General features: G+C 51.6%; 7 protein-coding genes across 43 annotated transcripts; 3 read left to right on the plus strand and 4 right to left on the minus strand.

Annotated features, from left to right (window-relative positions):
- The first annotated feature begins 1297 nt into the window (after positions 1-1297).
- On the plus strand, positions 1298-98438 carry NFASC (neurofascin). 24 transcript variants are annotated; one of them, XM_037410316.1, is made up of 33 exons: positions 1298-1404; positions 39621-39796; positions 42135-42152; positions 43161-43266; positions 43463-43659; positions 44021-44143; positions 44342-44512; positions 47448-47498; positions 52562-52673; positions 53343-53527; positions 53914-54045; positions 54456-54599; positions 54993-55104; positions 55203-55369; positions 55940-56087; positions 56722-56846; positions 57746-57781; positions 58770-58871; positions 58982-59179; positions 60359-60429; positions 61029-61251; positions 63256-63371; positions 64645-64849; positions 66726-66848; positions 67478-67651; positions 69671-69685; positions 76606-76818; positions 79109-79225; positions 81171-81326; positions 86224-86355; positions 86971-87040; positions 90528-90539; positions 92845-98438. In XM_037410316.1, exons 2-33 carry the CDS (start codon positions 39703-39705, stop codon positions 93074-93076), a joined length of 4080 nt encoding a protein of 1359 aa, XP_037266213.1. In that variant the 5' UTR covers positions 1298-1404; positions 39621-39702; the 3' UTR covers positions 93077-98438. The 24 variants fall into 24 exon arrangements, with proteins under 24 accessions (XP_037266213.1, XP_037266217.1, XP_037266218.1 ...); XM_037410317.1 differs by lacking the exon at positions 1298-1404 and adding an exon at positions 1749-2023; XM_037410320.1 differs by lacking the exon at positions 57746-57781.
- Positions 98439-102538: 4100 nt separating this feature from the next.
- CNTN2 (contactin 2) lies at positions 102539-136560 on the plus strand. The gene is made up of 23 exons (XM_037410342.1): positions 102539-102718; positions 115127-115247; positions 119726-119870; positions 120148-120323; positions 120650-120745; positions 121069-121278; positions 121866-121965; positions 122229-122404; positions 123104-123240; positions 123779-123908; positions 124803-124953; positions 125235-125362; positions 125735-125910; positions 126631-126751; positions 127003-127161; positions 127304-127453; positions 128200-128270; positions 128452-128686; positions 129121-129236; positions 129612-129798; positions 130154-130266; positions 130379-130547; positions 131240-136560. Exons 2-23 carry the CDS (start codon positions 115193-115195, stop codon positions 131347-131349), a joined length of 3111 nt encoding a protein of 1036 aa, XP_037266239.1. The 5' UTR covers positions 102539-102718; positions 115127-115192; the 3' UTR covers positions 131350-136560.
- RBBP5 (RB binding protein 5, histone lysine methyltransferase complex subunit) lies at positions 117860-160657 on the minus strand. 5 transcript variants are annotated; one of them, XM_037410363.1, is made up of 14 exons: positions 160537-160657; positions 160369-160394; positions 160087-160259; positions 159162-159302; positions 158526-158688; positions 157957-158066; positions 157658-157777; positions 157219-157372; positions 157036-157107; positions 156371-156488; positions 154929-154998; positions 154587-154816; positions 154194-154271; positions 117860-119660 (listed from the first exon to the last, which is right to left on the minus strand). In XM_037410363.1, the coding sequence occupies exons 1-14, from the start codon at positions 160553-160555 to the stop codon at positions 119653-119655; spliced, it is 1482 nt and encodes a 493-aa protein (XP_037266260.1). In that variant the 5' UTR covers positions 160556-160657; the 3' UTR covers positions 117860-119652. The 5 variants fall into 5 exon arrangements, with proteins under 5 accessions (XP_037266260.1, XP_037266259.1, XP_037266258.1 ...); XM_037410362.1 differs by lacking the exon at positions 117860-119660 and adding an exon at positions 148835-150634; XM_037410361.1 differs by lacking the exon at positions 117860-119660 and adding an exon at positions 148835-150637.
- Positions 145521-148722, minus strand: TMEM81 (transmembrane protein 81). The gene has a single exon (XM_037410381.1). It carries the CDS (start codon positions 147312-147314, stop codon positions 146529-146531), a length of 786 nt encoding a protein of 261 aa, XP_037266278.1. The 5' UTR covers positions 147315-148722; the 3' UTR covers positions 145521-146528.
- A 2766-nt stretch (positions 160658-163423) lies between the features above and the next one.
- On the minus strand, positions 163424-190409 carry DSTYK (dual serine/threonine and tyrosine protein kinase). 2 transcript variants are annotated; one of them, XM_037410343.1, is made up of 13 exons: positions 190040-190409; positions 182101-182486; positions 175392-176055; positions 172701-172975; positions 172232-172315; positions 170898-171074; positions 170477-170606; positions 170066-170222; positions 168584-168716; positions 168289-168402; positions 167683-167797; positions 166611-166745; positions 163424-165590 (listed from the first exon to the last, which is right to left on the minus strand). In XM_037410343.1, the coding sequence occupies exons 1-13, from the start codon at positions 190278-190280 to the stop codon at positions 165403-165405; spliced, it is 2799 nt and encodes a 932-aa protein (XP_037266240.1). In that variant the 5' UTR covers positions 190281-190409; the 3' UTR covers positions 163424-165402. The 2 variants fall into 2 exon arrangements, with proteins under 2 accessions (XP_037266240.1, XP_037266241.1); XM_037410344.1 differs by lacking the exons at positions 163424-165590; positions 166611-166745; positions 167683-167797 and adding an exon at positions 167804-168065.
- An 886-nt stretch (positions 190410-191295) lies between these two features.
- TMCC2 (transmembrane and coiled-coil domain family 2) lies at positions 191296-218487 on the plus strand. Of its 9 annotated transcripts, none has more exons than XM_037410346.1 (5): positions 191296-191573; positions 199734-200240; positions 215153-216087; positions 216413-216548; positions 217152-218487. In XM_037410346.1, exons 1-5 carry the CDS (start codon positions 191403-191405, stop codon positions 217461-217463), a joined length of 2061 nt encoding a protein of 686 aa, XP_037266243.1. In that variant the 5' UTR covers positions 191296-191402; the 3' UTR covers positions 217464-218487. The 9 variants fall into 9 exon arrangements, with proteins under 9 accessions (XP_037266243.1, XP_037266244.1, XP_037266248.1 ...); XM_037410347.1 differs by lacking the exon at positions 191296-191573 and adding an exon at positions 196230-197675; XM_037410352.1 differs by lacking the exons at positions 191296-191573; positions 199734-200240 and adding exons at positions 204665-204845; positions 206917-207059.
- An 11480-nt stretch (positions 218488-229967) lies between these two features.
- On the minus strand, positions 229968-241420 carry NUAK2 (NUAK family kinase 2). The gene is made up of 7 exons (XM_037410356.1): positions 241165-241420; positions 236407-236527; positions 234775-234926; positions 233773-233838; positions 232627-232746; positions 232128-232260; positions 229968-232052 (listed from the first exon to the last, which is right to left on the minus strand). Exons 1-7 carry the CDS (start codon positions 241387-241389, stop codon positions 230920-230922), a joined length of 1950 nt encoding a protein of 649 aa, XP_037266253.1. The 5' UTR covers positions 241390-241420; the 3' UTR covers positions 229968-230919.
- Positions 241421-249969: the final 8549 nt, after the last annotated feature.

Here is a 249969-nt window from a genome sequence, read left to right on the forward strand (position 1 = left end):
CGCACCCTGGCAGCTGGGGACGGGTGGCCGGAGCTCTGGACTGGGCTCTGCACTCTCAGCTGCTCTTAATTGATTTATCTTCATTTATAGCAGCTGGGCCATTGCTGTCCTGCAGTATCTGCTTTCTGAATCTGATTTTGTTACCGCATGTACTACTCGATGGTAAAATTGCAGGCTACAGCTTCTCTTCCACATCTCCTAAGGAAGGGTCTTTTCTCTGGTGGTCCAGTACGCCACGCAGGACGCACATTGGACTCCTGACATGTGAATTCTTCACTTGCTTTCTTGAGCTGGCGAGACATGTAAATGCAAATGGGCTAAGCCAGAGACCTCGATACTTTCTTGTGATAAACCTGTAAAGGGCTTGAATATATAGTGTATATCAGCACATTCAATATATGCTGTCTGGAAGATATGCTAAATCAATAAGGATCAGTGTGCCGCTTCTAGAACAAGTGTCTATATTAGTTTAAGTTCCACAACCTCAACAGACTATTTAGAATGTAATAAAATATACGGCAAGGGAAGCGGCAAATCTTGCTGTGAGTGTTTCCTAGATGGGGGAGGCTTTAATTAAACTGACATTTCTGATAAGCAAGTCGCTGAAGAGATGTCTGGGCTGCGATGTTAACGGAAGCCTCTGCTGGGTCACTCGGCGGGGGAGAGCGCCTGATTGCAGATAGCCACCAGCTGACATCTTACCCAGAGCCAAGCTGGGACAGATTAGATATTAGGAAGAAATTCTTTACTGGGGGGTGGCGAGGGGCTGGCACAGGTTGTCTAAAGCAGCTGTGGGTGCCCCATCCCTGGCAGGGTTCAAGCCCAGGTTGGACGGGGCTTGGAGCAACCTGGGCTGGTGGCAGGTGTCCCTGCCCGTGGCAGGGGGTGGCACTGGATGATGTTTAATGTCCTTTCCAAGCCAAACCATCCTGTGATTCCGTGGTTTTGCAACCCTTCAGCACCGTATGCAGCAAAGACCCCCCCCCCCCAAGGGGGATCCCGCTGCTCGGGGCAGCACAGCGGGCTGTACATCCCCCCCCCCCCGCCTTCATCGGGGTGACTCCCAGCACTCACAAAACACTTCTTTCCTGCCGAAAAATCTTGAACTGGGCTCCAGCCTGGCGCGGTTGGTGACCCCGGTTTGTGCTTTTAGCGCCTGCGGGAACTTTCGGGAGGGCAGAACCGGTGCCGGCCCTAAGGGGCTGCAGCTGCTAATTAACAGCCCCGCTAATGAATCCCTCCCCCTGCCTTCTTCCCCGCCAGCCCCTGCCTTCCTCCCTGCCTCCTCCCGGGGCGCGCTCGTCCGCCTGCCCGGGAGCGCGCAGTGCGGCGCGGCCGCGCCCGGGAGCGCGCAGTGCGGCGCACCGAGCCCCGGCTGCGGCGAGCCCGGCGCTCCCGCATCAGGTAAGCGGGGCGGGGGCTGGGGGGGCACCGGGCTGCGGGCGGCTCCCGGGGGGATGCCCGGCTCGGTCTGGCCGCGGCAGCCCCGGGGCATGGCTGGGGGGTGGGATTGGCCGTGCACCCCTATTGCGACTTTAGGACCCCACTGCCTGCGGGGTGTGTCCCGTCCGTCCCCCTTTCCACCCCCACCCCCCCCCCCCAGCCCCCCGTTTTGCCCTCCCTGGGCCGGAGCCCCGTGCTGGGGGGAGCTGGGTACCGGGCTCGGGCATGTGACGGGATTTTTGCTCTTACGTCATGACATCATGTCTATGCGTGCGATAAAATCCTGATGTGTCAGTCTGGGGGGACACGGGGTGCAGGAAAGGAAATGCAGACCCGATAGAGACCTTTGTGCGACCGGGCACGTTTTGGTCCCCAAAAGGTGCTGGGGAGGAAGGTTTGCTCTGCGGGGAGGCTGCACCCTGCTTCTTCCCTCGCGTGTTTGGGGGTGGATTCGTCTTCTCCCTCTGAAACATCCTGGGCTGGCAAAATCCATCCACCGGCCTCCTCAGCGCGGCCCCTCCGAAATCTCCTGGGTTGCGATGCTGCGTTCGATGGAGCCGGGCCTCGCCGGAGAGCAGCGGTTAGTGATTGCTGTATTTTTAATCTGCGTGCTCTGGCTGTGCCTGCAGAGCAGCTCACTGCTATTGATCAACCTTCTGGAGGTGGAGAAAGTGCTGAATCATTTGTACTCCCGGCTGTACGGGTGGTTCAGCTGTTCTCCATCTCCAGCAAATGCTTAGAAATGGGCTGCGGAGACTGAAGGAAACTCCACTACGTGTGTGTGGCGGTGGCTGAGGTGGGAGCCCTGTGAGCCTGGAAGAGGTACTGTTTGGCCTGAGCACAGAGTAGTATCTTCCGTGGCCTTAGCTGCTCCTTGGAGGACATGGCAGGGGGAAGATGCATGCTTGCATCTTGGTGAGGCCTCTGGCAGGGTGCTGTGGGGATGCAGGGGGGGCTGCGGGGGAGCCGAGGGAGGTTTTCCCTAGAAAACCCTCTCCCACCTAAAACTAGGAGAGACTTGTGGGGCTTGCTGCTTGGGTAGGTTTTTCTTTTCCCTTTTGAATCCTGTCTTTGAGATTCTTTTTCAAGGTCAGGTCCTTGGACTAGCATGTGGGCTACAGAGTGCTTGTCAAAGTCAGATGGGGATATTTCCATCTGCTTTTTGAGAGGGTGGCAGTGTAAAAGGACAGGGGGACACGCATATTGCAGAAAAACAGGAATACTGAAATGCAGCCCAGATGCCTGACTCTTTTAAGATGGATACTGTGGCACTGTCAGTATTTCCAGGGTGCTCTCATTAGATGCTGAGGACAAAAGCAAGAATCCAGTGACTTTTTTTGGAGACTCCTTTATTGTTGACTGTGTTTCTATAAAATATCTACCCTTTGGCAGACAGCTAAACTGATGGTCAGCATGACTGCTTTGTTTCCAGAAAACTTCTTTGCATGGCCTACCTTGAAAGATAACTGCTCAAATTCAGCATCACATTCTTTCTATTTAGTGCTTCAGGCTGGGCCCTTGCTGACTTTCCTTTTTTGTGTAGCTGTAATGTGAGGACGACATAAATAATGCATGGAGGGCTTCTCAGCTGACGGAGGATGGGCTCAAGTTGTTAAATTTGAAAATGGACTTTGCTTACAGGGGTTGGGACCTGGGGATTGGCTTTGTCTTGCCTGAGCTAGAGCTGGAGGATAGTGCTGGCTGTCAGAATAACAAAGCTCCAACACCGTCTTTGGTGTCTCGCTGGGGGTTACTGCGGGCCGCTGTGCTGCCTGGGTTCTGTTGCCTTGGCTTGGCTAGGGATCTGATTTAAACTAAGTCAGTCAATCCAATCATCTCTTCTCCCAGCTAATGATTAAATGGAAAATATCCCAAGCTCTCAAATGGTATTAATTCATAATGAATTATTTGCCTAGCAGTGATCTAATTGTCTTCGTCTTCATGGGTCTTGGGTATAAAATCAATGCTGCTGCTGGCAAAGTGCCACCTCAAAGGCTTTCTGCAGTGCCCAAGCATCAAAGATTATCAAATACCTTTAATAACAAGGGCAAGAAATGAGGTCGCCTCCTTCGTATCTGTGTTCCTGCCAGCAGCCCGAGACCCTGCAAGGGGACTACTCACATGAGACCCCTGCGTGGGGCCTCTACGTGGTTGTGTCCGTCCTGTGGAGGAGGGTACTGAGAACTGCTAGGTGTGGGGAAGGTGCTGAGCTCAGGTGTGAAGGGCGGCGTGTCAATACTGTGTGTCGGGGATGGGGTGGGAACAGAAATTAAAGGCTGTAGGTGCAGAGCCAGGCTGCTGTTGGCGTTGGCTGCGATCGGGAGGAAGGGGAGAACGGACACGGACAGGAGGCAAAGGGACCTTTGTTAGTGCTGGGTTCTGGTTGATGGGAAATGGTAAATAGGTGGCTTAAAGTAGTTTAACTTTCCAGTGAAATGATTTTTACTTCCGATGCTCTGTTTCAGGCCAGGTGACCTAGTGTCCTTGGGAGGAAGCTCACTGGGTGAATTATTCATAGGTGCCACGTACCTTGCCAGACTTGAATCCTCTGTCCATTCCTGTCATCTGTTTAACCCCGCTTAGCAGAAATGTGGTAGTTACGGGGTGTCTCTAACAAAACACTGCCTGGATAAGCCTCAGTGTTTCTAGAAATGGAGCCTACCTGGGCAGAGTGAAGGCTTGCAGAGCTTACTCAGAGCTTTGGGGTGTGTTGGCTCCGTCTTGCTCTTGGTGTGCTCTGGTAAGGAGCCCACAGGTAAAAGGTTTACACTTGAGAATAAGAAATCTGAGGAAGTTAAACAGCCAAATTCCTGGGACATTTCTGTGGTTCCCGTGTTCGCTGTGAGCCTTCAGCAGGAGTTGCTGAATTTCTTCCTTCTTACAGAACTAGTGTGTGTTGACTTTTACTGGGGTTTTAATTTAGTTGCCTGTGCAGCATCAGGCTCTCAAATCTCTTCAGCACTTAACCTTATTTATAGAGAAACCTGAACAGTAAGGTAGATCTCCTTCATCTGTGTGTTACAGGACCTCAGGGAGATGTGAAATCCCCTGGTTTCTGCATAGTTGCAAAGCTCTGCTTCCTTAGGTGAAATAAGAACACAGCTGAATTATGAGGCTTTAAATCTATTAGTTATTTACATTGAATTTCTCAGTCACATATAGAAGATCAGGTTTTACCTGAATTTGAATAAAAGCAAAACCTGGGAGGAGAATTCTAAAATTTAAGAAAGAAACCTCTAGTACTTCCCCTTTGAATCTTTATTGTTCCTTGGATTTAGTTTGCCCTTACCAAAGTATTCCCTTGTATCTTAAAACTGAGCAGGCAGCTCAAACCAAGGATTGTATTCAGTTACAGTTTTTGAAAGGCTCTAGCAAATCCTGTCAGAGAGGTATAGCTTGTCTCCCTGCCCTGTGGGTAACTGCTTTCAAAAATAATTTTCTTTATTTTAAATGTTGGTGGATGACTTCTGCTCTGTCTCTCTCTTTTTTTTTTTTTTTTTTTTTTTTTTTTTTCTCCCTCCTTCTCCTGCTGAAACAGGTCGTACCTTCATTCTTCTGCCTTTGTTGTCCAGGATAGTTGTGTAATTTCTGAGATCCAGCTCAGAATGAACTTGCTTGAAGTTGTTGTTATGCTAAATAATTCCACACCCCCCCCCCTTTTTTTTAAATCCAGATCTGAAAGAATCCATGCTGTGTTGTTATGGATTAAAATAGAGGAGGATTTAGACCTCAGCCCTTCTTATAGGGATCACCATTCCTAGTTAATGAGATAGGAGGAGAAGGATTAACTACTGAACAAATAGAGATGGTTTTGCATGGTTAAACGTGGTAGAAGTTCCCAAGGATGCTCTGCAGGGACAAGTCTTTGTCTTGCCTCTTTACCTCTCCTCAGTTTGGAGTCCTTTGGACCTCATCCCATCCCCTTGCTGCTAGTGATAACTAGGTCCCATTGTCCTCACTGTAGGAATGCAGCTTGGAGAGAACAGCCCAAGGGCACAGGAGGGCAAAGCATTGCACCCTGACTTTGGGCAAAGCAGGACAAAAGACAAGGTACAGGCCTTGGGGACAGGGAGTGGAGACTTTCCTTTAAAAGGCAGCATCTGGAAATCCTTTGGTAGCATCACTTTGCCTCTGTGACTCAGTTTAGCCTAAACGGAGGGCTGCTGGTTTCTGAGGCTGCCAGAGAAGTATCGGCACTGGAAAGCTGGTGCCTGGTACAGTCAAGGTTTGATTTAGCACAGTGCTGAGCACCTTCCAGTCCCATGACTCCAGTGCAATGCTGGGGGGGGCGGGTGTCGACAACTCCTTGCACGAAGGCCTGCACAGTCTGGGGTGGACCCACCTCCTGCCATGCCCTGCTCCAATGGGCACTGCTGTTCCTTGTCACAGGTAACAAATAATCTCATGTTCAAAGCGTGACATGGGTATGGCTGATGAATATCTGGCACAGGCTGGCCTAGCTGCTGCTCTCCCACCTTTGGAAGCAAACATTGATCCTTACAGATGGCTTGTTAAAGGGAGCATAACCCAGAGGTTTGGTGCAACGTGAACCTGGAGGTTCATTTGAATTCCTGGCAGGTTTTCTACTGCTTTATGCCACCGTGATGGTAGATTTTGCTATTTTCCAGCAAGGGGACTGATGGGTTCCTACAGACCTTCTCAGTCACAGCAAGCATGATACTGTCTTGCTGTCAGCCTGCATATTATATTCCTCCTGACATGCCCTGGCACAGATGGGCAGGGCTGGCAATTGCAGTGTGAGCTGTGAGGTGGATAGGACTCTCCTTGAATCTGCAGAAAATGTAGTGAAATCCCCTTTCTGCTATGAAACATTTACTTTTCCTAATTATCCCATTAACCTCAAGAAGCTTCAAGTTAAAAGGCGATGCAGTGTCTCTAAAACTAAGACCACCTAAGGCACTGACCTGTTGCTTGTGTTTTTAGTATGTATAAAGTAATCACTCCTTGAGGAGGAAAAGTGGCTTCTGTGTTCAAGAGGTTACTCAGGGAGCAGTGCTCTTGAACACACATTCAGGCTTTTTTTAATTTGCTTGGTGTGCTGTATGGGTTGGCTGCACAAGTAGGGTGTACATTCCCCACTTTTCAAGATTTTTTTCATTCCATGTAAGACTTGGGGACATGGTTTAGTGGTGGACTTGGCAGTGTTGGGTTTACAGTTGGACTTGATAATCCTAAAGGTCTTAAAAGAGTTGGGTTTGTTCAGCATTGAGCAGAGAAGGCTCCATGGAGACCTTACACCAGCTTTCCAGTATGTAAAGGGGCCAACAAGAAAGCTGGAGAGGGACTTTTTACAAGTGCATGTAGTGATAGAACAAGGGGGGGATGGTTTTAAGATGAAAGAGGGTAGATTTAGATTAGATACGAAGAAATTATTTACTGTGAGGGTGGCAAGGCGCTGGCACAGGTTGTCTGGAGAAGCTGTGGGTGCCCCATCCCTAGAAGGGTTCAAGACCAGGTTGGATGGGAGAAGGGTTCAAGGCCAGGTTGGATGGGGCTTGGAGCAACCTGGGCTGGTGGCAGGTGTCCCTGCCCGTGACAGGGGGGTTGGAACTAGATGGTCTTGAAGTTCCCTTCCAACTCACACCATTGGATGATTCTATGTATATTTATACAAACAAACCCATGAACGATGTTGCGAGCCTGAGGAGGGTATCCCATCCCAAAATTTTAACAGGGAAAGATGCCTAAAGGATGATGTACTTGGAGTCAGCAGGGAAGGATGAACGTGGCCAGGGAGCTGTCAGGGCCGGGTGGGTGCGGGACCCAGCGGGGCGGCCCCCGGCCCCGGCGCGCCCCGGCCGCTCTCCAGGGTGCTGAACCGCCGCCGCCGCGGGGGCCCCTCCGCACACTCAGCCCCCGCCTGGCAGAGCTCCCCCTCGCTCCTTCCCTCCTTGGGACTGCGGGATAACGGGCATAGGCTGAAACAAAAGGTTGTATGGCAAGGGGGAAGCATAGGTTACCCAGAGAGGCTGGGAGGGATCCTCCACCCTTGAGGACAGGTCTTTTAAAGACCCATCTGGATAAAGCCCTGACCGACCTGGTCTGACCTTATAGCTGATCCTGCTGGAGGCTGGGCTAGGTGACCTGCCGTGGTCCCTTTCGGATGGAATTGTGATCTCGTTACCTTCAGAGTTTTCACCAGCAGGAAGAAAAACAATCTGCTCCCTCTTCGCATCACTTCGAGAACGGTTTCTCACGTACAAAGATTGACTGCCCATCCTCGCATCACTGTGAGGCAGCTTTTATTGGATATTCACCCAGCCTGGGGGAAGGAGGGAGGGAAAGAATTCACAGCGCTTCCCTCCTCTCCCAACAAAGCAAAAAGGTGAAGCTCAGCCCTGACTCTTGGCTTGCTCCTGGAAGCTTTACACACAGTCTATCACACTACTATACAGTTAATGAGAGTCTGCCTGTGCTCTGGTGTGTGAGTGGTGGTAAATGTCACTGTTTCTCAAGCAATTTAGATGATTAGTACTTGGAGTCAGCCTGCATCTTGTTCCACAGGCTCTTAACAGTTCCACAGTAGAGTATGGTACCACCAGCCACCTCGTGTTTAATTACACAGCCCTGTTTGTGATAGCTGGGAGAGTTACTAATATGCCTAACAGCACAGCATGGCTCTGCAGTTGATAAAGACACATCTGTATGCTGAGCTGTACCCTTATTGAGTTAAGGGCATAGAAAAAGCTCTCTTTCTTGCTGTCACTTAAATGGTGTCAGGATTCATGAAATCTTGCTTTCAGATTCCTACCAGACCCAGCAACAAAGACTGCTTGTTGCAAGCTCATTGGTTTCTGTTTGAATCCCTGTGACGTGTTCACAGATGTGTGCAGGCAAGTGGGAGGGAGAGGAGGATGAGAGAACTGGGGCTTTGTAGCCGGGCACATGTGCCAGCATGCATGGGACCCCTGGAGCTCCTCTCAGGCCAGCCCTCCTTTCATGATACAACCGGCATGCCCCAGACCATGTTTTGGCACTGTCATTTTGAGCAGTTTGTCTGCGGTTGAATTGCAAGTCTTGCAGCGTGTCTGAGGACTTACATCTTGGCTTATTTCTACTTCTCCCATTGTAAACTCGAAAGACTGTAGCTGGGTAGGATTTGATGCCCTCTGCAGCGAAGCTAGGTATATGAGCGTGCACTGAGAACAACCTCTTGAAAACCGTATCAAATCAACTTACTTAATAAATTGATAATCCTATTTCCTTCTTTCACTATGTCTAGTGAATTTGGATTGTAATGTACAATGACTTAAGACTGAACTTTCTATCAAGACTAAGCGCTCCTTCCCGTATGCCCAGAAAAGCTGAAGTCAGGGTTAATTCAAACATGTATTAGTTTATGCAAAATACATGGGCTGCACTTATCAGAAGAGAAATATGTGTACAAAGAAGTGTCCTTCAAAATATTATGTTCTGTATCACAGCCTGACATCTCTTATTGACAGCTCCGGTATCCAGATGCCAAGGCCCACAGGGTTTTATTTTCCAGCAATATCAGCAGCTGGGTCCACGGCTACATATTTTTGGTTGACCTCGTCTGAATTCTCCTGGCCATGGTGACAGCTGTGAGGCTTATCTGGCTGGAGCCCAGTATAGCAGGCTTCTCTCTAATGTTGTATTTCATGGACTCCAGTTTCCTTGTCTGATTTGCTACTCTAACCTTCATCTTCAAACAGATCCATCTTTCTAGAGAGCCTTGGGTTTGGGATGGAGGTGGGACTGGTTCCTATGAGTGCCAGGAGGTGATCTGGGGAGCCTGTACTTTCTAAATGTTCCTGGCAGGCTTTTTACCCAGGAGATCACTGAGTTTGCTCAGCTGTAATGCTGCTTCCTTCCCCCTAACTTGCCTTGCAAGATGAACAAATGTGAATTATGTTTGTGTCCATAAAACGGCCCTGTTCTGTGACACACATTAATATGTTTAGGAGACAACTTTATCACAGTTGAGAGAGGAATTAGGAGCTTGTGTAAGAATAAATACATCTCTGATTAAAGAGATTGGATCAAGTGCTACAGAAACAGGTTAGTTAAATTCAGTGGGATGACTGGGATTGTCCCTTCTGGGAAGGGATGGCACTTTCCTGGGTCTGCATAAATGGGAAATTAATGTAGCGAGTCTCAGTGCTCTCATTGGCATCCAGTTGTTCCCAAGCATCTCTTATCTTGGGAATTCACTTGCTGCTCTAGATGCTTCCCCCAGAGCAGGTTTGTAATGGCAGTTATATAATACACAACAACACGGTCCTTTTGTGGAAATCAAGCTCACCATAACCCTGTGAGGTAGGGTTGGAGTGGGGGAGGAGGACAGGAGTTCTTGGTTGAAGGTATCAGTCAAAGCAGGAGAGCCTGAGAATGTGTTTTAAATAAGTGTATTGCCTTTTAGACTGTGCAAACGTATAATTAACAATAAGATAACAGGGTGGCTCTACAAGGCAGCTAATTGCATTTTCAAATGTCAGCTTGTCGGCTCTTACTTAGCCTTCATTCAGTCTGGGCTTTGCCAGAGCAGTGTCTGGTTTTAAATGGCATTTCCCTCTCCTGGCACTGTGGAAGGATCTTCTCCTTCCTTGTCCTCAGAAACCTCTGCTAGCCCAGCTCCTGATTTGCTTCACCTTAGACGTGGTCTCACTTGCTAGGATGTGATATTAGTCCACTTGGTTACAATAACAATTAAAAAAAAGTCTTTGTGGAGGTGGAAAAAATAACACTACCAGTGTAGGAGACTGTCCTGCAGGTTGCAAGGGCTTGCAGTACATCAGCTGCCTGAGAAAGCCTTGCAGGCACTTTCCTCTTGCTGCAAGCAACAAAATATTATCAGGATGTGAGATGTAAGTGATAAGATATTATCAGGATGTGAGATGTCTGTACAGCAGCCCCGGGGCCCCACGCCCCAGCTGGCTAGCTGGAGCTAGGTGCCATCAGTGGAGATGCCTCCTTGGGGACTGCTGTTAGGTGTGCTTTGGGATGTAGGCTGCCTTTTGCTGATGTCGAGGTGGGAGCTGGCAATGTGTGGACAACTGGAGGTTCCTTCCCATCTTTGATGGGAAGGAAATCATGTCACATTTACAACTTGCTGACTCTGCTGCTGATAGATGGCTGAAAAGTTCTGTGCTCCGCTGCTAGTCCTCTGAGTTACGGCATGTGCTTTTAAAACCACATTATTTTAAGGTAAATGATGATATTTTGAGGTGGTTTGTCTGAGCATTGATGTGTACCAGGACTGAACCAGTCAGGCAGGAATGCTTTGGAGAAAACCTCCTCTTGTAGAATGAGTGGAGAAGAAGGAAAGGAGAAACTGATGTTTCCCTTAAGTTTTTGGTCTGTGGGTGCAGGATACCATTCCAGGTGTGAGGGTACATTGGCAGCCAAAACTCGGCCTCTGTGGATAAGGCTGAAGTGTATGCCCACAGGCAGGAGTTGGGAAAGGAGCACAGGGACATCTCAGCTTCACAGTCCCCCCCGGCAGGGTGAGGAGCCACCTCCCCAGCCCCTCGGCAGCCTCCCCATGCCAGGGAGCCACCTTCGCTGCGTTTCTGCTCTCCATCAGTGGAAGCATCACAGGTTGCTGTCGTGGGAGGGTGTTTAACCCGCACTGACCAGCATGGCCGTATCATGGGCAGAGATTAGCATCACCCTCCTGTTCCAAGCAGACAGCACAGACACAGTGTCAGCTCCAGCCATGCAGCGTAGCAGCACATAGTGAGCAGCAGCGTGTCACTTCTACTCAGTGCAGCCAGTGGCAGTGGCCTTGCAGCTGACCGGCGGGTGACACCAGTGCCAGCCCCCTCCCCATGCCTGCCTTAGTCTGTGATAAGCAGGGAAATGACACTAATGAACTTTTCAGTGTCTAATCCCTGACATGCTTAGGCAGGGGTTGTATGACTTAAGGATGGCTTTGGGCTGCCTGTGGTGGCAGAGAGCATCCGTGGAGTTATTGCTACCTACTTAAGGCATGGAGGCTGGAAAGTGCTTTGCATTGATGTGTGGAGTCATGCAAGGGGGGGGGGGGGGCTTGGCGGGAGGAGCACTGCCCTCCTTGCCCTGCAGCTGGCTGGGGGTGTATGAGGGCTGGGCTGTGTCCGGAGCCCAAGGGACAAGGTGGATCAGCTGGCAGGAGAACAGCAAAACTTTCAGTTCCTCTTAATCCCTTGAAAACAGCCTGCCTCTGTGCACTGCTCCCCTTGTTACTGCAGTGGCCAGCTCTGGGCACAGCCTTGGAGCAGCACGACACAGGAGGAAAGAGGGGTGATTATCAAGCACAAGTCCCAGCTATGTGCCCAGACCTCCAGGAGGGACTTGAGCTGGCCTCTGGTGTTCTGGAAACCCTGGTAGCTGCTGGTCCTGAGCACAAAGGTCAGGGTTGTTGGGTATTTGTGTCCCTTCCCAGCTTCCCAACCATCCCTGGCAGTGATGCTCCATGAGACCCATCATCTCCAGCTCGGTGAAGGGGAGGATTTTGCCTTCGTGGCTCTGTCTGCAGGGCGAGAGTGCTGAGCCGATCGCAAGTGCTTGATTTAACCTTCTTGTAGTCAGTCTTCAAGAGAAAACAACTGGAAAGAGAATTTTCCAAAGCTTTTGCTCTGCTTCCTCCATATTTCAAGGCCCAGTTCCATCCTTTGTTTACTATCACAGGATTGCTCCCTAACACACAGCTAAAAAGTTATTGAAAATATTCTGTAGGACAAAACCAGAAGTCCTTATTCTAATTCCAGTTCTGCTACCATGAAGCTGTGATCCTGAACCAGCTATTTAGATACCCTGCCTCAGTTTCCCTGTAGGTAGATAAGGAGGACTGTCCATGTTGCAGGGATTGGCATGTGTTTTCTCTTCATGTTAGGAAACCTTGAGGCCCTGGGTGAGCACTAAATATTTCTTCTGTGGGCTTTTGAATGCATGAAATAAGTGCCTTTGCCTGGTTTAAGTCAACATATGTCAATCAATTTGCCATAAATCCTGGTTCTCAGTCAGAAGGAGCTCTTGTAAAATAAAATAGTGCAGGCAACCAGCGGGGATGTGGTACGTGCACAGCCATGGAAGTTACATGCCAGGAAGCAAAAAAAAATGCTGCTCTGCAATGGAAATGCAGTTTCTGCCTGATGCTGCCTATTGTCTGGTAAAAAGGGGGTTGCTGAGCTGCGCTGGCGATGCTCCTGGTATTGATTCTGAACAGATGCTGAGACGTGGGAAGGCAGATGGAGCCCCGCAGCGCAATTCCCTCCTGCGATGGGGTGGGCAGCATTGGCCAGATGCCACGTGAGGTTGGTGTGAGGGTCCGGGTTCAGCCCGGCCTTTCCCCGCAAGCCTGTGGTGGGAGAGGCTGCCGAAGGGGCTGTGCCTTGGAGATGACACAGTCCTGGTCTCTGGCAAGTGAATCTGACACCTGACTAAAATCCTAATTGTCCCAGTGCCGAGGGACCCCGTGCTGCTGGAAGTGATGTGGGCCACTGCCTTTCTATTTCTGAATTACAATCTGTGACAAATCCATAGTTGTCTTCAGCATTGGGCTCTAGAGGGCAAAAGAAAGGCTTTTGGAGTTGGGCTGCCATCAGGATGTGCTTGTGGCTAATTATAGCCCCATGCTGGCAGTTGTGGCCACTGTGGAGGGAGGGGAGGGAGCAGCAAGGACCACCGCTGCTGGATGGAGCAGTGGGGACCTGAGCATCCTCCTAGCACGACAGGATGGGCTTCATCCTGCTGCTCTGACAACATTCTTGGCAGCTCTGTGCACATCTGGGCTGTGGTCAGTGGCTGAAACACCTTTCTTAGGGTGTCTTTTGGGTGCAAAGGACCCCAGAGGGTCCTGCCCTGCAGCCAGACATCTGGATGGGAGCCAGGGGTGTACACGGGATGTGGTCGGAGGTTCTGTGATGAGTTTATAAGCTAGTGAAGATGTTTAGGATGAGAATACAGCTGGGATCCAGGTAGAAGAACAGCAACGTTTCAAGAACAAGTTAGAAGTGCATTGAACTGTTAATTGGGACTTCTCGTTTTTAGAACATGGCCTCAAGTGTTAATCAGGCAGATGAAAGGCGTCTTGCTCCTGGAGAGGAGCTGAGGCAGAAGTGATTTGCCTTTAGCTGTGGATGTGAATTCCTGAATTTCTTATATCCCTCATATTTCCTTCTCACTCTGAGTTAGGGCAGTCTGTGAGCTGGCAAGAGGAAAGGCAGCAACCCTGCGTGACAGCAAAGCATCCTGCTGTCCAAGTCCTGCCTGCCCCCATACGGAGGGGCAGCAAGCAGGGCAGCAATGCTTAGAAACTGCACCAAGTACAAATACTAGAAGCAACCAAGCGTTTTTCCTCCGTAGTTTCCTTCAGGACAGAGGCAGAGGAGAAATATGGTTAATTTATTCTGGCCAGAAGCTTTGCAGAACTAAACTCGTGGTGCGCAACACTGCGGGAGGTTTGCAGGGCTAACCCGGGAGAAGGCAGCACTACGTTCCTTGAAACAGCAGCAGGCAAGAGTGAACAAGAAGTGCATCTTCTTTAACGAACAGCTTTATGCTAAGGTAGAGTTGTCTCCTAGCTGCTGCCCCAGGCATGTTTAGTCCCTGATAAAGCGCCAAGCCTGAGCTGCAAAAGGAGCTGGGATCGTCCCTGCCACCTCTGTGGACTTGTGGGCCTCCACCCCATGAAAAAGCTCATCCCTTCCCCAGCAGTTAATTAACCCTGAAACTTGACCACTTCTAAAAGCCTCTCTGGGCTTCTTTGGGGGGCAAGAAGAGCCAGCTCCAGTGGACTCTTCTTGCTCAGTGAAAGCCTGCAAGCAATCAATGGGATTTCAGGGGTCCCGAAAAGAGAACATGGCTCATCTTCCCTGGGGAGCCTTTATTCATTCTCATTATTCCCTGTCTCTCAGGCCTGCAGCTTGTGCTGTCCCCAACTTAAAGCAATAGAGATACTGGACTGAGTTAATCCCCAGTGACTCCATTCATCTTCAAGCAGGGATAAATATTTGCTGGCAACCAGCCCTGCTTCTGACCAGCTGCCACTGCTTTTTGTGGCATGACTGAGGCCATCACCTCCTGCCAGGCTTTGCAGCTCTTCCTCCACACCTCTGTAACACGCTGTCTGGGCTGTCCATCACTGAGCAGACAGCATCCGCTATGATGGGAAATTTTTCAGACTGCAGTGCTGGCAGTGTCCTGCTGCTGTCCGGAGTCGTGGGGAGAGCAGATCTCTCTGGCTGCTTTTGTGCTGCGAGGATGATGGTGCTAATGTGTGCTGCGCATCAGTTTGTCTCCTGGGAGAACGCTCTGCTGTAAAAGTTGGGGTTGAGGGTTATCGGCAAATATTTGGTGGCTCACTTTCCGGGGTCAGGGTAATGTCCTGGGGGCATCACTAGGACAAGCCACACAGATGCTGCAGCCTCCCTTAGTCACAGCCCCAGGGAGAGGTGCAGGCAAAGCCAAACCCGCTCTGCCTCTTCCCTGGGGAAATAAAGATGCTATGGCTTCAACCAGGCTGGGCACAGTGGCAGGACCAGACCTAGCAATTTAGGCCACCTGGCAAAGTTTTGTGGCTCTGGGTGCTGTGAAGTCTGACACCCTTGCAGGAGGACCACTTCTGCACTGGGAAGCCCTCAAGGCAGTGTGAGATGTAGATGCTCTGAGGTGGGCAGCTGTAGGAACATGATGTCCTGGGCAGCCTTTGGCACCAGCTGCCGTTGCCTCCCCTCCAGCCGTGGCCGATCTGCCACTTCTTCTACCTCTGCGGTGACAGAGTGTGGCTGAGCCACCCGAGCAGCTGCTCGGCGTGGTGGGAACGATGCTGGTTTCCACAGCTGCCTGCTCCGGTCGCCGTTTATCAAGCGTAGTCCTGCATCATGTTTAGTCTCTCTGGTATCGTGATGGTTCAGCTGAGGACCTGTGCTAGGCAGATTAAACTTAATTCGGTTTTTAAACTCAGATCTTACTTATCTCTTTCACATTTATTCTTCAAGAGGCTGGATCATGTTTTAATTTCACCAGATAGCAGGAAGGCATTGCCTGAATACAGGGGAAAGCAGAGAGAAGTAACTAATCATTTGGTAGGGATGTGGCTTATGGTTTCAAATCCCAAGGCCCCATCCTGCTCTCGTTGTCCCACTGCACTGGACCCTTTACCCTTCTTCCTTCCAGCCCCAGTCTAATTTTCTAGTGGTTTGAAATCCATTTGGGCTTGCTGGCTTGCCTGTTGGGCATGGCCCAATCTCAATAATCCGGATCAGCAAGGCTGGCGCTGTAATTATCTCAGCAGCTACTCGAGGTTAATGAGAAATACAGACAGCAGAGTTGAACCGAAATCAGTTTGTGGTGGTTACGGTGCCCTTTTGTGGGGGAGAAAGGATTTGGGGGGTTCATGGAGATGGAGGTGCATTGTGCTTGTGATTAAATTAGCTGTCACAAATAACCTTCTGATCAGTTGTTTGAGGCTTAAAGTTATTAGAACTGTAATTGCTACTAAAGGGCAAGTTTTGCAGTACTGGGGGGGGGGGAGTTGTGCACTCTTGTTGGAGGAGATAAGAACATACCCCTTGGCATACAGACCTAGGGAGCACTAATACCCAACTTTAGGGAGACAGGAGCCAGAAAACAAGGGAGATGTTGCTGTGTTTGCTCTGAAATATCAGGTTCTGGGTATAGCTGAGCTGGGAGGAAGGTGCGTCCTTGGAGGGCACCCTGGGAAGGAAGAGATCTGAAGTGCTTGCTCAAAAAGGTGTCATCCAAACTGTCCCCAGGGCTTAGACCTCTTGGCACCAAAGCATCTCCTCCCCGGCGGACAGCCAAGGCCACAAAGACTTCTCTACTCATGACCGTTTAATCAGGAAAATGGAAATAGCATTTTAATAAGATGGTAATGAAGTTGTGGATCAGATTGGTTGATTCCCCATTTGAAGCTACAAAGGGGAGCTTTGTTTTTTCCTTGGGTTTATCACTTCTGTTCTTGCCTGATTAGTCATAATCTTCTGCTGTCCTTCACTGGGAAACTCCCTCTTTTATTCTCTGCAAAAGTCTATCCTTAAGTTTGTGTATGATCCTCCAGGGAAATCAGGCCACCTATATATCATTTAGTGACTTCAAACAATTAACCTAACAAAGATTCCTCTCTCCCTCCCCTCCTTTCCCCCATCTGTTTCCTAATTACCAGTGGAACTGGGATACATATGCAGACTGTGCCTATTTTTTAATTAAATCACCTCTCTTCGATGTTTTGTGGTTGGCTCTTTAAAAGCTGTGTCTTGCTAGTAGGAAAACAGTAAAACACAGGATGTATCACGAGGGTGAGTGAGTCTGAAAAGGATCAGAGATGCAGATTTTGAGGTGTGTTTTTTTTTTTTGTTTTCTTTCTCCCCTGCCCCTCCCCATCATAGCTGGAATGCAGAATCACTTTGGTCCTTCTCATGGATCAGAAAGTGTCGTGTCATCTGGAGGGGAAAGCTGAGTGAGCCAGGACTCCAGAGGAGGTCTCATCCCTCTGCTCTAGCCCGGAACAGCTCTGGGATATGCTGTTTTTGGACCAGGGAAGCGTTTTTGGGAGGAAAGCAATCTCCTGTTTCTCTGAGGAAGAAAAAATCCCTGTGCCCCTCTGTCCTTGTGCAGGTTGTCCTCCTGCCCCATCCTGCCTCCTTCAGAGAGCTCTGGGGATGCCACAGCCTGTGCCGTGCTAGTGAGCTCTCCCTTCCTAAAGCGCAGTGCTATTAAAGGCTTTGTATAACGATGGAGGAGCTGGTGCATCCATACTGGTGTTATTGGGAGTAGGAGAAGTGCCCTGCAGTGGAGACTGGGGATCTGTTTGGGAACTAATGTCAGCTTGGTGCAGGGTTTGCTGCAGCCTTTGGCTCTCGTTGCAGAGCTGCAAAGGGCTGTGCGCTGTCTGGCTCCGGGACCCGGCTGGCATCTTCGCTCCCTTCTCCCACTGCTCCCTGCCCACCCTCTGCCCTTTTGCTCACCCTCTGTTTTGCCCAGCCTTGCCCTCCGCTGTACTCGGAGTCATCTTGTCTGCACCATGGGGGACACGATGAGGAAAACCTGTTCACGTCTGACTGCTCAGCCCACGCTGCCGGCGCGGGGGAATGAGCTGAGACGCGTCTGCCTCTCCCCCACACTAGGAGACACCTCGGCTGTGCCCGGGTACCTCTGCACCCCAGCAGCCACCCTCACGGGGAGGGTGCTTCTCCTTTAGCAGCTACAGTCTGGTTGGCAGAAAATCATTTAACTGTTAGAGATGGAGTTAATTAGATGCAGGGCAGGACAGTTCAGGCTTGGCTGAAACCTGCTGGGAGGTAATTATTTTCTCCTTGGCGCTGAATGCCTTTTGGTGTGCTGCGATGCTCCAGGAGTTAAACCCACAGCTGATGCTGCTGGGTGCCTCAGCTCGGGCGTGAGCCTCGCAAGGCTCGGGGAAGGTCCCACCAGCAGTGCCGGCAATGCAGTAAGTGATTCAGCAGAACGGTTGGATGAGGTGGGTTTGGGAGGAGGCAGCTGCTTTGCTCCGTTGGCTTGTGCTCAGCTGCGTTTCAGCCCTGCTCGTGTGGTGTTGGACTGTTGGGGTGCTGGGGGATGGATGGCAGCCTGGTGGGTGCTGGGGGGAGGCCATGCACCTCCCAGCGTGCAGCAGCTCAAGGGCGGACACCCTGCACCGAGTCTCAAGGATGGTTTGGGAGCAGGCAGGGTTTGGAGAGACATTTGGAGCTTGGGTCTGCAGCGTGCTTTGTGCTTTCTGCATTGTGAGACCAGGATCCAGGAGATCAAAGTGAATTTTCTTCTTTCCCTCCCACCCCCTACACCAGCTGGTAGAAGGGCAAAAAAGCCTGGGCTATCAAAAGTATGTCCTGTCGCACTTGGGCCAGCCTCCTCGGCTCCTCTGGCTTGGACTGGAGGGGTTCACACTTGTTGGGCTTCATCTTGTACCTTGCAACAAATAATATTTTCAGCAGAGTCTGTGAAGCCTGCGTTCAGGGGCTGTGGCTACAGAGCAAAGGGGGCTTTGATTAAATCACAGTCTTGCACTTTGATTTGGTAGCAGCAGAGCTGGTACCTGAGCAACCTGGGGGATGCTCAAATGAGTGTGGTGGAAGATGAGGCTCCCTACCACACTCCTCACCCTTCTGCACCTTTGCTGCCTCAGTTTCCATAGGTGTAAAGTGGAGATGCTGCTGTTGGAGAGGGGGGAAATTGGGCTGAAATATCAGTGAAATACTTAAAAATCCCTGGCTGGGAAGTCTCTGTCCATGGGCTGGCTCCGGCATCAGCGAGATCTCTGATCACCTCCTCGGCAGCTTTGCTGCATGATGTGCGGGTCTGTCTCACCAGCGCGGATGCTGCTGCCAGCGGGGCTGGAACAAAAGGAAGCTGCATCTGGGGAACAAAACCCCGTCGTACTGGTGGTGCTGGCACCCAGGACATGGGGACAGGCCCTGGCTGGCACTCGAACCCACTCCCTGCTGGCTCAGGGACCAGCAGGGGACAGAGTGGGTACTGTCCTGCACCACAGCTCCTGCATTATTCATGAAGGAAAATCCAGCAAGAGCAGGGAGGGAAGGGAGAAGAAAGTTGGAGTTATTAATAATGGCTGTTGTGCCTTCTCCCCTTCCCCAGCCCGTGGGGATGGGTGGGCTGGAGGTAACGCAGCCCTGTGTCGGTGGGGCAGGGGGAGGGTGGGGAAAGGGTCTTGGGCACCACCCCAGTGATTTCTGACTGGCACCCAGGGAAGGTTGGGTCCTTGCCAGGTTTGGGGGATGCTGGCGGAGCCGAGGGGCTTGGTGCATCCTCCCCAGCACACAGAGACACTTTGTGCTTGGGATAGAGGAGACGGAGGACCTTAACCCCGAGCTCTGGAGGGGGAAAGCTGTGTCTTAGATGGGAAAGGGAAAGGTAGGCAGGTCTTTGCCTCTGGAGTAACTTGTGAGGAGGTAGCGGTGGAAGTGATTTTCTGTAAAAGCCTTGGATGCTGAGACGTTTGCAGTAGGATGGGCAGGAAAGTCTGTTACTTGAGGGCTGACTGGCGTGTCCCCAGGGCATCCCAAGGGGACAACATGAGTCACCTTGGAGGTGAGACCTGCTGGTGGCTCTGTCCCTGTGTGTCTGTCTTGCTGTGGCAGCGGCGTGCTGAGAGCAGTCGCCTGCACCCGGACCCCTCCTTTCCCTCATTTTGCCATGGCTGGATGCTGCCCAGGGCAAGTTAATTGGGTTTTGATCTCTACTATTGCAGTGCGTCTTTTGACTTTCTTGCTTTGTGTTCTTTTCCAAGTCAGGCAGGGATGACGTGCATCTAACCCCTTAATTCCTGCTCTCGGGGCTGCTTGTCACCAAGACGGAGCTGAGTAACGCTGCTGCTGTGCCTGGATGGAAACAGCCCGTTCCTTTGCAGGGGGGAGGCGGTGGTGTAAATACCAGCACTCATCAGAAACATATGTACCTCTTGGTTTAATTAGGATGCTTCTCTTTTAATCCAGAGAGCTTTAGGGCAAGATGTAAAAGTGCTATCCTGACTTCTTGGGTTATTAATAAGCTTTTTCTTGCAAAAGGAGTTGGTGGCTTTGCGGTAATCTGGATGTAAGCTGATTGTAGCCTCCTGCTCCCTTGCGCTGTGCTGTGGGTTGGTTTGGATACAAGCTGGTGTGGGAAGGAGGTTATTCCAGAGCACCTACACATGCCCCCCCAGGGCAGACATCAAGCACTGGGAGCAGACCAGGTACCACGGCAGGGTCGCCCACACACCCCTGCGCTGCAGTGGCAGGAGGCATCAGAGCACCCGGCAGCCTCTGGGCATGAGGAGATGATGGAGGTGAACTCCTTGGGGAGGTGATTAGTGTCATCTCCCTCCCGCAAACTGTGCTGGGCATTTTCATTACTATTTAATGGCAGGCTTTGTCTGTTCTACTTTGCCCAAACCCTCTTTGCGCTGAGATGCTTTGGCTCTTGGGGCCCTGGAGAGCTCTGTGCATGGAGCAGAGTGCAGCCCACTGGGCTGGCTTTGTGCTTTGGAGGAACACAAAAGGCACGTACGAGCTGGTGACCTGGAAATCTGCCTCCCTGCTCTCCTCCATCCATCCAGGTGGACTTGTGAGCTGTGTGGTGCAAGGAGGATGTTGCATTTGTGTTGCCCTCTGCCATGGCCAGCACATCCCAGCACACAAATTCAACCTTTCCCTCCCAGCCCTGCCTGTGCTGCTGGAACAAAAGCTGCTCTCTAAGCTGCTCCAGGTTTTGACACAGGCCACATGGTCAGACAGTTTGTGTGTAATTGCAGCCGTGTTGCTCTGGAGATGCTGTGTCGAGTTCTATACATCAGTTGTACCTGTCTGTTGCTGTAATTCGAGCTGATTAAAATGAAAACCTCTCAAGAGATTGACTGGGAAACCCATCCTAAAAGCTCTGATAACAACAGCCACACTTCAGTTTTGCTGGTTTGTTTTCAGAATATGCTCCATCAGACATCTGTTGCCGGGGGGACACTGTTTCATGGACCCAGAGTTGGCTGCAGGTTGATCTCCCCTGCACGTAGCTCAAGTCTCAGCTTCTCTCCTGCCCATGAAGCATCTAAATTTGGGAAAGCAGAAACCAAAGTCTTTAGATAAAAGGCAGTAAAAACTGAGCTTGTGTTCCTCCTCCTGTTGCCCTGACATCCTCCCTTCCCTACCCATAATTGTGCAGCACAGTCCCAGCGTTGAAAGGCAGGTCAGAATTATACCCCACCAGGCTCCACGCTGGGCTGCGGTGGTGGAGATGCAACAAAAGCCATTAGTCACCGTGTAATATCTAGCAGCCAGTTCGCTGGGGACTGGTGCAAAGGGCGTAAATGCGTGGCAAGCTCACCTGCATCCCAGCCATGACCTGGCAGGATGGCATTAGCATCCCCAAATGGAGCAGGACCAGACGTGTCTAGAGGCTGATGTGACGAGCTGCTTGCACTGCCTGCACTCCCGGTATGGCAAATACATTTCCACGCATCTCTCTCTGCAGAAAGAATTTGCATAAAACTATACAGAAAATAACTAGCGTAAAATGGCTGAAATGAGGCTGTTGGGTGGGTAATGGAGTCCTGGGGTTGCAGTGGGGGCCCTGGCCCCCCCCGAATGAATGTTCCTTCTGCCATGGCTGAGCAAACCCTCTGCCCGCTCCGGAGGGAAGGGGAGAAGCAATCCCTGAGCTGCAGGGATAGCCAGCTGCAATTCCAATGGGAAATGCTTATTGAGCTCTGGTGGGGTGGGAATGGTAAGGAGGTTTCTGGTTTCTCAACCATCACATAATTGTGGCGGAACACGGTCCTTTAATTGAATTAACTTCTTATGTATCCTGGCTGGGTATTTTCTTTTCCATGTCTGTTTATTTACTGCAGTAAGTAAGGGGATTTCTCTGCCCCTCGCTGGGGGTGCAGGATGAAAATAAGCAAGGGAAGGGCTGGGGGTATCTGGGGGCAGAGGGGTGGGGGAAGGGGTGGCTCAGGGCTGCCCCTCTCCCCATAGCATTGCTGCATCCCTGCGAGTCTCTGCCCGCAGCCTGAAGTTATCTGTTGGTGCAAGATCAGGTTTAGCATTTAGAGTAAAATGAAAAAATAATTAGTGGAATCGGAAATCTCTGATACGAGCAACTCGTGCTGGCGTTGGCTGCAATGGGAACTGAACTAGAGGAGTAGGAGAAGGGGTCTGGAAGCAGTGATGGGGTGAACAGCCTTTCTACAACTGCTCAGAGACTCCCTTCAAGGTTTTTCTTCTAATTAAGAAGAAGAACAGAAAAAAAAAAAGAAAAAAGGCACTCAAACTGGTGCTTCAGAACTGACATTGCAAGAGAGGGCTTTTTTCCTTTTTAAATATTAAATTAACAGCCTTTTGCCAAGGGGAATGGAGAGAAAGGTCCTCTGCCTGCCTGCTCCCCGGCAGGGCTGGGGGTGAACACACTTCAGAGGGTTTGTTGTAGCTCTCACTAATTTCTCATGAATAATTTTTGAGCTGGGGAGTGAATTCCCCCCGCTTCCTTTGCTCAGGAAGGCATCTCTGCGCATGAACGCGGGTTGCTATGGCCACGCACAAGTGCTGCGCTCCCAAGGGATGCGAGTGAGCGGCTGGGGAGAGCACTGGGGGCTTGTGACCCCCTAGAAAGGGGTCTGGCATCTTGCGAGGGTGTCTGCTGCTCCAAACCACCCTGCTCCCATCTCAGTGTGTGACTCAGTGACGCCCTAAAGCCTTAACAGTTTTTGTGCCTGCCTGCGTGCTCTCGGCTCCATCCTGCCGGCTTCATTCCTCCTGTGTGGAAATCCTCATTTTCCCCAAATGCTCACCTCTCTTGCATTCCATGAGATATTGATGGTGGAAACCTGTTAGCTGGGGTGGATGAGGGACTGATTTGATTTAATGCCACTGGAATTGAACCTCTTCTCGTAGCTGTGTAAAACGCTGTGGGCAGGAGAGGCGAGAGCCCCCATTCCTGCCTGGACCAGGCAGGGATTGTCCAGCTGCACCTTGCATGGGAGCTGTTGGGTTTGCTCGTGTTTCCTGAAACCCTGCACGGCATGCAAAGGGTTACAGATGCCTGCAGGTTTTGACCAGCTTTCTGAGCTATGAGCAAGGCTAGGAGGCAGATATTATGGGAATTGTATGCATGCCTAAGCAGGAGGGAGGCTCGGCTGCTTGGCATCCGCTTGTCACATGGTGCCTGTTTGGATGCCAGAGGAAGGATCCTGAGGTTGCCACCCAGAATAGATGCTTGTTCTTGAGCTAATTGCACCCTTTCAGTGATTTTCAAATAATAGAGTGCCAAACTTCCTCTCTGCTCCAAAAATTCCTGGAAAATGCCTGAAACTTTTCATTATGCATGGGAAGGAATGCTGTAAAAGAGCTAACTAGCAAAATAAACAGCTGTTTGTAATTGTAAGATCATAAAAAGGAGCGGTTTATGAGCAGTGAAAAAAATTTCTAGCTTTATCGAGCTGCTTCAATGGGTTCAGTTCTGACAGGCTTGTGATTTCCCGAATTACTTTGGGAAGCGCTTGCCAAGTGAGAGCACGAAGAGATCCTCAGGGGAATAGCGTTTGGGCATCTTCCCGTGTCTGGAACAGTACAGACCCGATTCCTCTGTATTTGTAAAAATAATGTTTTAATCCAGTTTTTACAGAGGCATCTCCTCAGATGGTGATAAAGGCTCAGGAGCTGCGTTGCCAGCCCTGCCTGCTGTCCAGGTAGCAGCTGCCTTTGCAGCCACCCAACTCCTCCTGCAGCCAGGCAGCAACGCTCTTCCTCTGCCAACAGCACCTGGAAAATGCTGCTGCCGCCTTACATATATATTCAGGCAAGAAAAAGCAAGCAGCCTTGCTTGGGACCAAGCCAAAGCTCATTAACAGAAGCCCCTTGGTATCTTCTGATGGGGATGGCGTCGCTTTACTGTAGCGCTGAGCGTGGGCTTGTCCACAAATGAGCATGAAAATCCCATCTTATAAATTGGAGCGTAACTCTTGAGCCAGGAACCTGGTTGAACTGGGTTTAAAGATGCAGCTGGGGGGATACAGGATCAGGCCAGAAGTGATCAGGCTCGTGGCTAGCTCTGCCTTTGTTCACGCTGGGTTGGAAACCAAGCTGCTTGTGTGATGAGCGCGTTGCCTTGAAGTGCAGCTTGTTAGGAGTGAAACTAGCAGCAAGGCTGGAAGGCAAAACTGAACTCTCATCACTTGTTACAGCTTAAAAACAATTGAAGCTGGCTCTTCCCCTCCGTTCTTTGAGGGGGTTTAATAAATGAGCTGTGAAAATATCTCTGGGGAGGGATGATTTGATTTTTTTTTTAATTTTTTTTTAACTTTAGCTGTCCTTTAAGCATATGCTTGCCTTATCAACATTTCTAACAGTCTTAAAGTGGAGAGATGTCTAAATGGGTTAGGCTCTTCAGTGCTGTTGGCTCTCAAGGGGATTTGAGTGTGTAACTCTGAAGTAGCGTGGAAGAAACCAGGCTTAACCTTCCAGCCCAGCAGCCACAAGTGGAGGTACCAGTGTGTACGTTCTAGTACCAGCCCTGAAGGGCAAGCGAGACTGCAGGCAGGGGATGCTGCCGTCAGCACTACACTGAATATTGGAAAACTTGGAATCAGTGTATTGCATTTTTTTTTTTATTATTTTACAGTGATCCAGTTCCACTTGGTCCTCTGTGTGCTTCTTGATTAAGAAACTCAAATTTACTCTATTTTTAAAATTACAAATTAGTGTGTAGCTCTCCTTTGGATTCTGTTCCACACTTAAAGCCACTACACAAAACCCAAGCTCACATAGTTCCTTCAGTGTAAAAATAACGTTGCTTGGAAAACATCAGTGGTTTGTGCTTGAAAAAAAGGGAAAAACTTTCAAAAACCACGTGAAAAACATTTACTATTTTCCATATCACTTTAGCCAGCGTGGAACATGCTTTGCATTTCTATATTACCTTCTGTCCTGGGGGAAGTCAAGGGCAAGAGCTTGGGAACAGTGGGGTTTGGGTTTTTTTTTGGTTTTGTTTTTTTTTTTTTTAAAAGCCCATAGACTGGTCATGCCCTGAACCCGGTGCCTGGCTGAGCGCTGGCTCCCCCCGAGCCCTATTCAGGCAGCAGTGCAGGCAGGACAGGCAGTGCAGGCAGCCTGCCCAGCTGGAGCATGGCCCGCGTGCTGGGGCCGGTGGAGTGGCTCAGGGATGGGAAGCGTTGGGATGCTTTGGGTGAGCCACGCAGAGCACCAGCCGCTGACGCTCCTGCCAGAGGTGATGTCGGGTGTTAGTGGGATTGTTTCTCCTCTCCCTGAGTACTGTCGAGGTGGGAAGCATTTACATATTTTACTAGAAAACCAAAGCCAGATTTCAGCTCAAACTTTGGCATACAGAACTCAAGAAAATTGCTGATTCAGCCCATGGTTCCCTATCCCTTCTCATCCTCCCTTTCTTTCTATCAGCTACTGTGTTTTAATGGGTTTTACAAAGACATTTTGCATTTAAGATTTGCAGCAGTTCACCACCACGATGCACAGCTTAGCTGGGTGAATTTGAGATGAGGCTGGAGGCGGTGGAGTAGTTCAATATTGAAGTTTTCCTTTTCTTTGTTTTCTGCTTGTCTTTAACCCCCACTGTTTAACCAGCCACATTTCCCCCTGCTGCCAGCCCTTGTCAACAAGAAGAGATTTGTATCTTCAAGGGTCTGTAGGATACAGGTTTCATGTCTTCCAGCCTGTGGAGTGTTAGAAATGTTTTGCAGCCTAGAGAAAAGGCAGATAAAGGCCCTTAGCTTGTGTACCCCGGCTCAAACCAGCCTCCCAGCTAAACACTGCCTGTGGTCTGGGGATCAATCTCGCACAGCTGGAGATCACGAAGTGATGGTTAGTCCTGCAGCTGGTCGGGTTTGGCTTTTTTTTTTTTTTTTTCCCTTCTGTGACTTATCCCCCATTTATTGCTGACACCTACGCTGTTCCTGTGCCCATCTGTACCTTCTCAGGGCACAAACCAGTTGCTTTTGCCTTCCCAGTTTCACAGCTAGTGGCAGAAATGCTGCCGGCTCGGTGTGGGCGTCGCGCCTGGTGCCGGTGGCAGCAGATTTGCACGGAGCAGCTCCCCTCCAGCAAAGCCTGTGGGAGAAGCTCCATGGGAGGATGCTGTGCCCAGCGCTGGGTGCAGCCTTGCTGCCTTTGCCTTCATTTTAACTCTCTTTAAAAGAAATACTAAGCACCAGCCTGTTTTTTCAATATGCATACGCATGTCTTTATTTACATTTTAAACACGGTAAACAAGTAATCCCTTATTCTGCATCCTGTACTCAGTCCTGAAGGTTAAAAGCTGGTTTTGTGCCAACTTCATTATGTAGAAGCCAAATGCTTCTACCAATTAACTTATTACTGTTTTGGAGGGGGCTCAAAAGGCAGATGGAGTGACTGTGCCAGCAATATTAATGACCGTGTTGCAAAGGGTGAGAATTTTATGCAGGGTAATGTGAAAACTTGCAAAGGCATCCCTTCTAGTTCTGAGCTCAGGGTAATAAATAACGTGTGATTTCACAGCATCTCTGCTATACCAGGCTAAAATGCGCTGTCTGTCATCAAAAGCTGTCAATACTCCACATCTGAGGACAGGCAGTGAGAACGGAGCCACCAAAACGTTACAGGGGGTGATGGGAGACACGTAGATCATTCACATTGAGTCATCGACTGCTTCTGTTGAGAAATAAACTCCTTCAGACCCCACCAGCAATATTTTAAAGGAGGAAGGGGGAGTGAAGGTGCCCACCATACCCAGGTCGGGGTGCTGGGTGCGTGGCAGGGGATGTGTGTAGTGGGAGCTGTGGAGCTGGTTTGATTTTAACTGTGTCTGTGCATCAAAATCTCCCAGCTAAACAGTCTGTGCGTCAAAATCTCCCTGCTAAAGGAGACGAAAGCACCCTGCCAAGCCATTTTCACTAAGATGGTAAGAATGGAATGTCTCTAGCCAGAGGCCAAGGGGTCCCCAGCTGGAATTGAAATGGGCCAGCAGGTTGAGGAGTTATTGGCAGTGACCAGCTGAAAGCCAGGCAGTGTGAGGAGGGATTTTCTGGCTGAAAACAGGGATTTGTGATACTTGGTTTGCCCTTTTTGGAAAATCAGGACAAGATATGCCTCATGAGTGCAGAACAGTCCAGTAAAAGACAATTTTTGTGAAGACTTGTTGCAGGTGGGCAGTCATTGAAAACCCGATTTCCCAGCCATGAGCTCAATTATACTGTAGTAATGTGACTCGTTCAGGGAGCGTAGATGAGAGGTAACGATATTTTTCTTGTGATTCCTGTGTAATTAAGGTTTAAGTGTGCACGGGGCAAGAAAAACCCGTTACACAGCATTTTTGCAAAAGCAGATCAGTGCTACTGAGACGGGCAGACTTCTAGAGAGCCTTGTTTGCATTTTTATATAAGGTTTTACAGAATTGCCCCGTCTTTCTTGGTCCCCTCCCGTTTTTCCAACTGTTCTGTGCTGCCGTCTCATCTAAAGGTTGTATGTCAGGGATGAAATGTCAGATTTGCTGCTGCTTTGCTCCGTCACCACTGTCGAAGTGCCCCGGGTTTGAAATTAAATGTCAGAAGTGTTTTGCAGAACATGGGAACCAGATGTGCTCCAAGACTGTATCTGGGAAGAGCAGAGCAGCTTCATTATCTACGTTGACTCTCCTTGGAGTGTTTATCTCTGGATTTGAGCTGATACCCAGCGTAAGGGTGTGGGTCCTGGAGCCTGCCTGGTCTGGGGGTGGTGGATGGAGGGATGGAGGATGTGGTGGCTGGCAGCTGCCCGCACATCATGACTAGCTGTAAGGTGATACAGCAGCTTGAGGGCCCTCGGCCAGGCTCTGGGGAAGAACCGGTGACTGTAAATACAGCTCACTTACGGGATTAATCATCAGCAGGCATGTCCTTGCCTTGTCGGTGACACCTGTGTGTTTGATCCAGTTACAGACTGGGGGGAAATGGTGTCTGGGGACCTGCTCTGGAGGTGGAGGCAGCTGGGGGGCGGTGGATGAAAGGCACGGGTGGGGAGTGCAGCCAAAAGGATGGGGGACTGAAGGAAGAGCGGAGTCTGGGGCTGCAGCAGGTGGGCTCCCAGACCTCAGCATCTCTGCTGGGCATGGCTGGCTGTGCCGTTGTGTTCCCGCATGGTGTTTCTGCTGGGAACGTGGCATATCCAGCTTCTTGGAAGGCGCATTCCCATGCGGGCAGGTGGCTGCACAGTCCCGCTTTGTTCCCTGAGCCCTCTGAGGAGGCACAGAAGGACTTGCTCTGTGATGCTGCCCATCAGCTCCTCAGAGCTGGTCACAGCCCTCGGTGCCATTTCTGCCTCCTGTTTTCAGGGGCAAAATGCCCCTTGCTCTTCCTGGTAGCTCTTGTCCCAGCTTTTCTTCTGGGCTTACACCACCCCATGAAAATGAAAGCTTTTGCACTCAAGTCCTCCTCCACCTTGGAATACTATAATTTCCAATGGAGGATGTTCAGCACTTGAATAATTGTGCCCGTTCAGTGCATCCTGAAGGGCACCCACGACTGTGAGCAGGTTTGAAAGAGCCCAGGTGTGTCCCCAGCCTGGTCTCGATCTCCCCAGAGCTTCAAGACTGCTGCCCTAGAGTGGGTACTTCTACTTTTCTACCCTAACATCCAGAAGTATTCACCTTCCTTCTGGCTGTGCTACTGAGATAACTGCATTTCCCTGATGGAGGGAGCGTTCAGCTTAATAAAATCAAGGGCAGTCTCTACTGATGCAATTGTTTTCTTTTCCATCTGCTAAATAAAACATCTTGGTGAATTGTTTGGAAAGGAAAACCCGTAAAATAGTCTCTGTTTGCAGGGGCGCAGGCAGGCCCAGGGCTCTCCCAGGTCCCTCTGATGCCCTGTTGCCCTGCAGATGCTCCTGTGCTGCTTCCCCAGCTTCACACCGGGTTCACTTGTGGCAGCACTGCCCCTGCCCGGCCACCGAAACCAGAGTGCTGGGGACATTGGCTCTGGGCAGGGACACAGCAGCTCTCATCCATGCTGGTGGCCACTCTGGGCTGTGGTATGGACCCTGCTGAGGCTGAAAGCAAGCTTTCCAGCCAGGCAAAGGGCTCATCAGGGTATTGGGGGTCCCAGGGAAGGGGTTAGAGGGTAATGTAAGGGTTAATGGCTTTTCCCCCAGGCTGTTTAGTGATCACAAGCAAGCAGGACCCCAGTTATGTGTGACAAAACCAAAAATACTCCCATTCATTTAGTTACCAACGTGTGTTCCTGGTGTAAGAGAGCAGCCAAGGGGTCTTTTAATCCCTGGGCACCCCCACGCTGAGGATCAGGCCCTTTTGCTTGGCTAAACTCATCCCTCTGTGCCCAGGGAAACCCTCCTGTGGTGCCAGGGTGTGCACAACCCTGCCCCCACCCCCAGTGCATCCCTGCCCCCCCCCCGTGCATCACGTCCGTGGGCGCAGCTGAGCAGGGCGGCTCACCCTGCCTGGCACCGCGCACTAGAGAGTGGTGGCAGCTCGTGTGGCCCATCCTGAAGAGGGGCTTTGGCACAGCTGAATAAAGTCACCATTTAGTTGTGGCTTGAGGGTGTGAGAGATGCTCTGGGAGAGCCCTTGGCACGGGAAGGGGAGAGGCTGGGCAGGGGCAGGGCAGCTCGTGTGACCCGGTGAGACCCTTTTCAAGCCAGGACCTCCGTGTCACCAAAGGCAGACTCAACATCTTGCTGAACTTTTGAGCTTTTTAGCTGAAGGAAAGCACAGAGGGAGGGGACCTTGCCTGGGCAGCCTGTCCCCTGCCATATCTTGCAGTCTCCTCCACAGGGACTGACTGCAGCCAGCAGCACATGCCTGGGAGGCTCAGCTAGTTCGTGGCTATCGGACCCTTGCTGCACCTCATCCCGAGTGCTGTCCAGGTGGGACCGGGGCACAGCTCCTGCCCGGGGCACTGCTGTTTGCTGTCGTGAGCGAGAAGCAGCCGCAGAAGGCCATTGCTGCTGGGATGTCACACCTGACACCTCGCAGGGTGGAGAGCTGCGGGCTGCCCGGCAGAGCCGGGGCCACGGTGCAAGGCACAAGGGTCAGCATCAGCTCCCTCCCGTGTCTGATGGCTCCTCGGGTGGTGGGATGGCAGTATGGGGGTGCTTTGCCCAAAGTGGCTCTGCCCATCGCTACAGCTGCCTTCCTGAGCACCTCGAGGCACGTCACTGCTATGGATGAGGTGCAGGTTATAACCAGCGCTCAAGCAGTGCAAGAAGGGTTGGTGCCCTTGAGGAATTCAACCCAGCTCATCTCCTGCCCCGTGCAATTGAAGAAATACGTGTTCTTGCTTCTCTTGGGGTGTTGTATCTATTGTCCTTATCAGAGACGCTCAGCCTACCGCAGACTCCCAGGTCCGCACGCTCCTCCTCGGGGTTGTGCCTTGCGGAGGGCAGCAGAGCAGACTCGTGCAGGAGCCAGAAGGGGAAAGGCAGCTTTTCCAGAGCAGCTGCTGCATGAACTGTCCTACAGTTGCCGTTTATAGCTATTGCTCTGCGTGATTAGCAGTTAGCTAATCACCAGGGGACAGATGCTGCCGTCCCTGTCCCTGGGAGGGGTGGCTAAGGGATATGACGGGGGGGGCAGACATTAACCATTCGCAGGCTGGGCATCCCTCCTTGTTGTTAGCTCAGTTGTGCCTCCCCCCAGCAGCGTGGGATGGATGGCCTTGGAAAGGAGCTTTGCTGTGAGGGTGGGGGACTGGTGCCCTGTTGTCTCCACCTCTCTAGCCAGAGAGGTTTGGCAGCATCACCATTGGGTTGGGTTTGCACGTAGAATCCTAGAATGGTTTGGGTTGGAAGGGACCTTAAAGATCATCTAGTTCCAACCCCCTGCCATGGGTAGGGATGTAGGTGCTGCTCCAAGATGCCCAGAGTGTTCCTCACGGGCACCACCCAACAGCTGCTTTGGGGTTTGGCTGTTGGGACTCCTGCTTTCGTGTCAAAATTGGTGGTTGAGAAGCTCCCAGGCCAGCCCCAGCATCACCCGCTGCCAGGTGAAGTGCTCCCAGGCAGTGTCCCCTGCAGCACTGAAACAGGCTGCCAGCCCAGGTGCCATCGGTGTGTCCTGTGCCCCAAAGCTGCCCTTTAAAGCTTCTCATTGAGAATTTCACACCTGTATTTTTTTCCTTTCCTTTTTAATCTGTATTTTTCACACCAGTTCCCTTCCTTGTCCCTCTTAAATAAAGCAACATACTAATTATGTAAATGATCATGTATTTTTCGAGATAGGTTGCATTATAAGATGAGTTGTTAAATATTTTCCCCCCAAAATAATGAGTAAAAATGATTGCATTTTCATCTTAGCTGTAACCCACCCCATGATCCTTAAATGTCACGACACGCCCAAGATGCAGCCCGCGCAGAAGCGATGCTCTGGAGCCCCTTTGTTTTCTACCAAGGATAACTCCCATGGATTGTTTTCTTTTACTCGCGTCTCGCTTTTGCTGATGAAAGGAAAAGATGTGGAAACAAGCAGCTCCCCAGGAGGGTGGGAAGCTGATTAGTGGGGCTGGTGTGACCCGGTGCCCCGCGGGTCCCCGGAGCGGCTCCAGCAGCCTGCGGATCAGCTGTCGTGGGGCCAAATCCCAGCTGCCGCAGGGGCACGGCACGGGCTCGCGGGCGATGTGCCGCCTGGTGAAGGCTGCATCATTGTCTTCCATGAAAGTTTCATGCTTTTCCATTTAAGTTTTTTTCTCTGACGGTGACCGGTTTGTAAAGGTTAAGTGGTATTTTCTGATTAAACTGAGTAGTCCGGTGATCTCAGCTCATTTCCCACACATGCCATATCTTTTGTCTGACCTTGGGGTAACACTTAACCTCTCCGGACCAGAGTCCCTCTGGGTAATAGAATGACAGTATTTCCTTACATTACCAGAAGGACAGGATGATAAATTAATTCACATTTATGTAGTATCAAGATATGACCATGATAGATTAGGAGTCTGTCCCTGGAGTTAGCCGTGCTCTCAGTAGCGATACATGGCTCTACCCGGGAATGAATTACCTCCTGAAAGTGTTACCACTGCCTGTACTCAAACGTTGCAAAGTGCAGCCACAGCTCTGAATAGCAGAAAGTGCAATTATCCCTTTTCTCTTTGGGTTTTGTTTTTTTTTTGTGGTTTTTTTTTGTTGTTGTTGTTGGGTTGGTTGTTTTTTTTTCCAATATTTCTGAAATCAGAGCTCAGGTGCGGCTGATCCCCGCTGCTGCTGGAGGAAGGTCGGGTGAGCTCTGGCTGGCTGATAGCTGTTGAGACAAGCTAAAGTATAAATCTCCTTACTGCCAGCATCAGCTCTAAAGTTCAGGGGATTGAGGGATTCATTCCCACTTCCCACGAGTTGCCCTGTGTGGAGTTGGAGGGATGCTGCCGCGGCTCTTCCTGGCACGTGCTGGTGGGTGACTTTAGGAAGCCATCCTTGTTCCTGGTGATGTTACGGCACTTTTGCTCAATGCCTGTTTGTTTGCTCACTTCTTTTAAAATGCATACAGCCCACAGGGCTTGGGATTGAAAACTCACCCACGTGAGAGGCAGGAGAGCTGCAGGGAGTGAAAGGAAAACTCAGCATACGGCAAAAATCCCGTGGAGGGAGACAAGGAACCAGGGGCTGTGAGAAACAGCCAGCGTGTGTGTTGCTTGAAGATGCGTTTCTTAAAGATGTGCTGAAAATGTAATAGGAGGACTATATGGGTGGTTATCCTGAACAAATTGGCCTGCCTGGAGGTGTTACGGAGGGTTGGCAGTGGTGGTGTTGGAAGTGCCTGTCTCTACAAACCCCTGCTGCTGCAGGTCATGTTTTGAGAATGTCTTTTTGTTCAGAGGACAGGAGCAAAGGTGGGTTTGGGAGCTCCTTTGGGGTTATAGCGGGTATAGAAAACGGTTGTCGATAGACGCTAGACCATCGATAACCTCAGCCTAGGACCCATTTCGCATGGCAAGCCTGACTTTCCATCTTGCCTGCCATTAGAGGCTACGTAGGTCTGAAGCGTTAGCTGCTAAAGGGATGGGAATGATTATTTTTTAAGGGGGAGAAGACAAGATGCAAATGAATTTGCTGGTGTTTGCTCTGGCAGTTGTTTCACAGAACAATTGTGAAAGCTGTACCCAAGCTCAGGAACAGGCACAAAGCGCTTCTCTCTCTTCCAAACAGGGGCAAGCGGGAAGCGCTGCCCTCCCCACGCGCTGCTGGCTGTCCCGGGGAAAGGGCACAGTCCATCCCTCGGGATGGAAATGCCAAACGATGATGTCTTGCCGTCACGATTGTTTCTTTGCTTCTTCATGATTGGTTCTTCTTTCTACTGACTTCCGTGCTGGAATGCAACATTTGCTTTGAATGGCTTCTTACGCGCGTTGCAGGGATGCAGCCGCACCTACAGAATTTACTGGTGCGTGTCTGTGTCCTGGGAAAGTGAAAAGATGTGCAGATATCTCCATCCTTATCACACAGGTTTCATGTGCCAGGCTGGGTCCTGGCTCCCAGCATGGTTCCCAATGGGGATTCACCCCTTTGGAGCGGTTCCTGGGATGGGGTGTCGGGGCCGGCTGGCACCCCTGTGGTGGCTTTTGCCAGGTGTGACAGAACAGCCCATCACTGCCCAAACAACAAAAAGGGGGTGTAGATTTATGACCTGGGAGTCAGCAACCTGGAAACCTATCTGATGTGTTACGTGTGGTGGGGGAAAGGCGACAGAGAAGCAGAACAGAGCAGGAGCAAAATGAAGCTTTTAGTCACTGTTAGACATTCACATACCTATATACCCTCTGAATCAGTGTTTTCATTAACTGAAACCAAAAGTGTTTTCTCTTTGTGGAATGTTGCTCTGTGCTATTCAATCAGTATTAATTAAGTGGCTGAAACGCATTAAATGGTGCTGCAGAAATCTTCTCGGGAACACTAGCTGCTCGAGTTTTACTGTTCCTCTTAGAACCGTAAATAAGGATGGATGCCTAATTGCTGCTGAAAGCATCCTGCTGGACCTAATGAGCTGACTAAAGCCAATCCTTCACTGCGGAATTATTTAATTTTACTTAACTTCAACTAGAGATTCCCCTTGCTTACCATTTCTGTGCCTGCTCTGCAGCCCTCGTCTGCCTCAGAGAGCTCATGCCTGTGGTCGTTTTGCAGGAGCAGGGCTACAGGGGAGGGATTTGTTTCCACCGTTATTCTGGAAGGTCTCATTTCATTAAGCTGTTGAGAAGGAAATTAATTTCAGCCCTTCCCCAGTGTTACCTGTGCACCCGGGGAAAGTCCTCGCGCTCTGCCCAGCTTCCCCAGGGCAGGATGAAGGGCAGCAGGGCTGGGGAAGGACATCCCGCATCTTGTGGTTTGCAGGGATGTGGTTTTGGGAACTGTGACAAAGAGGTGAGTTTTGGCCAAATCAGCCTGGGCAGGATTGGGGTCCTGGCTTCTGCAGCCTTGGCCCAGAGCGGGTTCTCACTGCCGGTTGCATCTCTGCAGCAAGAGGAGCTATTTTCATGTGTTATCAGCCCTCCAGCGCTGCGAAGCTGGGGAGCTCCGAAGGGGCAGCCCGGAGCCCGGCTGGGGAAGCAGCAAGCGGATTACGTGGCATGTGGTTCATGTTCTGCTAATGAGCGGAGCATGTCAGCAGCTCGTCCAGCCGCTTTCTGCTGGCGCGGGGAGCCTGCCATAGGCAAAATCCCCCCCCTCTCCCGGCTGTGCCATTCAAAGCCAGCGGGGAAACTTGTTGGCGCTGAGCAGATGGGAGCTCTGGCTTGCCGGGGCGGGGGGAAGCAGGGATGCTCTGGGGTTGGGATGTGAGCATTCGCTAGTGCAGCTCACCACCATCTGTGGAAAGGAGAGATTTCCCCCATCCCACAGCAGGGAGGAAGCGATGGACGTGTTAGATTGACATGTGCGTGGAGAAATAGAGACTCCACGTTTCTTCTGTGGGACTGTAAAGGTTTGCAGCTCTGCCAGGCTGGTAGGCAGCCCGTGGTGCTGGCTGGGCATCCCCCGGGAGCTGTGAAGCAGTGCCTGCAGAGGAATTCTTCTCTAGTGGTACCATCCCCAGCACTCCTGATGCTGGAGCAGGGCTCTGAAGAGATGCAGAAGGACCTGAAGGAATTTTAAAAGCTGAATTTTATTTTTTCTCCTCCCTTTCACTGCAGATTTTGAGCGGCTTAGAAAATGCTCGGATAGATTTTCTGATTTAATTATTAGTATGTGAGCGGTGTCTTTACATAAGGAGCAACTTGAGTGTGAAACTCACAGCAGAGCAGGGCAATGACCCTGTAACAGCATCTGGGCCAGGTGTAGTTTCAGTGGCTTCCTATTCACCACATGGCTGTGCAGGTAATCCAGGCACATTCGCCTGGTGGGTGCTGTGATTGTCAGCATCCCTTGGGAGAGGCTGTCGCGGGGGGCTTGCCTTTGCTGGCTGTGTGTGGATGGGGGGCTTCCTGGGGCCAGGCTGGGCTCTGCCAGGCCACACGAGCATCCGAGACCTCTTGACCCTTTGTACCTTGACTCCACCAGCCCTTGGGGGCAGTTGCTTACCTGCTGCACTGTCATTTGAAAATCCAGATTTATTTGGAAAGCATTTGACAATGCTGCAAAATCACTCTCTGCCTTGAAAATAGAACAAAAAACCCACGATGCCAGGATACGGTCCTCTACCCATATGTTTTGTAATGCAGGATGTCTGATGCACAGCAAGATGTTTCCTTCTGGAAACTTCTTTCTCTTTCAAGCTGATATGGCCTGACTGCTGCAGAAGAATAAAAACCATAGCTAATTTGTAGAAAGCACAAATCCTCTCCAAACTCTCCAGTTCCCATCCTGGTTGCCCAGCCCTCAGCTGAGGCAGGCACTGCTGCCATTGAGTCCCAGCATCTGTATTTCCATCCCATCATGGGTTTCTCAGTCATCCCCTGGTGTCCGTCCCTTTCTTGCCTTTAATTTTTTCCCTCCAGTGCCTGTTCGGAGAGAGGATGGAGGCTTCGAACAGAGCAGTTAAGGTTGCACATCCACCTTTTGATTTCAGATGCACCCCATGCTGTGTGGATATTTGGTTGGATTTTGCCAAGAGGAGCAATCTCTGGTTTTAAAGTTCCTGTCCTGGAGTTACTTGTGATTGTTTTCAGAGAAAAATGTATTCACAAAAGTATCTGATGCATCTGGAGGGAGGTCTGCGCCAAGGTCTGGGATGTATTTCTCAACCCAGAGTAAGAGTCTGTGAGAACTGATGGTGCAGTAGGTCATGGGGGAATTGGAAAGCACCAAGTCTGAAAAACATTTCTGAACTCTGGGTAAGTATTTAGGGGAAAAGGCATCTGTGTCTGCCTCATTGCTGTCTTCCTGGTAGCTGGAGGAAAAGCAGAGCAGGGACGTGGCTTTTGTTGAGCCTGCCAAGCACTAACACTGGATGAGAAAGGCATTTAAGTAGTTAAATTCCTATTTGACGGCATCACGGTCTTGCAACTATTTGTATGAGATTTTGCTCGGTGGTGTGTTTTTACTTAACATTATGGGCCCAGGTTTAAGGTCAGTTTTGAGCCCAGCCAGCTCAGAGGCTTCCTGAACATCCCCAGTCCCAGCCCGGCTGCCTCCATGGCCCTGGCCATCCCATCAGGCACCCGCAGCTGTGAGCTCGTTCCTCTCTTTGGGCAGGAGTCAGATCTTTTCTGTCTTGCACAATGGGGTCAGGAGCGATGATTAAGAAATGCTCAGCCTGGGAAGAAGCAGTCTCAGCTGCCCCTTTGCGTAGGCTGTTTCAGGTTGAGTCAGACTTGGAAGCAGATGAAGACATCAGCCAGCTTCACGGCTGTTAGCATCCCCAGATAAGCACTTTCTTGCCCCTGCTGCAGCTCCAGCCCTCTGTGCTGGGGAGACGTCCCTGTCCCCAGGCTCGGAGCAGCCCTGACAATGTGGGCTGTGTTCTGCATGGCTGGGGGCTCGCAGCACTGCCCGTCCCCACGACCCACCTACACGCGCAGGCACGGCAGCAGATTGTTCCTGAGGCTGGGCGAGTTGCACCCACATCTGCCCTGAGACAAAGGCGCTCTGGAGGAGCCTGGCGCTCGCTCTTCTAAAGGCGGGGATGCATTTTGTGTGTGCTCTGTCGTGGGTTTTATTATTTGCTCTTGGTCGGTGCTGCTCCGCGTGGACAAGTGGTGGTCCATCCCATACCAGCTGTCCTCTGGCACTGGAAGCGCTGGGTCATTCCCATGTAGCTCTGCCTGCGGTTTCAGTCCAGAGCTGCCGTGTCTCTGCTGCTCCCTTTTGCAACTCAAAAATGACCTGCAAATTTATCTTTTCCTGATAGGCACAGCCCTCACTTTCCCAGTCTCAGTGCACATGATGACGGGTAGGATATATTCTTTTGCATCAATTAGATGTGTAGATGACTCTGTGTGTACTGTACAGTGTTTGGGCTCAGCCCTTTTTGTATTTAATGCAAAATGCATGTCTGTACAAATATCTCCCAAGCATCTGTGCCAGGAACCTACTCCCCCGTGTCACGGCCACTTCTTTCACGCTAACTGGTACCCAGGCTAAAGAAAACAACATATTCTTTGCTTTTCAGGCTCCAAGCAGCATGTAGGGATGTGCACTATTTAAACGCCTGCTGTCTTGCACCTTCCCTCCCATACTACATCTGTGAATGAAAAGGGGTTTAATGCATTTTGTGTCGGTGATGTGAAGCGTCAGTAGGCGAGCACAGTAAGGACAACTAGAAATCTTCGCCTCGCTACACCTCAGGTTGCAGTACTGGCTGATTCAGTTCCTAACTCAGACTTGTGCTCAGGAACAGAAAGGCATAAAACCAGCTGATCCATTACTCATTTTAAGCTGTAACTGGAGAAATGAACCGCTTTAAAAAATGAAGGCTACAGATCAAAATGATGTCTTCGCTCAGACAGAAAGCTAAAGAAGTAATTTGAAAAGCTTTGTTCAGCATGACCTGATCACAGGACTGCAGAAGTCCTGGACATGATTTTAATTACTGGCCCAGTCCTATAATTATTCTGTCCTTCAACTATTTTTATTGCAACAGCTGGATTGGAAAAGTCCTTAGAATGAGCAAAAAAAAGATCAAAGCAACGCTCCCCTCCAAGCCCCTTCACAACCTACAATCTGTCATCTGGTGTAACTGGGACACGCTGGGACAGTGAGTTCCTTCAGGGTTCAGCCCAAGAGCAAGGAATCGGACCTGGATGGAGAAACCATTAAGCACATCTTGTTCCCCACAAGGGTAACAGGGAAAAGTATCCTTAAAGGTTCTTTTGCGCTGGCTTTGAGCTTGTCTGGGGTTCAGGAGAGCTTCCTGGGCCATGTGTCAGGGCTCTTTATTTTCCACGACATCTGCTCCTCGCCGGCTCCAGCAGCATTCCCTGCAGTTCCCGGAGCCCCCCCGGCAGCCCCGCACTCGCTGGGTTTTGTCTGTCGTGCTGCATCCCCCTCCTCTCCCTCCCACACTTGCTTCGTCCCAGGCTCAGGAACAGCTGAAGGGGTAGCAGCATCCAAAGCTGCAGCCGGTGATTTATATTTCATGAAAACGGGCTGTCCTGGCTTGCCAAATGGCCTCTCCGTGCTGCCCCCCTGCCTGGCGACATCCCACCTGGGCGAAAGCCTGCGCGAGGGCCGGGGAGGAGCGGCACGGAGCGAGGCTGGGGATTTTCCACTGTTTGCTGCCCTGGCGTTATTTTTGTTCTTAGCCAAGAGAGCTGTCGGCACGGCTGATGCCCTTTTTATAACTCTATTAGAGAGTTGTAACTCAGCCGTGATGCCACCTCTGCACCACAGCAGCCTTTCCAAGGGGGCTTTTATAGACCAGACGAGATCGTTTATCCTCCTTTTTGCTTTTTTTTTTTTTTTTTTTTTTTTTTTAAATCTGCGTTTAGTCTGTGGGTTTATTAACAGCAAAATCAAAGGTCGTGTGTATGGAAAATGCCAGCGATAAGCTGATGGTCCCCAGGTGGTTTGGATGGGTGCCTTTGGGAGCCCAGCAGCATGCTGCACATCTGGCACCAGGGACTGGCTGGGGAGGGAAACAGCTGGAGCCCAGTTGGAAACAGGCTCATTTAGAGACCAATTGGGAAAGATCCCACCGTGTCCCAACTCCTTCTAGAGCTGTGCCCGCTCGGTGACAGGCTTTTTGGCACACGAGAGGGTCTCCAGAGCTGGCTCCCTGCTATTGCCAGGCTGCACATGGAGGCAGAGCTCATCCCGGTGCCCTGCGGGAGGGAGCGGATGTTTTTTAGGTATTTCTTGTGCTTAAAATGCAACTGTTGTTGTTGTTTGTTAGGTATTTTTTGTGCATAAAATGGAATAGCTGTTTTATTAACAGCAAATAATCCTTTTTATTTTATCCTATGGAGACTGTTCGCTGCTTTTGTATTCAGTTACTTTCAGTAACTTTCCATCGGTCCCAGGGGAGAGCACGGTCCTTTTCCTTCCATCCAATAGGTCTCTCCAGGGTCTCAGCACAAATCATCCCATAAGGCTGATTTTCTGCCAGCAGAACAACCCAGGGGTTGGGAGGACTGTGACCACAGGCTGGTACCTGGGTCACCAAAGCCTGGAAACTATTTGTGGCACTACTCACACCCCCGTCCCTCCGCACAAATATTTTTAGATCAGGAAGAGTCTCTCTCCACAGTTGCCAAAAAGGAAGATGACAGAAACGGGGTTGTAAAGGGCTCGGTGACCGCTGGGTTTGTGTTTGTTTTGCAGCTGAGGATCTGTCGGCACGTGCCGCTGGTCTGCTCGCCTCGGGGGACGTGACTGAGGTCCTAACGCTGCCCAGACGTCCAAAATGGTCATGCAAAGACACCACCTCACCCGCGCAGGAATAGCATTCGCTCTCTGCCTTCATCACCTCGTCAGCACCATTGAGGTCCCTCTGGATTGTAAGTCGTGGGTTACCCCTCTAGAATCTCCTGCTGAAATGGTTGAGGAGCGAAGATGTGTGCAGCCCAGGTGGTTTTCCTGGTCTAGCCTAAGGTTTTCTTTGTCTGTTTGGGGCTGTTGTTCTTTTTAAACCACATGCTCTCCAGAAAGTCACCTAAATCGCTCTCTGATTTCGTCAGTCTATCTCAAAGTTGAGCAGAGGACTAGAAACCCCCATCAAAATGGAACAGAGCATCTCAGCTGAGCTGTGGCCAGTCTTCAGCCTGTTGATTTAAGTGAAGCATCCCAGGACTTCCTGGGATGTTCCCGTAGGAACCTGATGGGTTCCTACAGAGCAGAGGCAGGCTTTGGGATGCTCTTTTTGTGGAGGATGTGAGCTCGTGGCTAGCCTTACCTGGCAGATGCTGCCGTGAGCGGACGCCTAGGTCCTCAAGGGCAGCGGAGACCCAGGCAGGTCCTGCCAAGCAAGGGGAATTTTCTCTCTCCGTCAGGAGTTTTTGGTTAATTATGAGATAGGAGTTATGTTTTATTCAGAAGCACGCAAGAGCTGAGGGAGATGAAGCGAGGAGGAAGGGGGACATGGGCTGATGTTTCTGCTGAATGGGCATCTTCAGGCTAGCACGTGGGAAATGCATGACTTTTTGAATGCACTTGAGAGGGGGGGGTCGTACTGAGAGCTGCTCAGCCACTGTTCTGGAAACCAGTTTCATAATTTCTTTGTGTCCCAGCTTCCTCCTGTAGTGGCTGTTAATAACAATCAGCCTGTCGCTGCAGGGAATCTCTGCCGACAGTGCAACGCACAGAAATCCTCCAGCGAGCAGTGTGTTAGTGGAAAAAGCACAACTCCCTGCTGGGGTCTAAAAACCCTGCTGAAGTGCCAGGGTTGCTCTTGATAAGAGAAATTTCCAGCCCTGTGGGCTGTTGCTCTGTGGAGTCCTGGGAATGCTGGCCATAGCTGCAGGACCTCAGCTGATCCCTGACAGGGCAGCAAAATGGGAAGGAAAAATTGGAGGCAGTGGCTTTTGGCTGAAATTTGGAAATGACTGAAGAGAAAGGGTGGGAAAGCTCTGATTTGTGGAGGGGAACAAATATTTGTGTTACTTGAAAAACATAGGGCAGGGGTCCCAGACTCTGCTGCATTCCAGATGATAGTGGATGAAATTATCTGTTCCCCTGGAGTCAGCACTGTAACACAACAAGGCACTCTTGTTCCCAGCAATGGGAATTTTATCTGATGCACACAGCTCAGTGATTCCTTCAGGCCTGACTCTGTTAACATCTATAATATTCCAGAAATGCAGGCAGCCGGCATGGATGTAGGGGCCAGTACAGCTGGGGAAAACTGAATGGGTCTGCAAACAGCCGCCTACTGCATTGCTTGTGCTTTGCATCAGGAAAAGAGCAATTTTGCTACTTAAGTGTAATGTGACCTTAGAAAAGTAAGAGAAATGCTGACAGCTGGTGGAGAAATGCTCCAGGCAGCCTGCAGCAGCTCACTGCTTCTCTAGCCTCTCCCTGCTCCCTGTTGCACAGCACCGAGCCGCAGGAGAGCATCGTCCCTTCCAGCACTGGTGAAAAACTGGGATCATAACTAAGAGCATCCTTTTGCAGCTTTGACCAGGTGGTGTGTAAAGAGCCCCAGCTGCTCCAGCTTTGTGCAGGGGCTGATAAACGTGTAAATCGCAGGCTCTGAGTGCACGAGCTCTATCCCCAACATGCCACTAGTTGTGAAAGTCCTCCCTGCTCCATGGAAATCAGCGCCTTCACCCACTGCCGGTGTGTGGGCCCTGCCCCAACCCTAACAAGTTTTCTTCTTTGGATAAAACCCTGCCTACCCCTGTCCTGGGGGCAGGATATGTATCTCTCGCTATGTTACAGGCACCTTCTCTGAGTCTGAGCATCACCTAAACCCTTAGCTGGCTTTTTATCAGGCACGTATTAGCCTCTGACCCAGGGGGATGAATCTGGGAGCGGCTCAGGGTAAGCCTGGCCGTGGGGAAGGGGGGAACACTGCTAACCCCTATGAGTCCTGGACTGCAGGACCACCAGTGCCCGTGGGCAAGTGGTGTGAGTATGCCTGTGTCCTCTTTTGGCCCCCAAACCCCTGATGCACAGGCAGCTGACAGCTAACAGGACCGTTCAGCAGCAGCTTCTCCCACGTGGACAATAAGGAGGTTGATTAGAACATGCTTGAATCATACAATGATTTGCGTGTAGTATCTGCAAGCCCTGCAATAGCCATACATGTTTCTGATTGTGTACGTGATGTATATAGGTTTGTTCTTCAATTAACCTGTTTTCTTCTTTTTCATTATGCTTGCACTTTGGGAATAACAGCAAACATTCAGAGTGAATGTAAGTGTTCCCCTCGCTCTTTGTGCATATGTGTCCATCTCCTGCATGGCCGAAACAAGGCTGGAGGGGTCTGTACCCAGCAGGGGCCGGTGGTGGCTGTCACTTGGCACAGGGTGTGCATGGGGACATCGCTCGCTCCTGTGGCCGGGCTGGCCAGGCTGGGGACAAGCTGCTTCTGTGCAGCCAGGCACGGCTGGGAGAGGTGCAGGAGGTGCTGGAGCAGCTTGGGAGGAGCGCTTGGGCTCTGCCGTCTCCCCAGAGTGGGCACCAGCCTGTCTTTGCAATACAAATGTTCCTGTGGGGGGCTGCTACTGCCAACGCCGCACCTTGGAGGAGAGCGGGCTCCTCTGCCTGGCACAAGCACATGTGCCAAGCTCAGCTCCACATACCGACACGTTCGCAGCATCGCTGGCTCGTGGGGGGAGAGCAAACAGCCTCAGACCTGAGCAGTTTTGTCCCAGGACAGCCGTGGGACCGAGCCCTTCAATTCCAAGTTCAGGACTAGAGCCGGGTCCTACGCTGGCTGCTGGGCTCCTGTGCCCCTTTTCACAAGCTCCGCCCTTCTAAACACAAGTGCTACGCTCCTTTGGGGTAAATCTGGGAGGTTTTGAGCCTCTTTCTTGCACAGGGAGCACCTGTAAGTGCCCTGCTCTCTGGCTTCTGGTCCCAGCTGCAGCCCCTCTCTTTACAGTGCACTGCCAAAATGCTTTTTGGTCCAATTCAAACAACCTGTGGTAGCAGGAAGATGTGACTGTGAAATTTCTTAACGAGCCCAAGTGGAAACAGGGGCTTTCCTGCTACCCAGCTGCTGGTCCGAGGGGTGATGAGCAGCACAGCCCCCCAAAAGCTCATGGTAATTTCCTCAGGTGTTGAAGGGCTTTAAAGCATGAGTTGCGCATCCAGCCTGGGGAAGAAGCTGAAATCCCACCAGGATCTGCTGCAGGACGGCCGGGAGGGGATTCACCCTCTCTGCACAACCCTCCTCATGACTCCTGGTTTGCTTTGCAGTGCCTCAGCCCCCCACGATCACCAAACAGTCCGTGAAGGACTACATCGTCGACCCGAGGGATAACATCTACATTGAATGTGAAGCCAAAGGGAACCCCGTCCCCACGTAAGTGCCTCTGCAGCCCTTGTCATGCTGAAGCTGATGTTCGTTGAAGCTGGCTCTGGAGGAGCTTCCCTCCGGTCGAGCTGTGCCACCTCCACCGTCAGCTAACCCAGCCGGTGGCTTGCACAGCACAGGTAAGGAGCTCGTCGGGTAAAGATGGTCCATGGTTACAAACCCAACCTCTCCCCCGTGCTTGCAGTTTTTCCTGGACGCGGAACGGGAAGTTCTTCAACGTGGCGAAGGACCCCAAGGTTTCCATGCGGCGGCGGTCGGGGACGCTAGTCATTGACTTCCACAGCGGAGGACGGCCGGAGGACTACGAGGGCGAGTACCAGTGCTTTGCTCGGAACGACTATGGCACTGCTCTCTCCAGCAAAATCCACCTCCAGGTTTCCAGTGAGTAACAGCAGCAGCACGGAGCAAGCAGCCAGCAGCCCCTGAGGGAGCAGGGACTGTTTGCACCATATGGGATCTTGTAGAAGAGGCGTGGAGACTATCCAGTGCTCAGACATCTCCACCTGCTTCACCTGTTACCTGTGTCTGGATGTATCCAGCCACAGGACTGAGATGAAGGCATGGGGGTTATGGCTGCAGCTAACAGGGAAATTCTTGGTGTAGATTTAAGGGCGTCTTGCACATGTAGAAATGCAGTTTGCGTTGAGGCTGCTCCATTGAAACCAGGCCAGGTCCAGCGGGAAGAGTTCTGCAAATTTACTGCCCTCCCTGCCTCACGCGGTGCCTTTGCTTCTTATGGCAGAGTCTCCCCTGTGGCCCAAGGAGAAGGTGGATGTGATAGAGGTGGATGAAGGGGCTCCGCTCAGCCTGCAGTGCAACCCGCCACCTGGGCTGCCTTCTCCCGTCATCTTCTGGATGAGCAGCGGTGAGTCGGGGGACCCCCCTTCCCACCTTGGCCCCTGACGGCACTATTTCCATCCCCTGCAGCCTGTTTAGGGTCGCTACTGCTAGTTCAGAGCTTGGAGGCAGCCACACGTGGCTTGGGGCCGGGGTTGGCTTTTCTCCTTCATGCAGCCACCACGGGAGTGTCTGACTTGCTGGGAATGCCTGTTCTCCCCTGCAGCCATGGAGCCCATCCACCAGGACAAGCGCGTCTCCCAGGGCCAGAACGGTGACCTGTACTTCTCAAATGTCATGCTGCAGGATGCCCAGACCGACTACAGCTGCAACGCGCGCTTCCACTTCACCCACACCATCCAGCAGAAAAACCCCTACACCCTCAAGGTGAAAACCAGTAAGTGTCACGGTGATCACTCAGGATGGGTCTCCCCTAGCCTCTCCAGGCAGGGTTTTCCTTCCAGATGCCTTTTTTCTGTCCTTGGCAGCACTGAGACCTACCAGGGAGAAGAGTGGCTCCCTTTATTTTGTTTAGGATAGTACCAGAACCAGTTTGGATAAGGGATGATGGTCCTTGGATGGCTATCCTGGCAGGGAGGGCTGCTGATTTCCCTCCAGCATCTTGGAGCTTTGCAGCTTCATGGGCTGAGGGTTGCAGAGGTAGCTTGGTGCAGGTATGGCCAAGTCCGTGTGTCTGGGATAAACTGTGAAGCTGTTTATCTGTGGGAAACACAGCACAGATGGGGCATTCCCCTTATCTTTAGGGAAATGTATAATATCAAATGATCTTTCCCTAGTTTGAAAAGCTGGAGATAGCCTTGGTTTGCTCCAGACTCAGGTTTCTGTGCTGGTGCTGCACAGGGGGGCTGAGTGTGTGTCAGCCTGGCACAGCTCAGGGTTTACCTACCGACCAGGAGCTGCTGTTGACTCCTTTGCTCTGGGACGTGCTGACACGAGGGCTTTGAGCCTTTGGGGTCTGAGTGTGTACATGTGGGACACGCTCAGGATGGCCAGGATCTCAGCTTCACCATGCAGAGCATCATCTTGGGGGATAGGAGGAGCACGTGTCTGGCTCTCTCCAGGCACGTGATGAGCCTTTCCACGGGCAGGTCCAGCCTCCAGCAGTCTCTTCTCCAGAAACGAGACTGCTTGAAGGAAGGTGAGTTCCTGATGCTGATGCATTTCATGCCAGCTGGCTGGCAGGGCTGCTGGCAGAGGGGAGCTGAGAAGATGCTGCAGGACACAAGGCTCTTGAGTTGATGCAGGTCCTGCACAGCACGGGGTCTTTTTTGGGGGGATGTGTGTGCAGAGCACCTGCACAGTCAGCAGTCAACACAGAAACAGCATCAATGGGCCCCAGTCATCAGACAGGAGCCATCTCCCGTTCCCAGTAAGGTCCAACTGTGGGGAAGGGGTAGTGTGTGCTGGCGGGTGGAGGGCTGTGTTTTGGGGAGCCGGCTCTGGTGCAAAGCAGGCATGATGTGCTCCTGAATCCCAGCGTTAGGAGCTTAATTTGATCTCACAGCAGCTTAAATTAGAAGTAACGCTATGAAAGCGACCTGAAAGTGATGTGAGAAGCAGACAGGGACTGGAGTGTTTTGCACTTTTATTGTAACAGCTTCTCCTCTGTGCAAAGCGTGAGTGGAGAATCAGCAATACAAATATTATAAAGAGGCTCTTTGCTAATGGTGAAGAATGTGTGTAGGTAATTCATTCTGCATATTGTTTGTTCACAGAGCTGGCCAAACAATGCCAAAAAAGGAGTTCACCTGTTAGGGAAGGACTAAATCCAAAATTAGTGTGAGCTGAAGAAATTCTGGCAAACAAAGATCTGTGGTCATTTGAGCCTCCAAAGGCTCCAGCCTGACATCAAGCTCTAGGGAAAAAAAATGTGGAAGAAATCCTGGAAGATTTCTGTGCAGACAGAGACAAGCTCCCCTTCCTGCTACTCTCAGATCCACCACAGCATTTTGCTCCCAGGCTATATAGAATTGGCTTCCAATTTTACTGGACCTTCTCTTTAAGTCTTCCTTCGAAAACACCTGCTGTATTACCAGATGCAAACGCCACCCCATGAACCCCCCAGAAGCCCTACTAATTTAAAGAACCGAGGCTCTAATTTCTCATCTGTTATGATATAAAAAAATTCTTTATATCTACAGTGTTCAGAGGAGATGAGCTTGTATTTGTCTCAAGCTGTTCGGTTGTCTCAGCCTTAAGCCATGAGCATTGACTGCCCTTAAAAAATTCACCAGCTGCTGAAAACTCTTGGCATGGGATTGCCTTGGATGTGAGGAGAGACAAATGCAAAGGCTTGAGGCAGCGATGCGCCCCTGCCTCTCCCTGCAGAGAGTTTCTCTGGGGTATCCAGGTTCAGGTAGTAGCTCTTGGGCATCTCAACCCCCTTGCACAGAGACACGGGGTGTGGCTGATGGCTGAAGGCTCAGGGCAACAACTCCCTGGTAGCCAGCAGAGCCTCTCGCCTCTCCTGTTGGGCAGATGATGCTGTAACGCGGCTGTGCCGCGTGCTGGTGGAAGCCAGGGTGTTCTCAGACCCCGAATAGGTGTTTCAGGTAATGGCGTGAGCTGGGGAGGGCAGATCCTCCGGTAGCCGCGGGCCAGGAGGGTGCATCCCCTGGCTCCTTGCAGAGTACGGGTGGCAATTAGCTTCCTCCTTCAAATATAGGTGATGGCTGGTGGTGCTTGTCGATAAACAAGAGCAGCATGCCATTGAAGAGGTGCTATTTTGCATGTAATGCAATCTACTTTAATTACCTTGTAATTAAAAGGGATTTTACAGCAGATTATGCTTTCGGAGCCTAATTATTGTTATGGGTTTTTTTATTATTATTTGTTCATCTTCACCATGCCTTTCTGCATCATTATGCTGCTGCTTAGCTGTGTCCAGCCCGTGCTTTATGCTGAGAAAAAGTAGCTGGAATATGTTTCTTTCATAGTTAAACTGAGAGAAAAAACCATTTTCTTCTCCAATTTGAACTGATTTTTTTTTCTCCAAAGCTATAAATGTCTTTACACCAAAAAGAAAAACACTTTAAGGAAATGTTTGTGATACAGTTGTCATACGTTTAATTATCTTCCCATCTTGTAGGAGGAAAACAGTCCTCTCTTCCTTTATTCCTCCTTTATTGCTGTGTTGTTTGTCCTGGAAGGCAGCTGTGCTCAGAGTGCTTTTGTTGCCTTGTCCGCATTGCTCTTGTGTTTTGGGAAGTTATTTTGTTTTCTGTTCTCCTTCCCCCCCGCCCCGCCTGTCCCCCCCAGCCCCCGCACGCTTTGTGGCACTCGATATGCTCACCGTCTTTTGTTTATTGCAGAGAAACCCCATAACGAAACGTCTTTACGAAATCACACTGACATGTACAGTGGTGAGTCAACGCTGGCTTCTGGAGACCTTCATGATTTAACCCCCTTCTGCCTAACCTGACTGATCTCCCGTGCTAACCGGGCAGCGAGCCGCCGCGCTGGCAGCACCGGCTGCCCACGCACCCCTCTGTGTGCCCCTCTCCCCCGCCGTGGGTCGTGCTCCCAACTTTGCAAAAACGGGTGGGACAAAGTGAGCCAAAGAGCGACAAAATCCCCTCCACGTTTTCGTGATTTACAAATTATTGAGTTTTAGGGTAATTAGCACAGAGCCCAGCTGGAGAGGCATTTGGATGAACAGGATCTGGCCCACCTGAAGAAGCCTGCGTGGCCGAGCGAGCTCCAGCTTGCTCCCTCGCTGTAGAGGTGGCTTGTCCTCAGCAAAATGGCTCATGATTTAAAGATAAGACCCACCATCCCTCCTCTCTCTGTCTTCAGCAAAAGCATCTATTGTAGCTGCGGCTAAAGACAGGCAGTGCCTGGGAGAAAAAAACAAAACAAACAAACAAAAAAAAACCCACAAAAAACCCAAACCAAACCAAAAAAAAGAAAAAAAAAAAGAGAAAAAGGGGGGGGGGGGGGAGGGGAGAGGAGTATTTAGTTTTCTTGAGAGCTGGGTGCTTTGTTTCTTTGTGGTGAGGTTGTACATGTGTTGGGATGCTTTCACAAGGCTCTTGCCCTTTGTCTGGGCAGGGAGATTACCTCCGCAGCCTGTGTTTGCTGGGAGAAGCCCATCCCAAACTCATAAATTATGCTTCAGACACAAAACCGGGCGTCTCCCCGGGGCACCATCGTTGCCCTGAGAATGGATTGGAAGTGTCACGGATATGATGGGATAATGCGGACAGAGTTGGGCAGCAGCAGGGGTTTGTAAGGGAGCGGGGTGATGGGGCTGTTTGCGGGCGATGCCGAGAGCGCAGGCACTGCCAGGGATGCGAGCGCCTCGCCAAAGACCACCACGGAGTCCCGTTGCCCCAAGGCCGGGCTCTATCATGGGCAGGATTTGCTTTCTGCCCCTCTTGCTGCTTACAGGGATGGGGTTGTGTGGCAGCGGGGTGGGGGCAGCCCTGGCGATACCCCACGCTGGTCCCTGGTGGTGTGCGGCCACGCAATCCTGCTTGGCTTCCCACCCCGAGCCACAGCTTGCTCTGTGCCTTGCACAACCCAGGGTGCGTTTTCTTCTTCCACGGGGACTTTTGGGGACAAGGAGTGGTTTTGCCAGCTGAGAGCAGAAAGAGTTGGCATGTGAGACGAGGAGGATGTGCCAGGCGAGGGCACTGGGTTCAGTGTCCCTGGTGAGAGCCCTCTCGTGCCGGCAGGCAGCCTGAGCATCCCTGCCCCGCTGAGGGAACCGGGGTGTTGGCATCCCAGGAGTAGGAGGTTTCTGAGGATGCTGGGGCAGGCTCAGCAGAGGAACCAGCCTCCCAGGTAGTGCTGGTGGCAGCAAACGGGCTGGGCATACCCTGAAAATAATTACAGAAATGGCTGTGAAAAGGGATTGCCAGCTAAATGAGCTTCAGTGGGAACTGCGTACGCTGTACCATGCCTCAATGAGAGGTGAGCGAGAAGAGATGCTTCTTTGGGCCAGGGACCAAAGAAAAATCCCGTGTGAGCTCTTCTGTAATACAGCTTGCACCTCAGCACTGTAAAGGCTGTTTGCATTTCAAAGAGGATGCCTGCACTCTGGCTGGGCACCACTTCTGTGCGTGCAGCCCTCGACAGCTCAGGAGGGAAAGCCACTGTGGTGGCCTTGGGCTTCTTGATCTCCCACTGCATGTCTTTGTTCAAGAAAAAGGGATGGTTAATAGTCATTCGGTTAGGAAAAGGACATTTTATCTGCACAGTCTCATAGATGTCTCCAGATTTCTATTCATAGGTGCACAGGAGAAACTGCCAGCTATTTGCATATATGGGCTATTTGCACTTAATGTCCCCTGGAATGCTTTATGGGTCCAGTGAATTCAAGTCACCCGCTCACGCCCCTGTGCAAATCTGAGCTCCAACCCAGCAACTTCAAATAGTTAGTGAACTGGTGAAAAAAACCTTATCTGCGCCGCTTTTTCTTTTTGCTAACCCCATGTTTCTTGCTGGAATGGCCTGTCTGGCCGAACGGGCTGCTGGAACTAGCTGCAGCAAAGTGAGGAGTTGGCTCTTGCAAAGCAAAGTGGAGAGCAGGGAAGAGGGACATCAGTCTCCCAAGTATTGTAGGTGTCTGGGAGACTTGGGGCTCTCAGACCCTCTACCTTGGGGTGCTGGTCCCTACGGTACGGGCTCAGCTCCAGAGCTAGCTTGCAGGGGAGCTTGATGGGACAGGCTGGTGGCGTAGGGCAGAGCAGCAGGATGTGGCGGGTCCCCTTCCCTGCCAGTCTGCGATGGATGTCCCCAAGCCTATCCCAGGGATGTGGGACCTTGTGGGATGCTCGTCTCAACCTGCACTTGAGGGCCAAGCTAATCATGGGGGATGCAACCAAGCCCTTGTCCCCCCACGGCTCGTAGTGGGTGCAGCGATTTCTTTGCTGTAAAGTGGAATTGCCTAGGCAAACTGTCCACAATTGCGAAGGGGAAGTGATCTAAAAGGATTAATTTAATATTTTATTAGCAGAAGTTTCTCACCATTTTTTTAAAATGGAAATGAAAGTCTGTTTTGTTCTTTTTTTTTCTTTTCTTTTTTTTTTTTTTTTTGGCAAATCTGTGGCATGTATTAAAGCTGGCTAGCTGTGCAGGAGGCGAACACATGGGATGTGTCTGGATGTGCATATTCCTATTATCGCCTTTCAGTAGAAATGCGAGCTGATGTATGATTTTTGAATGCCGTCAGGTGAGGACTGTGGGGAGGGGGAAGTCGGCTGCTCCGGGCTGAGAAGTGGCCGTTTCTGGGATACCTTGTTCACAGCTGAATGGGTCCACTTTCACAGAGGTGGGGATAACAGCAGCCATCTATTGGAAGCAGAGTCTATTTTTGAGCCAAAATAAATAGCCATGGGATTTATTTTTCCAGTTCTGTTCCATCCAAACAGATGAGCGAGACGTTGCTATTCCTCTGACAGCTTCCAGCTGTAGCTGCTGCAAGTTCAGAGCTGGAGCAGTACCCCTTCCTGAGAGAATTTCTGGCTGCTCCCTATTATAAACAGCAAAATATTTATTAGTAGTGCTGTACTAAAAGCTTATCAGCGTTGCTGTGTTGTTGTTAGGTTTATTAAACAAGTGGATAGGATACTAATTTATCTCCCTTATTTTTAATTTTCATCATTAATATACGGCTCGTAAAATTTGGCTTGCGCTGCTGCTTATCTCTTCTAGTTGTGCCCCGGGTTCCCGAGCAAACGGGTTCATTGTGGGAGTGAAAGGTACAGCCTGTTCAAACAGGCTGCGGGCTGTTGGCTAAGAAAAGCCAATATTGGTTTATAAAACAATATCCCATTCTCCTAATCCCATGAGAAAACAGAAGTTTAAGAGTCTGGCTGGAGGTATGGGTGCTGTTGATAAATACAGAGAAATACGATAAATTTAAGCCCAGCCGCTGGCTCTGCCACCCCCCGCAGAGCCCCCAGCATGGGCTGGATGGTTTTAACTGGGAACGAGATCCTCTCCAGAAGCAGGCAAGCAAACAGCAGCGTCTGCCTGCCCGGAGACCTGGCCCTCCAGGATAAAGTCAAGATTTGCCTGCCCTGGTAATCCATTAATCAAATAATTGACTAACTTGCTGATGAGCGCATGTGGACCGGTCACCGGCGGGGGTGTGGGGGCGGAGGGCTGCGTGTGTGTGGCCGTGCTCCTGCAGATGCGGAGCTGTTTCAAAGGCACGGTGTAACTCCTGAGGTTGGGATTTTTTTCCCCTTGTGAGCCTGGTCCCAGGCTTTCCCTACGGCAGGCTGATGGGAACTCCATGAACAGCCACTGCCCTCTCTCCCCTCCTTCTTCCCAGCCCTTTGCCCCTACCAGAGCTCAGCTGGAGGCTTCCCAAATAGACACCAGCATCCCCAAAAGCCTCGTGGTGCTGGGCATGCCTGGCTGCCTCCCACTCTCCTAGCGAATGGGGTTTTCGGGGCTGCAGGAGAGTCAAGTGTGCACCCCAAGATCCTGCTCCTGCACTGGGGTGGGCTCCCCTTGTGGATATTTGTGGTGACCCTGTGTCCACCCTGGCCATTCTGCCCCCTTTCCTAATCTCATAACCTCTGTCTCTGCTACTGCTGCTTTCAAGCCCATCTCATCCTGTTTTGTCCTCACTGATCTAGATCTAGTTTAATAATTCCACTTATTAGTGGAATTTATTCCATTAATAGTTAACTTTTTTCCCCCTACAGAGAGACCTTTGCTGTGTGTATCTGTAGAGAGTTGTCTCGTGTCTTCCCCTGTTTTTTTCCTGTTAAACTTTCCTGTCCAGTCCTGAAATTGGTCATTTTGCTCGTTAAGTTGTTCCTTCCCAAAGGGCACTGTCCTTCCAGGCCCCACAGCTCCTAGTAAGGGTGGGAAACCTCCTTGGTGCTGCTAGGGCCGAGACAGCGCCGGGATGCTCCGTATTTCGGAGATCTCTGTGGCAAAGCAGCTCAGTTGTCTGAGTAAACCTTTCCTGCACCCATTTGTTCCTTTCATCCTTCATTGCATGTTGTGTCCATCAGTATTTCCAAGTCTCACCTGATTTCAGCCCATTTCTTTGTGCTAGAGGCAGGGGTGAGCAGGAAAGGCACTGCCCGGCTGGAGCTGATGCTGTGGAGACTCTCCTGATGCACCATCCCTGTGGCTGAGCTCCCTCTTCCATCCTCTGCTGCTTCTTTACTTCCCTGCCTGCCAAGCATCCTCTCTCTCCCCCTTTTTTTTTTTCCACTTTAAAAAATTACCTTGGGCCCTACTCTGCTTTCCAGGTATATTTCTGGGTGTGAGTTCAGCATCCCAGGCTTGGCTGGGAACTTGACAGCTTCCCCCTGAAAACACCGTGTATTTCTGGCCCCTGTATGTGCCCTTCCTGTTGCTGCGGCAAAGGAGAGTTTAAAAATGCTGTTTTGTTTCTTTTTTTTCTTTCTTTCTTTCTTTCTTTTTTTTTTTTTTCTCCCTCTCCTGCTGATTTCAGCCCGAGGGATTATGGAAACAACTCCCAGCTTCATGTATCCCTACGGGACCTCAAGCAGTCAGATGGTGCTCAGAGGGGTGGACCTCTTGCTGGAGTGCATTGCATCAGGAGTGTACGTACTGATTCCCGTACCGCTTCCCGTGCCGCTTCCCGGCGGCTGGCGGAGATGGGGAGAGGGTGGTCCCCAGCGCCAGGGCCTGGGACCAAGATACTCAATCACCAGTGGCAATACCTCTGGCTAGGAAAAGGGATCGTTCCCTTCCTTTTAACCGCTATTAACAATACTCTCATAACCTACTTGAAGCGTAAAAGCATGGAGCAAACAGGAAAGCTGAGTTTTGCAGCACTGCCCAGCGAGCAGGTGTCTGGATATTTGCTGTCCAAGGATGATTTCCCACTGCTTTGTGCTTATAGCTATTGGCAAGTCTCCTGGGTGCTGCTCACCACGCTGTATAAACTGCGGGTGAGGACTTTTGTGGTCCATGTGCTGCAGAAGTGTCCTGGGCTCAGGGTGAGGCTTTGGCAGCGCTGCCTGGTGCTGCCTGCACATGCTGCCAGAGCGGCGCCCTGCATCCCCACGCACAGTGCATGAGGTCGACCCTGCTGCTGATCAGCTGGTGATGCTCAGGGTCCTGGGTTTCAGGGGCTATGGTAGGAAGAAAGGTGGCCCAGCAGCTGGCTCAGTCCCTGGGTGTGAGTAGGTGGTTCCAAGTGTGGGATTATCATCTTAGAAGTGATTTTCTTGGTTTGCAAAAGGATTTATCTCCTTCCCTCTCCTTAGACCAGCACCAGACATCATGTGGTACAAGAAAGGAGGAGAGCTCCCTGCAGGCAAAACCAAGCTGGAAAACTTTAACAAGGCTCTTCGTATCTCCAACGTCTCCGAGGAAGACTCTGGGGAATATTTCTGCTTGGCATCAAACAAGATGGGCAGCATCCGCCACACGATCTCGGTGAGAGTGAAGGGTACGTCATCTTTACCTTGCCATCTTTTTTTCCCTTCGCAACCAGCAGCTGTGAGGGGATGTGCATGGGAGGGGATGCTCTGCTCTGTTGAAAGGGGCAGCGGGGGCTGTATCCAGCCGTACCCGCTTCTCATCCAAACTGACCTCAAAGCAGTGTGAGATGTGATCTCAGCTGGTGTAACTCAGCGGAGTTACTAACCGATATAAAAGTTGTGGGTTTGTGTGGCCAAAGAAGGGGGGGAGAGGGCTCCCCACCCCCATAGCACCCAGGGAAGCCCACTGGAAGGGGTGGTGTTTTCATTTAGCTCAGCAGGGAGCAGTGGGAAGGGGATTTGGGAGGAGGTGGTACCGTCACGTTTATAACTGGGGTGTTGGTGTGTTTTAAAGCTGCTCCATACTGGCTGGACGAACCCCAGAACCTCATCCTGGCCCCTGGCGAGGACGGCAGGCTGGTGTGCCGAGCCAATGGGAACCCCAAGCCTGCAATCCAGTGGCTGGTGAACGGCGAACCCATAGAAGGTGAGCAAGGGAGAGTATGTGCCTCCTTTACAACCAAATCCCTGCCGAGGTGCTGGTGGCTGCCCCTGAGAGCCGGAGCTGCTGTCGGGATGCCAGGCACCTCGCCGAGCAGTGTGCGTGGGCTCCAGCACCACAGCACTCACACCACCTGCTTGACTGAGATGAGGCCAGTTGAACCTTTGTAGGTTCTTTGTAGGCTGGGGAGGTCACATAGTCTAGTTTTATCTGGGCGGAGATAGAAAGACATGGAATGATATTTCTTGTCTTATGAATTTTAAGTTAAAATTTAGGCTGGGGAGGTCACATAGTCTAGTTTTATCTGGGCGGAGATGGAAAGATGCGGAATGGTATTTCTTGTCTCGTGAATTTTAAGTTAAAATGGAATTTGAAGAGTGCTCTCTGTTTTGAAGCTTCTCCCCCCAATCCAAGCCGAGAGGTGGCTGGAGACACTATTGTATTCCGAGACACCCAGATCGGCAGCAGTGCCGTGTACCAATGCAACGCGTCCAACGAGCACGGCTACCTTCTCGCCAACGCCTTTGTCAGCGTCCTGGGTAAGTACTTTGGGATGAGGAACACCCTATACTCAAGTTTTCCCTGCAGAAGTTTTCTTTTTGCTTGCCTTTGTTGGGAGCTACTCTGAGGCTCGTGCTTGAGGGTACGTGACCTCTGCAACTGGGCTTTGGAGCAGAAGTCCATTGCCATGGACTTGCAAAGCCGGGGGAGGCTAAGCATAGTTGATGCTATGTAGGCTGATCCATGTAGCGACGCTAGAAAGGGAAGGAGAGACAAGAGGGAGCAGAGAAGCTCTACTGAATCTTGCTGGTGCCAATGGGGAAGGGTGAACAAAGGAAAAGGGAGGGTGGATGAAGAGACTGGGAAGAGTGGTGGAAACTGGACGCTGGTTTCTTTTCTTTCTCCGTGGCTGTGATTTTTGCCCTTTGCAGATGTGCCTCCTCGGATCCTGGCCCCCCGCAATCAGCTCATAAGGGTGATTCAAAACAACAGGACCCGACTCGACTGCCCCTTCTTTGGGTCACCGATCCCCACCCTGCGATGGTAAGAGCTGCGGCACATCCCCTGCCAGCCCGTAGGGGTGGGAAGGGGAGGTTTCCTGCTCTTTCTTCCCTTACAATAGCACTTTGTGGTGTTGTGAGGTTTAAGAACGGCCAGGGGAACACGCTGGATGGAGGAAACTACAAGGCGCACGAGAACGGGAGCTTGGAGATGAACATGGCTCGGAAGGAGGACCAGGGCATCTACACGTGCGTCGCTACCAACATCCTGGGTAAAGCAGAGGCCCAGGTTCGCCTTGAGGTCAAAGGTAGGGCATGAAGGGTTCCAGGTCAGAACAGTCTCTTGGATCTTCTGAAATTTGCAGCAGAAATAATAATTTAGGTTAAGGGAGGGTTGGCTGTGCACTTCTGCAGTCTGTCAGCTGGACAGGCACTAAGTAATTTGGAGCTGGAATCCAGAAAATGGTCGAGATTCCCTTTTAATGTTGGGGAAAAACCAAGGCTGTGGATGTACTGATGCTGCCGAAGGGCTTGGTGTGGATACTAAGCTGTGACACGCCGTAAGCAATGCAAAAAGAAATACAAAATGTTCCTCAGGGTTAACTGATGGCAACAAAACATTTTCTGAATCAAATTTCCACCGGGGCTTTCCCTCTTCAGAAAAACTGATTGCTGACTCGGAAAGCTGCGTGTTTTTTAGAGAGTCAGCATAAATTAATGGCTTGTTAAATTAATTTATTTGCAAGCATTTGTATCGCAGGCTGGCCAAGCACTTGATGTGGATGCATGTCCCTTCTACCTAACACCGCTCTTCCTCGCGTTCCTGAGCTGAGACTCAGAAGTTTGGTGCCTCACGCTTTGTTTCTGACTCGGTGCAGATCCAACCAGGATCGTGAGAGGACCAGAAGACCAAGTGGTGAAGAGGGGCTCCATGCCTCGCCTCCACTGCCGTATAAAGCACGACCCTACGCTGAAACTCACGGTCACCTGGCTGAAAGATGATGCACCCCTCTACATCGGGAACAGGTCTGTGGTTAACAGTTCCATGGCTCTTCTCTCCCAGGATTGCTGGAATTCTTACAGAACATTTCAGGAGGCAGGAGGGATAAGACAGATAAACATGGAGTTCCCATCTAGGCAATAGTTGCTGTACTTGATGCTTTTCATGTTACTAACTCCTTCCAACAGACACCACCTAGCAATTAAAATTGACTGATGGGTAAATCAAGACTCTGACTGGAGGTTTTATTTACAGGTATTTTAGGGCATCTTGATAAAATGGGTCGGTTATTAACAAGCTACTTTGAAATTAATGTTTCTCTGCTGTGAGTGGTATGGTTGTAATTTCCTTTCCCCAGCCAACCCCCTTCTCATGAAGCGAGATCTGATCACAGGACACGAGCCAGGCAGAGGTCAGGCTGTTTTCCTAAAAGAGTGATTATTCCACATAGATACCACAGTACATTTGCCGATTCCTTCGGAAATGAGGTTTCCCAGAATAGCTCAACACATCCTTAGCTGATAAAATCTCCAGACCAGGGACATATTCCTGTTGTGTTTGGGCTTTTCTATGTATTTTATCAGAGAACACTTAGACCTCAACCCTGCTGCCTCATGTGCTTAGGCACAGTGGTATGATTATCATTTTTATCCCTTTAAGGATGAAGAAAGAAGATGATGGTCTGACAATCTATGGCGTGGCTGAAAAGGACCAAGGGGATTACACCTGCGTAGCTAGCACAGAGCTGGACAAGGACTCAGCTAAGGCGTACCTCACCGTACTGGGTAAAGCTGTACTGACACAGAGCTGAGTGCTTTATTTTTAATACAAGAGACTGACTTCAAGGTCAGACTGAAAGGGGGATCTGTGATCACAGGTTTGTCCTCTGAAGCAGAGATGCTCAGGGAAACGCTGGCAGAGCATTTGTTCCGTTGCTGCAGGACTCGGCAAGGACGTGCTGCCTAATCTCGGGCTCAGACAATGGCATTGAATTTCAGTTGAAGAAAACTTGCATTTGAGAAGAAGAAAAAAAAAATAGTTATTACATACAGCTAAAAATATCCAAATGTGAACGTTGAAGCTCTGTGAGAACAGTCCTAAATCTGCAAGTGAATTTAATTGAATGTCAGGGTGCTGAGCAACACTGGAAACCCAGGGGTGAGCAAACCACCCCTAGCCTGGCAGGTCCCCTTTTCAATGGAGGGAGTGCCAAACCTAAGCCCATTCCCCACACCCATTTAAGTACACTGCGAGATCTACTCACAAAGCACCGATTTATCCATCCCTGCTCTTGGCCACCCCAGATCCTGCTCCACAGGAGCACCCCAACCTGCCAGCACCGCTGGCACAGGCCCACAGTGCCCAACAAAAGTCAGAACGCAATATGGATCCCGTATCCCTAATAATTTGATTTATTTCCCTTCCTTTTCCCCTAATAGCTAATTAACTCTCTAGCAGGCTGATGTTTCCCCTTTGCTGTGTACTACAAGTATGAATAAAGGTGTGCAGAGCGTGCCTGGAGGTCTCGGGGGGAAGGATGTAGCTACTCTGGTCCCCAGGCAGGATCGGATCCTTCTGAAATCTATAACTGTGTGTGTAATTTTGTATTTGCCAGGTGCTCCTCTGGCCACCAAGCTTAATGACTAAACTAACACCGTTAACAAACCAATGTCTTACCTTGCAGCTATCCCTGCTAACCGTTTGAGAGACTTACCAAAAGGTAATCATCACTAATTCATTGGGTTGATTTTATTTTGTACATTTCTTTTGTTTTGCCTTGCCGATAACGCCAACAGAAAAATCTAGGTGTAGTGGCTGAGAAAGCTGGGAGCTGATGCTTCCAAGTCCTCTCCAAGTTGCCCTTGAAAACCCATCCAGATGGCCGCGGGTAGGAAGGTCCTGAGCCACCTCGTTGTGTGTCCCACAGTGCCAATTCCCGAGTGCAAGAATCACTTTGCCCATACCTGGAAATGGTGAGCCCTGATGGGAGACAAAAAAAAAAATAATAAAATCATATTGAATCCCTTGACCTTTACCTGGACAGAAGTTGGGACTGTTCCGCTTATTGCATGAGCTGATTTTTGTGTGACCATGTGGGTTGCAACCAGGTGGAAAAAGCAGAATTGTGCCTAGAGCGTTTCTAACAAGTAGGTATTTTCATTGAGGTTTTGTGTCCTTTCTATTTGTTTGCGTTTATTTTTTGGGGCAGCTGCATGTAGTTTGTTGTAAGATCACCTATCCCCCTGCTAAGCCACAATATTGTGGCTTTTTTCTCTTTTTTTTGTAAATTGGTTGGAAACAGGAGTGCTGAGGTACTAACAGACTGACTCCTGTTCTTACCTCTGCTGTCAAGAGTGGTTCCAAAGAATGTTTATCGATATGGTGATAGGTGCTTTATATATATAAAAAAATATATATGTATGTGTGTAAAATATATATTCCACTTTCCACCACCAAGTAACATCAGTGGTAGAGGGAGCACGTAGGGCTTCAACGCCAGGCACAATTAGTACATGAGCACATACGTATTTTAAAAATTGCACTGGTCACCGAGCTGCAGGACGTGAATCGTGCCGGAGAGCACGTGTCCTCTCACAGGTCTGGGCTAAGGTGGCCAGGGCTTCCCCTCCTGGGAGAAGCGATGGGAAGTGGGATTCCCAGCTCCTGGGACAATCCCAGCCTGATGTGTCTTGTTACTCGGCCAACAGAACGACCCGACCGGCCCCGTGACTTGGAGCTGACAGACCTGGCCGAGAGGAGCGTGCGGCTGACCTGGATTCCCGGCGACGACAATAACAGCCCCATCACAGGTCTGCCACCAGGCCCTCGGCCCCGTATCCCTCCCTCTGTCTTCTGCACGGTGGAGGGAAAATTCCCTGTGAGCTGACCCTTAACTCCACCTCTCCATCCTCTCCCCCAGACTACATCGTCCAGTTTGAAGAGGACCGGTTCCAACCTGGCATGTGGCACAACCACTCCAGATACCCTGGCAGCGTCAACTCAGCTGTCCTGAGCCTCTCTCCTTACGTCAATTACCAGTTTCGGGTGATTGCGGTGAACGACGTGGGCAGCAGCCTGCCCAGCATGCCCTCTGAGCGATACCAGACCAACGGGGCACGTAAGTATCGTCCTCCCAGTCCTTCTTGCCATAGTGACTTGACGTTGGTCTTCACATCTGGCCACCACCCTCCATGTAGGCTCTCCCCTCATGGGGTGTGATTATAGCCCCTGCAAAAGCAACAGATTTACACAGGTGAGGGAACGAGCGAGCTGGTCCACACAGTCGTGTGCTGGGTGTAATTTTATATATCGCATCCTCAAGCCCGCAACTGATACCCTGCAGAGCAGCCAAACTCAAACGGAAAGATTTATGCAAAGGTCGCTCCAGCAGAATCTGCTGAAGGAAAGCCTGGGTTCACCTTACCGAGAAGCTTTCTAAAGAAAGTCTTTCATCCTTTCTGAGCACAGGAAGCTCAGAAGGCTCTTAGAAAATTAGACTCAAGTATAAACTGGCCACAAGCAAAAGGCATTTTGTTCCAAAATTGCTAATTCGTTGCCCATTGCTAGAGCTGGCCAGGAGCCCAGGTTGATGCTATGAGGGTGCAAGGCACTAGTAAGGGTGCCCAGAGCAACTGTGGATGCCCCATCCCTGGAAGGGTTCAAGGTCAGGTTGGACGGGGCTGGGAGCAACTGGGCTGGTGGCAGGTGTCCCTGCCCGTGGCAGGGGGTGGCACTGGGTGGTCTGTAAGGTCCCTTCCAACCCAAACCATGTGCTCCAGTCCACAACCAAGACTCGGGTCTCTGTTTGTGTGCCCAGTGCTATGTACATTGCAGAATATTTAGGAATATTCCTATGAGGAATTCACAGGAACTCAGTGGTTTTGCTGCATTTCTTAATTTAACCATTGCAGAGACACTTGTGCAGTATCTGCTGGCATCTAGTGTTGGCTTTTGACATCACTCTGCTTCTTTCAGACTGTCACTCTTGCTCCTGAGGTTGCTTCACAATGGCTGTCTTTCAAAGATTTAGGACATTTTGAGAGTGGGGGGAAAAAAAAAAAAAAGGAAGAAAAAGAAGCTCCTAAATAAATGGCCTGGTTTTCAAGAGTGCTCAGAGTCTCATGTTCTATTAACCTGAATGGGAACTTCTGGAAAAATCAGGCCATTAACTTCTGACTTGGAAGTACTTTTGGCTTGGCACAGTAAAGGGTTTTTAACCACTCAAATGGTCATTTTAACATTAAAACCTGCTTTTTTTTTTTTTCCTTTTTTTTTTTTTTCCAAATGTGAATTTCAGGTCCTGAAATTAACCCAACAGGAGTTCAAGGTGCAGGGACCCAAAAAAACAACATGGAGATAACCTGGACGGTGAGTTCTTTGGTGCTTGACAGCCACTCAGCATCTTACCATTAGGGTCACAGATGCTAAGATACAGAGAACACAGCATCTCCACATCATACCACATCAGAACATCAAAACTTTAATGATCATAAATAAAATGCAGAAGATGCACCTATTTACAAGAGAGGACGTTGTTAGTGCCTAGAAGAAGGTTTGTGATAAGAACAATAATTTGCCACTATTTAAGCACAAGGAAAGATGCTGGATGGCAGATACAGGTTAGGGAGGATGCTGAGCATATAGGGCTTACAGACCAGCCCTTGCTTTTCTCCGTGCACCAGCAGGTGTCATCCACAAATAAGCCAGCATCGCTATGGAGGGTAGGAATTACAGTGGGAGTACAGACTGGAATATAAGGATAGGGTTCTTGGTCCTGCCTTGGTGCTGGAGGGCAAGGACTGGGTAGGTCTCCCTTTGGGAACAAAAGTACTGACCTCCTTTGGGATTCGCTGATGGAGCGTGAAACAAGAACCAGCTGCTGAACAGAACTTTTCGGAGCTCCACGGCAGAGAAATACAGTTGCTCTTTCTTCTTCTCACTTTCTTTTTCTGTTTTGGTCTATCAAGCCTCTGAATGCAACTCAAGCTTATGGGCCCAACCTCAGGTACATCGTGAGATGGAGGCGAAGGGACCCCCGAGGGAGCTGGTACAACGAGACAGTGAAGACGCCAAGGCACGTCGTCTGGAACACCCCCATCTATGTACCCTACGAGATCAAAGTGCAGGCAGAGAATGACTTTGGCAGAGCACCAGAGCCTGACACCGTCATCGGCTACTCAGGGGAAGATTGTGAGTACTTTCTCAGCCGGAGATCGTAAGTGTTTCGGGGCTGGATCCCACCTGAGGTCAGTGGGTTGGCACCTGTGCCCAGGACGTGCTCACAGCTCGGCTTGATTTGGCACAAAAATCCAGTTCCAAGTGTTGGAAGAAAAAGGTTTGGCCGTTAGATTCTGCTGGGGGCTCTGCCTGCATGACCCCAAGTCACTGAGCCTCTCCCTTGCTCTCTGTAACACTCGGATAACACTTCTGAGGGTGGAAGACAGTAAGATTTCACTTCAGATGAACTCTGACTGTATTCCAAGAAACCAGATGATTTTTTTTTGCCTCTGATATCTGTAGAGAGCTGAGTTCATCTCAGAGGAGAGGTGCTATGAGTGGCCTTGGTTCATCCGGGACTGGATTCTTGTGCCTCCCTGACAAAGCCCCAGCTCAGGCTCCTATTTGCAACACACCATTGGCTCAGCTTTTCTTTCTTTAAAACTTCCCACCTGGTCACCAGAACAGCAGCCACCTCGTTTAACCCTTTCACCTTCTTTCTGGGCTACTGGGATCACTGTCTGCGCCTGTAGCATCCGACACTCTCAATGGCGCTTATCCTTACCCAGTTAGGATCATGCGGTTTGCTGCCAGCAGCTTTGTTTTGAAAGAAATAGGTGTCAGTTCCTCGAATTGCAGCAGGAGTGGGGGGGCCCTGGCTGTGTGACTTTAGAAGTACCAAGAAGGAAGGCAGATAAGCCAGCTAACCATCCGTGTCTCCAGGCTGGAAGTCAAAGGGGCACAAAAATGGGGCACAGTAATTACGAGCAAATCGGCGATCTTGTGCTGAGGGAGCACGCGTGACGCCTTCTCTTCTGGGCATCTTCTCCCAGCGGAGACAGGGCAACGGGAAGGAAAATGGGCAGGAATGGGGGGAGTCAGGGTAAGAGCTGAGCACCGGGAGCAGAGCTGGACCTAGCTGAGAGGCTGTCACCAAAAAAGCTCCACAAGCACCCGGCTGCACTGTCGTCTCTGCGCTACCAGGGTCTTCTTTCCCACTTTCAGTTGGAAAAGTGTGTAATAATTTTGAGGTTTGGGAGGATGTGAACAAGCCCACACATGCGCTTTATATGGAGGTAAACCAGGGAGCCCAAAGTTGCCATATCACATCCCAGACACAAATGTGGTCCTGCCTGTATCCCGAGGCTGGGACAAGTCAAAAAAACAACTAAACAAAAAAAAAGTAGCCCCTGAACTCCTTCACAAATAACTGCAGATTTCTACATATGAGCAGGTGAGCTGCAAAGAGGAGGTAATAAACCCAGCGGACCTACACCAGGTTCTGACCAAATTCAAATGAACAGAGGTGGAACTAACAGGTAGTTTTGTAACCCCTGGGTCTAACGGTGGCCAGCTGGGCACAGTGGGAGGGGGCTGGATTTGCCAGGACCCTTCACTCGGAGAGGGAGAGCCCTGCCTGGCGTGTAGGAAGGAAGCCCTGCTATAAACTGGAGCACGACCATTCTTGTGATGGCTGGCTGATGAAACGTTTTTTGTTTGGGGGTTTTTGTGCTTTTTTTTTCCTTCCCCCCTTCCTGTGGAAGCAGTGACAATAGTCAACTTTTCAAGCATGCACATGTTGGGGAGAAAGCACGGGGGCAGAGGTAGGTGCTGGTGCTGCTGTTCTGGGTATTCACATGCTTAGGGGGTTTGCTCACCCCAGGTGGGGGCAAGAAGCTGGGAACTGGCCCGTTGCTGCTGTTTTATTTTATCCAGTTTGGAAATCCTCAGGAACTGAACTTAAGGAGGGAGAAAAGGAGGTGATCATACCTATGAAACGCTGCCAGCAGACAGAGCAGCCAGAAGATGCCAGAGCTGGGGCATGGAGCTGCTGCTTGCCCCGTCTGCAGCAGCCTGGCCATGCTGCGATGGGAAAACCATGGCAAGGGGGGCAGAGGGGTGTCCGTCCGTCTGTCTGACCCTCCAGGGTACTGCTGGGTGCCTAACGTACACTCTGCTTTATCCCTGAACGCTCAGATCCCAAGGCTGCGCCCACAGATGTTAGGATAAGAGTTTTAAACAGCACTGCCATTGCTCTGACCTGGACCCGAGTGCACCTGGACACCATCCAGGGACAGCTCAAGGAGTACAGAGTGAGCAAACCCAAATCTCTTCGGCACTGACTATTAATACAGCTAACCTTCTCACAAGGCGGGGTGGCCCCGGTGACGGAGCCGCCTGCGACGGGGATGACAGAAAACTCTCCTCCTGCCGTCCCAAGTGGATATGGCTGGATGGGGACACGGAGGCTGAGGTCTCCTCTGGAGCCTCACCAGAAACGAAGGGGCTTGGTTTGCTCTTTGTGGTGCCTGGACGGGGCTGGGGACATCTCCTGTTGCTCCCCCAGAGCTCAGGGCTGGGCTGGGGTGCTCAAAAAGCAAGCGGGGCTGCCCTTGTGCACCCAGAGAGGGACTTGGGGGTCCTACCCATGCAGCAAGGTGCCTTCTAGCTCTAGAGCTCCCCAGAACCATGGGCTGGCTGGTTCAGGGGGAAATCAACCTCAGACAAGTACAGACAGGCTGGTTTTTGTGTCATCCCCAAAGTACCCACATCATCTTTTAATGAACACCAACCTCTGCAAAGCCTAAACCCAGCGGTTCGTACTAACTGGCAACTAAAGACAGCATGATGGATCCTGTTGTGTTTTGGTTTGTTGGTTTGGTTTTTTTTTTTTCTTTTTTTTCTTTTAACATTGGATATTTACGGCTAAGGTAAAATAACATAGCGTTTATTACGAAGGACAGACCCTATTCACAACAAGCAAAAGTCTGCAGAGAGCACCTTCTATCAGAGTTTAAGACATTACCAAAAGCACGTGTCCTGCGAACAGTTCCAGCATTTCAAATCAAATAATCTGCTGGGCATAAAGCAAGCTCCCTAGGTCCGGCTTTCATTTGTGCTGCCTCTGCTCTGGCATTCTGGTTTATTTTCTGAATGGATCTTCTTTCTGCATGAAATAAGATTTACAGTCGGGGCTTCGAATGGGAGACTTTCCAAGTTCAGGCTTTCCTTTGTGCCTGGATGCATCTTCCCTTGCACACCGCTACGGTGCTACTCTGGGTAGAAAGTCACTCGCTGCCTAGCACCTGGGAACCAGAAACAGCTCTTTGTAGTCTGAGCTTAGTGGTTTTGCTCTGTGACCTTTGGTAAGCACTTAACCCTCTGCTCAGCCTCTTCCTCCAGTAACACCACTGACCTGCCTGGCTGGGGGGGAGGGATGTGGAGCTTCATTAATTACTCTAAAAGGCTTCTGCAGCCCAGAGCTGCTCTTTGGAAAGGCAACGTTTTGCTATGCTTTGTTAATGAAAAAACAAACAATTGCACTTAAATGGGAAAAGCTTCACTTGCCATGCATGTTTCTTGAAGGCCTATTTCTGGAGAGACAGTAGTTTGCTGAAGAACCTGTGGGTCTCCAAAAAACGGCAATATGTGAGTTTTCCTGGAGACCGAAACCGGGGCATAGTGTCCCGGCTGTTTCCTTACAGCAACTACAAGCTTGAGATGGTTGTAACCAACGGGAGAGGAGATGGGCCACGCAGTGAAATTAAGGAGTTCCCCACACCCGAAGGAGGTACGTTCCCCGGGGGGGGGTTGTGCAAGGCACCCATCCCTCGGGTGCGTGCTGGGAGAGGCCTGGGGGGGTCAGCAGCGATGCTGCTGGGGAGATGCGAGGGATAATTTTTAGCTGAGCCTGGGCAGCATCACTGTCACACGGCACTGCTGCACGCCTTCGTCACCGTAGGGCAGGTGACATCTCTGCAGCTACACCTAAGAGCTACCTACTGGCACTGTCTCCTCGATCTAAAAATCCCACTCAGGTTACTTTGAACGCATCAGCAAGTATTTCTTAGGCTGAACAAGAGAAATGTTTGCAAAACCTCTTCAGAGGCACAGCACTGTGCCCTTGATCTGCTGCCTGACCTGCAAATGTCACCGCGCCTCCCGGTGCTGCGGGTCGGTGAAACAGGAGTGCACATATTCATCTCGCTCAGTAAAAGGCAGTAAAATCTTTCCAAGACCCAAGTACTTTTGTTCCAAAAGGATGTCACTAATACCCCTGTCAGGCTTTTAAGGCAAGAGCACTTCATTCTTCTGTTTTAAAGAGCTTGTGTCAAGGATGAACTTGAGATTTTAATTTTCTTGCTGTCACAGGAGCTATTTATAGACACACCAATAACTTTTTGTTGGAGCTGCACTTTCAGCTGGCAATGAATCTTCCTACAGCACAGATGTTTTCGGCACAGTATGTTATAAAAATGCAAGAGGAGAAAACAGGAGAGGCTAAAGCAAATCCTGTCTCAATTAACACAAAACACTACGGGGTCCTCCTCTTTCTCTTCACAAGTCCGGCTGCACAAGAACAGCATCTCTCGGTCCTGTCTCTTTCTTCATCCACTTGGATGCTGCCACCATTTTCTAAGGATTTTCAATTGATCAGCCATAATTAAGCTTGTTTAGAAAGAAAAGACCTTGTTCCAGTAGAGTGTTTTGCAGTCAGGTGCATTTTTGATTGAGCTGCTTACCTGCGTGCTAGAGGCACAGAGCATTTGGGGTGGCTAAACTCACACATGGGTGGCACCGATTGAAACAATTACAGTGGATTATACTCTTGTCATAAGGAAACTTGGTTGTTGGGGTGGTTTTTTTTCCTGTACCACTATTTTGTTGGCTATATATTGATATTTAGGAGATTGAATGATATTCTGCAAAACTTCTGTTAGAAAAAATTATAAAAATCACTAATCTCTCAGATCTGAGAGCCAAGTTGTTCCCCCAGTTTAGACATGCAATTCTGAGTTAAAGCAGGAGAATAATTTAATTCAGGACTGTATAATGACTTCCTTCCTTTACTAGCTTCGAATAAGCAGTCATAAAAGCAGCCATTCCTCAGGGTAAGGACCACTGTGCACATGCACCAGCTCCCCCTTACAGATCTCTAGGCATTAATAACACAAAGATGCTTTGCCATGGGAGGAGCTGCTATACTATTTTTCACCGTTCCAACAGACAAACAGATGAGATGTAAATGTTGGGCTGGGTGGGGGCTGTAAACAAGACCAGCAGAGTACGTGTACAACAGGCAGAAATGGGACTTGAGCTGTGTCGCAGCTCCGCTTCACGGCTGTAGCATCTTCCGCGGGTGCGGTACCCAGCGAGCGCAGCGCAGCACGCTGCTGCCGGGGCTGGGGTTGCATGCAGAGCTGCTCTGGTTTCTGCTCCCTGCGCTCACGCTGCTGAAAACCCCGGGCTGGCAGATGGTTTCTGGCACAGATTCTTGTTCAGTCGGCTTCTGACTTTTAGTGTGTGTGTTACCTGTGTGTGTGTCTGTATTTATAAGTGTCCGGAGTGTATCAGCCAGTCTGCGATGTATACAGTATTGTAAGGTATGTTATCTTGTATGTTTTTTCTTCTTTCCTTCTCCTTCCTGGTCCCATCCTCCTCCCAAGTGCCCAGCTCCCCCAGGTATTTAAGAATCCGACAGCCAAATCTGGAAATCATCAATCTGGAGTGGGATCACCCAGAACATCCCAATGGAGTCCTCACAGGATACAACCTTAGATATCAAGCCTGTACGTTCCACATGTTATCTTCTTAGTGATAATAATTAAGTCACGAAATATTTTCCTCACTGCTAGCTACCTCCTCACCTAGCCCAGAAAGTTCTCCGTAAGGAAGTGGAGATTTTGGATTCTGTGAGTTGTGTGATGGCAAGGTGAGACAGGCTGGTGTGGGAGAGGAGCCGTGGAGCAGGGAGCGTGGCGGGTGCTCAGCAGTTCTCCACACTCCACCACTGCAGGGAAACAAGTTTGAGCTCTGATTTAGCAAGACCTGTAAGCTCAGTCTGAGTAGTTTCTGTGCTCACTCAAACACAAGCTCCCAGCTGTCAAAGAGGTGCTGCCCAGAGTGCAGCACACTCTGTAGAGCCCAGCATGGTGCCTGGGGCGGCACAAGACCCCGGCACTCTGCTGTGCCTTCCCCCGACCGCCTGTACAACCCTGAACGTCCCTGTTAGCAAGTCCCCCCCGCCACTAAGTCACTAACCGCCCTCGATGAAGCGTATTGAACAGCAGCTATAGCTCTAAGCACATTGCCCCACACCGACGGCAGGTCGGTCCTGGGGGCAAGGTGCTGAGGCAGATAGCGCAGCGTCTTTCTGAAACCACGCTTAAAGCCACCACGACCTGCCTTTCCTCCCCAGTTAACGGATCCAAAACGGGCCGAACCCTGGTAGAGAACTTCTCTCCCAATCAGACAAGGTTCACACTGCAGAGGACAGACCCCATCTCGCGCTATCGCTTCTTCCTGCGCGCACGGACCCAGGTGGGAGAAGGAGAAACCCTGGTGGAGGAGTCACCAGCCTTGCTGAACGAAGGTATGTGAGCAGCAACAGCTTCTGGCTTTGCTGAGGGGTTAGGGGGGGCGACGGTACACGTATGAGCCAAAAAGCGCAGGTCAGAGACTCAGGTGGGCAACAGAGCCACCGGTACAAGACAGTAACTGGTGCACAGCTAGATAGACTGGCCAGGACCCAATACTGCAGCAGAAATGCTGCATGCAGAGGGGACAGGGGGGACTGTCCTGTGCTCCAGGGGACCATCATGCTGCCCCCCAAGCCACTGGTCTTCCTCACGTGCCCTGGAGCAGGAGGGCACCTTGCTCTCCTCTCGCTCTGCCCCTCTGCACTCTCCGCAGCTGATTCGGGGCAGAGACGGGTGACTCTGACGTGGCTCGAAGGGGATGCTGCAGCTGCATCCTCCAGGCAGTGAACCCCAGACAGGGGCTACGGTGCCACCTCCCTGTCACCCCACAATCAGCAGCTGACCTGACCCCTCCCCAGCAAATCCCCACCTCCCGGATTCATAATCGGATAAAATGCCCACTGTGAGACATTCATCAAACTAAGTGAAAGTTCAGGAGCCCTGAGGGAACTCGGGGAGACAAAAGCTGGCTCTTTCCTTTCTTTAGCAATTGCTAAAAGACCTATGATTTGGTTAGCGCTCTGATTTAATGGAGTTTTTTGTCTCCTTTCCCCCATCTCCCCCTCCCCAACTAATGGCTCTAAGTAGCAAAAGCAATTCCTGCTGATGACCCATTGGAAATGAAATGCTTCTTGACACCTCTTAGGTGGGCTCCAGCATTGCTAATTTACGTGACAGGATGGGAGATGGGGCTGCATATGCTAGGAGAAAAAAAAAAACCCACTAAGTTACACCCTGGCAAACGTGAGAGGGGGCACGTCATTGCTTTAAAAAGGAGCTTTGCCGAACCAACTGTTAGAGCACAGGGAGCGGATTGAAGTTGTCGGTGCTGATAGTCAATAGTTGAGTTGTTTCATGTAAAAAAAAAAACCATTTGCTTTACTGGGTTTGTTTCTATACACTGGTAACAGCGCCTGTTAGCAGAGCCCAGCCAAATAATAGCCGTAACCAACCACTGTTGTATATTGCTTAACCGCTTTGTATCAGGAGATAGCAGGTACAGCGTGTGCCAGCGTGACAAGGTAAGGTCCCCTGTCCGCAGGGTTGGGGACACGGATGGATGGTGGCACCCAGTGCTCCCCACCTGCCCTGGCCGAAGGGATGAGCTGCTGCCGCTTAGCAAAGAAAAATCGCGGGGGGGGTGGGGGTGGGGGTGGGGAGCAGCAAGAAAAAATTAGTATACGGTCTGAAGTGATAGAAATAAGGCAAAGTTTGACGTAAAAACTTGAGACAACAGGACACAGGCGGGTCCTGCTAACGACAGGCGTGTGAGCACGATGTGCAACATTAAATGCTATGAAGGTACCTGCTGTAAGGCTACACAAAAGATGAGTTTGGAATTAAAAAAAAAAAAGAAAAAAAAGGCAGATTAAGAGAATTAAACCCATTAATACATTCAGAGGTTGTTTTCTGCTTGCCAGACTCACTCGCCTGAGAAGTTTAAATAAAATACATCTCTCTGATGTTGTGCACCATGGGCTTCAACCCCCACAGGGCAGGACGAGCACTGATGTTAGAATTACACCAGAAAAATTGCGTTCACCAGAAAAAGGTGAAATCTGGAGTGTCAAAACTGGTCCTTGCTGGGATTAGATATCAGCACCTGCTTAAGCACCCTGCTTAACCACCACCACTGGCATCTCTGCTGCAGAGCTGGTGTGTTTAACTGGTAATCTCCATCTCCACGGAGACATCCCTGCTCTCTGCGAGTGGCTCTGATGCGCAGGAGGGTGACGGGTTGTGGCTAATGCATTTACTCCCTCTCTCTCAAGTCTCTGGTGGTGCTGTGCAAGTGGTCCCCAGTCTCTTGTTGGTGTGTTCTGGTTGTTTTATATATTCCTCTGTTTTCTCTTCCCTTCTCTTCTATGCTCTCTTCGTATTCCCCTCTCTATCCTTGGCGCTGCCCTCTGAAGCCACGCCAACCCCAGGTACCGTACCAGCTGGAGGAGGTAACAGGCATGGGGCAAGGCTCACTCCACTCTGCTCTCTCGCGTGTGCTGGCAATTAAGCATGCACTCCATTAACCCTTTCAATGGGAAGGTGAAGCCTCAGGAGTCTAAATTGGGCATATGGAATGACGGCGGGTAAAAACGAAGCCCCACAGGCAGAAGGGACAAGGGCAGGCTCCACAGGAGGGGCTGCAGAGAGCAAAATATCTCTGAGCGGCGCTTTACAGCCTCCTAGATGCCTCAGGATCGCCAACCCCACCAAACGCTGTCACTGCCACAGACTGAACAAGCAAAAATAAGAGTGAAGTTGCCCTGTTAAAGAGGTTTTTTAACACCAGATCTGCACAAAGCCCTCTCCTTTCTTAAGCCCCAACATCCCTGCCCTGCAAAACAGCACGTTTACCAGCCAGCCCTGACTCGGCGGTGCCCATCCTGCACCCCTGCTCTGCCCTACTTAAGCTGCATTTTTACACCCGAGAGGCTGGGCTGCTGCTGCTGGCAACATATAAAATCCCATTTTATACCTGTTCCACAGGTCTGTGCTGCAGCACACGGGCACCACACGCCACACACCTCCCCACAGTTCTTGTAGGGCTGCCAGGGCTTTCGTACAGGAGAATCCTTTTGTTTCCAGGTGCCCATTGAAAGGGTTAAGGACAATGTTTGTGCCACAGCTGTGCATGTCTGCATGCGAGGCTATTGCTGGCTTTGCCCTCGATTGCGTATTCCTACAGCAGCATTGAAGCAAAGAGAAACCTTTTCTTGTAACGGGGGCGGCGCCTCTACCTGCTTTCAAGGGAACCCAAATCCCCAGTTACCCAGCGGCAAAGTCCAAAGCATAAAGCAGAACTTCTAGTTGCCCAAAGGACGCCCACCTCTTACAAAAGCTGCAGCTATGACTTTCCCCCTCTCCCTGCCTTTGAGCCACGATTTCAGCAGCGGGGCCGGCCCCGGGACCAAGCTCAGAGGGGGGCTAGCGGCAGGGTAGGGAGTGCAGCCAGCCCGAACGCACCCTGAATGCTGCGGAAAAGCTTTTGGTCTGGAGCAACAGCACTGGTTTGCCCCGCACCAAGGGCTCTGTAAGAGGTCGTGCTTTGCCTTTGCTGGACACGGCCCCGGGGCTGCCGGGGCTTCCCGAGGAGGAACAGCTTCTTAGAGAAGACTCTTCCCAAGTGATACAAGTGCAGGACCTGCTCTCTGCACCTGTAGGTTTTGCTTTCCTACCTCATAGATGTTTCTCCTCCTTTTATTTCGTTGCAGTGATGTCTCTCCTCCCAATAATTTTGCTTTTTTCCCCCTTTCCTTTCTGATTAGATGCCAATCTTTTTCTTACTGTATTTTTCTCTACCAAAAAGAAAGAAAAAGGGGGTAACAGATTGGTCTGCTTTGGGTGGTGGGACACTGAAAACAAATGTAACCTTTTGGCTTAGGGGATCTCTATCCTCCGAGTCCGGGAAGGCTGTTTTGCTGCTACAGCTTGTACTTCAGCCAGGGCTTAGCTTATCCACAAGAATCCAGATTTTCTTCATGGATCAGGATCAACTTCTAAAGTACTTTTCTACTTGCGGTGGATATTGCTGAACTTTGAAAACACAACGCCATCTCTTTAGCCTTCCAGCATCATATCATTTCAGGCATGATTTCTTATACTACTGAAAGCTAGATGAATTATTTGCCATTTAAAGGATAATTCTGCAAAAACAGAGCCCGCTGGTGTCCCCCACCTCTGTTTTTTACCTTCTGCTAGGAGAAACAGTAAAGAGAAACGGTATGCCAGAGCTGAAAGAAGTCTGAAAGTCAGTAAGTGGAGCAGTAGGTTGCTCAGCACTAACTCAGGCGCACTCAGCCTCCTCATCGTGCGAGGCTTCAGCCGGAGAAATCAAGGCAGTGGGAGCCCTACCAAGATCCAGCACAAATCTTCGTCTTGCTCTTGAGCTGGATGTCATTTCTCGTTAGGGCATGGGGCGGGGGCGGGAGCTGTTACACAACTTGAGCGGTTTTTGTCCCGAGAGGCTGTTTCTCTTCCCGACAAGTACGGGGTTCCATTGAAATACTGCTTGACCTTTCTCGGTAGATTCATCTCCACTTAATGACCTAGATTTTGTAGATTTTTATGGATTCACAATGAAAGTTGCCTTAAATTGCAGTAAAACACTCTTTGCTGGGGGCTGCTGGCACAAAAAAAAAAAAAAAAAAAAGTCTTTTTTTTCAGGGTAACCTGACATATACAGGGTCATAGCTGTTTTGTATGTGTGTGAGAAACTGGACCAGCTTGATGACATCAAAGTGAAATGCAGGGACTTTTACTTAAGAAAGGCTTTACCTTTCCTAAGCCAGACCTGGACAAAGGGAGAGGTGATACGGGAAGAGAGGACATCTAAAAAGGGCTCTCATTTATGCTATGAATGAGAAAAAAAAAGCAAACACATATCCTATACTACCCTTGTGTATGGAAAAACTTCTTCAGAGACCATAAAGAGTATCGGTCTTAGGCTTTAAGGAAAAAACACTGACTTTTCTCTGTTCCCTTCTTGTGTCTCCATAATTAGGAAGCGGAGGAGAAAGATCCTATTGTTCGTTTTAGAAACAGACAGCAGGGAGAACTGCTGACCCCTCTCTTTTAGCGGTTGCTCAATCGCTCCTTTCTATTCTTGAATTTCTTACAGCTATCATCAGATTTGGAACACTTTATGGTAAAGCCATTACAATTTCCTTCTGTTGTTAAAATCTGGGAGAGGGTGAGAAGAAAAAGAACCACCCAAATCTCTGAAAACGTATTTTGGCTAATCATCAAAATTCATGAAAAATTAATCAAATTTCTCCAAGCCTAATTATTTTGCAGACACACCCAAGGGAAAGCTGTTACTACAGCCCAACAACACATTAAAAGCATCTTTAAATAATTAAAGATGCAGTATGGATGCGTATTGTTTCCTGTATTTTGCAAAAAACCCATGCAATTAACCCCTGAGCGGTGACACTACTCGGAGCAGGACCTGAGTCCCTCTCTTAAGAGGCTCCCTCTTTAAATATCCCCCTTTTGCTTTTATGATTCTTCCTCTCGTTTGTTTTTTTTTTTTCTAATCTGAGCCTCACACACTTTTTGCATAAGGTTTGGCCTCTTTTTTTTTTTTTTTTTTTTTTTTTTACTGGTCCATTCACAGTCCTAGGAGCCAAGCTGCAGCAAAGAGCATGGCCGTCCTGCTGCAAGCATCTCTCGTTACTTAAGTCTATTAATTGCTACAGCCAGACCGCTGCATCGCCTGTCCATTATAACAGCCCATCTCCTCCCCACCGTGCCCCTCGGTCTCCATCTCCATTACCTGAAAGGGTAATGCATCTTGCAGACAGAAAAAGCAATTTGCCTTGCAAAGATGGGGCCTGTTAATGGGCTGGATGGTCCTTTAGATGTTTCCAGGAAGATGGGCTAGGCTAGGGTGGGAGCAAGAGAATGGGAATCACTGGTGCTGGCTTTTCCTCTGGGTTTCCTGGGTGTACTGGGGCAATTTCAAGCCTTCTTGGAACACGGGTTTGCAGCCTGCTGCTCTGCCCTGAATTTGGGAAGGCAGCAGCCCCTTCCTGCTTTCAGAGGGGGGAAATTTTTTTCCCCATCACACAAACGCCAGATGCTCAGCCCTGTCCCTAAACTTGAGGCAACTGCTGCCAAAGCCCTTCAGCGAAGCTCAACGCAGAAAAATAAATCCAGCTACTCCACAAAGCTCAGAAATGTTATACCAGAGAGAGTATTGCAACCACGTTTTTAGAAGGATGTGTGTGATTTCTAGATTTTCAAAAGGAGCAGTGGCACCCCCCCTGTCCCCCCCTTTTGCAGCCAGGAGGAGTGATCTGTCACTCCTTAATTAGCCCTGAGGCAGTGGGCAGTGAGCAGGGGACCCCCGGGGACCCCCAGGATGGGCCATGGCCCCACGCAGGCTGCTCCCTGCCACCCCCCCAGTGGGGTGCCCTCTTCTTTGGGGGATGCCGGAGCGCTCTGATCTCTGTCAAAGACTGCCTTTATCTCCCCCCTGACAGAAATCAGCTCTCATTAGGGGATGGATTTCAAAATCTAGAGAATGACCCTTATCTTCTTTCCCCCAAATCTCCCAGCTGAGCTTTTCTCCCGCATACATTTCATATTTATACACAAATGAGGCTGCAGCTTTGAATCCCGGGGCAGCTTAGGACTAAATCTGCCCATGGCTGCGGGAGCCCTGGCCGGCCGCGGTGCTGCCTTCCCACCACCCGCTCCCACTCTACGGCACGGTGCTACCCATCAGTGCTCTCCCCATCCTCCCCCCTCTGAACCACTGCTTTCCAGACTCACCCAGTCCCATTTTACACCTGTTCCTAGGCCTGCCAGGATCATTTTTACCTGACACCCCTTCCTCGATCTCATGCAGAAACCCGCTCAGGAGCGAGCCGTGTTACCCTGATGCAATGATAGCTCCACTCTCGGGGATGGCTTCCACTAGAGCTAGGGTGGTGTGGGCAAATCCTGCCTGGCACTGCTGTTGGCCGGAGCTGAGCAGCACAGCTCAGCCCCGTGCTGAATTGCTACAGTCAGTGCAGCATCCAGGAGGGTCTTGGCACTGCAGCTTCACCTGCGTGCATGCGTATCTGCATGTAATACATAAAGACCATACCCTACATGAGGGACAGCAAAGCTTTGACTTATCGCAGATAATCTCTTCGTATTTAGGGTCTAGAGAAGCATTACAGCTGAATCTCTCCTTCTGCTCAAGCCATTACAGTAGTGCTAGGTGATGCAGCCAGTCCTCGATGGTGCTGTGCGGGAGAGGCACGATGCAGAGACATCTATCAGGCCTGGGAGCTGGGGGGTCGTACTAGGTTTTCCACCAGCTCCTGCCTTTCAGCACGATCCTTTGTGCCTTGTTGGGTCCTGTTTTCCTTAGAAAGGAGCCAGGGATTCACAGGGAAAATGCTGAGAGTGCATTAGCTAATAACTAGTGTCTATGGCACCGTTTGGTTGTGCACATTGCAAACCCGTGGAGGAGCTGCAGCTTAATCGGGTTAATGGTGACATTAACCCAGTGACACTAATCTCTTAACCTTCCAAAAAACCGCTATGAATCAGCAAAGATGGGTGTAAATACATCTCAACCCAAGAAAGGCTTTTCTAATTTATAGCCTTAGGACACAGCAAAGCCCTTGATCGGTAACCGGGTGAAAGAAACGCCAAACAGCAAAACGCCCTAACGCCCCCATCGCCGTGGCTGGGCCAGGTCGGATAGGGCTTTGCCAGCTACAAACACCCGAGGACAAAGCCGTGCCACTCCCCACTCAGCCTGGCTCCCTTCCCCGTCCTCAGTATCTCCCACCCGTGGCCGCACACCCCCGCTCGCCCCTCGGCTGGTGATGGGCTGCGCGAGGCGGGTGCTGTGTTTGGGTGGCTGCACTGCTGTGGCTGCACTGCTGCATGAGGCTGGCTGCGATGCTGCGTTGGTGCCGCCGCGGAGAGAATGGGCTGCTCTCTGGGCACACACTGGGGTGGGCTGGTGTTTTCTGGGCACACGTTGGGGTGGGCTGGTGTTTTCGGGATGTGCCGGTAACTGTGGTTTTATTGCAGCTGCAGTTGGTAGGGAGATGGACTGAGTGACCTACTGCTCTTCTCTGCTTTTGGACCTCTGGGAGGGTTGAGGGTTTGGGGGTTGGTCCTCCTCAGGGATGGACTTGGTGAAAAAGAAAGCCCTGGCTTGGCTCTGGGACACCTTTTAAAGTGCTTTCCTAGAGCTATTCTGGTTTGTGGGTCATATTTAAAATAGCTGGTTTCACTTGCCTAACGGGGGGGATTTGTAATCCCCTGACCTACAGTGAGAGCAAGTAAATATAATTTAATGCAAGCACCGCAGGGTAAATCTCTGGTCATTTACCTGAGGCAGTTTAAGCAGCATTTCAGCTGCGTTTTCTGCTGGCAGGTTTTCAGGCCCAAGCCAACACACTCCCCGCTTTGGTGGTGTTCAGGACCCCCTCAAACCACACTGCGGGGGGCTGTGTAACATGCACATTGACCCTTTTGCTCTGGAAACACAGCACAGGTGGGACGTGGATGGGGCTATTTAGAAAACAAATTGCTCAGACATCCCCCCTGGACAGCTTGGGATGTACTAACCCCTTTGTCCTAATTGGAATGTAAATTGTGAGGGGCAGTGATGGCAAAGCACCATCCATCACATACCGATGAGCTAAAATCCAGGCTGATGCTAAAGCTGCTCCATCACCAGACTCAGTACCAGTATTAGTGCGGAGATGAGCCAGGAAGGAAGCAGCTGAGAAGCTGCGAGCTGAACTGGCAGCTCGAAAAGGCTGGAGGTTTAGCCCAGGGGCTGCTGAATTCACGTCATTGTGGCTTGCCTGGCACACTACAAATGGGATTATGATGTTCTCTTAAGAGATAAATCCTGTTTCTTATTTCGGGGAGCCCTGAGTGCTCTCAGCGCAGCTCTCCACAGGGGGACAATGGGGGAGGACCCCCCAAACCCCCCTCGCTTGCCTCCGTCCATGCCCTCCATGCGATTTAAGCCCAGGGTGGCGGGGGGGCACCGGCGCGGCGGAGCAAAGAGAAGCAGGTCATTCGGCCCTGGGAAAGGGACCAAACCGTGGGCGCAGGCGGGGGGGGGTGCACAGGAGCAGCCCCCCGCTTGCTGCCCCCTCTGCATCCCCAGCATCGCTCCGTGCCCCTCGGCTGGGCGCGTGGCCATCCCCACATGGGGACGGGAAAAGCCTCGTGTTTCCCAGTGCTGTTTGCTGCTTCCCTCCGCGGTCCCCCCGCTCTGTGCTGTGCTGCCCTGCCTTCTCGTGTGCCTGCACGTCGGGGATGGCGAGTGCAAGCCCCGAGGAGACACCACCTCGTCTAAAAAGCCAGTGTTTCCCTCTCCCAGCTGCAACTGGGCCACCTCCAACTACAGTCGGTCTAACCAGTACTACAACAACCCCAACTACCACCACCGACACAACTACCACAACTACCGACACAACTACCACCACCACAACTACCACCACCACTACAGCCGCCACTACTCTACCCGCCACCACCGTCGCCACCACAGCAGCTACAGAGAGGGCTCCGGCAGCCACCACAAAGCAGGAGTTGGGTACTGCGCTTTCCTTTTCCTCTAACCCCTCTAACCCTACTAGGACCTTCCCCGCATCTTGCTCAGAGCCAGGATTAATAACAGGCACAGGCAAAATTTAAAGAGATCCCAACACTCTGGGAATGGCTTTGCGAGGAGCTGGAGGTGGCACAGGCTCAGGAATCGAGGTGCACAAGCGGCTCCCTGGCAATGTGGGGGTCTCTGTGCCACCCTCCTGGTGTCAGGCTCGGGGATAACGCAGCCCTCCCTGGGGTGTCGTGATGCTGAATTAGCATCGGTGTTTGGGAAGGAGGTGGAAGACCCTATAAAAGCCCTCAGAAGTATTCTCTTGCCTCTTACTGCCAGTAAAAAGGGGTTCTGTTACTATTATAGAAGAATGTCACTTCAAATTTAGCACATCAACCGGTAGCTAAGAGACCTGTCATCATTTATACAAGTCTTTTGGTTTACGCTGCTGCTCTTTGCGATGTAACCTAGCCAGAGCCCACAGGAGAGCCAGGGAAGCGTTTAACTTACAACACGCAGGTGTGGGCCAGGTATTTATCAGGTCAAGACAAACTTCTCCTGCAATCAGCTAGAAATGGGATGATCAAACTCCCTGTTGGTAGAGGCACATTCTCTACTGTATGTGTTCCACTGAGAGATACAGAGAGACGTATCTCGCTGAGCCTTGTTTTTAAAAAGTGCTATAATGGTATTTACAGTTAATAAATAATTTTAGGGAGTTATATTCAGGTTATTCAGAAATAAGTTGAGCTAGCAGCAAAAGGGAACGCAATCAAAAGAATTGAGTTGCATAGCTGGATAGGATACACGCAAAAATGCAAGTGCAAAAGCTGCAGAAACCTTTGTTAGCTCTTCATAAAGAGGGAAAGCCGATAGTAACAATGAATGTCAAAGGGGACACTCATTTAACTCCAGGAATCTGATTAAAGCAGTTCGGGCACCTTTCTTTATATCTTTACATAAGGTTAGCTCAGGATGGTTAAAAAAACCTACCAAAATCATATGCTGGGAGGACCCGCCTCCATCCGATACTCTGCAGTGAAATAGATTTGCGAATCAGCAGCACATTTTGCTTATTCAAGATGCACTAATTTGCTTATTCAAGATACAGGCCTAAACTAAGAAATGCAAATTTGTGCTCCAGCTCGGGACACCACCACCCTCCCCAGCCAGAGGAGCCTTACACGGTGCTGAGCTGCTAATGGCAAGCCAAGGGAAAGGAAACAGGGAACTGCGCTGCCAGAACAAAACCAGCTTACAAACTGGTGCAAGGGATGCAGGTCGCTGAACGGGAGGTCTTAGTAACGAAGCAAGATCGCTACCGCAACACAGTCACTACAAAGTGACCTCGTGGGGAAAAAGTTGCTGCTGGCAAATAGGCAATTCAGTGGCCAGGCACACGCTGCCACGGAGCAGGGAGGAAAAGAGGAGCTGCCAGAGGAACCGCACGTGTCCCAAACCAGCCTGGGGACATGAGGGGTGAGCCCTAATGCGGGCAGACAGGGCAACTGTGTGGCAGCGCAGGTGGCATTTGTTAGAGGGATTCTAGGTCACGTCCCCGACCCCGCAGTGTCAGGTCCTTGCAATTTCCTTTAGGAAAAGGTCACGGAGCTGGCCTCATCCCAGGGACTGCAGTTATTTGTCTGTATTTTGTCAAACCAAATCCTGAGCTACACCTTGAAGTAAATAACAGTAAGGATAAACCCAAGGTGTAACTCACCCAACATCACTTAAATACACACTAAACTAGTGGATTAGCTCTACTTCACCAGAAATGAAGTTCATCCGCTCTCCAAAGCAACGTCGACAATCCTTAACTTCAAAATCAGAAACGAGTGACTTCATTGCCCCACTGGCTGTCTCTAGACCCAGTAACGTGACAATATTCTTCCCCACTCTTTCCTTCTCGGCTGTGGCAGTGAGTTTGTGCACACTCACGCACGTGTCCCCCGCGTGCGTTTGGGCACGAGTTTAGTCAGATTTCCCTGCTGACCGAAATCCTCAGGGATGTGCCACAGAAGTCTTCAGACTCCAAAGATAAGCTGAGTGCAGTTGGACTTAAACCATCCATACGCAACGAGCTTCTGCTACTGAACTTCCCCCAAAAGTTTCAGGTTAAGGATCTTGAAAAGAACAAATACGTCCCGTAGGCACGCTCGTAGGTGAAGCTCAAAGCATTAACTTCAGGAATGATTTTGTAGGGTTTTACCGACACCAGATGCTAGATGGGGTCTCATTCGTGTATAATCCAAAATACTAACTCCTGTTCTAACCTGTCCACCAGCCACCAATGGATCGTCCATATGGGACATAAGAGCTATGGCTAATAGTAACTGGGCAAACATCACCTGGAGCCACAATTACTCTGCAGGAACTGACTTTGTGGTTAAGTATATCACCAGTAAGCATCAGATCGCGTGGGGACTCTACAGGGTGGTGACGCCATTAGAGATCCTGCCAGCTCCAACGATTATAACCTATTAGTCGGTCTTAATTACTTACTGTGTGTGGAATGATGCTCTGTGGCCGTGGGGGGGATGGGAGAGGGGAACAGGTCATGGTTGTGGCTGTTGAGTGTGCACCAGAGCTAACACTGGTGACCGACAAGTGATTCCCCCACCTTGCATCGACTGCTGTAAGATGTTTATGAAACATAGATGAGCAAGGCTGTTCATTGAGCTGGGCTGCACATGGTCACAACCTAAAGAGCCTTAAATATATAAATATATATATATATATATATATATAAAAAAAAAATACAAAAGGGGACAAAACTTTAAGGGGAAACCAAATGATATCTACCTAAATTGGAGACCAATTTTAATCACCTTTGAAGATGAGCTTTCTTGAACCTGGAGTTGGCAGAATCATCTATGATCCCAAACCTCCTGTCGTATCAGATATCATTGTCTCTTAATATTGTAAGGCTAAGTACTTAAGTCTGGAAACTCAAAGCCAGCATCTCTGGTTTTAGTACTCGTTTAGAAAGATGTTTACGTGTTATTGGTTGGTTGGTTGGGTTTTGTTGTTTTTTTTATAGATAGGCAGTGATGACTACTGCTTATCTCTGACTTTATTTCCCAGCCATTTCAGCCCTCATATCATCTGGTACGCCAGTCTTAAATCGGCATTTAAAATAAACCAGCTAGGTGTAATTATTGACAGCAAACCACTTTTGGTCATTTACAACACTGCTTAAGAGATGACCTTGATTTCTTCTTGAAACGATTTCTAATGTGCAGCCAGTACCTGGTCTTGCTCCGTAGGCAGCTGCGCTGCGCTCAGCCTTCCCTTTTCTAACCAGTTTCCATAATTCGGGATATGCACCAGCTTTCCAAGCCCTAAATGCCAAGTATTTCAGCTCCCACCCCACCCCCTGCCAGCCTTGGTTTTCCCCATCACCAGGAAGCACAAAGCGCAGGCGATGCCCTTCCAGAGCCCACGTGCTGAGTCTGTGCTCGGGATGGGCTGCAGCAGCACCACGGGATACCCTTCCCAGGATCGGGCCAGGAAGGAGGAAATCTCCGAGATTTCAGCCCTTCCCAAACAGCCACAGCTCTCCTCCCTTTCTGGTGGCATCTGAAGCAAACGGCACGCTTTTGGCCCCAAACCCACACTTCTCCTTGCCCGCAGCACTGCTGAACTGGGAGGCGCACACCTCCAGCACCACAAATCAAAGCCCTGCTGCAGGCTTGCTTCTAATTTGATGGTTTAATGCTCAGCATTAAGCTCATCAGCCAACGATTCCCGGCACAGTGCAAAGACAAGGTCATCCTCGGATAGAGCCTGGCAGCAACCAGCCTGCGAGCATCCCTCCTTGAGCTGAAGGGTTAAACTCTCCCCCCCAAAAGCAGAATCACGAGCAGGTTGCAACATCCAGCTCATTCAAAGCCTCCTTAAGCCACCAGCAAAACCAGTGCACAGGTACCACTCCTGAAAGCACAAGAATTGGCTCCTTTCTTGAGTCCTTAGCACCTTCATCCAGCTGAGCAGGACCAGGCAGATTTCACAGCTTTTGTGGGAAATACTCAAATATCTAGAGGCTGGGCAGATAAAGGACCTATCCAGTCTATAAAAGTAGGGAGAGATCTGAATAGCTACCAGTATTTTTTTCCAGTATGGCAAGCAGGGATGCAGCAAACCCTCCCAGCATATTCCTGCATCACTGATTTTCTTCTATTCTCAGTGAGAAATAATCACAAAGCCGTTAATAGCTCCTTGACCATCAGGCTGTATTATTTCTGCTCAGCAGCTAGGGATAGCGTAATGCATTGCCTGCAGTGTCAACACGGTAATCTCTCCGAGCCTCCTGCGGCTGGGTTTGATGTGCGGTTTCTGTTTCTCAGGTAACAAGACAGAGAAATCTATCCCTGTTAAAGCTCAGACCCCTTCCTCTGTGCAGCTGGCGAATCTGACGCCGGGAATGATGTACAAGCTGTGGGTGTTCCCCATATGGTCTAGCCCCAGTGAACACTCGTACATAACCTTTACCACCAGCTCAGGTGAGATGGGCTTCAGCCCCGCCGCGGGGTGCGTTTCCGAGGCATGTCCCATCCATCACCGCCGACAGCATTCGCGTGGTGGTGGGAGGTGGTGTGACCATGAGCGCATGGAACAACCCTCATCCACCCCCCCGGCAGCCCCTCCATCTCTGCCCTGACGAAAGAGCCACCCTCAGCATCGCCGGGAGGTCGCTCCACATTGCAGGGAGGAGGAGAGCCCCGGGAGGGGATGGGGGTCCCTTGGAAGGAAAGGGTCCTGAAGGAGGGTGGAGAGAACATTCTTACGTTGTCATGCGGCTCTGCTTGAAGCCCTGCCACTGCGTGTTTGCACTTCCACACGCGTGTTGCTACTCGTGGTGGCAGTGGTTGCTTTGGCCCTGGAGAGCGTGCACGCTGCTGGCCCCAGGTCATGACAGAGGGGCAGGAGGGGATGTACTGGTGATGGGATGCAGGTGAGGGGCAGGACTGGGATGGGGAACGTGGTGTTTGCAGAAGACCTCGGTCAGAGCTGCATGTGGCACATGCTAGGGCTTTCCATCCTCCAGGTACGTTCCCTCTGGCAACTGTGCAATTAATTGCATGAGCAATTTTCCAGGCTTAGCACCTGAGTGATTTTTACAGCTTTCTAATCATGGGCTTCCCACACTGCCCACCAAATGCCAGAGAAATACCCTGACTGACTTCTATAGGTATTGAGTCAGGCTTTATGCATTTATAGAACTTCACTGTTCACATTTGATGACTTCCAGTAACTCAAACCAGCCGTTATTTCCTTTGTATTCACCCGGGGGTTTTGCCGTAGGAATCTGCGCACACCACCTGTCAAAGCGTGGGTCTAAACACTTAGCTGAAAAACCAAGGAGCAAGCAACACCGGAGAGACCCACACTGACAGATGTAGTACGCAGAGGCTGTGATTTTCAAAAATTAAAATTATTTTGCTCAGATCCAGCCATGTAATGGAAAGCTCAAGCACTTACCAGTCTCTTTGCTGGGAAATGCAAAAAAGAAAACGTAACGCAGAGCAAGGGAGTTCTGCAGGGGGAGGTGGGGAGCAGCAGCACACACAACCCCCCCGCCCCCATCTTATTTGGTGTCCAAAAATCTGGTAAGGCATAACACTGCCAAGTAATTCTCTGATGTGCTAAGATGACGCGGGGTTAGATGGCAACCGCTGGTATTTCGACATGTCTAATGCTGCCCAGCACCGAGAAATACCCAGCGAGCGCTGACCTTGGCTCTGTCCTGCCTCTGCCCCACGCTGAGGTCTGACGTGCCTCCTCCTCAGCCTGCTCCATCACCCTGCGATGTGGTCAAAGTCCCGGCACAGCAGCCCCCGGCACACGCCTGCCTTTGCAGAGAGCCGTGTTTTCAGAAGTGATTTATTTTTCACTGGGTTTTCCCCCATCGCTCTGCCGCTGCACACCCCGGCCAGCACGGCTGCCTGGCCTCGGGAGTTTTCACAGCTTTGCTTCAGCAGGACGTGGCTCGCAGACACGCAAACTGTCTGCAGGTTTCCAGTCCCTGGGCTCCCAGCCTGCTCCTACATTGCAGGGGCTGATTCTGACCCCAGACAGTAAGAGCTGATTTTTCAACTCAGACTGTCTCCAGAACAGCTCCAGCCGCAATGTTGCACCCCCAATTTTATTTCTGCTTCTGGACCCTCCCCTGACTCAGAAATCACCACCAGCTCCACGGCCGCCACCCCATACCATGCAACGTGTCTCTCAGGATAATTATTTCCCAACGCGGACCCGCCTCTTTTCTTTTCTCTCCTGCTTTTCATGCCCTTTGGGATCTGGGGGGAGAGGGGGCAGCCCCCTGCACAACGGACAGCAAGGGGCAGGGAATCGTTAGAAAGCGGGGCTGGGGAGGGGAGGAAGCAAAATCCTTGGCTGATTGATGCTGGCAGTCTCAGCATATCTATTTTTTTGTAATTAAGGGGTTCCTACTGATATTATATCATGGAGAGTAAAGGATGGGGCCACCTCTGTCCCTGCGATAGAGGATGATTGGTGACCTGAGCCCTATCGCTGTAGGACGCACGGAGCTATCGCCATCCCTGCATGCATAAACGCTGCAGACCCATTTATTTGCTGGCTGGATACTGCTGACACAAGTGTTTGGCCCCCGCTGACAATCATATGCCATCAGGAATGCTTTTGACAAAAAAAGCACTGTTCCGGGTTTGTTGGGGGGGGGGGGTTTGTTTGTTGGTTTTTTTTGTGGGTTTTGTTTTTTTAATGTTTTGCAAATAGCTGTTCTAAAGGTTTCTTCCGTTTGAGGGTAGATAAATAAGTAGTCCACCCGCACTGTGGTTGTAGGACATCGCCCTCCAACTTTGCTTCCAACAGCTCAATAACCCAACAGAGTTCCTTCCAGTAGTAAACACCACCCTGAAACCACAAACATAGTCTAATACAAAGAGATCTTCTAAATTTAAAAAAAAAAAAAAAAAAAAAAAAAGAAAAATTCCCCAGCCTGTACAAACACTGGTTTTGTTTGGAACCTGTCTGTTTCATGAAGCAGCTCATGCAAGGCTGGAGCCAGTGAGACTTTAGCAACCCAGCAGTCTGCCTTACAAAGAAAGAAAAACAAAATTCTGTTGGTGGAACAGGGTCAGCTTTGTTATTGGCATATAAACTACAACTGTTAGGTAATGTGTTTTCTGCCACAAGATTATCATTAATTTAAAATAAAAAAAGTCACTGCAGTTGCACTTCAAATCAATACCTGTTCGATTACACAGCTGCTTTCTGCTGTTTCCCCTTGACGTCGGCCTTACATTAAAGCAAATCAAAACATCCTCTCTGACAGCCATGTACTTAATCTTCTCTCTCTCAATGCTGCAATGACAGTCACTCGTTTATTCTAAATACAAGATTGCTGTGACTATAATTTTGTCGTCATGTGTTGCTTTTTTGGGAAGGATGGCAATTATACCTCTACTTTGGCGATAGGCAGTGCCACGATCCTACTGCAAGATCCCCTGGTGACTTGGTACTCAGACCCTTCCCTCCCTGTAAAACTCAGCCCTGACTCGTGTGGTGGCACAAACCCACCTCACAGGCGGCTCTGGCGTTTCGTACTTCAAAGACCTCCTTATTTACCCCTTAGCGCTGGTTTCTGCAGAAACCTCATCCCATCAGGACTGCCAATACAACCTTTTTCCATTTCCAAGCTGTCCAGTAAAGCTTTCTTCCCCTTTTCCTCCCCAAGCACTCAGCTAATTGAATCCCGTTCTCAGCTCCTCTTGTTATAATCTCATTCTCTCCATTATAGTAAGTGCGCGTCTTTGAGGACTATGTAGCTCAGGTTGCGTTAAAGGTAAATATTAAATCCGGCAGCATTAGAGGGAAAAGCAGCAGAAGGGAGCCACGGCACCATTAGGCAGCTTCTTCCACCTGGCTTCCCCAGGAGCTCGGTGCCTCTCCCAAACCCAGAGCATCCAGGGAGCGACGTAACTCCTGTAGCAAACGGTACCCTGTCTTGTTGTTCTCTTTTACCTGACTTTCCTCATCAGGGTTTGGCTGCAATTACCTACTGACAACGTGGCTTAGATTCCATCTTAAGGAAAGCACCTCTTCTCTTGGGTTCAGTTTTGATGGAATAAGTGCGCGCTTGCAGCCCTGAAATGGTGCGGGTTAGGAAAGTTTACCAATTCAATCCATTTTTAAAAGTTGTTGCCTCTCTTTTATGCTTTCTTTGTAAGCACCACCTTGGGTTCCGGCACATGGGCAACACAAAAAGATGCTCGTTGCACTGTGCTGCCCATCTCAGGCAAACCCCTGCTAAATCCCAGTTCCATCCCATCCAGCCCAGATCTCCCACGCTCCTGCCAGGAATACCTCTCTCTGTTTGTACTGCAGTCTGGTTAAATTTAGCCCCCCTGCTGCGCTGAAGGTTATTTTCTCCTCTGCTCTGTCTTGCTGAATACGAAGTGCATGTCAATGAGAGCCAGAAAATGGCAGCTTGTTGCTATTTATAGGACACATATTTGTCTGTCTGACCGTGTATGGGAGCTGCAAACAAGTCAGAGTACGTGAGGGAGGACACGGCCGTTAGGAGCCAGAGGGGGACCAAGGCACCTCCTTGCTTGGTATTAATCACATCAATACTCAACAGCCCTGCGAGGGTGCTGGAAGCAGTGGTACAAAGAGCTTAACCCAAGAGAAAAAGAGAAAAAAGCTACCTGGGACCCACTCCTTAAAGAGCTGTTCCCAGTGCTATGTCCCTCCTTGTGCGTTGGCCAAGTCTTGGTGGGCTTCCACAAGTCCCCTCTCAGCCCTGGAGACCCCCTACAGCCAGCCAAAGGCGGCAGGACCCTGGCGGTGGTGGCAGCAGAGCCACTGCCCATCGCCTCTGCGGCTTGGGCAAGGCTGCCTTGCAGGATTTGAGATTTTCCCAGCTCCAGGCTGCTAATGAGCCCTTCAGGGCTCAGCAACCCTCTGGATCTAGTGGTGCTGCTCAGCCTCACCAGCCACCAGGGACTGGATCTGCTTGGACACGTTTCTTTCAGACCTTCTCGCTTCCAGGGCAGTTTTCAGACACAGTAAAATGAAAGATCAAATCTGTTACCCAGCTTCTTTTGCCATTATTTGCAACGCACCCTTCTCACTGGTCTGTGCTAGGTTTTACTTTCTGTTGTGACCCTTCGCTGTCTGTAGCTCCTGCTAAAACGTTGAGTTGACCTACCACCACAGAAGAAAACCGAAAAAAAAGCAAAAGCCACAGATCCCTGTGCTACAGTCTCAGATAATCTGGTCAGTACACACACAGACACACAAATGCAGCGCTAATGATGATTTTTAAGCCGGTGGACTGTGTCTTACTATTCACCTGCTTTCCCTCTGTGGTCTGCCCCTTATAGCTCTTTTTGCTTTCCATTTTCCTCCCAGCTTATACCAAGAACCACGTGGACATCGCAACACAGGGCTGGTTCATCGGGCTGATGTGTGCCATAGCTCTCCTGGTCCTTATTCTCTTGATCGTCTGCTTCATCAAGAGGAGCAGAGGCGGGAAATACCCAGGTAAGAGCATTGCATGGCAATTATTTGTGTTCATGGTTTAAACATCCCCAGGCTTCTGGGGATTAATCAAATCGTATTGCTCTCAGATAGATGCTTCTGATTACAAAGGCTCTTCTTTCTCTGCAGTGGGAACGCTATTATTAGTGGGAAGCGTTTCAGTTAATTAAAGGTCAGGTGAGAGCTCTGTGCTGTGCAGACTTTTGGCTGCAGAGCTGGACACTCCTGCTGTGCGTGACCCAACCTCTACTCTGCAAATTTGCTTGTCCTTATCTAGAAAAAGATCTTTTCAGGCAAAAAATCTCATTAAAATTTTTGCAAAGCAGAGATAAGTCTTAAGGAAAGTCACCAATTAATACATCCTCTCTCGCTGTCTGGAGCACCTGTGCCCTGGTGCCACCACAGCAGCCACCTTTGCAAGCCCTTTGCAAGCCCTCCCAGGTGTGGGTTGTTTTTTTTAATTTTATTTTTTTATGGAGTCAATGAAAAGCTGTACTTCACCCCGCAGGGATTTCACAAAGACAGCCTCAACGCCAGCTGCTGTGTTACTGTCTCGTAAAGCTTTTTATCTTCCCTACTGCTTTTTAACGTGAATGTTGGGGATGTGCTTGTTTACAGTACGAGACAATAAAGATGAGCATCTAAATCCCGAAGACAAGAATGTAGAAGATGGATCGTTCGACTACAGGTATGCTTCCATTGGCATGTGTGTACCCACGCGACCACGTCTCCCCATCAGCCCCACTCCCAGCCATCACAGACCTCACCGCGCTACCCTTCCACATAACCGCAGCACCACGGTGCCACACAGCCTCTTAAATTATTTCTCCCACCTTCCTCCTCCTGCCTCCTTCTCTCTACAAGTCCTCTATCCAAGGAAACATTTCCTGCCTAAAGCCCTGGAAGAGTCACCAGGCTGCAAGGATGCTGCTGAGGTCTCCTTTCCCTGTCTCAGCCTGGGAGGATCAGTCCGGGCAGAGAGCTGGGACTTTGGCATCAGTTACCCGGGATACAGCTCTTCCCAGGTGCAGATCGACCTTAATGACACCCCTAACATTAAAAAAAAAATAAGAAGAAATTAAACACCGAAGCAGCCTGAGGGTATTTCAGGTATATCACTCTGTAGCTCAGCCTCTCTCCTACCCATAAGAGAGGATCCAGGGCAGAAATGCCCAGAGTTATGTTTGGATCAGCCCTGAAAGCATGCAGGAGTACCAATTTGGGGGTCTGCCTGCAGTCCAGTCCAGGCTTTTCCATAAGGTCCCCCAGCCAACCCTACAGAACAGCCTCTGCGGGCTGCAGCACAGCCTAGCAGCGGTTCTGCTAAAACCCCTCTGAGTTCCCCCCACCTCCGCTCAGCTGCTTTCACGCAACACGGCATCCTTTGAAGAGCAGCCGCACCCATTTTTACCCCAGGAAAACTCCCAGGATATTTCAGAAAGGGGCAAGCAGCTCTCCCAAGCCTGCTCAGGTGCAAGGAGCAGGAGCAGGTAACAGCATCAGGTCTCACTGGGTTGCCTACACTCGACAGATGATGAGGTTGTATGACAGCATACCCAGCCTGCCCTCTGAGTGCCTACAGTGGGCTTTGCTTTCCTTAAAAGAATTAAAACGCACCTTTCCATCTGAGCTGGATCCAAAGGCCGATTAGGCCAGCAGGAATTTTTTCTCCTGACTTCAGAACAGGGGTTAATTAAACCCCGTGTCATTATCAATACTCCTAATGTTACAAACTGAAGTAGCAAGGACAGGAAGAATTTATTTATGATTCAGTAAGGGATGTAATAAGACACACGTGTTCCGCTGAAGACTTTAGAGGAAGCAAAATTAATATATCCGCCTGCACACAATACGTAAGTGGAAGCAGAACAACTGCAGCCCTCAATACAACCACATTTATATTGTTAGTAGCACGGTAACTCCATTTCAATAGCAACTCTCTTTCTCTAAAGGATGTCATAAGCCCCAAGCTCCCCAGTTTTCTGATGGCACGATACAGAATACAAATACACCCCAGCAGGGACCAGAACGAGCGGCGCGTTGTAGGAAAAGGTGGCAATTCTATATTGCCCTAAACACCACCCAGGGACACCTCTGGGTATTCACTTCTAGTGGTAGTAAGCCACGCCGGGGCAGTTACATTAAGCCCACATACAACCCACAGTCTGGGGATGTTCCCTGTGGATTCCTGGCCAAGACATAGTGAACAGCAGAAATAAATCAGCTCAGCCTGGCCCTGCTACAGGCTTTGCCCCAGATCTAACGCATCTCTCCCCAGGCACGATTTTATGAGTGCAGGCAGCGCTCCCTGCCCAGGTACGAGCCATACCTGTAACCGCTTACTGCACAACTAGTGTCCAGACTTTGACCAAAACTAGTCCCCTTAATGCTCTGAGTCATGATAGGGATCCTCTTGGTTCCCAAATCTGTGGGATGGTGTAAACACCATCTCGCAAGCCTGACACACCTCATCACCGAGGAGCTACCCGCACACAACCCCACAGGCTCAGCTCCATCGCCTGGATCTCAGGCAAGGTCTCCACAGCCGAGCTTCTGGCAGTACGCACCCATTTCAGAGATCTGCTTCTCAAGAGTCCGCTGAGGTGGTTGCAGTCACCCCCCATTGCTCTAAGGCAACTGCATTGCCAGGACCACTTGCCTTGCACAAAAGGAAAACCAGGCTCTTGGCATGGCTGGCAGCATTGCAACAGGCAGCAATGCTGCATTTACTGCCCAAGCACCATCCAAGGGGCATTGCCTTCCAGGCAATGGGAAGGAATGGGGTAAATCCTTCATCCTCCTCCACAGCAGCTTCTGCTTAGCTGAAGCTCGACTTTTTATTGACAGCCCCATTCCCAAAAGTTTGCGAGCTAAAGGCAGAAGTCAGTAGAAGGGCAACAACCAAGCTCCAAGATGCTCCCACATTTTCAATCACGCTGTCCCATAGACCAGATGGGGGGGAAAAATCCTATCAGACAAGAACAACAACAACAGAAAAAAAAAAAACCAACAACCCATAAACTTTGCCCTCTCTTCTCAGGAACACCAGGTTTCCTGGAAGAAGTAATAGGAGGCTTCCCTCAAGGAGGCAGAAAGGAAGGTGAACCTGAAGGATTGATATGAAACGCTGTTGGCTGATTAAGATTCAAAATGATTGTGATGTTAGGCTCAAGGAGGGTAGCAATTAGTATTTCAAGCAAGGACAGGAATTGAGCTGACGTGAGCTCTTCATTGGTTTCCCTCCCCACCTCCACATAGCATGTCTGATATGCTCTCATCATATCTCACGTCCTTAATGCCCTGTGCATGCAACTTTCAAATCTCTGCAGCCTGTAATTAAGAGATACTGTCACATCTTTCTGTTGCACTAACAGAATAATGGTTTTCCTGAGCAGAGGCTAAGCTGAGAAGCTTATTTTCAAAGCAGGAGACCCATTATCCTTGGACAATGTTCTGTGCCAGTGACTGTGCCTCATTATACCAAATGTTTAAGCTGCACGTGGGGGAGTCAGCTGGAAACCCTGGCCACTGGGAAGGGAAAGTTGAGAGGTTTTAGCTTCTGGGCTCCAGTTGGGATTCAGGATAGTGTCCTGTGGCACAGGTTACACACTGCAGGCAGCACCAGCTTGCCCCATCTCAGCAGACACCAAGACAGGAGGATGCAGAGTCCTCCGAGTCTGGCGTGGGGAGGTCTGGCGAAGCAGCCGGGGGAGGTGTAGGCTTGTCAGCAGGTAACACGGTGCCAGTGCATGACTCTATCATGGAAACCCAGCAGAAGGCTGGCGGGGAAACCCAGCGACCCATTCCCTCGGCCCTCGCCCTCTTGCATGTCGGTTACCAGCAGCGACTGGTGTTCCCTACAGCTGCTCGCTGATGGACTTCAGCCACCAGCGCTGTGCCACCAGCGCTGTGCCACCAGCCCACCGCCCACCTGCATGACCCGCTCTGCCCTGCCTGAGCTTTTCCAGCTCTGAACAATGACACTGGCTCCATTTGGTATAACGAGGCAATTAGCTCCATGAGGAATGCAGACGTTTCTTTTTGGTTTTTAGCACTGCCCCTGTAAATGCAGACCTCATCATATCTCTCTCTGATCAGGCTCTTTCTGCTTCTCTCTGTTTTATTCCCATTCTTTCTTCTCCTTTTCACCTGGTCTATCCACATGGACCATGAAGGTCTCTTGAAAGGTAGGACCACGTGCTGCCAGAAGTCCGGCACATTTAGCTTTTTTTTTTTCTTTTATTTTTTTTTCCTTCCTTCTAGCTATTTATTTCTTTATAGCTGAAACTATACCTTCCCCTCCCTATTCCCACGTACCTGCCTCCACCTAACACATTAAACAAGGTCCCTCTAACTCCTGCTGGCATCGGGGGTACCCCCACATTCAGCGAGTTGCAACTTGCTTGGAAAAGCTCTGGAGGCTGGGGGTACCCCCGAGCACCAGCCAGGCCCCCCCAGCCCCACGCTCGAGCAGCTGATCCCACCTGGTGTAGTGGGACCGGCCAAGGGTTGGACCTGGGGACGATGCCCTCGGTGCATTCAGCGCCCTGATGCCGAACACCTAGGGGATGGTGGCAAGGGACACGAGCAAAAAAACCTCTAGCTCCTAAGCAATCTGCCCACTCTTTGTCTCAGTCCTGAAAATCCTCCCCCCTGGCCAAGCCTCCCCCTCTTCTCAATGATTTATGCAACTCAGAACAACATTTCCCCCACTGTTTTCATCTGGGTGCTCTGGTTCTCTAATGCTCACATCAGCAAAGCCCATAGAAATCCATTTTAACAGGGTTATGTTGCATCAAGATGCTGATGAGTATCTGCTTCGCTCTCCTAATGCACTAACAGGATAAATAGTACTGGAGAGAGGTAAAACCAGGGGGCAGGTTCGGGAAGCGCATTGCCGGGGTGTTTGGTGCTGCAAACCCCCCGTTAGGGAAAATCTGGGTCTAGATTCAGCTTTAACTGAACCCCAAACTTTGGGAAAGGATATTGCAAATAAAGGGATCTGGGGTTTGCCACTCTCTACTCGGCATTTACTGGGCTTTCTAACTGCCAGTCCTGCTTGCAGACCGAATTCTCTTCCTCCTCCCCCCAGAAAGCAGCCTCTTTCAAAGCTAACAAGTTGTTTTTTATTGTGATGCCAAGTTAACAGGCCTCAAATATTGGTTTTGTATCATTGCTTAATTCACAAAGTGCTGATATAATGAAATACATTGGAAAGCTGCGTGTTGTACCGTGGGATACCAAATTCCTCTCCCACTGTAGAGAGCTGATGCTGGTAATTAAATGGCACGAGGGACATTTAATGCCTTCCCCAGCTGAAGAGCATTTTGCTCCCTGCCCCGAGCAAAGTGCTTCTTGTGCCTTTGCGGGATGCAAACACCTTCGTGTGGACACCGACTAGCAAAGGATGCGATCCAAGCCCGGTACTTCACTGAGTTTAAGAGAAATTAAGGAACAGAGTAGGGTGCCATGCTGGGGGGTGCGGGGAGTCTGGTGAGTCCTGAGCTAAACCAACAACAATAAAAAGCGAGGAATGGAGGTGGGAGGACAAATGTTTAAGATACATACGCTATACCTTTAGGAATATTACAGAATTTGCATGCTGCACATAAGATCAAACATGGGCTAAGGACTAGGTGATATGAAAATTATTTTTTATATACAGCACTCTCATCCTCCATGCAACGTTATCTATATTTATGACATACCAGCCTTTGCCCTCCAGAGAAAACAGCTTTTCCCTTTTTTTTATTTTTATTAAAAGGGTTTCTTTAAAGGGTTGGGTTTTTTTCCTGTGGGTCAGACTATTTATTTTTCAGTGACCTGGCTTAATTTTTCTAGTGAAAAAGAGAAAAGGATTAAGAACTGAGCAAACAACAAGCTCAGATGCTCAGAAATAAGCTTGGAAAGGTAAATTCCCATGAGTTTTGGTAACTGCACAGAACTTGGCATCCTACACATGCCCCCTTGCAGTGCTTTGAGAGCCCTCCCCATTGCATGTAGCTATCTAAACACCCGAGTGTGGCTTTTTGCAAGGAAATCTGGAAACAAACCTCACTAAACCAGGTTACATACCAAGGTTGGCTAAACTGCTAAGAGAAAGTAAAGAATATAAGCCAATGCAAGGAAAGGATATTTATAATGTACATCCAGTTGGACCGATCTAAGCATCGTCTGTAATATAGCTTTAAAAAAAAAAAATAATTGCTTTCTAAAAAGAAAAAGCACGAAGGCTGGGCTTGCAGAAATACCCACCACAGCACCAAGTGCAGAGGCAGCTGTGGACCTCCCATGCGGAGGCTGCCTCCCCACCTTCAAGGTACGTGCCAGACGCACCACGACTTGCCGTCTGCCGTCAGAGCACCCCGCGTTTGAGGTCTCTGGTCAGTCTATGTGCACGCTGGATTTATTTTTGAATATCCAGACCTTGGGTGAAGGTTGTATGCCTCATTTCTCAACCCTTACTGTGTCTGTCTGTCTTCTGCTACCCAGCGATGAAGACAACAAACCCCTGCCAAACAGCCAGACTTCCTTGGACGGCACGATAAAGCAGCAGGAGAGTGACGATAGCTTGGTGGACTATGGAGAGGGGGGTGAAGGGCAGTTTAACGAGGATGGCTCCTTTATTGGCCAGTACACGGTGAAGAAGGACAAAGAGGAGACCGAAGGCAACGAGAGCTCGGAAGCCACCTCCCCCGTCAATGCTATCTACTCCTTGGCATAGCGCAATGCACTGAAACCACAAACAGCCTGCGGTGTTTGTAGTGGATGGGGGTTTAACAACAGCCGCCACCGCCACTACCTCCAACAGAAACGTGTGAATGAAACCAACCAACAGCGACACACACACACAAAAAAAAAAAAAAAAAAAAAAGGAAAAAGGAAAAAAAGAAAAAAAAATATCCAAGCAAACAGGCAGACCAGGTGGTTGCCAATGCCATCTTATCCTTAGCAAACAAGCGAACGGCAAGGACTCCCAGGGCGCGGATGGGTTGTAGCTGTAGCTGGAAGCTGGCTGAGCCAGAGGGTCTGGAGGAGGAGTGGGATGCTCGAGCTGCACCCCAGCTTCAGGGCTGGCCCCGGCACCCAGAGCCAGCCCGGCAGGGGCCACGCCGTGGGCTCGGCCACCCAGGCTCCCCGAGGCCCTTTCTGCTCTTTTGGGAGGAAGCTAATGATTCTTCTTTTTAATCTTTACAGGAAGGTTCCAGATAAGGGGGGGTGGGCAGTTTGGGGAGGGAAGAGGGGTGAGCAGGGCCTGGGCAGAGCAGCGTGCAAGGAGGAAAGTGGTGGATCTTTGGGTAGCGACACCACAGCACTGTATTCCCGAGCTGTCCATCCTCATGGCAGCACCTTGCCCACGGCCTCTCCCAAAGCAGTCAGCACCGCAACCTCCTTCCCGACAGATCAAGCAGCACCTATGCAGGGAAGAGCAGGTCCCCATCACCTCCCTTGGCACCATAACTTGCACCGGTGCTGAGGCTCCGCCGTCCATCCCCCTTGCAAAACCCATGAGGAGGTCACCCACCACCCCCACGGGGCTCTGGAGCATCCTCAGAGGACAAGAGGTTGCAAAAGAGCTTGTGGGATTTGTGGAAGGACAGTCAGGTGCCGCTCACCCTCCGAGCCCAGGATAACAGCATCGCTTGCCTGGGTAATGGCAGGCAAACCATGTTGGTTTAGTCTCTGCTTTGTAAGAATGTGGGGGGAAACAGCCCCCAGACCATGACTGCTTTCTTTTAAAGGCAACTCCGTAAGTCTTATGTAGCAAAGAGGGAGTGGAAGCAGGACCGGTACTAATATAGGATGAGGGGACCAGAAATCACTTATTTTAAATAAAAATTAAAATAAATCAAAGCCACCCGGTCAGGATGAGAAGCACCCCAGGGGATCAGGTGGAGGATCCCTCGCTATCGCCCTGCACCGCAGCTCCCGATCAGCAGCTGGAAGGTTCAGGGATGTGTGTCCCTCAGGAGACAGGGAAGGCACACGGCAGGACCTGAGGTCCACACCTTCCCCAGGCACCGGGGATGAGCCAGATCGACAGCGTTTTCCACTAAACTCCCCTCCTCATTTCTGACAGTGGCCTTTCCCCCCTCCATCAATCACCCTCAGCCAGACCCTTCCACAAGCAGCACCTGCACCCTGGGACCCCCCTCCTCTGTCTTATTTACATATCAAGACAACCCACGATTTAAGTTAACCCGTTAACACACTGTAACAACAACGCATCTCGGATAGGAGTGCTCCTTCACATGCCTTACACAGCTGCAAACTTCCCGTGAAGTTTAACAAACTGATACTATCCCCCCACCGCTTACGCGCCCCTAACGCGATGGTCTTCGATCCGCCAGACCAGTAGGAGTAGGATGCCTGGGCAGCTCTCCCAGCTGAGACAGCATGGAGCATCGTAGAAGGTAGAGTTTGATAACAGACCGTACTTAGTGGCCAACGCCGTGTTTATTCTCCCACTTCCTGCACTTTTGAAACCAAAGGTACCTTCGCTGAGAGAGATGGGATTTCTTCAGACCGTTTCACAGACGGCAAACGACGTTAGGATGGATTTTTCTTTCATTTCTTTTTCTAAGGAGGATGGTTTTGTTCAGCATAATGGATTAAATGCAATAGGACTAATGCAATTATTCTTTTAGCTTTCAAGCTGGTTTGCTATGAAGACATATCGCTAACACGAATACTTCTACTAATACGGATTGTCGAGATGGACTTTGCCACATTCTTTAAGCTGCTAATGGCACAACTATCCTGCGCTTCGGGGCAGAGCCCGGACCCGGTCAGCACCTGCTGCTGGATCACACAGAGAAAACAGGAGAGAGCTGGATGCACACCAAACGGCGAAGGAGTGACACGCACCGCGTGAGCAGAGGAGGGTTTTGGCTGGTGTTAACATACAGAGCCCCCTCCTAAAGCGAGGGGAGCGCCTGCCACCCCAGGGCAGGCAGCACAGGGATGTCCCTTCTCCACTGCACAGGAACCCACCTGCCAGGGTCCTCCATCCACATCATCTTACACAGCAGGAGCCACACATCTTGCTCTGGTACCATCAGCTTAAATGCGTTCATACACCAAGCCTATTTCTACCGCTGCCGCTCGCCACTGACCCAGTTTAAGGAGAGCATCTCCCAGCCCGTTCCCAGGACACACAGCAGTTGCATTGGGTTTTTAAGCAAACACACCAGGCCAAATGTAACGCAGCCCTCGGTCACGGGGTAATCGCTTCCCAAGCCTATGGCTGTCCTTACAACGCTGAGTTTGCCCAACTCCTTGCCCAAGCGCTGGTGGAAAGGAGACCAAGAAACTACAGCCTCCACTGTGGAAAAGCCTCTGCTGCCAGAGCTGGGCACCTTCACTCACACCCAGCACACCAGACCCTCACTGCTTTGTGGACCAACCGCTAACAGGGACCACGAGACCCTCGGCTACCACGCAACCCCTCCAAACCTCAAGCAAGTGGGTCAGGCGTTACTGGAAGCAGGGCGGTCCCTGCCATGTATCTGTATCACGTGCCATTTGTATTAAAGCCTGTATTTCTGTCTTGTCATTAACCACCATTTCACTGAGCAAACATCTTAGCATCCGTTTGGAAACAGAGAAGTGTTTCACCCCATAGCTGTGCCCCACGGTGTGCCTTGGCTATCAGGGAGGGAAGCAGCTGGGCTCAGGCCAGCCAGTCCTCCTCTTGCCCCAGAAAAGTCTTGCAAAACATTGGAGTCCTACCGCCACGTTACTTGAAGTAACCAGAAAAGAAAGGAGACATCTGCCGAGAGCCTGGCAGACGAACGGCTCAGTGTAAGTTACGTGTAGCCTTGTATTAGCTGGGTGTCAATACTACTCAAAAAATTGTAAGGCGTAGTACAAATTTGCCTCAAATTTCTTTGAGGCTTCCCCTAGAGCTTTGGAGCCCAAAGAAAATTCTCACCACATTCAAAACTCACCCTGAGCTTAACAGTTTTTACTCCCGTTAATGAAGAGCCAGTAGCCGTTTGCATGTGCAGTTCCCGTGTCGCGGGGAGCGAAGCCCTCCCTTGCTCTGAGCACCAAAACCACCGCAGCCCCCCAGGAACAGCCAGGGCCAGGCTGCACCCACTCGGGCATCACTGCGCGAGCGCCCTTTGAGCACCAGGAGATGGATGGAGACCCTGCACGAGGACCGGTGGTGCCGAGGGGGTCTTGCCCACCTGCCTCTGCCTGTTCGGGTGCGTGCTGTGCCAGCGATTGTGTCTGCCTGTCCCCAGTGTCACCCCACAGGGGCAGCTTTGCTTCTTCATCCCCAGCTGTCCCTCTCCGGAGGGGATGGGCCAGTCACCTTGTCTCCTGCCACCTATAGCATAGCCCCCAGGATTAGCAGAGATGCTTGGGAGAACCGTCTGTCAGCCCCTCCTAAGGGGTCGGTCCCCATCGCAGGGGTGACCGTCCCCATCACAAGGGTGACCATCCCTCCCTGGCATCTGCACAGCCTCTCTGGAACAGGGCACACTTTCACCTTTTCTTTTCCAGAAGATATATCTTCACAAAGAATTTAAATTAGGGGCCAACAATAAATTAATAAATCAATAAATAAATAAGGAGAGAGAGAGACGAGCCAAACCCCAAATCACGTGCTGTCTGAAAGCAGGGAAAAAGCAGTTTGGGTCCAACTCTCAACTTGCAAATTTGAGCCTGTTTCCAAAACGGTCTGAGCCAAACCCTCGTCCATGGTCTGGAGACGGAGCCAGACTCTGCTGGCCGCACCTGAGCGCAGGACACAGCCTGCCCCTCTCCCACACGCAGCCCTTTGCTACTCGGAGCCCTGCGTGTGTGCAGCACCTGATACGAACCAAGTGCAAGCGTGGGATACGAGAGGACACGCTGTGTTTACACAGTCTTGAGGCTGCTGCTATTCTCCCCGAAGTGATGTTGCAGTAAGAGCCAGAAAAGCAGCAGGAAAAAAACTGAGTTTTGGTATAAGCCCTGAAATCCTGCTCATAGAAACCCCAACCGTCTGTCCCGTCTGGACACCAGGTCGCGACACCCCCTGCCAGCATTGCCTTCTCGCAGATGACAGACCCCAAGTCCGTGTGTAACAAGTCACTCCTGACCCGAGACATCGCCCTGGCACCGAGGGGCCGCAGCTCCCGCTGCCATCACACCGGAGGAGCAGGATGGGGGCGAGGGCAGAGCCGCGCAGCATCGTCCATCGCCGGAGCCGTGCCTTACCTGGCATGCAGCGCTCACTCCATCTGTACCACCAGCTGTCCTGGCAGGTCCCCACGCCTCTCCTCGGTGCACAGGTCCCAGCAGAGCTGCGAATTCAACCTGCAATGTAACGTCCATGTACCAGGCTTAATTGTGTACTAGCAGCCAATGATTTCAGTTAAGCAATAAACAAACCTTGTAAAAAAAAAAAAAACAAAAAAAACAAAAAACCACAACAACAGGAAAAAAAAACCAACCACGTTCTATTTCTTGCACTAAGACCAGTTTTATTAACAAGAATAACGATGCTTTTCTGGTCCTAAGAAAATAACCCACCGCATCAGTAGCTCACCCTTGCCCAGCAGTGCCCACCTCTCCATGTCCTTCCTGAGTGGGCATCGGGCTTTGGTTGTCAAACGCAGTCTAAACCCCGTGTCAAACCCACAAAACAGACTCCATCCTTCACAGTACGGAGTTTTAAATGTTCGTTCCTCCCGCTCACATCGGAAAGAAAGTATTGTACCATTTTGTTTTTCTTTAATTTGTAAATATATCGCAATCCATCCATCCTCTCTGTAAAACCTGCTGGTTGTTCTAAAGTATTCTATGTATTTATTTGCCTTTTTTTTAAAGCAAAAAACAACACCTTTGCGATAACCCACTTGTTCCAATGAGAAATGTATAGCTGAAGCTGTAAAATTAACAGTTTACAGCGAGAAGATTTATGGACTACAGAAAAAAATGTTTAATATAAGGACTTATAAACCGACTGCATGAGAGATGAAAGAAGGCCAAAATACTCAGATATCATTTTTTTGAATCACTGTAAAAAGAAAAGACTGGATTTTTTTGTATAGAGAACACTAAACATATAATAAAACATTGTTCAAAACTCACACTAAGCCTGCAATTAATTTCCGTTGGCTTTCCAAAGGTAAAAGCCGCGGCCACTGCACACCCCCCAAACCAGCACTGGGTGAGCGCTCGCCAAACGCAGCCCTTCACCTGCAAAACCGTGCGGGTCCCCAGCATCCCCCCGCTTCACAGCCCGCCCCAGGAGATGAAGCTGCTCCATAGGCTGCTCCCCCAAAACCCTCCGAGGGGGAAGCATTGCCCAGCCCGAACACCACTGCAGAGATGCAGCGCAGGGCTTCTGCTGGAGAAAATTTGACCGAGTCGTTCAAAAACCTCAGCATCTTCTTCGCTACCCTGCAAGACTGTTTTGTTAGTCCTTGGTTTATCTGGGCAAAGCAGCACAAGCTCTGGGCCAGAGCTGGCCGCAATAAGGCACCAGGGATGCTTTGTTTTCAGAAGCATCGCCCAACAGCCAGGTGCAGAGCTCAGCTCAGCGCAGGACTGCACGGTTGGACTCCATGATCTTAAAGGTCTGTTCCAACCTAAACAATCCCATGAAAGCAGCAGCCAGGGTGGTGGAAAGGGAGAAAACCCTCCAGCACAGCCCTCCACCCTCCAGCTCGTCTCATCTGTGGGCTCAGGGCAGAGAGGACAGTTCCCAAAGCCTGTGCAAGCTCAGTGCAGCAGCTCCTGCGTTTACAAGAGGTTGCAGAAAGGGTCTGGGGAGCAGCAGGTCTCCACTCTTGTTGCACCCCAGCAGGTTGCAGGGATGACCTGGCCCCGGCAGGGCAGCTCTCCCCACAAGTATTTTACAGCCCCTCTGCTCTGGGTGCTCTGACATCTCCCACCCACAGCCAGATCTGCTCAGCTGCATTAAACAGCATTAATACCTTGTTCATTAAAACCCGGTAGAGGCTGAAAGCTGGGAGCAGCTCAAAGTGCTGGGACAAGACCATCAGAGGGATGCCGGGTGAATGGGATGAGAGCAGCGACCCAGGCAGGGATGCACAGCACCGGCACATCTCGCTGCACATCACCCTTCCAGGTACGGAGCCCAGCCAGCACAACGGTGCCTGATGGGTGGGTGGGCTGGCAGCCCCCAGGCCAGGCAGCACCAGGCAGGGCACCCACCACAGGGAGGAGAGCCCAGTCTCCCAAGAGACAGACCACACTACTGGGATTTCAGCCGATGCCCTGTTTGACGTCTGTCTTCCAGGGGAGAGCTGTGAAAGTTGGAGTTTAACTTCCCTCCTAGCTGTCAACAGGGTTTTCAATAATTGCACACAGCTGCCAGCCCACCAGGAGCATTAGGGGAACCCCCCAGAGCAGCACTGTCTGCTCCCAGCAACCCGGCCAGGAGCGCATCGCTCCTCGCAAAGCCCTCACTGACCATCTCAGAGGCCAGTGAGGCCTCGGTGTGGGCAACGGTATCCTTTCCAGTGGGGAAACTGAGGCACAAAGGAGCAATGGCTGCCCCGTTACCTGGACATACTTGTGATGCTGGCTTGGCACGTTTGAGATTTGCAGCTCTGCACCCTTGCCATGCCGGCTGCAGCACGAACACCCTTTGGAAGCACGCGATGGCCGCTGGAGAAAAAAGCCCTCATGGCCCAGCAAACACACAGGAGCACCAGCCAGGGCTTAACCCTACTCCCCTCCCAATCCCGACCCAGCACATCCCAGCAGATGAGAGCGATGCCTGCCCCCGGGGCCAATCCTGCACTCCCCAGCCTTTCCTGCCCCCGAGGCTCTGAAGTGCTCTTACAGAGGCTCCCTGGTGCAAAGCCTTGACGAGAATGGGCTGAAGGAAAGGGGAAAAAAAGCAGAGCCTATTTGGCTAATGAAGATGTAATTGCTGCGGCCCTCGCTAATAGGATGAAAGTATTAGTGCTTCCTACTCCAGTGCCACAGCAGGGACTTCATCCACCCCCTCCACACTGCTTACTTGAACGGCAGTGAGAAAAATCCAAAAAGCACCTTTTGCCCAACGTAGGAGACCTCCCCAGTGCAGACCAGCAACGGGGACACCAGCCACCCCCAGCCCCTGCCCCAAGGAAGGACGGGTAAGGAGTCGCACTTGGCTGTTGATGCAGAAATTCAAGGTAGCTGGAACCCAAGGGCCCCTCCGATCCCTCAGTCACCATTTCCCACTGCCCAGATCCACGGGAACCACCGGGGCCCAAGGCAGCCTCACACAGGGCTGCGCAGGCGGCTGCTCCATCATTCCCATCGGTTTTTATCATCCAGGAGCAAGCACCAATGGACCCATCCTCATCCTCATGATCGATACAGGGGGAGACATGCAGGCATTAGTGCTCGTCCCTTTTTATGGCACGATAATGACACCCATATCTTCCCTGACCTCTGCCTGCCTGGACGGGTGGCAGGGCTGGATCAATGCCGACAGACTGCCTCCAATTACCCTCCTCCTCCTCGGAGAGGCAGCTCCAGCCTACTGCCCATTACCATAGCCAAGAGCCATCCGGTGCCGGCACTGGGAATATCCAAGGGAGCCCTTACAGAGCTGCTTCCTCCCCCAGCACTGTCGCCGCAGTCTCAGTACATGTCTGCCCCAGGACGAACACCCAAGAGGTCACCAATGCCCTTGTCACCTGAGGAGAGACCCCCGGAGAGCTGCTGAGAGCAGAGACACAGAGGAGAGGGGCAGAGGGCAGGTCCCCCTCCCTCCACTGGGGATGGGGCTGGGATCCTCTCTTGGGTTTCCCTTCGTTAATCCTTTTGCCAGCCGTCAGGATTCAGCCCTGTTCTTCCTTTCTGTCCACCAAAAGTGTCTGCTGTCCCAGGCGAGGGCTGTGGCCGGTTTCTCCCAACCTCACCCCAAAACGGCAGCAGGGAGCAGAAAACGGAGCAAACTGGGCAAGGGGAAGGGAGACGGGACCGGCAACGCGCTCCACTCCACCAGGCACTCTCCTGCCTGCACCCATTTGCTGGAGGAGCCTAGACCACTGGAGCTGTGCCAATCAATAGAGATACTGATGCCTTAATTACTCCTCTGTAATTGCAGGCCATTAACCTGTGGACAGCCCCAGCGCCCATTGATCTCCTTACATCATTAACAGGTCTGGGCTGGAGCTGGGAGGGATGGAGAGTGCAGGGTGGTCGCTGCCACGCTCCCGAATCCTCCGCTTCCCATCGCACAGCCTGGCAGCGACCTGCCCACCGGCAAACCCCCGCACCACGGGGGCCCTTCGCACCTCAGCTTGCTCAGCAGCATCTCTTTCCCCCAAACCTCAGTGCCTGCAGGATAGCATGGGGGAGGTCCTGGAGCATCCCCCGGCACACCTTACAGCGTCGCTCCACCCAGACAGACCTCCCTCAGCAGTCAGAAAACAGCAAAGATCTCACGGTTGCAAATATTCACCGGGCAGGGCTCTGCGCGCCGCCTCGCAAGGGGCACAGCTCCTCTTTGCAGAGCACTGACAATGCAGGCAAGCCCAGTCCTAAGCCCCTCGGACCACCGCAACAGCCAAAAGTGGCTCCAGCACCCCAAAACCCCAAGCCAACCCAGGCTGCCAGCCCCGTGTCCCCTGGCTGAGCGTCGTGCAGAGCCACTCGCTCGGTCACATGCGAGGAAACCCCATCCTCCCCGTGCGGCACAGTCGGGTACCACCTATGACAGCCACGCTCGGCTCAGTGGAGCATCCCAACATTCTGCTGTGAACCCATCTCCCTAGCACGCGGATAAGCCTGGTTACGTGGGTATACATTTAGATGGATTTATTTAGGCACGGAGGTGTGCATATATACAGACACATGCACACGCTGCACAGAGGTGGGTATCCCTGCCGAGACACCCCCAGCTGAGGCTAATCCCTTTCCTGCTTCCACCCCACAGACACAGGCTCAGACCCCCGCTGGGTCCCCCAGCTGCCCCCCCAGGCCTACACCTGCTCCAGCCCCAGGGACTGGGGGGGAGCCGGCGGCGATCGGTGCGGATGAGGGGTTTCTGCTGGGGACTGGTGGGAGCAGCAGCCAGGGAGGCTGAGGAAGGGCATGAATTATGCATGATGCTGCAAGTCGCTCTGCCTCCCTGACTGGTCCTTGGACTGTGGCAAGTGAGGTAAAGGCAGAGGGAAAAAAATACCCTCTCCAGGGACCAGCGTGGTGGTTGGCAGCGAGCGAGGGAGCGCGCACGCAAGGAGGGAGGAGAGGGAGGAGCACATCCTAATGCAGAGATGCTGCAGTGGCTTTGGGCACACACATCCACACTCGGGCAGGCACCAGCCGAGCACTGCCTCGCAGCCCAGCCGCCGGCAGCCGCGGAGCCCCAGCTCATGCACACGCATCCATCCCGCACAAGGTAAGCGCCTTCGTCCTCCGGCCAAGAGGGAAGAAGGAGGCTCCGGGTTTCAGGGCACCATTCCCCATCAGAGCCAACCTGCGGGCGTGCTCGCCTTTGCTCTGGCAGGAGAGAACCTGCCAGATCCCACTCACCTCCGGCAGGGATGGGGAGGCAGGGGCAGGGGGCTGGTTTGGGCATTTCTCGGCGGGTGATGGCTTTGCAGGCGATGCAGGCTCTGCCTGCGCTGGAGAGGAGCCGGGGGTGGAGTTGGAAGGAAGGGGGGGCGACGGCTGTGTCACTTGTGGCAGGGGCTGAGCGGCCGAGGTCGACACGGCTGTCAGCAGAAATGTCTCTTATGGAATACGTCTGGGAGTATTTTTATTATTATTTATTACTATTGTGCTTTTTCCTGGTGCGTTCTGGCTAGAGGCACTTTGAGAGCCTGCTCGTGGGGTCAGGCATCTCGAACGTGGCGCCTGGGAGAGGTGGGGGGGCTGGCAGAGCTTTTGCTGCACAAAACTACTTCAGCACCACCAGCACAGGCTGTCAGAGCCCAGAGCAGCCCAGGAGACCCCAGTTCCCACTGCAGGGAGGGAGGATGAGGAAGACTGTGGCGTCCCAAGTCCCTTCCCTAGGCACCCCCCGTGAGGGCAGATCCCAAGTGAGAGGTGGGAGACGGGGCTGCTCCAGGCTCACGGGGTATTTGCTGTGTCTGAGGCTGGCCGGGGTTTTGCAGCGTCTCAGGGCAGCGGGGAGCCAGAGGGGCTCAGTGCAAAGTCACGGCCGAGAGCTTGCCCACCCCAGGGTGGGCACGGGGAGGCACCGGCAGGCAGGGCACCGCTTTGCTCCTTCCCACTCGCAGCGGGACGGATGCTCGGATGGGGAAGCAGCCGGTGGCAGGGCGGGCTGGGCTGTGCTGCACAGGGCTCCAGTCCCAAAACTTCCCGAGCTCCCTCCTCCCTTTGCATCTCACCCATGCTGGCCCACTGACACCCCCAGGCTTGCACCACTCCCACGAGCCTCAGCATTATTTTTCTGGCCAGACTGGGCAGTATTCATGAGAGATTGTCATCTCTCCAAGGAAACACTAGTTGCTTTGAGGATGGGAGGCAGCAGCCTCTACATCCAAGAGCTGGGAGCAGCCAGAGCCCTCCCCAGCACAACCCCGGCCCAGGGCTTTAGCCAAACCCTGAGAACATCTCTTGCTTCTCCCTGGCCATCTCCAGGCACGTCCACAACAAGCTCTGGGGATACAAAGCTGAAGCACAGGCTCTTGCATGAGATTTAAGAGCAGCTTTGCATCCACAGATGAACCTCTCAAGGCCATGTATTGGGTACTGAGCACACCCGTCAGCAACACCACCAACCCCAAAAGCTGCTTACTTCGCTACTACAAGAAAGTCCCAAACTTTCTAGAAATAACTGTACTTTCCAGGGGTAGATTAGAATTACCCAAGACTAAAGAAAAGAAAGAATGAGAGGGTCATGCCAAGACCGGCTGCACACCCTCCCTGGAGCGCAAGCAGATTGAGACAAAGGGATGCGAACGCTCTTCTCCATCACCTGATCAATTACTATCAAACAGAGCAACCACGACTTCTGTCACTCAAAATACCTGCAGAGAATTTAATGACCTGCGTTACTATCTTGCCTGCAGCCTTACCACAAGCAAATCACAAAAGGCAGAGAACCCAACCATGTCATTAGGGAGCTATTTCACACACACGCCCCAGACGCACCTAAATGCGGTGCATGGAAGGTCTGGCCCATAGAGCTGGGAGCCCACGTGGAGACTGAGCTCACGTACATTAAACAGCCCGGCTGTTCAGCCACTCTGCATGCTTTATGTGTGTCCAAAATCCAAATTATCCAGGAAAAGTCATGGGCCCCAATGAGAGGCGGATATCTCCCCGTGTTCCTCAGTGCCTCCTCCCTCCGGCACCCCCTGCAAGCCCCACGGTCTCCTGTAGCACTTTGTCTACTTGCAGTGGCCACAACCCCAACCCTTGAGATTTTGCCTTGAAGGTGCTGGGCACGCAGCAAACCCAGGCAGTCATGGAACACCTCACATCCCGAGGGAGCCTCCTGACAGCTTCCCAGCCGAGTAGTTCAGGGCTGTGGGAACCAGAGAGCCCCAGGCTCAGCACCCACAGGGCTGGCTCCCAGCACCAGGCTCACCCATGCTGGCCAGCCCGGAGCACTGCCCCTCTGCTCAGGGATGAGTTTTGCTCCGTTTCATGGAGACTGGTTTAACGCAGCACTGCCTGTAGTTATCCTGCACAGCTGGATGCACATCCCTCTCCTTCCTAAATCAGTGTCACACACTAGAGCCCTGCATTCCAGGGATGAGGAACCGCAGATGCCCAGGAAGATTTTGAGATGGGCTCATGGCAATCCTGGAAGCCAGGGCTCTGCATCGCTGCACACATCCCCAGCACACCAGGTCGGCTGTCATACAAACACATGCACCACGCAGGAAACCCCAGCACTGACCAGGGGATTCCAGAGGTGCTGTTAAAGTGCAGATACACAGAAAGAGGCTAGAGAGGCTTACTCAGTCCTTTAAGAGTCAAAAAGCATAGATGAAAGGGAAGAAACTTTATTAAAATCTGCTGTGATAGGCTGCATCAGGCTCCTTCTAGACACTTTCTGTCTTCTCCTCACACTAGATGTCTTTGGATGCTTGTGGAGCTGTAGGGAAGGAAAAGGTCTCAGCGAACAAGGAAGCAAAGCCCACTCTCAAACGATACAAAAGCTCCTTCCTTGAACCCAAAATGTTTTCTTCTCCCTGGCAAACACTCTCGGTCCCACTGCCACAACGCAGCTGTAGCATCCAGGATTTTACCAGAGGGATGTTCAGCACAAGTGAGATGTCCCAAGACCTCAGGGAGCACAAGAGGTATCCAACCCTACAGCTGCTTGTGAAATACTGAACCCAGCCCCCCTCAGCAGCCTAGGTCCTAAATTAATACATGTATTATTTATTGTACAGCCTGTAGAGCTGTCAGTCCTGCACCGGAGAGTCATAAAACAGGGAGCCTCCATGGAGGAAGGAAGGGGGATAGATGTTTTGTGCTGGTTCTTGCTTGTTTGTATAGAGAAGAGAGCAGCTTGGCGCTATTTGGAGACTGAATACCAAAACCGCTTTAGCAAAGCCAGGTGAGAAGGTTGGACACAGGGATGATTCCTTCCAAGAAGCAAAATATGACACCATTGCAGAGGAAACCCTAACCTTCTCCTAGGAGGGAGAGGATTTTAGCACCATTTCACTGAAGCTCCCTCCGCCTGGGGATAGGGCACCCCCCAGCATGGCCAGCACAAGCACCAGCAGTGCTGAGGGGCTCTGTGAGGCTGGGGCAAATGCCTGGTGCCATGCACGACCCCCCCACCCCCATCCCCCACCCCCAGGAAGGCTCTTGCTGCTGGCATGACTTTACCCAGCGACACAAACAGGGCAGCCAGCACCAGTGCCGGTGTGACAGGCTGGTGGGTGTTAGGGCTTCCCCATATAACACATCACCTTCCCGCGTTAGCCAGAAGGTTTCCCAAGCTCTGCACTTGTTTTTCCTTGCTAAAGCCTCTCCCCAGGACCAGCTCCTGCCAAGCTATTTACCAGGCAGCAGAAGGGAGGGGATGGAGCCAGGCTCCGTCGCAGGTAGGGAGCTATTTATACCGGTGCCACATCAAAGAGTTTCTGCTGCTGACGACACGGTAGCACTTATCGCAGAAAGTGGGTGGGTTTGCGAGGCTGGAAGCTCTGTGGATGTCCCAGGGTTTAGGTAGAGCTCCCCACAGCTCAGCTGTGCGTGCTCAACGCGTGGTGCCGCGCTGCAAGAGGAAAGGAAAACCTGCAGTGTGAAGCTTTATTTCGGAGTTTTATTTTGGGGAGGGGATAGCAGCACTCGCAGTCAGACTTCAGCTCCCGTCCCCTCTGCCAGCATTCAGCCCACCTCAGCATCCCCTCCCGGGCAACCTCAGATTAATAACTTGCATTTCCTAAGCAAAGTGGTTGCAAGGTTGTGCTCAGCTGTGCTTGGACTGGTTTGCAATGCAGCGATTTTGCAGGGGAGTGCCTGTAAGAAGGGCACCATATTTGTAACTTTAGCAACTGTAATCAGGGTGTTAACCAGGATTTCAGGCAGACATCTCTCAAACACCCCATGTGCTAAACTGGAGTCACTTGTGGCCTTGTTTTCAAAGACTTTAAGCATCCTTCCAGCTGCTATCAACTCAGGATATTGATTGAAATACAAGTCTTCAGGGAGAGCTTAGGAGCTGCATGCTGGCAGTCTCGGTCAAACACCAGGCTCATACCCAGCCTGCAAGGCAGTGGGCAACTTGCAGCGAAACCCCCTCCCCAGTAAAGCCTCCATGGGAAGGTCTCCTGGCTGTTTCTGTTTGTCTCCTTTGCTCTCTGACACACTGTGCTGGTCCCCATGGCATTTCCCTGGGGCTGAGCTGCTGCTGCAGCCACCCTGGCAACGCTACCCGTGGACCTCAAGGTCTTGCCTGGAGGTGACATGAGTCTGGTCCAGCTCCTCCGGGTCAGTCCCACCAAACGCTTCACCTCCAAAACCCTGAGGATTTACCAAGAGCTTATTGCAGCAGAGCAGAGGATCACGCAGCTCAGGCTGCAGTCCCACCACCCCAAGGCACTAAGGTGCAGCCAGAGATGGGATCTGGCCAGTTCAGGGAAGGAAAACAAAAAAACAACAAAAACCAACAAAAAAAGCACTAACTGCAAAGCTCAGACTGCACAACAGAACAGAACAGCGATAAAGGTCCACTTAATGTCACCCCTTTCATCACGGCTAGGTTTCAGCTCTGCAGTCACTCCCCTCCCAGAGCCACCAGTCCCGAGCGCTGCGGACACCCCCAGCCCGTGCCTCTGGGCTGAACCCCAGTCCCGGCTTTGTCTCCTGCACAAAGAGGGGCTGAGCTGGGCACAAGCACAGGGGGTTTGCCTGTCTGAGGAGGGGTGGAACCAGAAGAAAACTCCCACTGAGACCCTCTTACAATGAGGTGCCCTGACCCGTGATGTACATGAATGCGCCAACCAATTATTAGGAAAAAGCACTTAAAAGACACAGTGAAAACAGAGTGCTTGAAAACCATGCCTTAATGCAGCTGTCCTGCTGGGATTGTATCACAGCACCCTGCCTGCTCCTTGACCAGGACAAGGAGGACTAGACAGGCCTATTTTGTCCCCCAGGTGAAGCTAAACCGCTCCCTGCCCTAAGCAGGAGTTGCTCTCAGGTGTCCGGATGTCCAGTAACACCCCATATAATCCACTGGGAGAAGCGCAGCCTGAGAGCCGTGGCTCTCCTTCCAGCGCTTGGCTCGAGCACGGGTCCATCCAACATCAAGTGATGCAAAAGATACGAGCATGGCAGCCTCCGTCCCCTCCTGGCAGCACAGGGCTCTCCCCAGTCATGCCAGCGATGCTTTTACTGCAGCAGAGTTCCCCATGTCCCACGGGCAGGGCTTTCCCTCCCCTCACAGAGACTTTTCTCCCATCTTTTCCAGGATGCTGGATAATCTCAGCTGCCCTCCCTCCCTAGACACACACCCCCACCACCACTCTGAGCTGCTCCCCTCCACTCGCCTTGGGAGGAAAGAGCAGGAGCCACTGATCAGATATTGATCCTTACCAAGCCAGCTCTAGTACAATCAAATTAATCAGTGATTGATAGGACACAGCCAAGGGGCTGGTGCAGGGCGAGAGCACCCATCCTGGCACATCCCCATCCCAGTTGGTCTCACAGCTCTGGGAAAAGGACGCCCAGAGCCTTTCCTCCCCAGGCTGCCTGCACACCCAGGCACCGGGGGTATTAAACGCTCCCAGCAGCACTGGAATCACCACTGACCACTCACCAGAGCTGTGCTACCCCCCCTCCCCACACACAGACAAGCCCACGCGTGGGTACCCCACGGGTAGGGATGTACACGTGGCAGCCACCTGGCTCCCCCCTGCAGGCTGCACCGCCACGGGTGGTTTAGGCACCGCTGGACACACACGGGACTCTGCCCTTCCACCCATTTCACACACCAAATCCTACCGCCTGCTGCATTCTGAAAAAATTAATTAGGGCCCATGCACACACCACAGGCTCCAGCCCTACCAAGTCTGCTCTGCACAGGGAACGGGAATGGCATCGCTCTGGATGCTCATGTCAAAGGGAGAAGCACATTAGTTTCCATGGATATGGCAATTCAGAATTGCTCCAGATGTAACTTGATTTGCAGAGCACCGCGAGGAAGCCTGCAACATTCCTGCCTAGTCCCACAAGGCAGGACCACAGCACTGAGCCCACTCAACAGAAAGCAGCAGGACCGGAGCCAGACCCAAACAAAACCAAACCAAACCCCAAATAAAATCCCACCCCTAAGTTCTGGGGGTACCCCAGCAAACACAACGAACTTTGCTTCCAGCAGCAAGCAAAGCACGTTTGCACGGTGCGCTGCCCCTAGGTTGGCATTTTGCTGCTTGACTTCTTTTCTAGAAGCCCAGTGTATTGTACAGCTCCTGGGGCGGGCAGGGTGCTGGGGGCTCTTGCCAGGGAGGCGACAGGGACACAAAGGCTGTGCTGGGAGCTAAGACCACAGCTGGGGCAGAGCACCCCAAAGTGGGAGCTGCCAACAGTCTCACAATGCAGCAGCACAAACCAGCCAGGGCTGCAGACTGCACAAAGAACAAGAGCAAGCTCACAGTGCCAGCACGCAGCCACCCCAGCCCCGAGGGAGCTCAGGCCACCCTCCCCAGCCACGCTAATGGGGAAACCCCCGCACCCACACCCTCCTGGTCAGGTCCCACCACCCTACAGCTCCCCACCATCCTCCTCTGGGTGCTTGAATGCTCCCAAACTAAACATTTGCTTCTCTTCTTTCCCCCCTTACCTCTCTCTCCATCACACTCTCCTGTCTCTGCGCTGAGCCGGGAGGGCAAAGCCCCCCCGTGTCTGCAATTACACTAACAAGGGCTGGCTGCAAGTGCTCACACCTGGGGCACAGGGCCAGGGCGGAGGCACCGGCTCGGGGGGCTCTGGCACAGCCCCCTGCTCCTTGCTCGGTGGTGGCTCTGCTCCCATCCCAGGGCTCAGACCCGCTGCCACGGGCCATCTCCCTTGTCCCTGAGCTGGGCTGTTGAAGACCACAGCCACGACACCATGCCTCCCCTGCCCACTGCCTGCATGGCCCAGGTGTAAAAGCAGCAGCAGCAGCAAGGGCAGGTACGCCAGGCAGGCAGACGAGCCAACGGAAAACACCTGCCTTAATCCACCCCACCTGTCCCCGTCTGCGTGTGTCCCCTTCACCCGGCCACAGCAAAGCCCTCCTGCAGCGTGCAGAGCGTGTCCCCACTTTGTGCCAATGCCTCAGCCCATCGGGCAATAACAAATGCATCCAGACAGCAGAGCCCCAGCTCCAGCCCTGGCTGCGGGTGGCATCGCCATGGCCCAGCAGGGAGCTGCCGGCAGGGAAGGAGGCCGGGCTGTGAGCACCATCTGCTCCCACAGCCTTGGGCTGGAGGCTCTGAGCCTCCTGCACCAGCCTCAGCTCCTCCTGTGCGAGCACAGCCAGGGACAGAGCCCTCCTCCAAGTCCCCACTCCATCCCCTACCGCTGTCCCACTGCCTGGCTCCTCAGAGCAATGCTGGGGTGCAGACAGGGAGCACTGAGCCCGGGGCAAGGGAATGTGCCCATTGCACAGTCCCTGCAGCGGTGACAGCGATGGGCGAGGGTGACAGGGTGGGACAGGGACAACAGGGTGTAGCTGGTGGCCAGGAGCCTCCCCAGGGAGTGCAGCTCATGCTGCTCCTCTCCCTCGGCTCGCACAGCAGAGGCGATTACCTGCCAGAGGCAGAGCCTGTGGGACTTCTGTAAAATGCCAAGAGCGATCCAAACCCCCCTGGGCAGCAGAAAGGGTGCACAGGACCCCCCCAGCTATTGCTAGAAGTGTTTCTGGGACACATCTCTGCTGCAGCTGGTGACAGGTACCAAACTGAGCAAGCGGTGCCCGCAGCACTCCTCCATCGGGTCCCGAGCCTCACCGGGGAGCAGGGTTCCCCCAGGAGCTGCAGACAGGGTTTGGTGTCTGTTACGGGCTGACTGATGAGCCTAGGGAGGGCTGAACTCTGCTGTGAGGCTCTGAACCCCTCTGAGGGTGCCTCTGGTCCTCATTCGGACCTTGGAGACTTCACTGCTTAGGACGGTTTTTGGGTGGCCCAGGATTTCTGCAGCAGCAGCTGCTGCAGGTCTTGGAGGCACCAACAGATCTGAACCCAAAAAAGCTCAAGAAAGGCCAAACCCAGAGCCTGCATCTAACTCGTCCTCTCCGCAGCACAGGCAGTTTTACAAGAGAACAGTTACATCACAATAAAACCACTTGCAACTCCTTGAAACATGCTGTTCTGGTGGGCAAAATGTACCTAACCTTGGTTTCACAAGCCAAAATCCAGCAAACATCAAAAGCATGTCCCTTCTAGCCTTAGCGACGGTCCTTAACAAAAGGGACACTCACAGCACAGGACAAATTCCTGCATCGCCCACCCTCGGGAGCAATCCTTCCCTGGGGAATGCTGCAGCGGCAGGAGCTGCCCCACTTACACACAAATGCTCATCTCATCACCTAACCATGAGACACCGAGTTACATTCATTTATTCTGGTGATATACAGCACTTCGCCTGTGCTGGCCATGTCACCTCTTCTTAAAGCCCATCTCCTACCAAAAGCCATTTCTGGCCCCGCCGTGCCCAGAGTCCTGCTGGAGTCACCTCCTCCAAAGGATGCTGCTGCTGCTCCACAGTCAGAACTGGGGCTGCGGGCACTGGACCGGGCAGCATCTCCTCTCCCAGAGGCTCAGGAGGACTCGGAATCTCTCTGTAGCTCTTTGCCTCTACAATAACGGATCGTTATCCCAGGTCCCAGGGTCTCCAGAGGAAAGGGCTAATGCACATGTTTTCGAGTGTGCCCATGCCTCCTTGCTACTGGAAGTATTAATGACAGCATCCATTAGCAGGGATGACAGATCCCCTTTCAGTACAACAGAAGGCTCTCGAGTGACTGTCAAAACACCCTATGAAAGGGGGAAAGACCAGATCCCCGTGGGCCCTCTTCTAACTAAGGATGGAGAACAGGGCTAAACATCAGCTGCAAAGCGCATGCCCGTGTTTTGGAGAAGTTGAGAGTCAGATGTGGGATCCACCGCTCAGGGTCATGGCTTTCAGATGCCCCCAAGTCCCAGTGCAGCCCCAGGTGTGACCTCGCAGCGTCAGACCCTCAGGCACAATTTGATCGCAGCACTCAGGCGATGAGACAGTCAGGAACCCGCAAAACAGCATCTGAGAGGATTATTTCATCCAGCCTCTAATTGCAAACAGCGTCAGCACTCATCGAAATTACCCTCTCACGTGTTCGTTTGAAGCGGGCTGTACCTGGAGTTGTCCCTCATTATCACATTCCTGATTTTTTACAAAGGAGTTAAAGCTGGATTCAAAAGGGCAAAGCAGCAGCATCTCCCCGTCCTCCCCCCCCGCAAGAGCCTCCCCACACCCCACCTCAGCCTGCCAAGCCGCAGCGCCTTTCTCGCCAAGCCTTTCTCGCCTCCAGAAAGGGCCCCGAGTATTTCAGGAGCAAACACACATCTGTGTGCGTGGGAAGGATTCTGGAGACATGGAGGGACGGACACAAGGGATTGAGAAGAGACGATGTGAACATGAGGGGTTAGAGTGGATGGGGAGGTTGAGGTGCAAAGAGGGAAGCCGCGGAGCCGCAGCCAGCAGCGGAACTGGGGATCAAAGCTGTAGTTTAGATCATAAATCATGAATTGAAAACTAATTAAATAATTTAAATCAGCTTAATATTTACAAGATACCAGCTTTGCTCGGCCGCAGGGGAGGTAGCTGAAGGGGGACCCTGGTAGCAGCATTCCCACAGAAGGGCATCGCAGCTCACCCTCCCGTGCAGATCCCAGCTCAGCCCTCGGGACCACTGCTTGGTTAGGCGAAAGCACCCAGGGGAGGCAGGAGGCAATTTGCTCTAGCTCAAATGCAGCATCTCCATTTCACACAGCAGAAAGTGTAAAGTGCTGATACACCCAGAAAGGTGCCCGAGGGGCAGGAGCAGCCTGGAGGAGCCTCCAGCCTCCCAGGAGGGAGGATGGCCAATGCCGCACTCCCCGACCTCCTCATTGCCTGCTATTGTTAAAAATGGCAAAATCTAGCTTTCCCACACTCTTTCCTACTTGTTTCAAAACTGAGAGTAAGAACGAACAGAAGAAAGCAAAGCTGCAGCCGGGCAGTGCCTTCGTGGGCAGTTCCCGGGGCGCAGGCAGGGGACTCAGCCTCCAAAACCGGGGCTGGCCGTGACAGAGCAAGACTTGCTGCCGCTGGGTGTAGGGACAGCTTCGATGCTCACCGCCTTCCACAAACCCTGGGCACTGGAAGGTGCTGGTGAAGGAACCCAACAGCAGAGAATTGGAGAAGTCAACTTATTAATTAGTGCAGCGCTGGCATTGCCTGCAAGCCCACATCCCAGCGCTGCCTGCAAAACAGATCGAGCTAAAAGCTGGTCCTTGTCCCGAAGTGCTTACGACGTGAGCACAAGACACATGAGAGAGAAGCAAGCAGAGGGTGAAGGCAGGGGAACAATGAGGCAGTGTTCGCTGAAAGGCCGTGGGTTCAGGACACCATTTGGGGCATGATTCTCGTTGACATCAAGTGATTTCATGTGACTGACTCACTTCAGGGTTGCTGGAACAAACTGCGTGGAGCAGCTTTCATGTCAGTGCGTCTGACGCCTCTCTCCGCTCCCTCCCTGGATCGTCCATCTGTAGCAGGGGTCCCTCCTCCCCTGGCCACGCCATGCAATTAAGCACCAGCCTTATTTAGGGGACTATATATATAAAAATATTTAAGCAGTGTGTGAGTGAGCGAAGGGCAGGCAGCTCCGCTCTCAGCACTGGACCGGGAGGCTGGGATCCAGCCCTCCAACCCAAGCAAGATAAAAATTGAGGAGGATTTGGGATGGGGTCTCTTCTAAGCGTGGTAGCAAAATCTTCTCTTTTGGGTGAGGACACAAAGAGGCCAGGTGGCTTTTCCACCCAGCCAGGGTCCCCGGAGGCAGGACACGGAGCAAACACGGGGCTATCGCTGTTTGCTCAGGTGCATTTCCAGGGCTGCTATTAATGAGCGGAGCACTGGATTTTTTAAAGATGCAACGTACAGGGGCTGCATCCCATGGGACAGAAAGCTAATCCCTGCTCGAAGGAGCTTAGGAGCAGTACTGCCTGCTCGGGCAGACAGATGGACAGGGAGAGGAGTGGAAGCAGCACCAGCTGGAGCAGAGGGATAAGCAGCACTCGCAGCCCACGAGCAGCCCGGCTCTTGGCAGCGCCTCCAGCAGCAACTCACCGGGGGGTGTTTGGGAGGGCACCGGGGAACAGGAGGCCCTGCAGGGCTGTGGGGCTCCTTGATGCATTATTTCAAAAGTGTATTTTAACAAAGAGGGAGAAAAAAAACCAAACCAGCCCAACATCCCTGCTGGAGTTACACAGAAAGAGCTGCGTGTGCTGAAGCTGGTCCCACGGTGGGTTTAGCTGGGAGAGCGCAGGGACCACAGTCTGCACAAACAGCTCGGTGTTTTGTTGGGGATTTTTGCTTTTTGAAAGATCTTGGAAGACGGGAGTCTGCAGAGGGGACTAGAAATCACTGCTCCACCTAATAATGTGTCTCATGGCATCAGGAAATGCCTTGGCACTCCGTCATTTATTAACTATTCAAATGCATTAAACTTAGAAAAAAAGCAAGAACGCCCCAGCCCTGTGCAGCCACTTTGTGCACTCACTTTCCCCTCCGCCTGCAAGGGTGAAGGCACTTGCACGAAGCTCTGCAAGCTGGGGTGCAGCGCACAGTAACCAGCTGGGTCCCCCCAGCCTCTCCAGAACAAGAGACTCGGGGCTGGCACAGTCCCCAAAAGCAGTCACTCCCCGCCTGAAAAGCTTCAATTAAAGATGCCTTTTTCACAGAATAACAAGAACAAATCATTTCCTCCTGCTCCTCCCCTACCAATATCCTGTGTGCTTCTGACTTTGCATTTTTTACTAAAAAACGCTAGGAAGGAAGCATTCCTTTTGGAGGAGGGAGGAAGAATAGCAGATAGGCTGGGAGGAGGACCGATTTCCCAACCAGATCTGTCATGTCAGAAAGAAAAAAAGCTCCTTCAGACCCCTGCGTTCCTCTCCAGGCAGCTGGATGTTTGCTCCCGAGTGACCGTCACCCTGGGCCCGAGGCCAGCGGGGCTGTGCAGCCGGGTGCTGGACCCTCGGACAGAGGCACAGCAACGCTGCCGGGGGGCTGTGCAGCCGGGTGCTGGACCCTCGGACAGAGGCACAGCACCGCTGCAGCTGACGCCCCTCTCTGTCTCTCGCAGGGCTGCTGTCCCCGCTCACCCATAGAGGCTCAGCCGCGGAGGCTGTAACCCAGCCGGAGGTGCAGGATGGGACACGCCACTGGATTTGTCCGCACATCCCTAGCTGTCGTCACCTTTCTGGGTAAGAGCAGCCCCTTGCCTCTCTGGGCTGCAGGTTTCCATGAGAGGTGAGATGGGCTGGCAGACATCAAGCGGGACATCACCCGGGGGATGCAACACGCGTGCTGTGCTGCCTGCCCGGCACACGCCTCTCCGTGCTCCGCGGCTGCACCGACGCCAAAGCCTGACCCTCCCCAGCGGTTCATGCAGCCAGGAGACGTGTCTGTGCCACACTCAGCTTCCCTTTGTACCGCTCAAGAAAGAGGACAGGAATGCTTGACACATGTCTCCCCCTTTCTAAACTGCTGTTTAGGTGAAATGCAGGAGATGCAGAACCTCAGGCAAAGCCTGTGCTCGTCCTGGCCTCGGCACAAGGACAAATTTCCTTCTGCTGGCAGGACTCGCTCATGGCGAAGCCACTTCACCTCCTGTTTTTTCTAGGGATGCCTCTTCGGCCATACCCTGACTGCAAAGATTCCCCCATCCATTGGGGACCATTTCTGGATCTCAGGGAATCTCAGGCTGCACTCCGAAGGTCCCTTTTCAGCAGGGAGACATTTCATTTCAGACAACTGAGAATTAGATAATGTCTTCAAGCTAATTCATCATCCCAGGCAGAGACTGCTCGCCTGTCCTTATAAATATCTAATTACCTTTTAATGTTCTCTGGATCCCCGAGGAGGCAGAGGGAGGGGTGGCTGCCCTAGATTGGGAGGCAATTAGCCTGTTTGGAAATTGGTCTGACCCAAATCTGGTAGAGGCAGCAAGATGGAGTTGGGCTCTCCCATTAACCACCTGAGTTCATGCAACTTGCTCCCCATCCAAGCTGGGTCCACAAAAAATGATTCCCTGTAAAGTCTCTGAGGGTTATTTTCTTTTGACCCTTGGCTGATGATGCAATGGATCTCAGGAGCCAGCTGGGACACAGAGAAATGCTCCTGGGGAACACCAGCAAGGGACCAGGGACAAAAAGACTCCAGCTAGAGATCAGGTTCAAGGAAACACTCCAGAGCAGGTGAAGATCCAAAGCCTCCAGGTCTGGGCTGTCAGCTCCAGCCCTGGGAAGCTGGGTCGGCAATGTCACCCCTCCCTCGGCCGTATCGCCGAAAGGATGACTTCCCAGCAGTATTTAAGGGTTTAAAGCTTATGAAGTGCACAGAGATGACTCTCTAACGAATAAGGCTGTCGTGAAAGTCTAAAAATCTCTCTGGCCTTTCTTCATTCAGTAAAAGGCACAGAAAATCTTGAAATCTAAGGCCAGCCAAAGCACTGTCCCTTTGTTCCTCAGAAAGCTTCTCGTTAAAAATAACCCCCTGTTCCTCAGAGAGCTGCTTTTTAAAAATAACCACTTTGATTTTGTGCATGTGTGTGTGTGTGTGTGTGTGTGTGCACGCGCAGATTTCCTATAAAACCAATTAATTGCCCAGCTCCCGCATGTGCCAAGGCTCCAGGCTGTGGTCAGTGCTCCGGAGCTGCCTGTGCTCAATAAAAGGATTGCTGCTGACGTCCTCATAAACTGGAATACATCTTGGAAAACGTTCAACTGAGACATTTATCATTTCCAGGTCTCCAAAGCTAGCACAAAGGGAAAGCATTCAGCCTCCTGGACACCCGGGCTTTCCAGGTCTGACTTTCAACATATTCCAAATACTAATAAGAACATAAAACCTGCCAGAAATGGGCCAGGGCACTGCACAAGGGAGGCACTGGCAGTCCCCTCCCTGCTCACTGCAGTGGCAAAGGAGATAAGGTTTGAGTTTTGTCTCTTCCAGCAATACCTGGTATAAAGTTTGGGATTCTTTTATATGCAGAGATTACTATGCCCTTGATGATGTATTTCAGGGTATAGTATTTTCTCTCCCAAACAGTAGCACAAGCCACTCTTGGAGCACTACGTGAAAGCTTCAAGTGTTTTTGCAGCTGTTTTCCCAAATTTTAATTTTCAGGTGTTCCACTTTCATCTATTCCTATTTATTTTGGTGTTAATATTTATTCTTCCTAATAATGAATGTTGTTCTCAAGAGGCGTATCTACCATAATTTCTGCTCTCCTGGCTGGATTTTAACACAGAAAGTAGGGCTGCATAAGGCATGCCCAATTCTGAGCATGTCACTGTGCTTCTTGCAAATTCAGCTTCCAGGCTTGAAGACCTTTATTTTGTGGTTGTCTTCTCCCCACCATCCAAGTGACAGAGCCCGAGGAACGTACCTCTTCTGGTAACACCCAAAATGAGAGTTCTGGCGTGAGAGAAGTAGCCCAGATGATCAGGCTCGGAGGTACCGAGATTTACCATTCTGCTTAGCTCTCAGTTCCTAGTTCCAACCATATCCTGGTCTTGTAATTGTTTAACTACTTTAATCTAACCGTTGTTTTGCCTAATGAGTAAGATCCAGGCGTTTCACCCCCGACACCAACCAGCCACCTTGGACCTCTAAACAAAAACTTATCTGAGCTTCTGGCATTGATTACATTTGAGAAAATCACTGCCTGGCAGTTGTAGCCCGTAACTCCAGCAGAGAAAAAGGGACAGCAGCAGACAGCAACGGGGTGCAGCCTCTGGGTGGAATCAGAAGGGATGATTAGCGTAATTTGGCTTGATTGGGAAAGAGCATATCGTGAGAGAAGGAATGCCTGTAAGTGTTAATAATATATATTTTATTTGTTAAATAAATAGAAATTATTTACCATATGCTACCTATTAATCTCAGAATGTAAAGCTGTTAAACCTTAATCCATTCACCACCATCTATCGGAACACAATGAATACACTATTTTCTTATTAATTCACGATAATTTTACCTGCTGGTCAGCACAGTTATTTCCAGCTGCGATTTGCTCAGCACAGCCGTTGCTGACCCAACTGAGGGAAAATTTCCAGCTTACACAAGCTTTTCCTTTGTGAATCTAACTAAAGGAAAAAGGCACCTGCGCTGATTGGGAGGGAATACAACCCGCAAAACGCTGCTTCTCTCTCATTCCAAAGTATTAGACACGGGCTACGGTGCCTCTGCCCTGTGTGACACCAGGGACCATCAGGCTCCTGCCCGCATGCGGCTCCCTCGCAGCAGCACATCCCGGCTGAGGGAGCTGATGGTCGGGGTAATTGGCTGGTGCTCGGACACAGGGAGCAGCCGACAGCTGCTCCGAAGCCACAGAGCCAATTAGTGGAGCCCCTCTCCCATCTCAGCCTCATCTCTGCATGCAAGAGCAGCCGGAACATGAGACGAACCCCAGGAGCTACAGGTAAAGGGCTGCTTCCCCCCAGCCCAGGAGAGCTGAGCTGGCCATTCCCTGCTGGAAGTTACTCTTGCATAAAACATCACACTTACTGGAGTCGCTTAATTTAACTAGTGACCATGCTGTGTACTGTAGGGAAGGAAACAGATTGCTGGTTGGCATGGCAGTTTTAAGACAGTTATTAATTCAATTACAAAGCATGGAAGGATCCTGGGGCTAGCTAAGCATCTCGAGGCTTATCGCTGCAGAGGCAGAGGGGACTGTGCTGGGAGCAGGCTGCCTTGAGGAAGCTCCATCCCTGCTACGGGACAGGCACTTCTCAGGGAGCCAGGGAGAGGACAGGCTTGTTGGTGACCGTTAGCCCACTAGCCGCTTCTGCAGCGAGGAGATTTCCAGGCAGCTTTTGCTTTGTTCTTACTTGCACTGCCATTTCCATCGAGCCTGTGTGGAAGGGGGTCTGCCAGTGTTTCTCTGAGACATGGAGTCACGGCGGACAGCTGGCATTTTCCAGCGAAACGGCATCACCACGCCAAAGGGTGGCCCAGACACGGTAGGAGAAGGCAGGCAGGTTCTTCTCTTCCTCATGTGCCGATGGCTGAGCCATACCCGTGACGGCAAGATCAGAACCAAACCCGTGTCTACACACGACAAAGGAAGCTTCAAGTTCATCCCATGAGTTGAACAGCAGAACCGATACCTGCACAGCGCTGGTGGGCAACCAGCAAGCAGCAGGTTTGAGTTGCCAATGTTGCAGATGTTGCAGATGCAGGGATGGAGGGGATCTGCCAGGTGGCTGCAGGGAGGCAGCAGCAGAGCTCCGAAGACCCAGGTTCTGCTGTCTCCTCCCTCGTCCTGGAGATGACTTGGGAGGAACCGACCAGCTGAAGTTTGTACAGGCAGAGGAACCAGCACGTTCTAACTGCCAGGGACAAGGAGGGCAACCAGTGGTTCCCAGCTCCAGTCTGTGCACGGTTTTCCAAGAGGCGTGTGGCAGTACTCCTTCATCAGCATGTCTTGAAGCATGTCTGGTCCCTCTGGCACAGCAGGGATGGTGTGAGATGCTCGGTGGGAAATGCAAGCTATATACCCGCAGCCACGGCTGGGGCTGCGCTGCGGTAACAGATGGGTTGTGATTTTCAAGTTGTTCCTTCTTTTAGTCCAGATGCAGTTGTGATGCTGCCAGGGACACCCTACAAAACTAAAAATGAGAATTTTTAGAAAAAACTAAATTGAGCTGAGCAGGTTTTTTCCCCTCTCTTGCAGTTTGGTGCCAAGCCCAGAGTAGCACGAGGAACTACGGGCCGGTGTTTGAGGAGCAGCCTGTGCACACCCTCTTCCCTGAAGGCTCAGCAGAAGAAAAAGTCACGCTGGCTTGCCGAGCAAGAGCCAGTCCCCCTGCGACCTACAGGTGAGCTCCCCTGCTCTCTCTGTACCGGGGCTGGAATGCAACCGCCAAGAATTTTGCCTTCTGTTCTCCACATTGATATAAAGAAAATCACTAATGTAGGAATCGGCCTCCTCATCCACACATGATGCGCCGTCCCTCCCAGGTCACAGATATAAATCTGACTCAAATCCCAACACAGCACAGCTGGAAAAAACAAGCAAGCACAGCCTCCCACGAGGCACCACGAGTGCTGCGATGAATATTTACCCCCCTCACTCTTTACACTTGCTCTTGGCAGGTGGAAGATGAATGGCACAGAGATAAAGATGGAGCCAGATTCCCGTTACAGGCTGGTTGCAGGCGACCTAGTGATAAGCAACCCCGTGAAAGCCAAGGATGCTGGCTCCTACCAATGCGTGGCATCTAATTCCAGGGGCACGGTGGTCAGCAGGGAAGCTTCCCTCCGCTTTGGCTGTAAGTTTGTCTCCACAAGGTCAATAAAACGCAGCTACAGTTACGCTGGGGGTAAACTAAGCCCCTCTGCTCGCATGAATAACAGTTGGAGAGAAGCTCTCCTGTGCATGATACCCAACATCATCCCCCGGAGAAATCCCCTGGCGCTTTCCATTAACATGGAGGGGCAGTAGGAATCTGATGCACTACAGAGAAAATCAGGAATATTTTTGGATCTCCCTCTGTACGACTACTGAAAAGACAAGTCTATGGAGGGAGAGATAAAACATAGCATTTCCACCAGCTGTTTTCTTTGCCCATGGACAGGTTTCACTTTGCATGTTCAGTTTTGCAGGAATTCTCCGCAGAAGAGCGAGACCCCGTGAAGATTACAGAAGGCTGGGGAGTGATGTTTGCCTGCAGCCCCCCTCCCCATTACCCAGGTAGGGGTTTGCGTTTCAGCATTGCCACCAGCAGGGCTTAGCGGCGCTGCTGGTGCCAGGCAGAGAGAGGCCACAGAGCAAGCGATTCCCAGACATGTGAATTACTCTTTGCTTTTCTTTGGGAATTTTAGGGAAGCAAATTTTTAAATTCAGGCTCTGTAAAGCAACAAAACAGAGGTAGGGCTTAGCACATGGAGAAAACAAGTACCATCCAAGGACCAGCTTCAGCTTAGACTGGTCTGGGAGACAGCCTGCCAGGTTTAGTCCCACCCGAGAAGACACAGGCAACTTGTGCAGTTTGTTCCTTTTTCTCTTCCCCCCAGGCTTATCCTACCGATGGCTCCTGAATGAGTTTCCCAATTTCATCCCAGCCGATGGAAGGCGTTTCGTCTCTCAGACCACTGGAAACCTTTACATTGCCAAGACAGAAGCTTCCGACCTGGGGAACTACTCCTGCTTTGCCACCAGCCACATCGACTTCATCACCAAGAGCGTTTTCAGCAAGTTCTCCCGGCTCAGTCTCGCTGCAGAGGGTCAGTGCTCTTGCATTATCAGGAGGGAGACTGGGCAAAACGCAGAAGAGACAAGCCACCACAAAGCACTCAGGCTCCACAGGGCACCAGCGGTGCACAAATCACCCACCAGCTTCTCAGGGGAGCTTAAGAGCTTACCAAAATACTAACTGGCCGGAACCTGGGGGAAGCAGCCCTCTCTCCAGGCTTCGCTGCTTGTGCAGCTACAAACCCCATCAGCGGGGTTTCTCTGTTTGTAAAAGAGACACGGCACAAGGTGCAGCCTGGGTGGGCTCACAGATCCCTGGAACCACTCTCCTCTGCCTCTGGTGACCTTGCAGAGGTGCCCCTGCAGATACTTCTTGGGCTGGGCAAAGGGAGTTAAGCAGGTAGGAAGAAATAGTCCTGAGATGTGGTAAAGAGATTTCTAGAGACTTTAGTAAGAGCTGTTTTAAAAAGGAAATCAAATTTAGCTTCTATTGCCTTACCCAAACGCACAAAGCTTTTGGAAAGTAGCATAACCTTGCAGGTACCTTTGCCCTTTAAGACCTCACGTGTGCCACTTTAAAGTCATCCAGAACTCCCCAACAGTGCTTTCCTTTTCACAGATGCCAGGCAGTATGCACCCAGCATAAAAGCCAGGTTTCCTGCAGACACCTACGCTCTGGCTGGGCAGATGGTGACTTTGGAGTGTTTTGCCTTTGGAAAGTGAGTGCAGCGTCTGTATCGCTCAGGCTCAGGACGGGGAGGGTATTGCAGAACCTGTAACTTCCACAACCCCTCTCTTCTGGTCTGCTGTAGACCAGAGATGGAGGGGGAAGAGGGAGGAATTGGCTAAAGCCATCTGTCCTACTGGCCAAAGCCCAGCTGGGATGGGACCTGGGTGGCCAAACGGGGACTGAGTTACACTGAGCTGTAAGGCGGCACGGGGTACCGGAGAGCTGGCCTTCACCAGGTTTACTTTTACATAGCCCTGTTCCTCGAATAAAGTGGAGGAAGCTGGACGGCTCACAGTCCTCCAAGTGGATCGGCAGTGAGCCCCTCTTGCAGATCCAGGATGTTGGCTTTGAGGATGAAGGCACTTACGAGTGTGAGGCTGAAAACATCAAAGGGAGAGACACCTACCAGGGCCGCATCATCATTCAAGGTAACACATTTAAACATGTGCCTTTCCAGAGCACAGCAAGATGCCCCAGGCAACAGACTGAGCCTCTGGGAGTAAAATTACCACCTCTGATCCTGCCTTGTACCAGCCCTAATTAAACCTGTTGCAAAGCCCTAACAAAGACCTGCAGAGATTACTGATACCTTTCCTTGGTGGATACATTTAGGCTCTAGCAAGTAGAGAGAGATCTCTTAACTTGCTCTAAAATAACTCTAGTAAAATAAGGTAACCAGGGAAGGAATCATAGCAGTAAAAATCAAACTTGGCTCTCAACCAAGGTCCTCTCCAAGCCTGGAGTGCTTCCACAAGGGGTAATGCTTGGAGCTGTTAATAGATCTAGTCAAGTTACAAAACTTAACCTGGTTATCTTAGCCTGAATCCAGTCTCCTGAAGTTCAAAATTGACTGCATTACTCTTAAGAAAAGAAACCGTAAGGCTCTTCCTCAAATCTGGATTCTGCCATAATTTTGTGCAGTCCACATGCACAGCTGCAGCCAGACCCTTCGAGGACTCAGCCTTGCATGGCTGCACAAAAGGCAAAGGCTGTTACTATGGTGAAACACGCTGTGATAAATAAATCTGCCAGCAGAGATGACACAATGAGCATCCTTCTGCCTGCCTGGCACAACAAACCTCTCATCTGATCATCTTGGCTCTGCCACCTCTCTTGCTCCTTTGCAGCTCAGCCGGAGTGGCTGAAGGTGATCACAGACACAGAAGCCGACATCGGGTCCGACCTGCGCTGGAGCTGCGCGGCTGCCGGCAAACCCAGACCCGCGGTGCGATGGCTTCGGGACGGGCAGCCGCTGACCTCCCAGGTACCACCGCACAGGGCTGGCAGCGAGGGCAGCGCAGCCAGTGCACACCAGAACTCGCAGTACTGAACCTGCTACTCCAGACTTAGACCCTCTCCTGCCTCGCTGCAAATGCATCTCAACCCCGTTTTATCACCCCGCATCCCTATTCCATGTGCCCCCCATGAGGCTGCAAAGCAATGCCACAGTCCTTACCCGCAGCAAGTTCCTTCTCCCGTCACTGCCATCCCAGCCATTGCTTCATGCAACTACAGGAACTCACAGCCAGTTATCAGGGCGGAAAATAACACCTTGTACCTGTCTTTGTATGACCTGCACGTTGCTGCTCAGGCACTCAGAAGTCTCAGCAAACAGAGCGCAGTGATGTGGGGTACCGATTGGACAGACCTAAAATAAAATGTCCTGTCTTTTCTCCCATGGAAAACCAGGCTGGCTTCAAACTGGCCTAAGGGTCTGTAATGAAACTCAACCCTGAAGGCACCAGGATTGAGTTCCATTGTTGTTTTTCTCACCTAATGGGTTCATCCTCTTGTTTGCACAGAACCGCATCGAAGTGAGCGGTGGAGAGCTGAGATTTTCCAAGCTAGTCCTGGAGGACTCTGGCATGTATCAGTGTGTGGCTGAGAACAAGCATGGCACAGTATATGCAAGTGCTGAATTAACAGTGCAAGGTAATTTCTCATTTCCCAGTGCTCTGGGTTTCAATGGGACACTGAAGCATTTTAGTTCTCTTCCTAATATCCTACGCTTGCAATCTCAGAGTAAGATAAGAGCAGACAAAAACTGCTTCATTCACCATTGAAATATAGTTGCTGGTTCAACAAGACACTCTACAACCCTTTAAAATTGAAATCTTGTGTAAATTCAGTAATGCTGAAAGAGAACAAGGACATCTGTTTAGCTACAGAAAGTGTACAGGACAGACAGCAGCACCACAAGCTCTCTTCCACTACACAGCCTTCCTCTTTTTGGAGGAAAGAGGTCAAAAAAATTAAAAAAAAATTATTTCAGTATCCATTCAGCCCGCTTTGATGGATGGTGACTGGAACTGGACCGATGCCAAACTTGTTCCACATTAGTCTAAAATCTTGTCTCCTCACGGTCAGTAGATGCCAGAGATAAATTAACAGACCTAAGCATCAACTGTTCAACACTGCAACGCATGAGGGCAACAGATAAAACCCAATTCTTTCTTTGCAATTCCAGAAGGAGTTTTAGGCAAGCTGGATGTCTGCATTGGTGACTTTGGTCAGGACATTGAAGAGAATATCCTCTACATTTTCAAAAGCAGCTGTTCTTGTGTCTCTCAAAGACCTTGCACTTGTTAGGGTCACACCCCATTGCTACGTACGACACCTGTCTCACGTAACACCTGCCTCGGCAGGCGTTAGAAACCACCCGGCAGCAGAGGAATCACTCCTTCATCTTGCTCGCCAGATATTGCCATGCTTCTGTTACCAAGCCATCCAACAACAGATCAATACCTAGTTACGTGGCAGTTAAAATGCTCACCTAGCAGGGTTTTCTCATCATTCCTTAATCCTCTTTTTTTTTCCCCCCTGTAGCCTTAGCACCAGATTTTAGACTAAACCCAGTGAAGCGACTGATACCCGCAGCCCGAAGTGGGAAGGTCATCATCCCATGCCAACCACGAGCAGCACCAAAAGCCACTGTGCTCTGGACCAAAGGGACTGAACTTCTGATCAACAGTAGCAGGTAGCAGCACAGAGTCAGCTTCTACCTAGAAACCGTTTCTAAAATCACATTTTTTTCTTGCCAGAAGACTGGACTTGATGACCCAAGTGTGCTGCTACAACCCTGAACATAAGCCTTTGGTTATTCCTCTAGTTTCTTCTTTAGAAAACTCCTACTCAATACTTTGCAGTCGTGTCTTTATCACCAGTTTCTCTAAAATCAGCAAGCGCTGGAAATTGTCAGGTGCACAGAGTGAACAGACATTTTAACCTTCCTCTTGTATGGTTCTCCTTCCTTTCCAGGGTGACTATTACCACAGATGGCACCTTGATCCTCCAGAACATCAGCAAATCCGATGAGGGAAAGTATACCTGCTTTGCTGAGAATTTCATGGGCAAAGCCAACAGTACTGGAATCCTCTCTGTTCGAGGTAGAGATGTTTGTCTTGATTTGGGGTCAATCGAGCAACAAACGTCTAAGAATGCCGTGATGTCCTATTTCTCCTCTCCTTGTACTCCCGAAAATCAATGCAGTGCTCAGGGAATCAAAGACATTTCAGCCTGTGGAGCAGCAAACCTTCTGCCTGACCCACCAAATCAAACCAACCAACAACTGCTCCTGGAGAAAAGCATTTCCATTCCCTAACCACTGCAATCCCTCATCTTCCTCCCGCAAAGCTACAGCTGTTTGAGAGGGATGACAAGTTGGAAAGTGTTAGTTGGTTTGGATGCTCTGCAGGATTCATATATACCTTGTCCACGGACATTTGCAGCTAACGGCCCTCCCTGCTCTTTCTCTGCAGATGCCACCAAAATCACATTGGCACCATCTAGCGCAGACATCAATGTCGGTGAAAACCTCACCCTGCAATGTCACGCATCCCACGACCCCACCATGGACCTAACCTTCACCTGGTCACTAGACGATTTCCCCATTGACTTTGACAAGTCTGAGGGGCACTATCGGCGCGCCAGCGTGGTGAGTAGAAAGGGCAATTATGTACCATCAAAAAGGGCAGAAAATTAATGCCAGCCTCTTCGTTTTCACGTTTGTGGTGGGCTGACCCTGGCTGGAGGTGAGGTGCCCACCAAACCTGCTCTGCTGGACAGCAGAGAGGAAACATAACGAAAGGCTCGTGGGTGGAGATAAGGGCAGGGGGAGATCAGCCACCAGCTGCCGTCACAGGCAACACAGGCTTGACTTGGGAAAATTGATTTTTTACCAATCAAATCAGAGTAGCATAACAAGAAATAAAATGAAATTTTAAAGCACCTTCCCCCTACCCCTCCCTTCCTCCCGGGCTCAACTTCACCCCCGATTTCTCTCCCCGCTCCCTGCAGCGGATGGGGATGGGGCTGCGGTCAGGTCACAGCCCTCCTCCAGCGTGAGCCCTTCTGCAGTTCTTCACGACCCGCTCCAGCGTGGGTCCCCCCCGCGGGCACAGCCCCCCAGGCACAGCCGGGCCCAGCGGGGGTCCCTGGGGGGTCCCCAGCCCTGCCCCAGCCAGCGGCGGGTCCGACTGGGAACCGGCTGGCACGGGATCCGATGGACATGGGGGAAGCTTCTAGCAGCTTCTCACAGAAGCTCCCCCCATTACCAAAACCCTGCCGTAAAAACCCAGTGCAACGTCAAACGCTGGACCGTGCCATCAGGCGTGTTCAAACGCTCTCCTCGCTGTCTTTTCTCTTCCCCACGCAGAAGGAAGCTATCGGGGACCTCAGCATCTTCAACACCCAGCTAAAGCACTCGGGGCGGTACACGTGCACTGCCCAGACAGTTGTGGACAGTGCTTCGGAGTCAGCCACGCTGACTGTCAGAGGTAATGTCTCTGTTGTAAGGTCCCCTGCTCCTTACAAGCCCGAAGCAACAGCACGGTCCTTGCAAGGAATCATCTCGCTCTTCCCTTGCGACCATCTAATATTTGAACTGGATGGGATATGCTTATGAGCTTCTGGAGGCTTCCAGAAAAGAAAGGCCTGATTTGAATTTGTGACTTGCACAATATAAAGACCGATAAGCCTCCAAATCCTTCATCTTCGCAATATGTCCCTCTGTCTCCCATCATCCCAGGACCTCCAGGCCCCCCCGGGGGTGTGGTGGTGAGAGACATCGGTGACACCACCGTCCAGCTGAGCTGGAGCCGTGGCTTTGACAACCACAGCCCTATCGCCAGGTACATCGTGGAGGCGCGGACCCTCCTCTCCAGCAAATGGAAGCAAATGCGTACCAGTAAGTGTCCTGGGGGCAGCGGTGGTGGCACAGCCCGTGCTGGCCGTGGGGCACCAGCTCGCTGGCACGTTCCTGCTCTGTGCTCATACGCTGGCTGCCACTCGCTCTATTTCTTCTCCTCTCGTGTTATTGGATTATATAGATCCTGTAAATATTGAAGGCAATGCAGAGACAGCCCAGGTGGTGAACCTCATTCCTTGGATGGATTATGAGTTTCGGGTCTTAGCGAGTAACATCCTTGGAGTTGGGGAGCCAAGTCTACCCTCCAGCAAAATCCGTACCAAAGAAGCAGGTATGTGCAAATATGCTCAGAGGTAGAAAAAGGAATCAGGGGTGCCTGTCCCAACATGCTGGAGGGGAAGGCTGGCTTGCAGCATGCCTTGGTCCCAAACAATTAATCATCTCCGGAGAGCTCCTAGAGGTGATGCCATCACAAAATTTTCTGCCTTTTTGCCCATTTCACACGTCAAAGACACGCACTAGAGCTGGCAGCTAACTTCACCAGCATGAGATACAATACATTCAACCATTATAAATCCTAGTTTCAAATCCTGTACCTTCTGGGCAGTAATGCTTAGAAAGGGGAAAGAGCCCTGCTCTAGCACAGAGCACAGCTCTGTAAAACAGACAAGGTAAATTTCCCAGCAAATGGCTGTGAACGTTCATTCTATCTTCTGCTGCTTGAACGTGCAAGCAGAAGGGCTGTAAAAACAGCAGGAGAACCGCTCTCAACATACCAAATGCATATTAACTCCTTTCTAATAAAAGCTCTCCTCTGTATCACTGCTTCTGAGCTTGATTCTCGTCCCCTTGGAGACATGCTGCCTCCAAATAAGCTCGTCAGGCACCAGCCACTATTCCAGACCTGATTTTCACAAAGATCTGAAATACTCATGGTTGAAAATCTAGAGACGAGCACTTTCATATGAGCTGTCAAAGCCTGGCTACTCCCAGACCGCGCCGTGTCTGTGCTCATCTTCATCACTGTGGTTTCCTTAACCCAACCCGTGCTTCTGCTTTTGTTTCGGGACCTGACAGCACCGACTGTGGCACCATCTGGGCTGAGCGGAGGTGGAGGGGCTCCCAACGAGCTCATCATCAACTGGACAGTAAGTCAGCAGCCGTGGGCGCGGGGAGAGGGCCGAGGGGAGGAGCACGTGCCATTTCTTTGGGGAAATCAGTATCGCAATTACAATTCTGATACGAGGCTGAGCCAAACACGGGGCTTAGTCCAAAGCTTCGCTCGTTTGAACGGACCAAGGCTCCTCTCTCTTTCCACCCCCCACACAGCCAACGCTGCGAGACTATCAGAATGGAGATGGCTTTGGCTACATCTTGTCATTCCGCAAGAAAGGCACCCAGGGGTGGCTGACAGCAAAGGTGCCGCACGCAGAATCGCTGCACTACGTCTACCACAACGAGAGCATCGGCCCCTACACCCCCTTTGAAGTGAAGATCAAAGCGTACAACAGGAAAGGAGAGGGACCGGAGAGCCTCACTGCCATCGTGTACTCTGCAGAAGAAGGTAAAGAGGGAGCGCGGAGACTCTGAACTCACTCCGCTTTGTTCAACCAGCCACCATGTCCTCAGCTCCCTGCAGAGCTGTGCCTGGGAGCTCAGCAACGGCAGAGGTTTCTTTTGCTCGAGGAACAGCTGACAGTGATTTCAGCATAACATTTACCTTCTACTTCAAATACACCGAGAGATGTTTCCCTACGCCCAGCCGTGACTGTACACCCAGAGCTCCAGAGCCGGCACGGATGCTCACAGCAGACAGCTGTGGCTCAGCTTGTCCTACTAAGTCCCTAAATCCCTTCCCCTTGCTTTGCTCCGTAGACATAATACCAGCCGTCTGGCTGCACGGTAACGGTGCTGCAGGAAAGCCCTTCATCTCAGTATGGTGACTATGCTGCCCAGAGCTAGGAAAAGGATTTTATTTCCTCTTGTTGTCTTTTTCAGAACCAAAAGTGGCTCCTTTTAGAGTTATGGCCAAGGCTGTTCTGTCCTCAGAAATGGATGTGTCCTGGGAGCCCGTTGAGCAGGGAGATATGACTGGAGTGCTTCTGGGCTACGAGGTACGAGTCTGCCATGGGAATGAGAGATGCTGAAACTGAGATCGGGAAACCCAGCAAAGAAAATTGCCCCAGGCTAAGTGAGGTGAAAGGAAACAGCATTTTGTTTCCAAAGATGGAGGATAATTAATGGACAGCACGAGGCTCTTAACGGGGCCAGTACTACTGCTCACAAGAGAGCTTAGTAAGAGAGAAAAATCCGTTTTTTTCCCTGCTTGCTTTTCCACACAGGCTGTAACCTTATTCCCGGGTACATACTAAGCAAAATGCACCGAAACAAACACCAAAGAGTCTCCAGCACTGGCTGTAGATGGACTGAGTCTGGCATTTGCAGAGGCCTCCATCCTTACCAAACCCATCATATCCTTTTCTATTCAGATCCGGTACTGGAAGGACGGTGATAAAGAGGAGGCGGCTGACCGAGTGAGAACCGCGGGACTGGTCACATCGGCTCACGTAACTGGCCTAAACCCCAACACCAAATATCACGTGTCAGTCAGAGCCTACAACCGGGCTGGAACTGGCCCCCCCAGCCCCTCCACCAACGTCACGACCACAAAACCACGTGAGTGAGCCCTGCCCAACTCCGTTGTGCACACTGTACGCCCTGGGGCTGCTGCTCCCTCCAGAGGATCCCCAACGATCAGCTTTTTTATCTTGGTGCTCTAACACCCTTTTAAATAGTCCATAAAACACTTCCCTGAATTTCCTCAGATCAGTCTCGTGGTCTGTGTATCGCACAACTGAGAAGACCTCTGCTCAGAGTGATGTTTGGGGGGATAATCCCCTTTAAACTGATGACAGGGGTGCCATCAGTCCCGCTGACTAGTCACAGAGTCTCGGGAGATGGTTGTAACCAGCACAACCTTCTCATCAACCCCCGACTCATTGAATCTCTTGTCTTGTTTTGTATCTCTTAGCACCAAAGAGGCCACCTGGCAACATCTCCTGGACTTTTTCTGGGTCTACGGTCAGCATCAAGTGGGACCCAGTGGTGGCGAAGGCGGAGGAGTCTGCAGTTACGGGGTACAAGGTACAGGCAGCACGTAGCTGGCCTTCTCCTATAGGTGACCCTAAGGAATTCACCTTAACAAACATAACATTCACCTTAGCGAACATAAACTCAGACGTGCCTCTTCCAACAGATGCTTTACAGGCAGGATTCCCACTCTGCTCCCACACTATTCCTGGCCAGCAAGAGCCGGATCGACATCCCTGTCCCTGAAGACTTCACTCACGCCTTCGTACAGATCAGGGTGACGGGCCCTGGGGGAGATGGAATCCCAGCAGAAGTTCACATCCTCCGAAACAGTGGTAGGTGTGCTCCCCTGCCTACACACGCTCCATGCACGGACACTTTACAGGGTGCTCCACAGACCACCGCAACAGCAGCTCCGAGAGAGGAGTGAATTTGCTACCACCGTTCTTTGATAAGCCGTACCTCCTCCCCTACCCGGCCATAGCACAGCGTAACCACAACAAATGCTATGATGTTTTAAAATCCCACTCTCCCCTCCAGGAATAGAGGGGAACCTCCCACCCCTGGGTTTTAGCCCACTCTAGAACTGGTCCTTGGCTCCCTTGTGCTGTTCATTCAAAGGAACTTCTGATGTCTCCCCTTCCAGCCCTCCCCAGCTCCCCCCACCCCCCAGACTGGGCAACCTTTCAGCCCACTCTGAACCCACCTTGACTACTTGCAGCTCAAGTCCTCGAGGCCCCACGCCAGCCCAACTTACATTCACTAAGGGCGAAATCCTGACTTCGTGGGGCCCCGACCCCAACTCCAGCAGGTTCCCTTGATTCGGGGGGTAGGTACGCAGCGCCCACCTCCAAATTCTCATTTCAAGCACAAGTGTTCCCGGGAGGTCCACCAGCGACAATCACAACACGAGCACATAGAAATCCCAAAACTAACACGTTGCTGACCTCCCCAACTCTTCGCTCAACACATCCAGTTGTGTCTGTGCAACAGGACGGTTGCTCCTTCCCTGTTCCCTTTCTTTCAGGGACAAGTATGATGGTGGAAGACTCTGTGACGAGACCAGTGCCACATGCCATCGTTATTACAACTAACTCTCTACTAATGGTGGCCTTGATCAGCTACCTGGAGCTCTGACGATGGCCAGCGCAGCAGAGGACTCCCGGACACCTTCCTCCCAAGCCACTGGGGAACTCCTTAACATCTGGCTGCTGCAACTTCCAGTTTATACCACAGCAGCACTACAGAGAAAGGATTTGACAATGTTGTTGGAAGGGAGGAAGAAAGCAGCAGCTGTTTTGGTTTGTTTTGGAAGAATATAAGCTTTCATACAAGACATGGGTCTTTAACCGATTAAATTTTTTTTTAAAGAAAGGAGTAAAACAAAGAAGAATTCTACGTGAATTCTGACAGCCAACTGCCCAACACACTGTATCCAGTAGGTTTTCTGCCTTATGAAGCCATGTACTAAAATAACCAGACTGCTAAATCTGACCTTTTTTTTTTTAATATGTACAGTGAATTTTGGGGGGGTAAGGGGAGGATGGGGACTGAGGATTTGACAGCGATCAGCATGTTCCATACCAATCCCAGTCACAGCCATCTCTAATGACTTATGGGACAGGATTTTTTTTTTCTCCCTCCCCTCCCCCAATATGAGCCAAATTCTGCAGCAACCAGCCCAAGGAGATAAAGCCACAAGAGAGACTGAGCTCTGCCCCATCCTGAAGATCAGATGTGAACAGAATTTAGATTGTGAAAAGCTTTTTTTACAACACTGGTGTTAACTTGCAACCCCAGCCTATTGTCTGTATCAACTGTTACACTGTGAGGTGCAACGTTCAATGTTATCCATATCCCACATGCTTTTGGGGTGTTTTTGTTATACTGTTTGCTTCTTTCCTTTTTGTTTGGGGGAGGAGAAGGGGTAAGCAAAAAGGAGATACTTTTCTAGCATCTGCTAATTCAAAGAGGTGGTTCTGCTTAATAACAGAGATGTCAACATACCCAATTTCCATAGAGAGGGTCTTAAAGGAGGAAGAAAAAGGAATATGACATAATTTAAACAAGAACTGGAGGCTGAAGGAAGCCGTCACTGGGGCAACAAGGAAAATCTGGACTCAGTCAGATTCACCTCCCCACACAAACGGTTCTGAACAGCCAACATGCCAGTCTCCCCTCGGGATGCCCGTCAGTCAGGCTGGTTTTCAGGCCCAAGGCTGACCCAGCTGATGGAAATGGGAGGGCTGATACCCCAAAGAAGTACAGGGATGCCGAGGTGCACCATTAACTAAAACAGCTGGGGACGTTGCGTATTAAAACCTCTCTGTCTCCCAGTAAAGCAACTGACCAAAGCTAACGCGCAGCTGATTTCTGTTGCTTGCCGGTCAGATCCCAAGCATGCTTGTAGGGACCTTTACCTGCCTGGACCTTCCTCCTTCCCAGAGGACAATACTGCTGGCCTGAGCAACCTCAGTTCCAGAATTACCCGAGAAAGGGCTACACTTGCAGGACCGTGCAATGGCAAGGTGCTCGCATGCGGTTTCTATACTAGATGCCAATTCCTTGCCCTCGCTAATCATTTTAAAACTACCGTGTCCTAAGCCTTAGCCAGCTTTGGAGAGATTACATGCATAAATCCCTGGCTTCCTGGAGTTATGCCTATTGTATATATCCATAGTACCCCATCACATGCTTTTTAGCATTTGGGCTACCCTAGAAGCAAGAAGGTAAATATACCGGTAGGTTCACACGGCGTGATGCGAACAGCAAGGCTCTAGGCTGAGGAAGAAGGGCTCCTCTGTGTTTAGTAAACCAGAGAAATAAGAAATAGGCAAAGAAAAATAAACTTAATGAAAGAGTCCAAACATTTAGAGCACGGCTGCAGCAAAAGGAAAGGGTACCTCGCTGTTTCCCTTATAAATAACACCGGGGATAAGGTGGAAGAAGGAAGTCGACAGCTCCCGGTGACACGTGGCAGAGTGAGGCAGGGAGCCATTCCCCCCGGAGCCTCCTCCAGGTCCCTCTGCTGCTCTCCATGAATCACCCCCTCGGTCCCTCCAGCAGGCTGAAACACTTCTTTCAGAAGGGCAACAGCTAAATATAAATGATATTTTTGTACGATTTATGTTCACGAAGATTTTAAAATATTTTCGTTGATGTCTGGGAGCTTTGTTTGGCAAAATCTTTTATGTTGTTAATTTGGCATTTTTGTTCTCACCTCCATCTTGCTGGGCCTTCAACCTTTCTCCCACAAAAGATGGGATGAACAGAAAATTAGGGGTGCAGTGTTAGCTCAAAAGCAAAGGAAATTAGGGCTTGGGCAACAGTTAACCTGACTGATATGCAGAACTAGCCATAACGACAGTATCTAGGAGGCATAACCTAACAGGACCTATGGAGCTCAGAGCTCTGCTGGATGATGCCCAGTGCAGCCCTGGGGCCTGATTCAGGAGAGAAGCAAATAAAAGCAGCAAGGTTAAATGACGTGCCCAAAGAGCCTTCACCGACTGGAGATGCAGATGCTGGGGGGACCCCAGGTCTGACCCTGTTGAGTAGCCAGCACTCTGCAGGTTGGGACGGAATAGAAATCTCTCGTACTTGAAGGCTGCTGCACTCCTTGGGAGGAATCACTGAGCGGGAGGGAGCTGCTTCGGTGCCCAGCCTGGCCACCGTCCCGAGGTTCACGCTGGTTTCAGGCACAGGCTCCGTGTTCACCCCATCGTGTGCCCCCAGCCCAGGGCAGCCGATGCGCCTGCTCTCCCCAGGGGCTGCTACACCTGCAGGCCCAGGGACACTGCTAATTCCCTTCAAGAGCTGCACATCTCCAGGGCCAAAGAACGTGCTTGGGTGGACAACATGTTGGATGAACTCTCACAAGCAAGGAAAGCGAAGCAAGGCACTCCTGCAAAACTCAAGGGCTGAGGTTCAGCATCAGTCTGGGTCTGACCACGCAGGCTACGCCAACAGCTCTTGCAAAAACTTGGGTCTCAACAGATGCTTCCAAATGTGTCTGGCAACACTGGTGGCTCTGTCGGTTTTATTGAATTTTACAGTGTTGGAAAGCAAGACGCTTTACAGCATGGTGAAAACGGTATCTAAATGCTGCAGTGACGCTGTTTTTGAAATAGCAGCCACCTGCACCATTTCCCTGGGAAGGTTAATACATTTTCCATACATTTCTTTGTTTAAACTAGATCACAGGCATATTTTATACAAGAAATGAAAACCAACATGAGTTGGATTTCAGATGTTCCAGTTTGCACTGCTCTGCATTGCAAATGGGCTGAATATATTCTAATCTGTAAAACTGATGGGACAGTGTTTTCTAAAGCCTTCAAACAACAAGCAGATCCCCTTGAAAGTTAAATGTCTTCAATGTGAATTCAAGCTACGTCTCTTGTTTGAGAAGGCAAATCATCAGTACATACGGCTTCATCAGTATGTGTTTTAGACCAAAACACTGCTGAGCTTTTGCAACATTTTAAGGATTACACATAGAAGCAAAGAGGTATGACCTAGTGATAACCACAATGGCCTTACAACCGCTTGCTGTAATCCCAGCTCCGACACTGACTCCATCTACAGCTCCAAGCAATTATTTCACCACTTGCTGCCTCAGTTTCCCTTCCTGAGAAGCGAGGCACAAGCAGGTCATAGTGTATTTGCAAGTTCTGTGCAGTTTGGAAGTACCCGTGTGTTCACACTGCTGTCACAGGTGGGACTGCAGCTCACGCAGGGTTTCAGAGCTGACGTAAACTACTCAGCTCAGGCACCAAGAGCAGCGTAACCGCAGGAGCACAGGCTTCAGCAAGGCGATCAGTCACTGTCCGAGTCCTTGGTGGCAAACCTGTCCTTGTACCTGTGCTGTCTCCGTCACCTAGTCCTCACCTAATGTGGCCAGCCACGGCTCCGCTGACATCAATGTTTCCTGAGCATTAGCATGCAGAAACTCTGAAACATGCACATGGTAAACAGGCAGTCTCTCTCCCACGGATTATTTTTTTTTGAGATTTTAGGGAGGTTTGTCGATACTCCAAAGCCACGGAGCAGGAAAGATAGAAACACATTATGAAACACTGCAGGTTAGTACAGGGAAGCACCCTGGGTGAAGGACAGGGCACGCTGGGGATGGAAAAGGTCTTCCACTTGCAACACTGGCAGATGAGAAAGTTCAAGTTCAGGGCCAGATGGTTACAGGCTAAACTTCAGCTGAGACAGCTCAGTGTTTGTACACAGACACAAGGCAAGTTAAGGCAAAGACTGCCTTGCCTTAGGCAGTCCGTTCTGCCATTTAATTTACCAGAGCCTTAGGTAACCCACGGAAAAGGATTCGCTCGTGCAAACGCAGCATTTGTACCCACGTTAAACTTTATCCAGGCTATAAAAAGAACCTGCATGTAAAGCCTAGCCAGAGCCACCAAGAGGCAAAAAAGATGTGGAAGGCGGCTACCGTAAAGCCAGTTAGAGCTTCCTAAAATGCAGCACAGGGGTTAAAAGGAAAGGTGTTCAGAGCCAGGGGAGAAAACTTCAACATCTTAACAGAGCTCACTGGCTTTACATTACTGCATTAAGTTACAAATCAATTTCCTGTCTTACTAACAACCCCCTGAATTTAACTGCACTGAGCATTTGCCTTAGAGATTAACTTACAAGGAGGAGTTAAGTGCTGTGGGGTTTGTTCTCAGCACTGTAATGGCTTGCGAAGGAAAGTCATTAATTTCACAGGGTCCGTCTTACTCGTCAGTAGTAAAAACCAGCCTGACAAGGGTGCTGTAAGTACACAACAAGGGTGAAATGCTTTGAGACTACCAAATGAGAGGAGCTTTATTCTGATTTATTTCTATTTAACATGAAATAATCTTCTACCTGATACTATTAAACTTGCAGACTGAAGATTGTGCTTCTGGTTTTAGGTTGTCTGGGCTAAATTCAGCACTCGGCTATATGAGTTTGAATGAGGAAGAGCTCACCCTTGCAGCAGGACGGACAAAGTGTTGTACCCTGAATGGGAGACACTGATGTCTCTGCCCAGGGAAACAGCTGGATAACGCAGGCATCACATTCAGCTCATGCTGGGGGGCGGTGGGGTGGTCGGGTGTCTAAATCCCGTCTGCTCTAAACCTGCAAAGCTATCCCCCATCCACAGAAATACTCTACTGTGGATATTTTAATCCAGCTTTACTACATACAAACAGGGCAGCTTTCTTCTCAGTAACTCTGTTGTATGCTATTTTTTTAAGAAAACCAAACGGCAAACATTGTAAGCATACTGTACTTACTGTAATTATGGTTATTTATTGGCTACAGTAGCACGCAGTTCATTAATAAAGATCTTCAGAGACTTTAGACAGCTACTAGGGTCTGGAGTGCTTCTGTCCAACTTTCAATGCAATTAGTACCTTCCTTGCCCAAGAGTCCCCTGGCACAGGACTGTATTTTTCCCGACTGCCAATTGCACATACCAATAAAAACAAAGGAGCCCAGTGAGACCTGATCCACACGGAGAAGTCAATTAAGATATAGTAAACTCAAATTCTATCCCATGACAGTGTTAACTAAACAAAAGAGGAGAGGCTGTCCATGGAGCAAGGAATTGCGAGTGTTGGGCGTCTGGTTAGAGATGTTAATGTAATAACATCTCTGGCTGCTATTCTAAAGGCTAGGAAACTCAAAGTAAAAAATTTAATGCACCTTATTAGCAGAAAGGGTAACTGACTGTTGGAATAGCTTGCCAAAAAGCCTGGTCATCAATAACAGCCTTTAAACCAAGTCTGGAAGTCTTCCAGGAAAGATATCCACTAGATCAGCCACAAGCTGGCTTGCAAAGGTTCACTTACATTATAGAAAATAATTTCCTTCATTGCAGGAAGCCCTGCATGCAATCACCTCATCTATGTTCTGTCAGATTAATTCATCACAGTAATTCCTTCTGACCTAAAAAAAAAATAAAAATCTACTGGCTTCCTTCTACCCTTGGGAAGGATTGTCGAGAGACCAGCTAAAGCAGTAAGTGGAATGGGCCCGAGGGTTCCCCCAGGCGTTAAGCTGAGCACGGTGTCCCTGCCATGGCAGGGGGTTGGAAGCAGATGATCTTGAAGGTCCCTTCCAACCCAAACCACCCCATGATTAAGGCAGGCGCAGCCGTGCCGGAGGGCGGACAGACAAGAAATGGGGCTCAGCACCAGTGGGGTCATGGGGAGCCTCAGCCAAACCCCTTCCCTCAGCCCATCCTGGATCCACGCACTGGCGTGCAGTCCCTAAAAGGAACACCATGCTTGCCCACGGGGAGCACAGGGGGGGCTTAGGCACTGGCTGCAGCAAGATGTGCTCCCGAGGCTCCCCCTGCGCCCCTAAGGATGGAGAGGAGCTACAGCCACCCACAGCCTGAGATGACAAGCGTGTCTGGGTGCCCCCTACCACTGCCCAGCCCCTGGCCTCCGGGTGCCGATGGCAAAGCAAACCCAACAAAGGGTGCACAGAGGCTGGGCTCAGCTGTGCTCGGACCCCCGGCAGGCTTCTGCCCCTCTGCCCCGTGCCCTGCCGAGCTGCAGGAGAGGCTGCTCATCACCGGTGCTGTAATTAGCTCAGGGACTGATGCTGCAAAGGGGCTTTGTAAAGGTGAGGGCAGCATCATTAAAGAGACCAGCGGGGAGCAGCCAAGACTGAGATGAATCCCTCCCCAGCTCATCCCCTGCCAGGGCACTCCTGCTTTCTCAGGAGCCTTCATTAAATGCCGCCATGCATGATACAGATCAAGGAGACAAATGTAGCGTCACCAACAGACAGGCAGGTCCTACTGGAAATGCAAGCACAGCCCCACGGAGCGAGCACGCCAGCAAGCCATGCTGCACAGACGTGGGATGAAGGATGCCGGGAGGCATCACACGTGCCCGCCAGTCCCAGAGCGCCAGCACCAGCTGACCACCGTAACCTCACCAGAGCTCAGCTGCATTTAAAAACAAAAAACAGTTGATCCAGGAGCATCTGTGTGTTTCCAGCCAAGGCTCTTACACAGGTTTCAGGCGTTAAGGCTGTAGGCACTGTGAGTCCAGTCCTTGCTGCGACATTTTGGCAGGCCTGGTCCCAAAAGAGGTACTTTTCTACACATAAATATCAATGGAAAATAGATAACTTTCTGTGAAACCTAAAGCACTTCCACATAAGGTTCAAATTTACTTTATTACATTAAAGTCACAAAAAAAGGCAGTTCAAGCAAATCTCTTGAACTTGGTATCAAAACACTTCAAGAATTAAAAAGGAACGGACCCCAGAGCTAAAGGTTTGTGTCTCACCTGAGAAAACAGCCTCCTCTTTCCTTCCCCACAGGTAATTTAAAGAATTTCTTGCTTCTAAAGGTTTTAGGTTGTTGGGTCTCTGCTGCCTACACAGCACCACAGCTCGCTGGGTCCCCTGCCTGGACACTCGCAGAGAGGTTTCGTTAATCGCTTTCTATACAAAATATACTGTCACTTTACTTGCCAATACCAAAAGGGCGAGCAAAGGACTTCCACGGATGCAGCCCTCCTCCCACAGAACAGAAGTAGGAAGACAAATCAAAGTAGATCTTCCTTGGAAATGAAAAAGCATCAGGAAGAAACAGGCAGTTTCCACAAAGAGCACACAAGTTTAGACAAACAAGACCAATATTGGTGACGGGGGTAATGAAAGATTCCTCTGCCCCATGAAGATAAACAGCAGCAGCTTTTTTTAAATGTAAAGGATGCAGAAAAAGCAAGGGATGGAGGACGGATGCTGGCTGGAATGAACTCAGCTTGGGGCAGGCAGGCAGAGAAAAGTCAGAGCAGGTTTGTAGCATCAGCAGAGCCTGCTTTGTTCCTGGGAAGCCAATAAAGAGAGCTCCAAGAAAGAAGAACTGCTTGAAAATGATCTTTCTTCTCTCCTTTTGGGACCACATTGAGGTACAAGTAAATTACTACTGTGAGTTAATCTTTAAAGCCAACATCTTTAAAGCTAACATATGTAAAAGATGGGTCTTACCACTCTGAAGATGCTTCGTACTCCGCATTCTAAAAAAACTCCTACTCAGAAAATAAGCAGTTGATCTTCCTGCCTCTGTGGAAACAGGGTGCAAACCAAACCAATGGTTATATTGTCAGGAAAACCGAGGAACAGCATCCTAAATGCTTTGTGCAAATCTATGCTACAGTTGGTTTTGTTTAATAATATCCTCCTGTTATTTGCTTCTATCCTATGATTTTGGGGGGTTGATACCTACCATGAAAGCCAGATTTTCAAAAGAGCCCAGCATGCAATGCTTGAAACCCCCTAAAACCTTATTTTACTGCCTAAGATTTTGTCCCTTATTGGCACTCAGTAGATATTCAATAATATTGATTTATTGACCCCCACCGAAGCCAAAGACACAACTTTTGCTAAAGAAGAAGAAACTTCAACACAGCCAAAGCAAAGGGCGGAGTTATTTTATATGCCGCTAAGTAATTTTGGTCTAAAGCTTCTGCTTAAATTAAATCATGGCATCACATTAGCTATGACCGGCCAGCACTAAGCACAAAAATCCCTTATTATGGTGTATACCTGACTCAGCACACACTCATTTAGAGTTAACTAAAACATTCCTGCTTTGGATTAGTGCTGCAATAGTGAATTTGCTTTTCTATACCCAGCTGAAGATGATGCATGAACTAAACCCACAGTACTCGGCGTGCTTCAGCAAAACACACTGTTTTTTCTGCGAGTTCCACACCTCTAAGCCAGCATCACCAGAGACAGGCAACAAATGAACATATTTATGCAGCATACTGTAGCAGAAATGACAGCCAAAAAGCTGCAGTTTCCTTGAAAAAAAAAACGGAGGGAAGAACAAAGGCAAAACATCAATAGCTACTCAGTGTATCTGTGCTGGGAGAAAGCCAGCAAAAGGGAAGGGGAGAGTGAACTCTGAATTTCCCTGGTTTTCGAAAGGATCGTTCTGTGGACTCAGGAAACGTTCCAAAGTAGTTCCTCGCAGAGTGTGGAAGAGATCCGATGCCGTCCTTGGGAAGGGACGTGTTAGTAGTTATGTAGTCACACGCATTTCTTAGCCATAAACAAAGTATTTCCCTCTTTACCTCCTGAAAACCTCTGTGGGAGGTAGGCAAACGCCTGTCTTGCCACCAGCGTGCGCAGGACCGACGGGGGCTGCACTGCTGGTGCATCCACACCACCACAGCACCACGTTCACGGCTGTTGCGTACAATGCTCTGAAATGCCTGACTAGGAAAGATGTTTTAACAAAACTAAAGGTCATTTAAAAAAATATATAAAAAATCACCGCATTTGTAGTTATTTATCTGGTGTGAGGCTTAGGGAAATGCCTGTAGTAAGCAATATACTGAATAAATGAGCCAAAGGAAGAGGAAAAACAGCACGTAAGAAGCAGCAGGGAGTGGGAACAGGGGAAACAAGGAGCCAACAGCCCAAGAGCTGCACTGTTCCATATATCCCACTGTTCTATATATCCCGGCAGATTGCTGAGCTGCTGCAGGCAACTGCAGGAACAAGTTAAAGAATTAACCGAGATCAACGTGCAGACGATGGAAGAGTCAGACGGACCCATCTTGGTGCAAAAGAAGCTTATGGGGTTTGTTTTCCTCTTCGCTGCCACTCAAGTTCCAGCAGTTAGGGCAATCTAGTTACTCCATTTAGATAAGCTTCAGTAGCTCACAGCAATTTAAACAGCTGCCTGTGCCTCAGCATTCTGTCACTACCTCCTTCTTCCCAAGTGCTAATGCCATTAGCAAATTGACTTCCTCCCTCACACAATCTGTCTGGCCTTAGCATGTACAATACTAATTGCTTCCTAATACTCCGGAGCATCAGCAGGCAGAAGTGTGGTACCACAAAAATACCTCCAGCTGGGAGGTGGCAGCACACAGGGGTTGCGTGTGGTCCCTGCCATCCTCCCCTCCAGGTGAGGCACACGGACCCACCAGGCACAGGAAGAAGTTTAGGCACCATATTTCCAATCCAGAGCAGAAAGAGACACCTTTTTTTCCGCAATTCACCCAGTTGTGCTAGGAAGACCAGGGACAGTGACTAAAACCCCATGCGTATTAGAGGAAGAGACAGAAGGAAACTTAGAGGTGGAGAGAATATGCTGTTTTGAACAGTCCCTGCTGCTTTCACTGACCTCTCTGTACCTCCAACCTCCCCTACTCCCTTTTGGTGACCTTTCTTTCAGCTCAGACTGCTCTCCCTTCCTTTCCCTCCATCCCTTAGCAGACCTACTAATGGAAATGTCAGCCAACACTTTAGATTATTGCAAAACTCCAAAAGCATACAAGTGCCATTTTTAAACAGCAACTACGCCAATAAAGACCCAGTCCCATCCTTTCTGATTTCTGGAGTCACACTGTCCATCACAGCCCTCGATCTTAAAATAAGCATTAAAAAAATAAATTAATTTTCCTGCTCTGGACACCTGGCTCCCCTTGGAAAAAAAAAAAAAAAAAAAAGGAGGGCACAATAAAAAGATGAAGGATCCTTTTGGCTCCCACTCTGACCTCCTCAGCTAAGCAGTGAGAAAATGGATTGCCTGGACCTTTCATGTAATCTTTCTACATTTCTAAAACACAGCTGCCCACAGGATGCAAGCCCCTGCATTTACATGACAAAGAGCAGAGAGGCTCTCCCAGATGGGACAGCTTCTCTTTGTGGATGTTAACCATTAGCTCCCAAACCAAGCACGTCTGCTCCAGCTATTCAGAGAGTTCTTCAGCACAGAGGGGATCCCAGAGCCTGCCCCAAACATGACCGGAGGAGGTCTTGTCCCACACAGCAGCAGCAACACACAGCTTCCCCTCTCCTGCGATGCCCACCTCATTTACAAAGCTCACCTGCCCATTTCTTCACGTTCAGCAGGCAAAAAGAGCTCTGTAAATCAGGTGCGTTGAAAAAGCCTACTTCAGTTTTCATTAGCTGTTTGTATTTTTGTTTGTATGTTTTAAAAAAGGATGGCTGCACGTTGCGCGGGCTGGGATGTACGCTACAGGCATCTGCCACAAGGACACTGGTGGACAGGAGAGATGTGGACCAGCTTATTAACACAGGCAGGCAGGCTGGCAGCAGGCTCCAGAGGAGGCTGAGACACGGGGCGCACATCGCGGGGCGCACATCACGTGGTGCTGCTGCTGCTTCTCACAGGCTGCAGAAAAAGAATTCCCTGGGGGTGAGAAGAGTTTTGCAGGAACAAGTCTAGAGCTCACTGTACGCAGCGTTCACTCACTGTGGTGTTAAACCTGGCCAAAAGGCTGAGTCAGCGTGCTTCACCCTGCTTAGAAGAGGCTCACTGTGGTTTCAGTTGATTAGAAATAGGTTTTAAGATAAAAGGAGCCACCTAATGCAGGGATCAACAAGGCAGACAAACAGTAAACCAAATGCAAAACATGGAGTTTACTGTAACTTTTTTTCATGCTGATCTTAGAAGCACACTTGAGATACTGAGATGATTTCACCTCCGACCTCCGCAGCAGAATGAGGAAGAGATTAAGAACCCCACCTACATGGATCTCTTTCCTCAGGTTGGGGAGATACTGCTGAGTCTCTGAGCAGTCAATTCTGTAGTAGAGCTACCAGCTTCCGGGACTGGGGAGCTCTTTGGCAAGGTGAAGAAATTCTGCATTAAGAAAATGAGATTAATTGGTATGAATGGACTATCTCGCAATCCAATTCCCTTTTAACTAGGTCAATGGAAAAGGTATCTCCAGAGCCAGCTTACAGGAGGTCCTAGAAATACTCCAGAGCACAGGGGAACAGGTTACACTGGAATTGTATGGACAGAAGCTGCCCACGAGCCTCCCCAAACATCTGATGCTGCAACCCAGACGGGCTTCAGAGCAGGGAACAAGCGATGCCGCAAGGAAGAGAACTGCAGCAAACTGGGTGTAAACCTCTGCGCATGTTCCTAAGGTAAAGCAATGTCTCCTAAAGAGCAGGAACAGCACAGCATGCAAAGCACAAGGTCAGCCAACATCTCTTGGAGCTGGATTTCTCATCAGCTGCATCCACTAAGTTTAGAACAGGCTGATCTGGCTCCTGCCTAGCACTGCTGCTTTGGTTTGGCCATGCAGACCGTAACAAAAATATCACCCTCAGCATGGCAAAGCACCGAGCACAGGTCCCTCTCACCCAGCTGGGGAGGGACCTGTGATTCTGTCTGGTTTCTCCTCAGGGCTTTCTTCCATTACTTGCTGCCCCAGGACTGTGACAACAATAACAAATCTAATTCTTCACTTCCCACACCCTGTGCCACAGCAAAAGAACAGCTGAACTACAAGGTACCTCATCCTATTTTGCCTCCAAATCTTCCAAAAATCTTTTCCTGTCACCTCAGGAAAGCAGATTTAACATTCCCTGTTCTCACTGTGTTTCTCTTTCAGGCATTAGCTCTTCTTCATCAAGACGAGTTGAGTTTCAGCAGCTGTTACTGCATCCCTGCAGCCCTCTCCAGTATCTCTGGGACCCTGAAAAGGCCACATCCCAGGCAGGAGCAGGGAAAGCTTCAGGCAAGAGCGAAATCCTGCCGTTGCCTATGGTTGGAGGATGCTTAGAGAGATGACTCATGCTCAGTCAGGGAGGATAGCCCCAAAGATCTCTAACAGCTTGTGGGTTTGTTTTTAGGCGGAAAGTGAAAGCAGTGAAGGCAAAGAAGAAAAGCAGGCATTTCTCCATCCCGAGTTGGACAGCAGCCTGGGCTTTACAGACACCAGCACTCAGCCAGGTGAGAATTCAGGGCCTGACGCAGGAGCAGAATCAGCCCATGGCCAGGAAGGTCCCAGCGTGGCCCTTGGTGCCAGCACACCTGCACGGAGCAGACTATGTACGGATCCTTCCCCACCTACGATGAGTTAAGCAACTCCCATTTCTGCAGCGTAAGCGCAGAGGAGTGCAGAAGATTTCAAGAACTCCTGGAAAGCAAATGCAGCCAATACAGAGCAATTTGCAGGGAACAAGAAATACCTCACGGGGGGGGGGGGAGCACCAGCAATGCAAACACGACAAGCAGCTCCCTAAGTGCAGCACCGGGATGAAATGCCTGCAGAGTGCGGCAAGCGGGGACAGAGGGAAAGCTAGTGAGAACAAAGCATCAGCACAGGCCACAGACGTGCCCACCACCACGTATTGCTGCCAGCTCAAAAACCTTACAATTCCTCACCACGCACGTCATCGTGGGAGCTACGGGAGCCTGTCGCAGGAAAAGGCTGCTGCAGAGTGTCCAAGCGACCCGGCTGGAGTGTCAGCAAAACCCAGGCGATGCAATGAAAGCCCAGAGGGCAGAGCAGGGGATAACGGGAACAGATGGAGGCTGGCATGCAAAAGGAGCAAGTGGACCCTGAAGAAGCAACGCAAGAACTGGCTGCTAAAGGACACAGCCTTGAGAATCATAGAATGAAGCAGACTGACCACAGATGAGGACAGCCTCGGCGAGCTAAAGGCTGGGAAATACTGGAATAAGGTTCAGAAAAAGCAGCACATGCTCCTATCCAAGGAATAGAAGCAAAGAAAAGCATTGCAGAACCAGAGGGAACAGCCTCGCGAAGACAAAGCCAGCACCGAGCACAGGAGGAACTTCAGTATTGTAGCGCTGAGTCAGAGGAAACCGATGAACAGAAGCAAGAAAATCCTAGGACGACTGGAGCCCTGTTCAGGAACTTCTCACCCACAGGACCAGATCCCAGATGGAAGGACATACAGTCCCTTGCTGTCTCCAACCCTTCTGTGCCTTCCCAGAGGGTTGCCCCAGGCATCAGGAAGGGACAGTGCATCTTCCTGAAGGCACCTTCTGGCACTGCGGAATGGTTCCCCGCAAGGCTTCCGAGCTTCTGCTGGTTGTTATGCCCGTTAAAGTCTCCCCACAGAAAATGGGGAGCTCAGCAGAACTACAAACAGGGAATTCAAGCCTGATGACAGGCTTGCTTCCTCACTCAAACACATCTAGACAACCCCAGGGTCCACAGATCATTGTCCTGATATACTTTTATGACCGACCTCACTGTACACGAAGATTTGGCTCGCTACATTTCAGTCTGATTTTTTAGTGTAGGATTCTCTGCAAATAAGATATTTGCCTCCATATCCAACTCTTTCTATATTGAAGCATATTATTGTTTTTCTGGTAAAAAGAAAAAATAATAGCATGCTTCAACCTTTAACGTTAGAGTCGTAATCATTGTTTTCCCCAGAACTGGGTGTGCTATGCATTCCTGTACTTTAGTTCACAGAAAAAAAAAGAAAAAAACCTCCAGACTTAGTAAATATAGTTGTTTACTGTAACATAAGATACAGAAAGTAGAAAGAGAAGGCACTTAATAGGTCCCTCTGTGGATTCTGCTACCAAGGGGGAAACAATACTCCCTACAGAGTTGAGGCATCTTTTATACTTATTAATCACCATGAAAAATAAAAAGATCCACAAGCCCACTGAACTCTTCCCTTCCTCCCCCTTCAAACATTTCAGGAATGAGCTCAGCTCTGAGTCATGATTAAAAACACCCGGTTATGTTCCTAAGCAGCAGTGCTCAAATTGAAGATTTGTTGTGCTACCCAGTGCTCCCTGCTTCACTGTTCCACACTACAAAGGAAACAGGGCAAGCTCCAAGCTATCGCCTGAAAATACTTTACAGTTTTCCAGGCTCTAGTGGAAGGAGATAAATCTCTCTAGAGGAAGCAGGCAGTGGTGGTCCGCCCCTCACCCCCACAGTGACTGAGACCGGACCACTTGGATCTGATGGAAAGGACCTCAAAGAAGCAGGAAACCTGGTAAGCCCAGCTCAGAAGCATCCTTACTTCTTTGCACCTCTTGCTGGAGAAATATCATCTATCAAACGGCGATTTCTGTCAGCTCACATCACCAGAGTTCTCAGCAAGGCAGAAGAAATTCAAGGAAATGAGACAGGGATAAAGATTGCAAGTTACTAGCTAAATAACCCCCCCCTCCGACCAGCCTAGAGGTAAAATAAAGGCCCATTAGAAGAGCACAGCAAGGCGGTTAGCAGCGAGCAGTTTTCTGTGGCTTGGTGTCCTCTAGCTCCTGTCGTGTCTGGATGATTCCAGACCAGCCTTTCACACAACGTGGAGGCAAACCTTTGCCCCATTTGGAGCTACTGTCTGCCCTACTCCATTAAAACTCAAGTTCTAGTCCTGTACTAAGTTACCAGACTCCAAAGCTTAAGAAAATATTTGGTAATAAACTGTGTCAGCCAGAAAAAAAGAAAAAAAATTACAAACATCGCCATGAAATAACGCATCAATACTAATGGAGAGAGAGACAAGAAATTGCATTAAATCTCAGTTCATTACTTTGCAGCTCTCTTTCTCAAAATCTTCCACAAGAAGCAGAGCACCACACTCACCAAGACACCCCCTATCACTCCACTTCCAATTCCCACCAAGCATTCATAAAACAAGTCTCTTTGCCAAAAGGGCTGCCGTTCTTGCACTTCTTCGTGGGTGCCGTTGTTTGTGTTTCCTTCCTCCTCATTTGCTGCTAACTTCTGTTCCCAAGTCAAGGATTTTTGAAAGTTCAGATCCACCAAGTCAGTTTGGATCACTCTGACCCCAAAGTAAACCCTCTTGACAACTTTGAATGTCTTCAGCACCTGCACATCACACCGGTACGTCCCTGCATCAGACTCCCTGACAGGGGAAAACCTGATGACCGAGCCGGGGTTTTTGAAAGGTTTGAACAGTACGTCGTTCGTGGTGACAAGGGCTGGGGCAAGCCTCCACGTATAGCTGTAGGCTTGGCTACCAAAGCCGGCTGCATCCGAGGTCAGGCAGCTGAACTGGAAGGGTTTGCCCGCAGGGAGAGTGAAGTGGAGCAAGCCACAAACCCAACTGGTCAGGCAGCCGGACCTGCGCACGGTACAATTCCTCCTCTCTCCGGCGGAAGTCATCTCGCACATCTCCTCCAGTTTGACGCCCAGTCCACAGGTGACGCTGCAGGATGTGGCGTTGACCACAATTTTCACTACAGCAGACTTCAGCTCTGCCGGGATGGTAACTTTTTCGAAGGAAGCCGACAGTAGACAGAAAGCACAAAGTAATACCCCAAGGATGCGGCTGGTCCCCAGGGTCTCCATATCAGGGTTATCAATCAGGTGTGCTACTTTCTAAAGCCATGCAAATTCAGCAGTCAAAAAACCACAAAAGTAATTCACTGTAAATCTTCAAACTTAGGATTTCTGAAATCCCACCAGCATCATCTTCAAGACCTAATCCGTTGGGAAAAATCCTCCAACAAGACAGGCTCGAAGTCCACCACCACTAAAAAAGATGCAACGCAGTAGCCTATCAGTCCGAACGTGAATCGTGAATCCCAGTTCTTGTAACAGGGCAGCCAAATATTTTAATCCACTCCATTCCAGCAACTCTGATATATTTGACAATTTAAAAAAGATTTACTCCTCCCTTCTCTGTAAGATTTTACATACTATTTTGGATGAATTTCCACTGTAAAGTAGTACTGTTCCAGTTTGATTTTCCCACCAAACTGCCAAAAAAAAAAAGAAGTAATCCCTACTAGAACCTTTAAAATAATGCTGTTGAGCATAAGGAAATCCTAATTCCTTATGCAGCACCTGTACAGTCCTGTCCTATATACACATATCTCAAGACCTAAAGTACACCCCAAGTTACTAAGACCACAAAAACATTTCAACTTCTAGACAGTCTGATGGCACTGAAACCAAAGGCAATCTGAACCGACTTTTACCACCGATGATGTCCATCTCTATGCAGGGCCTGCATCTCCAGGAGCCCATGTTTCTAGGGAACAGTGCCAGCATCACAATCACAGTCCTGTTGCCTGGGTCAGAATGCGGCCCCAAACCTTCCAAGGAAGAACAAAGAACTCCCCTAAGTCTAAAGCCAAAGCGAGTTCTCCGAGATGAGGACTCAGCCACCAACGCCAAATCAGAGATTTCCACGTTCCACTGATGCATCTGTAAAACACAAACCACTCGTCTGCTGCCACTGCAGCAAAATGCTTGGAGACATGTCAGTGTAATCCACGTAGTACTCAAGTGTCCCCAAAGAATAACATGTTACTGAAAAAAGTTCTTAATGAAAAAAATAATATCAAAAGTTACATATTTTTAATGGAGCAATCAAACTATGGTCAAGGTAGTTCAATAATCACCATCTCCTTACCAGCAGCTGAAGCAGATTGCAGAAAGGATTTGGATTGCCATGTTCTTTAACAGCTCTGCTAATGAATATCCATCTTTCTCCTCCTAACACTTCTTCACTTATTAAATTGGAGACTTCTGAAGATCTAGTACATGTATTTTCCAAATTCAGTTTCCCTGGAGGTGCCCTCTACGCCCACCACGCTTTGTGTTCAGCTCCCCTTTCGCACGCCTGTCCCTGAGCGCCCAGGCTGCACCCAGGTATACAGGGCTTTTATTACGACTACAGATTTACTCCCCTCCCTTGAAAAGAGATCATCCACCAAGTGCCACACTAAAAAAAAACCAACCAAACACCACCACACCAACTGCAGTGAAGGCACAATCCGTTTGTGTTTGCACCACAGCTGGATTCCTAAACGTGTCACAACATAATCACAGTTGTATAAAAAAGCCAAGACTTACCCATTGACTTTAGGAAATAAAACATACCTCTTTATTTACAAAGACAAAAACTAACATCACTACTATATACTACTATCAAGCCAGTATCTGACAAATATTGTACAAAACTACAGATACCAAAAAATAAAATAAGAGATGGAAGAGAATAAACCAAAGACATATACACTGCACAGAGAAGTTTTAACAGAAATGAAGGCTAGAGTCTGTGGCAAATCATACGCTTCAAAACGATCTGGAGAACCATTGCCTGTGCATCTTTTAAAGCTTGTGGGGTCAGCCACACCACGTACGGGTGGATTTGACGTAACAGTGTGCCCCAGGAAAGATGAAAGTCATCCTACAAGCAGAAAGAACAAAGAAAACTAATACTGTAATGCATGGGAATGAATTTCATTAAATGAAGCAGGCCACTGTACCAGAGCCGGAGATGAAAATACCAGTTTTCAAAAACCTTCTGATTTAAAGCGCGTCCTCTCTTCCCATGCTTATCTCTCATGCGAGTACTGCATACTTCCGACTGCTAATTAATAAATCTCTTTATGACTCCTCCTCTTGGTTTTTCATGTCTGCAGGATACGTCGAAAATGTAAATACGCAATGATAATCTCAATAATGACATCTGAGGAAAAACTGGAAGTAACTGCACAGGAACTATAAAAGTCAATCAAGCAAGGGGCATTAGGAACGGAAACTTTCTTTTTACAGGCAGTTGGTCTAGCACAGAGAGGTGTCAGGCTGTAGGTACTGGATAGAGAAAGTGTTTCTTCCCATTCCCACAAAGGGAATATTACAACCATCTTTAAGGTATAAAAGGTTAAAGCATGGCTGGGAATGCACTGTTAGCATTCATCTTTCTTCCGTTCTTGATCCAGAAGTGGGGGAAAAAAACCCTGAAGAACTCCTGTTTCAGTTCAGAGAAATACCAGCTCTGTTTTTTCTCTAACTGCCAGTACCTCCCAGCTAAGGAGGAAACCAATTGTTTCTGGCAGGGCACCTGACAGGAAGGAGACAGAATAAAACCAGTTTCAAGGACAGAATCACAGGCTAGAGGAAAGCATATAAACTGAGTATTTTATCTAGAGCTACTTTCACTGATTCCTTCTCCCATAATCAGAGTCATCCTTCACGTCTAAAATATTCACAATACGAAGATTCATTCTTTGCAGACTTCAGAGGGTGTCTTGAATTCTTCACATTAGATCTCTATCCACATGAGATGAAATCAAACCTGGCACATAATCAGCAGCACTGTTTCACTAAGCATGTCAGCATAGAAGACGTCACACCGAGCTAACAGAAAAGCTGATAAAGTAACGCAGCTGGCACAGAAGGACTTACAACTCACTGAAATGAAAATTAACAGCAAAGAAAGGGAAGTTTGCAGGATACACAGTCATATGGCATCAGGAATAAAAATACGTACTTTGGGTATTCTTCAACTCGGGAACAACAAAAATATTCAAAAGAAAATGGCTGATAAGCTCTGGGTACCAGCTCACTTTAGAAATAGTTATATATATCAACACAAAGGCAGTCCAGTTAGTCTCTTTGCAAATCGCATGACCTGAGAGTCAGCATCTTACACCGTTCGATGAAGAGGCAGTTAAGGAGAAATGAAGGCCGTTTCCTCTTCCATATTCATTTCTTACAAAAGTCACTCCCTGAATCCATGAACAATCAGTCTGCTGTGTTAGTCAGTTCACTCTGACTGAGCACTTCATCTATTTTCCACATTATGGTGCCAGTATAGGAAAGAATACAGGAAGATAAAGAAGTGTGTCTTCATAACAATTCTGAGATTGCACCACCTGCTAAAGAGATCAAAGACAGGTGAAAAATAAGTAACCAGACTCAAACAGATGTTACCAGAAACCAGAGACCACCAAATACGGTAGCATTTCCAGAAAAAAAATACGACAGCAAACAAGATTTTCTAGATAAAGCCATCCTTTTCAGAATGACACGTAATCAACAAGATATTACCTACGACAAATTAAGATCTCCAGCCTTTCTGCATTTGTAATTGAGATGACGTGCACAGGCATGGACAAGGTGACTAAGAAACTCAGCTTTAACTCCACAAAGTTGCAAGCAAACTTACCTGGTGTAACATTTTTTGATTCATCAATCCCAAAATCTCAGAGCAAAAGCACAACTGAAACCAAGTTCCACCTAAGTTTGGGTTAAACCAGATTGCTGTATGATTCTATCCTAAAACTATAAAACAGATCAAATATCTCAGTTTGTTTATACTGAAACCTGATTTTGACATAACAGCTTTAAGAGCAAGGCATTTACTATCAGACTGCACAGCACAGTGACACAGACGCAGCTGCACCAGGCTCCAAGCCCGGCCATGCAGCTTGCAGAAAGACACTGTATTATGGGATGTCGGCAAACAGTTTTCAACGGAGAAGTGCTTGTTGTGTGACTGTTTTAGCGGCTGATTAGTTATATCCAAAAGCAACAGCACAAGGAACTAGCAGAATTAACAGCATCATGCACAAGTGACAGAAAAGGCAGTCTGGCTCCAGGGTGCCAGGCAGGCGGCCTTTTGAATTTCTAAGTGTGCATTTGCACATGGTGGAACATCAGCAACCCCCCAAGAAAACCTGGCTGCCCAAAACAGGGCTTGTAGGTGCAAGCCGTAAAGAGAACAAAGGAAGACAGACAAGGACTTCACGGACTAAGAGACTACCGTGAATCTGGAAAGATCCAAGTGACAGTTTCTTTCTGTGCACTATCTGTTCTTCTCGTAACATGACTCATACAGACACTTCCACCACTGACTACTGAGATCTACTGCATGGATCTGTTAGATCCTCTTAAGTTAACAGCACTAGGAAGCACAATAACAGGCCCTAATGAGAGACACAAGTCCATCATTGCAATATCAATTCTTTGCCTGTATCTCAATCAAGCTAAAGAACGCTACCATGGAAAAACACCTTAGAGTGCTTACAGGCAACAAAGCCTGAAAGTAAATTTCAGAGAGCTCTACCATCTTCAATAGATGGTTTCAGAGAGCTCTACCATCTTCAATAGATGCATAAAGTAAGTAGGGAACACGGGTCTAAACCCATTTGTTCATAAGAAAAGACAATTTCCATTTTACAGTGTCCAAAACCCAAAGCTAACTGTACTGGCACAGGTATGCACATCCCAAGCTCTGCAGCAGTAAAATTCCACTCTTGTCTTTTATAGCAAGTCCAATTGTATTATAACGACTGCCTGGAGCATTACAGGGAAAACCACAGAAATATCCTCCCAAATATGGCTTTGCAAGGATGTGTAAAAAAAAAACAACACAAAAAACCAAGAAAGGAATCTGTCTAGAATGTTGCCTCATTTGAAACACGTTAGAGGAAGTAGGAATAGTATTATCCCAGCTCTCAGAACAGATCAACGCAACAGCTATCACTGCAAGAAGAAAGCACGCTGAGATCTGTCTACCGATGCAGATCAAGCAAATTAGTAAAACAAGTTGATAAGAGCTACGTAACCATACCTTGAAAAAGCTGAACAAAACCACTTGCTATTAAAAGTACTTTTCTAAAAACAGACAGCTACTAAAATGGTCAAAATATCCAGCATTGGTTTTTGAAGCAATTGATGACTGAAATTCATTTTGGAAGCCACATTGTTAAGCTTCCAGCGTGTGATCCTTTCTCATTTATATCCTTCTGCATATGCTCATGTTAATTAGCAGCATGATAAAAGAAAGCAAATCAACAGGCCTGCTGATGAAGCTAATGGTTATACTCATTTGGTCTTCAAACCCGCCCTGTCCATCCAGCATGGTACAACAGAGCACTCAGGTTGTGTAACAGATGCCAGCAAAGACACCTGAGGATCTACACAATCCAGATAATTCCTTACTATCAGATTGTAAAACATACTGGATGACCCCTAATGACTTGAGAAGTCAAAAGTGAATCACCCTGTCCAGTAAATCTAACACTAGAAGGTCAGCATTACCTCCCAGGCTACAAACAAGGTCTAAGGACATGCTTGGCTATCTGTTTAATTTCTGGATTTTGCAAGGTGCAGTGTGAAAGGATTAAATTGAAGCCCAGAAAACATCCACCACTTTTTCCACGTACAGGCTAAGTTCCTTTTATCCCCTTCCCTTTTTCTGCAAACAGCAATTATCAATACTAGTACAAGCAACGTAACAGGAGCTGAGCAGAAAGGCCAATGAGCAAGGTGGGTAGCACAGGAGCAGCAGTGAGGGAATGAGGGGTGGGTGGGGAATAATATCACTTCTGTACAGTATAAAATCCACACCAGCAGCTGCTGAGTTCAAGGAAATGCAAAATTTGATGTATCAATTACATTATGTCTTTGAAGCTGTTCATATATCAACCCTGAGTTCTTCACTATAATCCCCCCCCCCCAAAAAAAACTGGAGTCCACATCAATTCAAACATGTGCTTTCTTTACTGCACTTGAATGAACTTTTCCCAAAGAAGAAGCCGAAGTAGCAAGTAAGACAGATGGGAAACATTTAGTCTCTCCGACACTAAGTCTGGGCCCCAACAAAAGGGACTGCGACAGTCCTGGTTTAGTACAAAACCAACAAAATATGACACTAAAAAAAAAAAAAGGAAGAAAAAAGGAGAAAAGTCCACCAAAACCCATCCTCATTTACAGCAACTGTACTTTCTGGGATTTAAATAAGGCTGCTGTGTAGCTAGGAATAGAAAATTCAGCTCCTGAATTTTATTTCAGGGATTGTTTATCAAACGGACCATTATTGGTGCTCCATTTCCTAGTTCTGCTTAAAAAACTTTTCTGTTCTTCCGCACTCTGCCTAGTATTGATGGCACAAAATGTCAGTTTCAGCTTCAGAATCCTCCCTCATTACCTACATTTTCCCTCCTCAAAATCGAGCCACCAAAACCGAACATTATTCCTGTTTATGTAAGAGTCAACAGAAGTTAACAAAAATATTAAAGCTATCAAAAGATCTTTTGCTTTTGAAATAGCGCTCAATCTTTACTAAAAACCCGACGTGCTCTTTGTATGCAGTAACACAGGGATGGGTAGCAGTTTCATTACAAATACTGAAAGCACTTTCACTTTAAAAAAAAAAAAACCTGTGAAATTTTACCTATCCTTGACAGCAGCCAAACATTTAGTGAACAAGTGCCATTTGGGAAGATAAAACGCTAATGACTATATTAAGTCAGGGTCTGTACAAAGCAAGGCCACCAAGCAAGCCAACGACGCTCACGCTGGGTTCCTTACCTGTCAAAGGCTGTCCCAGCTCCGCCTGCACTTTACCCTTCGCTGCTCCTTCCAGAGGTAAAGCACCTCTGTCCCCTTTGTAGAGTTTCGGTTTAAATGGAGAATCTTTGTCTTTACCTTTTGATCCTTTAGGCCTGCCTGCTTGCTTCTTCTTGGATTTACCATCTCCCTTCACACCCAGCAGCGGATGGACTTCTGTGGAGAGACAATGTGTTACCAATGTGAATTATCCCTTAAGATGTTTGTATCAGCACACGCAGCCCTTGGGGTTAAGATACAAACAGCATTAAAAATTAGTTTCAGGATGCCTTACTCACTCCTAGCTTGCAAAATGCCAGAAAATTTGTGGAGACGGCGGCTATTAGTAACTGTCATGAGCAGTAACTTCAAAGGAAGGAAAAAATTAAGGAGTGGCCTTCTGAACTTCAGGTCTCCAGCCAAAACTAAGGCAAAGCTAAAAACCATCTCGGATGCAGAACCAACAATAAAAAAACGGCAGCTTCCACACACCATCATTAGGTACTCCTTGTAGTTCAATGTTGGTGGTTTTGGGCTTCTTCTTTGGTGCCTGAGGTCCATCAGAGGAGGACTGCCTCTTCTTCTCAGAACCTATTCCCTCATCAGTTAAAGAACTCTGAACCGCATCTGGCGGAGGTCCATAAGGGTTTTCTTCTGGATCTTCAACTTCAGGAGCAATGGGTAAGTAAAGCAGAGCCTTGGAGTCCTCCAGTTCTTCATCACTGTGAAGGAAAAAGTTTGCTTTCACTTAAAACTAGGGGCTATTATAACGTATTATGCAGGCAATATTAGTGATACATTCTCTATTCATACTTTAAAATAATGGTCTTTCACCTGCTACAGAAGGCAGCAATGGGATCCACACTAGTTACATCCACTTCTTCATCTTCTGCAGCATCAGCTCCTGAGAACCAGGGAGAAAAAGACAAGTTCAGGACAGTAAGGAAAAGCCCAAATGAGTTAGAAAGAACGAGACTGATTGTGCTTAAGTGTCTAAGCATGCAGAAGCGAGAATTAAAGCAGAAGATAACCCTGAAGTATTTCCTCTTAAATACACCAGGTTTTTAGTTTGGTTTTCTATGTTCTAATACAAGCCTGTTGTTATAAAACACCAGTAATAAAGCTAGATAAAAGATTTAAAATCTTAATGTTTTGTTGTTTTCACTGAACTAGTTCTAAAGCTGATGAAATTTATTTTAGTGCTTAATTCCCACAAGCCAATGTTCCACTTGAATATTAGAAACTGCTAACGAAGAATTAATCTGAATACGAGAAGTGTTGCAAAGCCTGGGAATGAGGAGAGCTCTGTGGTATGCTGGGAATAATTCTGATTTCTTTCACAGTTTAGCTGTCGCCTTTTGGAGTACACAATTTCCTGGCACCACCAAGTGGCCAGGTAGGACTGCCACGGATTGAAATCCAGCACTGCTTCTGGGAGAGCAAGCCTGTACATCCGGGCTGGGATAGAGTTAATTTTCTTCTGGATAGCTGGTACAGTGCTGTGGTTTGGATTTAGTATGAGAATAATGTTGATAACACACTGACGGTTTAGTTCTTGCTAAGTAGTGTTTACTCTAAATCAAGGACTTTGCAGGTTTCCCCTGCTGTGCCAGTGAGCAGGTGCACAAGAAGCCAGGAGGGAGCAGAGCCAGGACAGCTGACCTGAACCAGCCAAAGGGATATTCCATACCATACATCATCATCCTCAGTATATAAACTGGGGGGAGTTGGCCAGGGGCCACCGATCACTGCTTGGGGACTGGTGGGGGCTTCAGACAGCTGGAGGTGAGCAACTGTACTGTGCATCACTTGGACTTTCTTCCCCCTTGGGTTTTATTACTCTTTCTCTCCTTTTCATTTCAATTGTTGTTGTCATTATGTTTTATTTCAATTATTAAATTGTTCTTATCTCAACCCACGAGTTTTATCTTTTCCTGATTCTCCCCCCCATCCCGCCAGCAGGGGCAGGGGGAGTGTGCGAGCAGCCGTGTGGTACTTAGTTGCTGGCTGAGGTTAAACCACGACAGGTACATTCACTACTGCTCTCTGCTTAAATATATATTGGAGAAGGGAGGCATTTCTAAAAAGAAAATGTTGCATAGCAATTGACAGGGATCATACTGACTCTGTTAGTTCACACACCTTCATTTATCCACTCCCGTTCTGTCATTCAACGCCCATGTGTACTGCCGTGATCACTAGTTTTAATTTTTACTATGGTCATGCAGTCAAGACTACAAACTATTTGCTACAGAGAAATACACTTAATGCAGTACCTGTCTGTTCTGGTTCACTCTTATCTTCATCTTCAATGTCGAACTCTGACTCTCTCTCTTCATACTCGACATTTTCATCCAGCTCTTTGAAGTCAGGCGCAAAGGCACTCCAGTTTTCCTAAACCACAAATTCAAAACGATTTTTACCTTATGCAAAGAAACAGCAGCCATAGTGAGGACACATATATAATTACAATCTCATTCTGCATTAAAATCCCCCAAGCCGCATACAAGATCAAAACAAAACAAAAAAAAGCAAGCCTCATTTCGGTCCACAGTCACACAGCGAATTAGGAACTGCACAAGTTAGTTCGCACTGAAAAAGCAATGTTGTAACGTTCCTTAAATATTGCGAATAAAACAAAGCTGTATGTTCACATCTAGCCACTGCAGTTTTGGCTCGCTCGCTCAGATTTCCTGTACTTAAATACATTCAGGACATCATTCCCACACAAAACGTCCCTGTGGTAACAGTTAAGACAACGCAAAGCTTAACTAGCGCAGCAACTGGTACCCTCCTCACATTCAACAAGACAAGTTAAGCGGGTGAACCTCAGAAGCTTGCTGAGCGGGGATTTAATAGAGGACTTCAACATGCAACCATTCGGTCTATGAAGACAGAGACCGCTGTGGAATCTCTCAAGGAAACAATCCAGAACACTTACCACTTGATTCTGAGCCCATATTGATACAACACCACTCGAAATAGAAGCAATGATCGGTCTGACAGGATGCCACTAGATTTATTTGAAAGAGAAAAGAGGAGAAGCTTAATTGGTAAATAAAATTAAGAAAGCTTAGTTTTCAAAATAACAAGAAACATAGCAATAGCAGACAGTTATTCTTACTGCTACATCCAAGAGCAGCTCTCCTCTGGTCCCATGGAGGATTTTCACTAAGTTTCCAATACTCTTCTCCCAAATGTACAGGGCATGCTGTCGTGCTGAACCCGCCACTATGTATTCACCATCACCAGAGAAACAGCACTTCTTCCACGGTGTCCTGCGTGCAAAGACAGCATCACAAGTTAAACAGTTAAACAACACAAAGCGGAGGATGGAGGACTGCAGGGTGGGCTTGTTCTTCAGGCTGAGATCTTACATACTCCCATCCACAAATATTTAAACTTCAAATCAAATTGTGACAGACAGGTTTCAAACGAAAACAACTGTCCATTACAATTAATAAGATACGGTACTACCCTTCATCCAGACAATCCCCTTAGTGCCGAGCACACAAACCTCACCTTTTTAAGTGAGGCCGACCAGCCATCCTGCTGCCTCTTACCTGTTCACTAAATCCTGCAGCTTCTGCATCGGTTCAGGCTCCCCATCTCGTCCACAGGTTAGAATTTCACGGCCATCATACACCCTGATTATCCGGTCAGCTGTGTTTATTAAAAAGCAGCTGTAGGAAGGAGGGCACAGAACATGCATTGCATTAAGAGGCTAAGAAAATAAAAAAGAACCAGAAAATGTTCCACGAAAGAACTGCAGGAGTTTTTAACACTTTGTACATTCTGTCAAGCTACCCCATAGTTTTCAATTAATCTTTAAAGATACCATTTGATAAATAAAGTAATTCACCTTCCTTTCCGAGCAAATTCAATCGATTTAATAGCTGTGGTGTTGCTGGTTCCAGTTGTCACTCTGAAGGAAGCCACAAGATCCTGAGTGTCTGTTTTTAAGACCAAGATCTGAAGATTAAAGAGACAGAAGGCAATCAGTGTCTTCGTCTTAACTCAATCCCCTTTTGGTACCTTTCGCATCAGCTACTAACCCTGACAACAGAAGCCTCAGCAATCTACACAGGAATAGTTGGGATTCTGCAACTGTAGTTCTACTACAGTTTCTGCGACAGTTCTGTGACATAAACATTGGTTTATTTACACTGGAAAAGGATCCAACAAATATGATCAAAGACAACAGCAACACAAAGACCTAACTCAAAGATTATAGTCTAGAGATCTTCAAAGATAAAGTGTGATGCTTTATTCAGAAGATAATATCAACGCGGTATCAATTATTCAAGAGACATTCAGGAAGCCTTATTTGTACATTAAAACAAAGAACGCAACCCAGAAACATTAAGCATCTTGGCAAAGACAAGTAGTAATCTAAGCTACTGCATCCAATGCCGCCTGCTGAAGTCTCACCTTCCCCTTGGCATTGCCCGTATAAATGTATTCCCCTCGCCTGTCAAAGGAGGCCACGACATTGAGATCAGAATCATCATCCACAGGTAGGACAACGTGCTTGGAGTCTGACAGGGTTAGCATCACTGGTGCCGACTTCATGGGACAAACCAAAACTCTGTTTCTGCAAAGCAGAAAAAGAAAAGTGAGTAGTTTCTCACCTGGAAAAGAATTTCCGCATTTAGAACCTGGGAAAAAAATCTCAATATATATCAAGAATACATAATACCTCTGTATTTTTATTATTTTATTTTGTCTTTGTTACTTTATCACAAAGTAACACTGAGCTACTGTCTAATCTCACTTCCTTTCTTTCTCTGGAAGCTTCTCCAAGTTTATGCAGTAACTTGTAAACTCAACGAGAGGTTTCTACACACATTTCCAAGACTCATTCCCTCGTTTATTCTCCTCCCATCCTGGTATTTTCATAATAAAGAGAGCCACAACAAATCCAGTTAGGGTCCTAATCACAAGATAATACACCAAGGTCATCTATTAGACTTGGAAAAATCACTCTGCAAACTGCAGTAAAGACATTTTAACAATCATTAGCTCTACCAAAATAAGAGCATTCAACCCTTTTTTCACAGGACTTACTGGTCTCGAGGGTGGTACTGAACTTTCAAGATAGGTGAAGGAAATCGAAATCTCTGGTCGCAGTCTCCTGAGAGCACGTCCCACTGCGACACAATGTTATCAGTCGAAGCACTGACCAGTTTGTGACCATCTCGACTCCAGCTGCAGTAACAAGAAACAGTTTAAGTAAGGTACTCCCTAAATGCATAAAGCATACATCCACAGTTTAGACCAACTTATCAGACTCAGATATAAATTTGTTAGTGTGAGAAAAAAAACAAAGAGCCAAAAACCTAGCAGGCATAACGCATTTCCAAACTCTCTTAAAGGAAAGTATCCTGAAATGTAACTGCGTATCCCACACCGGGCTGGCAGTTCAGCGATCAGCAGCGCAGGGTGTTAAGGGTTGTCAGGGCACCAAAGCACCTGATGCTCAGCACTGGGGACACGGGCAAATTCAAGGGGCTGGGAGCCCAGCAATCAGCAGTGCAGGGTGTTAAGGGCCGTCAGGGCATCGGAGCCCCTGATACTCAACTAATAGGGGCACGGACAAATTCAAGGGGCTGGCAGTCCAGCAACCAGCAGTGTGGGGTGTTAAGGGCCATCAGGCCATTGGAGCCCCTGACAGCAAACAGGGACATGCGCAAATTCAAGGGGCTGGCAGTCCAGCAACCAGCAGCACCAGGTGTTAAGGGCCATCAGGGCATCGGAGCCCCTGATACTCAACTAACAGGGACACGGCCAAAATCAAGGGGCTGGCAGCCCAGCAACCAGCCGTGCAGGGTGTTAAGGGCTGTCAGGGCGTCAGAGCACGCCCAGCCAACGTGGAGCTGGATCAATTCTAACAAAAAGGAGAGCAGTCTTCCACACTGATGCAAAGGCTGCGAGGTCAGCTGCAACTGAACATCGAATTCCATCACTCCGAGCAAAGCCGAGCCCTTCTCACCACAGGGAGCAGACGGGGTGGATGTGGGCACTGATGATCTTGGCGATGCCCCTGGTCAGGAAGTCCCAGATGACGATGCGCCCGTCGTTGCAGCCCACGGCCAGCAGCGTGCCCCAGCGGTTGAAGGTGCAGGTAAGGGCCATGCTGATGCAGTCCAGGGTGCCATCGGCCTCCTGCGGGGAGAGGGAGCGCAGGGGGCGCTCAGGCCGCCGCCGCCGCCCCGCCGTGCCGCTCGCAGCAGCCGGCGGGCCGGGGGCGGCGGGGGGCGGGGAGCACCATTACCTCGGGGTAGTTCTGGCCGAAGGACTCTGCAAGGAAACGCAACGACAGCACTTGAGTGAGGGGCACCCGCCGGCCCGGCCCGGCCCGGCCCGCCTGATCGCGCCGCTCCCCGCCGCCCCCCGGCCCGGCCCCGCCGCCCCCGGCCCGGCCCCCGCGCCCCCGACCCACCGAGCAGCTCCAGGTTCATCGCGGCCGCCGTCCCGCTCCCTCCGTCCCCGTCGTCGAAGGACCCCGCCGGGGGCCTGCGCCGCGCCGGCCCCGCGTTCGCCTGACGGGCGCCCTCTCCTCCGCCAGCCCCACCGGCGCCTCGCGGCCCGCCCCGCCCCGCGCCGCGGCGGCCGGGCCCAGCGCCGCTCCCTCCCCTCACGGCGGCGGCGCTCGGCAGCGCGGCGGCGCGCGGGCGCGGGAACAGGCAGCGCGGCGGGCAGCCCGGCGCGTGCGCGGGGGAGCGTTCCGGCTGGGCCCCGCGGCCGGGCGGCGGGGGTTCCGGGGGCGGCGGGGGTTCCCGGGGGCGGCGGGGGTTCCCGGGGGCGGCGGGGGTTCCCGGGGGCGGCGGGGGTTCCCGGGGGCGGCGGGGGTTCCCGGGGGCGGCGGGGGGTTCCCGGGGGCGGCGGGTCCGGAGGGAGGAGGGCCCAGGGGCGCCGGGCGTGTGTGTCCCGGAGGACGGGGTTCCCGGGGCAGAGGAGATGGGGGGGGGGTGTGTGTCTCCCAGAGGAGGGGGGTCACGGGGGTCCCCCAGAGGAGGAGGGTCCCCGGGGTGCAGAAGGGGCTCGTCGTTGTCCCCGAGGAGGAGGGGTCGGGGGGGCAGAGGAGGTGGGGTGTGTGTGTGTGTGTGTGTGTGTGTGTCTCTCCCAGAGAGGGGCGGGGGGGGGGGGGAATGTCCTGGGGGCAGAGAAGGTGGGGGGGGGGGCTCCTGGAGGATTTGGGGGGGGGGAAGGGGTCCAGGGGTGGCAGATGGGGGTCCCCACAGAGGAGTAAGGTCCTTGGGGGGGGGGGAAGGGAAAGAGGGTGTCGCATCAGGGAAAGGGCTGTATCCCAGGGGGGCGGGGGGGAAGGAGCTGTATGTCCCAGAGGAGAGGTCCCAGGGGCACAGAGAGGGTCCCCCCAGAGAAGGGGGGGGGCGGGGGGGGGGGCTGTCCCGGGGGCAGCACTGTCACAGCAGGTTCATCGCGCAGCGCCCACCCCCAGCTCATTCACGTCTCTTGCAGCACAGGCACGAAAGAGTAACAACAACAACTTTATAATAAAATCCAAGGGCTGAGCTCGGCCGTCGCCGTTAGTGCGCTGCCCTGCGCGCGGAAAGCTCCGTACATTTTCCTACAACGCCGTAACACACGTAACGCCCATGCCCTGCTGCAGGGACAGTGAGTGCTGGTCGGGGCTTGAGCCCCCCAAGAGGTTGGAGCATCTAAGGGGGCAGCTTACTCCTGAAGGGGCAGGTCTGCATTAGAGAGAAAGAAAAAAAAAAAAACAAAACCAAAAAAACCCCACACACAACACACAGAAAAATTAAAAACAAAAAAAAGCCACCACAGAAAAACAAGGAGAAAGCCCACAGAAAAAAAAGAAAAGAAAACAAACCCCAGAAAAAAAAGAAAAGAAAACAAAACCCCAGAAAAAAAAGAAAACAAACCCCAGAAAAAAAAGAAAAGAAAACAAACCCCAGAAAAAAAAGAAAAGAAAACAAACCCCAGAAAAAAAAGAAAAGAAAACAAACCCCAGAAAAAAGAAGAAAAGGGAAAAATAAAACCCCGGGGGGGGGGAGGGAGAAAAAAAAAGAAAAAAAAAACAAACCCCAGAAAAAGAAAAAAAACAAACCCCAGAAAAAGAAAAAAAACAAACCCCAGAAAAAGAAGACAGAAGAAAAAGCAGTAAAAGAAAAAAAGGCATTAGTCATGTAACTTAAGGAAAATGAGCAGGTTGAGGGAAGGCGGGGGTCACTCTCCCCATCCCCAAATAGTGCACCCATGCAGGCTCAGGGGGTGGGATGGGGTTAGAGCCCCCCAGCCTCCTTACAGGCCAACTCCGCACCTGCTTTTCAGTCCCAAGACAAGGTATTTCATGTAAAAGTCATAATCCTCTGAATTAAGGTAATTGGTGCTTCAAAACTCCCGTTCTGCAGGGGCAGCACGGCACTGCTGGGGCACTGAAGCCCCCCAAACCTCACTCGCAGAGGGTGGGTGGGCGCCCTTCCCCCCCACTGGGTGCAGTGGAAGGAAAAGCTTCAAACCAGGCTAGGCAGCCCGACGTGCCCGGCAAGGTGCTGGCACCTCTCCGGCTGTACCCGAACCTTGCCGTGACCTGCCACGCTCCCAGCAGAGCCACCTCGGCCGTGCAAAAGCCTTTTTTTCCAAACTTTTAGGCCTGATCTCCGCTTTCGGCTTACAGAAGGGCAGGGGAGATGTTTACTCCTCACTGTTCACAAAAATCAGGCTCAGCCTCCAGGACTGAGCTTGGTTTAAGTAGCAACGATGACGGTACTGGAACAGCAGGTGCTGGTTTGTGTCTGCTACCTGGTTACGTGCGGTACGCCGTACGATGCTCGAGTTATCAGTACTCTTTTTACAACAACAGTAAAACATACCATAATAAACACCTTCAGCAGACTGAGGCGATAGAGGCAGCCTTATCTGGGAGAAAAGCACCTGCTCTGCTCAGCCGCTGCACTAGGCTCAGCGCTACTACAGGTTGGTACTGCTTTCAGTTTACTTTCTTAAAAGATCCCACAGATTGTAATTATTCTCCTTGTTTTCTTTGCTCTAACGGGGGGGAAGAGCACTAGTTTTAAAATAAACAGGGGGAGTGAAATCTCAGAACAAGTTCAGTCAGGCAGACTTTATACCCAACAGAAGAAAAAAAATAAATGCAGAGGAGTAGCTGTACTGAGTTTGGGAAAACCAGCAGATCTACAATGCTGCACATGCAAAAAAAAAAAAAGAAACTAAACAGGAACAAGACATCAGGGTAGCTACAAACAACAATAAAAAGGCATCAGATAAGTGTCTGGAGATGGCTACACAGGCAAAGCTATACAAGACATTTCTGGAATTGCATATACAGAGATTTAAATTTTATTCATACATTTATTATTTACACAAGCTACCTCTATGAACTGCAAGAGACTGACCTTGACTCTCCTAGTTTTAAATAAGGTTACTAACCACCATGCACAATAGAACAGAGTTAATACTGTTAGTGTCATTGGTGGCACGAGTGTGCACCGCGGCAGTGAAACACCTTAACGATTCTACTTGGGAAAAGTATTTGTCCTGCTGCGCATGTGGTTCTTGGATGCTGCACTTGGCTGGAGCAGCTGGCGAGCCTGTGTCTGTATAGAACCATCCTGTTAATGCCATCACAGACCAGAAAAATGCCCACACGTGCAGGTAAGTAAAAAAAGTCTTTTTTATATATATATATAAAAAAAGCGCATTAATTCTGTTTATTGCACAAAGAAAGGAAGATTTAAACTAAACTAATACTGCAGGGTTATGTATCCCTTTCCTTTGTTCAAGCTGTTTAACAGGCAGACTATCAGTTGTAATTTTGCTGTGTACTAGCCAATAGATTCCAGCAACAAGGTGTAGTAATTCCACATGCCTAGGCTACTCTGGATGCAGCATGCTAGCCTTCCTGGGAAACAAAGCCATTGCGTGCCCATCCTCGGCAGCTGGGAGGAACAGTAAACCCAGGGAGAACTTGCCAACTCAGTATTTCCTCAGGTAGTAAAGGAGGTGCATTTTCTATTTCAGCCTCCACCCTGTACGCATGTTAGCTACATGAAGATAACCAACCTTGCCCCAGAAATGCAGAAGGTGAGGGGCAAGGATATTATTTTCAGAGGCAGCCCTCCTGGGAAGGGCAGCAGGACCCCCCCCAGCCCATACCTTCCTTGTGAAGGATTCCCCTCCACCCCATTTTTTATTCTTTTCGATACAGCCAAATCAGAGATCCCAGAGTGAAGCCAGCAGATGAACTGACACAGCCACAACACACAGCTACTGAAGAAGAATGAATGACCCGTTTTCCCTCGAGTATGCCCTCACCAAGCATGTGACCTTAAAAAAAAAAGCTGAAGAAACCTTATTTTTAAAAATGTCTCTCGTAGCAGAATTTAAAACTGTCATTGCCTTTACAACTAATTCAAACCCCACATGTAATTAAAATGAATTGGCATTTTCCCCATGGACAGTCATTAGTCGTAATGACTTTGTTTTGGTATTACAATATGCAAGAGCAGTCTTCCATTTTACCAGAAGACTGTAAAAGAAAGGTCAGGTTTCTTCAGCCATTCAAATAACTATTATGAAGCAAAATTACCAGAAAAAAGAGCTTGTTTACAGAAGAGGTGAAGGGTACATAAGAGATAAATAGCTTATAACTTGGGGTATTCACACTGCAGTGAAACAGTAGATAAATCCCCTTAGGTAAAACATGGAAGCTTTGCTCCTGTCAATGTAAACATTTTCAGTGTTGCAAGAAGCTGATACAGATATATGCTCTAGCTCCTACACACTTTCTAGCCTAGAGTCTCTGCTTTCTCTTTCCTCTCCAACCACACTGCAATTGGTGCCAATCAGGAAGTGAGATTGGGATAGTGATGTGTGGACCAAAGGCCACCTAGGACCACTGGGTAACGGGACGAGTTTTTACTGTACCGAGTAAAGACTGTCGTGATCAACTCCTGGCAACACAGATGCTACCTGACACACACACGAGGCTTTTCTTTGATTGGTATTTGTGTGGGATTGGCAAAAAAAAAAATCCCTTTTAGTTCAAGGGCATGGATTTTCTATCTTATTTGCACAACTCCATAATAAAAGCTGCTGTGGGGTCACTAGCATCAATGGGGAGATTTCTCTGGCCGCTATTCAAGATGGAACATCCCCGAGGTCTCATCCCTCCGAGCAATCTTCTGGTAGCTATTACCTCTCCCACTCATATTAGCCACAAAGAGCTACATCTGAAGAAGCCATCTGCAGAGTCAGGGGTTCAGAATTCTCCCACAATTAAAAATTCTTCTGTGCTTCCTTTTCAAGTAGAGTCATCCAACCCTTTATGTGGGTGCTCAGAGCTCGACTTGCAGAGCCTGTCCATGATCCCCTGCAGCATCGGTTGAACAATCCCCAAGAGAGGGCGCTGGGAGGAGTCTCCATCCCAGCAGGCTTCCATCAGCTGCCAGCACTCCTCATCGAACACTGGAAGTCGCTCCGGGCGAACTCCTGGAAAATGGAGAGGGACCTGCTTACCACCAGTACACCGCAGATCTCAGAGAAGCTTTTTCTGATGCTTATGGCTTTGGTGCAGGCTGAAGTCACCGAAGGGGACCATCTGGAGTCTACTGCTCTCGATAAAGGCTTACGTTTCAGCAGTGCTTCCGAGACATCTTTGGGAGCACTGCTGAAGTCACTCAGGAGATCATGCACACTTCCAGAGGATGGCCAACACATTTCGTTTCACCAGAGCCTCCTCTTTGCAACTATTTGGGAGCAGAATGAACACCCTCCCCTGTAAGGAGACCTCCCATTCCACCCGCACATAACAGTGCCTTTGGGAGCAAGTTCAACATCAGAACAAGCAGCAAGTCCAGCCTTCTGACCAAATACAGGACTCACTTATCTAAGTTAATCTTTTTCACATGAGAAGGGGAAAGTTTATATGGACAGGAGCTAAGAACACAAAGGAGCAGAGCATTCTGATACCATGACACAGCACGAAGGATTAAGCTACCCCAAAACACAGTTCTACGCTAAACCTAATGCAGGCATAGCAGTAAGTTTGTATTTTGGGGAACAACTATCAACAGTGTTTTACTCAGCATCCAGCTTCCTCAGCGTGCTGTGTATTTAGCATCTGAATGTACAGATCACCACGGCTTCCAGAAATTGCAAAGGATTAAACATTCTTTAGGGGATCATGCCTGGCTGGTTCTGGGGTCTGGTTTATATAATAAGTGTTGTGCTGCTTTGCAAGGTTTAAGCAGTGTGCTAGCACAGTTCCTGTGACACTATGGCAAACACACTGTTAACTGAAAGCCTTTTTTTTATCCCTGCTAATTTTAGTTTCAGCATAATGTGTCAAAGTTTAACTAGTTAAGTGTTACTCTTTAAACTGTCAAAGAAGCTATACGACTTGGGTTTTTACCTTTCAGTTACAACAGGATAAAACCGCATTTGTAGTCTCCTCAAATTTTACTTCTGCATAAATTATCAACAAACTGAGTTCAAATAAGCCATTTATACCTCTTCTAACGTTGTTCCAGAGGTGATCTTTGCTTGCACATCTCTCGAAAGCCTCTGGTAACTTCACATGTCCCGAACAAATGTACCAAAACAGAATGCCAAATGCATAAACATCCACTGAGTTATCATACTTTCCTGTGACAAAAATACATTCAATCAGCAGGGCAGGCAACATCTTTGTAACTGGAAACTGAGCAGTTTGAGAACTAATTTTGGTGTTCTGCTTCCTCAAATTAAAACCACAACTTCGTTGCCAGAAGGCAAGACTCGTGTGAAGCCTAGCAACACATCAGCAGTCATTGCCAAAGGTGGAGGGTTAAAAATTAAAGCCTTCCAGTTCTCAGAGGATTTATACACTTAATCTGTGCCAGCAGTTCCCAAGCTGAGGTTCATGGATCACTGCACAGGATAAGTGCAAAAGGGCTAAGGCAACGCTGGCCGCTAAGGGCAAGGTCTAGCCTGCTAGTCAACAATTTCACTGTTGGTAGCAAAAACCACCTGAATAATATTTGCCAAATTAAACACACCTAGGGTTGCTTCAGTTTGATGGCAATCTTGTCAAAGCAGGGACAGCATCTCAGATTGACCAAAAGGATTCTGACAGGTGGACCTCTTAAGCGTGACTGTAAGGTGCTTGCTCAGAAAAAAAAAAGCTTAGTGTGCCTGCCAGAAGCACAACACACAGTGAATTTCAACACACTCCACACGTTAGTAACAGCTTGGAAATTCCAGGATCCTTTCTGAAGTATTTGCCTATGAAAGCCAAGCATTTCCAGCTTCTTAACAACCAATAATTTAAATTGCGAATTGCAAGAGTATTAAGCACTTCAGCAAAGCTTACGAATCCCACAGTTCTCTTTCAAGCAAGCAAAGATTTTAAACTGACACTTAAAATACAGGAAAAAATATACAGCATGCATTGTAAGCAGGTAGTATTCCGTTTTTTGGGGGCTTTGTGTTTGTTCTTTTTATTATTTTTCCCTCGTAAGCAAGTTGAGATATTAATTCAAAGTAATGGCTTTCAAAATTCAAGCCAGAGCAGGACAGTAGTGGATTCAATAAACGAGCATACCTGTAAAGAGCTCAGGAGCCATATGAATGGGTGTGCCTACAATACTGCCAGACATCATGGCTTCTGGTTTGCAGAACCCCAAGTCAGTGATTTTGGCTCGATTCTTTTTGTCAAGCTGTAGAAGAATTCGTACACAGGCAGCTGATAACCATACTCCTCAGTTTTAGTATTGTTTTCCAGTATTAAGCTTTTAAACTGTTTAACATTTGAAGGGTTGGGCATTTGTTCTTGAGTAAGCTTCTGATTGTTCGACTGCTCTTGGACACGTACCTAGTTAAGCTCAGTAACAAGACATGCCTTCACTTGTCTTCTACATAGAAGGTGTGGTTGGGATTTAGTAGAACTGGGAACTGGAAGTCCTACTTGTAGCTCAAGCACTCTACCTGCAAGAGAAGAGTCACTCTACTGCTCCCTTTCCCCTAGGCTTTCTGCCTGAAAAATGAGTTAGGGAAACCTCAACTGCAAGGCTAGTCGTGACTACCAATACCACAAGTGAAAAGATCCTCTATGAATAAAGCTATAACTTCACTTAAAATATACTCCTCGCTCCCACTAAAAGGGCCTCATAAGACTCCAGGATTAGCCAGATGCAAAAGTTTTCCTTACCAAGACATTTTTAAGTTTGATATCCCGGTGCACAAGTCCTTGACTGTGAAGATAACGGATTCCTTCAACTACATCCAAGGCAATCTGCAATCGTGTTTCTAATTCTAGCCCAGCCTGAAGAATAAACAAACACAGGTTTAATTCCTACAAATGGAAGTAACTTTTTGGTGTTTTTGACTAAGAGTAAGCAAAATTAAGCAATTAAAGCTTTGTTTTACAGAAAAACAGATACTTAGATGTGGAATTTTTTTTAACATATATATAAAAAAGTGTATACACACATACAGATTGTTACCTTTAGTCCTGTATAGAGGTCTCTGTGCAACCGTTCCATTATCAGTAAGACAGCAATGCTGGAGCCTCCTCCATAGCCATAATCTATCACAGAACCGTGGAGATGTACAAGGCGCTCATGTGTCTGCAGAGACCTGGAGAGAGTTCAGCACAGAAAGCTGGTCATTTTTCTATCCTTCCCAACAGGCCAAGCCTCACCTTGTAAAGGAAAAACTCCCAACAGCTGCAGCTTTAGCCCAAGAGTAAGATACACCTGTACCAGGTGCCGTACAGTAAAAATTCACAGCACCCCCCCAGGGTGTCATTACAGCATACAGCTGTCTGATCCAATTAAACTCAAGAAAGCCTAATAAAGTTTAGAGTATTTTTTTTTTTTTTGGTACTATATTTCAGCTGTCTGTACTGCAGCACCTGCCTGCAGCTGTTTACCAAAACCAAGCTGGTTTCTGCACTGCAGACCCATCATTTTCCTCTGTCAATTCAGACAGAACAATGACCGATTGGGAGAGGAGGGATGATTCAACACCAAAAATAAGGTGAGAAGGACTGTTTACTATCATGCCCTATTAATTCTAATTTACTGTTCTGGTTTCAGCTGGAATAGAGTTAATTTTCTTCTTAGTAGCTGGTGCAGTGCTGTGGTTTGGATTTGGTGTGAGAACAATGCCAATAGCAGACTGATGGTTTTAGTTGTTGCTAGGTAATGTTTACACTAAGTCGAGGACTTTTTAGTTTCTCAGGCCTTGCCAGCAAGAAGGCTGGAGGGACACAAGAAATTGGGAGAGGACGCAGCCAGGACAGCTGATCTGAACTAGCCAGGAGAGGTATTCCATACCATGGGATGGCATGCTCAGTACACAAACTGGGGGGGGCTGACCGGGGCCTGCAGATCATTGCTCTGGAACTGGCTGGGTATCAGCCAGCAGGTGGTGAGCAATTGTATTACGCATCACTTGTTTTCTTTCCTCCCTTCCCTTCAAATTTTATTCCTCTCCCCTTCTCCTTTTTCATTATAACTGCTATTATCACTATTATTATTGTTCTTTCAGGTTTATTTTATTTATCAAGTTGTTCTGATATCAACCCCCGAGTTTTACATTCCTTTCCAATTCTCCTCCCCATCCCTCTGGGTGATGAGGGAGTGAGTGAGTGGCTGCGTGGTACTTAGTTACCAGCTGGGACTAAACCATGACATTCATGCTGCAGAATAGCAAGCATCTGAACAGCACAGACACCAGAGAATCAGAGTAAGACAGGAACATCTGCCTGCTATTCCGTGCCTGTCAGATTTCTGCAGCGGCACTGGCAACCTGTCTTGCTTTTGTAAGCAAGAAGTTGCAGTTAGCATTACATGAGGTCAAGTCACCGACTGCAGAGTAGAACTAGAGCAAGCAAAGTTCTGCCTATGCAAACAGCGTTTATTTGCAGCGGTGAAGCTGAAGAGATCCACATGGAACAAGAAAAGCGCTTACAATACACATACCTCATATAGTGAAACTCAAGTGCAAGGTCATTCCAGTGCTTCTCATCTGGAGGAACAACAGATTTCAGTGCACATGGGAAATGCCCTCCCCAGCTGTCACACAGATAGACCACGCCATACTGTCCTCGGCCCAGCTCACGGCCCAACTTTGGTTTGCCTGCAAGGCACAACATCCATTTAGTCAGACATTAAAACATGTTTATTTCTTCCTGTACACTATCAGGCTGGCAGCCCAGAGCTTTTCACAGGCCAGCAGCTGCACAATTCGAGGTACTCAGTATGCATCAGATGGAGGCTCACTGAAGTAGCTGAGTGAAAAGCAAAACACCCCTCCCACTCCTTTACACCCACTGACTGCTTCAGAAGGAGGGAGCAGAACACAATAAAGAGAACATCGAGCACAATGCTCACCATGTAACAGCACATCCTGCAGGGACCTGCTCTCCAGCGAGAGTCGTGCTAGTCGAGGAGCATGATCCTTCCGCACCTTCAGCCATAGGTCTTCTGTTTTCTCCAGCCTGCCAGAATGGCCATCTTCTAACTACAAGAGATTTCACATATATACACCATAATCCTGCCTGGTTTGAAGCTCTAGTTGTAATGAGGTTGAAGGTCCTTACACAATTGAGTAGAGATCCTACTTAAAGCATGCCTAGTTTAAAAACAGGACCTCATAATTAGGGCATTCACATCAGCTCTGCCACCTCCACCTACAGAATGGCAGCATTAACTGCACGAGCTGCTCTTCTAGCTATCCCTGCAGTTAAAAATTCTTTTTCCATTAAGTGCCAAGGTACAAAATAAGACCTCCTTAACAGCTGCACATGCTCACCTGGCGCAGAGAAGCTGCAAAAGCCTCATGGGAACTGTTTAGCCTGGTCCGGAACTGGCTGCAGATGCTCTTGGCTAACTTGGATGCACTGAGGCTCTCGATAGCATCCTGAGCAACTTTCCTCTTCCAGTCACTGGTGATGGCAGGTGGGCTGACCCATGTAATCCGCTGGATTATCTAGTAAAACAGGAAACAGAATTAAGGCACTAGCACTAAAAGCAGCAAAGGGTCAGTCAGTTTACTCAGACTGGTTAGACACCTTGTAATAATGCACCATCTTCACATAGAATTGGGCTAAATAATTACCTTACAGTAACTAATAACAATTTAATTGCTATCACAATATTGTTGTACACACACACAATAAGAGGTTTCATTTTTCTAACTATCTGCTCAGTTCATTCCTACAAGCCAGCCATCCTTTCACATCTGACCCAGAACGTACGTAGCTAGACAGCCACCACAAGGAAAACCACACAGTTGCGGTGCAGCTTGGAGGCTGAAAGAACAGGCAGCATGAGCAGTAACCCAGAGATGTTCCTAAACTGGTGAAAGCTACAGTGAAGCAGCTTTTTGCTGGATGGACTGGCTGTTAAGGTGCAGAAATCCTAGGTGTCACTATGTGCCACTTCCCTTAGTTTGCTGGGTGATCAAGGTGCCCTGCCCTACCCTACCCTTCATTACAAGCCACAGCGATCCAGCTGCTGCACACCCAGTCTGGATCCTTCCCCCAGGCTGAAGGAGGAACCTGAAGGTTTGTTACCACTCAGTCTGCACTGCATCTATTTGGGAAAAAACTCATACTCCTCTCGCCCATCCATACAAGGAATCTCAACAGGGAGAAGGCAGTAAAGGTCATCAACAGCTCAGAGCAGGAACTTGAGAAAGATGAATGCTTTAACAGTCAGAAATTTAAAACAAAAGACCTGAGGAAATCTGGTCTGCTCTGGAGGAAGAAGAGTGAATTGACCTGAATCAAAATATGTTGCAAAACAAACAAAAAGAACCATAAGAAACCCCCAAACCCAAATAAATAACCAGTTACCCAAAACATAAACAGCAAGAGTTTCAAAATGTTGATCATCATTCCTTTGCGGTTTCAGAACAGAAAGAAAACACTGAAGAGCTATTTGCTTTAAATTAAATGTTGGTACCACCAGGAATAAACCATACACACAGCCTCAGTGCTGAGTGAGGAAGCAACAGCTTTCTAATGCATGTGCCCAGAGTCAAAATTTAGAGAGCAGCTGTGAGTATTCACATTATTTTTGGCTTTAAAAACACTTCACTATACAGTGACACGTAATAGAAATAAATGACAAAGATGCCCATACCTGTTTGATCTGTTCCCACAGCATCCTGGTTACTGTTGAGCCAGAGTGGAAAGTAACTTCAACATGATATGCTGCATTTAGTATCTGGAAAGCAGGGGAAAGATGAAACTATGGGAACTTGACAAGTTATAGTCACTATAGAATTTACTAGACCCTCTGAAAATGAAAAACGGGCACCACACAGGACACTCCATGATTCGCTTGGCTCAATTCATTTATTGTGTTAAGCTCATAGAGGTTTCTAGGCTGTAATTGACTATTATATACAGATTTAGGAAAGGTAGGTACTAGGCCTTTAAGTGACTGTTCCCCTGTTTTAGCACCCCCCCTTAATGACACCAGATCCACCCATACTCCAGAGCTGTGTTCCTCTAATTTCACTGAGCATCTCAGTCTCCTACCACCCTTGTTGGATCAGGATAAAGGCAATTATTAAGAATATTCTAGACAGCCATTTAAGCCACCATACCTGTTTGAGATAATTGCTTGTGATGTGTACAGAAGCATCCTTTGACTTCTCCAAACTCCTTGCAGGATGTACTGAAACCTCCCAAGACTCCTCCAGGCTCTTCAGACATCTCTCCAGAGTCCCTACAAAGCTCTCGCGCAGATAGTCCACTGAACTAATTAACTTGTTGGCAACTGCTTGGTTTAATCTAGAAATAATCAGTTCCTGAATTTGCTTAATACAACACTTGATGTCCTTGGAACTAACAGGTTCCCCATTCTCAGGAATTATGATATCTGTACAAAAGAAAAGAAAGAGGAGTGTTTTGTATTCAATATATCATTGTTGCAAAGAACAGCTACCAAGAGCCGCTTGGAGTGTTTTGCAAAGGAGCTGCAGCACAGCCCCAGTCCGGCCAGCTTCTCCTCCAAATGTTCTTTCACTATTTTGCTCCTTCAGAGGTTCGTTACTTCAGGCCCAGATGATATAAACTGATACCAACAGTGTTTCTAAAGTCATACAAAAAACCCTCGCCGGTCTGCAAGTCTAATGCTACAAAATCCCAGTTTTACATGAGGTCCCAAACCCAGTCCTACTTGGGGATCTTAAGTAGTTTGGTATTCTGTGATAGAAGGTACTAAAGCATTAGAGTAGCTCCAGGAACACACAACACCTGGTTACTCCAATTCCAGGGAAGCTAGAAATCACATCTGAACAAAGTGGAAAATAATCTGATGTTTGCTTCTATTTGCTGCTGTTTGCATTCACAGGATACTCTGCTCTTAACGCCTGATGGACTCTATACAATCACTGAGTAGCTCCTACAGGTTTACAGTGGTACAGTGGTGCCAAGTCAACTATCATCTCAAAAATTCGAGGGCCAAAGCACAAAGCTGACTGAAGTACAGACCAGGAAATTCTTCCAGGTCACGCTGTGATCCACAAACACTGCTGAATGATGAACATTATGAAGAAAGTGCTATAACAGCCACAGTGGTTACATGAAATTTTTTTCCAGGTACCTCGAGAAGGTTGATTACCACTTGGCATTTTCAAACAAACACTAGGCAACCACTGCTCACGTACTGTAACCACTCTGAGCAATACTACATTACTACCAGAAGATGAAGACCTTGTCTCTGGATTTTGGCCAACAACAGTCTAGCCTACTTAAAACAAATCCACCGATCAGCAGATGGCATTAGCTCCTCAAAATAACACCTTCCTTCTTTTAGGATATTACTTCAAAAGATGCTACACTAAGTGTATTTGCTGTGCAAGTAAACATACACACATTTCCTGCAGGTGTTTTATCTTGTGCTGCCCCTAAACATACTCCTGCGCATACAGAATCCTGAACTCAGACACTGCAGCGCTCCAAGTAAAGAGTGGCACAGAGAGAATACAGGAATTACCTATCCTGACAATGAAGCAATAGCAGCCCTGAACAGGTGGAATTAACACTTGCTACACTGTTAGCATATGCTAGTTTGTTGGGGTTTTCTGCAGCATGCAAATAGGTTATGTTGCAACATAACCAAGTTCTTTATGTGCACTACATTTTGTACAGGCACTACAAAGCAAACATCTCAAGAAAGACCTTACCCATTTCCCACCTGCAGAAGCAAAAAGATCCAGATCCCAACATACAGGATTAAACATAATCCATCATTTCTCCACTTCATCCCAGGAAATAACACTCCAGTTTGAAATTGAGAGGAAGTCAGTCGAGACACGAAATTGTCTAGTTTTGGCCCTTCTCATGCCTCAGAAAAGCACTCAATTCACAAAAAATAATTTCTTCTAAACCAACAGTAATTTCTGATTTTATTTTAAATAGAAAAATCTATCCCAAACAGCCCAGCGAACTGCATTTCCTGAGAATGGAAATTACTGTTACAGTAAACCTCTGCTTAGCAAGCAGAGGAGAAAACAGCTGTGGAGTATCAACCTACAAATCTTCACTTTGATGTTTATGACAGACCTTGTATTCCTGCAGCCAAAATTTGGATAGCCTCTCACCCTTCGCAGTTACACATCATTCCACACACTTCCAGCTTGTGTGTTCCTAAAGTTCTGGTATACTAGAAGATGTAGTGAGAATTCTTACATTTCCCACTAAAAACCAACATACTAAATGCAAGCGTAGGCTCAGGAGCACTATGTTGATTAATTTTTTTTTTTTTAAAGGAGAATCTTACCTCCCCAGAAGGATTTCATTTTAGGAGGTTCTGTACCCAGAAGTCTTACGCAAACATCTCTCAAAGAAGTAGAGCAGAAAGTACAAATCAAGCCTTCATCACTAAAACTCAAAGAGCTTTTTTTCTTAGAACAGATCTATTCCCAAGTCTCAACACACCTACTGAGGCAAAGCTGAGAGAGTTTTCTTCAGCAGAACAGGGCATTAAAGCAGAGAGGTAAAATACCCTGACACAGGACTGTGCAGTAAGCTCTGGGGGCAAAAAAAAAAAAGCTTCTGATTTATAAGAAACCACAACATAAGGTCTTCAGGCCTCTCATTTAAGGATAGTGCTTTTTACCCCAGGAGGTACTACAGAAAAACCCTTTGTTTATTAGTTCTGAATTTTCTTGCAAAGTCAGTTGTCTAGACTGCCATTCAACCATCCCTTAGCAGATGGCAAACGTTACTCTGTCACTCTCCTTTAAAGACCCTAACTTCTTTTTTCCCGTGACTCTCCTGCCAGTACTTACCTTTGAATTCCATATTAGCAGCATCCTCCAAGAGCTCCTCTTTCATATTGCCAAGAGTCTCTATGATCATGTCCTTCATCTCCTCTTGTTTGCGGTTGGCAATGTTCATCAGAGACTCATAGAGCTCATTCTCCTTCTTACGGGTATACTCCAGCCTCTTGGGGGTGATTTGCAGGTCTCGCTGCATGTCGAAAGCCTGATTGATGAATATGTTCAGGCAGCGGCAGTGCACCTCATTTAAACTGGTAGCTGCTTCCACAAGATGCTTCTGAAGCACCTGCCTGGAAAAAGTGCTTAGGAGACGGAGCTTCTCAAACTGCTCCACCAGCATGCTCTGGGCATCAGCATCAGGAGCAGGTGCCCCGCAGCTGCAGTGGTTGGTGCTCAGGTATTCCAAGTCCATCAGCTGGCAGTAAAGGGAGGACTTTTCATTATCAGGTTTTTTGGGAGAGATCAGGTCAACCCCAGACTCTGGCACTTTGAAGAAGAAAATGGGCAAAGCGAATTTCTCTTTGATTTCGCGCAGTTCATTCTCATCCGATGAGGAAAGTTCAGCCTCACTGATGGCAAAGATGACAACAGGCAACACTTGGTTCACGTAGTCTCCCAAGGTGGCTTCAGCAGACTGGAATCCACGACATGGTGCTACTACAACATCCACTTCCTGGCAAGTGAGGTAGTAAAAAAATATATTAGTACAGATCCTTTTAAAAATTGATATATGCAAAAATGCACTGTAATTCATTCACAACATGCAAAACCATAAGTGTTCAAACCCTTTAGAACAGTTATGGAATCTCACACGCAGCATCACACTTTAGCATAGAGCCTACCTGCAGGGCTGATGACACCAGCCCTCTCGCAGGGATGCAGCCAGACATGGATTAGTGCCCGCTGACTCCAGCACTCTTATTTTGCACCAAGTGCCTTTGAGTTTTAGCCTGGTTCAGAACACGACTTGGAACAAGTTTCCTAGGGAAGTGCTACTGCTGAGTAGCTGTCGTTCTCCAGCTTACAGCTGCCCCATTTTGCAACAACCCTTCCCATGGACGTTTACTAGATCTGCAGCTCTTGGAGGAGATATCCATGCTGTTGGCTTTCAGTGTAATCTACAATGGTTGAAAGTACTACGCTACCCACTACTGCCAAGACAAAGGCAGCACAGTAACAGATTCCAAAGAGTTCACAGTCAAAGGACAGATGAGGAAGAACAGATGGTTGTGCCAAGCTTAGTTATGACTTCCTTCAAATTCAAGCAAAAGCTAAGAGATTTGTTTCATTTACTTATTTCCTCACTGCACAGTTTCACTGCTTCGGTCATTTGCTCCCACTGACATCACTTCTTAGTAACGCTACTAAAAAGGGTCAGTCCTGAAACCTGCTGCCTTCCTTTCCAAGGAGACAAGATTCACCTTTGGACATGCAAGTTTTAGAACTGCATGTAGCACTCTATTAAAATAAGGAAATAAGATGTCAAAGGTTTTGAACTGAAAAAGAGAATTTAAGTGCCATCTTCCCAACTCACACCAGAGGGTGATAATTAAGAATTCTTCAATTATTTTTCTCCATCAGAAAAATGGAAGACTTGACCACATCTCCCAACCACTCTCAGAGCTAAGGGGAAGTCGTTACCACCATGGGACTCCCCGGCGCTGAACTCCGACCTGCCTGATGCACAGGAGGTTGAGCAGAATGGGATGTGCAGTGCTGCAATATTCACCAGGACAGATGACTCACGCCAGCGACTGTAAACAAAGGAGGAAGCCAGTGCTGTCTCTAGGAGACAGGGAGAAAACCAACACAGACAACCGAACACAGCATGAGCAACTGGTCCTTCTGTTTCCATAGAGGCCTCTCAGGCTTTCCAAAGAGCATTAGCACATTTCTTGCCCACCGCTGCCTTTTTTTTTTTTTAATAAAAAAAGTGACCTACAGAAGTTTAAGCACCATCTATGCAGCTTCATACTATTAGGGATCAGGTCTTCCTATATGGGGAATACCTATGACTCACTCTGGATTCCTAACATTTTTAAGCTGGTTCTCACAAGGTCACACCGCTATAAACACACTTGAACATTTCTGACAGAGCTGTAAGCATGAAATTGCTGTCAAGTAACTTCATTCCTTTCTTCCTTCACTAAAAGACCCTTTTTAAAATATCAAAGCTTCCCACTTAGCAATCTGAACATCAGGTACACATATCAGAGTTACAGCTCTTCTACTTAAAATACGATGCACAGGTGCTGTCAACAGCAATACAAAAAAGGCAGTTTAAAGAGAATACCATGCAGACACACAACGTACTCATCTATGGATTCAGAGTTACAATGCCAGGATGGCCACTGCATCCCGTATCCAGAAGAAAAATTAAAATCAAGGATCAAGTAGGTCTTGACCTACAGTAAGACAAGTGGAGTCTCACTAAATGCACCCAGGGACCACTGAAGTGTGCCATTCTACCAAGTCAACAGATAATTCCTCATTTCCAAATCAGTCAAAAACTATTTATTTGCTACATCCCAAGAGGACCTTGTCCTATTTTGCTAGGCTTCGAGCAGTTTAATCACTGTTTGCTTATTTAACTGAGGTGCTGGGAAGCTAACCCAATTTATTCAGATTTTTACCCAAACTCCTACCAAGCAGATTAAGACTGAAGGCCCAGCTCAGTCTTTTTCTAAGCCAATTTTAATACTCTACCTTCCAAGAATAGTCTGTGAATCACTGAAGTCTGACAGTTACTGTGTTTGTTACATATGTGAGCTAATTTCATTGCCTCCCTACTAATCTGAGGTACATATATACCCCTAGATTCTACTTGATTTTTTTTTTTAATTATTATTTTACACACACTCCCCCCCAGTTTTTCCAAAACCTTGCTGGTTTCTTCTGTTTTCATGGGGATCAGAGTCAGAAATTCAGTAACCCTTATCTAGAGAGAATCCCAGGTAAGAAACCTGAACTACATCTCTGATCTCCAGCAAACGCGGCTGTCCTTTACCGACCATAAGTGCTTTGATTTTGTGCAATGACTTTGACCCCCACTTCATCAGGGAATCATTTTACCTTGGCTGGAAGGGCCAGCCCAAGAAAGCCTTTGAGATGTACACACGCAGCACGGTCTGGGAAGCAAAGCTCTTTTTCTAACCATGAACTCTTCCCCTGTGAAAGGTATATCACTAAGCCAGCAAAACTAGAAATAGAGAACAGCTTTCACATGGGTGGAAGAATAATTTCATGGTGCTAGCACTTTCAGTATCTTCTACCCTCAGTTATGCCAGCATAAAGGCCAGATGACAATGACTTCAGGTATTTGATGCACCTCAGCATACCCCGAAGTGAACTGATGCTATGTGGAGGGGAAAGCATCTCAATCCATGGGAAAGCTTTTCAGTATTCTATATCAGTGCCACAACCAAACATTAAAAACACTCACGAAAGTGATCAGGGCACATTCTTCCAAATTTTAAGCAGGAGGTACATTAAAATAACCACCCAATAGGTACTTAACCACATTCTTTGCTACTTGCAACAACTACTAATTCATATGACCTGAATCACTGCTATAGCACCTGAAGACAACAATAAACCCAAACTACTTCAATTCTTCTGTTAGAGCTCATAGAACCATCTCGTATTTCTTCATTCACTTGAATGAAATGAGAATTTTCCTCTCCCTACAAGCCTTGGCTAAAACTTTTCAGCCCGAGACTCAAAGTCGCATGAAGCATAAAGCAACACAAAGGCTTGAAAAAGGAAACTTTCAGCCCTGCTGCCCTCCTCCCATTCAGCTGTACCATCCAGATGAAAACCAATACTTCAGAGAAGTCCACTTTGGCTTCCAGGGACAACTGATAAGATTTAGGGAAAGAGCCAACTGTTTACTCCCACTATAAATCTAATAATCCATCTGGCTAGATGGATTATTCCCCATGACCTAGATGCATTCCTGTGCACAGTGATCCCCAAGGAATACAGCAGCTTTGCCAAAGTTTCTCCTTCCCTGATATTTTGCATTTTAAAATAATGAAGTAAGTTCACATACCTATTACCACAAGGTAGTGTTCTCATGGCAGCCAACCATTCAAATGAAATTTTTGGCTTCCTCCTCCTCACCCCCTTTTCTGTGAAACAAGTCTTGATTAAGAATCACTCAGTAACACAAAAAACCAAGCATGGTTCCATCCTGCATATCAGACTAAAAAAATAAAAAAAAACACCTCAGGGTGCTCCACAGGCAGTTTTCAGTGTTAAAAAGTGGTATATTCTATACTTCTATTGAATTAATCTCCAAGTAAAAGAAGTAGTTTAGTTAATATTTAGATACTGTTGAACTTACAAATAACTTGGCCTTTCTTTACTGGAGTAAAGGCTAATGAGTTTGGATTTAGCAAACAAGTACCTGCACCAAGAAGCATGATTCAGCATGAAGTGCTTGCACAAGACAGCAGCATGTAATTTAGGTGGCCAAGCCAGCCTGTGCAATTAAGTCTCTTGTTAAGAGATGCTCTCAGGCTTAAAAAGCTGCACAGCATTCCCCACATCCTGAAATCACTGACAGCTCCTTTGATGGCAGCCCACTGGCAGATAAGTGTCTGACTGTAGGGAATAAATATGATTTCCAACAGAAATCCTTTTCATCTCCCATAACTGTTCAAGTCCACAATAAGAAGCCGCAAATGTTTTTTCAAACACTAGGAGTGTCTTGAGTATCTAGAATGTAAGGTTATCATGAAACACAGTACTAAATTAAGCACTGGGCTGTTGGGAGAAAAACAGATCAAAATACAGGGATTCTAGGTAACAGACTGATTTTCCTCCCCCTCTGCCCAAAATGTGCTGAGCTCCTCCAAATTATTTGGTTCCTGGGCAAATCTAAATCCTTAAGGTTTGTACTGAGTATCACATTATCATCAAGCACGCAATTGCTGTTAGACCTCTAATTTTGTTTCACAAGTTCAGAAAAAGCAGAAAATCCTTCAGAGTAGTTCCACAGACATGCAACTTTGGACGATGTTCAAAACCACTCGTCCGTTACCGCTCCAGATAGATACTCCATTAGTTACAGACACAGCGTCCATGACTTGCAAATAAACTTTGCTGTCTTGGTGTATGCTGAGCAGAGCTGGAGAACGCACATCAGTTAGAAGGGTGGAAGAAGACCTACAGGGGTCTCAACAGGAGATCACACTCCTGTAATTTAAGGGGAAGCTGTCCCTAGCCAAGCTGCCTGCTAAAATGCATTATGTTCTCCTATCAGCCTTAAAAAAAAAATATTGCTCTTCTTTTAGCTCCATGAATTCATGTAAGGAATCCTTTGAATCAATCTGAAGCTAGCTGTGATTCACCCTCCCTCTCCTTCTATTGGAAGAGCCTTTTATTTCACCAACCCTTTTCAAATTAATCTGAGTAGCTGTTTTCATCTAAGTGTCCTAAATATAACCAAAGCTAGACAGAGAGATCTTTGTCACGCACGTGAGAAATCTGAAAGAGGGCTGTAAACTGCAGTGTGTCTGAACTGCCCCATATAAAAATGTAACCGAGTAAAATAAATGTAAAGCTAAATACTCTTTTATGCATAGCAAGGCAGGATTTTAAAAGCAGAAAATCCAGAACAGGCATTTCCTTCGCAGCACCAGCGGCTGATCCGGTGCTCATTGGGAAAGGAGTGGATGCCCCACATACAGTTTATACAAACATGGCCCTTCTGTTCTCTTTCAGTGGGCACTGGAAGCCACGAATGCACTACAACAGCGCTGCCTTGGCTGACCTCAATTAGGCTTCCATTTAGCTACAGACTAGGTTGGTAAAACTTACTTCACACTGATGAAGGTAGACTGGGTCTCCATTTTCTGCCTATTTACAATCATGTCTTGATTCTTAAGTCCAGAAAAAAATTAGCTTGCTATTTTTTTGTTCAGCTGTGAAGCTCATACTCTTACTCATGTGAAAACAGATCATATTCTTTGCACTTAAGCAATTTATATTTAAGAATTATCTATTCCAGATACCTGACTGCCAAACAACGCTGCAGAAGTACTATACTGCAATAACAAAGGCTCAATATAAGTTATGAAATGCAATGAAAGCTTATGGAAACTATAAAAAGCTATGAAATACAGCCCTCACCTTTACAGATAACTGCTAAACACCAAACGGCAACTCACAGAACAGGAACACATTTTATGGACAACTAAAAAGAAAGTCACAAAGCAAGATACCACCAATTTTAGAAACAGCACCAAGAACAGACTCTCACCTTCTTGTTCTTAACACCTTCACTTTCCACTGACACCACAGAAAAATAAAAAAGTCACCCTCAAATGAAGTCAGGTCATTTCATCAGATGTTGGAATTCAGAAGTTTTATTTTCTGACAAGCTCTTCAGGATGAAGATAAAGTGCATATCCTTGTACGACAGCTTCTAGCTACTATCAGACAGCAAAGCTAACTCTGAATGACCTTGAAACTGGAGTAAAATTTTCAAAAACACCTGGAATTACATCTGAGTAAGCATGGCTCCTGAGATGGATGGCAACTAGTATCACAGAGGAACGACAATGCTAAAAGTCAACATTGAAACGTAAGACCAGACTTCTAGATTCTCAAAAAAAGTTCCTATGCTTGAGAGTCTACACCATTAGCTTTATTAGGGACTATAAACATGACATCTTAAGTTCACCACAATGATGGTACATGGACACCTAGTTACCTTTAGTAGTGAGTATGGCAGCATGACCTCCAGCTCTGCTATCCGGTGAGCAGGATCTTCACTGTCCCCGTGAATTTCTAAGTCTTCCTCTGGTATTGTGTCCCAGTGCCTTCGGTGGGCTGCCATCATATGGACCAGTTCGTACTGCTCAGGCAGCGCTAGGCTAACCCGTGTTTGTGTCCCGTGCGTGAAACGGATCCGTCGCCTCTTACAATTCTCCTCATTGCTGATTTTGGTGGTAGGGAGCAGCTTCTCACCCAGCAGTATGTTGAGTAACTGGCATTTGGCATTACAGTTCTGGCCAAGAATCAGAAGGCAAGGGTGCCAGCTCACAGTCCGCTGGAGATGCTCTTCCTCATGGCGGGGGAAGGAAATGAAATTCTGCCCTGAAATTGAGGACAGACTGCATTAGAACAGGTTGGCTGAACAATAAGTCTTGTATCTCTAAGCCAGCTGAACGCAGAAGTTCAGCCATTGCTGCCCCGCAGCCCGCCAAGAAGCCCACATAGCTCCAAGAATTTGCTTATGTATCCTGAAACTAGTGTCAGCAACTCAGCATTTCTACTGCACCAACACAGAGGTCCACAGTAGGTTGATTATCAAAAAGCCATTAAGACAATCTGTTACTGTTCTCCCCACCTATTTCACTGGGAAATATTTACACAGAGCTCTCTTCAGCAGGTTGATGGAAGGCTAATGGTAGGTCCTAAAAGTCAAAAGGAAAGAGCTGTCAAGCTTGAAACAACCGAAGGGCTAATTTTGCCTTGGGTTGGAACAGTGGCCCAATGCGTCACCAAGGCTAACCCTTCCCAAGTTTTGATGACTTGGCTGTACAGAACGTTCTTGTCACATATCAGAATAAATTCAGTCTACTATGAATCCGTGACAGTTCCACCCACGCACTTAAAAATGTCAAATACTTTGCATCTACCAAATCCCAAGAGTATTACTGCACAAGCTTGTTGACCAAAGTCTAGGATGACTGACACGAAAGTAGCAAAACCTCCTTTCCAGCCCCAGGGAAAGGTATTCTTGCAAAATTGCTTCTCCACGTGAAGCAGATGACAAGATGAAGTTTGCTGAGACACGGTAGCAGAACTAACAGCCTCTGCCAGCAATTCCCTACGACAGAGACACAATCACAGCACCTAAAGAAACTGTCACACTTTCACCAGCCTGGATAGAGCTGAGCCCAAGGGAAGACACTCCTTGCTAGCAGCCAGAAGGTTCCTAGCGCAGCCTAAAACACAGTGAGAAACAGCTTCACTCCTTCGATCGCACTAACAGCACACATCTTTCCTAACCTATATAGCTGAACTAAATAGGATCCGTTTCCCAGATATTCTTATTAATTTTAAGAGTAAGATTTAAGCTGCAAAAGGAAATTCCTCAACATCTGGATCTTCTTCAGAGTAGCAGGACTCCCTGTAATCATGCTCCTTACCCATCTTCCATCTGAAGCATTCGTTGTACCATCCCACTAACCAGGCCCTCCCAATTCTTAGTCCATGATGCTGCAACTCCTTGCATTTGCCTTACTACATTAATTCAATCTCAGTACTGAATTTAGCTTCTGTATTCTTTTACAAATCCTAAATACAGCTTTTCCCACACTCTGTCATCTAAGCTGAAGTCTAAGAAGCTTTGTGTTACCTTATGCATAGCAACAGAATAATTCTGGTAGTACAACAAAAAAAAAAATGGAGACAAACAAATTCCCCATCTGTTGCACTTCAGTACAATCCCCTGGAGTACAAAACAGCTCAGGTTCCACCACAGCCGGAGCTAGCCCATGTTCCCAGATCCAAAGGCAGACGGCACCCAGGAATAACGTGATAAATGGAGACACCAGTCCTCAGAAGAATTGCCAAATCTGAAAGCTATAAACGAGTACAATTGCCCTGATATCAGGCAAACTGACAAGAACAATAGTTTAAAGACAGGCTCAAATACAATCCAGCAGAGAAGCAGTGATTTTGTTGGGGAAGGTTTCACCAGGGCTATTAAAATTCTCTTAATGACTCTTGTTCTGGCATCCAAAATTGTTTCAGCATTTCAAGCCCTAAGAAAACAAGATACTTTCATATACGAGATGAACCTCAACACTACTAACCAAATTAAAGGTAACACAACAGCTATTCTAGTCCTTATTCTGATAGCATGCCGTTCCTCTATTTTAATTAAAATCATTCAAACTGGGAGCAACACCATGTGTAGTTGGCTGTGTCTTAGACCCAGTTTAAGGCTTTTTTAACATATTACCTAAGATTTACCTTGCCTTCAAACATGCAGTCTGGAAAGAAGACTGCTGGAGGAGTTCTCTCCATCAGAGGAGTCCTTCCATCTCACGCAACACTACAAAGAAACCCTCTCAGTGCTGACCTCCGGCACCTCTGCCCCACACAGCCCCAGACACTGACACCCATAAACCAACAGTTTGGAAAAGCTGGAGGGTGACATCACTTCTTGAAGTGTGACTCTTCATAACTGTTTCTTAAACAAGCCTTTCAAGACCCGCAGTCACAGCAGAGCGGCCACATCAAATGACTGAAGCGCAGAATCTGACTAGCAGCTCACAAACGATAAAAATCAGCAAAACACCACAAATGGCACATTTAAGCCTCTGTCTACAAGATAAATAATTTCTTTGATCTTGTTATGTCTATGAAACTTCAACTGGAATTCAAGCTCGCTTTTCAGCTACCAAGCATGAAAAAAGCAATTTGTGGAGTGGTGTACAGGCCACAAAGTCTTCTCTGCACAGGCTTTTGAAAAAGGCAGACTGCAACCCTCTCCCTGTTACGGCTGGCCTCTCTATTTACGGGTACTTCATGCCAGCACAAAATGACTGAAATGCAGCAGCTCAGCTGAAATATTAAAGCACCGAATAGATCTACAAATATTGCATCTTTAAAAACGCCTTTCATCTTTTTATGCACACTACCTCCTTGGGATCAGTATTTATTCAACAAGTTTACTACAAGCGTTATCCGTCATGAAGCAGTTACATTTAACGTTATTTAACATTATGTCACACTGCGATATTCCATGTACATGAAGTACAAACCTGGGACCAGCACCAAAATTCAGCCATATCACAACTAACCCAGCGTACCATCAATGCACCCAGGTCACAGCAACGGTTTCAACCCTGTGTATATCATCTATCACTGGATCCCTTAGAGTGACCTCAATGTCCCAAACCTCAAGCGAGTTGCAAAGAGATGGAGCTACTGCTCGTATTCTGCGCTGCAGAACGTAAATTACTATCTCTGCACATCAGAATAAGACACAGGGCAAAAATACTCATACAGTACTTAACAGGTGATGCCACTAACGTGAACATGAAGAATTCAAGTTGAGAGGAATATGACTTCCTGCAGTACCTAAAAAAAGTACATTTAGAACTTGCTTACTGATGAGATATAGCAACATTCCTGTACCTATATGAGCAGCTCCTGTTTGTGACAGGACTTTTGCCAAAGATTTTAGCTGGTGCTATGTCCTGTACCCATAGACTGTATCATTTGGAGACATGTGATAAACACTTCAAAAAAATGGCTGCAGGGAGAGTCCTTAAGCATGTGCATCCTATTAAGCATCTTTTGATAAAAGGAGGCCTGTCCAAGAACAAGGACGTCTCTCACCAAGGCTCATGTCAAAATTCAAACACTTGGCAGAAGAACCTTAGGTTAAATTTACAGAATCTAGAGAAGCCTTAAGCGTTTACTCATCCCCTTTCCAAGGAAGGCCAACTACACTTCCAGTCTCATCCTTCTGTTCCATTTTCCATAATACATGCAGACAACAGTGCCTAAATAAGGCCAGACCCTCATACTTCTTATTACAAATACCAATACCTTCCATAGAAATCCTTACTGTGGTGCTGGCAATGACCTGCAGCGTGCTTTGGCCACTACAAGACTTAAGATCAACCGTTATATAAATCAAGTTTTAGTTCCACCCCAGCACACACCTATCAGCACAATGGTGTTAATTCCAGGAGAACACATGCAACTAATCAATATACCAACACAAGCAGTTCCTCCAGGAGCAGCTGTTACATCCTTAGCAGCTCCCAGGCTGCAGAACCAAAAGCTTCATCTTCTGCTTAACTTGAAGCTTGTTAGCAAGTGCCTCCTCCCATCTGTTTGAGGAGTTGTTTCACAAGGACCTTCCCAACCACCTCCCCACACATTATCTAGTCTTAAAACCCATCTTCTTACGTTGACGTACCTTAGAGCACAATAGGAGCCCTAACCATTGAAGGATCACAGCAATATGGGCAGAGCAGTCACATTTTAACTAGGATATATACCCTCAGTCAATACAGCGTCAGGATGAAAACGCTCCCAAACCCTCTGGTTAATACACTCATCCCCTACAAAACACATTTATGTATGGAGTCATTAGGCTACCAAGCCCAGGGCTTTACCCCCAGCACACCCTCATTAAGATAACACCACATCTGCTGACCAAAGCTCTGGAGATGCTGTGAATATCTGTGCAAGAGGTACAGCTCAGTTTACAGAAATCTCTGAAATAAGGCAAAAGAAATATCAAAAAACCTCCAGTTCCTAGGTCAAAGAGTTCAAATTTTTTCAAGCACAGAATGAAGAAAACTACAATTAGTAGAAAGCATGGTTGCTGGGGTTTTTTCCTTTACACATTTTAGTGAAATCTGCTACTGAGTCCTTAATACTTTCTTTTCACAGGAAGTCAGTACAAAACAAGCTAGCTAACAGCACCAAGAAGCTGCTGGACCTGCGCAGGCTAAAGGTACAGGATTGTCACAAGACTTTTAACAAATCATTCTTAAAAGCCTATTCATGACAAAGCAGACTAAGAGAACAGACAGTATTTTGTTGAGTGCTTCAGAAACGCAGATAGTACAAACAAGACTTTCTCCCCTCATAAACAGTAGCCTGAAGGCAATCATTTTTTTCCATTTAATTTATTTTCCTTCTCTTACTATGAGGTGTAAGTCCTGGTACTAAGGCCACAGAGGGAACATTTGGTCAACAGCAACCCTTTATTGACAAATCTTGCCTGCCATTCTCCTAAGCAGAGGAGGGTGGGATGTAAAAGCAAGTATACATTTGCTCCTTCAAGTGCTCAACCCTGACTGACACAGCTTACCTGAAAGGTCAGCTGCTACTACTCAGCTTAGCAAACAGTTAGGATCTGGTCTTGGACAGAGTAACCCAGTCTGCTTTAGGTTGCTTGAGTTGTGTCGATCTGAAGAGCAGTTACCTTTCTCTGTTGTTACACGAGCTTCACAGGTGTCCCAAAAGCAAACCTCTTCACATTTGTTTTGTTTCCAAGACATCTGAATTTACTTTCACAGTTTATTTTTCCACTTCAACCATAGGCAGTAAGTATCCTGTCCGTATCACTTCGCAGTTCCTTTGTATTTCACAAGACATTAGCATTCATGCTTCAGCACACTGCAGAGCATATCAAGAAGTCTGCAGAACTGTTTGGTCAAAATTCCTCTCACTTTGACACCACCTGTAGGGCAGATTCTATGAAAAAGTGGTTCTGAAGTCAGTGAGAACCGTGCTCCTTAAAGCCTCTGACTTTAACGTAAACTTAACTGTTAAACCTAAAATAGTTTCCCCTTGTTACACAGGGGGGAAAAAGCTTTATTACCAGCCACTGAGTTTCAGAGAGTACTGGAAACGCATAATACATCTAACATTTTACAGAAGCAAGCAGCTCTGTCCAATGGTGATTATTCAGGCACAAAGGTAACAAGCAACACCGAGGCTCTGGGTTTCAGGCAAAGGCTTGTGTCTTCCCATATCTTCAAAAAATAATAATCATTGATTCACAGTTATTTTGCACTTAGCTTGTTGAAGAAAACTGCCAGCCTTTTTTTTTTTTTTTACCAATTCCTGCTCTTCATCCCCCCCATTCCTCTTTCCGCACTCCCCTCCAGACTGCCACCATAACCTCCCACTTTCTAACACGGCACAGCTTGACTAACTTGCTCCGTGCCCCACCTGAGACGTGTCACCGCTTCACCAGTTTGCAAGCTACTGATTTAAGTTTTATTTGTAAGAACAGCAGATGTTATACAACCTCTGCAGTCCGAAATCCTGAACCAAGAGTCTACACTGTTATTAGTGTTTAGATGAACAAGCTCTAAAGCAGCCAGCCTTTCCTTCAAGCCCTGATACTTAAGTGCCAGCTGGTAACACATTTAGCAGTAAAGTCAAACTGGGTCAAGGTGTTTGAAGAAACAAAACCGAAAAACAAAACAAAACAAAGAAAAAAGGTTACAGGTGCTCTGTATTAGAAACAATAGGCAAGATATTTGGTCAAATCTGTATCCTTTGTTAGGAGTATTTAATTAATGATGCGCACATGCCTACCAAGCCCTACAAGCAGACTTTTAAAGACAACTGCTATTTGACTAGCAATGTTTTGCAAGAAGTAACCAAACAGAAGAGCAACTCCAGTGGGGCGCTACCATTCGAACACCATTGAGACCTGCAGAGAATGAGTGAAAACAACTGGTTCCTGCTTTTTGAAGTGACAGAAAGATGGAAACAGAGACATTGTGCTTTTACAACACTACTCAGTTCTATTCTGACGGTTTACATGGATGGGGTGGGTTGATCTTGGCTGGATGCCAGGCACCCACCAAGATGCTCTTTCACCCTGCTCCTCAGAAGGGCGTGGGGGGGGGAGAACATAAGATGGGAAAAAACCTCATGGGTCCAGATAAAGGCAGTTTAACAAAGCAAGGGCCATGCACAGGAAGCAAAGGAAAATGGAAGATTTATTCTCCACATCAGCAGCCACTTCCCGGGAAGTAAGGCTTCAACACACGTAGCGATTGCTCCAGAAGACAAATATCATAACAAATGCCCCCCCTCCTCCTTTCTCTTAGCTTTTATTGCTGAGCAGATATCATATGGTTAGTTGGGGCCAGCTGTCCTGGCTACATCCCCTCTCAAGATCTTACCCACCCCCAGTTTACTGGGGAGGAGGGAATGTTGGAGACACAGCCTTGATGCCGTGTGAGCACCTCTCAGCAGTAGCCTAGGTGTGTTATCAACACCCTTCTAGCTAACAATACAAAGCACGGCACTACTAGGCCTGCTGCGGGGAAATTTAACTCCATTTCAGCCGGACCAAACACAGCAGAACACTTTTTTTTTATACACATTCTGCCAGAAGAGCCCAACAATACTTCAATTTTCAAAACAATTGTAAGCTTAAGACAAGCATAGACAAGCATCTTGGACAAGTAGCCAACAGAGATGACTCATGAGCCATTTGGTAATGAATAAAGATCTTTATAAATATTTGATGTCACGCTAAAGTCTTCTCACAAGACAGTCTCATGGAAAGACAAAGTTCTGCACGTGGCAGGAGGGCTCCCACCAGCAGTGACGTCTGTCAGCAGTGACAGATGAGGGCACAGCCGATGAATGAGGCCCATCTCTAACCCCCAGAGCCCCACCACAGGCACACCAGCCCCACACCACACACCCCTCCCCAGATGCTGCATCCCCCTAAACCCCACCCTGCGGGGGGCTGGGAGCCTCAGGGTGGGGGCTTGGGAGATGGGTAGAGGGGCCCAACAGCCCCCATCACCCACTCACCCCCTGGCACTTCGCCCCACAAAGGCACCCCAGCTCCCCCCCTATGCACACCCCCACCCTGCAGCCCACCCAACCCCCCATTACAGCCCCTCCAGCCTCTCAACAGCAACCCCTCACCCCCCCAGCTGCACCCCTCACTCTCCACAGCCCACCCCTCACCTCCCACCTGCACCCCAACCCCCATAAGCCGCCACCCTCGCTGCCCACAGCTCACCCCACAGCCCTCCCCCCACCAGAGCCCCCCGTTTCCCCCACATACCCCCTAACCACAGGCCTCCCCGCCCACCGCAGGCCCTGCCCGAGCCCCCCCGTCCCTCTCTCACCGCCGGGCGCGGGGCTGTCCCGGGGGGCCCCGTCCCCAGCCCCAGCGGGGAGGCCCTCGCCAGCGGCCGCCGAGGTGAAGGGGTGCCCGTGGGAGTACTTGACGTCGCGGAAGAACTTCTTGGTCTCGCGTAGGTTGTGCTGCAGCCGCGCCAGGTGCCGGTTGTAGTGGCCGAAGGAACGACACAGTTCGCGGATCACCCCGCCGGGACCCCGCCACGAAGGGGCCCCTTCGCCCTCCATGGCCTCCGGGTCCGTTCCGCTATCCCCTCCCCACCGCGGGGGACACTCAGCCCCTGCCAGGCTGCCGCTCCCGGTCTCTCCGCCCTCCCGGAGGGAAGGGCGCACCCCCGGCGGCCCGGCTTTCCTCCTTTCTCCCCCCCCCACCCCTCCCGCCTCCCCTACCCCCGCCGCCACCTTCCTCCTTAGGGGCAGCGCCTCAGCAAGCCGCGCTGCGCGCTGCGCGGAACCTTTATCGGGGCGCCGCGGGGCAAAGGGGAGGCGGGCGGGAGGACCCCGGCAGCGGGGCATGCCGGAAGTTGTAGTTCACCCGCGCAGGGAGGCTGCGCGCCGCGCGGGGCACGCCGGGAGCTGTAGTCCAGCGGCGCCGCAGTGTCTTCTGGGAATTGTAGTTCGGCGGGGCTCCCGTGGCCGGGCCGCCCTCCCGCCGCTACCGAGCCTTCTCCGGGAGCCCCCCCGCCGTCAGCCCGGCCAGCGGGGTGGGGGGGTACAGGAAAGCGCGGAGCGGGCATTGGGAGCGGCAGGCGGTGGAGCGCGGCCGGCGGAGCCCTGGCCCACACTGAGGCAAAGCGGCGGCGGAGCCTCGGCCGCGGCGGGACGGCCCCGCTGCCCGGTCAGCACCGCCGGGCTGCGGCGGGCTCCGGCGCGGGGCCTCGGAAAATATTTTTTAACAATTCTAATAAAAAATATATATTTAAAAAGGGGGAACGAAGGGCCGCGCAGCGCCCCGCTGCAGCGCAGCGGCACGGCGGGCCGTCGCTCCCTCTCCGCGCTGCGCGGAGCGGCTGGGCCGGGGGCGGCGGGGCCCGGCAGCACCGGCAGCCGCGACAGCTCCGCGCCGCCGCCACCAATCGGCACCGCCGGCCCCGCCCTCCGCCCGCCGCCAGTGGCCAGCGCCGCCGCCACTCAGGGCCCCGGCGGCGGCGGCGGCGGGGATGCCGATGCCGGCGGGCGCGGAGCCGCCGCGGCGCGGAGCCGCCGCCCGGCCCGGGCACGGCGGGGCAGGCGCGGGCGGGGCGGGGGCACGCAGCCCTCGGGCCCCGCAGCGGCCGCCCGGGCGCCGCCCGCCGCCGCCGCCGCCGCGGCCGTAGGCACCGCCGCCTCCCGGGGGCACGGCGCACCGGTATGAAGCGGTGCCGGTCGGACGAGCTGCGGCAGCCCGAGGAGGACCCCGGCGCCGCGGGGGAGCCGCCCGGCCCCGCCGCCATGGAGGCCAAGCCCGGGGAGGCGGCGGCGGCGGCCCCCCCCGAGGCGGGCGCTGTCCCCCCGCCGCGCACCAAGCCCCCCGACCTGAAGGTGAGCCGTGGTGGCATCGGCCGGTGGGTACCGGTGAGGTGACAGCGGGGCGAGCATCCCGGTGGGATCACCGGAGGGGTGAGGACCCCGAGGTTCACCAGTGGGGTTAGCAACCGGGCACGTACCCTACGGCATTCCCGTGGGGTTCCTGGTGGTGGTGAGTGCCCGGTGGGGTCACCGGTGGGATGTACGCTTTGGTGGGGCACCACCGTCCCCACAGCCTGGTCTCTGCTCAGCTACAGGTGTGACCTTGGGGGATGTGGGATGGCCCTGGGTGGGGATGCTCTTGGGATGTGGATGCTTCTGCAATGGGGATGGTCCAGGAATGAGGATGCTCCTGGGATGGGGATGCTCCTGCAGTGGGAATGGTCCCAGGATGAGGATGTTGCTGGGATGGGGATGCTCCTGGGATGAAGAGGTCCCAGGTTGGGATGCTCCCAGGGATTGGGGATACTGCTGCACTGGGGATGCTCCCAATGGTGGGGATGCCCCTGGGGGTGTGAGTGCCCCCGCAGTGGGACACCTCCCAGTGCAATAGCACGCGTGGGGCTGGGCACCACCGAGGCTGTGGCGACCAAAAGCAGCGATAATCATAGGGTAGTGGTGGGAGACATGAGAAGGACCCTGGTGACACCCCCAGCCCTTGCCAAGGGGGCTGCGGGCACGAGGGTGGCACCCCAGGGCAGGCCTGGAGCGGGCTGCTGTCCCCTGAGCAGGCTTTTTGGGAGTAACAGGGCTGTCCCCCTGCAGAGGGGCTGAGCAGACCCTGGGAAATAACGGCCAGAGTCACCCCGGCGCTGAGCGTGGGGAGATGCTCGGGGACCGCCAGCGCTGCTGGGATTAGTGCTGCGGCAGCCGGGAAGTGACGGTGTATAAATGGCCCCGAGGCTGCTCCTCCTGTGCCTTCGGGCTGTGTCCGGTTAATGAGGAAAACAAGTTACGCGGCGCTGCAGCGCTGCGGGAGGGAAGGGAGCTGGTCCCCCGTGGCAGGGCACGGGCAGGGATGCAGGCAGGCAGGACTGGGTGGAATTGGGCAGAAATTTCTTGTGGGTTTGGAAGCGGAGCAGCTCTGACCCCCAGCTGTGCAACAGGGTCCCACTGGCGTGGGTGCGATGGGTCTTTATGTCACGGAGGTGAATTCCCTGCAGAGCTTGCGCTGCGGTGGTACAGAGGTTTCAAAAAGATTGGTACAAAAGTGGAAAATGTCCTTGGTCACCTGGGGCAGCCTGGCATCCAGGAGGAGACCCTTGTTGTGGAGCACCCCAGCCTGCCGCTTGGCCTAGAAGGTCTTACCAGCACGGTCAAGGTCACACGGGAGCGGGGAAGCAGAGCCAGGACTGCCAGGCTGCTGCCGTGCTTGCATGCATCCCTTCCAGAAGGGCAGCCAGGAAATAAACCCCCCCGTTCCTGCAGGAGAGCTCGGCTGCTTTAAGGACAAGAAGCCCCGTGGCTGCAGGATGCTGCTTGCTGTGACATGCGATGCCTTTTCCTTGATGTCCAAGCAGCAGCTCCTGCTCCTGAGGCCGTTTTGGCTTTGCTGATGTGATGTACAGCTGCTGCTGCTGCCCTAAAAACAGCTGGAGGGGAGACCCCCATGCGAGAGGAGGGCACATCCACGGGGATACAGTGCTCAGGGCCACGCAAGGCTTGGTGGGGTGGGACAACCTTACCTGGAGGAGGTTCTGCTTGGCATGGTCCAAGGTAGTGCTTCTCATCTGCATCATCCCTCAGCCTCTCCCCATCCCAGCCAGGGCCCTCTTCACCTGCACAGGGAGTCAGAAGGCGGTGGGAGCATGGGGCAGAAGGAGCCACGGCTTACGATGGGGATGGCCAAGCGTTCCGTGGTCAGCACGTCCCGCTCTGAGCTGGAGCTCAGCCTAGTCTGCAGCCCGGTCCAGCTCACAGCAACAGCAGTGGCCAAATGCCCATTGATTTTATTGATGCAAGTATGATACCTAAATGCAGGTTTGCTTCACGATGCTCACCTTTAACGCATTTATAGCCCAGCAATTAATTGCTTACATGGAATGATTCCTCAAACTTACTCTGCCAGGCAGAGCACATGAAAAATTGTGCCTCGGTGCTGCCCACAGCTTCCGCAGCAGAGCTGGGCGCTCTGCCTGGCCCTGCCACAGACACCACCGATGCAGCTGCTTCGCCTCCTGTTGCTACAATTAGTGGCATCATTAATATAATCTTATTTTTTTCCTGCCCCCAACCCCCTCTGGAGCCACACTGCATTCGCCGCGGTGGGCTGGGTTCAAACAAACTGGTCCTTGGCCCCTTTGCTGTCCCCAGGCTGGCATGGTGCCACACACCGAGACCTCCAGCTTCATCTCCCTGCAAACACTGAGCAAGCATCAGATGTAAACTTTTGTTTGCTGCCAGCCAAAGATGGATTTGAGCTGGCAACCTGGAAACAACAGAATGCCTGGTGTCGTCTCCATCCTCTAACCCCAGCAGATCTGCAGCAGCTCTCCCTTCCCCAGCCCGACTCCAGCTCTTTTGCCGAGAGCTCCATTAGGGGAAAAGGAAAAAAAAAAAACCCAAAGTTCTGGCAAGGAGCAAAGCAGATGCATGACACATAGTTCTGCTCAAAAATACGTTGGGTGGCAGGGATTTCTGCACTCCGCAGCAGAGTGACTGGATCCATACAAAACACTGCAGAAGGAGACATCCAGCCTCTCGTGGCTGCTGGGGTGTCCGGGGTGTCCCACCACCAAGGGATTCACTGCTTGGTCCCACTCCCACATTCCCTGAGCATCTCTGAGCCGAGTGTTTTCCCTGGGTCTCTCTTTTCCCAAACAGGCTGATCTGGCCAAGGGCTGAAAGTTGACGCCTGGCATCATTTCCGTCTCCAGTTTCACAGTCTTGGTCTTCATTTCTCCCGCTTTTCCCTCTGAACCCAAAAGCCAAATCAGGAGTCCAGAGGCACTGGCCTAAGCCCTTCCGTCTTCCTAGATTCAAACCCCACATCCATGGACAAAAAGCTTCCCTGGGGCTTCCTGGAGCTGGGGAGCCTTTTCTGGGGAGGAGGGTGATGAAGGACGAGGGGAGGCCCCACCATTCAATCCCCAGGAGAGGTCTTGCCCAGAGCAGTGGGCTTGGGACAGCAGTGGCTGGAGGGAACGGCGTGAAGCATTAACATCCCATTTCCTCATAGCAGGCCAAACCCACTCAGCTAGTTTATTTTTTTTGAAGGTCCCTCGCTATGAGGGGATGGGTCTGGGAGTGGAGACCTCCTGATGTGGTTCAGAGGGCCCCCCCAGCAGTGCCCGTGCAGGCTGCTCGCTGCAGGGAGGATGTGGAGGACAACTCCTCCCTGGAAAGGTCACCATCCCCTATTCTAAACCCTCAGGTACATTTATATTTAATCCCTCGCACGAACAATTTTCCAGGCATATTTTGGTCTTGAAAGGACACCGCCAAGGTGAGCTGGCTCCCCTGCGGTTAGTGGGATGGAGCTGTTGTCAAGCAGCTCAAGCAGGAGCAGTGCGGTCCCTGGAGCGGCCGCATCCATCATCTCCCCGGGGCATTGCTCATCAAAAGGTCTTGGGCTGCTGGCAGGGACCCTGGCAGAGCTGCACACTGGGACCCCGCAGCCCCCCAGGGAGAGAAGAGCATCCTCCTGGGTGGGATGCAGCCAGGACAGCGTGTTTCCCTGGGGTTTGTGCCAGGCGCGGTGGAGGGGTGAGACCTGAGGCTGGGACATGCTGTCCCCCGAGCTGCACCGCACATCCCAACAGACACATGTTGGTGTGGGCTGCTTGGCTAAGGTCAAGCACTCTGTGCCCAGCTACTTATGGTGCCAGCCCCCCCCGGTCTGACACCCCCCCAGGGTCCACATCCTTCTTTCCCACCAAATTTCAGCACTCAGCATCCCCACAGTCAATTCAAGAGACGCAGAGGTGACAGCCATGGGAGAAGCAGTCGTGAGCTGTCACCGGCTGTGTTATCCCCCCGGGAGCACATCTGGCTCCTCTCGGCACCAGCAGCAGAGATCTCACCCTGCAAATGCCACCCAAGGTCAGGAGCTCCCGGGGGTCCACAGCTCACCCAGCTGGGCAGTGGGTGCCAGCCCCGTGGATGTTATTCTGGAGAGTGTTTAAGCTGCTGCGTTTCACTATAGCGTTTTGGTAGTGCATTAAACATCATGAGTAATGTTTGTCACATGTTTGTTCTCTCATCCTGTCCCCGGGAGGAGAAGCATGTGTGGGGGAGTGCTTTATTTTCCATTTTAGAACATCTATACGTTTTCCTTGCTGGTTGTGGCAGCGGGAGGAGAGGCAGAAGGGGGGCTCAGGATGTTGGTGGAAGATGGGGCTGCGAGGGGCAGCTGGGCTGGCTGCCACCCCGCGGGGACAGCTCTGCCCCCGGCCCCCAGCCTGGCTGCTGGCAGTGGGGGGCTGGGTGCTGGTAGGACCCCCTTGCTGGGGACCCGGAGGAGGATCAGCTGGAGAAAGCAACAGGAGGAGTAGAGACCCCCTGGGGGGTGAGCAGGATGTCCAGGGGTCCTGTTTGGGGTCCTGTTCACGGGGCTGTGAGCTGCTCGGTGCTGTGGCCTCTCCCTGTCTGTGCCCACGGGGGGAGACGGCTCCCCCTGCCTAAAATATGGAGTGCTGTGGGGTGGGATGGGATGGGACAGGATGGGATGGAATGGGAGGGATGGAACAGGACAGAATAGGGTGGCCTGGGACAGAGTGGAATAGGATGGGGTGGGACAGGATAGAATAGGATCTGATGGGACAAGGTGGAATAGAATGGGATGGGACAGGATAGAATAGGACGGGATGGAGTGGGATAGTCTTCCACTGTGCCTGTGCAGTTCCTCCAAAGGGCTGCAGAGTCTTGGCTGAAGCCTCTGGGCGGGCCAGGGATATAAATAATTAACAATAATAATAACAATTGAGCAGGATTTCGCAGCGTGTGGCTGTGCTATAAGGTCACGGCAACAAGATCCCCTCCTTGTGTGTCTGAAAGCTGAGTAAGAGGTTTGGATGTCGGGGCAGAGCTGGGAAACCATTTAGGGTGAAACTGGGAGGTTTGGGGCTGCGTGGCCAGTTGGCAGTGGCAGGAGCACCGACCCTGGAGAGCCCAGCACAGCCCGAGTGGGAGGCAGGGATGCGCATCCCTGCCACAGCGGGCAAGGGCAGCACCTGGCTCTCCCATGGGAAGTTGCCAAAGAGCAGCGTCCCAGACAAAACAGTCATCCAAGTCACTGTTTTCCTGCAAAATATGTTGGTTTGAGTTCAACTGTTTTTTTTTTCCAGCTCTGGGCCAGACATGGCTTGTCCTCACAGTATCCCTACAGGGCTGGCACTCGGCTCTCGGTGCAGGCAGGGCAGTGGGATGGGTGCAAGGAGGGGGGGTTGTGCAGCCCCCTCCTGGCTTCTCACGGTTTAGGGACTATTTTCCATCAGTGGATAAAGACAGAAGAGGCAGAGGGTCTGACCGTGGTCAGCCCAGAGCTGTGCTCAGCCGAACTGTGCCGTGGGCTTGACCCCGCCGCAGCCAAGAACTGATCCACGACGGGACGTGAAGCAGGAGCTGCTCCTTTGAATTCCATGGAAACAAGTCCCCGTCTCAGAGCAAGACCCTGGCTGCACTAATGTAGAAGACAAGAGAAATAAGGATATTTCTGCAGTAATCTTCGTGGTTTACAGCTGTCCACACTGAGAAATTAACCTCCGTATCCATTGCATCAGTTATTAAGCAACGACTGCTCCAAAATAGCCCGTGCAGACGCTCTGTACTGAGCCACGAGTCATTTTGTGCCAGAAAAATGCCTCTGCTTTGAAAGTGCAGTAATATCCCGGAGTAATGTAAGAAAACAGAGGTTTTACATCAACAAATTCCCTGTAAGAACCGCTGCAGAATGGCTTGTTCGTGGTGCCCACACCCAGCAGCTCTCGAATGGAGACAAGCCGTCGTTCCAGTGGGGTTCAAGCCTGGAACAGCAAAGCTGGGATTCCTATTTTTGCTTCCCTCCCCCTTTTTCCCATGCAGATCTCTTACCATCCCGCCAGGAGCTCTACCTGCAGAGCCCATGAAAGGTTCTTTCAGGAAAATTTGGAAAAGGCATGAGGAGCATTTCTTTTAAAGGTGAATTTCTATTAGATCAAGAACCCCCTAAGGGCATCTGGCTTCCACGTCCACGCTGGTCCTGGGAAAATGTCCTCTCCTTTACTGCCAGCTTCACTTTTATTTTGTTTTCATAACCCTCAGGGGAGGGAGTTAGTCATTTCTTTTCACTTGGACTTTTTAAAGGGCTAACTGTGCATCCGAGGGTATGCCATACCCTTGATGGTAGAAATCTGTGGGTTTATAGTTATTACCTATCTAATGCTGTCTCTGTTTCCATAGAGACTCTATAAATAGAATAAAATTTAAATCACTATTTCCTGAAGTAGCAATTCGGCACTGTAGATTTATTATATATTTCCTAGGAAAAACCAAAAGGATAGAAATTTTCATTATGAATAGATAACAGAAGGATTAAGGGGTTTGCCTGTAGTGTTTAGTGACACAGGATCTACTTGCTGATTCCTTGTCAATATTACAGGTGTGATGAGAATTGGGCCCTTATGGATTTGGACCTTGTGGTTTCAATGTCTGGGATTTTTAGGAGATGAAGTCCTTTCTGTATGGCCGTGAAATCATCCACAGTCTGCAGCTCCTGGAGGTTGTGTCTCCGACATCACTGCCTTTCTAAAGGCCGGGGCTTTTGCCAAGTGTCGCTGGGGCTATAAGTAGCTCCCAGTGCTGTGCCCGCTTCACGCTGGTTTTCAAGCATGAGTAATTGGTAGCGCCACAGTTATGGGAACCAGCATCCCTGGGGAGAGTCCTGGCCGCAGTAAATCCATGGTGAAATGTCCCTGAACATCAGCAGGGTCAGGACTGGCATCCACAGAGGTAGGATGCTCAGCTTAACTCCAGAATCCAGGCAGAAAGCAACAGGGCAGACTTGTGCCTTGTGATCTACTGCGTTCCTGGTACCTGAGGTCACCTGCTTTGGGAGGTGAGAGGAGCTTTTGATAACCTGAGCTCCTTTACTTGCTGCCTGGGAGCTGCAATCGACCAGGGGTCTGGGATCCGGGATCTGCTAAGCCCTTTGCAGATGCTGGAAGCTGCTGCTCATGCTGCTGCCCCCCAGTTGACCACACACAGGGGATTGCAGAGGGCACCCAGCCAAAATCTCCCATGGATGCAAATCTGGGTGTTCCAGTGACTGCAGGGAAACCACGCTGGGCTGACCCAGCTGTAATCAAGAGCATGATCTGTTCCACCATCCATATTGCATGACTTGGCCGCGGCTGCATCTAGCATCCACCCCGATTCCCAAGAGTCATCACAAGAAAAGCCGTGTGCTCTGTGGGAACGTGAGTCTCAGCCCCCTGGGAGAGGAAGACCCTGGGGTGCCTGGGGGAGCGGCATGCCCCCATCTCCTGCTGGGAACCAGTTGCTGCCCAGCAGGGACTGGATTTGGTGGCACTGGGCCATGAGCTGCGGTTTGACCCCCATAAGCAAGGCCAGCCTGGTCCATGCTGCGCTCAGGGGCCATGGAAACTGCCCCAGGGAAAAGCCCTCCTGTTTCAGGGAGCAGGTGGCTCCTGGCAGCGCGTCGGTGGCCAAGGCTCCAAGGCTGGGAGGAACCCTGGCTTTTCCAGCTGGGAAAAAGGCTGCTCCGTCCCCGCTGCCCTCAGGGTCGGGGTCTCTGCACAGCACGTAGCGTTGGCTGCAGCAGGCACCCCCCTCCCTCCGTCGCTCTCCAGAGTCTTTCTGCCCCTCTTGCTCCTTTTAGGGGTAACCAGTGCTCACTGGAGACCTCTCTCCGGCGTGGGGAATGCTGTTGGAGTTGCACATCTGACCCATCCCAAGCCACTGTGCTCAGCCCTGGGTGCCATCAAATGGACACTAATGTTTAATATTTTTCCACGTTTATAAAATGAAGTGCGGGCAGCAGGGCTTGCTCCCTTTCTCAGATCACTTTGGGCTGGGGTGGGGTCCCCAGAGCCCTCCAGAAGCATTTTGAGCCCTGGAGCTTTGTGTTTTGGTTCAGTGCTAGCATGGGCACCGGCCACCAGAGCCATATGTGCCAAAGTGGGGTGATGCCGTCCCTTCCTGACAGTAAGAGGGGCTGTTTTCTCTCCTCTCCTGCAGAAAATCCAGCAGCTGTCCGAAGGGTCCATGTTTGGCCATGGCCTGAAGCACCTTTTCCACAGCCGCCGGCGGTCGCGAGAGCGGGAGCACCAGAATTCCCAGGACTCGCTGCCGCCGCACTACGGCACGTCCGACCACGACTCCCCCGATGAGAAGGAGCGGTCCCCGGAGATGCACCGCGTCTCCTACGCCATGTCCCTGCACGACCTCCCGGCGCGTCCCACCGCCTTCAACCGGGTGCTGCAGCAGATCCGCTCTCGCCCCTCCATCAAGCGTGGCACCAGCCTGCACAGTGGCAGCCGGCGAGCCAAGAGCGGCTCGCTGGAGCCCCAAAAAGGCAGCCCCCACCTCATCCGCAAGGCCCCCCAGGACAGCAGCCTCACCGCCATCCTGCATCAGCACCAGGGTCGCCCCAGGTCTTCCTCCACCACCGACACCGCCATCCTCCTGGCCGAGAGCGGGGCTGTCTACCTGCTCACCGAGGACACCGAGTGCCTGGCTGATAAGGTAGGGCTGTGCCGTGGGGACGTGGCTGGGCGGCTGGGGGGCACGAGCACACGCTGGGGAGCAGGGGCAGGACTGGGTGCTGAGCACCCCAAAATGCTGTTGGAAGGAGACTGTCCCTGGGGGCAGTGCTGGTGGCACTGGGTGTGCAGGACGATGGATGGCAGCCCCTGCCCAGCAGTGAGTTGGGTCTGGATGATGGAGTTGATGCTTTTCTCGCAGGGAAGTGAAGGCAGGGATGTATCCCGGTCTGATTCCCAGAGTGGGATTTGAGGGAGAGAGAAAAGGACCTGGCAGGAGTTCCGTGCCAGTGGGATGGCACCCCCGGTGTGGGGTCAGAGATGATCCCGGGCATCCCAGCACTGGGTGCCTACAAAGGTTCCTCCAGGCGGCTGCAGATGGGTTCCGTCCAAAGTGATTTTTAAACTGCTCTGTGCAGAGCTAATAGAGAGGATGGTATTTCCATCTAGCGTTTAGCCTCGTTAATTATGAAACAGCTGAGATTAGCGCGGCGGCATGGCATGCTGAGGACAAGGTACAGGCGGCGAGAGGTGCTCCAGGTGCCAGTGGGATTCTACGTGTCAGCTTCTCTCCTTGGCCTTTGGAGCTCGGGGGGTGTCACGCTCTAAACCCACTCTCTGCAGCCCTGAGGGCTGGAAGCATCCTCTCTTGTTTTTTTGTTGTTTTTTTGGTTTGGGTTTTTTTTTTACTTTACCTGAAAATACCAGCAGTGAAGTGGAAAAGCTGTAGGGCTTGGGGTGGGGAGATGGCCAGGCGGGCTGCAGCACTCTTGAGTGGTTTTTGCAGGAAGGGCTGTGTGACAGGGTGGCAGTGGCTGGCCACAGCTGCAGGCTGGGATAGCAGCAGGGGTGTTTGGTCCTTGTGCCGCCCACCAGCAGTGGGACCCAGCGGGGACAGGGGCTGGGGACGATGCTTCCCACGCACCCCCTACCCCCAGCCGCTCCTCTCTCCTCGGTGCTGAGTCTCCGAGAGGGAAATCTGACCTGGAGACTTCTGTTGCCCTCTGAGCTAATGGAAAAAGGATCAACCAGATACTTTTTCTTTCTCTTTTCGCCTGGCATTTCCAGCGCCGAGCTGCAGCTGACTCTCACAGCTTGCAGCGGTTGCCAGCACTGCTCCCTGCCACAGCCATGCGGGGACAGGGCCACTGCCGGGACGCGGGAATCGGGTCCCAGAGGATAAACACGTCATTGTATCAACAGCTTTGCAAGAATCGGCTGCCCATGTCCTCCTCTCCCCCCTTTAGTGTGTGCAAATCTGGGCACCCCGACCCTTCCCAGGGCACTCATGACCTTCCCCATGCCAGCACACCGCACCAAGCACCCGAGCAAGGCCAGGAGCCATTCATGTTGTTTGAGCATCTGCAGCCAAAATTTCTTCCATCTGGCCCGTGGCATTGGTCTTGCAAGGAGCCCGGTCCCGCTGAGCCCTCTGGGGTTAAGGCCAAAACCTCGAGCCAAAGTGGTTCTCACCGGGACAGAAGCACCCGGAGGGAGACGAGAGCTGAGTGGGTCCATGTTTGCTCACGGAGCAGCACGAAGAGCGCAGAAAGGGGATGAATAATTAACTGCATATGACACAAAGAGTAATAAGAAGAGAGGCGATACTGGGGCCTTTGTGAGGCAGTGGAAAAATAACCTATTTAGAGAAACAAGAGCTATGTGATATTGTCATGCCGTATTATTTTTCCGTAGCCCTCAGGAAACCCAGCCTTCTGCCTGCGGCAAACCAGCTCCTTTTCCTCAGGGGTGGCTGGTGCTGCCGTGCCCTGGGCTCCAGCACACCCAGCACAGCTCCACCAGACCCCAGCAAGCGGGTTTGCATGGGGGCTTTGGGCCAGCAATCACTTCGCGTCACCTCTGCCTTGTCCTGCGAGGGCCAGACGCCTCCTCCCCGTTTCACCCTCAGTTTGGAAGCCGCTGCCCCAGGGCTGCACAGGACTCCTGTGAAAGACCAATTTTTCCCCCAGAAATTTCATGCTGGATTTTCCATCCATTGCATAAGGGCCTGAGCGCACGCTGGATTAAACCCTCATGGGATCGCTCAGCCTCAGCAAGTGCTTTTTGAACAGCTATTGATTTTATTTTTCCTTTTTTTCTAATTAATTAGGTTCCTGCAGTTTTCCCTTCCCTACTTCACTTGCATCGGTTCCTTGCTCTGTGGTCCCTGCCAGTGCTGGACCACCCTGCGCCCCGCTGGAGCCAGGCACACACGGTTCCTCCCCCCTGCACCCCCTAAGTCACCCCAGGGGGTGGCTGCTGGGGTGCTGTGGCAGTTGGGGAGCACATGGTTCTGGCTGGGGCTCCTGGTGTAAGCCCAGAGGTGCCTCGCACCCCCTGTGCTGCCTGCACCTGCCCTGTGCCCCTGTCGTGGGGAGCATCTCCAAGCGGTAACCCCCAGCTGAGACCCGGGGGGGGGAGGGGACAAGCAAAGGGCTGTCACCTGTGCCACACGCTGGGGACAAGGCTTGGCTTTGTAGGGCGATGCCCACCTGGAGCACATGCGTTCGTGGCTGTCCCCCCCGCCATGCCCTGCTCACCTTGTCCGTGCACATCGCTCCCGATGAGGGTGGGATGACTCGGACCCCCCGTGCCTCCCGCTGGCAACTGCACGAAGCCTGGGACCAGGGTTTTGTGTGTTCTCTGCTCCAAGAACCGCAGCCGGTGGGTGCCGTGGGGACACGTGCTCTCTGGTTTGCGGTAACATGGATCTCTGCTCGCGGGTGAGCTGGGGAAGCCGCTTCCCCGGGGCTGTGGGTACCAACAGCCGGGAGCATCCCTGGATTTCAAGCAGCCGCTGACCTGTGCGTCCCATCACGTGTGGCTCCTTTGCTCAGCTAAAGCGAGGTGGCACCTTTGGGGCGTACGTTGGTGTTGGTGTGTCCGAGGGAGCACGTGGCCAGCGTTGGTGTTTCACGCGGGGACATGCCAGCTTGCAGACGCGGTGGCACGTATGACGACGGTGGTGGCAGCGGGCGCCGTTGGGGCAGGGGGAGGCTGCAGGCCAGGACCGCGCGTGGCGATGGGAGCGATGGGAGCTTGCTGGGGAGCTTTCTCCTTATCTCCCTAATCCCCTCCTGGTGACCCGCCAGCACCTCGTGGGAGAGGCGGGCCGATGGGCATTACTGACTGCGACGGCCACCGCGGCCCCGGCGCTGGCAGCAGCAGCTGTGGGGTCTCCCCACAAACCCCCGTCCCCCGTGGCGGTGGGGTCAGCCAAGCACCGGTGCTGGCGGGACAAAGCATCCCGGGGGGACCCTCGTCCCTGTCCCCACCGGGGCGGCCGGAGCTGGACCGCGGCGGCCGCGGGGTTTTGTGCCTGGTGCTACCGGGGAGCTGCACGGATGCCTGCGGGGACTGCGGTATGGTCCACGTCCAGGTGAGACCCCCGCGGGTTGCACCGGGGCTTCGGGGTCCCTCCGTACCCCCGCACCGAGCAGCGGCGGGGGCGGGGGGGAGCCCGCGGCCGCTAGAGGGCAGCGTTACCGCACGCCGTGCCCGGGCCGCCCCTGCGCGCCCCCGCCGGCTTCTCCCCCGCGTCCCCGAGGGAACCGCTCACTAGTGTCACGAGTGCGCCGTGCTCAGCCCCGGCGGCCGGGACCCGCAGCATCCCCGCGGGGTGCGGGGGGCCGGAGCCTGGCCGCGCTCCCTGCCCGTCTGCCCTCCGTGTCCCTGGGCGAGTGACAGCACCAGCTGCCGCTGCTGCCCGTGACCCCCTGCCCCTCCTGCAGCCGCCTTGGCCCCCCGGCGCAGATTCTTCTCCCGTGAGACACAGGCAAGGAAAGGGGGGAGAGCAGGGGGGCTTCATGCCGCGGCTCAGCTTTGGGCTTGCGGGCCAGGCTGGCGCTGGGCGGCTGCGAGCCACGTTTACTTACAGGCTGGTAGCCCGAGCGTGCCGTTCTCCTGCTCCCATCTCCCCCCTCCTGCTTGCTTGCTGTGGGGGGGTGGTCTGCAGTGCCCTGGGGCTCTGACTTGCAGGGGGACCTGCCCTTACAGCCCCATCCCTGCCATCCTGCTGCCTCAAGGGCACCAGCCCTCCCAGCACAGGGCAGGATTCATCCCGCTAAATTTAGCTGCCCACTGGGTCAGTGGCTATATCAGGGCGAGACGGATTAGTCGGCAGGGAGAAACCCGCCGTTTCTTAGCATCCACCCCAGGGGTGGCTTGTGGCCCACGGGCACGGAAGGGTTGGGTGAGCGGTGGCCAGGAGGCTGCGGGACAGCTCAGCCCTTGCCCCAGCAGCTTGGAGCCGTCAGGCAAAGTTCATCTCCCCTGCCAGGCATCTGCTGCCTGGCTGCCATGTGTCCAGCCCAGCCTCTGGCTCCCTCCGGCCCCACCGGCATCTGACGCCTTCGGTTTCAGGGCGGGACGTGGACCTCCTACGGCTCCAGTTACCCAGAACTGGTCTCAGTTGACAACTGGGACAGGGACAGGGACGGGCACTCTGCGCAACCCAGCCATGAGCTCCCGGGGTCAGCGTGGCCCGTCGGGGTGCTGAGCAGCCCCAGCCCGTCTCCAGCTCAGAGGGGAGATGCCCCGGGGCCGGGGGCTTGCCAGTAAGAAGCCGGGTTTGCTCCACGGCACTTGAGTATCCTTTCTCCCTGCGGCGGGTGAGGACGTGGTGGTGGCAAGGGCGGTCAGCCAGGTGCACTGGGGTGGCTTGGACGGTGGGATGCTGCTGATGCTTTGCTGCCCCTAAACCCTGCTTTTAACAGGAGTTTTTTTGCTGGGGCCAGTGATCCTAAAACCAGAAGCCTGAGGCTGAGCTCCTGAGCAGGCAGCCTGCTTTCTGGAGGTGCTGAGCACCTACGTGTCCCTGAGGAGCTGGCACAAGCTCAGAGGACACGGGACTTTGGAGTCTCACTGCTTTTGCTTGCTGCCCCCACATCTAACCCAGCCAGGGGTTCTCCCACAGTCCTTGCCTCAGTTTCCCCAGCTGGGGACCAGAGCCAACACTTCTATGCATTTAGTGAAGTCCCTTGCATCTCTGCAGGAGGATTTGCTGACGGAGGCAAAGCACATCCTCCCCTCCTACACCAGAACTCCGGGTGAGTTCGGGTGTTAAAATCTCAGAGGAAGGAGCTAAAATAGGCCAGTGGTGACTGCAAAAGTGAATAGAGGAAACGGTGGTGGAAAGCTGCCCTCCATGCAGCCCCACGGCCAGGCATCCCCTCGGCACCTGGGCAGGGTCCCCAGGGGGTGAGCCAGGAGCACCAGGGTGCAGAGACCCTCCAAGGGCCAAGGGTTTGGGGGGGGATTGCTGACCTCGGCTGCAGGCTGAGCCCCTGCTGGGCATGGTGACACTGGAGGCGTGTGTCTGTGAGTGAAGCGTGGTGGTGGGAACGCGTTCCCTCACTCCCATTGGGATGGTGCTTTGAGGAGCACTTTGGGAAAAGCAGATAATAGCTATGAAGACAAAGATACCCAAGATTGCTGCTTAATTAATTCAGGAGAAGAAGAATATCAGACTTTTGTACTGATTCACCCCCTAGCAAAAGACATCGTGTTCCTCAGCCTTCGTTGACATATGGCTGTTGTTCCCAGCCCACCAGCAGCTCCCGCTCCCCAACAGGCACGCTGCCTTGCCGCCTGCCCCCAGGGGGTTTGGGATGTGCAGGGTGGCTGCCCAGGGCGGACAGGGCAGGGTTGGAAGAGCAAGGGTTCACATCCACGCTGCAATCTCTCCTGCCCATCCCCTGCCCCCGCGGGCAGGTGGCTGGGTTGTAGCTGAGAGCAGGATTTGGCTCCTGAGTCAGGATGAGCAAAACGGGGTCCTGCCTTGTGACTCCTCGCCTCGCTGCGGCTCTGCCTCTCCCTGCCTCTCCCTGCCTTCCCCCTCAAACCCTTCACGCAAAAGCTGCCAAAAATCCCCCCCAGCTGCACAAGCAGCCTGTCAGAGGTGTCAGAACCCAGCGGCAGCGTGGGCTAGGGGTCCTGGTGGTGGCTGTAATGCTGTGTCACCCAGCAAGCCAAAGAGCAGCACCATTGCTGGAGCTCGCGGGGTTATTCCCTCCAGCAAACAACAACAGTGGGAATTTTTCCAAAGATTCTCCAAGCATAGGCAGGGCCCTGAACAGCTTCACCCATGGGGGGCGGTCATTGAATCATCCCTGCAGATGTGTCCCTCCCGGTGACCTGCAAGCCCAGGGCACAAGAGACAGTCCCCAGCCCGGAGATGTGGTGTTGACTTAGGAGATGCTGAGATCCACGTGCTGTGGAGGGGTGCAGAGCCACAGGGACTCCCCACGCCCAGGGCAGGCAGCAAGGTCGGATCCCGGGATCTGTGCTTCCACACAGGGCTCGTCACAGGAGCACAGCCCCTGCCTGCTGCCACCGAGAGCCCCATGGGATGGTGGCACCAGCCCAGCTCAGACCGGGGACCGGGGAACCGCAGCGGCTCGCTTGTTTGTCCTCTGCACGGTTCGGAAGGCAGGCCGGCCAGGCAGCGCTTGGCGGTGCTGTTTGTTCTCCCAGCACAGTTGGAGGAGCAGGACCGGCCCCTGTGGCACCCAGCCTGTTCCCGCTCCCCCAGGCTCCCTCCCGGCTCGCCAGCCTGTGCTGCTTGTTCTTGGCTGCCTCAGAGCCTCGTCGTGCCTCCTCTGCACATGCACGTCGAACGATCCTCTGCCCCTCCGACTCCTTAACCGCAGCCATGACAGAGGGAGAGGATCCGGCCGCCTCGCGGAGCACCAGCCAGGCTCTTGGCAGGAGTGACCAGGGCATCCTCATGCCGGAACCGCATCCTCCCGAATCCTGTCCTGGGAAAAGGATATTGCTCTTAAATTCTCTGCTGGGTGTCTTTGTAAGTACCCCCCCCCCTCTGCTCTCCTTCCTGCTGCTAGGCACCGGCAAGGCAAGGACGCGGGGTGCCCAGGAATAAGGGGTGAGAAGCAGGGTGGTCCCTGCAGCTGGAGCTCAGGCTGCCGCCGGGCTCTGCGCCGGGAAGCCACTTGCTTTGGGAACCAAATGCACTCAGGAATGTGAGGCTAAGGAGCGCTGGACTTTACAGATCTGCACCTCTATCAGCATGCTGCCTTCCAATAATCCGTATGCAGCTTTCCCAGCCTGGCTGAGGACAGGCTGGTGCAGCTCAGCCCGTCTTCCTCCGTTTTTTTAATGCCTGCTCCTCTACGCTAAGCCCAGCCCCGGCTGCGGGCCACGCTGGCCAGCAAAGGCAGAGCTCAGGTCCCAAATTTGCTGGGTGTTTGTGTTGCATTGCTAAGTGACCTGTCTCTTGGTTGAGATGCTCAGACCGGGACTTTGTAGGAGCTCAGGGCCAGATTCTGCACCATTCAGCACCGGCACACGCCGAACGTGCTGTGATTTGGTGGCCATCCAGGGATTTTGTTTGTACGGGAGCTGGGGTTTATTTATTTTTAAATTTGCCTTTTACAGGCAGGCCTGAAAAACATAGCTGCCACATTCTAAGCAGTGGACTAAATCGAAAGCAGAGCTGGTGCTAAGGATGAAGGGGAGTCCACTGCCAACCTCGCGGGTAATTTCCTTGCAAAACCCCCATGTTTCCCGTGCCAGTGGGGTTTTTGCATTGTGTGGAAGGGAAGCTGTGCCCTCGGGAGGGGAGATGCTCCACCACTGCTCCACCTCGCTTTGCTGGGGCATTAATAGGCAATGTTCTTGCTTCTGCAATTATTTGCTAACTCTAACCTTCCCCTTGTGCCGGGGAGCTGAGAACAGGTGGTTTCCTATAAATCAAGCTGCCTGAGGTCCTCAATAAATAAAAAAAAAAATGCCATCCAGGTCTCGTTGCAGCAGGCTGCCGCAAAGGCTTATCCTGGGCATCCTGGCGTTTATCAAAGTCCTCGCTTCTTCGGCCTCCTCTGGGGAAATCCAGGCTCCTCCATCCTTCCTTGAGGCCAGGGACAGCCTGGCAGGTCAGGCAGGGTTTGCGGGGGGGCTGTGAGCTGGCAGGAGGTGTGGGGGCTCCGGGGAGGGATTGCAGTTAACGGTGGGCTGGGTGGACCGAGTCGCAGCATGGAAGCGGGGCTGTGCCTGCAGTGCTGGTGGGGCAGATGGGCCTGGGGGCCGGCCACAGCGCGTTAAATGTGGGAAATGGAAAGCAGAGCTCGCAGCAGGGAGGGTGTTTTCCAGAGTGTCTTGTGCAGCTGGGGATTTTGCCTGCCCTGCTGAGACAGCAGAAAAGCGATGGGAAGTGACCTCTGGCTCCTGTGCTAAAATGAGAAGTGATGCCATGAGAGATGTTAAACCAAAGCTCAGCGTCACTCGGTAATCTGCCCCGTGTCATGCCCGGAGGCATTCACAGCCCAGGGTTCGGCCAGGCTGCAAAATCCACCCTTGCTGGGGCAGCTCAGTGCGACCGGAGGGATGGACGAGGGGCAATGCCTGCCCACAGGAGACACGCTACCCACGCTGGCAAGGAGCCACGGGTGCTGCCACCACCAGTCCCCATGGGCAGCATCGTGGCGCTGCCCGCAGGGTCTGGCTGCACCCCACATCTCTGGAGCATTGATGCAGCACCGGGACGAAGCTCAGCTCCTTCCTCACCCTTCCCCAGTGCAGCTGAGCACCGTATGGTAGGCACAGATAGTTTCTGTTCCTGGTGGGTTTAACTTAGCGGGGAATTTGCTCTTTGTGCCTTTCGGTACGGATGGTACCACCACCTGCTGCCAGTGCCTGCAAACAGCGGGTGAGCGTGCAGGGAAGGGGCTCAGCGCTGGCTTGCACAAAGATTGCTCCCCCAAACTTGCAGCCAGGTGGAGAGGGGAGGCTTTTGCCTATGAGATCCTGTCCGCCTGAAAGGACAGACCAAGAAACAGAGGGGCTGCCAGCGGCTCTGTGTATAGAAGCAACACGCCTAGGGGTTACATGGCCTGCAGGGATGCTCAGCTCAGCGCAGGGCTGTGCCATCCCCAGGCTGGGGTGCAGGGACCAGCCGGGTCCCTCCAGCGCTGCTTCCCCGCTGCAGGGCCAGCAGTCCAGACTGGTTTTGGAAGACAGCACTGGTGAGCTGTGCTGCTGGGTGGTTGATTCAGCCCATCCCTTGGTCCCAAGCACCATCTCATATAAACTCCTGCCAGGCACGGCGGCACGGCTGGGGATGCCCGGGGCAGGGTGCTGGGCCTGGTGCCGGTGCCACAGCGGCAGGAATTGGGCTGGAAGAGGTCAAGGATTTTGGTTATTGGCGTTGAACTGGGCTTTAGCAGCTTCACACCTTGGGTCTGTCCGTGGCAGACTTCTCCAGCTCTGCCTCTTCCCTGCTCCTGGCACCCACTGGTGCACGGAGAGCTGCTGGCATGGCCTGATGCCAGTCCGGGAGGGTCTGGCAGTGCTGGGCTAAAGGCTGGGGGGGATCCAAGGAAATGCCTTCCCGGCTGGGAGCAGCCTAGGCGGAGGCTGCTGCTTCTGCGCCTGTTTCCTGCTGCCACACTGCCCAGCTTATCTGCAGCCGTGCGCGTCCTGGCAGCCCGGCAGCGCCAGCAGCCCCTGCCCCAGACCTGCCGGAGCTGGTGTCTCCTGGAAGGGAGGTGTTCCCACAGGGAAGCTTTGCCGAGCTGTAAGGGTGGTGGTGTCTGTGCCGAGGTTCACGGGAGCTCACGTTTGCAAGATATGGAGGGACCCAGACTTGGGGATGGTGCTTCTGTGGAGCCGTCTAACCAAAACTTGCAAATCCATCCATGCCAGGTCAGGCTGATGGTTGTGCTGCCCACCACAGCTGCTAATTCCTGGCAAGGCCAGCTCCAACGCCGGTGGTGCTGGGGGTGCAGCGTCGCTCAGAGGTGCAGCATTGCACCCAGAGCCTCTCCGGTGGTGCGGCATCAGGCTGCCAGGGCACAGGTGGACACGGGGACAGCCCGAGAGACGATGGGAAGCGGGAGGCTGAGCAGCGCTCGGCTTGTCTCAGCTGTGGGAGTAGCACGGTCTTCCCCATTAAACATGCATCTAGGTCACGATCAGCTCATCAGTCCGGCCTGTACAATTCAATGTGTGGCTGAAAATACTTCCTAAGCTGTTGTTGTGTTGTTGCTTTTTTTTTTTTTTTTTTTTTTGTGAGAAATAACTAAAGCAGAGAGCTGCAAGTGAACCTTTCTCATTTAGCCCTTTGTCTGCGGCTGCACAAATGCTCCGATCTGCAGCCACAGTTGGTTTGAGGTTTCAAAAAGCCCCAGCATCAGGAGGGCATGTTGAGGGCTTTGGTCTGGCACAGCGTAAGGCTGTGGGCTGGAATGCTGCTTCCCTCAGTCGCTCTTACCCAGGGCTGACCCGCAGCGCTGGCCACACCGACCCTGCTCTGTGCAAGCCCACGGGTTTGGGCTCAGGTAAACACACAAGCTCCGGGTCTCCTTTCTCACCCAGGATTTTTGCTGCGGCTCCTCACCAGCTCCACCGGCCCCAGCATAAATGCAGCACCTGGGGGGTGGCTCCGCATTGCCACTGGCTTCTGCAGAACCAGAGCCTGCTGTCGCCCCGCTTGCTTTTCCGATATCCCATTTAATATCATTTTAATTGCATGTGAAATCTCAAGCACTTCTATCTGGTCAGTCAGCTGGATGTGTTTTCTGTGCATTGCATGTTCTCCCGTGGCACAATCGGGTCGGTGCAACCTTCCCCATCGCTCTCCGTGGCATGAGCTGGCTGGGTCCAGGTCCATCCCAGTGCACGGCGTGGGCCAAGACACCACCTAGTCCTGGCACAAGCGGCTGGTTCCCCGCTTTTAGCTCCGTCAGGCTGCCCAGCTCCTTGCTTGTCGACTATTTTCCCTGTGCATTGGTCCCACCCGGGGTTTTGCTTTATGCCTGCCCTCCCCCTGCCTCTCCCAGGCTTTATGTCCTGGTATGTGACACAGCAGATGACAACAGCCCGTCCCGACCCCCTGCGTCAGGGCACAGGCAGCGTATGGGGCTGGAGGCGTGTGAATATCCCGCCACGGGGACGAGGGGGGTTTGGCATTACAGCCCTGAAAGCTCCAGTCGCTGAAAGCTGTAAACAGCCTCAGCAGATTTCCTGAGTCGGCAATCCCGCTGCAGCCATCGGCTCCATCCCTGCACCTTCGGGAAGCGCCCGGGGATGGGGGGCCAGCCCTGACGGGGGGCTGCGGAAGGGCTCTCCTCCTGCCTCCCTCCCCACTGCCCCCCGAGACCTCGCTGCCATCAGCTGCTGCTTCCCCCGTGCCAGCACCTGCCATGGCAGCCAGCGCTGCCCATGCATTGCTGCCAGGCTCCGGGACGCTGCAGGGATGCGGCCAAGCAGCCCACGCTGACTAGCCCTGGGGGACCCGAGCCTTGCCCGCCATGGAGGTAGGTCCCGACACTCGTTGGGGTCAGTATAGGACTGCGGGGAGGATGGCGATGGGCAGAGAGACCCGTAGGGGCTTTCGGTTCCTCTGTTTCTGGCGCTCGGTGAATGAAACCCACCAGCACAATCGGTGCTGGCACAGTAAAGACGGGGTGGGAAGCTCCGCTGCGAGATGAAACCTTTAACATGCCTCGCTCCATTATGTAAGAAAAATTATTCTTAGGCTGGTAAATCAGCGGCGGCAGCTGCTGCCGGCCCGTTGTGTCCATCCAGGGACGGTGCGGGAGCGGGCAGGGAGGGGGACACGGGGTGCCTGCTTCAGTCGCGGCTGCAGGCTCAGGAGGAGGGTGGGAAGTGTGAGTCAGGGCTCCTGATTCTATTTTCAACGCCTGGGGTGGGTAACGCGGTTTGGTGGGAATAGCAGCTCCGCTCGGGGAGGCACGGGGCTGTGAACGCACGTGGGGATGGGGACGGGACTGGGGACACCCAGAGTGTCCCCGGTGATGCTGGGCAAATTGGCAGCACCAGTGCACAGGATGGATGCTGTCCCGAACTACGCTGATAAAGTGCTCTAAGGAAGAGGGGCCATGGAAGTACCTGTATTTTGTGACTGCCCCCAAATCAACCTCCCCATGCCCACCGCCCACCTGCATTTCTCTGCCGGCCGTGGCCTCTCCCTCGCGGCTTTCCACAGCCACCAAGGGCCTGGGGCACGGTGACACCCGTGCTGCAGAGCTGCTGGATCAGTGCAGCAGCTCCTGGGGTCTGCCCTGCACCCCAGCACCCCTCGACGGCTCGGTGGTACTTATTTTTCCCATGCTTGAGGGTGCACGTGGTCCTTCCCGCAGCCGTTTCATCCCCATGTTGCATTTCAGCTGGGAACCACGATCACACTTCGTAGTGAAAGTCTTCGCTCGGGGTGGATGCAGCCGGAGCCGCGGTGTTAGCTCATCCCCTGCGCTTCCCAGTAGGCTATAGGGGATGGAAAACAGAATAGTTCAGGGCGTGAGTAAGTGTCTTGAGAGTTTTGTTCTGAACTTTGCAATAATTTTGCAATTTTGTAAGAATGGGTTTAAATCCCTTCCAGTCCTGGGTGTGCCAGGAGACCCAGAGCCCCGGGCTGGGGACGTGGCCACAAGCGAGCTGCTGTGCCCTGTGCTCCTCACCTGCCACCTGGGCTTTCTTCCATCAAACCTGCAGCAGCAAATAAACCAGCATTGCATAATTGTGCCCAGCCATGGCCCTCTAAGTACTGTTTGCTCAGCTTATTAGCTTGAAGCTTTTGCACATCTCAGCTCTCTTGGGTTGAATTCTGTTGATAAGAATAATTTTTCTTCCTGCGTCCTGCATTCCTCCCGCATCCCACATCAGCCTCTACTCTCCTCTCCGAGCCCGCCTGGAAAACAAGCACTGGAAAACAACACTTTCATTTCCATGTGCGTACCAGAAGGTTTTCTGCATGTAGGGAAAGTGTGGCTTTTGCTAATCCCCCTGTTAAATCCACTGCACAGTCATTTAGGCTTGCTGGGATTTAGCAGGCAGTGTCTTTTAATACTGCAGAGATCAGAATTGTCTTTTTTTTTTTTTTTTTTTGGTGGTTGTTTTCAAAGCAATAACCTGATGTGACTTTCCTGCGTCTGAGAGAGAGCAGAGCTTTTGGTGGGGCTCGGGGAAAGGATTTCACCCCAGCCACGTCAGCACAGATGGGCAGCATCGGATCCGTGTCGTCCACCACCCATCCTGCCCTCCCTTCCCGCCGCGCTCCCAAACACACTCCCACGAATAAATCCGAAAGATTGGCTTTGCAGGGGCAAAGGCTTGGGTGGTTCCCAAACCTTTCCCTCTTTGGAAATAAAGTTTGAGCAACTTCTCCCCTTCACTGCCCCAGCTGGGGTTTCCCGATTTGGCATCTCCAGGGCTGCCTTTTCCTTTGCCACAGCTGGTTTGTCCCTTACTGCGCAGAGAATTGCACATCTGGGCAAAAAGTCTGTTTCCTGCTGCTTCTAATTTCTGCCCCTCGATAAGAAACCGGAGCAAAAGCCTTTGTGGGGCAGCTGAAGGGCCCAGCCCAGCTGAGCAACTAAAAATAGCCTGGCAGCGGGGTCTGAAAACTCTGCAGGTTTGTTGGGCATATATTTTTTAAAAAAAAATGTGCTGCTCCAGCCAGACTGAAGCCAGCTCCCAGCTCTGCCCTGCATCCACCTGCAGGCTGGGGGCTGCTGGGTTCTCCCCTTTCCTCTCATCCTCCAGCCCTGTATTACAAAGGAGAAGAAAAGCCTTGGGGAGGGGACTGGGGGATGCTCCCACCAAGCCTGTGGTTGTCTGCTTCTGCCTCCCAAGAGGCTGAGACCCCCAGACCAACACCCCCAGGCTCCCAGCAGGACAGCAGAGCTGGGGAAGGAGGAGATGCCAGTGAATAGCAGGAGGGCAGCGTTTGCCCCTGCTTTCCCGAGCCCCATGTGGGACCTGCTGCAGACGGGAGTGTTTATGAGCAGCATCTTGAGAACATTCCTCCCTCCCGCGCAAGGCATTTCCTGGTGATAACACACTCCTAAGTAATGATCTCGCAGCATTATCCCTATTAAAGGGTCATTCGGGGAAAGTGTGATGGAAATTAGAAATTATTCAGGTCTGCCAACAGTATTTAACTTTCAAGCAGCTCTTAATTAGAAGCCAGGAGCCATTTATACAACCACTGAGATTTGCATAAGAATCCGCATATAAAACCCAGCAACTGGAAAGATTTTAGTGATTATTTTTTTTTTTTCCCCAAGTGGCAAAGCAGCATGCCCGGGTTGGAGAGCACAAGGCAGGACCCTGGGTTGCGGTCCAGGCTCTGCCGGTGGTTTTAAGTGTGGCCTCAGGCAAGTCATTCCCTCTCCCAAAGCTCCAATTTTCCCTCCTGTAAAACGGCAAGCAGCATGTGTCCGAACTTTCTAGGTGGCAGCTTGTGTTTGCGAGAGGAGGCTGGCATTGCCAGGTGGGAAACTTGGAAAAGGAAGCAAAGGAGCCGCTGCTCCTGCAGCCTGCTGCTCTCGAGGGACCGGTACCCACAAACTGGGGTTGTGGCAGAGCTTCTCTTCAGCTGAAAAACTCCTGTGTGCATCTAGGCTAAAAGCCAAAGTCTGAAAACAAGACTAAAATACCTCCGGGTTGCTCAATCCCTGCTCTCACTGCTGGTTTGGTGGAACATTTGATGATGGGTTCCAGTTTTAGCTTCTCATTCCTTTTTCCCCGGCTGGCACTGGGTGTCCGGCAGCCCAGAAACGCGGGTGCCTGTGCACAGGGCGAGGGCAGAAAGTCCGAGGCAAACTCCCAGCGGCGGATGCTCCTTGCTGAAAGCCCCTGGCCAAAGCCAGACCCCAGACCCTCATTCTTTTGTTGCTGCACCCTCTAACTGGTTTACTCCTGGGATGCCAGCAGTAGTGGTATGGCTGGGAAATGCTTAACCAGCTGGAGAAAAAAACATCTTGCTGTTGCTCTGGTTAACTATTCTGCTGCCCAGCTCTTGGCTCCCTCTGCCTCCTCTGCCCCCAGCCCCATTCCCCTCCCACCCCTCCCTGGGGGCTGCCTGGTTGTCAGCTCCCTCCATTGAGCATCGCCCTCCTCTCTCTTTGCTTGCAGCTGGACAAGGGGGACGTGACCGCGCTCGGTCTGCCCTCCACTGCCGGGCACGGCGATGCTGACGGCACCGTCTGCCTGGATGTCCCCGATGGCACCCCCGACCCTCACAGAACGAAAGCCGCCATCGAGCACCTGCACCAAAAGATCCTCAAGATCACTGAGCAGATCAAGATCGAGCAGGAAGCTCGGGATGACAACGTGGCCGAGTACCTGAAGCTGGCCAACAACGCGGACAAGCAGCAAGCCTCCCGCATCAAGCAGGTTTTTGAGAAGAAGAACCAGAAGTCGGCGCAGACCATCGCGCAGCTGCACAAGAAGCTGGAGCACTACCACAAGAAGCTGAAGGAGATCGAGCAGAACGGCCCTTCCCGGCAGCCCAAGGATGTCTTCCGGGACATGCACCAGGGTCTCAAGGATGTGGGTGCCAACGTTCGCTCCAGCATCAGCGGCTTTGGGGGCGGTGTGGTGGAGGGTGTCAAGGGAGGGCTCTCGGGGCTGTCCCAGGCCACCCACACTGCTGTGGTCTCCAAGCCCCGGGAGTTTGCCAGCCTCATCCGGAACAAGTTTGGCAGCGCAGACAACATCGCCCACCTGAAGGACACATTGGACGACGGGCACCCGGAGGAGGCTTCCCGGGCTCTCAGCGGCAGTGCCACCCTGGTCTCCAGCCCTAAGTATGGCAGCGATGACGAGTGCTCCAGTGCCACCTCCGGCTCGGCTGGTGGCAGCAACTCAGGGGCAGGACCCGGCGGCTTGGGGAGCCCCAAGTCCAACACACTGGACAGCCACCACAATAACTTCGACACCATCCTGGAGGAGCTCCGGGAGATCAAAGACAGCCAGTCGCACCTGGAGGACTCCATGGAGGACCTCAAGGCCCAGCTGCAGCGGGATTACACCTACATGACACAGTGCCTGCAAGAAGAGCGGTACAGGTAGGGACGGGCGGGTGCCAGGGCAGCAGCACATGTCGCCCAGGGTGGCTCTTTGGGGACCACAAGGCCACCATCCTGGGCTTGTCTGGCTAAGCCCTGCATGCCAGGGGCACGGGGAGCTGCAGTCCCCACTGCCAGACCCACCGGCAGCATCACTCCTGTGGAGGATCCCGCAGTGCTTTCCCTTCGGCCGCTATACCCAGCTACAGCCTGGAGCAGGGTGGGTCGGAGGGGCTGGGCAGGTTGCCCTAGTGTCAGGGGAAGGAGGGCAGGGGTTTCTGTGGGGAGACCTGCCCACCCCAGCCCCTCCACCCCCCATGCGCAGGTACGAGCGCCTGGAGGAGCAGCTGAACGATCTCACCGAGCTGCACCAGAACGAAATGACCAACCTGAAGCAGGAGCTGGCCAGCATGGAGGAGAAGGTGGCCTACCAGTCCTACGAGAGGGCACGGGACATCCAGGTAGGGGTGTGTGAGGGTTCAGCCCCCCACTGCACCCTCCATCCGCAGGGCAGGGAGGTTCTCTGGGCTGGGAAAGAGGGTGGGCAAAGGGGGATCCCTTTTTCCAGCACCTCCGAGATGAGATCCTCACTGTGATGCTGTCACAGCAAGAAGCAGGTAACTCAGCCATGTCCCCAAAATCCCTGTCTGTGCCCCAGCGAGTCCCCACTATGCCAAAGCCCCCGGGTGCTCAAGGCAGGGCAAGTCTCCAGGTGGATGGCTGCAGTGCTGGGCTATTACAAGCCACATCTGGGCCAGCACATAGTCCCCAGTGTCCCGGTTCGGGTCATCTCCCCTGCTGCAGTGGGTCCTCCCGGCACCAAGACCTCCCCGGCACAGGCAGTGCAGGACGGGCACACGTGGCACATGGCGTGGGCCAAGGGTTTGCAGAGGGAAGCTGCTTTCCAGCTGGGGTGGCCACTGTGTCACAAGGTTGTACACCCATTGGAGCTGTGCAAGCAGAACTTCTCAGCAGCCAGGTATCCAAGCACGGGGCGAGGACTGAAATCCTCCACGGGGCATCCACGGAGCCGCTGGCTTGCCCTGACGTTGTGTCCCTTGCAGGAGGCCGTGGAGTCCTGCCTGACGCGGGTGACCAAGCTGGAGCTGCAGCAGCAGCAGCAGCAGGTGGTGCAGCTGGAAGGGGTGGAGAACGCCAACGCCCGGGCGCTGCTGGGCAAGTTCATCAACGTCATCCTTGCCCTGATGGCCGTGCTGCTCGTCTTCGTCTCCACCATTGCCAACTTCATCACCCCGCTCATGAAGACCCGCATGCGCATCCTCAGCACCGCCTTGCTCGTCCTCTTCCTTTTCTTCCTCTGGAAGCACTGGGACTCCATCAGCTACTTTCTGGAGCATGTTCTGCTCTCCAGCTGATCCGCAGCCTGGCCGCTGTGCAGCCCCGGGGGCTTTCCATTTCTTGCACAGGAGAGGAAGGGGGGGACGGTGGTCCAAAGCCTTCAGGTTGTTTCTTCACACGCTTGGTTCAGTCTCTTTCCTGGCCCTCCATCCTTGCTGCAGCCAGCAGCGACTGCTCGGAGCACAGCGTGTTGGAGCCGGGATCCGTCGGTCCTTTGGGGTGTCTGGGGAGGGCAGGATGGGGAACGAGGAGTTTTGGAAGAAACTGGTTATTTATGGAGTGCTGGGTTTTTCTAGGGTTTTTGGGGTTGTTTTTTAAATGTCGTTCTGTTTTGAAAGTCTGTGGGAAGGAGGTCTTCTGCAGAGGTCTTCTGTTGATGGGAAGGATTGGACCAAACCCGGCTCTGGGAGAACTTTCCGCAGAGAGAGGAGAGGCGATAGTTGGGGCCGGGTTTTCCCTTTCATCCTTGATGACAAAGATGGCAAAAAGCTGAGTCCTGGGATAGAGCGAAAGCAAAGCATGTGGTGAAGGAAAACACGGGTCCAAGGCAAACGCAGCAGGACGTGCACATCCCACCAGCCTCTCCCAGCCCCACCACAGCCCAGCCAGGACAGAGCGGTGCTGTGACATTGTCCCTGTGTCCCCACGGGGGCCTGGGCAGACACGGGGGAACCTGATGCTGGAGACAGCACCAGCACAAGCGAGATCCCCTCTGCTGGTTTCATTTATTTATTTTCCCCCTCCTTTGGCTTTAGTTGATCTGATCTCTTCAGGGACACCTGGACTTTCCAGCATCACGCCTCTGAGTTTTACAGCCTCTGCACTGTGTCGTGTGTGTGTGCGTGTGCGTGTGTGCGCGTGCGGTTTTTAATTTAATTCAAGACTCTGTTTCCATTTGTGAATCAAAGCTGGTAGAGTGGGGGGAGGCGAGCAGCTGCCTTCCCAGCCTCCCTGGCCCTACACAAGAGCACAGCATGCTGTCTCGGATGTTTCTTAAATTATTTCATACATATATATTTATGTAATATATCTATACACACACACATATATATAAATATATATATATAAAACTATATGCATAGTCAGATCCTCCTCTGGTGCCACTCCACCGACTTCGGAGGCCCCTGAACCACTTTGCCTCAGCTGAGAATTTGCCCCTTAACATTTTCTGTGGCACTTCCCAGCCTGATACGGGGGCACGGGGTGCTTGGGAGGGTTGAGGGGTCCCACAGGAGGGGCAGAGGCAATTCCAGCAGGTGGAGAGGAAGGTACATGTCCTTTCCCACATCCTCTGTGCTCCCAGAGCCGAGCCGAGCCCACCTGTGGCCCCACATCTGGCTCCCTGCATCCCCTGGGCACTTGAGCATCACCCCTCACACTAGCACAACTCCCAGTGCGTCCCAGCAGCTGGGGGCTCTGCACAGAGCAGAGGAACTGGCAACACAGGGGTGGGGGGCTGCAAGCAGGAGGGCTGGTGGGGCACCGGGCTGGAGACCCCAGCCTGTAGCCCCAGCAGAGAGCTCTGAGCAGGAGCCACAACACCAGGGCACTGGGTCTGATGCATCGACAAGGAAAGAAGTGGTGGAGGAGACCGAGGAGGGCTGGTGGAGGGTGGCCACAGCAAGAGGTGGCCCCACTGTCCTTGCAGAGACATGGCAGCAGGGCCGGCAGGTACCGGGTGCATCCCAGCTCCGAAGTCGAACCACAGGGGCTGCGAGTGAGCTCCGTGTGGAGGGGCAGCCGGGAGGTGAGGCTGCGCTAGCTCTGAAGCACAGTGGCAGGCTGGGTTTTAGCTGCTCTGGCCTGGAAAGATGGCAAACTGGTCTGAACTGGCTGCTGAGCGGGGACGGGTGGGGACAGTCAAAGCAGCAGGTGGTGGGGCGTCGAGGGGACAGAGTCCTGCCTCTGGCTGCGGAAGGACTGGGGGCACGGGGATGGACCCCGCTCCCAGGTATCCCCTGTGCTTACTGGAAAGGGCATCCAGGAGGTGATGGAGACGAGGCAGCCAAGCGCCAGCGCGCAGGACCGTGCTGCAGGTGGGACGAGACAGCACAGACCTTCGCGGAGGCTCCGCGGAGCCTGGCCTGTCGCAGCAGGTGGCACTCGGGACACATCCTTCCCGCAGGGAGCGGTCCTGGCTCCGTGAGCTCGGTCTGAGCAACGTGGGCTTGCTTGGAGCTGGGCTGATGCTGGGGCACCAGGCTGGGGACCGGCCGCATCCACAGGCTGAGCAGAGCTGCCAGCCCGGCCGCGTCCCGGCGAGGCGTGTGCGGCACCAGCTGCGCCAGGGCAGCTCAGCACCACTACACCTGCGACATGAACACACCGGCCTTCACTGCTTGGCTCTGCCCCAGCCCGGACCCTGAGACCCGGGGGGGGCAGCTGCCCCCTGCCCATGGGGAAAAAGAAGGACGGTGGAAAAGAAAAGCAAAAGGAGAGGAGAGGGAAGGACGGTGGGGAAAGAAAGCAAAAGGAAAAGGAAGGACGGTGGGGAAAGAAAGCAAAAGGAAAAGGAAGGACGGTGGGGAAAGAAAGCAAAAGGAAAAGGAAGGACGGTGGGGAAAGAAAGCAAAAGGGAAAGGAAGGACGGTGGGGAAAGAAAGCAAAAGGAAGCAAAAGGAAGCAAAAGGAAGCAAAAGGAAGCAAAAGGAAGGACGGGGAAAAGCCTTTTCCCTGCCGGCGATGGGCGGCCGGGCCGGGGGCGCGGCGCTGTGGACCCGCGGCCGCAGGGGGGCCCCCGGGCTCCGCCGCAGAGGGCCCGGCGGTGGGACCGGAGCCACCGAGCATCCTCCCTAAGTGCCGGGCAGGGCCGGGCTGGGCCCTTCACCTTAATTAGCGCACCCTAATTAGCGCTTTAACCCTCTCCTGCCTGCACGCGGCATTGACACCCCACCCCACCCGGGCTGGGGGTCTGGCGCAGCGCGGAGGGGCGGGAGGGCCTGGCGGGGGGCAGAGGGGAGGGCTGGTGGTCCTGAGCTTGCGGAACAAGGGGGGCTTTCTGCGGAGAGCAGCGAGCACCCTGAGTTAAATGAACCTCAGGGGGCTGTGGGCTCCCTTGGCAGTGGGAGGTGGGTGCAATAGGGTGCCGGAGCACGCAGCGGGTGCGTGCCGCAGCTCAGCACCAGCAATGGCTGTGTCCTCTGCAAAGTGGGGAGGGTCCTGGAGGTCCCACCCGCACCGTGCACGAGCCCTGCCACCCACCCTCAGCAGAGGCAGCCCCCGCTGGCTGAGGGCAGCGGAGCAGCCTGTGGCACTTTGGGGCATTCATAGCAAAATGCTCATGTCCTGGCACTAGCCACCCCCCACCACCTCCTTGGCAGCAGCTGGATGAGGCCCCGGTGCTGGGGCGGTGAGCAGAGCTCCTCCAGCCTGCTGGGCGACTGCCATCCCAGCAGGAATTTCAGGACCTGTGGTGCCTCCTGTTCCCAAACATGCCTGTCCCCCCTGGCCAGCTGCCTGGGCTGGTCCCCACCTCAGCTCCATCCTGCCTGGGGGCAGCAGGGCCCGTGGGCTGGGTGCTGCCAGCCAGGAGCCACATCCCTGCTGCCCCCCAGCATCCAGCATCCAGCATCCTCCCGCTCCCCAGGCCTGGGCACCTGGCTGAGCCCCCCTCCCATGAGCGAGCAGCTGGCAGACGGCAAGGGCCATGCCCGGCAAGGGGGGAGGCAAGAGCCAGCAAATCCTGCACATGCAGCCAGGGAGCTGCCGGTGACATTCGCGCTGGTCACAGGGACAATTCCCGCATGGCATGTGCAGCCCGGGGCTCCCTGAGGACTGGCATTCTCCCAGCGGGCAGCGGCACAGCGGGGTCGGGGAGGGGAAGGGGGGCTCATAACGGCCCCCTTTGTGTGGGTGGTGAGAGGAGAGGTGAAGCTTTGACGTCAGCCTGGGAGGAATTCCTTAATGCCATTCAGGCCTCCCTCGCCCGCCTTGCTAATTGCGTTTTATGTAATAGCTGCAGCTGGGCTCCCAGTCTGCTATTGAGAGCGGGATAAGACAGAGTGACTGGGGTGGCGGGGGCCACGGGGCACACCAAGCTGGTGCCACCGGGCACGAGGACCCTCATGGCCCTGCACCCTGGGGTCCTGGGGCTCAGCCACCCCTGCCCCGGAGTGGGGAACAGGTCGCATCCCCTGCGAGCCACATGGCATGGGGCTGGCGTGGGTGCCCACAGGGAGAACGGGCACTGGGGGCTCCTGGGGAACACCAGAGGTGGGTCGGAGGGTTCCTGCAGGGGTGGGGGGCACCAGCACTGTGGCCGAGCCGGCGGGGTGGGACCTCTCTGGTGGGCACAGCCAGAGGAATGCTTTCCTCTGCAGGATTTCCCTTCGCTCCCTGTTTGGGACTGGTTTGCCACATTGCAACCGCTCTGCCGGTGCCACCCAAAGGCACCCTGGGGTGCCCAGGCCCCACGGCATGGGGCGAGGGGTGGCCAGGCAGCACTGGCCCCCATCCCCTGCCTCCTGTGCATGGGCACCTGTCACCACAGCAAGCTTTGAAGAAGTAATAATAATAATAAATTGGTTTGGTATCTAAGGGGTAATTGCACTTAATGGAGATGAACAAGGCAGCCATTTATCTCACTAGTGTTACGCCGTCAAGCTTCCAGCTGCATGAGCCTCAGACGATAAAATAATATATTAGCTGCCCTCTGCTCTGCTGGTGGGGCTCCCAAAACATCCCAGCAGCGTCCCCGTGGCTCTGGGGACCTCCCTGCGTGCCCAAGGAGAGGAGCACCAAGAGCTGGAGGCTGCTCCCTCGTGCGCCCAGAGGCACCCACCTCCTTTTTGGGGTGCTGCTGGCATTGCCTCACCCCCCGTTTGCTGCTGCTCACCCCACTGCAAACCTTGGCATGGGGACCCTCACCCAGGCACCCGCCGGGACAGCCCATCCTGGCACATCGTGGGGATGCAATGCAGCGGGGGAGTTTTCCCAAGGAGGAGGGGGAAGATGAGGAGAAAGGGGGTCTAGGGGCGCGGGGATGCTGGCAATCATCAGTGGGAAAGACGGCGGGACCCCAGGCATCCCCTCCCCCTGGCTGGCTGTGGCCAAACTTAGGCCGTAAAAAGAAAGAGCTGGTACCAAGGATAACATGCTTCACATTCCTGCGCTGTCTCCGGGGGAATTTCGACTGATCTACATGAAAAATACTCACTGCCCCTGAGGTCAAAGTGTCTGGAGGAAAAATTTCCGAGCGGAAAAGCTTAAAGTGGTGCAGAGACACAGCCGGCAGCTGCTCTGGGGCACTCGGGTCTCACCTGGTGAGAGTGGTGGTGGCCAGTGCCAATGCCACCATGGCCAGTGCCTGTGCCACCATGGCCAGTGCCTGTGCTACCGTGGGCAGGGCCAGTGCCGCCATGGCCAGTCCCAATGCCACCATGGCCAGTGCCTGTGCCACCACGGCCAGTGCCAATGTCACCATGACCAGCACCTGTGCTACCGCTGGCAGTGCCCATGCCACTGTGACCTGTGTCAATGCCACCACTGCCCTCCGCAGAGCACAGCAGGGCACAGGAGGCTGCTGCCACCACCCGTGAGCCCATCCTGCTTCCCTGATCCCTACCGGGGCCGGGGTGGGGGTCTGCCTGCCCACATTATAGCTTCCCTTTTCTTTCTTGCAGCCAGGGAATGGTGGGGAGGGAGCTGCTGGATGGATGGGAGCTGATAATGTCCCGTGCAGCCCCTTTCCTCCAAGCCACTGCAATTAAAACCACGACTGACGGGGTCCAACCTCCTGCTGTGAGCTCCTGTAGCTGCTCGGGCAGGGCATGTCCTGGCCGGAGACAGGGACAGGGACAGGGAGGTCAGCACGGGCACTCTCAGATGCCACCTGCCTGCTCTGTACCGGTGATGTGGTTTTGGGAACCGCCTGCTTTCCAGACCGCTGCCACACTCTCTTGCACTCTTGGCCAGCACAGGCACTTGGGCTTCTCCCGGGGGCGTCTGGACCCCTCCCAGGAGTGGTTCTCAGCAAGCTCAGCACCCAGCAGAGAACACCATCACCCCGTGCGCTGCAAATGCCTCCCTCTCCAGGGCTGCTGCCGGTGGTGAGGGGATCGAGGCACCCATGTACATCGTCTGCAGCCATCAGAGGTGCATCAGCCACACCGTGGAGCAGCTCCTGCTGACACTGGGCTTTGGAAAGGCCAGTGCCTGTGGGTGCTGGCTGCCTGTCACCTGCTGTCCCTACACCACAGGCTGGTCCCAGGCCCTGCCAGCCTCCGAGCCCAAGCTCCCTGCCCGGGCACACGGGGTGAGCAGCAGCACCTCGAGCTTGAATGACCCCAGCAGCCCATGGCTGAGCTGCACAGGGAGGGAGCGTGGGGGGAAAGCCCTGGGGTCACCCCCTGAACTGCACGGAGCAGAGCCCCGGTGGATCTGGCTGCTGTTATACTCATGGCCAATCTAATAATTTAATTGCACATTTAAAAATAAATACTCGTCTGGAGTAGGGGGAAAGAAAAGCTTATGGAAGAAAATGAAGAGGAATTTAATTAAGGGCAGTGTCGGGAATGTCTCTACCACAATAAAGATAAGGAGTATCAATTGCTTCTTCCTAGGATCAAAGTGAAGGGCTGGAGGGGGGAAGTGGGGCTGTCGGGCAGCTACAAAGCGCAGGGGAGGGAGGGGAAGGCAGGGAGAGAAAGGCACACAAGAGAAAGCAGGAGAAAGACAGCTAGATAAGATTAGAAAAATAATTGATCGTGTAGCTCCCCAAGGGCTGCCTAGGCTCGCAGGTCGATCGTAGCATGGTGGAGGCTGGGGGGGTCTCCCTGGCTGCCCCCTGCCCAGCAAGTCACCGCGGAGGAGCAGGGGGAAGGGGCAGCACCATCCTTCCCGTTCAAACTGCCTCATCTCGAGGTACTGACCCAGCCGGGCACCAGCCGGGCATCCCTCAGCTGAGACCATGGCTTGGCTGTGCCGGTCCCTGGTCACCCTCGTGGGGCTGAGCAGGGATGTGCAGGTCCCACCATAAACCAGTGCAGGTCCCACCATAAACCAAAGTCAATGTTCACTGCCCCACATCAGGCAACAAATGGCACAAGGTGATGGCCAAAGACTCAGGGTCCTGGTACCCCCAAAGGCTCAGGGTCCTGCCACCCCCAAAGGCTCAGGGTCCTGCTACCCCCCAGGCTTGCTGGAGGGTCCCTGATGGCTCTGCTGTCCCTGCCCCCTGTGCCCGTGGGCTGGTGGCCTCCTGGCTACCAAGAGCAGGTGCTGCAGGCAGAGCGCAGGGGCATGGGGCTGCGCTGTGGGCAGCTCCCTGATGACAGACACCCTCATCCCAGCCCTTTGCTGCCCACGGAGCACCCCAGGTTTGTGCAAACCATCCTTCAGGCAGTCCCCAGGGTGACCTGTCTGGGGCAAAGCCCTGACAGCGCAGTGACTCAGGTGACCCTACAGGACACTGAGGTTTGCAACACCTTCTCTCATCGAGTGTCACCTTGATGGCATCTCCACAGTGTCCAGGGCAGCACCTCTCCAGCTGGGCAGGGCTCCACTGGGACTGGTGTACTGGGGGAAAGCTGCACCCCAACACCACGACCCTCCCAGGTGGATCTGCACGGTGGTGGGCACAGGGCAACCAGCACAGGGGGAGCAGAAGGCTCTAAAATGCCTCTGCCAAGAGCCATTCCTGTAGCAGCTGGGAGCCCCCGTCCCCCAGCCCAGTGCTGTGAGGGAGCTTGTCCCATGTCTCACACGGGAAGGGAGCGCAGAACCGCTGGGAGCTGCAGGGGAGGGTGATTTTCCCAGCGTATCTGGTTGCCAGTGAATGCAAAGAAGCACCCAGACGGGTTTCTTGAAAGGGCTGGACCTGGTGGGTCCCAAATCCAGCAAATCCAACCGAGGCTGTCCTGACAATCCAGTGAAGCAACGCTTTGCATCTTTAGGCACCCAAGTAACTGTGTGACTCCAGTTTCTTCAGGTGTAAAATGGGAACGCCAATATCCATCTACCCACAAGACCTACCGCAATGTTGCCAGGAGGCCTGCTTCTTGCTGGTGGTGTTTGCATAGGTTGGGACATCATTGCCATGTCGGGAGCAGGTTTGCATCCCGGCTGGGAACTTCCTGCAGCGGCACTGCCCTGCATGCGAGCGGTGCTGAGCCCTGCCCCCCCCCAGCCGCTGCCTCTGGAAAAATGGGCACCTTTCTTGCTTCACCTGCTTTTGCAAGAAGCCAAGCCTGCACCCAGAGAAAGCGGTTCAGCCGGCTCTGGCGGGGAGGGCTGAGCTGGCAGCCTGGCAAGGAGACAGCATCTGGGTGTGCCATGTCCCCGCGGAGCCCCAGCGCAGCCCTGCTCTCGCCGGGCGATAGCAGCCGGCAGCCCCCGGCGCAGGCAGCCGGTGACGGCGTGCCTGGCCGGGCGGTTGAGCCAGCGTGGCTCGTTTGCCGTGTCTCCGTGGGAGCCCCGCCAGCTTTGCGCCTCCCATGCCTGCTTTGCACATATATGAAGCGCTTGAGAAGCGTAGGGGTTTCCATTGCCATAAGCCGTGCCCGCCCGTGCCCAGGGGCTCAGCAAGGGACGGGCTGTTGGATGCTCGGGAGAAGGAGTTGTCCAGTGAGAGCATTTGGGGGTCCCACCGTGGAAGCTCACAGCAGGCATGATGGGGCAGATGGCCCTGCAAGTGATGGGCAGGACAGGAGATGGCTGGATGGTCCCTCAGCTGGAAACCATGCTCCAGCGGTGCTGGCACAGCACCCTCTCCTCATCCCCTCTGCCCCATCCTGCTGCAGAGAGGACCACAGCCCCAGTGCTGCAGACCCCAGGACTGTGGAGCTGCTGGTCTGGGTAGGTGGGCAGAGTTGTGCTGCTCAGAGAAATCCCGCGGGCTTCCCCCTCCGGCACAGCCCCAGCAGCACTGCCGTGGCTTTGGGAGAGCACTGGGGCTTCAAGATGGTTACCAGCACTCAGTTATCCACGTCCCTGGTGGGGTCCAGGATTACGTTTTTAGGTCTCAGGCTCAGATGTGATGCAGCCATTCCTCATGCTCCAGGGAAACAGGATCAAAGTTTCCGGGTGCCGCTTTCTCCCCCTTTTCAGCCGCTCCGGGCTGCAGCAAAGTGCCATTGAAGACGGGAGGACTTTCATGTGGGGATTTCTCTTTAGATCTTCAAAGAAATCCAGCAATCAAACAGGTAGTTGTGGAGGCACCTTAAAAAGAAAAGCCCTACTTTGAAAGCATCACATGCAAAAGAAACATCTAAACTTTGTTGTGTTAATTGTTCCGGCACTCAAAGTTACGACAAAATGTCTCAAAAATATTTTTGGCTCTGGGCCCATGACGCGTCAGACAGACAAAAAAATGCTCAAGCAGAAAAGCTGAGGAAAAGAAAACCAACAAGGGGAGATCTCTACACGAAGGAGCGGCAGTGTGGCTCAGTCAAGGCTGTCGGGAGGATGACAGCCTCCAGGCAGCAGATACGAAAAGCCAGAGCGCTTGGGGCATCCACCCACGTTCCTTGAGCCGCTCCATGCCCTGGGCATCGTTAGGAGCCAGTTGCTAATGAGAGCAGGCTGTGGCCCTGCCACTGTCTCCTTTCCACCGATACAAGAACGGTTCTCGCAAGCGCCAGCGGAGATGCCAGCTGCACCCTTGCCCTGCCTGCAGCCGCTTTCTCAGCAGTTACATGCAAGTGGCCTCTGCTGCAGGCTGTCCCTGGGGGTCACAGGCATCCCCCCCCCCAGGAAGGCACATGCCTCCCTTCCCACGCTGTGTCCCCCCGAGCCTGCTCTGCCTGTCCCGCTCCCAGCCCCAAATATGGGCTCAGCGCATCCGGGCTCCACGGCACAAGCCCGGGCAGGAGCGCGGTGCTGTGGGGTGACTCAGGGCCACGGCAGCTCCCCGGGGCCAGGGGAGCGCTGACAGGTCCCCTCTGCCGGGACGCCCAGCCCAGCCCGGGCAGGACCTGCTGGGAGTGGTGGGGCAGCCACCCGCTTCCACTCCTCCAGCCAGCTCACTGCTGCTCCGGCCCCAAAATATCCTTCTCTCTCCTTTTTTTAGGGTGCTGGGGCTGCTTGCGGATGACGCATGGGGACGTGGCTCCGGGAACAGCCCCCAGGTAAGTGGCAGCTACAGGTCTGGGCTGGTGCATGGTGCTGCATGCCTGGGGTGTGAGCGAGCCACCAAGCCACAGCCAGGCCAGCCACCCCAACCCCCTCCCCACTGAAAAATCCCTGGAAATGCCCAGTTTTCATGCCTGACAATCCTTACACCTGCCCTCCGGCAATGGCTGCAACACCAGTCCCTGGGGTGCAGCCCATGGGGATGTACCAGTTTCCCCCAGTAAGAAGCCAGCACCCTGAGGACTAGCAGGAGGGGGTCCTGACTGTCCCCCCAGCAGCCGCGGCACTCACTGCAGGCTGGCTTCACCTGGACAACCCCTCGGGACAGTGGCAAGGGAAGTTTGCACCAGTTGGTATAAATCCACAGTGCTCCAAGCACTCCAGCATCACCCATCATCAGGGACAATTTATCTTTGAGTGTTTCATCCCCTTTCCCTCTCCCCGAAGCTAGCCCAGCAGGAGCACAGCTCCGCTCCCACACACCAAGGCAGCACTGCCAGCAAATGCTGAAGTCACCCCCAAAAAATGGCATTTTCTTAACAAAACGCCCCTGAGGTCATTTTCACCCACTTCAAACACCCACAGCAGGGATGGGGCAGGGGGGCTGCGCTGAGCGGCTCCCGGGAGCTGGGGAGGCAGGAGGGAAGCAGGAGGTTTGTGAATCCTCAAGATGAAAGGGCTGAATAAAGAAGAGATGTTAATAATAGTCGTGGCCTGAAAGGGGGGCTCAGGCCCCAGCTGTGGGGGGCAGCTGCCATACGGGGGGCAGTGGAAATCAGGGCTGGGATGAAAGGAGCGTTACCAAGGGCTGGTGGGAGAATGCTGAGAGCACGGGCACAGTGCGGGGAGGGGGGCACCGGCAGGGATGGGGAACAGTCACTGCAGCCCCCTCCCACCGATTCCGAGGTGCCCTTGGGTTCAGACTGCCTCCTTCGCCTGCTCATCCAGCCCTGGGAGTCTCCGACTGCATTTCTCACCCTTGCGCATCGCTGCAGGACAGGTGGGGTGGGAGCTCCGCTCGCTGCCGCAGCCCTGGGGGGCTGCCGCAAGCCTGAGCCGACCAAGACACCACTCCTAAACTGGTGCAAAGAGCAGCTGCCACCAGCCGGGACACACGTGGTGGGGTGGTCAGCATGTACTCTGAAGCCGGCACACAAGAACATTTTCTTGAAAATTATTAATGAAACAGGACCGCAGCACCTTAGGATGCTCCAGAAACCAAACCCACCAACGCTTTCCAAAAAGCAAGCTCTGTCCCTTCCCCAGCGTGACCTCCACCTTGGGATGCTCCATGCCCCCGCACCCATGGGTGCTGCAGCCCTCGACTTGCCCCCTCCCACCTCAGCAGCCCACAGGGCACTGGAACTTTGCCCTGGCTAAGCTGGATGCCCTCAGAGCAGTTTTAAATGCTCCGACATTTCTTAATAACACGGGAAGCACGCAGGGAATGCGCGGCGGGGGGCAGAGCGCACGTGGCCCCCCATGGCTTTGGCCGCGTGGGACGAGGGGTGGCATTCCTGGCAGGCAACCCTGCCACCCTGCTCCTGCGGCTCAGCCTCTCCGCGGTGGTGGTGGAGACCTGAAATGTCTCTTATTAACCCAACTGGAAACGGGAAATCGTTACAGCGCTTTGTAAAGCAATAAAACTGGTCTCAATGCAGCAGCAGGAGGAGAGGACAAAGGAAGCTGGGGGAAAGGGTCGGAGAGGAGACAGCCCGGTGGTACCTGCCACGGCCGAGCTCTGGCTGCTGGGGCCGTCTCGCTCTGTCCTTTCTCCAGCACCTGCCGGCACTGCAGGTGGAGATGGCAGCTGCCCAGCAGGCAGCTCCTGCAGCCAAGACCTGCAGATATTCCACAAATCCAAACCCACCCACCACCGGCGTTGTCAAAGCGCAGTTTGGGAGCAGAGCTGGGACACCCTGCGGTGGGGAGGGGGTAACAAGTCCACCATCCTCAGCAGCCACCCACCCCCATCCATCACAGCTTTCCCTGAACTTCAGGCTCACACTCGTTGCCCTCCGGTGCAGGGGCACAGCGCAGGCAGCATCACTGCAGCAGTGCTGTGGTACTGCCACAGCAGGTCCTGCCCCCAGCCAGCCCCCCTCACGGGGTCACACAGCTGCTCAGCCTTAAAAACTACAGCCAGTCACCATCCTGGTGGGTGCTGAACCCCCACATAAGGGATATGCCAAGGCACAGCTCAGCACCGCACAGCACTGGTGGGGAAAGCACCAGTTTAAGCCCACGCAGCAGCCTTGGCACTGGAGGGGCCAAGTACATGCTGCACGAAGGTGTTATACCCCAGAGGATACATCCTGAGCTAACTCACACTTACCTTTACTGCAGCAAGGCCCAGCACCATGCACAGCCCCATCCTGCCAGGAGCAGCACCCTATCACACCTCCCTGCTCCCCCGAGCAGCAGTGGCACAGCAATCAAGATAACGACTCGGATCTAGCATTTGCTTTTAATTTAATGGTTTTCTCAAGACCACCTCTGTAGGAAGGAGGGGAAATCACACACACCCTGGAGAAGGGAAAGGGCCAGCGTACACGTGGCAATAGTGCAACGGAGCTTCGATGTGCGGCACATGAGACAACGGCACAGACACCTCCACCCACCACCCCCTGTAAAAAACATCTGGGAGTCTGTTACGGAGCCAAACACATCCTGTGCTGCTGAAGTTTTACATCAAGTTGGACAAAGGCAATAAATAAAGACATGGTGCCTCAAAGGCACTTTTTTTTTTTCCTCTTCCTCCTTTTGACATTAAAAAGAAAAAAAAAATAGTGATGTTACCATCAGAGCATGTTCTCAGACTGGGGTTTTGGCCAGATCCAGTTGGGTTTCTCAGCATAGGAGAGGGAAGAGCCAAAGCCTGGGTGGTTTTGCATCCCATTGCCGGCACATCCCAAGAGCCCAGCCAGCAGGCAGCAGCCAGGGCAGCACCCCTCAGCCCCTCACCAGCACCTTGCTACATCTCCAGCTTGTTTGAGGTATATATCACCTGCCCCATCTGTTATCTTGTGCAGCCAAAACACAGTGCAAAGGAAAAAAAAAAAAATTCACAACCCCTTGGTTTCCCCCCACCCCCAATGAGATGAACCTGTTTGCGAGGGGATGAGGCAGCGAGGAGCCTCCGGGACCCCCCAGCCCCTCTGCAAGGGCAGTGGCTGGATCACTCAGAACTTTGGTCCATTTAATGTCCCGGCCCTGGGGCATCTCCCTGCCAATGCCCCAGAGCCACCCTGGTTCCCTCCCCACCTGCGCTCCTCCCCAAGGGGCACAAGGCTGCGAAATAAATACGTGGGATGTGGCTCAGCAGCACCAGCAGCCCTGGGACAGGGAGGGCTCGGCCCCCTCCCCAACACGTACCCCCCCGGGGAGCCCTGCCAGGAGGTGCCCTCAGCTCAGCTTCATGCCAATGGCCACAGCACGTCGATAGACCTCAGTGACATTGTCACAGCCTGCCAGGGACAAGCTGCTCTCTCTCAGGGGGCTCCGGCAATGTGTCACAGTCCAGCGGCGCAACCTGCGCCCTTCCTCCATCTCCTCCTCCTCTTCCAGCCGCAGGAGGCTGTCGGCGGAGATGCAGCCCCGCATGCCCCTGCCACCATGGGGGACAAGGGCAGGCAGGTCAAGTTGATCGAAGGACTCCGTGGAAAGGATGCTGTCCTCGCTCACGGCGCTGGACGGGCGGGCGCGGGGTGCCTGAGGCAGGGGCACCTCGCTGAAGCTCCCAAAGCCCTGCCCAGGGAGACCCTCTGGCTCGGTGCTGCTGGAGGAGTACTTGCCGTTGTGCTTGAGGATGCCTTTCCTACGGGTGGGGAGACCCTGGGGGCCCTGCTCTGGGGAGGGGTTGTCAGCAAACACGTTCCCATCAAGGTCCAAGCTCCCTGCATCCAGGACATCCCCAGACTCACAGCACTCCAGGGATGAGTAATATCCAGACTCCCTCGTCGGGGGCTTTTTCAGTATTCCCTTCTTGGGCACGGCCATGGGCACCGCTCCGACATCCGTGCTGCAAGGCAGCATGCCCGAGGACAGGATCTGGGTGAGATCCGCAGCGGCCACCTCCCCATCCTCACCCCTCGCCTCTCCCACGGGCACTGCCGGTGGGGGGCCAGGGCCAGGCACCTTCTGCTCGCAGGAGTTTCTCTTCTTCAGAATGCCCTTAGGCCGCTTGAGGATGGACTTGGAGGGGTTCTCCGGGGCCAGGGCCACCTCCTGCAGCGCGTGGGAGACATCGTTCTCCTTCTTGGACTTCTTGAGGGAGCGCTGCCGCTCCAGGGCTACACCGGGGATGTGCTGCTTCAAGAAGCATCGCACCTTGGAGCTGTTCTCCAGCAGGGGCCGGGAGGAGCGGCGGAGCCACTCTGCCACCGTGGCCAGGGGGGACTCACTCTCCCGCAGCAGCTCTTGCTCCCCGATGGGCACTTTGTAGCCCCAGTTAACCCACCAGTGCGTGGCGATGTCCTCAATGGTGGCACGACGCTCCGGGTTCACCATCAGCATCCACCGGATCAGCCCACAAGCATCTGGGGAAGAGGCAGGTCAGGCACTGAAGGAAACACGTGGGAGGGGGATGCGTGGGGTGGTGGGCGTCCGCCTACCTGACAGCTTTGTGGGTTCCCGGTAGTCCCCACTCGTGATCTGCTTGACCAGAGTCTTGTAGTCGTGGCCATCAAACGGCATCGTGCCGTGGACCAGGATGTAGAGGAGAACACCCAGGGACCAGCTGTCCACCTGCCAGAGGGACAGATGAGCCTGGAGGGGGGGACAGCAGGACCAGGCTGCCCTGGCCCCCACCCTGGCTGGGCAGGACCCCCCACCAGAGCCTCAGCAGGCTCCCAGAATGGCAAAAGCCAAGGGGGAGGACAAAGCATGGGGCAGGACCAGCTCCAGCCACCTGCATCCCACCACGTCCATCCCTCTGTGGCTCCCACACACCAACCACGCGGTACTTGGTCTTAGGCGACCCCCGTTACCCCAAAGCACGCAGGCAGGGCTCTGCCCACAACGCTCCGCTGGAAAACACCCAGTGCCTTCCCAAGGCCGAGCAAAAAGAGGCAGCACGACATTCCCATCCACAGGGGGTGAAGCACAGCCTACCTCCGGGCCCTTGTACGGCCTCCCATTGATGATTTCGGGGGATGCGTAGAGTGGGCTGCCACAGTAAGTCTGCAGAAGTTTATCCTGCTGGTAAATGTTGGACAGGCCAAAGTCCGCGATCTGGAGAGACATTTATAGCTGTTATCAAGCAGCAAAGCCCCCCTTCACGGGTGGAGTACCATTGCCACCCAAAGCTCCCCAGCTGGGAGCTCGGCCAAAACCAGTGCTGCCCTCAGCACCCTGCTCCTGGGTGCCCCCAGCCTCCTCAGGGAGCAGCAGCGGGCTGGGTGCCCACCCCCAGGGCTGCTCCTGCCCCTCTCCCCCTCCCAGAAAGCTCATCCCAGCCACCACAGCAGCTGCCCTGCGGCTCTGCTCCTCCAGCACCAGCACCCTGGGAGCAGAGGCACAGGTGGGGTTAGAGGGAGAGCTGCCGGGCTCTCCTCCAGCTCCTTCACAGCCACACCAGGTTGCTTCAGCCCCTCTCTGCACCACCTCGCACACTCGTTCGTTATCCTCATCACGCCCATCACCTCTCACTGAGCAGCAGGTACAGCCCCTGCTCATGAGCTCCCAGTTGCAAAATTACCCCCTTTGAGATAAAACCCCGCAGCCCTTTATCACCGACCGCAGCAGATTCCCAGCTGCAGCCATGCCCTTCCTCCCCGGGCGGCCACAGCATTCCCAGCTGGGGCAAAAAGCATCACTCAGAGCCAGCGGAGCCAGGAGCTGCCCCACACCTCCCTCCGCCAACCCGGGAGGTGCACACAGGGACCAGGACTTTCGCTGGGAGAGTCCCTCCTTATCCAGCCAGTCGGGCTTTGACCTCAGCGTTCAGACTTTGCCCTCTTATCAGCAGAGAGATAGATAACGGCTTTAATAGGCAGCACGGAGCCTCTCCTGCTCAGCTGCCAGGTGCAGATGGCAGGGGCAGGTACAGGCGCCCTCCTGGCTCCCCATCTCCTGGGCAAACAGCAGTGCCAGGCTGATCCCAGCAGTCCCAGTGCCGACAGATGGCTTCCCGCAGCTCCGCAAAGTGCGTGCCCTGCAGGGACCATGGTGTTGTGGCCACCCCCAGTCTGCCCACGCTGGGCAGCATCCCTTAAACCCCTCTGCTGGGTGACACCCAAAGCGCGGCCAGGCTCTCACCTTGATGTTGCCGTTGGTATCGAGAAGGATGTTCTCCAGCTTCAGGTCCCTGTGAACGACCCCATTCTGCACGAGGGAGGGGAGAGCCGGGTTTAGCTCACAGCGGGTTTGGGGAAGGGAAAGTCAGGTGGCATGGGGAGGTCACTGCCGTGCACAGCGGCACGCGAACAGGACACTGTGACAGCAATCGGAGGAGCAGTAAATAACCCTGGGTGCGTCAATGAGGACGGGCTGTAAACCATGACCCAAGCCGTGTGCTATCAGCTCCCCGTGGTGCTCAGGAGCACGAGCAGGGCAGCACCCCGCGCCAGCACCCCACACCGGGTGCCACGCTGAGCTCCCGCACCCTCCCCAGCCACCCACCCATGAGAGCGGCCAGTGCCCGCTCCCGCCGGGGCACAGCTCCATGATTTACCAGGACCTGCTACTGCCCAGCTAAGAGAGACTCCAACTTGCTTCAGGTTCAGGAGGTGCCCTGCAACCCCTCCTCCCTGCCAAGGGCACGCGGGTACCCAGGAACAATATATGACAGGGCGCGACCTCAGAGCATCCTCCAGGGAGACCCACAGGCTCCACGGTCAGGGCCCTGTGGGTTTACATCCCTTTCAGGGGCTGAAACAGGTGACCCAGGGCTCAGCTTTCAGCGCCAGCAGACAGCCCTGGGTGTCTCCAAGTCGATAATTCCCTGGCAGGGTTAGTCACCCTATGCCGCAGCAGCGGAAAGCCAAGACAAGGACTTCCCGAAAGCTGCTTGAGCGCTGCTTCCGTGCCAGCCCAAGAGCTGCCGCACCCCAGGTGAGAGGCAGAATGAACCCCTCTCCAGGAAAGGCCAGTGGCCACCAGCTCCCCTCACCTCCCAGCCCAGGCTGAGCTTCCCCATCACGCACCAGACCCCTGCCCAGCCCCAGCTGCTGCACTTCTGCCCGGAGCCTGCCAAGCACACAGGAGCGATCCCTCCGTTCTCCCACCGGGAAGGTGGTGGGAAGTGTGGTGCTGACCCACCTTATGGCAGTAGTAGACAGCTGACACGACCTGTCGGAAGAAGTGGCGTGCCTCCTGCTCCGTCAGCCGCTGCCGCTCGCTGATGTAGTCGTACAGATCCCCCTTGCTGGCGTATTCCATCACGATGACGATCTTGCTGCTGTTCTCAAACACTGCGCAGGGATGGGAAGCCACAGGGCATTAGGATGGATTCGCAGAGGTAAGGGACTTCTCCTGCCTTTTAACGGGCAGGTGGAGCCCTGACCAACTTAACACACTGCCCACCCCAGTGCCTGTGCCCTCAGTCTGTTTTGCAAAACAGAAGGTGTCGGGGTTTCTGCAGGTACCCACAGGTCGGAATGGGGTGGCCAGAGCTGCCACCCGCATCCCACAGTGCCACTGGGGCTGCTGGACAAGCGGCCTCTGCAGCCACACAGCACGGGAGGAAGGGCCCTGCTCTGCCAGGGGGTGACTAAGACACATGGTTCTTTGCTAGATAGAGCTCTGCCAAGGGGAAAGGCGATGGAGCTGCTGGCTGGCCTTTCTACACGTTCCCATTGCTCTCAACACAGCCCTGGCTCGAGCCGAGAAAAGGAGCATTTTCTTCCTGTTGCAGAAAGCTACCTCAATATTTTTTGAATTCCAGCAGTCAGCGTGACTCAGTCCTTGCAAACACCGCCCATGAACTGCCAATCCACTTGCTTTTGTTGAGAGGACAAAAGGACTCTGGATCCCTCACACACACCAGAGGCAGCGATAACGCAGGCACCGGCCACATGCCGGCACCGCACAATGAACCCCAGCAGAGCCAGCCCCGAGGGAGAGTGCGGAGCACGCTGGGTTTGCGGCCAAAGGACTCAGCGTTTAAGCAAAGACTGATCCAGCTGGAGCTTTGCTCTAAGTCTAGTCATAGTTAGAATTTGAGAAATTCCCCTTTGGTCGGTGTTGTCCAGACACCCTGGGAGCAAAGCCCAGCCCTGGCCGTAAAGCCAAGCCCAGCAGCACCCAGAGCTCTCCCAGCACCCTGCGTCCAGCCAAGCCCAGCAGCACCCAGAGCTCTCCCAGCACCCTGCAGTTTGCTTTTCCTGTGCCCCAGGGGAGGGAATAAGTGGGACTCCAGCACTGAGATTAGCTCCTGCCTCAGGCTGACAGCAAAGTCACAGATTCCCATCGCTCCAGCACTTGCCGTGGCTGGGGCGAGCATCCAGCACAACCAGACCCACACACAGCACACTGGGCTTTGCTGGGAGCCCTGGCCACCAGCTCCCCCTCCACGGCACAGCCTCTCGCCGGCAGCAGCACCAAAGCTTCCAGCCTCAAAAGGCCACACAGACTCCTGGAGCCAGCTTTCCTCTCCGGGCGGGAGGCGATGGGTTGGGAAGCGGCTATTTCTGGAGCAGGTATTTCCCCTCGCCGCTGCTCTGCGCAGAGGCGGGGGAGTGCAGCGGGGAAACCGCAGCCCAGCAGCATCTGCTCTCCCTGCTGGTGCTGAGTCACCAGCACCACACAGGCCATAGCAAACAGCTTGTGCTCTGAATGAGAAGGGCAGCAAGCGCTAACCCCACTGCCGCAGAGCCTGCCCTGGTACCCAGCCCACCTGGGAGGCTCTGCTCGGGGATGCTGCTGGGATGGGAAGGGGAGAGGAGGGCTCACCTTCGTGGACAGCAATGATGTGGGGGTGGTTGAGGGAGGACATGATCTCAATCTCTCTCCGGATGTGGACAAGGTCCTGCTCATCCTTGATTTTGTCTTTCCGGATTGACTTGATAGCCACCTGCGAATGAGCACATGCAGAGAGGGTCACCTGGCTGTTGGGGCCAGAAGCATCGTGGCTTCCCAAAGCCTGTTGCAGGGCAAGAAACCCACCCCACCCCCCTTTCAGGAAGGGGCTCACAAGCAAGAGATCAATAGCCTATCTTCCCCATTCAGGCGTGCTGCACCCAAAAGCCATGCTGCACGGCTCCACTGAAGCAACTCCAAATAAAAAAAAAGTGAATTTTATCAATTAGGGGTTTTTACTTTCCAAGTCCTGATGCTGTGCACGAGGGAGAAGCTCCCCCCACCTCCCCCCTAAGGGAAACCTGCTGCCAGCTCCTACCAGGAGAGCTTGCCAAGCCTCCTCCTGCAGGTAGCACAGCCCTGCTCCTCATTTATGTGCCGTGGCTTACAGGAATTGTGTCCCAGGCTACAGCCGCCGCTGGACCGCTGCCAGCCAGAGGAATGTGACCTGCACACATGACTTGGAAGATAACAACAACAACGTCTTCTTGGGGTCATGAAAGCAGGAAGAAAAGAAAAAAAAAAACAAAACCCAAACAAAAAAACCAAAAAAAGAAAAACAACCACCAGGTTTTGTTTTCCTCGTAAATACTTATTTCAAGGAGCTGATCATGTAAAGGTAAGAGAAAGTTTGCTATTAAAGAGTAGATCCCTCCTAGGCACAGGACTGTACTCCAGCCGGCCTGGAGACATGGTGCCGGACGATGGAAGCTGCTTTCCAGCCTTTCACTTGGGTTTTCAAGTTATCCTCTACAAGGAAATTGAAAGGGGAGGAGAAAGAAGAGTAAGTGCTGGAGAATAGATGCCTTCTAATCCTCTTTCAAAGGGGCTGGGGAGAGACAATGTGCTCCTAGGGTTGAATTTACAACTGAATCCAGCAGAACCTCTTTTTTTCTATCAGACAAGAATGCGGAACAGCATTAATCCTGTAAAGGAACCTCCACGCAGGTCTCCCAGCAACGGGGAGAGGGGCCACGGACACCCGACGGCCCCAGCTGCCAGCACAGGAGTGATGCTCATGGCTACAGTGTGCAGGGACCCTCCTCCGCCTTCGGCTGTGCAGGATGGATTCTCGGCCTCACCTCCTTCTGATTTAGGGGAGTCAGACACCTCGTTCCCTGAGAGCTAGACCACCAAGCAGCAACAGCAAAGGGCTCAGAGCAAGTCTGCAGCCCTTGCTAAGTAACACCCATTGCACCCACAGCTAGTCACCCGGTACTAAAGCAGCAAGATCCCAGCTGCCACATCAGTGTCTCCATGGGAGGACAGGTCAATTTGAAGAGCTCAGATGGGCAAGAGAGATGGCCGATGGAGTCCCTCCAGCCCCAGAGCTCTGCTGCACTAGTCCACTTCAGGCCAGCACTGGCCAGGGCAGAGGTTGCCTCCTGCTCACTGGGGAAGCATCACGCCTGCATCAGCCCCAGGGGTTGGAGCAACCAAGCAGAATGGACTCTGGCCAAAGAAAGTCCAATAACCCAGGTGCAAGTTTCTGGGCAAAGCTTCTGAAGGCGCTTAATAGCGTCTTGAAAGCCAGGTATTCTTTTCCCTGACCTTTGTGCTAGGTTAACGTTTAACAATTTTTTTGCTCCAGCCCCTGATTACCTGACCCCCAGTAGAACGCGGGCAAAGCCTTCCTGCAGCAAGCCAGCCTGCTCCCAAATTCCTGTTGACTCACTCTATTCATCTCCCCCCTGAAGCTCGACATCCAACCCAACTGCCGCAGGATTTTGCGGTGCATGCAGCGCGTGTTTGCTGATCAAGATGCTCATGCACATGCACTGCTGAGCCGGGGCTTAGGGCAAGATCCACCCTCCATAAAAAGACAAAGTGGCTCCAGGCTGTGGGAAGCCTTAGGAGATGCCACCGGGTGTATTCAGCAGGGTGCTGGTGAACGCCCTTGCCTACCAGCCCGGTGGTTAGTGACCTCCAAGGCAGAGGGAGTCAGCAGCGCTGAGCAGGTTTAGGGCACTGTTACAGCCCCGGGGCTCGCCTGCAGACAGTAACGGCCAGGCACGATGCACAGCAAGGGTACGGCACTGTTAGGGTCCTCATCTCATACAAAGACTAAGCCAGCCACTCAAGGTGGGATGATTTATCTGCCTGTCAAGCGCTGATGGGGAGGCTAAACCCTGGGCCATCCCATCCTTCCCCAGGGGTGCTGAGAAGCAGCTTTGTTCCAAAACATCCTCTACCTAAGAGGGATGACAGCAGAGGATCCCTTGAGACAGAAAAGGCTGTGCCACCCTGGAGACAGGGATCAGCAGCTTCAGGGACACAGCACCACAGCCTACACACTGCCTCCACCACCAACGCCATGAGAAGAATCTCCTGCAGGAAACATCCCCAAGAAGTCCCGCTGCAGGAGCCTAGAGAATTTGAGAGTCCATTCCAAGTCAAAAAGCCTTTTAATTTTTATTTTTTTTGGGGGGTGGGGGGGGTGGGGCGGGAGGCAGAGCAGGTATTCTCAGCAGCTGCTGAAAGGTGCATTCAGCTACAACCCCAGGCAGCACTTCAGAAGTTATTCCAGTTTGTGAGTGCAGCATTTCATGCTCCATGAAACATGGATTACAACCCACTAGGGAAGAGACCAGTGCTCGCCCCTTACTGGAGATCAAAAGAGGCTTTGCTGCTTTGGAATATTCCAGGTGCTGCCTCCCCCTTGACAACGCACAAGGCCACAAATACATTTCTGACACCGCAAGCGAGTCCCACAGAAGGTCCCTCTTTCTGTTTGACTTGGCTGCGGGCCAGGGCTTGGGAACCAGGCTGGAAGAAAAAAAAAAAAAAAAAAAAGGCTAGATGCTGCCATGCAAACAGGTGCAGGAACCAGTTTGCACCACCATGGCACATATTACCGAGTCTTCAAACTGAGAGATGCAGGGAAAAAGAAAAGAAAAAAGGGAAAGGAAAAAGAACCAGTGACTCTCTCGCCACCTGCTTAATATTTCAGGGACACAACAATTTTCCAAGGACTGGGGAGGGCACTCAGCAGAAGTACCCACCAGAAGGTATGAGCATCATTTCACCTAAAGGATTTCTAACTGGAAAACAAGGGGTTTTCAGACAAAGAATGTTCATGGAAGTCCCCAAAAACCCTTCAGCTGTGGGAGCTTGGTCTTCCCTGCAGCCTACCAGCTGGTTAGAGACACCTTGCTCTGAACTAAGTCCGGGTAGGTTGGTTAAAATTCAGAGGAGAAAAAAAAAAAAAAAAAAAAAAAAAAAAAAAAAAAAAAAAGAAAGCTACGCAGCAAAACGAGATGGTTCAATATTCAGTGCATCTGACAGCAGCACTTTCTGATTAGCCAGAGGCAAAAACCAGGCACGGAGCAGCTCCAGCGTTACAGCCTCAGCCGGTAACGTTGGATCCACGCAGCCCACGAGGAGTAACTGGCAGAGGCTGCAGGACCTGCTCTCACACCTCGGTGTTTGGGAAGTGAAAACCACTTGGAGCAGGAGCAAACACCCACCCAGCTCAGGATAAGCCTGCAGATTAAACAGGTCCGGAAATGCCGAGTGCTACAAGAAAGAATTTGTGGGAAGAGGGAAGATTTGTGGTTAAGCCTCCCGTTCCTACACGGCCAGCTCGTCGAGGTACTAGTTAGTCCATCCAGCCTTTGACTATCTCCAGCATTTATTGGGGAGGCATTGGCTTGTGTGTTTAATTTGCATTATAACAGACCAACCTGCTAGCCAAACCAGCCCCTGTCCCAAGGGGCTTCCACAGGCAGGTGAGTTTTCTGGCAGCTCAGCCATTCCCCACACAAGCTTTGTGAGGTGCCGCCAGGGAAAGCCAAGGCTTCTCGCCCATCCCGAGGGGAGGGATCCTTCCAGGTCTGTGGGTGGAAGCTGCATTTCAAGGCCCTGATTATGCAGCAAAACAGCAGCTTCTTCAGAATCAGATAGGCCAATGGAAATGGCAGAGCTGACTTACCGAAGAGCGTTACACAAGAAAACCTCTCGGATTTACAGTGGTTTTCCTCGGCACGTTAGCGATGCAGCCTCACACCCTGCTCAGCCCTCAGCACCTGCCCAAGCTGGTCCAGCCGTGGGACCCCATCGCTCCCCCCCAGCTCCCAGGACAGGCTGTGGGTGCCAGCGCCTTTCTCGGGTCCCAGCACCCTGTGGTGCAGGATGCACCGGAGCAGGGAAATCACGTTCAGGTTTATCCTTTGAAACCTTGTGGATTCCAAAAGGCCAGGGCTGCCAGGCCAGCAGCACCCTGCTTCCCTGGGGGTGAGGGTCCCCCACTTCTCCCTGCACGCCTCCGGAGGGCTGCGCTGGATTGAGCCATGCATGGCACACAGCCACTCGCTTGCCAGGGGCTCAGCATCCCGGACGGGGATGCAACCCCCCCCCAGCCAGGGCAGGGGCGCTGCGGGAAGCCCTTCAGCCTCAAGTGCAATGTTTGCTCTCGGCTGCCGGGGACCTGCGGCTCCTCTCGGCAGGAAGGCCAAGGCGGTCAAGTGGGCAAAGGGAGCTGCAGCCCCCCCGGGGGGTGCGAGGCCCCTCTGGGATGCTCCCCCCCGCCCCCGCGCGCGCTTCCCGGCTACCGGCGGGGCCGCACCTCTCGGAGCGGGGGATGCGCAGAGCCCCGCACCGGCTCACGGGGAGGATGCCCCGGGGGATCCTTACCAGTTTACCGGAGCGCTCCCGGGCTTTCTTCACCTTCCCGTAGGTGCCCTTCCCCAGCGTCTCCAGGAACTCGTAGCGGTGCTTGAGGTTGTGCTTGTGGTGGTGCCGCTTCACCGCCTGCTTCTTCATCAGCGGCCGCGGGGACTTGATTAACCCCTCGGCCAGCGAGGCGGCCAGCGCTGTCCCTGTCCCTATCGCTGCCTCCGGCCCCGCCGCCCGCTCCATCCCCGGCTTCGCCGCCCGCCCGGCTCGGCTCCGCTCGGTTCAGCCCGGCCCGGCCGCTAAATGCGGCGGCCCCGCCGGCCGCGCCCCCCCGCGCCCATTGGCCGCCCGGCGGCGGCCGCCCCGCCCGGGAGCCGGTGCGAGGGACGGGGGGGGGCTGCGGGGGGTCCCCACGGGCCGCCCGGGTTGGGGGTGGCGAGCCACGGGCCTCTGGGGGGGACCCCACGGGCTTCTCGGGTGGGGGGGGGCACAGACACGGGCCTTCGGGGGGGACCCCACGGGCATCCCGGGTGGGAGGGGGGGAACCGCGGGACTTCGGGGGGGATAGAGTGGGCGGGCGGGGGACCCACGGGCTTCCCGAGTGGGAGGGGGCACCCACGGCCCTCCTGAGTGGGAACAGGGGGACCCCACGGGCCTCCCAGGTGGGAGGGGGGGACCCACGGGACTCCGGGGGGGACAGAGTGGGGGAGTGGGGGACCCATGGGCTTCCCAGGTGGGAGGGGGCGACCTCCTGGGTAAGAGAGGGGGAACCCCCAGGCCTCTGGGGGGGGGAGACCCCGCACCGGGTGGGAGCGAAGGGGAGGGCGCAGAGCATGGGGCTGAGGGGGGGGCATGCACCAGGGTGCAGGGGGGCACCCAGAGCTGCATGCCCGGGGGGGCGGCAGAGGCAGCCCAGGGGCAAGGCAGAGGGGCAGGGTACAAAGCAGCAGCCACAGGGGCAGCGGGACGGGGGTAGGGGGGTGTCCCGCAGAGTGGGGGGAGTTGGGGGTCCCCCAGAAGGTGATGCAGGGAGAGACTGGCACCCAGAGGCTGGGAGGAGGCGCAGGACCAGAGTGCTGGGGGGATGCGGAGCAAAGCCCCTGGACCTTGCACCAGGAGAGCCGCGGGGATGGGGGGAGATGGACATACAGGGGCACACACACAGGTGCTGCGAGGAGCCACAAGGCACCCAGGACTCCCAAAAAAAGTAGTTATTGAGGGCAAAACCAGGGAGGGGAGAGGCCCGGGCAAGCGCAGCCTGTCTGTGCTGTCCACAGGACCATGCCTTGGCCTCCTGGACACAGCCTGGCAGGGACAGCGTGTCCCACCACCAAAGCGGGGGGCAACATCTGCGGGCTGCTTGGCGCTCCCACACAAAGGCTTTTTACGGACATTTCTGGTTAAATCGGCAGCAGCTTTTTATGGGCATTTCTGGTTAAATCGGCAGCAGTTTTTTATGGGCATTTCTGGTTAAATCGGCAGCACCTTCCCGTGTGGTCTTTTTGCCCCTGTGGTAAATCTTTGTTTTGAGATATTAAAAGAATGCAATTCTTTCCCAAAGCAGCCAAAACAAAAGCTCTTGCCCAGCTCTGGCATGTGTGAGGACGCACCGTATCGATCGAAGGAGGAGATAACTACAGCATTACTCATCCCCCGGCTCAGACCTGGATTTTCCCACCACTTCCAGCAGCTCAAGGGCAGCCTGGCAGGGTGAGTCAGAGCAGGGGCTCCTGAGCATCCCGGAGGGATGATTGAATCCAGCACCCACCCCTCTTTGAGAGCTTCATGTCCCAAAGGTGGTGTAGGATGGAGCTGTGCAATGGCCCAGCACTTGCTCGCAGCGCGGCTGTGTCAGGATGAGACCCAGGCAGGTGTCACAGTCTCCTGGCTGGACTGGCAAGCTGCGTATTGGAGGCCTGACATTATAAAATGACATGTTTTATATATATATATATACACACACATTTATTTATATATGTTTTTATATATATATCTATTAAAGATGTTTAAAATATCTGCTGGGTAGCTGTATCAACAGGCACCAGAGCCCAGGTCGTGGAGACAGCCGTGCACCAAGCTTCTGCTCCTCCGTGGCTGTGATCTGTCTTGGTGGTGGGAAACCTATATATTAAATACCATTTCAACGCAGTTGGGACACACTGGTATCTTGTGCTGCCACTGTCCTGGATTTTTATTGCTGGTGGCCGTGTGGCACCTCCGTTCCTTACGAGATGTCAGGGATGAACAAATTGCAGCTTCAGGCTGGTCCTGCATCCTTTCCACCCTCAACCCCCCCTACACCCCCACCAGCCGAGCAACACCGTAACCCACCAGCAAATCCCTCTCCCCGTTTTAAAATGAGTCATCTCCCACCAGTGCACCCAAAGATGATACTGCGCTGAAGCAGAGTTGCCATTATGAATTATTTACTGTGCAGGAACAGGAGCTGCGTTTCCATCTGCAAGTGGTGAGCAGGGCCCATAGGGAAGATAAACAAGGCGTAGATGAGATTAACTAAACTGCTGTAATTTCAATGTCAAAGTAAACAGATAGGATCCTGTTCAGGCACAGCCCAGAGACTGCAGAAGAGTTGAAGGGGGAAGGTACAAGCCTACCTTATTGCAATAAACAAAGCAATTTCGCTCTCCTAAGATGAAAGTCTGTCTCCCGGACACTGCAAGCCCGCAGAGTAACGCCACTGACAGCTGTGGGATCGCTCCTGCTGTAGCGGGATCGCTCCTGGTTTAGCCCACCCATCCAAGAAAGCGCTTGAGCACGCATTTAACCTTAAGCACGTGTTTAATACTCCCGTTGATTTATAAGGATGCTTTCCAGAGGCTTTCCCAGTGATGAAAGGAAGCCGAGACTTGGTTAGCTTCTCTTTCTGTTTCTACCAGATAAATCTTTTCGGCAATTTTCTGTGTTGTCGCCCATACAGTAGGCTTAGGTATGCTTTTGTTGTAGGCTGGCTCAGGAAGCCTATTTTAATGGAAATGTCAAGGGACACAGATCTAAGTCCACTGGAATCCACTGATAAGGATCCTTTATTGTAACAGTATAACTAGGGCTTTCTCAGCAGTGGGGAAATCCACTAAAATTCCCCCTGCCTCCCCCGGCTGCAGCCTTAGGAATCCTGACTGGGGTTTCTGCAGCGGCAGCGCTTTGTAGCACAGCCCCCCGTGCATCTCCGCTGAACCCGACATGAAAGTCAACAAAGAATTTGGCTCCATGTCAGGTAAACCTGCTCAAAGTTAGCCTGATCACCGCGATGCTTTGTCATAACGGAAGCCCTACTTACTTGCAGGCTCCTAACTCTGTATTTATTTGTGTTTGGTTTCTTTCTTTTTAAATAAATGCTAGGGCATTACCTCAGTGCTAAAAACATCCACGTCCTGGTCCAAACCTACGGCTCTGCCTTTGGGCTCAGTGGCAACAGGCTCTGTTCTCCTCTGCTTGTGGACTGGTAAGGGCATAAACTTTCCCCAGAAGATCCGCTTACAGCAGCCAGCCCTCCAAGAGGGAAAGGAAGAAATCCACTAGGCGTTAAAATGCCAAAGACAACAAAAAGTGGAATGGTCGCCTCTCATTAGTGGTCTCCCAAGCTGGCAGCATTCCTCACCTGCTGCTGGGCAGCGCTCAGGCAGGTGTGAAAGCCATTCGTCCTCTGAAAACACCGAGGAAACTGGGTTTGCTCTGATCCTCCCAACTGGGTGCCCCATCCATCAGCAGAAGAAGGGAAACACATTAGCACCAATAGGGCCCTTTTGAAAAGTAATTTATGGCCTCTCACCTCTAATGATTACAGCAGAGGCCACCGCTACACCCCACTTCCACCACTGCGGTGGGTGACACCAGCCTGGCCACCACCAGCCTGGCCACCGTCCCTCTGGCTGGCCACTCAAGGTCTGGGTAAAGCCAAGCTCCTTTTTTCCAGCTTCTTAACTACTCGGTGGGCAGATTTTGTGCCCAGGCTAGTTATTTGTAAGGATCATTTGGCAAAACGCCATTGGCCTGATCATGTGTGCACCATGGGGCTTGTGGACCCAGGTCCTGCCATGTCTCCTTATTGCCACCAGTGTGGGCAGAGGCATGGAGAGGAGAGCAGAAGGAGCTCCCGGCACGGAGATAAGGGATGTGCCACAGCCAAGGATGGGTTACAGCTGGAGAAAGCAGAAATATTGCCTCATTCAGCTGGACAGAGTAGAAAAAAACATCACTCTTTGAGCAGCTCAGCGTGTAGAAACGTGAGCGGTGAAGCACACCAAGGAAAGAAAAAGAGCAAAGCAAAACTGGAACCAGGAGTGACCTGAGCGGTGCACAGGCACAGTGCCTTGGGGACCCATGGGGAAGGACAGGCTCCCGGATCCGTGTCCTGCTCACTTACAGCTCAACCACCCACAGAAGGTCCCAGGACCTCATCTGCTGGCCACTGGTATGGGGCAAACCATGCCAGGTCTGTGACAAACACCTCCTTTGATCACTAGATTTACGCACTTTTTAGTCCAAAGTGCAATGAACCCAGGGGCCAGCCACTTTAAAATATGGGTTTATCTTCTTTGGGGTTTTAATTGCCATGTTATCAGGTGATGACATTATCTTTGTTATTGCACGGTACTTTAGAAATCGCTACAGATAGGTAAGAGAGATGTGCAGTGGTCTGGATTACACTTTAATCTAAAACTTCGTTGAGTAAAAACCAAAACGGCAACCCCCATCCAACTCGAGCCCTGTGCTTCAACCACTACAATATATGTTAACCCCTATGGCCGAAGTCCCCACTTACAACCAGCAGACAAGTGGTAGCAGGGGCTGAGTAGGGACCCATACATGATTTTCTCCTGTACCGGTGAGTTTGGAGCAATTCCCCAGGCTTTGCCATCCTCTTGCACGCCAACGGCTCGTTCTAACACACGGCGAACGGGAATGTGTTGCACAGACCAGCAACCACAAGTTACCTACACCAAGGAGAGAAAATATTATATAGATAATAAATAGAAGACATTCTTATCTGGTTTGTTCTTCTATTATACCATCTCATTCGTGATCCCACCACTATAGATCAAAAAGATTGTACAGATCAGACAGCCCAGGATGCCCCACGATGTGCTGCCGGGTGCTGGACGATCACGCAGGGCAGGTTACAGCCTGTGGCAGCACATGGGGCTGCAGAAATGCTGAGGCATTTTTTTAAAAAAAAATAAATAAAAAATTAAGGTTCCCCCCCAAGAAAGCTGGAGCTTTTATTTTCAGAGCAGGAAGCGTCTGCATTTCAGGGTAGTGACTCGATATCCGGCGGAGTTCCGGCGGATGCTGATGGAGTGGGTTTCTTTGCTGGTCCGGCTTGGCTGTGACTCAGTGGCTGATGTCCCTGCAGGGTTGGGGACCTAACAGGGCCAGGACAGTGCATACAGGGATGGCGGTGACAGACGGGTTCTGGTGTTTCCCAGTGCCACTGCAGCTCTGGCAGCATGGAGGAGCTCTATTCCCAGCCATCCAAAGATAAATCCATCGCTGAAGCTGTACGACAGCACTCACACAGAACGACGCTGGGTCCCTGTTGGGGAAGGGTTGGCTGATTGATGGCCCAAGGGCAACGCTGACCCCAAAGAGCATCTTCCCCTGACAGCCAGGACCAGCCGAGCGGAGCGGGGCATCGCTGTTTGTGTTACGGGCACCACAGAAAGGTACAGGACTCATTTCTGCTCCACAACCAGATCTGTTAGAGCTTGTTCTAAGGAGTTTTCTATAAAACACAGTCTGCTCCGGGACGATGGGAAGTGATGCTTTTTGGCAGGGGGGCAGCGCAGCCATCGGCAGCAGGACCAGGCGGCACTGCTGCGTCGGGCGCTGGTACTGAAAAGCCTGGCTTTCAGTAAACACAACTTCGAGTATTGGGAGTTCAGGCGAGGACACGGCCGCAGCCAGCTCCAGATTTGTTGAGCCCCATTAGGTCGCTGGAAAACTACAAGAGCTCAGCTGGGTTTCAGATAAAGGCGCACACAGAACAGATTGCAACTGCTGAGAAGGGTGGTGGGCGCAGGGCTGCCGGCAAACCGGGGGGCTGGCTGGGGCAGAAGCACCAGCCCGTAGCTTTTTGCAGCTCCCAAGAGACTGGAGGAGCTGGCTGACACTGAGGGATGATCAGTAAAACAGAATGCCGCCGTGCACCGTTCAAAGCGTGGGGTGTGCCGAAATGTGGTCCCATTTCAGTGCGAGTCTCTCTGAGAGCTAATGCATATTTAAAAAACCAGAAAAGATATTGCAGACAATCGCTAATCCATTCTCAAGATTGCTGACAAAAATTCTCCGAGGCAGGTCACATTTACTATGTATTTGGAAAAGAAAGCTGGGTTGAAACCTAGTTATTTTATATTCATTTGCTTTATTGCTAACAGGCCCCTTTGACCACCACCCACAACTTAAAGGCCAGGTTCAGCAAATGTGCTTTGACATCAACAGGTCTTCTGTGCTGAGGTCTAAGCACACCCCCTAAATACACCACTGAATTGGCATCTAAATTGGTTTTCAGTGTCAGACGACACCAATAATCCTTGGGATGTGAGGTGAGATGAGATGAGGTGGACACTTCGCTGAATTCCCTGCCCCTGAAGAACAACCACCACCATTTGTTTTCAGCTGACCTTGGGAAACGCTACCCAATGCACCAGGGAAGCTACAGCCTGCTGAGGCCACCAGCTTCTGCGTGAGCAGGAGCAACCCCAGCCCCGGCAGCAGCTCCTCTGCACCCCAGCAGGGTGGCACGATGCAACCCAAGGTGGTGCAACGGGACCCGGTGTGTGTCCGTCGCCCACGGAGCTGGGGCAACGTGTGAATTCATGCAGGTACCTCCCTGAGCTCACCTGAAGCAGTTCTGGCACGGCTGTGGCTCAGGCAGCAGTGCCTGTTGGAGGTGACAGTGGCCCACAGGTATGTGCTTTCATAACACGGGACAAACCCAGCCGTGAGCGCAGCCCGCGGGATAAGCCTGGGAGCTGCCGGCCGCCCAACCTGCTCACACGGTGGCAATTTTGTTGGCTCCCATCCCTCAGGAGCACCGCACAGCTGCAGGCTTTACCCTGGGGATGTACACACAGCCCGGTGTGCTGTCCTATGTAAACCTGGACCCGTGGACCAGCTTACAACACGCTGTTGTACGTCCGTCTACATTAACACACAACTTCCCCCTCTGTGTATGGAGGCGCACAGAGAACCCCCACCCCCTTCTCCCAGCACGGGGTACCTCTGTGCCATGCCCACGGCTGAGCAGCCAGACCATTCCGGAGAAGAGAGGGGTTTGTCACCACCCCTGGCCCCAAGGAGTGGATGTCCACCCCACGCCGCTGCCAAAGCTCACCCACTGCTGCTGGCAGCTCCCATCAAAGGCCCCGTTCCACGGGGCTGGTTTGATCTCTGGGCTCGACCTCCCAGCTGAGGTTTTACCTTGTCCCTCCAGGCACAACAAGATCCATCAAGTATCAGTTTCAAAGATGGAAGCACTCAGCATCATCTGCTGAAAAGCACAGGCAACATGCGTCTGGGGAAAGAAACTCCGCAGCGATCTAATCCCTGGAGATTCACTGCAGAGCTCAGGAGCTGCAGCAGCGTGAGCAAGAGCAGGATTCAAGCCCACAGATATTTCCTGGACTGACGCTGTGCAGTGGCATTAAAGACTATCTGCCTGGGGGACCCGAGAGCAGAATTCAGCTCTGTCACAGCTCCTGCCAGGTGCTTGGACTCGGAGGCAATGCCTGTTCGTGGGAACAAAATGCCGGAGGAGATGCCTAACATCCTTTTTGCATCAAGTGATTTGCTGGATCCTTATGCTATTAGCCGGGATCCCTGCACAATCCAAAATGGCATTTTGGAGCCAGCCTGCCGTCCCACCAGCATGGTCCATCACGCCTGGGCAGGGCAGACCCCCCCGGCTGTAGCAGGATGCCTGCCGGGAGGTGCTGGTCCAGCCTGGGCTCAGCCCATGGATGCCATCTGCCGTTCAGAGCACTGGCAGGAGAACGGGAGCGCATCCACCACCGCTCAGCCCGAACAAGCACGGCACTGCTTAAAAACAAACAACCCTACACACAGAGTCAGGGCGCATCTGATTCACCTCCCTGCTCCCCAGCCTTGGCTCACAGTGGCGTCTCCATCACCTGGAGGGCAGGCACAGCCCTTTTGTTTCAAACAAAAGCAGATTATCTCCCGCAGTCCCCGTTTCCCACAGGAACACCACAGAGAACGGCAGGATTCAAGGTGCGGTTGTAAGAACCATCTGTGGAGAGACTCAATCCTCCAGCTCAGCACGCTACAACTAGTCAATGCCACCATCAAGCCCGTAGAGATAACGAGGAAACTTGGAGGATTTCCCCTGCTTCTTGGAGGGGATCTCAAGCCACTAGAAGGGTTTTCCCCCAAGCTGAGAGCAGCCAGGGAAGAGCTGCGGGTTCTCAAAGGAGGCCAGGTGGCTGGCGAGAAGGTGGCTGTTGCTGGAGTCCCACAGTATCCCCTTCCAGTCTTCAGCGAGCCTAGAAGCGACTTTAACCTGGTGCTTCCTAACAGCTTGTCGCTGCCTGCTGGGCAGCCACCATCCCCACAGGGGACACGTCCTTGCCCCAGAGGAGTTCCATGGATGAGCCCCCAGAGAGGTCCAGCAAGAGTGAGGAAGCCCAGGAGAGGGTGGGGGTCAGGACTGGCATCCACCAAGCCATTTTTGGGGTGCAGCGCAAGTGCTGTGGATAGGATGCATGCTTACCTCTGAGTCCCTGCTGTCAGGTTCCTTCTGCTTAGGGTCAGTCACACCACATCCATGGATGTCTGGAGTGGACA

Source organism: Falco rusticolus, chromosome 17, assembly GCF_015220075.1.
Source record: "Falco rusticolus isolate bFalRus1 chromosome 17, bFalRus1.pri, whole genome shotgun sequence".
NCBI lineage: Eukaryota > Metazoa > Chordata > Aves > Falconiformes > Falconidae > Falco > Falco rusticolus.

Bases quoted from the DNA above. Each gene is read 5' to 3' on its own strand.
- RBBP5 (XM_037410358.1), bottom strand. The intron at 154,999-156,370 runs GTACTGCATTAA...CCTGGTTCTCAG, and splicing joins GAGTGAACCAGAACAGACAG to GAGCTGATGCTGCAGAAGAT. The intron at 154,817-154,928 runs GTGAAAGACCAT...TTTCCTTCACAG, and splicing joins ATTGCTGCCTTCTGTAGCAG to TGATGAAGAACTGGAGGACT.
- TMCC2 (XM_037410346.1), top strand. From the start codon at position 191,403: ATGAAGCGGTGCCGGTCGGACGAGCTGCGGCAGCCCGAGGAGGACCCC. The intron at 191,574-199,733 runs GTGAGCCGTGGT...CCTCTCCTGCAG, and splicing joins CCAAGCCCCCCGACCTGAAG to AAAATCCAGCAGCTGTCCGA. The intron at 216,549-217,151 runs GTAGGGGTGTGT...TGTCCCTTGCAG, and splicing joins AGAGGGCACGGGACATCCAG to GAGGCCGTGGAGTCCTGCCT.
- DSTYK (XM_037410343.1), bottom strand. From the start codon at position 190,280: ATGGAGGGCGAAGGGGCCCCTTCGTGGCGGGGTCCCGGCGGGGTGATC. The intron at 172,316-172,700 runs GTATGGTGGCTT...CCTGCTTTCCAG, and splicing joins CAAGCAATTATCTCAAACAG to ATACTAAATGCAGCATATCA. The intron at 171,075-172,231 runs GTATGGGCATCT...CTGTTTTACTAG, and splicing joins TGTGGGAACAGATCAAACAG to ATAATCCAGCGGATTACATG.
- CNTN2 (XM_037410342.1), top strand. From the start codon at position 115,193: ATGGGACACGCCACTGGATTTGTCCGCACATCCCTAGCTGTCGTCACC. The intron at 125,363-125,734 runs GTAGAGATGTTT...CTTTCTCTGCAG, and splicing joins TGGAATCCTCTCTGTTCGAG to ATGCCACCAAAATCACATTG. The intron at 129,799-130,153 runs GTGAGTGAGCCC...TGTATCTCTTAG, and splicing joins CGTCACGACCACAAAACCAC to CACCAAAGAGGCCACCTGGC.
- NUAK2 (XM_037410356.1), bottom strand. From the start codon at position 241,389: ATGGAGCGGGCGGCGGGGCCGGAGGCAGCGATAGGGACAGGGACAGCG. The intron at 236,528-241,164 runs GTAAGGATCCCC...GCTCATTCGCAG, and splicing joins GGGAGCGCTCCGGTAAACTG to GTGGCTATCAAGTCAATCCG. The intron at 232,053-232,127 runs GTAGGCGGACGC...CCTCTTCCCCAG, and splicing joins GGAACCCACAAAGCTGTCAG to ATGCTTGTGGGCTGATCCGG.
- TMEM81 (XM_037410381.1), bottom strand. From the start codon at position 147,314: ATGGAGACCCTGGGGACCAGCCGCATCCTTGGGGTATTACTTTGTGCT.
- NFASC (XM_037410316.1), top strand. From the start codon at position 39,703: ATGGTCATGCAAAGACACCACCTCACCCGCGCAGGAATAGCATTCGCT. The intron at 55,105-55,202 runs GTAAGAGCTGCG...TGGTGTTGTGAG, and splicing joins CCGATCCCCACCCTGCGATG to GTTTAAGAACGGCCAGGGGA. The intron at 55,370-55,939 runs GTAGGGCATGAA...GACTCGGTGCAG, and splicing joins GGTTCGCCTTGAGGTCAAAG to ATCCAACCAGGATCGTGAGA.